This window comes from Triticum urartu, chromosome 3A (genome assembly GCF_056163025.1).
Source record: "Triticum urartu cultivar PI428250 chromosome 3A, HENAU_Tu73, whole genome shotgun sequence".
NCBI classification, from domain to species: domain Eukaryota; kingdom Viridiplantae; phylum Streptophyta; class Magnoliopsida; order Poales; family Poaceae; genus Triticum; species Triticum urartu.
This window is the reverse complement of record NC_141875.1, coordinates 338,008,594-338,296,951: the sequence shown is the minus strand read 5'-3', so window position 1 is coordinate 338,296,951 and position 288,358 is coordinate 338,008,594. Positions and strand designations below refer to the sequence as shown.

The window sequence follows — 288,358 nt, the reverse complement described above, 5'->3', positions numbered from 1 at the left end:
TAGCATATCCTAATAGAACAAGTAACAAGATAAGAGTTCAGTCAGAAGCCAACTTACCTGGACATTGGCTCGAAGGGCCGCACTGGCGTCATCAGCAGCCTGACTATTTTCATGCACCACATTCACTCGCTCCATCATTATGCCAGCTTGGCGAATGGCTTCTACAGCGGCGCCTGCCTGCTTTTCTGGAACGTGATGACTAGTGAAGAATGGGGTTGGAGGTTTAATCCCGGCAGCTTGAAGTTCCAAGGCATGAGGCTGGATAGTTGAAGCAAACACTGGTGCAGTCGATGATGTGGGGAGTTCACTTGATACTGGAACATCGAAAGTAACAGAAGCCCGAGTCACATCTTCAGGCTGTTGAAACACTGGCTCTACCACCAACATCGATTGGGACATCTTGCTAGTTGATGCCTTCTTACTCCTCCTGGGCCTTAGCGGCACGTCCTCATCGTCATCCGGAAGATCAATGACATGGGGAGGAGCTGCAAAAAGAATTAGTCATCAGAATTCAGTTGGTCAACAAAATGGCTGAAAAAGCAAAGGCAAGTTCGCAAAGGTCATACCCAGATTAGAAGTGACCTTGTCTTCTATGTCCTCATCATCATTCCTGTAAGAAGAAGTCTCAGAAGTAGCAGCTCTGCAAGTTTCAAGATTCACCCGGACAAATGAGAAAGAGAGTCGACAGCACAATTCCTCGATCGAAAAGTGGGGACAAGACACTTACACAAAAGTGACGGGAACGTTGATATTGATCTTGGGCAGGGTCTTCTGAGGCTTTGGTTCTGCAACTATTTTCTACTTTGAGGCCTTTTCTATCGGCACAGGGGAAGAGGTCTGAGTACACTTGGAAGTCTGCTCGGTCGAACTAGCTACCTCTCCACGGACACGCACTGGGCCGTGCTTATGTTTGGAACGCTTTTCGGTGCAAGGCGGTGACTCGACTTCTTCACCACTGCTCGAGTCCTCACTTTCCTCCGCCTCTTCTCCTCCATCAGATTGCCAATCCATGATTTCGCCTCCGCTTTCCTCTCCATCCTGGTGCGGCTCTTGCTCCCCGTTCGGCATTGAGTATGTCTCAGTATAAACCTGCAAAACAGAAGAGATGACCAGAGGATAGTCGAATTAGTAAGCAACTGCAAGTCAGAATGAAAAACACTCGGAGATAAGAGACACACCTTGTCTGGTTGGTCGTTTGTGTCGAATGGTAAAACTCTACGAGACCCCTTGGGGTTGTCTTTGTTCCCTGTCATGCTTTGCATCCACAGTGCCACCGTCTTCTCAACAACATCTTCCGGATGGATCCGAGTGGAATATTCAATCCCTGAGTACATCCACATGGAGTGATCACGAGCTTGGAGGGGTTGAATACATCGATTGAGGAATACCTCAAGCAAATCCATGCCAGTCACTCCCTCGTGAATCAGTTGAACTATTCGCTCCATCAACATGGACACCTCCACCTTCTCTACTAGAGCCACTCTCAAAGAAGTGGGTTTCTGGACTCGTGCCAAGGAAAAGGGGGGAAGACCTGTCGAATGACCTGGGGTCGGCTTGTCTTTGCAATAAAACCAAGTCGACTGCCACCCTCTAACCGAGTCAGGAAGAGTCATCGAAGGAAAAGCACTCTTACCCCTCATCTGGATACCTAAGCCCCCACACATCTAGATCACCTGGGTTTTCTCATCACTCTGATTGGCATCTTTGACAGTTTGCGAGCGGCACATGAAGATGTACTTAAATAGGCCCAGTGCAGTCGACAGCCTAAGAAATTCTCACACAAGGAGACATAAGCCGCAATGTACGTGATCGTGTTGGGGGAGAAATGGTGGAGTTGAGCTCCGACGAAGTTCAAGAATGCTTGGAAAAAGGGGTGTGGAGGCAAAGAAAAACTGCAGTCGATGTGAGTGGCGAGTAAGACACACTCACCCTCCTGAGGCTGCGGCTCAAATTCATCCCCCGGAAGCCTCCAGGAATCGTGCTCGATCAGCCCACTCTCGGCCAGGTCTTGTAGATCATCTAGCACGAGCGTGGATCAGATCCAGTCGCCCTGGACCCAGCCGCGCTGTAGGGCAGATCTAGACGATGACCCGCCCCGACTCGTTTTCTTCCCTTTCGCTTTCGCCGTCGCTTTCTTTGCATGCTCCAGGGACATGGTCTTGTCCTTCCCCATTACAGCGGAATGGGTTCGAGGTGGGCGGAGGCGCCGAGAGTGGGGACGAGAGCAATGGAGAAACAGAGGAGAAAGAAGGAGATACAGAGGTGCACTGTGCAAATCCCCCAGGCCGACGTCTTATATGGAGTCATTTCCGAGTGACTGATGACTGGGCCCGGGCAATCATGTTAAATCCCACAACTGTCACCCGCTTGGTACGTGGCGAAAAAGGCGGCATGATGATCGAGGCGCCCCTGCCTAATCCATCCTAGTTACTGCGGCCTCCTCCGTCCCGCGCGCTTCCCAAAATTTCTAATCCCGTAAGATCCGGGAACTGCAGAGCAACCTGTTAGACTAAAGATTTCTTTCATATCAACACTCAGAACTTATCAGCAAAAGTTCATTTGACAAAACTAAGAATGGATCAAGGCGACTGAAAAATAAGTTGAAGCCATCATGTTGTTCATTGATCCCAACAAGACGCTTCCGAACCGTAAAAATTGAGTCGGAAGTATTTCTCAACTCCTCCTCCACTTGAACGCTAAAGCATTCGGGGGCTAATGATGGAGCTATGTACCTAGGATAAGGTCATAGGCCTGACCTAGACACCCTCCCCTAGGACATGACCCTAAAGTCAGAAGTATTCAAGGGATACCATCATTCACTCGACCAGAAACGTTCCACTCGGAAGACTCTATGTCACTCGACCATGGCAATGATCACTCGACAGACAGAAGATTGAAAGCCACTCTGAAAAGCAATGGTCGGGCGTTTACTCTGTAGACTTAAGTGGTCATTTATGTCACTTTATTACTAGCGTTACCAGAAATGCCCCATCTTTATGTACCTTAAACCCTTTGTATCTGAGGGCGGGAGGGGTCTGGGGAACTCTATATAAGCCACCCCCTCCTCAGGGACAAGGGTTCACACCCCCTATAACACCACACACATATAATCCAGTCGACCTCCTCCGGGCACCGAGACGTAGGGCTATTACTTCCACTGTGAAGGGCCTGAACTCATAAATCTTGTGTTTACAACTTCATCATAGCTGAGATCTTGCCTCCTCATACCTACCCCCCATTCTACTGTCGGTCTTAGAACCACGACAGATAGATCTTGCGTGATCGTAGGAAATATTTTGAAATTGCATGCTACGTTGCCCAACAGTGGTATCACAGCCAGGTCTATGCGTATATGATATACACGAGTAGAACACAAAGAGTTGTGGGCAATAGTAGTCATACTGCTTACCACCAACATCTTACTTTGATTCGGCAGCATTGTTGGATGAAGCGTCTCGGACCAACATTACATGACCACGTTCATGAAACCGGTTCTACCGACGTACTTTGCACACAGGTGGCTGGCGGGTGTCTATTTCTCCAACTTTAGTTGAATCTAGTTTGACTACGGCCGGTCTTTGTTGAAGGTTAAAACATCACACTTGATGAAAAATCATTGTGGTTTTGATGCGTAGGTAAGAACGGTTCTTGGTAGATGCCCGTAGCAGCCATGTAAAACTTGCAACAACAAAGTAGAGAACGTCTAACTTGTTTTTGCAGGGCATGTTGTGATGTGATATGGTTAAGACATGATATAAATTGTTGTATGAGAGGATCATGTTTTGTAAAAGTTACCAGCACCCGGCAGGAGCCTTATGGTTGTCGCTTTATTGTACGAAATGCAATCACCATGTAATTGCTTTACTTTATGACTAAGCGGTAGCGATAGTCGTAGAAGCAATAGTTGGCAAGATGACAACAACACTATGATGGAGATCAAGGTGTCAAGCCGGTGATGATGGAGATCATGACGATGCTTTGGATATGGAGATAAAAGGCACAAGATGATGATGGCCATATCATGTCACATATTTTGATTGTATGTGATGTTTATCTTTTATGCATCTTATTTTGCTTAGTACGGCGGTAGCATTATAAGATGATCCCTCACTAAATTTCAAGGTATAAGTGTTCTCCGTGAGTATGCACTGTTGCTACAGTTCGTCGTGCCGAGACACCACGTGATGATCGGGTGTGATAAGCTCTACGTTCCCATACAACAGGTGCAAGCCAGTTTTGCACGTGCAGAATACTTAGGTTAAACTTGACGAGCCTGGCATATGCAGATATGGCCTTGGAACACTGAGACCGAAAGGTCGAACGTGAATCATATAGTAGATATGATCAACATAGAGATGTTCACCATTGAAAACTACTCCATCTCACTTGATGATCAGACATGGTTTAGTTGATATGGATCACGTGATCATTTAGATAACTAGAGGGATGTCTATCTAAGTGGGAGATCTTAGGTAATATGATTAATTGAACCTTAATTTATCATGAACTTAGTCCTGATAGTTTTTGCATATCTATGTTGTTGTAGATGAATGGCCCGTGCTACCATCCCCTTGAATTTTATTGCATTCCTAGAGAAAGCTAAGTTGAAAGATGATGGTAGCAACTACACGGACTGGGTCCGTAACTTGAGCATTATCCTCATTGCTGCATAGAAGAATTACGTCCTGGAAGCACCGTTAGGTCCAAGACCCGCCGCAGGAGCAACTCCGGACGTTATGAACGTCTAGCAGAGCAAGGCTGATGACTACTCGATAGTTCAGTGTGCCATGCTTTATGGCTTAGAATCGGGACTTCAAAGACGTTTTGAACGTCATGGAGCATATCAGATGTTCTAGGAGTTGAAGTTAATATTTCCAGCAAATGCCCGAGTTGAGAGATATGAAGTCTCCAACAAGTTCTATAGCTACAAAATGGTGGAGAATAGTTCTGTCAGTGAACACATACTCGGAATGTCTGGGTACCATAACCACTTGACTTAGCTGGGAGTTAGTCTTCCCGATGATAGTGTCATTGACAGAGTTCTTCAATCACTTCCACCAAGCTATAAAGGCTTTGTGATGAACTATAATATGCAAGGGATGGAAAAGACAATTCCCAAGCTCTTCGCGATGCTAAAGGCTGCGGATGTAGAAATCAAGAAGGAGCATCAAATGTTGATGGTTAACAAGACCACTAGTTTTAAGGAAAAGTGTTGGGAATATAGATACCAGGTAAGACCCGCCCAAGAGGGGCCAGGTCAGCCCCAATGGCGGGTTACAAAAGAAGCCTAGTAACATTCAAGGCATAGTTTATTAAGACTTATAGAAGGCCTAAGCCCAGAGGCGGCTTAAGTCCCATTATTGTAAACCGCCATTGTAAAGAAAGACTTGTAAAGAAAGGCATGTAAAAGAAGTCACCGAGCCGGACACATTTTATAAGCCGGCCGGGACTCTGTATGCCGCCAGGCGTCAACCCGTGTATATAAGGGGACGACCTGGCGGCGGCTTAGGTCAAGAGACAACAACTCAAAGCTAGGACAAGCATATTCGCTCCCTGGTCTTCGAAACCCCAGCAATTCCAAACACAACTAGACGTAGGCTTTTACCTTCATCGTAAGGGGCCGAACTAGTATAAAACCTCTCGTGTCCTTTGTCCCAATTAACCCCTTTAAGCTTCCTAGTTGCGATGGCCCTACAACTAAGTCCTTTCGCTAGGACATCTGCTGTGACAATTCCACGACAGTTGGCACCCACCGTGGGGCCAGCACACGGTGGATTTGAGCTCTTGAAGGGCAACTTCGAAGGGCTCAAGGGATACGCTGTGGCCCGGATGACCAAGAGTCATCGCGGCAAACTCTACATCGACAACGAAGGCTGGGGCCCCAAGGCCGGCTCGATTGAGTACGGGTACCGGGTCGCCTTTGGCGGAATTCAAGTCTTCATCGGTCGGATCGGCGAATCGGGCCCTGAGCCGGACGTCCACACCAACCTCGTCGAGACGGCTCAGCGCGCGAGATCCGCCCGGGTTTAACCTGCCGTGAGGCATGCCTTCGTGGGTTGCATCCATGGAGGTGAATACTCTGAAGGATCAGTGGATGGCGGGGAGACGTCCATCTGTTCTGACGCTACGTCATCAACAGGCGAGACATATTCTTTGTACCAACTTCAAGATGGCTTGCTCGGGGGCTGTCCCGATGGCAGTAGTATTCCGGACCCCTTTGAGTCACCAAATCGAGCCGGAGTCTTCATGGCGGGCACTCAACCTGGGCAGAACTCCACGGCTGCAGCGGCAACAACCACCGGGTCAGCAGCGGCCGGGTCAGGAGACCCCCCACGCCCCTGGCTCAGATGCTAATGGACCACATGGATAAGTTGACGGCTCTGTTGACTGCTTTGGTGGAGCCGGCGGATAAGGCCCGGCATGACACGGAGGTGGCACGGGTACGCAAAGAGATGGCATAGGCCAAGGAAAATTTAGCAGCAGAAAAGGTCAGGATGGCCGCAGAGCAGGCGGCTTTGGACGCTCGTGCTCAGTAGCTTCAAGCGGATACTTTCCGGCTCTCGGTGGATCTGAATGCGTCAAACGAGGTCATGAGGAGAGGGCACCAGAAAACTCAGTCACGTCTACCTCTAACGTTCGATCCTAGGAACCATTTCCACACACCAGGGGCCGGTCCAAGTAACCCGCTGGAGGCAAATCAGATCACGACACCCGGAGCACCGGTTCAGCCACGGGCCATGGATCCGCCTCATATGAATACCGCTCTGCCTCAAAGGGAAGAATGGTAACTTCAAGAAGAATAGCAAGCAAGTTGCTACTCAAGGGAGGAAGCCCATGTCTGGACCTAAGACCAAAATTGAGTGCTTCTACTGCAAAGGGACTGGTCACTAGAAGCGGAACTGCCCCAAGTATTTGGCGGATAAGAAGGATGGCAAAGTGAAAGGTATATTTGATATACATGTTATTGATGTGTACCTTACTAATGCTCGTAGTAGCGCCTGGTTATTTGATACTGGTTCTGTTGCTCATATTTGCAACTCGAAACATGGGCTACAGATTAAACGAAGAGTGGCTAAGGACGAGGTGACGATGCCCGTCGGAAATGGTTTCAAGGTCGATATGATCGCCGTCGGCACACTACCTCTACATCTACCGCCGGGATTAGTTTTAGAGCCGAATAATTGTTATTTAGTGCCATCATTGAGCATGAACATTATATTTGGATCTTGTTTGATGCGAGACGGTTATTATTTAAATCATAGAATAATGGTTGTTCTATTTATATGAGTAATATCTTTCATGGTCATGCACCCTTGATGAGTGGTCTATTTGTGTTGAATCTCGATCGTAGTGATACACATGTTCATAATATTGAAGCCAAAAGATGCAAAGTTAATAATGATAGTGCAAGTTCTTTGTGGCACTGCCATTTAGGTCATATTGGTGTAAAGCGCATGAAGAAATGCCATGCTGATGGGCTTTTGGAATCAGTTTATTATGAACCACTTGATGCTTGCGTACCATGCTTATAGGCAAGATGACTAAGACTCCGTTCTCCGGAACAATGGAGCGAGCCACTAACTTACTGGAAATAATACATACTGATGTATGCGGTCCAATGAGTGTTGAGGCTTGCGGCGGGTATCGTTATTTTCTGACCTTCATAGATGATTTGAGAAGATATGGGTATATCTACTTAATGAAACATACGTCTGAGACATTTGAAATGTTCAAAGAATTTCAGAGTGAAGTGGAAAATCGTCGTAACAAGAAAATAAAGTTTCTACGATCTGATCGTGGAGGTAAATTTTTGAGTTATGAGTTTGGTCTTCATTTGAAACAATGTGGAATAGTTTCGTAACTCACGCCACCCGAAACACCACAACGTAATGGTGTGTCCGAATGTCGTAACTGTACTTTATTAGATATGGTGCGATCTACGATGTCTCTTACTAATTTACCAGTATCGTTTTGGGGGTATGCTTTAGAGATGGCTGCATTACCGTTAAATAGGGCACCATCTAAATCCGTTGAGACGACACCATATGAAATGTGGTTTAGTAAGAAACCTAAGCTGTCGTTTCTTAAAGTTTGGGGCTGCGATGCTTATATGAAAAAGCTTCAACATGATAAGCTCGAACCCAAATCGGAGAAATATGTCTTCATAGGATACCCAAAGGAAACTGTTGGGTACACCTTTTATCATAGATCCGAAGGCAAGATATTCGTTTCTAAGAATGGATCCTTTCTAGGGAACGAGTTTCTCTCGAAAGAAGTGAGTGGGAGGAAAGTAGAACTTGATGAGGTAATTGTACCTTCTCCCGAATTGGAAAGTAATTGATCACAGAAATCAGTTCCAGTGATTCGTACACCAATTAGTGAGGAAGCTAATGATGACGATCATGAAACTTCAGATCAAGTGACTACCGAACCTCGTAGGTCAACCAAAGAACGGTCCGCACCAGAGTGGTAAGGTAATCCTGTTCTGGAGGTCATGTTACTTTGACCATGACGAACCTACGAACTATCAAGAAGCGATGATGAGCCCAAATTCCGCGAAATGGATTGAGGCCATGACATTTGAGATGGTATCCATGTATGAGAACAAAGTGTGTACTTTGGTCGACTTGCCCGATGATTGGCAAGCCATAGAGAATAAATGGATCTTCAAGAAGAAGACTGACGTTGACGGTAATGTTACTGTTTACAAAGCTTGACTTGTTGTGAAAGGTTTTCGACAAGTTCAAGGAGTTGACTACGATGAGACCTTCTCACCCGTAGCAATGCTTAAGTCTGTCTGAATCATGTCAGCAATTGCCGCATTTTATGATTATGAAATTTGGCAAATGGATGTCAAAACTGCATTCCTTAACTGATTTCTTAAAGAAGAGTTGTATACGATGCAACTAGAAGGTTTTGTCGATCCTAAAGGTGCTACCAAAGTGTGCAAGCTCTAGCGATCCATTTATGGACTGGTGCAAGCCTCTCGGAGTTGGAATATACGCTTTGATAGCATGCTCAAAGCATATGGTTTTATTGAGACTTTTGGAGAAGCCTGTATTTACAAGAAAGTAAGTGGGAGCTCTATAGCATTTCTAATATTATATGTGGATGATGTATTGTTGATTGGAAATAATACGGAATTTGCGGATAGCATAAAAGGATACTTCAATAAGAGTTTTTCAATGAAAGATCTCAGTGAAGCTGCTTATATATTGGGCATCAAGACCTATAGAGATAGATCCAGACGCTCAATTGGACTTTCACAAAGCACATACCTTGATAATGTTTTGAAGAATTTCAAAATGGATCAGTCAAAGAAAGGGTTCTTGCCTGTGTTACAAGGTGTAAAGTTGAGTCAGACTCAATGCCCAACCACTACAGAATATAGAAAGAAAATGAAAGTCATTCCCTATGCCTCAGCCATAGGTTCTATCATGGATGCAATGCTGTGTACCAGACCTGACGTGTGCCTTGATAAAAGTTTTGCAGGGAGGTACCAAAGTAATCCAGGAGTGGATCACTGGACAACGGTCAAGAACATCCTGAAATACCTGAAAAGGACTAAGGATATGTTTCTCGTTTATGGAGGTGACAAAGAGCTTGTCGTAAATGGTTACGTCGATGCAAGCTTTGACACTGATCCGGAAGACTCTAAGTCACAAACCGGATACGTATTTTTATTGAATGGCGGAGCTGTAAGTTGGTGCAGTTCCATGCAAAGCGTCGTGTCGGGATCCACGTGTTAAGTAGAGTACATAGCTGCTTCGGAAGTAGCACATGAAAGAGTCTGGATGAAGAAGTTCACATCTGATCTAGGTGTAAAACCTAGTGCATCGGGTCCAATGGAATCTTTTGTGGCAATACTGGAGCAGTTGCCTTGGCGAAGGAATCCAGATTTCACAAGAGAACCAAACACATCAAGAGACACTTCAATTCCATCCGCGATCAAGTCAAGGAGGAAGACATAGAGATTTGCAAAATACATAGGGATCTGAATGTTGCACACCCGTTGACTAAGCCTCTTTGACAAGCAAAACACGATTAGCACCAAGACTCCATGGGTCCTAGAATCATTACTATGTAATCTAGATTATTAACACTAGTGCAAGTGGGAGACTGAAGCAAATATGCCATAGAGGCAATAATAAAGTTGTTATTTATATTTCCTTATATCATGATAAATGTTTATTATTCATGCTAGAATTTTATTAACCGGGAACTTAGTACATGTGTGAATACATAGACAAAACTGAGTGTCCCTAGTATGCCTCTACATGACTAGCTCGTTAATCAAAGATGGTTCAGTTTCCTGACCATAGACATGTGTTGTCATTTGATGAACGTGGGTCACCCCAAAGAATCATCAATTGTTCTCTTAGCCGTGTGCGGTGCCACCCTCCACAGTTTACTCCTCTGGTCATAGCGTCGTAGTGCTTAGGCAAAGCCCTGCATGGATCACATCACCATCACCATCACCACGCCGTCATGCTGATGGAACTCTCCCTCGACCCTCTGCTAGATCAAGAGTTTGAGGGACGTCATCGTGCTGAACATGGAGGTGCCGTACGTTCGGTCCTTGGATCGTAAAGACGTTCGACTACATCAACCGTGTTAATCTAACGCTTCTGCTTTTGGTCTACGAGGGTACGTGGACACACTCTCCCCCTCTCGTTGCTATGCGCTCATAGATAGATCTTGCGTGACCGTAGAATTTTTTTTGAAATTGCATGCTACGTTCCCCAACATCAATAAAGTAAAGTTTTAACCTGACATAACTAGGGCAGAGAGAACATTTGTTATGTTATTGAATTTGCAAACATTCAACTATTACTTGGCATTTCCATCTCAAAGAACACTAATGTGTATGTTTCCCTAATTTTTATGTGCAGGTCTAGCATACAAGAGGACGGATACAATTATCAGTCACAAACTGATGGTACTATATGTATTCAATTTAGGCGATCACTAATTACTAATGCAATAAAATAATTGATGATTGTAGTCATATTGCAACTTAGATCATTTGTCTAAGCACATTATTAAATTACTACATACACTTTCTAGTTACCAACTTGGATCACCTTTGAGATGCATTGGATGAGAGGAATAAGAAACAAATAGTTTTGTAGCATTTTTGAGAGGAATAAAATTTCGTAGCTAATGTGAATATATACTCTTATAATATAATAAATTCTGCAGGGTCGTACCTAGCGGAATTTAAGATCGGTGCCAATTAACAATGATGTGGAAGTCCTGCCAGTACATCTCACAACCGGGAAAGATGCTGGCCACTACGAATGGAGGGTGGAAGGGAGTAGTGCAAAAATAAGGGTTATTGTCAAAGTGGTGAACTTATAAATGCTTCTTCAATATTTGGCTATAGAGGGAAACTAAACTAATTTATAGTATAGAACACTATAATATAGATATTAATTGGGGAAACTTAGACAGAGCCTGAACGAATAAAACAAATGAGGAAATTCTACTATTAAATTGAAAAAAGTATCTATCCTGTTGACCAAAATGTAACTTTGTTCTGTGCTAACCATTTGAGTTTCCATTTCTGTGTATGTGCAGACAAAGGATGTCAAAATATTGAAGTCCACAGCTATATTTTTCTTTAAAATAAGTTCACAGATGTCTTGATGTTGCTTATTTTGTACAATCATTAGTCTAAGATTAAAAAAACTATCATTCTTCTATATATTTAACATTCATACTATATATTGGTTATGGAACATTTTTGAATATTGGTTATAGAACATTTTGCTTCTTCTCCAGGATGCCTAAGCAAATTACATTTTGGCTCACCCCCTTTGTAGAATGAAATATGAGCAGCCTCTGATGCACAGATCACAAAACAAATTGCAGTGTCAAATATTTAAAGCTTTGACACCTTATTGGAAAGTATCTATATTAATCAACCGTAGAATTTTTCACAAACTATTTAATTTGTCGACAGGGTTTAGCTGGTGCATTGTTAAAAGAACTAGCCAGTGCAGGTGCACATGTCATTAACCAAGCCCTACATGATGATATACACTAAACTATATGAGCTTTACGTAAATCAATGGCTTAATGCTGACTTCCAAATTGTTTAATATTGTGCCCATAAAAATTCTTTTTAACAATATAAATGTTGACTATAACCAAGCCCTACATGATGATACACAGTAAACTACAATATGAGCTTTACGTAAACCAATGGCTTAATGCTGACTTCCAAATTGTTTAATATTGTGCCCCTAAAAATTCTTTTTAAGAATATCAATGTTGACAGTCAACCTTGAACATTCGTTATCCATGTCCTCACAGATTGATTGTTATCGGTGAAGATGTCTAATATGTTTACCACCCAATTAAGTCTTGACTTAGATTTTAGTTTCAAACACATATATTGATAAGATACTAATAATGATCTTATGCACATGCATTGAGTAGGAGTACTAAAATGTACTTTGCTATTTTAGCCTAACACAATATTTGCCAACAAAGGCGTGAACTGATACCGGCAACTAGGTAGATATTTTTGTTGTCTATAGCTAATATATTGGATGCCTTTGGTACACTTACGATTTTGTGCAAAATTACTTATAATGTTATTTCTCGTACGACACCGTGAAAGATTTGAAGAGATTTGCTGATGCCGTCGAGTATGTGTATGAGGGGTGATTTTTTTCTTCCATTGTAACACACGGGCATGTATCAGTATGACATTATAATCAATATGATATCTGCCAGTGCAACGCACGAGCAATTTTTCCTACTTACATTTATATATACATCTCCATCTCCACCTAATAATGATAATCTTTCCCTAATCTACCCCTAATAATAAAGCAGCGACTGCTTCTGGTCGTTCGTCGTTGTACATTTTGCAAAAAAGTCCCTACACTTTCATGAAATCAACCCGTGGTCCCAACTTAAGTGGGCGTAGAAAACGTTTTGTATTTTGCATAAAACCCCCTAAAGTTTTGGTTAGTAAACCCGCAGTCCTATTCTAAGTGGGAATAGAAAACTCTTCGATTTATTCAGAAACCCCCTGAGATTTCAATTAATTAAGCCATTGTCCGTCTAGAAAATGTTATGTATGAAAATTGATTAGAAATCTGTGTACAATATGAATATGATGTTATTTTTACCCGTTAACCATTTTTAAATGCTGTTTAGTGACAGATTCAAATGCTATGAAAATATTCATATCTTTTAAACCCTAACTAGAATTTTAACATGTTAGGGTTTTGGAAAATAAATGTAGAATTTGAATATGATGTTGTTTCACATGTTAATAATTTTTTCAATGTTGTTTAGGATGGAACATTATTCAATAGTGGATGATCCGTCTTTTTTTGTATCGGTGTGGATTCAAATCGAAAATGAACACCTTAACAAAAGGAACAATTGTATTGGTGCCCCTAGTTGGGTCACACTCGACTGATTTGCCCCTAGTTTTTCAATAATTGCGGTTTTGCCCAGCTCACTTCACTCGCCTTGTGTTTTTGCCCTTCCGGGGCGCTTCCGACCAATGAGCAGTCACCACGTGGTGAACCGTGATTGGTCAGAACCGCCCTGGAAGGGCAAAAACACAAGGCGAGTGAAGTGAGCTGGGCAAAACCGCAATTGTTGAAAAACTAGGGGCAAATCAGTCGAGTGTGACCCAACTAGGGGCACGAATGCAAAAATCCCTTAACAAAAGCAAACTGGAGACGAAAGAAACCATCTATAACCACGCATGTCCATCAGCGAGAGTGGGAAGAAGGATAAATAGCAAGACTGATAAGATGCCATGTTGAAATAAATAAAGAATGGACCAATTGGGGTCTTGAGTCATGGTTATTGTGTTAGGGCCGTGTGGTATTTTTTTCCTCCCGTTGTAATGCACGGGCTTTTTTGCTAGTAATAACAAAGCGCTTATTGCGTCTGATCATAAGTCGTCAGTGATTTTGCAAAAGAGTCTCTCTATTTGTGAGAATTCAACCTGCAATCCTATCTTATGTGGATATGTCTGAGAAAACGTTTCGTTTTTGCACAAAACACCCTAGCATTTGGAGTACTCAACGCGCGCTTTGAGTAGATTTGTAAATAAAAAAAGTAACACAACCACACACGCACGGGCTCTCCTCCTCTCCCTCTCGCCCATGAAGTCATCGCCGCCCACGCCGGCTACTTCCGGCGACCTCCGGCGCCGTGCAACACGCCCCCGAGATCCCCACGGTCCTCACCTCCCTCCACTCCGGCAAAATTCTCCGCTCCCGTTCGCTACCGCCCGCTCGCAACCCCACACCCGTGGCTAGATTTCGGGCAGGGCTTCGCCGGCGCGTCTCCGGCGTCCCTAGGTTCGTGTCCCCTTCCTTCTTGGCCTTCCCCAGCCCCCTCATTGCTGCCTGCAAGAGCACTGTGATGCGACCATCCCCGCCCACGTCCTAGTTCTAGCGGGATGAGATGGGGAAGGAGGAGGTCTCCTGCAGATTATATTATCCATAATGTCCTCCTGAATAGTGTCGCAGATGACGATTCTGATATTCATTGTAAGATTTCTGCACTCATCTAGGCCACTAAATGTCATACAAACTTTCTTCTTTTCCCATTACTTCCTGTTTTCATCTCAAAACACTTCTTTTTGTCGACAAAATCCTTTCGCAGAGTAGCATGACGTATTTGGTGATGTGAGCACTGATTTAATTACCCCAACAGTGGATAATGGTACAATTGTAGAATCTGGACAATTTGACACTCTCGATGAAAATTTTATTAAACATGGAGATAACTCCATGGGAGAACAATTGATGCAGTCACCTGCTATAGTGTCAACATCTGGTCAGGATGGTATAACCAGCCTTCTAAAGCTTTTGCAAGTAGACATGTGGCAGGCTATGGTTGTCAGTGTCAAAACCGGCAGATCTCGGGTAGGGGGTCCCAAACTATGTGTCTAAGGATAGAAGGTAACAGGAGGCAGGGGATACGATGTTTACCCAGGTTCAGGCCCTCTTGATGGAGGTAAAACACTACGTCCTACTTGATTGACTTTGATGAGTATAGGGGCAATGCTGGGGATATCACTTATCGGGAACTTATCGGTCGACCCATGATAAGAGGTAAATCGGCAAGTTTATCGGCATATCGGCCGATTTATCGCCATATCGGCTGATTTATCGGCCGATTTATCGCCATATCGGCTGATTTATCGGCTGATTTATCGCCATATCGGCTGATTTATCTTATCGGCCACACAATGATAAGCGATAAATCGGCTGATTTATCGGAATATCGGAAGATATCTTGAACAGTATAATAGGGGTTACAAGAGTTGATCTACCACGAGATTGTAATGGCTAAACCCTAGATGTCTATCCTGTATAATTGTGACTACCCCTACGGACTAAACCCTCCAGTTTATATAGATACCGGAGGGCGCTAGGGTTTGTACAGAGTCAGTTTACAGAGAAAGGACTCTTCATATCCGAATGCCAAGCTTGCCTTCCACGCCAAGGAGAGTGCCATTTGGACACGGGGAAACCTTCTATCTTGTATCTTCATGGCCCACTGGTCCGACCCACGTCACATAGCCTGGACGCCCGGGGACCCCCTAATCCAGGACTCCCTTAGTAGCCCCTAAACCAGGCTTCAATGACGATGTGTCCGGCGCACATTTTTTCTTCGGCATTGCAAGGAGGGTTCGTCCTCCGAATACTTCAAAGTAGTTGAACAAAAGAACTATATCCGGCTTCGTATAATAGTCTGAACGACGAGGGTGAAATACTTAAGCAAAATAAGCAATGTCTGCTGACAGCTTTTTCGGCGAGACGTTATGTTCTGGCCTTATTATTATATTGAACCGTTTTTAGCCTCCCACTTTCCGTTTCGAGGCACGGTCTTCATTGACACGTATTACCAAAACAGAGATCGTGTCCCCTTATTGCAGGATTCTCATCAATACGGGTTTGGGTAATCCAACCGTGCCGTTTTGCACGACCCCTTGGGAATAGGAGAGTTTTAAGGGTCGTGGGGGGGGGCGCTTGATATTCACTGCCTTTATAAGAGGATAAGAATCCATCTCTTCTCCCACACGTTCTCCTACCTCAGCCCATCCGTCCTCAAGCTTCAGCGCCCAAGTCCCAATCTTTCCCACCGCCGTCAAATACCCCAGCCATGTCTGGATCCTGCTCGTAAGGCAAGTGGATGACCTCCTCCGTGATGGAGAAGGACATCAAGGAGCTCTAGGAGGCGAGGTACCTAACAGAGGAAATCAGACATAGACTCCCTGCTAAAGAGCAAGTTATCCCCACTCTAGTGTAATGCCCCGGATGTAACCTACCATATTTTTACTCCAGCTCTTGCCATTTTCGGCTCTAAGTTATGATTTTCCCTTCGTGGTTGGGTTTGTCTTCGTTTTGAATTTTTTTCATGTCATGCATTTCATATCATGTCATCATGTGCATCTCATTTGCATACGTGTTCATCTCATGCATCCAGAGCATTTTCCCCCTTGTCCATTTTGCAAACCGACACTACTACGTCCTCCGGCGCCCCCTTTTGCCTCTTTTCGTGAGAGGGTGTTAAACTTTCTCGGAATGGACCGAGATTTTCCAAGCGGCCTTGGTACACCACCGGTAGACCGCCTGTCAAGTCTCATGCCATTTGGAGTCCGTTTGATACTCCAACGGTTAACCGGGGAACCGTAAAGGCCTCGTGTGTGTTGCAGCCCAACACCCCTCCAAAGTGGCCCAACACCCCTCCAAAGTGGCCTAACACCATGTCCTCGGCCATCGGATCACGACCGGGTGGCCGAAAACTACACCTCATTTGGACACTCCCACCTCCTTCTATGTACAAATATGTCCTCCCCGTCCAAAAATTCGGGCGAAACCCTAGCTCCCCCTCTCCTCGCGCCGCCGGACACGCCCGGATCCGGCCGGACGTGTTCGCCGCCACGCCCGTCCAACCACAGCGCACCACCTGTCCGCCATTGACCCGCGCACCGCCGAGGCCTAGATCCGGCCCCCGCGGGCCCGCTCCTCGCCGGTCGCCGCGCCGCCCAGCTCCGGCCGTTGCCCCGCCCTCCGCCGCCACCGGCGCGCCATCGCGACGCCGTCGCCGAGCGCCTATCTGCTGCCACCTCGCCGTCCTCCGGCCGCCCGGCCTCTCCTCCCTCGTCGCCGGCCTCCCTCCACTTCGGACTCCGGCCACCGCGACATCTCCGGCGAGATCCGATCCGGCCACCTCGGTTCGCGTGAAAACCCTACATCTCGCGGGGTATAATTCTTCTATCCCTTTTCCGTGTAACATTTTATGCCTTTGTTAAACATGCCATAACTCCTCATCCGTAGATCCGTTTTGCATGCATGATATATCAAAATGTTCATCATGATGTGCTCTTCATTTTGTTCCATTGTGACATGCTTATTTGAGTCCATCTTGATGCCCAAATCGTTGATGCAAGAGTGCTATAAAATGTTAGGTGCTGATTCTTAGCAGAGTATGAGCATTTGTCATTTTTGCTACATTTGTTGTGTGCTTCATATGGGCATGAGTCCTACATGTATTTTGATATATGCCATGCCATCTTTACAGGGGTGCATGACATGTATTTTTATGATCAGTGTGGTGACTAGCACAAGCATGCAAAGTAGCTCTCGTGGTATTGCTGATTTCAGGGACTTAGAATTTCACTAAGTCATTTCCCTACTGTTATTTTTATGCCATGTATTCATGTTGCTATAGTGAGATCCATGCTTCTTTTGAGTATGTTCAATAAGGATGATTTGGACATATGGTTATGCTCTATCCATCCATTCCCCTGTTTGCAATTATGGAGTGCCCTAGAATGACTTAATCTTGCTCTACTTTTGCTATAAATGTTCCTGGCAGATTGTTTACTTGTTAATCAATTTTGCCATGGATGTTGTAGTTGACCCAAGCATGCTATAAACTTGTTATTGCCATGGTTAGACTTATGATCATGTCTTCTTGCTGGTAGTATGCTTAGTTTGTCATGCAATGGCTTGTCCTGAGTGAATCGAGCTCGCAAATAGGCCTTCATAATTCTGTTGATGCCATGCTCTATTTTCTGCTAAGTCTGAATCTGTTAATGAAAGTTGCTATGTTTACATGGGTGCCATCATATCTTATGATTCTTTTTGGCTCATGGTCAATAAGGGACTTTTGTTCTATACTTTGAGTAGATTCATGCCATGCCTTTGTTTGCTATGTTCTGTTCCTGTAGCATATTGTTTGCTTGCTCTAAACATTGCTTCCTGATGTTAATTCATGGCATGTTAGTATTTTCACCAAGTCTGTGATGCTGATATCTTTTGCACTTTTGCCATGCTTGTTTGAACCTTCTCTTGTGTGATTTAGCCGTAGTTCAGTGTTCATGTTTTGTCAAGAATCTTGAGTAGATTACTGCCATGTGCTTTGTTGTTATGTTGGAGTGCAGTAGCTTAGTTTCTTGTTGCATTCTAGATGGCATCGTGCTGTTAATCGTAGAATTGTGCCATTCTTGTTTTGCTTGCCATTTGCAATCCATGCATCCGATTCCGGTGATCTTTATATCGATTTTGACCGAAATCAACTCATCTTTCCAGTGGCACACTTGGTTTGCCAAGTTGAGGCCTGGTTCAATATTTTCCTTTCGAAGCACGCATATGCATTGCATATCACATCCTGCATGTCATGCCATGTTTTGCATCATGTTGCTTGTGCATTGCTCCGTGGTTGATTGTTCTTTCCTTTGCTTGTGTTCTTGCCTTGGGTAGAGCCGGGAGACGAGTACGTGATCAAGGAACCCGTTGAGTATGCTTACGAGGGTCAAGCTTTCGCCAACTCGGAGAACTTTGCAGGCAAGATAACCATACCCTCGAAACCACTTCTATCTTTGCTTGCTAGTTGTTCGCTCTATTGCTATGCCGTGATGCCCACCACTTGCTATATCATGCCTCCCGTATTGCCATCTCAAGCCTCTAACCCACCTTTCCTAGCAAACCGTTGTTTGACTATGTTACCACTTTGTTTAGCCCCTCTTATTGCGTTGCTAGTTGCAGGAGAAGATGGAGTTTTTTCCTTGTTGGAACATGAGTATTGTTGGGATATCATTATTATATCTTGTTTACTTTAACGCATCTATATACTTTGTAAAGGGTGGAAGGCTCGGCCTTATGCCTGGTGTTCTGTTCCACTCTTGCCGCCCTAGTTTCCGTCATACCAGTGTTATGTTCCTTGATTTTTGCGTTCTATACGTGGTTGGGTTATAATAGGAAACCCTTGACAGTTCGCCTTGAATAAAACTCCTCCAGCAAGGCCCAACCTTGGTCTAACCATTTGCCACCTAAGCCTTTTTCCCTTGGGTTCCGCGGACTCAAGGGTCATCTTTATTTTAAACCCCCAGGCCAGTGCTCCTCTAAGTGTTGGTCCAACTTGTCAGCCGCCGGTGGACACCAGGGGAAACTCTGGGCTGGCCTACCGGAACTTTGGACAATCTGGTGTGCCCTAAGAACGAGATATGTGCAGCTCCTATCAGGATTTGTTGGCACATTCGGGTGGCTTTGTTGGTCTTCTTTTACCATTGCCGAGATGTCTTGTAACCGGGATTCCGAGTCTGATCGGGTCTTCCTGGGAGAAGGAATATCCTTCGTTGACCGTGAGAGCTTGTGATGGGCTAAGTTGGGACACCCCTACTGGGTTTTGAACTTTCGAAAGCCGTGCCCGCGGTTATGGGCAGATGGGAGTTTGTTAATGTCCGGTTGTAGAAAACTTGAAACTTAACTTAATTAAAATTAATCAACCGCGTGTGTAGCCGTGATGGTCTCTTTTCAGCGAAGTCTGGGAAGAGAACACAGTCTCGTGTTATGCGTGACCGTAAGTAGTTTCAGGATCACTTCTTGATCTTTATAGCTTCTCGATCGTGCTTTGCTTCTCTTCTCGCTCTCATTTGCGTAAGTTAGCCACCATACATGCTAGTGCTTGCTGTAGCTCCACCTCACTACCTTTTTCTACCCATAAGCTTAAATAGTCTTGATCGCGAGGGTGTGAGATTGCTGAGTCCCCATGACTCACAGATTACTTGCAAAAACATATGCAGGTGCCGATGATGCCAATGAAGGGGGCGCGACCGAACTCAAGTGGTAGCTCGACGAGGATTCGGGACATTACTATGTTTCCTTTTCGGACGATCAGTAGAGGAGCCCAGTTGGGGCGATCGGGGATCTAGCATTTGGGGTTGTCTTTCTTTATTTGGTTCCGTAGTCAGACCTTGATTGTATTCTGGATGATGTAATGCTATATTCATGTATTGTGTGAAGTGGCAATTGTAAGCCAACTCTTTATACCTTCCTTATTAAATACATGGGATGTGTAAAGATTACCCCACTTGCGACATGCCTACCATGCGGTTATGCCTCTAAGTCATGCCCCGACACGTGGGAGATATAGCCGCATTGTCGGTGTTACAAGTTGGTGTCATCGTTGGTGTTATAAGTTGGTGTCGGTGTCAAAACCGGCATATCTCGGGTAGGGGGTCCCGAATTGTGTGTCTAAGGCGGATGGTAACATGAGGCAGGGACACGATGTTTACCCAGGTTCGGGCCCTCTTGATGGAGGTAATACCGTACGTCCCACTTGATTGTTCTTGATGATATAAATATTACAAGAGTTGATCTACCACGAGATCGTAGAGGCTAAACCCTAGAAGCTAGCCTATGGTATGATTGTCTGTTGTCCTATGGACTAAGCCCTCCGGTTTATATAGACACCGGAGGGGGCTAGGGTTACACAAGGTCGGTTACAAGGGAGGAGATCTACATATCCGTATTACCTAGCTTGCCTTCCACGCCAAGGAGAGTCGCATCTGGACATGGGACGAAGTCTTCAATCTTGTATCTTCATAGTCCAACAATCTGGCCAAAGGATATAGTCTGGTTGTCAGGAGACCCCCTAATCCAGAACTCCCTCAGTAGCCCCTGAACCAGGCTTCAATGACGACGAGTCCGGCGCGCAATATTGTCTTCGGCATTGCAAGGCGGGTTCCTCCTTCGAATACTCCATAGAAGATTTTGAACACTAGAATAGTGTCCAGCTCTGCAAAAAAAGTTCCACATACTACCGCAGAGAGATTAATATTTCCACAAATCTAATCTGCTGACACATTTTGATAACTTGACATCATGCCATGGCCCGCTCATTATTCGAACCGTTTTTCTCAACTAGCACCGCACATATCACGAGCCAGTTTTCTTGACACATGTTGTCAAAGCAGAGATCGTGTTCCCCTTATTACGGGATTCTCATCAATACGGACATGGGTAACCCAACCGCACCATCAATTACGGCGCTTGGGGAATAAGCGATTTTACCAGGCAAGTGGGGAGGCGCATCGCCTCCTCCGCCCCTATAAAGGGACGAAGATTCACTCTTTTCACCCACGCCTTCTTCCTCCTTGCTTACCCATTCCCGCACACTCGAGCTATAGCGCCCAAGCTCGCGTTCTTCTTCTCAAACCACTCCAAGCATGTCCGGAGCAGGAGGCAAGTGGATGGTCTCCTCCATGACGAAGGAGAACATCAAAAAGTTACGGGAAACTGGATATCTGGCCGCGGATATCGCGCACCGGCTGCCATATGCGGGGCAGATCATCCCAACGCCTGAACCCCATGAGAGGGTAGTTTTTCTTACCCATTTTGTCCGCGGACTGGGATTTCCCCTCCACCCGTGTGTCCGCAGGCTCATATTCTACTACGGGCTGGATTTTCATGATGTGGCCCCCAATTTTATCCTCAACATTTCGGCGTTTGTCGTCGTGTGCGAGGCCTTCCTCTACATCAAGCCCCATTTCGGCATGTGGCTGAAGACCTTCAATGTCAAACCGAAGGTGGTGGTCGGCCAGCAAGTGGAGTGCGGAGGTGCCATGGTGGGCAAGATGCCTAATGTCACCTGGCTCGAAGGCTCCTATGTGGAGACCATAAAGGGGTGGCAATCGGGGTGGTTCTACATCACCGAGCCGCGCGACACCAACTGGGCGGCGGCCCCGAATTTTGATCCGGAATCCCCACACGGCTCACATGCTGGAAAGAGAAGGGCCTGTCCTAGGGTTCTTTGGTAGAGCTGACCGGACTCTAGACCTGCATCAGGAACATGATGAGCAAGAAAATCAAGATCGTCAACGTGGTCCAGGTCATGCGCTTTCGCCGGATTCTCCCGTGTCAACGACGAGCATTCAATTTGTGGGAGTTTGACTCATCCAAGCACCAGACGCTGCGAGAGCTCTATGACACAATGCACGAGGATTTCTGGAGGCTGTTGTTCAAGGGCGTCGAGGTACCTCCTTCCCTCAGCGAGGACCGCAGACTCAGCGCAAAGCGCCGCGCCAATCCGGTAAGTTTTTATATTTCATAGGGTATCCATTTGCCCCAGTTTAATCATGTGTGGGATCTAAGCCTTCCATGCCTTTGACAGGACTGGGTGAAGACAGTGGAGCAGATTGATTGCCCCGCCCCCCTGCTGGAAGATCCTGCAGATGTTCTCCTGACGGAGATGCTGGTTCCGGCACCTTACGAGGTGCCGGTGAAGAAGGCCAAGAAGAAGGCCGCGGGGACCCGAAAGGGTCTCCGGCGCAAGGTTGTATCGGACACATCGTCCGATAACTCCGACGCGCCCTCCTCCCATGAAAACGAGGAGGAGGAAGAGGAAAGTTCTCCCCCTCCAGCCGGGGGAGACAAGAAAAGGAAGGCCGACCCAACCAAGGAGGCCGAAGGGTCCAAGAAGGGCAAGACCCTCCCTCCGGACTGCTCCACGATAGCCGCCTACAACGGCGACGAGTGGCTACCCAGGGTCAAGCCCCTGGCGAATTTGTAAGTATCTGGACACCATAGTCATTCGTGGTATGTTTTACTGCACTGCTTCTTCTCATGCCGAACATGATTATGCAGTCCTTCCCGAGCTCATCTCGACGTAACTTCGTCGAGCGGTTCGTTGGACTCATCGGATATGAACAGCGGTTCTCTTCCGACCGCCTCCACTCCTTGCCCTGCGGGCAACGTCGAGGTGCTGTCTCAATAGGCACCGGGCCAAGGGGAGGCAGTCCTGGGGGTGCCTCTAGGCGACATTCCGGACCCAGGGCGCAAAGGGAGACGGACTCCCATGGGCTCCATCTATCCAGAGGCACCGGACAACATGCTGGAAGCGCTTCATGGCGCTTCCATCGACGAAGAGCACCGTACTATCATGAGTGCGGTGATCGAGAAAGTATAGTCCGCCAAAAACGGACTGACTGATGCTTGCGCCAGCCTCCTATCAGGGTTTGAGGTAAGCAATCAAAATATAGGAAAATATTACCACATAGATAGTATCCCCTGATGCTCTGTTCAGCGTTCGAGTAGAAAGGATGAATAGGGGATCAAATGATGACTCAGGAGTCTAATCAGAATATATCTATGTGTATGTGCAGGCTTCGCTGCTGGCCGCTGCCGCACGTACTGCGGAGGTCTCTGCGCTGAATCAGGACCTAGAGCGGTCCGAGAACAAGCTTGGCCTTACCAAGAGGCAGCTCTAGGAGAGCAAAGGTAAGCAATACCGTGCTTATATGAAATAAAAGAAGTTCGGGTGTAAAGTAATAGGATCATCATGAATTTCCCAAGGGCCACGACCAAAGTGGCGACCCTGAAGAAGGCGCTGTCCGAGGCCGAAAACAAAGCGGCCGAGGAGCGCATTGAGCGGGAGAAACAAGAAGCCCGAGTGGGCGAGGTGCAGCAATAGCTCGAGGCTCTTGCCAAGAAACACGAGTCCTTGGAGCTTGACTCTAAGATGCGAGAGTCCGAGCTTGAGTAGGCGCTCGAAAGCGCCCGGAGCGCCAAGGCTGAAGCCCACAAGGCCCTCCAGGAGATTGATGTGGTGAAGAACATAGCCGCAGGTAAGGCATTCATTATGCAAAGCAAGCATGTGAAGGAAACTTTCCTTTTTCTTACCCGAGTTCGGAGCTCTCTAGGAGCGTTCGCAGATCTTCCCCGTAGTGTACTGGATGCTGCAGAGTTTTACCGAGCTGAGGAGGGGAGCTCGATGGAGAAGTTGTTGTGGTCTCAGTATACTGGGACCGAACACCCCGTTCATTTGAGTGACCAGCTGAAGCAGTTGGTAGAGCTTCACAAGGCGGCCGAACAAGCCATGAAGGTTCTTATAGTCCGGATGTGGCCTGGCGAGCCCCTGTCCGGCAGCTACTTTAGTCTGGCGAGGCGGCTCGTCGATGCCTGCCCACGCCTTGAAGTCATATAGCGGTTCGTCTGCATCGAGGCTGCATGCAGGGCTTTTTCCCGGGCAAAGGTGCACTAGGCAAAGCTGAACGCCGTGAAGCTGGTGAAGGAGGGGCCGCCGGAGGGCAAGGAGCATCGCTGCCCCGAGATGTACTATGAGAGTGTCCTGAAGGGTTCCCTCCTTGTGGCGGATGAGTGTGCCAAGGATGTAATTTTTGAATGAACATGCTCATGTGATCCTGTAATATGAAATGAGTTCATTTGCGCCATGCGACACTTTTTTAATTTAAGATATTACCTTCTGTGCGGCCGTTTATAAAATCTGAGAGTTGGCCAGTCGTCGGCTTCTGCCCCCATGTAACTAGTACTGGGGTGTTTGGGATAAACCTGAGCACTCTTTACCCCAATTTTGGGTCCTTCAAGGGAGGTGTTCAGCGCAACGAACTAGGCAATCGGACTATAATGCTTTATCACTCTCACTTAGCCATAGAAGTCTACAATTTTAAATGTTGGCGAAGCCCCTGGAATTCAGAAGGCCGAATTTGGGGCGCTATACACGCCTAAGCCGGACAAGGCCGACTCCTCGCCTGAAGCGGAAAAAGTCTTTAAGGACTTGAGACCTCTCGAACAACAACTAGTCTCTCGCCTTATCATGACAGTCAGTTTTCGGCTTTCTCTACTGAGGTGCTGGTCCGGAAGAACCGGGACACAATCGCAGTAGTTCTCCCACCGCTACCTTAGCCGATATAGCGGAACGTAAGGTACCAAAGTATGGGAGCCGGGCAAACCCAACTATTGACCCAAGACATGATTCGGAGCTGGTGCATATAATGTTATAAGTTTGGGGTGCCGCACTGTCGAAAGTGTTCGTACTTCTCGCGCCGTATTATGGGGTAAACGAAATCCCCTGGCATGCTGACCGTAACCGAATTTACGGGTGCGGATTGTTGTAAATGGACATAAAGGAAAAAAAGAATGAATAATGCAATAATAGACTAATGCTATGCATTGTTATTTAAATAATATGTCGAGGCGCACTGGTACAGGTAGTGCAATAAGTAGAAAGTAGGACTATTCGAAATGTCCTATCCAAGGGCAAGCTGCGTATGGATAGTAGAAAGCGGGTATTATTATTAGAGACCACCCGGGGGTTCCCGTGTTCATCTTAGCTTCTTGCTGCCTTGGTTGTTCCTTCCCGTAATGTTTTCGGCAATCATACTGCCAGAAAGGGCTTCCAGAGAGTTAGGCCCTGAAAGAAAAAAGAAATGATAAAGATATACAGCCCCTAGGGCGGTTAAGCCGCATTGCGGGACGTGCCCTGATCGTGCCCCCGCCTATGTCCATGGTATTTTCAGTGTGTAATTATGTACGCGTGGCACGGATTTCGTCGCTTCACTGGGACTGGGACGGGGGCCGAATTGCTAGGCGAGCTCTGATCGTGCCAGGCAATCCTGTTGCAGTTTACTCCGGACACGCTTGAAGGTGTTCGGGGGCTGTATCGCTGAATTAGTGGTTTGCCTTGAAAGGTTGCTTTGTGCTTCTGCTGCGAGGGCCGCAGTGTGCTCTTCCGTGCGGAGTGAGCGTTCTGTGTTTCCATTCACTGTTATGACCCCCCGAGGTCCTGGCATCTTGAGCTTGAGGTATGCGTAATGCGGTACTGAGTTGAATTCTGCAAATGCAGTTCGTCCGAGCAGTGCATGATAGCCACTGTGATCCGAAGACTACTTCCAGTGTGATTGAGCCCGTGCAATGCGCCTCTACACCTGGGATGACGCGCTTAAAGGTGGTTTTGGTGGGTTTGATCCTCAAGGGATCGATACCCATTTTTCGCACTGTATCCTGATAGAGCAGGTTCAGGCTGCTGCCGCCGTCCATAAGGACTCGAGTGAGATGAAATCCATTGATGATGGGGTCTAGGACCAGTGCAGCGGATCCGCCATGACGGATACTAGTGGGGTGATTCCTGCAATCAAAGGTGATCGGGCAAGCAGACCATGGGTTGAACTTTGGGGCGACGGGCTCCATCGCATAGATGTCCCTTAGTGCACACTTCCGCTCCCTATTGGGAATGTGGGTTGCGTATATCATGTTCATCGTCTTCACTTGTGGGGGGAAACCGTTCTGTCCTCCCGTGTTCGGCGGCCGGGGCTCCTCTTCGTCATCACTATGCAGCCCCTTGTCCTTGTTTTCGGCATTTCACTTGTCAGCCTGCTTGAACACCCAACATTCTCTGTTTGTGTGATTGGCTGGCTTGTCGGGGGTGCCGTGGATTTGACATGAGCGATCCAGTATGCGATCCAAACTGGACGGAGCCGGAGTACTTCTTTTAAATGGCTTTTTCCGCTGACCGGATCTAGAGCCTCTGAATCCGGCATTGACTGTTGTATCCTCGGTGTTATCGCCGTTATTGCGGCGCTTTGATCTATTAAGACGTTGTCTGCCGTTGGCATCTTTGGTATCCAAAGTGCCCGGATTCCTCGATGAGTTATTGCTGCGAGCCAGCCAGCTATCCTCTCCCGCGCAAAAGGGGGTCATGAGTGTCGTGAGGGCCGCCATAGACTTCGGCTTCTCCTAGCCAAGGTGGCGGGCAAGACACTCGTCACGGATGTTCTGCTTGAATGCCGCGAGGGCCTCTGCATCCGAACAGTCGACAATTTGGTTTTTCTTAGTCAGGAACTGAGTCCAGAATTGTCTGGCCGATTCCCCTAGCTGCTGAGTTATATGGCTCAAGTCATCAGCATCCGGTGGTCACACATAAGTGCCCTGGAAGTTTTCCAGGAATGGGTCTTCCAGATCCTCCCAGCTGCCGACGGAGTCTGCTGGCAAGCTATTCATCCAATGCCGAGCTGGTCCTTTGAGTTTTAGTGGGAGGTACTTGATGCATGTAGATCATCACCACGAGCCATGTGGATGTGAATGAGGAAATCCTCAATCCATATAGCAGGATCTGTTGTACCATCATATGATTCGATATTTACGGGTTTGACACCCTCTGGGAATTCGTGATCCATAACTTCATGAGTGAAGCATAGGGAGTGTGCGGCGCTTCTGTGCTGGGCTATATCCCGACGCAGTTCATATGAGTCTTGTCTGCTGTATTCGGCCTGGCCGGATTTGCTTTTGGCGTATACGGTGCGACGATCATCGTCCCATGTTGGCGCGCATGCCCGTGACCTGTATATTGACATTGCAAGTTTTGCCTTACTGTCCAATACGTCTCGCAGGTCCCGTGTGTTGCCTCGAGCCTTGGTATTTTGGATCGAGTGGCGGCAGGGTGCGGGCTGAACTTCAGGCTAAAACGCCTCTTTGGCTCAGCCACGCTGTGGCTGGTCAGCCGCATCGTACATTGGTGCATGAGGTTTCAATGCTTCCTCCTCGAGGTGAGGTAGCAACCCTGTGTTTTGGGTAACTCTTGGAGGGGCACTCGACGTCGTATTCCTCGGCCACAAGGACTTCGGTTCATCTACCTGCTAACAAGTCTTGATCAGCTTGAAGCTGTTGTTGCTTTTTCTTCAGGCTATTTGCTGTGGCCATAAGCCGGTGCTTGAAGTGCTCCTGTTCGACGGGGTCATCAGGCACGATAAATTCTTTGTCGCCGAGGCTTGCCTCGTCTTCGGAGAGAGGCATGTAATTGTCCTCCTCCGGTTCTCCATCTGGTGCCTTCTCTGGAGGGCTGGCTTGTTCATCCTCCGGCTCTACATCGTACTGGAGGGGATTGTGGTTGTCTTCGGCGCTATCCGGAGTGTTATTATCTCCTGTGCCGGTATCACTACTCTTGCTGTGGCGGGATTTAGAGCGGCGCTGCTGACGTCGGCGCTTGGGTTGCTTCTTGGAGGGGTCATCCTCCGCTGTCTCGTCGCCATTGCCTTCTTTGGGGGTGTCCATCATGTATATATCATATGATGAGATAGCGGCCCAGCGCCCTGTGGGCGGTGGTTCCTGCTCGTCTCCTGCATCATCGTCCATACCGTCGATGTCTTCAGAGTCGAAGTCGAGCATGTCAGTTAAATCGTCGACAGTGGCTACTAAGTGGGTGGTGGGTGGGCAGCGAATTTCTTCGTCGTCCACATCCCATTCTAGCCGGACATAGTTCGGCCAAGGATCTCCTGACAGGGAGAGAGACCTTAATGAATTTAGCACATCGCCGAAAGGTGAGTGCTGAAAGATATCCGCAGAGGTGAACTCCATGATCGGCGCTGAGTCAGATTCGACTGGCACGGATGTAAGCGGCTCGGAGTCCATGGCCGGAGATGAATCCAGGGGTTCGGCGACACGGCTCTCGTAAGGGGTGAAGTCAGTATCCGGCTCTATCGCCACTGAGAGTGCGGCCTCCATGGCGGGGTCTATCCCTCCGCTCTCGGATGGCGTGATTTGCTCCGAATTGACGGCCGGAATAGTTGTAGATGCGATCTCCCGAATATTGTCTGATGGCAGAGTTACGTCATGCTCGTCGTGCCTGTGCGGCGCACCTGACAAGGGCTCGAATGCATTGAAGATCAAGTCTCCACGGATGTTGGCAGTGTAGTTTAAGTTTCCGAACCTGACCTGATGGCCATAGGCGTAGCTCTCGATCTGCTCCAGATGGCCAAGCGAATTGGCCCGTAGTGCGAAGCCGCCGAATACAAAGATCTGTCCAGGGAGGAAAACCTCACCCTGGACCGCATCGTTACCGATGATCGAAGGAGCCATCAAACCATATGGCAATGGAACAGTGGAACTCTCAATGAAAGCACCAATGTCAGTGTCAAAACCGGCGGATCTCGGGTAGGGGGTCCCGAACTGTGCGTCTAAGGCGGATGGTAAGAGGAGGCAGGGGACACGATGTTAACCCAGGTTCGGGCCCTCTTGATGGAGGTAATACCCTACGTCCTGCTTGATTGTTCTTGATGATATGAATATTACAAGAGTTGATTACCACGAGATCATAGAGGCTAAACCCTAGAAGCTAGCCTATGGTATGATTGTCTGTTGTCCTATGGACTAAACCCTCCGGTTTATATAGACACCGGAGGGGGCTAGGGTTACACAAGGTCGGTTACAAGGGAGGAGATCTACATATCCGTATTGCCTAGATTGCCTTCCATGCCAAGGAGAGTCCCATCCGGACACGGGACAAAGTCTTCAATCTTGTATCTTCATAGTCCAACAGTCCGGCCAAAGGATATAGTCTGGCTGTCCGGAGACCCCCTAATCCAGAACTCGCTCAGTTGGTGTCAGAGCCTTCCCCGACTTAGGAGCCCCCTGCTTGATCGAATCACTAACGTTGTTGAGTCTAGAACAAAATGTTTTGAGTCATAGGATCATATATATCGGAGAATAGGATTCTTTTTACTCCCTAGTCCCTTCATCGCTCTGGTGAGGCCTCCTGACGTAGAGTTTTGACTCTTCTCTTCTCAAATTTGACGAAAAAATATTTTAGGATCATGCGGGTATCTTGGAATCGTTCCAATGGTTTTGTAACGAGAACATTGTGTTTGGTGCCTCCTGACATTTAGGGGTTGTGGCAGTGTCCCGGGGAGTTCAGCTCCGAGGTGTTGTCGTCACAATTCTATCGTTGTAGTTCTAGAATACCTGAGTTCGCCGACATCGAAAATCTCCTTTATGCAGTTGTTGGTGATATAACCTCGACGCCACCCAGTACTGGGGCAGGAGCTCGGGAGTATTGCCATAACTCGTATAACGGATGCTTTTCGAAGGTTGAGGTAAATGATTTCCGAAGGTTTCTTGGTTATGTGTTAAAGGATGGATACAGCTGGATGTAGGATTTGCTAGTTTTTGGTGAGATATTATGCTTCCCCTGTATCCCCAACACCTGATTGCATAACCAGAAAGTTTCTGGAGTTTCATAGGTGGGAATTCATGTAGCTCTAGTTTTTCTTCCCGCAGACATTTGGTTTGTGATTGGGTAATCCTTACCAATTATTTGTTCATATCCGTACCTTGTTGTTTTATTCATCTGTCTCTATCTAAGTGTCTTCTCAACTTATGGAAGTGTGATGATTTACTTTGGAATTCATTCGTTCATTCTTGTTGGAATGTTAAGGCTATATGTTGCAATTTCAATCCATTGATTCAGCCTGAATATATGTCTTTCAAGATGCTAACGGATGTCAACCTCTTCAGGATGGCTCCACCAACACGTCAGAACCCGCAACTTCCGCCACCACCTCCACCTCCGGAGGCATGGAAAGCTGTCATGGCCACCACCAACACCGACACGCAGATGCTTTTCCAACTCTTGCAAGAGCGCAACCAAGGAAATCAAGGCCAAGGCAACAGTCAAGCTCATTTTGCTACCCTCAATCAGTTCCTCACAAATCAGCCGAAGTCCCTCAGTAACTATGTCAAGGCCACAGACGCTGACGATTGGCTTGTGGGTTTCTGCAAACATTTTGAGTGTAGTAATGTCAGGCATGTAGACTTTGTCAAGTTCGCTTCGTTCCAACTCAAAGACCAAGCTGCTGAGTGGTATCAACAATACAAAGATTCCAGAGGAGGTCGTGTGATTACCTCGGATGATTTCCGCCGAGACATCAAAGCTCACCACATTCCACAAAGTGTTGCTGAGAGTAAGCGTGACGAGTTCCGTAATCTCAAGCAAGGCAGCATGTCTGTTTACCAATACAACATCCTGTTTCAGAGGCTCGCTCGCTTCGCCAAACAAGACATCCCTGATGAGAAGAGCATGATTTATCAATTCAGAGGTGGCCTCAGAGAAGATCTGCAACTAGCTCTCGTGCATTTTGAACCGACCAAGTATGATGATTTCTACAACATGACACTAAAGCAAGAAGCTACTCAGCTCAAGTGTGATGCATCTAAGAAGAGATTCAGGGACGCAGCTCCATCTTCTTCTTCAACTCAAGTGGCAGCTAAGCAACAGAAGTTCTGGTTGCCTCCTCCTCCTCCGTTTCGTCAGCCTTATCAGCAGAAGAGTAAAGGTGGCAATGGATCTTCCCACCCACCCAACCCAGGCTATCAGAACAAAGCTCCGTCTCATGCTCCAAGGTCAAGTGCTCCTTATCACCGTCCGCTCTTAGAGGTTACTTGCAACAAGTGTCAGCAGAAAGGGCACTATGCGAACAAATGCTTCAACCAAAGGAGCCTTCCGCCTCCTCCTCCTGTGAGATCTGCTAGCAATGCAGTGGTCAAGCATAATCCCAAGCTTGCAAAGGTCAACATGATGAACGCAGCTCAGGCAAAGGACTCTTCAGAAGTAATCATGGGTAATCTTCCTGTTAATGATATTCCTGCAAAAGTTCTTTTTGACACTTGTGCATCGCTTAGTTTCATCTCAAGACCATTTGCATATAAGCATGAGTGGGTTTTCCAAGATTTGCCTAGTCCGTTAGCAGTTGTCTCACTGGGTAAATGCTTGTACACAAGGTACATGTTTCCGAATGTTTCTATCAAGATGGGTGACTATAAGTTTCTGTCCTCTCCAATTGTTCCTGGTAACTCGGATATTGATCTAGTTCTCGGCATGGATTGGCTTTGTAAGCACAAGGCTCAGCTTGATTGTGCTGCCAGGCAAATTCAATTGACACACTCGTCTGAGGATGTGATCATCTATGCCACTTGTGACGACACCATTTGACTATTTTCTCTCAATGAGAATGGAGAGTTGAATGCCATCTCTCAAATTCTAGTCGTTTGTGAATATCAAGACGTCTTTCCAGAAGAGCTTCCAAGAATGCCTCCTCACCAGCCAGTTGAATTCGTCATCGATCTTGAGCCTGGCATGGAACCTGTTTGCAAACATCCTTACAAGCTTGGACCAGAAGAGTTGAAGGAGCTGAAGAAACAACTTGATGTACAAGAGCGTATGGGTCTGATCTGACCGAGTTCTTCTCCATGGGTTGTGGTGTTCTTTTTGTTAAGAAGAAGGATGGCACGGACTGACTCTGCGTCGACTACCGTCCATTGAACAAGAAGACAATTAAGAACAAGTATCCACTTCCCAACATCAATGAGATTTTCGAGCAACTTAAAGGTGCCCAAGTATTCTCCAAGCTTGACCTCCGTATGGGTTATCATCAGATTCGTATTCGTGAACAAGATATCCCCAAGATAGCATTCAGAAGAAGCTATGGCTCTTATGAATATACTGTCATGTCTTTCGGCCTTGTCAATGCTCCTCCAATGTTCTCTCGCATGATGAACTTCATATTCAACCCTTACACAAATGATTTCGTCTTGGTGTATCTCGATGATATTTTGGTCTTTTCCAAGAACAAGGAGGATCATGCCAAGAATTTGAGATTGGTACTCGACAAACTCAGAGAACATCAATTCTATGCGAAGTTTTCAAAGCATGAGTTTTGGCTCGATGAGGTTCTCTACCTTGGCCATATCATCTCCGCCAAGGGCATTGTTGTTAATCCTGAGAAGGGGTCTGCAATTGTGAATTGGGAACCGCCTTAGAATGTCAAGCAGCTCCGCAGTTTCCTTGGGCTCGCAAGCTATTGTCGAAGATTCGTTGAGAATTTCTCTAAGATTAAAAAGCCTCTTTCCAACCTACTCCAGAAGCATGTGAAGTATATCTGGATGCCTGAATGTGACGTCGCTTTCAACACCCTCAAGGAGAAGTTAGTCACAGCTCTAGTTCTGACTCCTCCAGATGAATCCAAACCATTCGAAGTTTTCTGTGATTCCTCCCTGCAAGGTCTCGGTGCTGTGTTAATGCAAGAGAAGAAAGTTGTGGCCTATACCTCTCGCCAGTTGAAGCCCAACAAAAAGAACTACCCCACTCATGACCTTGAGTTGGCGACAGTTGTCCATGCTCTTTTAACATGGAGACATCTCTTGTTAGGAAGGAAAGTGGACATCTTCAATGATCATAAGAGCCCCAAGTACATCTTCACTCAGCCCAACCTCAACCTCAGGCGGACTTGTTGGGTCAAAATGATTCAAGAATATAATCCGAGTATTGAATATACTCCAGGCAAGGCCAATGTCATTGCAGACGCGTTGAGCAGGAAGGCTTACTGCAACGGCTTAATTCTCAAACCCTTCCAACCGGATCTTTGTGAAGCTTTCCGCAAACTTAATCTCCAAGTTGTCCCTCAAGGATTTCTTGCCAACCTCCAAGTATCTCCTACTTTGGAAGATCAAATTCGTGAGGCACAACTTCCTGATGCAATGGCGAAGAAGGTGAAAAATGGGATTGCCAAGAGCCAACCCAAGTACATGTGCTACCGCCTTAATGACAAAGATACTCTATTCTTCGAGGATCGAATTGTGGTTCCTAAGGGTGATCTGCGTAAAGTCATCATGAATGAGGCTCACAATTCCCTTCTATCCATTCATCCTGGAAGTACGAAGATGTACCATGACCTCAAGCAGTCGTATTGGTGGACGCGAATGAAGCGAGAAATTGCTCAGTTCGTGAATGAATGTGATGTCTGCAGAAAAGTGAAAGTAGAACACCAACGGCCAGCTGGTCTCCTCCAACCTCTTGCTATTCCAGAATTGAAGTTTGACCATATTGAGATGGACTTCATGACTGGATTTCCCCAAGTCAAAACATGGAAATGATGTTATCTTTGTTGTCATCGACAAGCTTACAAAAGTGGCTCATTTTCTTCCTATCAAAGAATCTATCACATCAGCTCAGTTGGCAGAGCTATATACCTCTAGTATTGTCTCCTTCCATGGCATTCCGCAGTTGATATCTTCAGATCATGGAAGCATATTTACTTCTAAGTTCCGGGACTCCTTCCAGAAGGCCATGGGCACCAACATTCGGTTCAGCACAGCCTTCCATCCTCAAACTAGTGGACAAGTCGAGCGAGTAAATCAAATCCTTGAAGATATGCTCAGGGCTTGTGTCATTTCCTTCGGTATGAAGTGGGAAGATTGTCTTCCATATGCCGAGTTCTCCTACAACAACAGCTTCCAAGCGAGTTCGGGCAAGGCCCCATTCGAGATTCTCTATGGCAGAAAGTGCCGTACTCCTCTTAATTGGTCAGAGACTGGTGAACGCCAACTTCTTGGCAATGACTTAATCACAGAAGCTGAAGAAATGTGCAAAGTCATCCGTGAAAATCTCAAAGCCGCGCAATCATGCCAGAAGAGTTACTATGATAGCAAGCATCGTCACTTGGCTTTCGAGATAGGAGACCATGTCTACCTCCGCGTCTCTCCAATGAAAGGTACTCATCGCTTTGGTATCAAAGGGAAGCTTGCCCCTAGATACGTGGGTCCTTTCAAGATCATTGGCAAAAGAGGCGATCTCACCTATCAACTTGAGCTTCCATCGAACTTTGCAAATGTGCACGACGTGTTCACGTGTCACAGCTTCGCAAGTGCTTCAAGACTCCTGACCGCACCATCAACTTCGAAGAGATTGATCTCCAATAAGACCTGTCTTATCATGAGCATCCCGTTGCTATTCTTGAAGAAACTAAGCGCAAGACTCACAACAAAGTCTATCAAATTCCTGAAAGTGAAGTGGTCACACGATTCCGACCGAGAAGACACCTGGGAATGAGAGGACCACCTCCATTCTGAATATCCGGAGTTCTTTTAGTCCTAGGTCTCAGGACGAGATCCTTTCGTAGTGGTGGAGTGTTGTAACGCCCCAGATGTAACCTGCCATATTTGTACTCCAACTCTTGCCATTTTCGGCTCTAAGTCATGGTTTTCCCATCGTGGTTGGGTTTTTCTTTATTTTGCATTTTGTTCATGTCATGCATTTCATATCATGTCATCATGTGCATCTCATTTGCATACGTGTTCGTCTCATGCATCCTGAGCATTTTCCCCGTTGTCCGTTTTGCAATCCGACACTCCTACATCCTCTGGCGCCCCCTTTTGCCTATTTTCATGAGCGGGTGTTAAACTTTCTCGGAATGGACCGAGATTTGCCAATCGTCCTTGGTACACCTACGGTAGACCGCTTGTCAAGTCTCGTGCCATTTGGAGTCCGTTTGATACTTCAATGGTTAACCGGGGAACCATGAAGGCCTCGTGTGTGTTGCAGCCCAACACCCCTCCAAAGTAGCCCAATAACCCATCCAAACCTATCCCAGTTCCTCCGCCGTCGGATCACGATCGCGTGGCCGAAAACTACACCTCATTTGGACACTCCCACCTCCTTCTATGTATAAATATGTCCTCCCCGTCCAAAAATTCGGGCGAAACCCTACCTCCCCCTCTCCTCGCGCCGTCGAACACCTCCGGATCCGGCCGGACGCGTCCGCTGCCGCGCCCATCCAACCGCAGCACGCCACCTGTCCGCCGCCGACCCACGCGCCGCCGAGGCCCGCCGGGACTAGATCCGGCCCCCACGGGCCCGCTCCCAGCCGCCGTCGCCCGCGGGTGACCCCACCGCTCTGCCGCCGCCCAATCCCCGTAGGTCGCCGCGCCGCCCAGCTCCGGCCGTTCCCCCGGCCTCCGCCACTGCCGCCGCCCCACTGCCGCCGGCGCGCCATCGCGATGCCGTCGCCGGGCGCCTCTCCACCGCCACCTCGCCATCCTCCGGCCGCCCCGGCCTCTCCTCCCTCGTCGCTGGCCTCCCTCCACTTCGGACTTCGGCCACCGCGACATCCCCGGTGAGATCCGATCTGGCCACCTCAGTTCGCGTGAAAGTCCTATATCTCGTGGGGCATAATTCTTCTGTCCCTCTTCTCTGTAACATTTTATGCCTCTGTTCAGCATGCCATAACTCCTCATCCGTAGATTCGTTTTGCATGCACGATATATCAAAATGTTCATCATGATGTGCTCTTCATTTTGGTCCATTGTGACATGCTTGTTTGAGTCCATATTGATGCCCAAATCATTGATGCAAGAGTGCTATAAAATGTTAGGTGCTGATTCTTAGCAGAGTATGAGCATTTGTCATTTTTGCTACATTTGTTGTGTGCTTCATATGGGCATGAGTCCTACATGTATTTTGATCTATGCCATGCCATCTTTACAGGGGTGCTTGACATGTATTTTTATGATCAATGTGGTGACTAGCACAAGCATGCAAAGTAGCTCTCGTGATATTGCTGGTTTCAGGGACTTAGAATTTCACTATGTCATTTCCCTGCTGTTATTTGTATGCCATGTATTCATGTTGCTACAATGAGATCCATGCTTCTTTTGAGTATGTTCAGTAAGGATGATTTGGACATATGGTTATGCTCTATCCATCGATGCCCCTGTTTGCAATTATGGAGTGCGCTAGGATGACTTAATCTTGGTCTTCTTTCGCTATAAAATGTTCCTGGCAGACTGTTTACGTGTTAATCAATTTTTCCATGGATGTTGTAGTTCACCCAAGTATGCTATAAACTTGTTATTGCCATGGTTAGACTTATAATTCTGTTGATGCCATGCTCTATTTTCTGCTAATCTGAATCTGTTAACGAAACTTGCTATGTTTACATGGCTGCCATCATATCTTTTGATCCTTTTTGGCTCATGGTCAGTAAGGGACTTTTGTTCTATGCTTTGAGTAGATTCATGCCATGCCTTTGTTTGCTATGTTTTGTTTCCGTAGCATGTTGTTTGCTTGCTCTAAACATTGCTTCCTGATGTTAATTCCTGGCATGTTAGTATTTTCACTAAGCCTGTGATGCTGATATCTTTTGCACTTTTGCCATGCTTGTTTGAACCTGCTCTTATGTGATTTAGCCATAGCTCAGTGTTCATATTTTCTCAAGCATCTTGATTAGATCACTACCATGTGCTTTGTTGTTATGTTGGAGTGCAGTAGCTTAGTTTCTTGTTGCATTCTAGATGACATCGTGCTGTTAATCGCAGAATTGTGCCATTCTTGTTTTGCTTGCCATTTGCAATCCGTGCATCAGATTCTGGTGATCTTTATATCGATTTCGACCGAAATCAACTCATCTTTCCAGCAGCACACTTGGTTTGCCAAGTTGAGGCCTGGTTCAATCTTTTCCTTCCGAAGCACACATATGCATTGCATATCACATCCCGCATGTCATGCCATGTTTTGCATCATGTTGCTTGCGCATTGCACCGTGGTTGATTGTTGTTTCCTTTGCTTGTGTTCTTGACTTGGGTAGAGCAGGGAGACGAGTACGTGACTGAGGAACCCGTTTAGTATGCTTACGAGGATCAAGCTTTCGCCAACTCGGAGAACTTTGCAGGCAAGATGACCATACCCTCGAAATCACTTCTATCTTTGCTTGCTAGTTGTTCGCTCTATTGCTATGCCGCGATGCCTACCACTTGCTATATCATGCCTCCCATATTGCCATGTAAGGCCTCTAACCCACCTTTCCTAGCAAACCGTTGTTTGACTAAGTTACCGCTTTGCTCAGCCCCTCTTATAGCATTGCTAGTTGTAGGTGAAGATGGAGTTTGTTCCTTGTTGGAATATGAGTATTGTTGGGATATCATTATTATATCTTGTTACTTTAATGCATCTATATACTTGGTAAAGGGTGGAAGGCTCGGCCTTATGCCTGGTATTTTGTTCCAATCTTGCCGCCCTAGTTTCTGTCATACCGGTGTTATGTTCATTGATTTTTGCGTTCCTTATGCGGTTGGGCTATAATGGGAACCCCTTGACAGTTCGCCTTGAATAAAACTCCTCCAGCAAGGCCCAATCTTGGTTTTACCATTTGCCACCTAAGCCTTTTTCCCTTGGGTTCCGCGGACTCAAGGGTCATCTTTATTTTAAACCCCCGGGCCAGTGCTCCTCTGAGTGTTGGTCCAACTTGTCAGCCGCCGGTGGCCACCGGGGGCAACTCTGGGCTGTCCTACTGGATGTTTGGACAATCCGGTGTGCCCTGAGAACGAGATATGTGCAGCTCCTATCGGGATTTGTCGACACATTTGGGTGGTTTGCTGGTCTTGTTTTACCATTGTCGAGATGTCTTGTAACCGGGATTCCGAGCCTGATCGGGTCTTCCTGTGAGAAGGAATATCCTTCCTTGACTGTGAGAGCTTGTGAGGGGCTAAGTTGGGACACCCTGCAGGGCATTGAATTTTTGCAAGCCGTGCCTGCGGTAATGGGCAGATGGGAATTTGTTAATGTCTAGTTGTAGAAAACTTGAAACTTAACTTAATTAAAATGAATCAACCGCATGTGTAGCCGTGATGGTCTCTTTTTGGCGCAGTCCGGGAAGAGAACACGGTCTCGTGTTATGCTTGACCGTAAGTAGTTTCAGGATCACTTCTTGATCTTTATAACTTCTCGACCGTGCTATGCTTCTCTTCTTGCTCTCATTTGCGTAAGTTAGCTACCATACATGCTAGTGCTTGCTTCAGCTCCACCTCACTACCTTTTTGTACCCATAAGCTTAAATAGTGTTGATCGCAACGGTGTGAGATTGCCGAGTCCCAGATACTCACAAATTACATCCAAAAACATAAGCAGGTGCCGATGATGCCAGTGCAGGGGACGCGACCGAACTCAAGTGGGAGTTCGACGAGGATTCAGGACGTTACTATGCTTCCTTTCCGGACGATCAATAGAGGATCCCAATTGGGGCGATCGGGGATCCAGCATTTGGGGTTGTCTTTCTTTATTTGGTTCCCTAGTCGGACCTTGATTATATTCTGGATGATGTAATGCTATATTTATGTATTGTGTGAAGTGGCGATTGTAAGCCAACTCTTTATCCCTTCCTTATTCAGTACATGGGATGTGTAAAGATTACCCCACTTGCAACATGCCTACCATGCGGTTATGCCTCTAAGTTGTGCCCCGACACGTGGGAGATATAGCCGCATCGTGGGTGTTACATCTAGAGCCCGGTGAGAGGGTTGTGTTCCTCCCTTACTTTCTCCGCGGGCTAGGGTTTCCCCTCCACCCCTTTGTTCATGATCTCATGTTCTATTACAGGCTGGGTTTTCATGATCTGGCCTCGAAATCCTTCCTCCACATCTTGGCGTTTATCGTTGTGTGTGAGGCATTCCCCCGCATCATTCCACACTTCGGCTTGTGGCTCAAGATTTCCAACGTGAAGCTAAAGGTTGTTGATAGGCAACACACGGATTGTTGCAGTGCCATGGTGAGCAAGCTTCCCAAAGTTATCTGGCCCAAAGGGGCCTTTGTGGAGACCGTTAAGATATGGCAGCAGGAGTGGTTTTATATCAATGAACCCCGCAGTACCAAGTGAGTGGTCGCCCTGCATTTAGATTTGGAGCCCCGTTGCGGCTTGCGTCATGGACCAACAAGGGTCTGGATTGGGGATCATGTGATGAGGTGCTGATGCTGAAAAAGCACATAAAAAATATCATAGAGAAGGACACCAGCCTCACTGATGTGATCCAGGTGATGCTCATTCGCCGGTCGCTTCCCTGCCAACGCCGGCCTCTCCGCATGTGGGAGTTCAATCCGGAAGGGCCACGGATCCTGAAGCGATTCTTCGGCATGACACATGAAGCAATCTGGAAGCTACTTTTCAAGACTCAAAAATCATGGCTAGGGACGTCCGAGGACATCGGCCTCGACGGCAATCATCCACCCTCCTCGGTAAGTGCTTTATTTCTGAACATAACATAGTTAATTAATCAAAAGAGGGGGTGCACTGAGAATTCCAACCTGTAAAACAGGGCTAGACAAAGAAGGCGGAGCAGGTCAGATGTCCAGCTCCATTGCTCGAAAACCCAGCAGATCCTCTTCTAATGAGGATGCTGGTCCCGGCGCCCTATTAGGCGCCAGAGAAAAAGGTCAAGAAGAAGAATAAGGAAGACAAAGATGGTCTCCGCCGCAAAGGTACTTCAGACGCGATGTCCGAAGAGACTAAAACTCACTCCTCTGAGGAGGAGGAAGATGAAGAGGAGGAGGCCGACAACAACCTTTTCCCAAGGGGATAAAGAAGAAAAGGGTGGCCTTCGAAGATCCAGAGGCGGAGGCTCCCAAAAGGGGGAAAATATCCCTCCCAGAGGGCTCGGATTCGGACATCGAGGCCATCCCTGAGTGGCACCCCAGGGTGAAGCCCCTTGCCGAATCGTAAGTATCCGAAGATGCCGTACATAAGGTCAGTTTGGATGATTATGGTATTTAACATTTTGTATGGTGTAGTCCGGCCCGCGATCTTTCCCAACAATCATCGGAGGGGAACTCTTTGGATCCGAGGATGATGGAGAGTGAGTCACCTTCGCGAGCCTCCCCGCCTATCGCCACGGACAACACCGAGGTGTTATCCCGAAGGGCCTCTTCGGGGCACGGGGAGGTACAAGAATCCGCCAAAACGGCTCTAGAGGGTAATACCTCAGCAGCCGAAACACGGGGAGAACAATCCCCTCAGGGACTGACGACGGGGGCCTGGACCTGTCCGGCCCGCAGCCGAGCACTATTTCGAAAGCCAAGTAGCTCCAGAATCAAATAAGCGACCTCCCTTAAAGGAGGGGGGAGTACCAACTCCCGCGGCAACCTTCGCTAATCCGAAGGTGCCTAACATGTTGATGGAGGCACTGCAACGTGCTTCCATCATGGAGGAGCACCGCACCCTGATGGGTGTGGTGATTGAAAAGGTTCAGTCTGCCAAGAGCGGGTTGAACGAGGCCTTCACTAGCCTGCTAACAGGCTTTGAGGTAAGCAATGTAATATTCCTGACCGCTTTTGATATGAAAAAGATGCCTGTGTATAGATAGTATCCCCTGAGACTCTGGCCGTCCCTTTAAAAAAGGCGGCGAACAGAGGATCAATAATTTTCGCAGGATATAATATACATTTATATGTTGAAATGCAGGTTTCACTGTTAGCGGCGACCGCCCATGCCGCCGAAGTACCCGAACTTAAGCGTAAGCTGGGGCTGGCCGATGAGGATCTCGTCAGCATCAACAAAAGATTTGATGAGGCGCAAGGTATGTTTTAGAACATTTCGTTCATGCCCGTATTAATACGCATATATAGAGTCAAAGCTCATGCGCTGCTGTGTGTATGATTGCAGGCAGAGCGGCTACGGTTGAGGCCCTTAGGGGTGAATTTTCCCAAGCCCAAGAGTAGGCAAGGGTGAACAAGGCGGCTGCTGATAAAGCGGCCGAGGACTTGAAGTCTGAACAGGTTGTCCGCTACCAATACGAGGAGCGGGTGACCGAAGTGGAGCAGGCGCACAAGGATGCCGCCGACAAGTGCAAGTCCCTAGAGGAGAAGAGTAAAGCGCAGGCGACCAAGCTTGCCAAGGCCCTTAAAGAGGCCGAGGAGGCGTGGGCCGAATCCCGAGCCATGCACGAGGAGATTAAGCAGGCCAGTGAAATAGCGGCCGGTAAGCCCTGACCTCTTATAGAGTAAATTCAGAAATTAGATGTATATTTTATTGACACGACTATGGCATGCTCCAGATGCCTTTGTGGATTCTCTGAAGAGCGCCACCGACGCTACGCGGTTCTTCCGGGACCAGGAGGGGCACGCGATGGAGAAGCTATTCTGGTCCCAGTTCGTGGCGCGGGAGCGCCCCGCGCTGCTGAATGGCCAGATGGCGCAGTGGACCGAGCTCCATAGGATGTCCGGATTGGCCATGAGGGACGTCATAGTCCGGCTATGACCAACCGAACCCGTTCTGCGCAGCTATTTTGGCCTAGTGCAGCAACTTGTTGATGCGCTACCCTGTATTGACGTGGTCAAGCGATCATCATGTATAGAAGGTGTGCGGCTGGCCTTTGCCCGTGTTAAGATGCACTGGGCCAAAATGTAGGCCGTCATCGTGGCCGTCGAAGGTCCACCCGGAGGCAAGGACCACCGTACGCTGGAGCGCTACTTTGAAGACATCCTGGAAGGTGCCCGCTTGATAGAGGGCCAGTGCTCAAAGGACATCATGTTTGAGTGAATGTGTTTGAACTGCCCGGATGTTGTATAAACCAAAGCTTTGTAATATATTTATGTTGTTTGTCTTTTAAAGTGTTTTTCCTCCTGTGCGACCGTTTGTATCCCTAAGAGTTTGCCAGTCGTCGGCTTCAACCCCCACATAGATACTACGTGGGTGTTTGGAACAGCACATGACAACACATTAACCCAATGTCTTGGTCCATAAAGGAGGTGTTAGTGCAGCGAACCAGGCAATCAGACTATGCAGCTTTACCACTCTCACTTAGCCATAGGAGTTTCACAATGGGGTTATAAGGTAGCCCCCGGTGCGTATGAGGCTATCCGAACTTGGGTGCCTTACGCGTGTGGCTGGAAGATAGCTTGTCCTTCGTGTAATACGGAAGAAATTGCTAGAGAGTTATTAAGTCGCCGAATCACTGACCAACGCTCGCCACATCATGACAACCAGTTTTCGGCTTTCTCTACTGAGGTGCTTGACCGGACGAACCAGAAACACAATCGTAGTAGCTCTCCCTTTACCACCTTAGCCGAACACGCGGAACATAAGGCGGTAATCATAGGAGCCGGTCAACCCAACTATTGACCCAAGACATGATTCAAAGCCGATGCATATAATGCCATATTCGGGACACTGAAATATACTTATAAAAGTGTTCGGACTTTTTTGTGAAGAAAATGTAAATGGCTGAATAAAGCCCCTAACGATTTAAGTCGTACCAAGATGTATATGCCAATCTGACGTAAAGGGGGAAAACAGATTAAGAAATAAGCCAATACCGAATAAGGATAGGCGGAACTGTTTCCATTATAATCTGATTGGTACGTCAACAAATATTTTTACAGAAGATGCAATAAGCATCAGGGCTATTTTACATGCCGAGAACAAGGGAAAGTTGTATATAGGTCCTAAAAAGGATAGATGACCTTGAAGATCCTTTGGACACTCTGCCGCACGTCTACGCAAATTTTGCACCATGTGTATGATCCTTTGAGAGGATCAACAATCGAGTGTTCATAAGGGGCCTAGACGGGAGCCCTTGTTATGACAGAAGGTGATGTGGGTTGTAAAGAACCTAGAAAATAAAACTAAGAAGAAGAAAATAAAGAATATGATGGTCCGGATAGGGTCGAACCATATTCTGGACTTTATTTTTGCTAGGCCTCCGTCCTAGCCCATGGTATCTTTAGTGCATAGTTATGTACATGCGGTACATATGTCGCTATCAGGTTGGGGCTTTGACGGAGGCTGAATTGCTAGTCTAGCTCTGGACGAGTCGGACATTCATTCTGCGGGGTAGACCGGACTCATTTAACAGTGTCCGGGGGCTTTACTACCGGTGTAGTACTTGGATTAATGAGGCCACCCTGCACCTTGGCTGCGAGGGCCGCGGTATGCTCCTCAGTACAGAGGGAGCGCTCCATGTCTCCATTGACTGTTATAACACCACGTGGTCTAGGCATCTTGAGCTTTAGATAAGCGTAGTGTGGGACTGCATTGGAATGGGCGAAAGTGGTCTGTTCAAGCAATGCATGATATCCGCTGCGGAAGCGGACAATGTCAAAGATTAAGTCTTCGCTACGAAAATTATCCGGTGAACCGAAGACTACTTCCAGCATTATGGATCTTGTACAAGAGGCCTCTACGCCGGGTATTACTCCTTTAAATGTAGTTTTAGTGGGCTTGATCCTTGATAAGTCTATACCCATTTTGCATACGGTGTCCTGATAAAGAAGATTAAGGCTACTACTTCTGTCCATGAGGACGCGCGTGAGATGGAACCCATCGATAACTGGGTAGAGGACCAATGCTGCCGAACCTCCATGACGGATACTGGTCGGATGGTCTCCGCGGCCGAAAGTGATCGGACAAGCTGACCATGGGTTAAATATTGGGGCGACAAGCTCTATGGCATAGATGTCCTTAGTGCATGCTTGCACTCCCTTTTGGGGATGTGTGTAGCATATATCATATTCACTGTTTTTACCTCGGGGGGAAATTTCTTCTGTCCTCCTATGTTCGATAGGTGAGGCTTTTCATCATCGTCCTCGCTGGGTGGCCCTTCCCCTTATGTTCGGCATTTAGCTTGCCGGCCTATTTAAAGACCCAACAATTTCTGTTGCTATGATTGGCAGGCTTGTCAGGGGTGCCACGAATCTAGCAAGGCCGATCGAGTATTCTGTCCAGACTAGATGGACGATCCTTGGCTTAGAGCCACTGAATCCGGTGTTGACCGCCGTGTCTTCGGTATCTTCGTTATTGCTTTGATGCTTGTGTTTGTTGCGTCATGGCTTGCCATTGCCATCCCTGGCTTCGGAGGTGCCAGGGTTGCTGGTGCTATTGCTTCTTCGAGCTAGCCAGCTATCTTCTCCCGCGCAAAAGCGGGTCATAAGTGCGGTAAGGGCTGCCATGGACTTCAGTTTTTCTTGGCCGAGGTGTCAGGCGAGCACTCGTCTCAGACGCTGTCTTTAAAGGTCGTGAGGGCTTCGGCATCCGGACAGTCCACAATTTGGTTCTTTTTTACTTAAGAACCTGGTCCATAGCTTCCGGCTGATTCTCTGGGTTGCTGGACTATGTGACTCAGATCATCGGCGTCTGGAGGCCGAACATAGGTACCTTGGAAGTTGTCTTTAAAGGCGTCCTCCAAGTCTTCCCAGCTGCCGATAGAGTTTTCTGGGAGGCTGTTTAACCAGTGTCGTGTTGGTCCCTTGAGTTTTAAGGGAAGGTACTTAATGGCGTGGAGGTCGTCGCTAAGGGAGTCCTAGATTAGGGGGTCCTCGGGCATCTAGGCTATGTGACATGGGCCAGACTAATGGGCCGCGAAGATACAAGATAGAAGGCTTTTCCTCGTGTCTGGATGGGACTCCCTTTGCGTGGACGGCAAGCTTGGCGTTTGGATACGAAGATTCCTTTCTCTGTAAACTGACTTTGTACAACCCTAGCCCCCTCTGGTGTCTATATAAACCTGAGGGTTTAGTCCGTAGAGGCAATCATAATCATACATGCTAGACATTTAGGGTTTAGCCATTACGATCTCGAGGTAGATCAACTCTTGTAACCCCTATATTCATCAAAGTCAATCAAGCAGGAAGTAGGGTATTACCTCCATCAAGAGGGCCCGAACCTGGGTAAACATCATGTCCCCTGCCTCCTGTTACCCTCGATCCTTAGACGCATAGTTTGGGACGCCCTACCCGAGATCTGCCGATTTTGACACCAACATTGGTGCTTTCATTGAGAGTTCCACTGTGCCGTCGTTGAAAGGCTCGATGGCTCCATCGATAATCTACAACAATACTGCCGTGAAGGGGATTTTTCTCCCTGGCCAGATCTTTATATCCGGTGGCTTCGCACTGCGTGCCAACTCGGTTGGCCACCTGGAGCAGACCGGCAGTTACGCCCCTGGTCACCAGATCAATTTTGGAAATATAAACTATGCCACTGATATCCGAGGAGACTTGATCTTCCAAGGGTTCGCGGCCCCAACCACCACTCCGGCCTTGGTTCCGGAGTGCGTCACGAGGTTCGACGACGGGAGTCTAGAGCCAGCCGGACTCTCTTCAACTATAGGGCTGAAAACTAGAGAACCAGAGAGAATAGTGTCTCCGATAGTCATCACAAAGCCGGACTCTCTTCCGGACACTAACTCCAAACCCTCGAAGTATGCATCATGCGAGCTCGGCCAGGAAACTTCTATCCCTGTCCAAACATCGCACATAAATGAGGCTTTGGACTTAATGCAATCCCTCGCCATCATAGAAGATCCACTTCTGAATTGTGCCCAGCCCAGACAAGGGGCTGAAAATAGGGAATTTTACTTCCCACTCACCACCCACTTCAAAGCCACTGTCAAGGATCTAACCGTCATGCTCAACTACGCCTCCGAAGACATTGACGGTATGGACAACGATGCTGAAGAAGAGCAGGCCCAAAACCCGCCGTTCACTAGGTGCTGGACGACCACTTCCTTATACGACGTATACATGGTGGACACACCTAAAGAAGGCGACGAAGATGATGAAAAGGACCTAGTCGAGGACGAACCTCCTGAGATACCACCAAAGCGTCGGCGTCAGCGGCGCCACTCTAAATCACGTCGCGGAAAAGACAGCATTGTCGGCATCGGAGACAATGACACTCCGGAGAAGGCCGAAGAACAGGAAGACCCCATCGAACTAACATCCAAAGAGGATGATCGGGAGGGCGGGCAAGTTGACCCGGACGAGCAAGCAGGGAATGAAGAATCGGAGGATAGCAACTATCTACCACTCTCCAACAACGACATGAGCCTCAGCGATGAAGATTTTACCGTACTAGAGGAACCCCTCGAACAAGAACGCTTTAAGCGCTGACTAATAGTCACTGCAAGAAGCCTAAAGAAGAAGCCATGACAGATGGACTAATGTCCTCGCTGGCTACCCCAATTCGACGATGAGGCGCTGGAGCCACCCATGCGTAACGCGGCTGACGAACCTGACCGGCCACGACGTGGTCAGGACAGAACGACAACTTAAGCCGAACACCAGCCCACACCACCTCACCGTAAAAGCAAAGAAACAGCAGCTTGGGGATACACTTATGACCTACTCGGGACCTGGACGATAGAGACGGTCAAGCCAGGTCAATCTATGGATCAAGGGGGTGTGCCCAAGCGCGAGAATACGCCCATTAGGCCTGGCGCGACAAACACAACCTCACCAAGGCTAAAAACCGCATATAGACTTCATCCGAACTGCGCCATGACATTGCCCGATACAGAGGCACCGCACACCCCCTATGCTTCACCGACGAGGTAATGGAGCACTAGTTCCCAGAAGAGTTTAAACCTGTGAACATCGAATCATACGATGGCACAACAGATCCCGTAGTATGGATTGAAGAATTTCTTCTCCACATTCACATGGCATGCGATGATGATCTACATGCCATCAAGTACCTCCCCCTAAAACTTAAGGGGCCAGCACGGCACTGGCTGAATAGCCTACCAAAAAACTCTATTGGTAGATGGGAAGACTTGGGGGACGCATTCAGAGACAACTTCCAAGGAACCTATGTTCGGCCCCCAGACGCCGATGTTCTTAGTCACATAATCCAGCAACCCAGAGAATCAGCCCGGCAGCTCTAGACTAGGTTCTTAATTAAAAAGAACCAGATTGTAGATTGTCCGGACGCGGAAGCCCTCGCAGCCTTCGAACATAGCGTCCGAGATGAGTGGCTCACCCGACACCTCGTCCAAGAAAAGCCGAAGTCCATGGCAGCCATTACCGCACTTATGACCCGCTTCTGCGTGGGAGAGGATAGCTGGCATGCTCGTAGAAGCAATAGCACCAACGACCCTGGCACCTTCGAATCCAGGGACGACAATGGCTAGCCACGACGCAACAAGCACAAGCGTCAAAATAATAACGAAGGAACCCAAGACACGGCGGTCAATGCCGGATTCAGTGGCTCCCAACCAGATCAATGGAAGAAGCCATTCAAGGCAAACAGTGATGGCCCATGTAGTGTAGACAGAATACTTGATCGGCCTTGACAGATTCATGGCACCCCCGATAAACCCACCAATCATACCAACAGAAACTGTTGGGTCTTTAAACAAACCGGCAAACTCAACGCCGAACACAAGGGGAAAGGGTCGCACAGAGACGACGATGACCAACAGCCTCGTCAACCGAACACAGGGGCACCGAAGCAATTTCCCCCCAAGGTAAAAACAGTGAATACAGTATATGTCACACATATCCCTAAGAGGGAGCGCAAGCGCGCATTACCGGACGTCTATGGCATAGAGACAGTGGCCCCACAATTCAACCCATAGTCGGTTTGTCCGATCACCTTCGATTGAAAGGACCACCCAACCAGTATCCGTCATGGAGGTTCGGCAGCGCTGGTCCTCGACCCAATCATCGACAGATTCCATCTCATGTGAGGCCTCATGGACGGTAGCAACACTCTCAATCTACTTTATCAAGACATCATCCGCAAAATCGGCATTGATCCAACAAGAATCAAGCCCACTAAAACCACCTTTAAAGGAGTAATATGTGGTGTAGAGGCCCATTGCACGGGCTGAATCACATTGGAGGTTGTTTTCGGTTCGCCGGACAACTTTCGAAGCGAATACTGGATATTCGATATCGTCCCTTTTCAAAGTGGCTACCACGCACTTCTCGGACGAACCACGTTCGCTCGCTTCAATGCGGTCCCGCACTACGCTTACCTAAATCTCAAGATACCCAGTCCACGTGGCATCATTTTAATCAACGAAAACATGGAATGCTCCCTCCGTACTGAGGAGCATACCGCGGCCATCACGGCCAAAGTATAAAGTGGCCCTCTCAATCCACACACCTCATCGGCTATTAAGCCGCCAGGCTCTATTACATAAGGCTGGCCAATTCTGCATGCTAACAGCTCGGTAATTCCAGAGCTGGGTTAGCAGTTTCGCCTCCGTCAATCGCCATGCATATCCACGAAATCCGTACCGCGCGTGCATAATTATGCACTCAAAGTTCCTTGGGCATCAGCAGAGGCACAATACAGACAGGTCTATAGTACGGTTCGATCCTATATGGCCTTCCCCTTTTCAATAATTATTTTTTCTCTTTTACCACAGGTGAATCAATACCTACTCATCCTACGGACTCACAAGGACTCTCTCTGAGCCCGGTTCCGTACAAATATTTGAAGACCATTCCTCTCAAGGAATCTTTCTTACTCAGGTGAAAGCGGCACAGACGTGCGGCAGGAAGGTGCAAAGGATTTTGTAGACCACAACTTCACTCAAGAACCTGTATAAAGCTTTTCCCCTTAGACTAAGACCCCCGGGATGTAAAATGTCCTCGGTGATTATGGTACCCTCTGTAAGATTATGTTTTTACGTATCAATGAGATTCCAGTGAACCAAATCCTTATTTCGTATCGTGTTTACTTATAGACTTTATTCCATCTCTTCAGTTGCCTCACTCACACACCTCAGCACAAATTGCCAGGGGCTCTATATGGCAACACATGTGTTGCCAAACAAAAGTCTGAACAGCTTTATAGCACAATTCAGCGTCCTGAGCATGGCACTATGTTCATTGGCTTCGAATCATGTCTTTGCTCAATAGTTGGGTTGCCCAGCTCTTGTGTTCCGTCTAATCGGCTAGGGTAGTAAAGGGAGAACTACTGCGATTGTGTTTCTGGTTCGTGTGGTTAAGCACCTCAGTAGAGAAAGCCGAAAACTAACTGTCATGATACGGTGAGAGCTGGTCAGCCACTCGACGACTTATTAAAATCTTTAGCAATTTTTTCCATATTACACGAAGGACTGTTTTCCGGTCACATATGCAACGTATCCGCATTGGGATAGCCGCGTACATACCAGGGGCTACTTTGTAGACCCATCATCAAACTCATATTGCTAAGTGAGAGCAATAAAACCGGACAGTCTAATTGCCTGGTTCACCGCACTGACACCTCCTTCATGGACCAAGACGTTGGGTTAAGTGTATTCATGTGCAATTTCGAATACCCCAATAGTATCTACATGGGGGTTGAAGCCGATGACTGGGAACTCTCAGATATAAAAACGACCGCACAGGAGGATAAAACCCTTCATAAAGGCATGAATATATTACAAAAGCCTTAGTTCATAATACAAACTCCTGAATAGTTCGGATTCGCTCACTCGAACACTACATCCTTCGAGCATTGGCCTTCTACAGGGCGGGCACCTTTTAGTACGTCCTCAAAATAGCGCTCCGGTGTGCGATGGTCCTTGCTTTCTGAAAGGATCGAGAAGAGGTGTCTAGAGGGGGGGTGATTAGACACTAAGTGCCAAACGTTGTAGTTTTTAATTTCTTTAAGTTGAAGTGGAGTTTAGGCACTAGTTTAACAAACACAATACATATCAAGCAAGCATGCAAAGAGTAAATGAGCAGCGGAAAGTAAAGCATGCAACTTGAAAGAATGTAAGGGGAAGGGTTTGGAGAATTCAAACGCAATTGGAGACACGGATGTTTTGTCGTGGTTCCGATAGGTGGTGCTATCGTACATCCACGTTGATGGAGACTTCAACCCACGAAGGGTAACGGTTGCGTGAGTCCACGGAGGGCTCCACCCACGAAGGGTCCATGAAGAAGCAAACTTGTCTATCCCATCATGGCCATTGCCCACGAAGGACTTGCCTCACTAGCGGTAGATCTTCACGAAGTAGGCGATCTCCTTGCCCTTACAAACTCCTTGGTTCAACTCCACAATCTTTGTCGGAGGCTCCCAAGTGACACCTAGCCAATCTAGGAGACACCACTCTCCAAGAAGTTACAAATGGTGTGTTGATGATGAACTCCTTGCTCTTGTGCTTCAAATGATAGTCTCCCCAACACTCAACTCTCTCTCTCACACACAGGATATGGATTTGGTGGAAAGAAGATTTGAGTGGAAAGCAAATTGGGGAAGGCTAGAGATCAAGATTCATATGGTAGGAATGGAATATCTTAGCCTCAACACATGAGTAGGTGGTTCTTTCTCGGAAAATGTGTATTGGAAGTGTAGGTATATTCTGATGGCTCTCTTTTCGAATGAAGAGTGGGTGGAGGGGTATATATAGCCTCCACACAAAATCTAACTGTTACACACAATTTACCAATCTCGGTGAGACCGAAGTGAAAAACTCGGTCGGACCGATTTAGCAAACCTAGTGACCGTTAGGGTTTTCGGTGGGACCGACTAGATCAACTCGGTGGAACTGATGTGCTAGGGTTAGGGTAAAACCAAAACTCGGTTTGACCGATTACTCAAACTCGGTGGGACCGATTTGGGTAATAAACGAAACAGAGAGTTGGCCAAGCAAACTCGGTGGGGCCGATTGCATATCTCAGTGGGACCGAAAATATTGCAATAGGTAACAGAGAGTTTGCAAGCCCATCTCGGTGAGACCGAGATCCGATCGGTGAGACCAAACTGATTAGGGTTTCTGGCGGTGGCTACGTCAATTGAACTCGGTGGCTCCGGATAGAAAGAATCGGTGGGGCCGAGTTTGACTTTTGGTTTAGGACATATTTGGAAGTGAGAAAGTGGTTGAGGGCTTTGAAGCATATCACTAAGAACTTTGAGCAAGCAAGCCATTAAGCAACACCTCATCCCTTCTTAATAGTATTGGATTTCCTATAGACTCAATATAATCTTGGATCACTAAAATAGAAAATGTGGATTCTTGAGCTTGGAGCTTGAGCCAATCCTTTGTCCTTAGCATTTTGAAGGGGTTCCACATCCTCTAGTCCATGCCACTTCATTGTTGAACTTATCTGAAACATACTAGGTAAAAGTGTTAGTCCAACAAGAGATATGTTGTCATTAATTACCAAAACCACCTAGGGAGCACTTGTGCTTTCAATATCCCCCTTTTTGGTAATTGATGGCAACATACATCAAAGCTTTAGATAAAGATATAGAGAGTATCAAGTAAAGCTTTGGAAAGAAATGTAATAAGCATAGGCTCCCCCGACATGTATGGAATCATGTGAATATGGTATATAGAAGCATGTGCGAGCATAACCACGACAGATTATCAATGTGTTACATGTATCTTGGCTATATGCATCAGAGCCAAGTGATGAAAATATGAGAAATGTACCTTCATGCCCATGAGTTCTTCTTGCAAACAGTATGTACATTAGCAAGAATTTCTCATACACATGACCATGATGCATATACTTACCTTGTGGTCTTGAGTTGGCTAGGATGGGATGAACCTGCGTAAACAAGGTTAGATAACACAGATGCCCCTACTAGCTAGAGCAAACAAAAGAAACCACAAGAGTACCAAGACTGGGATGACATGTAGAGTGAGTACAAAGTACCACGATAGGTATTGACATGTCCCCAAAGAGAAGAATATGCAAAGAATTTAACAATTTTCTTTCCCTTGGATCTCTTGCTCCCCTTGAATCTAGCATGGTATACTGGGAGAACATAGGGAACAGAAAAACAGAGCTAATGCAAATAAGCACATATGAACATGTCTTTCCCCCAAGAAGACATGTGGCATCTCTGCTCTTGATCATCAAGCATCTAGGATCCTCGAAGATTATTCTTTCCTGGATTATTCCCTCCCCTAGAGATCTCTCCCCCCTAGAGATATTATTAAGCTTTGATGTGATCTCTCTCTCCCCCTTTGACATCAATTTCCAAGAAGGGTCTTCTGGAATTTGTTGTGAATGGGTTCGGTCCTTGAATCACAGTACAAAGCATTAAGGTAAATGTGATGCTTGCAGAGGACAAGATTCGTTGAGTGGAGCTGGATCAAGAATAAAACAGGAATAAATGGCAAAATGTTTTTCTTGTAGTGAAATCGATGTCACCGAGTTGTATGCTTCGGTTGCTCCGAAAATCTTCCCTTAGACCGGAAACATGAAACCGGTGGAACCGAGTTCATCACATAGAAAAGCACTTGTCACCTCAGCTCACTAGACAAAGAGGATCTCACAAAGATTTGCAATGAATTGGATGTAGAAAATTGCAGAACAAAAAGCAACGAAAAGAATCTAAAATATCTAGGTGAAGTTTTTTTTTTGAGGGGGAAACAAATATGCATGAGACAAATGCAAGAGCACAGAAAAGAACACAAGAGAACTTCATCTAGAGTTGGGCGGCGACAAAGTCACCTATGTTAGAGTACATTGACTTAGGAGTCAAGTGAGATCACTTGATCATAGGTCGTACTCATCGTTTAAGCTCAAAAATGGGGTTACCCTTTTTTGTTTAAGTATCTTGATGTATTCACATCTTGTCGAGTTGCTTTGACTCATGACTTGGAGTAAAGCTACTCTAAGACGGAATAACATACCTTGGGTGGCGGTGGTGATCTTGATCATGTAGTTGAACTTGTGTGGGTTGCTCAAGGTTGATGTAGCCCATCAAGGGTTGGGAGCACCCTTTGGATTTTGAGTTCATCTACCTACATGGGTTAGTTTTCTCAAGGAAGGGCACTTGTGTATCCAACATGACAATCATGAAACTCAACATAGAATTTGTCAAAGGATATGTTTGAAAGGTTTCGTGCTTCCTTGTTATCAACCACCATTGTGTAGAGACTTGGTGATGTAGAGATTGCTCAAGATGTGAGTGAGTTGCAATCTCATAGAATTAGATTCGTCCAAGTACCTACAAGGGTTAGATAACATGCAAGATCCAAATTTTCAAGACATAAGATAATCATCAAAATATCAAGTGATTAGTCGTGAGCTCAAGTCTTGCATGTATCCAATGGAGTTCCTACTCCAAGTTTGAAGCATCAATGATGTTCAATTCACCTCTTAACGTGCAAAACACTTTCTCATCAAGTGGTTTAGTGAATATATCCGCTAATTACTTATCAGTGCGAACATGCTTAAGGTTTATGTCACCCTTAGCAACATGATCTCGAATGAAATGATGACGAACTTCGATATGCTTCGTTCGAGAGTGTTGCATGGGATTGTGAGCAATCTTGATAGCACTTTCATTGTCACAAAGTAATGGAACATGTTTCACATATATCCCATAATCTTTAAGTGTTTGGGTCATCCAAAATAATTGAGCACAACATGAACTAGCGGCAATGTATCCGCCTTGGCGGTCGATAAGGATACTGAGTTTTGTTTCTTGGAAGACCAAGACACAAGAGATCTACGAAGGAATTGACAAGTACCCAAAGTGGACTTTCTATCAACCTTGTCACCGGCATAGTCCGAGTCAGAGTAGCCAACAAGATCAAAGGAAGCCCTCTTTGGATACCAAATGCCAAAATTTGGTGTATGTATTAAGTATCTCACTATCCTTTTCACGGCCTTAAGATGACATTCCTTAGGAGCATCTTGATATCATGCACACATGCACACACTTAGCATGATATCGGGACGCGAAGCACATAGATATAACAATGAACCAATCATAGAGCGATAAACCTTTTGATCAACAGGTTCACCATCTTTGGTCAAATCAAGGTGTCCACTAGTAGGCATGGGTGTAGTCATACCTTTGCATTCTTGCATATTGAACTTCTTGAATAAGTCCTTGGTGTACTTCATTTGAGAGACAAAGGTGCCTTCCTTAGTTTGCTTGATTTTCAAACCAAGAGAGAATTTGAGTTCACTCATCATAGACATCTCAAACTTCTCCGACATTAGCTTCCTAAACTTTTCACTAAAATGAGGGTTAGTTGATCCAAATATAATATCACCGACATAAATTTGGCATACAAATAGTTCTCCATTAACCCTTTTAGTAAAAAGAGTAGAATCTATTTTTCCAATTTCAAAGCCTTTTTCAATAAGGAACTTGGTCAAGCATTTATACCATGCTCTAGGAGCTTGTTTAAGACCATAAAGGGCTTTGTGAAGTTTGTAAACATGATTAGGTTTCTTAGGGTTGACAAAGCCGGGAGGTTGCTTAACATAAACTTCCTCTTCAATTTCACCATTTAGAAAAGCATTTTTAATGTCCATTTGGTACAAGGTGATATCATGGTGATTAGCATAGTCAAGTAAGATGCTAATGGACTCAAGTCTAGCAACAGGAGCATATGTCTCACCATAGTCCATACCTTCGACTTGTGTGTAGCCTTGGGCGACGAGATGTGCTTTGTTGTGAACCACTTGTCCATCTTCATCTTGCTTGTTGCGAAACACCCATTTGGTACCGATGATGTTGTGGTTGTTGTCGGGCTTTTCAACCAATGTCCACACTTGATTTCTCTCAAAGTTGTGCAGCTCTTCATGCATAACGTTTATCCAATCCGGATCTTCCAATGCTTCTTCAACCTTCATAGGTTCAATGCGAGAGATGAATGAATAGTGTTCACAAAAGTTAGCTAAACGAGTTTTTGAGCGAGTGATTCTCCTGGTTTGGATATCATTCTAGATTTGCTCCACGGGATGATCTTTAGCAATTCTTGCTCGAACTCGTGAAAGCTTTTGCTTGGGTCTTTGTTGAACATCTTCTTCATCTTGTTCTTCTTCTTGGCCTTCTTCATTGTTAGCGTTGTGATGAGGACATCAATACCATTGTTACACCCACAGCCCCTACTGTTACATATACTGGACCAATTACTAGAGCTCGCGCACGCCAATTAAATTACCAGGTACTTTCGTTTCTTGGTAATGATTCTAATGTTCATGAGATTATGATGCTGCCTAAATTGGATACATTTGTTTTGCTTTCAAATGAAGGGCCTAGCTTGGAGAAGGATGAACATTGGAGCAAGAACACGCATGAAGTTGATGGCATGCGCAAGGGGATCAAGAACGGAGTTACAAGTGATGACTTCAGGACTTTGAAGCCGCCATAAGGAGTGCATGAAGCCATGGACGAAATATACAAGATGCCACTTCATAATATTCGTCCATAGGCTATTCTAGGTGCTGCGTCACCTTATTAATGGGCCAGGCCCATGTAATTTCGAAATACTTAAGTATAGGCTATTTTTAGAGTCCGTATGTGTGGGGAAACAAGAGTTAGGGTTGGTTTCGGACCCCACCCTCAAGGGCCACGAAATTCCCCTCTCTTCCTCCATATATACAGCCCTTAGGGCGTCGTTTAGACTTTGGGTTTTGTTTAGATTAAAAGTTCGCCATAGCTGCAACTTCGCGTACTTCGTTTGTGTCCAACGACCAGACCAAGACGTCACAGAACCCCACCTTGATCAATAAAGCTTTCATCTTATATTCGCAATATCCAGATTGCAATCTCAGTTTCTTGCTTGTTCTTCGTTTGCTCGCAGGAAACAGGCCCTCGTGGTCAGGTTGATCGTGCTCCGGCGTGGTCAATAACCCCTCGGAAGTTGGTTTAGCGATTGCTAAGGCGCGACGTCTCGCACGTTCGTAGTCGGATCGTCAAGGTCGACTCCCACAGAAAACGATAGCCACCATCTCATCGAAACATCGGGACACCTTTGCCTCTATCAAGTGGTATCAGATTTCCAGGTTGCTCGGTGAGATTTTACAGTTTTTCGTAGATTAGATCGAGTCTGTTCTTCATACCTACAGTCCACGAAAAAGCCACACAAAAAAAAATTAGGGTTAGTTCATCATATCCGAACCAATCTGAGCCTTTGCATAATCTTTTTAGGGTTTTTGCTTTGTTGAATTTGAGGTTGCATCGTCGTGTCAAGTTGCTGGTCTTAGAGTCTAGTCTTTTAGAGTTTCGAGTTCTGGTCACAAGTTGTCACGCCGCCGCCGCACCATCATCATCGCCCATCTACCACTTTTGCTTATTCGCCACCGCTCTGAATCCATATCCATATACCACCACCAATCCGTATCCATATACCACCATCAATCTCTATCCATATACCACCACCGCTACCATATACCACCACCGCTGCCATATACCACCACCATATATCCACCACCAATCCGAGTTCTTCTCATATTAGGTTTGTTTTTGAGATCAATCTCAATTCCGATTCGTGTTTCCTTGCCTGCGTAGGTCTCGAAAAAAAAAGGAGTCTGGAGACCCCCGGGCAGTTTTTAGGCCAAAATTTTCACGGGCAAAAATATTTTTTCCCTATCCTATTTTTAGGCTTTTCTGAGTCTTTTGAGCCACGTGCCATCATAGTGATTTTTTGTCGCACTTTTTCGTCGTCGCTGCCCTGATTTCCGAAAAAAAAAGTGGAATTTTTTTTTTCGTGCCCATCCTATCAGTTTGACGAGGGAAGAGTTTTGAGACACTCGCCATTATAGTAATTTTTCGCAAAAAAAAAAGAGGAGCGCAAAAAAAAAAAGAGGAGCGCAAAAAAAAAAAAGAGGAGCGCCAAAAAAAAAGAGGAGCGCAAAAAAAAAAGCGAAAAAAAAAGTTCCAGAGTGTGCTTTTCCCTTATTTACGTGCAGCGCCGTGATTTTGTTAGTGTTCTAGGCTCGCGTCTCTAGCACGGTCTAGCCTAAGACCAGCACAGTACCGTCGTTGAGCGTTTATTCAACTTTGCATCTCTGAATTGATTATTGCTGACCCTTTTTGCTACCATACTATAAGCCTTCCCAGCTCCACATACCTCTACGTCGTGCGTTTGACTCTCCCTGGCAATCGCTCTATCCAAGCTTTTGAGAGTTTTGACTACAACGGTTGCCGATCACCGCCTGCTGCTGGGTAAGAACTGGTAAGAATTTGAGATTTGCTTGACGGATTTGTGACACCCGCCACCACCACCTCTTGTTAGTATTCTGTAGGATCATATTCTTGTGTGTTTTCTATTGTTGCTAACCATGGCAGGATCACAAGCCGACGAGACTGACTGGGAGAACATGACGAATCAGGAGTTGCATGATAAATTTCAGCAAATGATGAATGGACAGGTGCAGGATGTGCTAAACAGATTTGAAGAGGCCATGGAGAAGATAGATGACATGGAGAAGACATTCGAAACAAAGCTCGATGACAGGTTTAATGAATTGCTCGCGCGTCTTCCACCACCACCACCGGCTGCACCTAACGCACCTCTACAACAACAACAACGACGACTACCTACACATCGTGAAACAGCCCTCCGCCGAGCGAGCCGTCTCCCTCTTGCACCTGGCCAAACTGTTGGTGCTGCTGTTGCTACTTCTGTGGCTCCTGCTGCTGATGCGGAGGAGGATGATTTTGCTGGCGATTACGAGGATGAGGTTGCTCAAAATCAGAACTACGTGCCACCACCAGCACAGCAACCATCAGGTCGTCCACATGCAAATAATGGCAATGGTAGGGCTCACCCTCAGGTACGAGATCATGACCATCTCCCTAAACTAAAATTGAATATTCCACCATTTGAGGGTAGATATGTTCCTGATATATATCTTACTTGGGAGTTAGAAACTGAACAACGATTTACATGTTTACAATATCCCGAGGAGAGACGTGTTCCTGCTGCTGTTTGTGCATTCACTAGTTTTGCATGTGTTTGGTGGTCTGAGCATTGTAGATTATATCCCATTCCTGCTACTTGGGCTGCTTTGAAAACTGCTATGCGTACTCGTTGGGTTCCACCATATTATCAACGTGAATTACTTCAAAAATTGCAGCGCTTAAGACAGGGAAAAAATTCTGTAGAAGAATATTATCAGGAATTACAAACTGGCATGATTAGATGTGGTATTGTTGAGGAGAATGAAGCTATGCTTGCACGTTTTATGGGTGGATTAAATAGAGAGATTCAGACGATTCTAGAGTATAAGGAGTATACTAATATCACTCGTTTATTCCATCTTGCTTGTAAAGCTGAACGTGAAGTGCAGGATCGACAGGCATTGGCGCGGACTAACTTTTCTGCAGGTCGACCTTCTTCATGGACACCACGTGCATCATCTACTTCCACACGTTCTGCTTCACCGGCGCCTCCGTCGGCTGCCACCTCCAACCGTGATACAATAAAGCAGGCACAATCACCACTATCTGCCAAGAGCACACCTTCTGGGCCTGCAAAGAGCTCTTCTTCATCCATGGCATCAACAGGGCAAACACATGATATTATTTGTCGACGTTGCAAGGGTGGAGGTCATTATGCGAGAGAATGCCCATCTAAGCGTGTGATGATTGTTACTGAGGATGGTGGGTATGAGTCCGCTAGTGACTATGATGAGGAGACTTTGGCTCTTATTACACGTGACGAACATGGTGGAGACGATTCAGATCATGAGACGCAATACATGGCTCCTGAAGATGCTGACAGGTATGAATGTTTAGTTGCTCAACGTGTTTTGAGTGTGCAGGTTACACAAGCTGAGCAAAATCAGAGGCATAATTTGTTCCATACAAAGGGAGTTGTGAAGGAACGTTCTGTTCGCGTGATCATAGATGGAGGGAGTTGCAACAACTTGGCTAGCATCGAGATGGTGGAGAAGCTATCTCTCACCACAAGACCACATCCACATCCTTACTACATCCAATGGTTCAACAACAGCAACAAGGTTAAGGTAACACGTACTGTTCGTGTGCATTTTAGTATCTCTACATATGCTGATTATGTTGATTGTGATGTGGTACCGATGCAAGCATGTTCCTTATTACTTGGTAGACCATGGCAATTTGATAAAAATTCTATTCACCATGGTAGAAACAATCAGTATACTCTTGTTCATAAGGATAAAAATATTACTTTGCTTCCTATGACTCCTGATTCCATTTTGAAAGATGATATTAATAGAGCTAATAAAGCAAAACAGGAGAAAACTAAGAGTGAAAATCAGATTGTGGCAAAAGAATTTGAGCAACAAATGCAGCCTAATAATAATAAACAATCTAGTGTTGCTTCTGAAATTAAATTGAAAAGTGCATGTTTACTTGCCACCAAATCTGATATTGATGATCTAGATTTTAGCAAATCTGTTTGCTATGCTTTTGTGTGCAAAGAGGCATTATTTTCATTCGAGGACGTGCCTTCCTCTTTGCCTCCTGCTGTCACTAACATTTTGCAGGAGTTCGCCGACGTCTTTCCACAAGACGTGCCACCGGGATTACCACCTATTCGCGGGATTGAGCATCAAATTGACTTAATTCCCGGTGCATCATTACCCAACCGGGCACCATACCGTACCAATCCAGAGGAGACGAAGGAGATTATGCGTCAAGTACAAGAACTGCTCGACAAAGGTTATATACGCGAATCCCTTAGTCCTTGTGCTGTTCCTATCATTTTAGTGCCGAAAAAGGATGGTACGTCGCGTATGTGCGTTGATTGTAGAGGCATTAATAATATTACTATTCGTTATCGTCATCCTATTCCTAGGCTAGATGATATGCTTGATGAATTGAGTGGCTCTACAATATTCTCCAAAGTTGATTTGCGTAGTGGTTACCATCAAATTCGTATGAAATTGGTAGATGAATGGAAAACAGCATTTAAAACTAAGTTTGGATTATATGAGTGGTTAGTCATGCCTTTTGGGTTAACTAATGCACCTAGTACTTTCATGAGGTTAATGAACGAAGTTTTACGTGCTTTCATTGGACGATTTGTGGTAGTTTACTTTGATGACATATTGATTTATAGCAAATCTTTGGAGGAACATTTGGAACATTTACGTGCTGTTTTTATTGCTCTACGTGATGCACGTTTGTTTGGTAACCTTGGAAAGTGCACCTTTTGCACCGACCGAGTATCTTTTCTTGGCTATGTTGTTACTCCACAGGGAATTGAAGTTGATAAAGCCAGGATTGAAGCTATTGAGAGTTGGCCGCAGCCCAAAACGGTCACACAAGTGAGGAGTTTCCTTGGCCTCGCTGGTTTCTATAGGCGTTTTGTGAGAGATTTCAGCACCATTGCTGCACCTCTCAACGAGCTTACAAAGAAGGATGTACCTTTTGTTTGGGGTACCGCACAGGAAGAATCCTTCACGGTATTGAAAGATAAGTTGACACATGCTCCTTTACTCCAACTTCCTAATTTCAATAAGACTTTTGAGCTTGAATGTGATGCTAGTGGAATTGGATTAGGAGGTGTGTTATTACAAGATGGAAAACCTGTTGCATACTTTTCTGAAAAATTGAGTGGGCCTAGTCTGAACTATTCTACTTATGATAAAGAATTATATGCTCTTGTTCGGACCTTAGAAACATGGCAACATTATTTATGGCCCAAGGAATTTGTTATACATTCTGATCATGAATCTTTGAAACACATTAAAAGTCAAGCAAAACTGAACCGTCGACATGCTAAATGGGTTGAATTCATTGAGACTTTCCCTTATGTGATTAAACATAAGAAGGGTAAAGAAAATGTTATTGCTGATGCCTTGTCTCGTCGTTATACTATGCTTTCACAACTTGACTTTAAAATATTTGGTTTGGAGACCATCAAGGATCAATATGTTAATGATGCTGAATTTAAAGATGTATTGCAGAATTGTAAGGAAGGGAGAACTTGGAACAAGTTCGTTCTTAACGATGGATTTGTGTTTCGTGCTAACAAGCTATGCATTCCAGCTAGCTCCATTCGTCTTTTGTTGTTGCAGGAGGCGCATGGAGGAGGATTAATGGGACACTTTGGCATCAAGAATACGGAGGATATACTTGCTACACATTTCTTTTGGCCAAAGATGAGACGGGATGTTGAGCGTTTTGTTGCTCGCTGCACTACATGTCAAAGAGCTAAGTCACGACTCAATCCTCATGGTTTATATATGCCTTTGCCTGTACCTAGTGTTCCTTGGGAGGATATATCTATGGACTTTGTTTTAGGTTTACCTAGAACAAAGAAGGGGAGGGATAGCATATTTGTTGTCGTGGATAGGTTCTCGAAAATGGCACACTTTATACCATGTCATAAAAGCGATGATGCTGTTAATGTTGCTGATTTGTTCTTTCGTGAAATTATTCGCTTACATGGTGTGCCAAATACTATTGTTTCAGATCGTGATACTAAATTTCTTAGCCACTTTTGGAGATGTTTATGGGCTAAGTTGGGGACTAAGCTGCTTTTTAGTACTACTTGTCACCCCCAAACTGATGGACAAACTGAAGTAGTCAATAGAACATTGTCTACTATGCTTAGGGCTGTTTTGAAGAATAACAAGAAAATTTGGGAAGAATGCTTGCCTCATATTGAATTTGCTTATAATCGTTCATTGCATTCTACTACTAAGATGTGCCCTTTTGAAATTGTGTATGGTTTCCTACCTCGTGCACCTATTGATTTGTTGCCTCTTCCATCTTCGGAGAAGGTTAATTTTGATGCTAAAGAACGTTCTGAATTGATTTTAAAAATGCATGAGTTAACTAAGGAAAACATTGAGCGTATGAATGCTAAATATAAACTTGCTGGAGATAAGGGTAGAAAACATGTTGTGTTTGCACCTGGAGATCTTGTTTGGTTACATTTGCGTAAAGATAGATTTCCTAATCTGCGCAAATCAAAGCTAATGCCACGTGCTGATGGTCCTTTTAAGGTTTTAGAGAAAATAAATGATAATGCATATAAACTTGAGCTACTTGCAGATTTTGGGGTTAGTCCCACTTTTAATATACTTGTCAATTGATTCATCAAGGGTAGGATGCATGGAATCAACATGAGGTGCACAAGGGCTAGCAATATACTTGTTCAAGTGATATTCATTGAAAATCTCAAGCATTTCATTTTTCCACTCATGAAAATATTCTCCATCAAGAATAGGCACTCTACGCCTAAGACTCCCCAAAGTAGACTCATCCATCTTCCTCCAATGGTGTTTAAACCAAGGCAATGTAGACCAACGCTCTGATACGAATTGAAAGGATCGAGAAGAGCTGTCTAGAGGGGAGGGGGTGATTAGACACTAAGTGCCAAAAGTTGCATTTTTTAATTTCTTTAAGTTGAAGTGGAGTTTAGGCACTAGTTTAACAAACATAATACATATCAAGCAAGCATGCAAAGAGTAAATGAGCAGCGGAAAGTGAAGCATGCAACTTGCAAGAATGTAAGGGGAAGGGTTTGGAGAATTCAAACGCAATTAGGGACACGGATGTTTTGTCGTGGTTCCGATAGGTGGTGCTATCGTACTCCACGTTGATGGAGACTTCAACCCACGAAGGGTAACGGTTGCGCGAGTCCACGGAGGGCTCCACCCACGAAGGGTCCACGAAGAAGCAAACTTGTCTATCCCATCATGGCCATCGCCCACGAAGGACTTGTCTCACTAGCGGTAGATCTTCACGAAGTAGGCGATCTCCTTGCCTTTACAAACTCCTTGGTTCAACTCCACAATCTTTGTCGGAGGCTCCCAAGTAACACCTAGCCAATCTAGGAGACACCACTCTCCAAGAAGTAACAAATGGTGTGTTGATGATGAACTCCTTGCTCTTGTGTTTCAAATGATAGTCTCCTCAACACTCAACTCTCTCTCACAGGATATGGATTTGGTGGAAAGAAGGTTTGAGTGGAAAGAAAATTGGGGAAGGCTAGGGATCAAGATTCATATGGTAGGAATGGAATATCTTAGCCTCAACACATGAGTAGGTGGTTCTTTCTCGGAAAATGTGTATTGGAAGTGTAGGTATGTTCTGATGGCTCTCTTTTCGAATGAAGAGTGGGTGGAGGGGTATATATAGCCTCCACACAAAATCTAACCGTTACACACAATTTACCAATCTCGGTGAGACCGAAGTGAAAAACTCGGTCGGACTGATTTAGCAAACCTAGTGACCGTTAGGGTTTTCAGTGGGACCGACTAGATCAACTCGGTGGAACCGATGTGCTAGGGTTAGGGTAAAACCAAAAGTCGGTTTGACCGATTACTCAAACTCGGTGGGACCGATTTGGGTAATAAACGAAATAGAGAGTTGGCCAAGCAAACTCGGTGGGGCCGATTGCATATCTCGGTGGGACCGAAAATATTACAACAGGTAACAGAGACTTTGCAAGCCCATCTCGGTGAGACCGAGATCCCATCGGTGAGACCAAACTGATTAGGGTTTCTGGCAGTGGCTATGTCAACTGACCTCGGTAGCTCCGGATAGAAAGAATTGGTGGGGCCGAGTTTGACTTTTGGTTTAGGACATATTTGGAAGTGAGAAAGTGGTTGAGGGCTTTGGAGCATATCACTAAGCACTTTGAGCAAGCAAGCCATTAAGCAACACATCATCCCTTCTTAATAGTATTGGCTTTCCTATAGACTCAATATAATCTTGGATCACTAAAATAGAAAATGTGGAGTCTTGAGCTTGGAGCTTGAGCCAATCCTTTGTCCTTAGCATTTTGAAGGGGTTCCACATCCTCTAGTCCATGCCACTTCATTGTTGAACTTATCTGAAACATACTAGGTAAAAGTGTTAGTCCAACAAGAGATATGTTGTCATTAATTACCAAAACCACCTAGGGAGCACTTGTGCTTTCACTTTCGGGCAGACCCTCAACTGCCACCTTTTTGGCCTACATCTTCGCCCAGTGCATCTTGACACGGGCGAAGGCCATTCGTGCTCCTTCTATGCAGGACCACTTCTTAATGACGTCGACCCGGGGCTGCGCATCGACGAGACGCCGCACAAGGCCGAAGTAGCTGTCCGGAATAGTTTTGGTTGGCCACAACCGGACTATGACGTCCTCCATGGCCGCGTTGGACATCTTATGCAGGTCCTCCCATTGTGCCATCTGGTCATTTAGCAGTGTGGGACGCTCTTGCCCCGCAAACTGCGACCAGAAGAGCTTCTCCGTTGCGTACCCCTCCTAGGCCCGGAAGAATTGGGCGGCGTCTGTAGCACTCTTCGGCAGATCCCCGTATGCGTCTAGAGAACTCCACAGTCGATTAAGCAAGGCATACCTCCGATCCCCAAATTTAGCCTGTAAAAGAAAGGGCCTACCAGCTGCTATCTATTCGGATTGACAGATTTCCTCACGCGTTGCGTGGAATTCGGACCACGCCTCCTTGGCGTCTTGAAGGGCCTTGGGGAGTTTGGTCCCCTTCACCTTATTTTCTTCCTCTAAGGACTCGCACTTGCGAGTGGTGTCCTTGTGGTTCTGATCCACCTCCGTCACCCGTTCCTCAAAACGGCATCGAGCGGCCTGTTCGGCCTTTAAGTCTGCAGTCGCTTTATCAACGGCTGCCTTGCTTACCCTTGCTTGCTCCTTGGCTTGGGTAAGCTCACCCCTGAGGGTCTCAACTACGGAGGCACCATTTGTACAAACACGCACATTGTAGCTCTTGAAAATCCACAAAACACTGACATAAACGGGCATGAAATAAGATGTATCTTATACCTTGCGCCTGGTCGAGCCGCGTGTTAACAAGGACTAGGTCCTCATTGCCTCGCTCCAGTTTCCGTTTGAGTTCCGAAATTTCTGCTGACTGGGTAGTCGCCGCTAACAGGGAGGCCTGTTTTAATCCAAATAAAATAGCATGTTACCACCTAACAACTGACTTTTGATCCTCTTCTCGCTTTTCTTTCAAAGAACTAAATAGAGTCTCAGGGGCTACTATCTATATACATGCATATTTGTCATAAAAATGATCAAAAATATTACATTGTGTACCTTGAAGCCTGCTAGCAGGCTGGAGAAGGCTTCGTTCAGCCTGCTCTTGGTAGACTGAATCTTCTCAGCCACCGTACCCATCAGGATGTGGTGCTCATCTAGGACGGATGCACTTTGCAGTGCGTCCGCTGTGGTATTCGACGCCTCCGGATTAACAGAGGTCGCCGCTTCCCCTTCTCCTGCAGGTGGTCGCTCACTAGACTCCGGAGCCGTATTGGTCTCCGGAGTAGTATGCGGCTGGGGGTCGGATTGACCGGGGCCCCCGTCGACAGTCTCCGTGGGGCCCATACCCCCCAGTCCTTCGGCAGCTGAGGTATTACCCTCCGGTGCCGTTAAGTCGGCCCCAGCGTCTCTTCAAGGCCTGGGGAAGGCATATGGGATGACACCTCGGCGTCATATTCCCTAGGCGGTAGGGAAGCTAGGGGTGGCGACTCGCTCTCCATCATCTCCGGCGGCAGATCCCCCGCGGATGAGGATATCTGGGCGAGATTGTGGGCCAGACTAAAAAATAGAACTTAGAGTTATCATCACAGTCCATAGAGATTGAATGTATGTGAAAAATCGCAAACTACTTACTATTCGGCTTGGGGCTTGGTCCGATGACGGTGCCTCGGGATGGCCTCGGTGTCTGACTCCGAGTCAACGGAGAGGGTAATCTTGTCCCTCTTGGATGCTTCGACCTCCAGGTCTTCGGAGGCCGCCCTTTTCTTGCCCTTGCGGGGATAATCTTCTTCTTCCTCCTCCTTCTTGTCGTCGTCGCCCTTGTGAGAGGACTGGGCACCAGCTTCTGCGGACACTGCGTCCAAAGTGCCCTCCTCTTTCTTCTTCTTCTTCTTCTTCTTGTCCTTCTTTGCCGGCGCCTTCTTGGTCCAGACCTGTTTGGAGGTGGACTACTCAATACTTCTCCTTTGGATGGACGAACCAATTGGTGTTCGGAGGTTTTAGAATTTACCTCGGAGGCTGGATGGTTGCAGTCGAGGCCGGTGTCATCCGATGACTTTGGCCATGACTTCTACTTCTTAAAAGCAGCTTCTAGATCCCCTTATGCATTGTGTCATAGAACCGTTGTAGGGTCCGCGACCCTTCCGGATTGAACACCCACATCTTGGATGTGTTTCTGCAGCAGCAACACCTCATTGACCGACCCCCAGTCCAGACCCTTGTCGGTCCAGGATGTGAGCTTTAGCGAGGGTCCGAATCTGAAGGCTAGAGCGGCTGCCCACTTAGAGCCACGGGGTTCTGTGATATAGAACCATTCCTGTTGCCATATCCTGATGGTGTCCACAAAGAATCCCTTTGGCCAGTGGACTTTGGGGAGCTTGCTCACCATGGCACCACCGCAGTCCGCGTGTTGCCCATCAACCACCTTCGGCTTCACGTTGAATATCTTGAGCCATAAGCCTAAGTGTGGAGGGACACGGAGGAAGGCCTTACACACGACGATGAACGTCGAGATGTGGAGGAACGAATTTGGGGCCAGATCGTGAAAATCTAGCCCGTATTAGAACATGAGACCCCTCACAAAGGGGTGGAGGGCGAATTCGAGTCCGCGGAGGAAGTGGGGGATGAACACCACCCTCTAGCCGGGCCTCGGAGTGGGGATGACCTGCACCAGATCAGGAAGCCTATGCTTGATTTCTGCAGTTAGATACGCGCCTCCTGCAGCTCCTTGATGTTCTTCTCCGTGACAGAGGAGGCCATCCACTTGCCTTGAGAGCCGGCCATGGTCGGAAGAGTTGTGGAGGGGAGGAAAGCTTGGAACTTGGGCGCTGGTGCTCGAGCATGGGGAGGCAGATAGAGAATGAGGCATGGGATGGAACAGTTGGATTCTATCCACTTATATGGACTGCGAATATCAAGCGTCCCCCTCCCTTGAGCCTTAAAACTCGCATGTTCCCAAGGGGTCATGCGAACAACACAGTTAGATTACCAAAACTCGTATTGATGATAATGCCGCAATAAGGGGGCACGATCTCTACTTTGAAAAGACGTGTCAATGGGAGTTGCGTATTGAAACGGAAGGCGGGAGGCCCAAAAACGGTTCAAAATGATAGCAGAGCTAAGCGTGACGTTTCGCCAGAAAAACCTGTCGATGGATGTATCATTTTTTAAGTATTATGCCTTGATGGTTTGAAGGGTTAACCTGTTATACAGAGACGGATATAGATCTCTTGTTCAGAAGACTACTTTGGAGTATTCGGAGGAGGAACCCGCCTTGCGATGCCGAAAACAACTTGTGTGCCGAACTCATCGTCATCGGAAGAATGGTTCAGGGGCTACTGAGGGAGTCCTGGATTAGGGGTCCTCGGGCGTCCGGGATATGTGACATGGGCCGGACTAATGGACCGCGGAGATGCAAGATAGAAGGCGTTTCCCCGTGTCCGGATGGGACTCTCCTTTGCGTGGATGGCAAGCTTGGCGTTTGGATATGAAGATTCATTTCGTTGTAAAACGACTCTGTACAACCCTACCCCCCTCTAGTGTCTATATAAACCAGAGGGTTTAGTCCATAGAGGAAATCATAATCATACAGGCTAGACATTTAGGGTTTAGCCATTACGATCTCGAGGTAGATCAACTCTTGTAACCCCTATACTCATCAAAGTCAATCAAGCAAGAAGTATGGTATTACCTCCATCAAAAGGGCCCGAACCTGGGTAAACATCGTGTCCCCCTGCCTCGTGTTACCCTCGATCCTTAGACGGATAGTTCGGGACCCCCTACCCGATATCTACCAGTTTTGACACCGACAGTCGCCGCGAGACATGTGAATGTGGAGAAGAAAATCTTGGATCCATACAGCGGGATCCATCATACCATCATATGATTCAATGTTCACGGGTTTAAACCCTTCTGGGAAGTGGTGCTCCATCACCTTATCGGTGAAGCATAAGGGGTGTGCGGCGCCTCTGTATCGGGCGATGTCACGGCGCAGTTCAGATGAAGTCCGAATGCGGTTTCTGGCCCGGGTGAGGTTGTGCCTGTCGCGCGAGGACTGATGGCCGTCCTCTCGCGTTGGAGCACGCCCCCTTGACCCATAGATTCATATTGTCTGACCGGCTCAATTTTCCAGGACCTTGCGTAGGTGATAGGTATTACCCGGGGCTGTTGCCTCCTTGCCTCGACGGCGGGGTGGAACGGGCTGGTGTTCGGCGTAAGTAGCCGTTCTATCCTGTCCACGTGGTGTTCGGCCGGGTTTGTCAGCAATTTTATACTTTGGCGGTATTGGCTCAAGGGCCTCGTCGTCCAATTATGGTAGTAGCTTGTGCTTCGGGTAACTCTTAGTTGGGCGTTCGAGGCCGTATTCCTCGGCTGCCAGGACATTAGTCCATCTGTCATTGAATACATCCTGTTCAGCTTGAAGATGCTGCTGCTTCTTTTTTAGGATTCTCGTAGTGGTGATTACCCGGATCTAAAAGAGCTCTTGCTCAAGGGCTTCCTCCGGTATGATGAAGTCTTCGTCGCGGAGGCTCACATCCTCTTCAGAGATTGATAGGTAGTTACTATCCTCCGAGTCCTTGTTCTAGACCGGATCGTCGTGGTTAACATGCCCATCCTCCCAATCATCCTGTTCGGATGTTGGATCGACAGGGGCTTCGGGGTCTTTGGCGTTCTCTGGTGCCGATTTTGCTGTCTTTTTCGTGACGCGATTTTGAGCGGCGCCACTGACGTCGACGCATTGGAGGTGCTTCAGCAGGCTTGTCCTCCACCAAATCCTTCTTGCCTTCGTCATCATCCTCTTTGGGTATGTCCACCATATACATGTCATATGTGGAGGTGGCCATCCATCGTCCAGTAAATGGAGGGTTTTGGGCTTGTTTGTCTCCGGCAACGTCGAAAGTACCGTCGATGTCTTTGGAGGCGTAGTCCAGCATGTCAGTTAAATCATCGACAGTGGCTATGAAGTGGGTGGTGGGTGGGACATAAAATACCCCGCTCTTAGCCCCTAGTCCAGGCCGGGCATGATTCCTCTGAAATAGCAAGGGATCGCATTAAGTCCAGAGCCTCATTTAAGAGCGAGGTTTGGATATGGAAGCGAGAGTCCCCGGGGCTGGCCGGAGTGAAAGCTTCTTGGCTATGCCTGCTTGGCATGAACCTCTATAGTTCGGATCTAGAGTCCGGGGGCGAGTCCAGCCTTTCAATGATAGGGGGAACTTAGAGTGATTCTGAGTTCGCTGTGGAAAATATCGCCTCCGGATCCTCGATAATGCGGTTTGCAGCGGAGAGTTCGGTGGGCTCCAAACTCCCACCTTCGGACCTGGTAGTTTGCTCCAGATCTAGGGCCAGAGCCATGGTTGGGGCCGGGAACCCTTTGAAGATCAAGTCTCCTCAGATATCAGCGACGTAATTTAGGTTCCCGAAACTGATCTGATGACCAGGGGCGTAGCTTTTGATCTGCTCAAGGTGGCCAATCGAGTTGGCACGCAGTGCGAAGCCGCCGAATACGAAAATTTGGCCGGGGAGGAAAGTCTCCCCGAAATAGCATCGTTGTGGGTGATTGATCGAGCCATCGAACCTTCTGTCGATAGCACAGAGGAACTCTCAATGAAAGCACCAATGTCAGTGTCAAAACCGGCCGATCTCGGGTAGGGGGTCCCGAACTGTTCGCCTAAGGATCGAAGGTAATAGGAGACAAGGGACATGATGTTTACCCATGTTCGGTCCCTCTTAATGGAGGTAATACCCTACTTCATGCTTGATTGACTTTGATGAGTATAGGGGTTACAAGATTTGATCTACCTCGAGATCGTAATGGCTAAACCCTAGATGTCTAGCCTATATAATTATGATTTCCTCTACGGACTAACCCCTCCAGTTTATACAGATACCGGAGGGGCCTAGCGTTGTACAGAGAAAGGAATCTTCATATCCGAACACCAAGCTTGCCACCCACGCAAAGGAGAGTCCCATCCGGACACGGGGAAAGGCCTTCTATCTTGTATCTTCTTGGCCCATTAGTCTGGCCCATGTCACATAGCCTGGACGCCCGGGGACCCCCTAATCCAGGTTCACTTGATATGAACGTGCGAGCAAACTATTAAGTTAGCCCTGAAGTCCATTGGTGACACAATCTCCACTGAAAATTGCAAGAAGGTAAAACTATATTCCATTTAAATTCAGGAAACATCGCATGTACTTCTCAAAGTACTAATAACAATTGAAAATAATTGTGATAGTGGTTGTAGTACAATAGTAGAATCAACATCAATTTCACTAAGAAAAATTGAGGATTAAATTATGCCCACCTTCCTCTTGCAAATCTTAATATTTCATCACCAAATTCCTAATCATTGTGACTAATGTGAGCATCACATTTGGGTTACATAGTGTACTGCTTTGGTTGTACTCATTAGAAACTTCCTAATACAGTTGTACTCCCTAAAATCTTCATGCTTCCGATTTCTCTTAATGTATGAATGTATGTTGCAGAATATTTTGCTATCAAACACGGCCTCAATAAGTGAAATGCTAGAGGAGGTTGAGCTTAGTGAGGCAGAAACAAAACATGTTGTATCAGAAGTAAGCCAAGCTGGCAATGAAATTCTTGTAAAGGCAGCGAAGCTAAAAAAGGTCTACACTTGTAGTAGAAGAGAAAAACACGGTTTTACTCGAAAAATTTACTTTTTGTATACTTCATTTTCTACCAATTGACTTGCAACAGTACCCTTTAAGAACATCAAAAAAGAAAATAAGACCCTTTAATAATGGAAATTGTGTAGATTGCAGCAGAGGTTTTTGCTGAGAAATGTATTGTAGCCTCAGAAGTGCAGGGGCTCTAGTCCTGGTTGTTTGACATTTCTCAAGAATGAAACCACTTCATGTCAGTCATTGATGAGGTAAGTTATAATTTTATACTGTTATACATTCTTTTGTTGTCTATTGAAATATAAGTACAATCCATGTCGGCATTGACGTGGCCAGCATCAAGTATAGGTTCAATACTCACAGCCAAATAAAGCGTACTTTGCTTCGTGATGCACAGTTGTTAGTTGCTCTCCTATATCTCGCAGCTCTGCTGTAAATCCTTTCAATTCACACAAGCAGTTTTTTTACTTCTAGGACATTTAGCCAATTAGGAGTGGATGCTAGCTGCGTGTCAGATTCGGAAAGTTCTGTTATTGTTTTCATTTTTGCGCTCTATGTCTGTTCATAATACCAATTTTTATACTTCATCGATTATTCTTCTTTGACATAAAATTTAATTCAGTTTCTTATGACCTTTTATAATGTACATTATGAAGATGCACCAAACTCTTCAAAGAAGACTTGATTTAGCAGAAGCAGAAAGAGCAGCCGCTGAGATGGAAATGATTGAAAGGGAAGAATGACTCAAGAAATGCTAAAAGAACAGGAAGTCCTACTTGATACTGCCAAAGAATAGTCTAAGAAGATGGAGCAATAGGCAGAGGAGAATGCAAAGGTAACAAATGAGCTACTATACTTGGGTGACATATTGATATTATTCCTTGTCGTGATTCTACGAAAGGAGGGCAAACATTCAATTTCTTGATATAGCTGCAGGAGCTGCTGATGGACAGGGGCCATGTTGTTGATGCAGTAAGTATTTACTAGAGGTGTAAATTGTTTGAACTGACATTTGAAAAATATTAACTCACGAATCTACATACATGATCCTTTATTTCAATGGAGAAATTCTTGGAATCTTTGGCAACATTACCTTTCCAGATCAATTAAGGGATCAATCTCATGATGGTTGTTGCTTGTTGCAGCGGACGATCACAGTCCTATTGCCAACAGATTCAATTTAATCGGTCGCCCTCATTGTGAGCCTGCCTACTGGAGGAACTGCAACAGCTCTCTCATCTTCTGCCATTATATTCATCACTAGATAATAAAATCCACTTCAATCCTAACTTTTGATCAGGGAAAAATCAGTTATGCATATCTATGAGCACTGGACTTAATCTATTTTTAGATAAGCAAGCTCTTGACTTGATTAATTATGTCCTATAGGAAGTGGAGGCACATAGTTGGAATGATCTGCATCGCCCAGCAGCATCAGATTCACAGAATCGTATAGCAGTTCTTGTGAGTGACTTGGCTTTCATGTATGTTTTCATGTTTAACTGTTTGGATATGTTCTCTTGAATTCGTCTGATTGTCTGCATATAGTGTGTATAAGAATTCTTCCTTTTCTTTATAATTAAGATAATTAAACTTTGGATATTCCTTCATACATTTGACATTTAATTGTGTATTGTGTACCGTTATGTTGTCACATCAGAAAGTGAGACTTTAAACCATTTGGCCATGGCCATATAGTTAGCTGCTTGGAGTACATTAGATGCATACGTTCCATTAATTACATGGTCCATGATGTATGACAGAAGGCCTCCTAATTGACTAGCGATGTTTAAATAGATAAGACAAGATTCATATGATGTTTTCCTACAAATCTAACTATAAATCTTAGAAGTGAGTTTTTAGTAATTTTCTTATTAAATGGTCATGTTGTTGTCTAACTGGCATGATTTATTTTTGTGAAACATACATGATCCTCTATGGTTTCATTGGGCCTGAAATAAAATAAGTTTTATTCATTCCAATCCTGCGTATTTGTTAACAGAATTTTTTGTTTCTTTTGGTCGACAGTAAGACATGCCTTGCATTAATCATTTAGTTTTTATATGAGGATGTATGCAGCAAACATTGTGTTGCAATCTTAATTTATCTATAGGGTGAACCTCTGGACCTCTCGAATTAGAAGTAACCATGAGCTGCAAGGAAAATTGTATAGACTTTATTTCAAGTACTGGTAGGTATCATTTTCACAGAATTTGCCACACACGCAGCCTAACACGGCAAGGTTGCACCTTAAGTACCATAAGTATTAATTATTAAAGTGCAGTTTAATCTTAGTTACTCGAAAGCTTAATTTGTTGTAATGGTGATGCAAATTGGATGAGGTCGTCTCTATGAACACCAGAAACATGCTTGTGATTGAGGCCAATGAGCCGACAGCCAGATGGCCCGTGCTCACCACCATTACCGGAAGCACCATCTCCATAGTCAGGCCCATCAGGAAGCACATGGAGAACCATAACTTTATACCAGTTGCTTTACCTGAATGCAGATTCGGAAGTTTTTTATTTTTCCCTGTTTGTGTCATATTTTTGGACAATTGGTTGGTTATAAGTATAGATTCAGTGCTTTACATCATATAAAGGTAATTGTTTTTCGGTCTGTCATAGGTGATGTGTAGTTATGTACTGCTACTTCTCTTTTTTATCATTGTACATCTAAGAGTTACTTAATTTGTAATCTTGGGTAGTTAGTGACTTTGCTGGACTATCGGATCAGGGGTTCTGGCAAAACCCTTGAGGTTCGAACACTGGGGTGGGCGTGAAGGTTTCTCCCTATCGATCCACGCCCTAGCTCGCTAAGATCTCGTGGATGAACCCCATGAACTTGCAACACAAAGACACAAGATTTATACTGGTTCGGGCCACCGTTGTGGTGTCATACCCTACTCTAGTGTGGTGGTGGTGGATTGCCTCTTGGGCTGATGATGAACAGTACAAGGGGAAGAACAGCCTCCTGAGGTTGAGGTGTTCTTATGCTTGGCGAACTTGTGTGGGTGAGATGCCTCTGAATGAGTTCTTCCTTTTTTCCTCTTCCCTACTGTGGTGGCTAGTTCTACTTATATAGTCCCTGGTCCTCTCCCAAAATATTGAGCGGGAAGGGAGCCAACAACGGCCAATTTGAAAGGGGACATCTAGTACAACTTATCCTGACAAAAGTAGTCTTCGCCTGCAAAAGGCTCTGGTGGTGACGCCGTCTTGGGCTCCATGGTGACCTCCGTCTTGCCGTCCTGCTGGTCTTGGTATCATTGCACCGATATGGAAACCTTTCTTTGATGCCTCGGTACTCCACGCCTGCGCTTGCCCCCTTGGCACCAAAGAGGAAACAAGGACACTTCACGCACTAGCGCCCGCCTGGTCGCGATCGTCATGGCCGCGATCATCATGGCTCATGTCACGAGGACCTCATGAGGGTTGCCTTACCTTGGTCTCTCCGCCCCTCGTGAGCCTGCCTGGCGAGGCCGCTCCTGAGGAGGTCTTGCACCGTCCGCCTTGCGAGGCTTGGCCCCTCGCGATGGTGTTGAATACCTCGTTGATGAAGATGGGCTGTATAGACCTGCTAGCTCAGCCACGCCGTGGGTCGTCGGCAGGCAAGTCTGGGGACCCCCGTTCCCAGAACGCCGGTAGTAGCCCACGGGCCCAAGGTGTGCTCGGGCTTGGCGTCAACGAGAAACCAAAGGTCAAGCACGGAGCGCCACGGGCCCCAAAAGCCTGTCGCCTCGGTTGACGTGCGGTGATTGATTGGACGTGGGCGTCTCTGCTTCCCCACGCTGCCTCGGCAACTGCCCGTTTTGACAAAAAGGCTGGCGCAGACAGTGCTCGCCTTCATTGCTTCTTCCTCGCCTTGCTCCACATCCCCTTTCTCGCTCCTTGCTGCCGGAACCTCCAGATCTGCTCCAACCTCGCTCCGCATCTGCGACCAATGGCGCCACGCAAGGTCAAGTCCTACTCGGCGCCGGCTTGGTTCGAGCCAGCCCTCGATGTGCCCAACGTCACAGAGAAGAACCTAGCCGCCACGCGCTTGCTGACGGCGGGGGAGAGCAATGAGAGGGGGAAGATGGAGCTCCGGCTTGCCTCCGACGCGCTGGATCCTAAGGGAAGCACCTTCTTCCCTTTCTTCACGAGCAACATCATCGCCGGGTTGGTTCCCCCCTTTTCTGATTTCTTTTTTGAGGTCCTCGACCACTTCGGACTGCAGGCACTGCATCTCCATCGGAACTCCATTCTTCTCTTGTCTATCTTCACCTACTATTGCGAGGCGTACCTGGGCATGATGACGTCCGTGGCACTGCTGCGCCACTTCTTCTTCCTCCGCCTCACTAGCGGCCATATCTCCAGGTGCGCCAACTTCATCGCAGTCGGCTACGCCAACTCGATCTCGAACACTGGAAAGAGGGTTGACAACATCAGGGCCAAATGGGTCATGATGAGTGCCAAGTGTGTCCAACCACGCATGGAACTGCCGATGGAGGCACCCCAGTCTGACAAGGGGTGGTCTTGTGTAGATCTCACCCACGAGCGGGGGTCATCAGTGTTGGAGCAGATTAAGATCAATTTGAAGCCGGGCAATGCAAAGGCGGCCAAGGTGACGGGGCCATGCTCCTGAAGGAATTCTTGACGTTGCGCATTGCTCCATTTCAGGCGCGCGCGCGCCCTTTGTGGAAGCTTGGAGATGAAGAAGACAAGATTCGTCTGAGCCCGGTGGACTTGCCTGATGACGAGCTGACTGCAGTTCTGTGCCTCTTGGTTGGGTATAACCAAAAGTACCCGCCGAGCGCCTTTGTTCCTTTGTTCCATCGCACGGACTAGGAGCAACTCGTTGCCTCCACGCCGACCTTTGCTGCACGCGGGCTGGTGCCGCCAGCGCTTGCTGGGGCCTCTGCAATGCCGAAGCCGGTGGAGGTCTCTTCTGACGAGTCCCGTAGGGAGGAAGAGGGGGAGGAGGACTCGGAGGAGACCCCCGAGGAGATGGGGGAGAACTCCCCCTTGAGCAAGGACAACATCCTGTGCGCTCTGCCAGACTATGCCGAGGTCGACACCCGCCAGGAGGAGAGGGAGCTGCCCCTCACCCCGACAAGGGGTAGATCATTGCTGGTCTCTCGAGATGCTGCCTCCGACCTGGCACCGCCTGGGGCCAGCTCCGGCACTTATGCTGCGTCCTCTTCTGCCCCCGGAGCCCGTGTGCCCACTCCTCAGGCCCCGACGCTTTCGGGTTTCAGGCTCCCCAAGCGGAAGGTGGACTATGTCGCAGTGGATCAGTAAGTGATTCGAGCTTCGTCTTGTTCCTGCTTGTACTTGCTATTTTCTGACATTCGCCCTTGGTTGATCAGGCCAGTGTCTTCAGCGAAGAAGAGGAAGGAGGATGCCCCGGTCGTGCCCCCCTCTATGAAGAAGAGAGGCGACAACACCCGCACCTCCCCAGCCCGGTCGCCCTCGCGAGGCCAAGAGGAGCATCGGCAGGAGGAATCAGCACCCATGTGTAACACCCTCAATGCGACTATATCTCCCACGTGTCGAGGCACGACTTAGAGGCATAATCGCATTGAAGGCATATGTCGCAAGTAAGGCAATCTTCACAACATCCCATGTAATATAAATAATAAAGGGGAGATAACATAGTTGGCTTACACTCGCCACGTCAATCAAGTACATAAAATAGCATTACATCATTCAAACACTCATGGCCCGACTACGGCCCCAAAATAAAAGATAACCCAACATGGGACACGGTCCCGATCACCCCCAACTGGGCACCACTACTGATCATCAGGGAAAAACACATAGTATCGTTGAGAGTCCTCGTTGAACTCCCACTTGAGCTCAAGCGCGTCACCTGGAGCGGAATCATCAGGCCCTGCATCTGGTTTGGAAGTAATCTGTGAGCCATAGGGACTCAGCAATCTCGCACCCTCGCGATCAAGACTATTTAAGCTTAATAGGTAAGGTGAGGTAAATATGTGGAGCTGCAGCAAGCGACTAGCATATATGGTGGCTAAACTATTCGCAAAAGAGAGCGAGAAGAGGAGGCAAAGCGCGAGCGAGAAACTAGAGAGCAACCTGCACAAACATTACTCCAACACCGTGTTCACTTCCCGGACTCCGCCGAGAAGAGACCATCATGGTAACTCACACCGTTGATTCATTTTAGTTAAGTTAAGGTTCAAGTTATCTACAACTGGACATTAACAAATTCCCATCTGCCCATAACCGCGGGCACGGCTTTCGAAAGTTCAAATCCCTGCAGGGGAGTCCGAACTTAGCCCATGACAAGCTCTCATGGTCAACGAAGGAATAGACCTCCTCCCGAGATGTTCCGATCAGACTCGGTACCTCGGTTCTTCAAGACACTTTGACAAGTTAAAACTAATCCAGCAACACCGCCCGAATGTGCCGAAAAATCCCGATAGGAGCTGCACATATCTCTTTCTCAGGGCACACTCAGATTGTCCTAGGTACGAGTAGGCCAGCCCAGAGTTGCCCCTGGTGGCCACCGGCAGCTGACAGGTGGACCAACACTCAGAGGAGCACTGGCCCGGGGGGGTTAAAATAAGATGACCCTCGGGCTCCGGAAACCCAAGGGAAAAAAAGGCTAGGTGGCAAATGGTAAAACCAAGGTTGGGCATTGGTGGAAAAGCTTTAATCAAGGTGAACTATCAAGGGGTTCCCATTATCACCCAACCGCGTAAGGAACGCAAAATCCGGGAACATAACACCGATATGGCGGAAACTAGGGCGGCAAGAGTGGAACAAAACACTAGGAGAGAGGCCGAGCCTTCCACCCTTTACCAAGTATATAGATGCATTAAGATAACATGGCAATATAATGATATCCCAACAAGTAAATAAATGTCCCAACAAGGAACGGTCTCCAATCTTCACCTGCAACTAGCAACGCTATAAGAGGGGCTGAGCAAAGCGGTAACATAGCCAATCAACGGTTTGCTAGGACATGGTGGGTTAGAGGTTTGACATGGCAATTTGGGAGGCTTGAAAGAAAGTGGTAGGCATCGTAGAATTGGCATAGCAAAAGAGAGAGCATCTAGCGAAGCAAAGATAGTGGTGATTTCGAGGGTATGATGATCTTGCCTACAAAGTTGTCAGAGTTGACTGGATCCTCGAAAGCAAACTCAACGGGCTCCTCATTAGCGAACTCGTCTCCCGGCTCTACCCAAACAAGACAAACAAGCAACAAGGACACAATCAACCACGTGCAAGGATCAAACAATATGATGCAAGGATGGTATGTTATGCGGGATGCGATGCGGGATGCATATGCAAGATTTGACAAGGGATGCATGAACCTGGCCTCAACATGGAAATCCAAGGATGCCACTTGAAAGATGAGATGAAATCGCTTGAAAACGATATAAAGAACGCCGGAATCAGAGTTACGGTTTGGAAATGGCAAGCAATTCAAATATGGCCACATTCTGCGATTTACAGCAAGTAGCCATTTAAATGCAACAAGATTAACATGCTACAGCACCCAAACATGGCATCAAAATTCATGGAAGGGATGCATTCAAGATGCTTAACAAAAGTCTAACACTGAGCTATGGCCAATTCGTCCATTAACAGGTTCAAACACGCATGGCAAAAATGCATATGACAAACAGATCTCAGACTTAGTGAAATTAACACTTGTCTGGAATTTCAGATCAGGTAGCACACTCCGGAGCAACAAAACTACATGCTACAGGACCTGAACATGGCAAATAAAAACATGGCATGGAGCTACTCAAATAGCTTAAAACAAAAGTCCCTTAGTGACCTTCAGCCAAAAGGGATCAGAAAGCACATTTGCAAGCATGTGAACATAGCAAAAGCATAATCAGTTTTCAGACTTAGTGAAAACTGGAGCATGCTGAAACAGATATCAAGTAGGCATGTTTACGAGCTCGATGCACTCACTACGGGGCAAATCATGACAAGCTAACCATACATCCAACAAGAATACATAAAATGCAAGCTAGACATGGCAAGAACAATAGCATAGCATGCACGGATCAACTACAACATAATCGGCAAAATCGCTAACAAGTAGACAATCTGCCCAGATTCACGAAGTAGCAAAAGTAGAGCTCGATTGACTCAAGCTAGGGTGCTCCATAATTGCAAACAAAGACATGGATGGATAGAGCACTACAAGATTAACAAAACATCCTTACTGATAATCCTCAAAAGGGTCACGGATCACTAGGAAACAACATGAACATATGGCCATATGAGATAAACAGCTCAAGGACTTAGTGAAAATACTAAGTCCCTGAAATCAGCATTACCAAGTGCCTCACTTTGCAAGCTTGTGCTAGTCACCACACATATCACAAAAATACATGGGTTGCACCTCTAGAATGATGGAAAAACCCATGACAAAACATATGTAGAGCTCATGGGCATATCATGCACACATTAATCATGGCAAAAATGACAAATATCTAAATGGAGCAGCAGATCTGACAAATAACTCAAGTACCACTCTTCTAACAGCATTTTGGGCATCAAGATGAACTCAAATGAAAATGATGCAATGGAATGAAATGATGTGCTCTCTGAGAAGAACAATTTGATATGCTATATGCCCAAATCGGAGCTACGGATGCAAAGTTACGGCACGATGAACATGGGCATATGGATTAGGGTTTCGGGAGAAAGCCAACCCAGTTATTTTTGGATCTGAGATCTGCACGGATTCCGAAGCAAGCTCGCCGGGGTTACTGTTGCAAGGTCCGCCAGAGATGGAAGGGGCCGACCGGATCTGCAGCGCCGGTGGCCGGAGGAGGTGGATGGAGACGCGAGGAGGGGCGGCGGCACCGTCCGGCGAGGAGCTGCCGGCGACGAGGAGGCGGGGCGGCGTTGGCGCGGCGGCGGCGGTGCAGCTCCGGTGGCGGAGCTCCGCGAGGGCGGCGAGGTGGCGAAGGGCGCGGGTGGCGGCACGTGGGAGGCGGGCCGCGGGGGCCGGCCTCGGGCCCCGGCGGGCCTGGCGGGCGCGGGACGGCGATGTGGGGCGCCCGGGACAGGTGGCGCCTGTGGATTGGTCGGCGGCAGGCGGATCGGACATGTTCGGCTTCGTCCGGACGTGTCTGGCGGCGGCGAGATCCGATTTTTAGGGTTTAGGAGAGGGGATCCGCGAATTTGGACGAGGGGGTCTTTATATAGAGGTGGAGGGAGCTAGGAGAGTCCAAATGAGGTGCGGTTTTCGGCCACGCGATCGTGATCAAACGCTGTAGATGATGGAGAGGGTTTTGGTGGGTTTTGGGCCAAATTCGAGGGGTGTTGGGCTGCAACACACACAAGGCCTTTACGGTCCCTCGGTTAACCGTTGGAGTATCAAAATAAGTCCAAATGGTACGAAACTTGACAGGCGGTCTACCGGTAGTAAACCAAGGCTTCTTGGCAAGTCTCGGTCCAATCCGGAAATGTTTAATCCCCACACACGAAAGAAAGGTAGAAATGACCACTGGAGGAGAACGAAGTGCCGGAATGCAAAACGGACAACGGGGAAAATACTCAAATGCATGAGACGAACACGTATGCAAATGCAATGCACATGATGACATTATATGAGATGCATGACAACGACAACAACACACGGAGACAAAAACCCGAACCCGAGAAAATAAAATAACTTTAAGGCTGGAAACGGTAAGAGTTGGAATACATATTGGGAAAGTCATATCCGGGGTGTTACAACACTCCACCACTACGAAAGGATCTCATCCCGAGATCTAGGACTGAAAGAATGCCAGGTACTCAGAACGAAGGTGATCCTCACGTTCCCAGGTAGCTTCACGGTCGGAATGGTGTGACCACTTGACTTTGAGGAATTTGATTGACTTGTTGCGAGTCTTGCGTTCAGTCTCTTCAAGAATAGCAACTGGGTGCTCACGGTAAGAGAGATATTCTTGGAGCTCAATGTCCTCGAAGTTGACGGTGCGGTCAGGAGTCTTAAAGCACTTTCGGAGCTGAGAGACATGGAACACATCATGAACATTTGCAAAGTTTGAAGAAAGCTCGAGTTGATAGGCGAGGTCGCCTCTCTTGCTGACAATCTTGAAAGGTCCCACGTATCTGGGGGCAAGCTTCCCTTTGATACCGAAGCGACGAGTACCTTTCATAGGAGAGACGCGGAGGTAAACATGATCTCCGATCTCGAAAGCCAAATCATGGTGCTTACTATCATAGTAGCTCTTCTGGCGGGATTGGGCTGCTTTGAGGTTATCTCGAATGACTTTGCACATTTCCTCTGCTTCTGTGATTAAGTCATTTCCCAAAAGCTAACGTTCACCAGTTTCAGACCAGTTGAGAGGGGTACGGCACTTCCTGCCATACAGAATTTCAAATGGGGCCTTGCCCAAACTTGCTTGAAAACTGTTGTTGTAGGAGAATTAAACATAAGGAAGCCAATCCTCCCACTTCATGCCGAAGGAGATCACACAAGCCCTGAGCATATCTTCAAGAATCTGGTTGACATGCTCGACTTGACCGCTAGTTTGAGGATGGAAAGTTGTACTGAAGCGGATGTTGGTGCCCATGGCCTTCTGAAAAGAATCCCAAAACTTGGAGGTAAAGATGCTGCCACGGTCTGAAGAGATCACTTGTGGAGTACCGTGCAGAGAGACAATTCGAGAGGTATAGAGTTCCGCCAATTGAGCTGCAGTGATTGACTCTTTGATAGGCAGAAAGTGAGCCACTTTGGTGAGTTTGTCGATGACAACGAATATAGCATCATTGCCACGTTTGGACTTTGGAAACCCAGTCACGAAGTCCATCTCAATGTGGTCAAACTTCCATCCTGGAATGGCAAGAGGTTGGAGGAGACCAGCTGGCCTTTGGTGTTCTGCCTTCACTCTTCTGCAGACATCACACTCATTCACGAATTGAGCAATCCCGCGCTTCATTCGAGTCCACCAATAAGCCTGCTTGAGGTCCTGATACATCTTCGAGCTCCCAGGGTGGATGGAGAGGAGAGAATTGTGAGCCTCGTTCATGATCACTTTACGAAGTTCACCTTTGGGCACAACAATACGATCCTCGAAGAAGAGAGTATTCTTGTCATCAAGGCGGTAGCACTTGTACTTGGGTTGACTCTTGGCAATCCCAATCTTCACCTTTTTCACCATAGCATCAAGAATCTGGGCTTGGCGAATCTGGTCTTCCAAGGTAGGAGAGACTTGAAGGTTGGCGAGGAAACCTTGAGGAACAGCTTGCAGATTAAGTTTGCGGAAAGCTTCACAAAGCTCGGGTTGATAAGGCTTAAGAATCAGGCTGTTGCAATAAGCTTTTCTGCTCAATGCATCAGCAATCACATTGGCCTTGCCTGGAGTATACTCGATACTCGGATTATACTCTTGAATCATTTTGACCCATCGAGTCTGCCTGAGGTTGAGATTAGGCTGAGTGAAGATGTACTTGAGACTCTTGTGATCAGTGAAAATGTCCACTTTTCTTCCCAATAAGAGATGTCTCCAAGTCAAAAGAGCATGCACAACTGCCGCCAACTCAAGATCATGAGTGGGGTGGTTCTTTTCATTGGGCTTCAACTGGCGAGAGGTATAAGCAACAACTTTCTTCTCTTGCATCAACACTGCGCCAAGACCTTGGAGAGAGGCATCACAAAAGACCTTGTACGGCTTGGATTCATCAGGCGGAGTCAGAACTGGAGCAGTGATCAATTTCTCTTTCAAAGTACTGAAAGCAATGTCACACTCCGGAGACCAAACGTACTTAACGTGCTTCTGGAGAAGATTTGAGAGAGGCTTCGCGATCTTAGAAAAGTTTTCAACGAATCTTCGGCAGTAGCTTGCGAGACCGAGGAAGCTACGGAGTTGCTTCACGTTCTGAGGAGGTTCCCAATTCACAATTGCAGACACCTTCTCAGGATTCACCGCAATGCCCTTGGCAGAGATGATATGACCAAGATAAAGAACCTCATCGAGCAAAAATTCGCACTTGGAGAACTTGGCATAGAACTTGTGTTCCCTCAGCTTGTCGAGTACCAAACGCAAGTGCTTGGCATGATCTTCCTTGTTCTTCGAGAAAACCAGAATGTCATCGAGATAGACCAAAACAAAGTCATTGGTGTAGGCGTTGAATATGAAGTTCATCATGCAAGAGAAAGTCGGAGGAGCGTTGACGAGGCCAAAAGACATGACAGTGTACTCATATGAACCATAGCTTGTCCTGAAAGCCGTCTTGGGAATATCTTGCTCACGGATTCGAATCTGATGATAACCCATACGGAGATCAAGCTTGGAGAATACTTGGGCACCTTTGAGTTGTTCGAACAGCTCATTGATGTTGGGAAGTGGGTATTTGTTCTTGATAGTCTTCTTGTTCAATGGACGGTAGTCAACACAAAGCCGGTCCGTTCCATCCTTCTTCTTTACAAAAAGAACACCACAACCCCATGGAGAAGAACTAGGCCGGATGAGACCCATTCTCTCTTGAATATCGAGTTGCTTCTTCAGATCCTTCAACTCTTCAGGTCCGAGCTTGTAAGGACGCTTGCACACAGGTTCCGTGCTAGGCTCAAGATCGATGACGAATTCAACTGGCCGGTGTGGAGGCATTCCTGGAAGCTCTTCTAGAAAGACGTCTTGATATTCGCAAATGACTGGAATTTGCGAGATAGCATCCAGTTCACCCTTCTCATTGAGAGAGAACAGACGGATTGTATCATCACGAGCGGCAAAGACAATTACATCCTCAGACGAATGAGTCAATTGAATCTGCCTGGCTGCACAATCAAGCTGAGCCTTGTGCTTAGAAAGCCAATCCATTCCGAGAATAAGATCAATATCTAAGTCACCAAGAACCGTTGGAGAAGCCAGAAACTTGTAGTCACCCAAGGTGATAGTAACATCCGGAACAATGGAGTTAGCATGCATGCGCTTACCGGGAGAGACAACTGCTAATGGACTAGGCAAAACTTGCGAAACCAATTCATGCCTAGATGTAAACGGTCTCGAGATGAAACAATGCGATGCACCAGTGTCAAAAAGAACTTTAGCTGGAATATCATTAATAGGAAGGGTAGCCATGATGACATCTGACGAATCCTCTGCCTGAGCTGCGTTCATCAAGTTGACCTTGGCGTGCTTGGGGTTATGCTTGACCATAGCTGTACTTGCCGATCTCACAGGAGGAGGAGGAGGAAGACGCCTCTGATTGAAGCACTTGTTGGCATAGTGACCCTTCTGTTGGCACTTGTTGCACGTGACCTCTGAAAGCGGACGGTGATATAGAGCACTTGATCTTGGAGCTTGAGACGAAGTCTTGTTCTGAAAGCCAGGGTTGGGTGGGTGGGAAGATCCACTGCCACCTTTGCTCTTCTGCTGATACGGCTAACGAAACGGAGGAGGAGGAAGCCAATACTTCTGCTGCTTGGCCACTTGAGTAGAGGAAGAAGGAGTAGCATCTCTGACTCGCTTCTTGGAAGCATCACACCTCAGTTGAGCGGCCTCTGGCTTCAATGCCATGTTGTAGAACTCATCGTACCTCAAGGGCTCAAAGAGAACAAGAGCTAGCTGAATTTCTTCTCTGAGACCACCCCTGAACTGGTATATCATGCTCTTCTCACCAGGGACGTCCTGCTTAGCAAAGCGGGCGAGCTTCTGTAACAACTTGTTGTAGTCATAGACAGACAAAGAGCCTTGCTTCAGGTGGCGGAATTCCTCACGCTTGCTTTCAACCACGCTCTGAGGAATATGATGAGCTCTGAAAGCTTGACGGAATTCATCCCAAGTGATCACACGTCCACCTCTGGAGTCCTTGTACTGCTGGAACCATTCTGCAGTTTGATCTTTGAGTTGGAAGGAAGCGAACTTGACAAAGTCCTCAGGCCTGACGTTACTGCACTCGAAATGCTTGCACAGATCCACGAGCCAATCGTCAGCATCAGTTGCCTCAACACAATTGCTGAAAGTCTTTGGCCCGTTAGGAAGGAACTGGTTGAGTGTAGCAAAGTGATTCTGATTGTTGCCTTCGTTCCCTTGGTTTCCTTGATTGCGCTCTTGAAGAATTTGCATGATCAACTGTGTGTTTGCATTGGTTGCGGCCATCACAGCTTGCCATGCCTCCAGAGGAGGTGGAGGTGGTGGCGGATCTTGATTCTGATTCTGATTGGTGCTCTTAGCGGGAGCCATCCTGAAGACGTTGACCACCGTTAGCACATAGACAGATCAATATTGAAGCTGAATCCAACGGAATGAAAATTGCAACATATAGTCTTCACATCCGAACAAAATGAACGAATGCATTCCTCTTGAAATGGCCACATATCCATAAATTGAGAAGCCACTTAGAATTTAGGTAGAGAAATAAATCAACAAGGTACGCATCAAGAACGAATACTCGGTAAGAAATCCCAATCTCAAACCAAATATCCGTGGAAGAAGAGCTAGAGCTACAAGAATTCCCACCTATGAAACTCCCGAACCTTTCCGGTTATGCAATCAGGTGTTGGGGATACAGGGGAAGCATAATATCTCACCCAAATCTAGCAAATCCTACATCTAGCTGTATCCATCCTTCAACACATAACCAAGAAAAACTTCGGAAACCATCTACCTCAACCTTCGAAAGCATCCGTTATACAAGTTATGGCGATACTCCCGAACTCCCGCCCCAGTACTGGGTGGCGTCGAGGTTATCTCACCAACGAACTGCATAAAAGAGATTTTCGATGTCGGCGTACTAAGCTCAGGTATTCTAGAACTGCAACGATAAAATTATGACGACAACACCTCAGAGCTCAACTCCTTGGGACACTTCCACAAAACCCCTGACTGGAGGCACCAAGACAATGTTCTCGTCATAAAACCATCAGAACGATTCCAAGATACCCGCGTGATCCTAAAAAAAATTTAGTGAAATTTGAGAAGAGAAGAGTCAAAACTCTACGTCAGGATGCCTTACCAGAGCGATGAGGAGACTGGGAAGTAAAAATAATTCCTAAACTCTCCGATATATAATTCCTAAATGACTCAAAACATTTTTCTAGACACAACTCGGCCGCTAATAACGATCAAGCAATGGGGCTCCTAAGGTCGGGGAAGGCTCTGATACCAACTTGTAACACCCTCGATGCGACTATATCTCCCACGTGTCGAGGCACGACTTAGAGGCATAATCGCATTGAAGGCATATGTCACAAGTAAGGCAATCTTCACAACATCCCATGTAATATAAATAATAAAGGGGAGATAACATAGTTGGCTTACACTCGCCACGTCAATCAAGTACATAAAATAGCATTACATCATTCAAACACTCATGGCCCGACTAAGGTGCCAAAATAAAAGATAACCCAACATGCGACACGGTCCCGATCACCCTCAACTGGGCAGCACTACTGGTCATCAGGGAAAGACACGTAGTATCGTTGAGAGTCCTCGTCGAACTCCCACTTGAGCTCAAGCGCGTCACCTGGAGCGGAATCATCAGGCCCTGCATCTGGTTTGGAAGTAATCTGTGAGCCACAGGGACTCAACAATCTCGCACCGTCGTGATCAAGACTATTTAAGCTTAATAGGTAAGGCGAGGTAAATATGTGGAGCTGTAGCAAGCGACTAGCATATATGGTGGCTAAACTGTTCGCAAAAGAGAGAGAGAAGAGGAGGCAAAGCGCGAGCGAGAAACTAGAGAGCAACCTGCGCAAACATTACTCCAACACCGTGTTCACTTCCCGGAATCCGCCGAGAAGTGACCATCACGGTAACTCACACCGTTGATTCATTTTAGTTAAGTTAAGGTTCAAGTTATCTACAACCGGACATTAACAAATTCCCATCTACCCATAACCGCGGGCACGACTTTCGAAAGTTCAAATCCCTGCAGGGGAGTCCCAACTTAGCCCATGACAAGCTCTCACGGTCAACGAAGGAATAGACCTCCTCCCAAGATGTTCCGATCAGACTCGGTACATCGGTTCTTCAAGACAGTTCGACAGGTTAAAACTAATCCAGCAACACCGCCCGAATGTGCCGAAAAATCCCGATAGGAGCTGCACATATCTCTTTCTCAGGGCACACTCAGATTGTCCTAGGTACGGGTAGGCCAGCCCAGAGTTGCCCCTGGTGGCCACCGGCAGCTGACAGGTGGACCAACACTCAGAGGAGCACTGGCCCGGGGGGGTTAAAATAAGATGACCCTCGGGCTCCGGAAACCCAAGGGAAAAAAGGCTAGGTGGCAAATGGTAAAACCAAGGTTGGGCATTGCTGGAAAAGCTTTAATCAAGGCGAACTATCAAGGGGTTCCCATTATCACCCAACCGCATAAGGAACGCAAAATCCGGGAACATAACACCGATATGACGGAAACTTGGGCGGCAAGAGTGGAACAAAACACTAGGCGAGAGGCCGAGCCTTCCACCCGTTACCAAGTATATAGATGCGTTAAGATAACATGGCAATATAATGATATCACAACAAGTAAATAAATGTCCCAACAAGGAACGGTCTCCAATCTTCACCTGCAACTAGCAACGCTATAAGAGGGGTTGAGCAAAGCGGTAACATAGCCAATCAATGGTTTGCTAGGACATGGTGGGTTAGAGGTTTGACATGGGAATTTGGGAGGCTTGAAAGCAAGTGGTAGGCATCATAGCATTGGCATAGCAAAAGAGCGAGCATCTAGCAAAGCAAAGATAGTAGTGATTTCGAGGGTATGATCATCTTACCTGCAAAGTTGTCAGAGTTGACTGGATCCTCGAAAGCAAACTCAACGGGCTCCTTGTTAGCGAACTCATCTCCCGGCTCTACCCAAACAAGACAAACAAGCAACAAGGACACAATCAACAACGTGCAAGGATCAAACAATATGATGCAAGGATGGTATGCTATGCGGGATGCGATGCGGGATGCATATGCAAGATTTGACAAGGGATGCATGAACCTGGCCTCAACTTGGAAATCCTAGGGTTCCATTGGAAAGATGAGATGAAATCTCTTGAAAACGATATAAAGAACGCCGGAATCGGAGTTACGGTTTGGAAATGGCAAGCGATTCAAATATGGCCACGTTCTGCGATTTACAGCAAGTAGCCATCTAAATGCAACAAGATGAACATGCTACAACACCCAAACATGGCATCAAAATACATGGCAGGGATGCATTCAAGATTTGTAACAAAAGTCTAGCATTGAGCTACGGCCAATTCATCCATTAACAGGTTCAAACAAGCATGGCAAAAATGCATATGACAAACAGATCTCAGACTTAGTGAAATTAACACTTGTCTGGAATTTCAGATCAGGTAGCACATTTCGGAGCAACAAAACTACATGCTACATGCTACATACTAAAATAGCTTAACAAAAGTCACTTAGTGACCTTGAGCCAAAAGGGATCAGAAAACACATTTGTAAGCATGTGAACATAGCAAAAGCATAATCAGTTTTCAGACTTAGTGAAAACTGGAGCATGCTGAAACAGATATCAAGTAGGCATGTTTACGAGCTTGATGCACTCACTATGGGGCAAGTCATGACAAGCTAACCATACATCCAACAAAAATACATAAAATGCAAGCTAGACATGGCACGAACATAGCATAGCATGCACGGATCAAGTACAACATAATCGGCAAAATCGCTAACAAGTAGACAATCTGCCCAGATTCACGAAGTAGCAAAAGTAGAGCTCGATTGACTCAAGCTAGGGTGCTCCATAATTGCAAACAAAAGACATGGATGGATAGAACACTACAGGATTAACAAAACATCCTTACTGATCATCCTCAAAAGAGACACGAATCACTAGGAAACAACATGAACATATGGCCATATGAGATAAACAGCTCAAGGACTTGGTGGAAATGCTAAGTCCCTGAAATCAGCATAACAAGTGCCTCACTTTGCAAGCTTGTGCTAGTCACCACACATATCACAAAAATACATGGGTTGCACCTCTGGAAAGATGTTAAAACCCATGACAAAACATATGTAGAGCTCAGGGGCATATCATGCACACATTAATCATGGAAAAAATGACAAATATCTAAATGGAGCAGCAGATCTGACAAATAACTCAAGTAGCACTCTTCCAACAGCATTTCGGGCATCAAGATGAACTCAAATGAAAATGACGCAATTGAATGAAATGATGTGCTCTCTGAGATGAACAATTTGATATGCTATATGCCCGAATCGGAGCTACGGATGCAAAGTTACGGCACGATGAACATGGGCATATGGATTAGGGTTTTGGGAGAAAGTCAACCGAGTTATTTTTGGATCTGAGATCTGCACGGATTCCGAAGCAAGCTCACCGGGGTTACTGTTGCAAGGTCCGCTGGAGATGGAAGGGGCCGGCCCGATCTGCAGCGCCGGTGGCCGGAGGAGGCGGATGGAGACGCGCGGAGGGGCGGCGGCGCCGTCCGGCGAGGAGCTGCCGGCGACGAGGAGGCGGGGCGGCGTTGGCGCGGCGGCGGCGGTGCGGCTCCGGTGGCGGAGCTCCGCAAGGGCGGCGAGGTGACGAAGGGCGCGGGTGGCGGCGCGCGGGAGGCGGGCCGCGGGGGCCGGCCTCGGGCCCCGGCGGGCCTGGCGGGCGCGGGACGGTGATGTGGGGTGCCCGGGACAGGTGGCGCCCATGGATTGGTCGGCGGCGGGCGGATTGGACGTGTCCGGCTTCGTCCGGACGTGTCCGGCGGTGGCGAGATCCGATTTTTAGGGTTTAGGAGAGGGGATCCGCGAATTTGGAGGGGGTATTTATATAGAGGTGGAGGGAGCTAGGAGAGTCCAAATGAGGTGCGGTTTTCGGCCACGCGATCGTGATCGAACGCTCTAGATGATGGAGAGGGTTTTGGTGGGTTTTGGGCCAAATTGGAGGGGTGTTGGGCTGCAACACACACGAGGCCTTTATGGTCCCTCGGTTAACCGTTGGAGTATCAAACGAAGTCCAAATGGTACGAAACTTGACAGGCGGTCTACCGGTAGTAAACCAATGCCGCTTGGCAAGTCTCGATCCAATCCGGAAATGTTTAATCCCCACACACGAAAGAAAGGTAGAAATGACCACCGGAGGAGAACGAAGCGCCGGAATGCAAAACGGACAACGGGGAAAATGCTCGAATGCATGAGACGAACACGTATGCAAATGCAATGCACATGATGACATGATATGAGATGCATGACAATGACAACCACACACGGAGACAAAAACCCGAACCCGAGAAAATAAAATAACTTAAGGCCGGAAATGGCAAGAGTTGGAATACATATTGGGAAAGTCAAATCCGGGGTGTTACACCATGGCCCCGTCGGCTCCGGGAGTGCCGGCACCCGGCTCGGCTGATGAGGTCCCAAGGGCTCCGGAGCCCTTGATCTTCCAGGCTCTGGTAACGACGTCGCCTCCTCCTCCTGCTGCGCCTCTGGCCCCAAATTCTTCTGCTACCTCCGTAGTCTTGGAGCGTGTCTTCTCGGGGATGGCCAAGCTGCGGGAAGACCTCCTAGGCACGGACCCGCACCTAGTGGCCGTGCACCTGGAGCTAGCCTCAGGCTGGCTTCACTCCTACTTGGCAATTCGAGCGTCGCTGAGCCTGGCCGCGGCAGCTTGCAAGAAGGAGAAGCAGGCCGCCGCCACAGCTGCGGCCGATCGTGAGGAGGCACTGAAGGACGCCGAGGTCGCCCGCGACCGCTGCCGAAAGCTGGACGGTGAGCTGAAGAGCCTACGCGACGAGCGCGCAAAAGAAGCACGTGACCGCAAAGCGAAGGAGGAGGAGATGAAGGCTCGAGAAGACGCCATCAAGGGCCGTGATGCCGAGCTCGGGGAGCTGACGAAGGCACAAGCCGCGGAGCATAGCCGACTGGAGGAGCTAGAGCAGAAGGCGAAGGAGAGGGAGGCCGAGCTCGATGCCAAGGCGAATGTCCTGGCAGAAGACCGCTTGGCCTTCTCGCTTCTTGAGAAGAGGTCCAGCGTGGTGCTGAAGTCACTGTACGAGAAGGGCCTGGAGAAGCCGCTGACCACCGACGAGGATGGCCCTGCTCAGCTGCTTCCCCACTTTGTGAAGGCGCTTGAGGAAGTCGTGAAGGGCATCGGTCCCATGGCTGAGGCAGAGGCTCGTGTCCTTTCTTCAGCTGTGCTGACGCATGTCTTCCCCCATCTGTACCTTCGCGACGCCAATGCTCATCTCGACGAGCTACTAGAGCTTGTAGCTAATGAACATTGTGCGGCCGCCGCCGCAGCCGTGAAAGGTTAGGTGGAGGCCCTACTAAAGAAGTTCCGTGGCTTCATCCTCGCGCCCTTGACCGGCGATGCCACTGATCCTGTAGCTGGCGGTGCAATTGAAGACGACGCTACCAAGGGAGGAGCACCTTCTGCAGGCGATGGCGGTGTCCAGGGGTGACCTGCGGCTGCTTTCCTGTTTCATTCCTGCAATATGCATCAAGCCTCATGGAGGCGTTAAAACTTTCATTTGATATTTTGAGGACAATATGTCTTGTAATATTTGTTTCAAGATTTTGTGATTTTCTTCCTATTTGCTTTGTGTTCTGCGTCGGCAGAGCCCGGCCCCGCGCATTCCTCAACTGCCGTTGTGCCGACCAGAGACCAGGACGGACCAAGAAGTGAGGGGCTACGTGACCAGTTAGGCTCCTGAGTCACGATGCTCAGGAGTCCCCCTTGACGTGCAAACAGCTTACAGGGAGAGTACGCGAGGATAGGTTAATGTTCTACGTCGGCAGAGCCCGGCCCTACGCATACCTCAACCGTCATTGGGCCGACCGGAGACCAGGACGGACCAAGGAGTGAGGGGCTACGTGACCAGTTACGCTCCTGAGTCGCGATGCTCAGGAGTCCCCCTTGACGTGCAAACAATCTCTATACCTTTGCCCTCGCCGTGGCTAGGCTCGGGAGGGGCGTGCGACGACCAGGTCCGGGAGACCTGGTTGCGTGGCATGCGCTTGGGCGTGACCCGAGCGCACATCCTAGTCCCGGAGACCTAGTTGGGTGGCGTACGCTTGGGCGTGCCCCTCGCGCATCCCCCGTGCCCAGCCCCCTCGCGCGGCTCTCCCACGGGGAGGCGTTGCGGTGAGGCCGGACGCTGAGCTCTAGGGCTCCCTGAGATTGGTATGACCATGAAGCCGCCTTCAGTTGTTTATCACCAGCGCGGAGCATAGTGCTTCCGCTTGTGCACGGGCATAGCCGCTCCTCGGCAGTGTCAACGTCCAGCACGGAGCATGGTGCTTCCACTTGACCATGGGAGGGAGGCTCCCTCTGTGTAGAGCCCCCGGGGCGTGTACAGCCCCGCCCTGACACATGGCTTGCACGGCAGGGCTAGACGAGGTGTATCTGGGCACTCATGAGCCAGCGCTGGACTCACGAGGCCCTACCTCAAGGAAGATTGCGGCTTGTCTTGGTTCTTGTTCGCTGTACTGGTGCTGCGAGGTGGTCAGACAACCTGCGCCGAATGAATCTCTTCAGGTTATCACGTGAGAAAGCAAAGCACCAACGACCCCAGGAGTTGACGTAAACGGGGCCGGCCCGCTAGACAGAGCTCAGCCGTTGGATTTATCAACGCTATAGGGACAGGCCCGAGCATAGACACCGTGCTCAACTTACTCACGCGAAGGGTCCCGAAGAAAGACGGCCGGCGCGCGGTCCCCATGATGGGTGGCGGTCGAGCAAGTAGTAATCATAGGTAGATTAAACATGAGAGTAGCAGGCTTAAGTAAGTGCATGGGAGATACATGACACTGGGTCAAGCCCGAGCGGCTTGGGGATGATGCAGCCCGAGGGGCGCTCCCAACAAGGTAAGCTAAAGACATAAAAAGGGATACACGCCACAGGGACGGACCTACACGGCCTAGGAATGATGCAGCCCGAGGGGCGCTCCCAGCTAAATGAACTTGGAAAATGTCACCTGGTTATGTTGACAAAGGAGAGTTGGGGCAACTGAAGGTGCGTAGCGAAGGGGCTGCTCCTCAAGAGCCACCGGGGCCCTGAGCCTCAGGAGGCTCTGGGAGCTCAGGTGGTTCCTTGAGGACCGTCTCCATCTCCATCAGGACGGCGTGGTGCCTGGCCTCTTGAGCCGCTAGGACGCGCCGCAAGTTGCGCTGGTAGGCGGACGACATGCTCGGCAGGCGAAAGGGCATGCGAATATAGGTGTGCGGTGGGCCCTCGCAGCGTCCCATGCGCGAAGGCCAGAAAAGCTCCTTAGAAGCGGACCTGTTGAGCACTAGAACGTCAATGCAAACACGCAGCCCGGCATCCTCGCCAGGATGGGAAGTTGCGCCTCGTGAGCGGCGGTCGCCGCGCATGGCCCTTGCGTCTTGCAATTCCTGGGTGGTCTTGGTGATGAACTCCTGAACGGTGAGCGATCCTTGCCCTATGCCCTCCTGAGAGAAACATGCCGTGAAGCATGCCTCCAAGTGGTGCCCAAGCGCCTCCCTCATGATGTGGGCAAGGTCCGAGGCCTTCCAGAAGAAAGCCCCCGAGCCCTGCCCGAGAAGGGCGCCGGGCGCGCCTTCCTATGCGATGGAGGGAGGCACCCCGGGAGCGGGCGCTGTTCCTGATGAGGCTCCGGCTGTGACGTCACCCTCCTAAGGTCCTGCATGATGCAACTGCTTCTTCTTCTTGGGGATGACCTTAGGAGGTCCCTCGCCCTTATTGTCGGGGTCGTCGATTGCTGCAGCTTGGTGGGCACGCTCGAGGGAGCACACCGCATCTCTTTCTTCACATGGGACCATGATGATCCCGCCGCTTCCCGGCATCTTGAGAACATTGTATCCATGATGAGTCACCGCCATGAACTTGGCCAGGGCTGGATACCTGAGGATGGCATTGTACGGCAGACGGATGTGCGCGACGTCGAAGTCGATGAGCTCGGTGCGGTAGTTCTTGCGTTCCCCGAAGGTGACAGGGAGGCGGACCTGCCCTATCGGTATGGTGGAACCGTCGGTCACTCCTGAGAAAGGCACTTGGAGGTTGTCGAACGTGTCGACGGACAAGACGTTGAGCCCTGCGCCGCCGTCGTTGAGGGTCTTGGTAACTTGCACGTTGCTGATAACTGGGGAGCAAAGCATCGGGAGGGCGCCAGCGGTAGCTGCGCACTTGAGCTGATCTGCCGAGTTGAACGTGACGGGGCACTGGGACCATCTGAGTGGGTGAGGGAGTCCTGGATTAGGGGGTGTCCGGATGGCCGGACTATACCTTTAGCTGGACTCCTGGACTATGAAGATACAAGATTGAAGACTTCGTCCCGTGTCCGGAAGGGACTTTCCTTGGCGTGGAAGGCAAGCTTGGCGATACGGATATGTAGATCTCCTACCATTGTAACCGACTTTGTGTAACCCTAACCCTCTCCGGTGTCTATATAAATCGGAGGGTTTTAGTCCGTAGGACAACATACAGAACAACAATCATACCATAGGCTAGCTTCTAGGGTTTAGCCTCTCCGATCTTGTGGTAGATCTACTCTTGTACTACCCATATCATCAATATTAATCAAGCAGGACGTAGGGTTTTACCTCCATCGAGAGGGCCCGAACCTGGGTAAAACTTCATGTCCCTTGCCTCCTGTTACCATCCGGCCTAGACGCACAGTTCGGGACCCCCTACCCGAGATCTGCCGGTTTTGACACCGACATTGGTGCTTTCATTGAGAGTTCCTCTGTGTCGTCGCCGTCAGGCTTGATGGCTCCTACGATCATCGATAGTGATATGGTCCAGGGTGAAACTTGTCTCCCCGGACAGATCTCTATCTTCGGCGGCTTTATACTGTGGGCCAATTCACTTGGCCATCTGGACCAGATCGAAAGCTATGCCCCTGGCCGTCAGGTCAGATTTGGAAGTTTAAGCTACACGGCTGACATCCGCGGGGACTTGATCTTCGACGGATTCGAGCCACTGCCGAGCGCGCCGCACTGCCACGACGAGCATGATCTAGCTCTGCCGCCTAATAGTGCCCTGAAGGCCGCACCCGCATCGGCTTCGACCATTAATTCGAAGCCAACTGCGCCGATCGAGGATGGGTGGATGGACGCCGCCTCGAGGGCTGCGATCCTAGCGGCGATCGAGCCGAACACCAGCCCCGCACTCTGCGAGACTCGTGATTCCAAGGAGCCGGACTCCTCTCCGGACTCCGAACCATTCGCGCCTCTACCGATCGAATCCGATTGGGCGCCGATCATGGAGTTTACTGCCGCGGACATCTTTCAGCACTCGCCCTTTGGCGATATTATGAAATCACTAAAGTCTCTCTCTTTATCAGGAGAGCCCTGGCCGAACTACGGTCAGCGAGATTGGGATACGGACGATGAAGAAATTCAAAGCCCACCCACCACCCACTTTGTAGCCACTGTCGACGATTTAACCGACATGCTCGACTTCGACTCCAAAGACATCGACGGTATGGACGCCAATGAAGGAGACGATGAAGAACTAGCGCCTATTGGGCCCTGGAACGCCACCTCGTCAGCACCTCGTCATATGACGTATACATGGTGGACGCACCAAAAGATGACGATGAGGAGCGGATGGACGCACCGAAGCCTTGTTCCCTCGAAAAGCAGTCAAAGCGGCGACGCAAGCGCCGCCCCAAATCCCGCCTCGACAGAAATAGCGATCACACAGACCCAGCGCTGGAGGAGGGCGAACTGCTGCCGGACAACGGCAATCCGGATAATCAAACCGAACAAACAAATCCTATCAAGGATAATGGTCCGGACGACATAACGCCGGACAGCCACCCGGAGCAGTAGACTTCCGGTAAAAGACTTGTTGCCACCGCGAGGAGTCTGGAAAAGCAGAAGCAAAGGCTCAAGGTCGTGCAAGACACACTCCAAATCAGATGGAGTAAAATACTCAACACAGCAGCAAGGTACGACAACAATCGCCCCTCCAAGAGCTACCCAAAGTGGAAGCTGCTACCCGAATTCGATGACGAGGCCTCAGACCCCCCACAACCAAATATCAAAGCAGCCACCTGTTCAGATAGACGACCCCTCTACCAACACAGGGCGGCATACAACGCCTCTCACAATACAACACGCGACCCATGCGAGGGCTCACACTCAAAGGACGGTGCAACAAGATCCATCTATGGACCACGCAAGCGCGCTCCAGCATACAATGCAACACAACAAACGTCCGAACAACGTGGTACACCCAGCTACAGGGGTGCCACACACCCCCTATGTTTCACCGATGAGGTGCTGGACCATGAATTTCTAGAGGGATTCAAGCCCGTAAACATAGAGGCATACGACGGAACAACAGACCCTGGGGTCTGGATCGAGGACTACATCCTCCATATCCATATGTCTCGAGGAGATGATCTCCACGCCATCAAGTACTTACCCCTCAAGCTCAAAGGGCCAGCTCGTTACTGGCTCAAAGGCCTCCCCGAAAACTCCATTGGAAGTTGGGAAGAGCTCGAAGACGCCTTTCGGGCAAATTTTCAAGGGACCTATGTCCGACCTCTGGATGCGGACGATTTGAGTCATATAACTCAACAGCCCAGAGAGTCAGCCCGAAAGCTTTGGAACAAGTTTCGTACTAAAAAGAACCAGATTGTCGACTATCTGGACGCCGAAGCCTTGGCAGCTTTCAAGCATAGCGTCCATGACGAATTGCTCGCCAGACACCTCGGCCAAAATAAGCCGAGAACGGTGGCCGCATTAACAAACCTCATGACCCGCTTTTGCGCGGGTGAGGACAGCTGGCTAGCCAGATGCAGCACCAGCGACCCTAGTACATCTGAAGTTAGAGATGGAAACAGGAAATCACGGCGCAAGAACAATAACAAACGCCAGAATAAAGAAGACAACACAAAGGGCACGATAGTAAATGCCGGATTCGAAAGCTCTCGGCCAGGTCAAAAGCCGCCCCCTAAAGGCACCAGGGATGAACTGCCCAGCCTCAACAAAATTCTGGACCAAGTATGGCAGATCCATAGTACCCCTGCTAAACCTACTAATCATACCCACAGAGAATATTGGGTCTTCAAGCAGTCCGGGAAGCTCAACGCCGTAAATAAGGGGGAGGATACACCAAGTGAAGACGAGGACGAGCCTCCCAAGAAAGACACGGCGGAACAAAAGAAATTTCCACCAGAAGTCAAAACAGTAAACGTGTTACACGTGATCAGGGGAAAAAACAACACGACACTCCCAGGAAAATATACCCAAGTGCCTGTCACCGCGAAGTCCTGCCACTGGTTGTCTCAACCAATCACTTTCGACCATCGCGATTACTCAGCAAGTATCCGACACGCAGGATGGGCTGCCCTGGTATTAGACCCAGTAATTGGCGGATATCACTTCACACGAGTCTTGATGGACGGCGGCAGCAGCCTAAACTTAATATATCAGGATACAATCCGCGGGATGGGGTTAGACCCAACACAAATTCACCATAGCAATACTACCTTTAAAGGAGTAACGCCAGGCCCAGGGGCTCGTTGTACGGGCTCCCTCCTACCACAGGTTATATTCCGCTCCCCCGATAACTTCCGTCACGAGCATTTAACCTTCCACATCGCTCCGTTTCAAAGTGGCTACCAAGCACTTCTCGAACGCGAAGCTTTCGCTCGCTTTAATGCAATACCACACTACGCCTCCCTCACACTCAAGATGCCCAGTCCACGTGGCATCATTTCAGTGAACGGAAATATCAAGCGATCTCTGCGCGCCGAAGAGAGTGCGGCTGTCATGGCAGCCGCACACTAAAGGCGCCCGGACCAGTGAAAGCATCCAAATAGATTGTCAAGACCTCAGACACAACTAATCAAGTCCGGCGCCGCTATTTATACCAAATAAGTGGTCACACCCCTATTTGTCAATACAAGGGGCTCAACGCGCGCAGACAAGTGGCAATTTCTTATCATCTTGACTTATACATAGTTTCTTTAAAAACTATCTTTTTGCACGACAACTTTTTCACTTAAGTTCCTCTCTTTTACAGACGATCATCGTGCTACACCCGTCCAGGATATGGCACAACAGAGACACAGGGGCAGACGTGCAGCAGGGACCCACTCCAAGGATTCTTTTTAGATTAAGACCCTTCGTAAACCTTTTTTACTGTCTCTTGTTGATACATATCCACCATTGAGAAGGATGCTGACGTCTTGGCATGTGGCCATGCTAGAACAATGCACGTACCTGGACACAAGGGGCTTCTTACAAAGGCCATTATTTAGGCCCGGTTTATACCACAAAGACCGAATACCTTAGGGAGTGTTCGGCGTCGCGAGTTTGGCCCTATATGCATCAGCTCCGAATCATTGTCTTTGGTCAAATGTTGGGTTTGCCCGGCTCCTGTGTTTTGGTGCCTTACGTTCTGCTTTACCGGCTAAGGTAGCACCAGGAGAACTACTGAGATTGTGCCCTGGTTCATCCGGACGAGCACCTCAGTAGAGATAGCCGAAAACTGACTGTCATGATATAGCGTGAGACTGGTCAACCACTCGATGACCTGTGGGAATGTTAGAATTCCTCCGCCTTAACGAAGGGCCGTTTTCCAGCCAGGCATGTACGCACCCCGGAAGCGGGAGAGTGCGGAGCCACCAGGGGCTATCTAGTAGCCCCACTGTCAAACTCCTATGGCTAAGTGAAAGTGCTAAAGCATTATAGTCCGGTTGCCTCGCTCGCTCCGCTATCACCTCCTTAATAGGACCAAGACGTTGGGTTAAGAGTAAAAGCATGTTTTTGCGAGCACCTCCGCATTATATGCATGGGGGTTGAAGCCAACGACTGCAATCTTTCAGGTTATACACATGTATACATAAACGGCCGCCCAGGAGGCATCATATTACTTTCAGGCAAAAGTATAAAAATAGCCTTATAAAAATTTATAAAGGCATTTAGCTTACAATGAGATTACATATCACTCAAAGATAATATTTTTTGAGCACTGGGTCTCTATCAAACAGGCACCCTCAAGAACTTCTTCAAAGTAGTTCTCAGCAGCCTTTCGACCTATAGCCGAATCCCGCGCTGCAATATTGGTAGCATCCATCTCCGCCCAGTATGCCTTAACACGGGCAAAGGCCATCTATGCGCCCTCTATGCACGCCGACCTCTTCATCGCATTAATGCGCGGCACCACGTCAAGGAACTGTTGCACCAAGCTGAAATAGCTGTTCGGTTTTAACCTTTTCGGCCATAGCTGATCCACAACAGACCTCATGGAGAGTCCGGACAACCTATTTAGTTCGGCCCATTCGGCTAATTGGTCAGTCAATGAAAGTGGACGCTCGGGAGAATGGAATTGTCTCCAAAACAGCTGGTCTACTTCACGGTCCGTCTGACCCTGGAAGTACTTGGCCGCATCGGCAACGCTCGCCGCCAAATCCATATACACATCCTCCGAACTCCACAGCCGATCCAGAGGGGCATACCATGGATCTCCGAACTTCCTCCGCAACATAAAGGATTTCCCAGCTACAATATCCCCGGCTTCCCGCAGCTCCTCCTTCTTTGCCCTCATAGCAGAGCAGAGGTCTTTTTTCGTTGCAGCAGCCTTCTCAAGGTCCGATGCCTTCGCTTGGTTTTCCTTTTCAAGAACCCGGCAATGGTCGGCGGCGGCTTTTAATTCTATGGCCATCTTGGCCATCTCTTCTCGGCTCTCGCCATGCGCAGCCTTCTAGGCTTGCAACTCTTCGGCCGCCTTCAAAGCAGCCGCATTACCCAACCTCGCTTGTTCATTGGCTCGGGCAAGTTCTGCCCGCAAGGCTTCAACAGTGGCAGCTCCATCTGCAGTCACAACATATTAAAGATGCTGGCATCATGCTGCTCTTCCTATTGTGGAGTACCAGATAATGACACTTACCCTGTGCCTTGTCAAGCCTTTTGTTAACAAGCTCGATGTCGGCGTCTGCCGCATCCAACTGCTGTTCTAAATGGGCAAACTCGCTAGTCCGGCTAGCCACCGGAGCTTCCATCACCTGCACATAGAGGCAGTATGGTTATTACCTGGGAATATGATCCTCTGTTCATCGTCGTTTCCGACGACAACCAGAGTCTCAGGGGCTACTATCTACACAGGGCACACCTAGCATGTGCAGGACTATCATACATTCTTTTAAGTACCTCAAAGCCTATTAGTAGAGTCATAAAAGCTTCATGCAATACGCTTTCGGCGGACGATATTCTCTCCATCACCGTATTCATCAGCACATAGTGTTCATCTGAGATGGCCGCTCGCCCCACCAACTCCCTCAGAACATTCGATCGCACACTAGACAGTGCCGGACACTTTTGTGTGCTCTCTTCGGGAGCCGGACACTGGGAGCTTCGGGGGTCAATGGGATTATCTTCTGGCCTCACCGGACTCGGAGAGGCCCTCCGCGACGACACATCAGGGTCGCCCACTTTCGGAGCGGAGGAGTCTAGAGGAGGCGTTTCGCTCTCCATCATCTCTCGAAGAAGATTCCCCGAAGAAAAGCTCATTTGAGAGGGGCTAAGGCCCGAACTGCAAAAATATATGCGGTGGTTATTCTCTCGGAAGAAAAAGATGGCATATCCGTACTATTAAAGTATTTCGGGTCACTTACGACTCGCGGGAGAATTGATCCCCCCACGGACTTTGTGCGACAACAGCGCCCTCCAAGGTAGGACCCTCTGTGGGAGACTTCTTCTCCCGTTTGGAAGCTTCGGCTTCCGAATCCCCGGGCGTAGTCCTTTTCCTCTTCTGGTCATCTTCCTTCATGGAGACGCTCGCTCCCTCGGTTAAGATGGGCAGTGTTGGGGGCCCGCATCCGCCCGTATTATCCTCCACTGTATCTTCCTTCAAGGGCTCCGGGCAAGGTGCGGTCTAGAGCATCTTTTCCAATACCGGATTTTCCAAACCCTCAGGGAGGGGGCCAAACACCGAATCAACTTCGCCTTTGTTAGCCAGTCCTGGTCAAAAATCGAACTCTCGGAAATAACTTCGTAACAAAGGAGAGATAGTATGTTCGGCCGGAAGATGCCTTACCTGTTCGGCGGTGCGGTTACTACTCAGGCCCACGTCCTCGGTGATTTCCGGACACTCCACCTAAGGTCCGAAGAATGACTTGTACATCTCCTCGTGCGTCAGGCCGAGAAAATTTTGAATGACACGCGGTCCCTCGGGATTGAACTCCCACAGGCGAAGAAGCCGGCGTTTGCAAGGCTGGACTTGACGAACCAGCATAACTTGTATTACCGCAACCAAACTGAAATCTCCATTGAAGAGATCTCGAATGCGGCTTTGTAGTATAGGCACGTCCTTGGCTGGACCCCAGCTCAGACCTCTGCTGATCCATGACATCAGTTGTGGTGGAGGGCCCGAGCGGAAAATAGGGGCGGCCGCCCACTTGGCACTTCTAGGAGCTCAGACCTCTGGGACGGAACCTTCGGGCCACGGAGCTCCCGTCATCTTGCGAATTGAGGCACCTCCACACGCTGCATGTTGTCCCTCGATCATCTTCGGCTTTACTTCAAAGGTGTTGAGCCATAGGCCAAAGTGAGGGGTAACCCGGAGGAAGGCCTCGCACACGACAATAAATGTCGTGATATGAAGAAAGGAGTCCGAAGCTAGATCATGGAACTCTAGCCCGTAATAAAACATCAAAACCCTGACGAAAGGATCCAGAGCAAGGCCTAGACCTCGGAGGAAGTGGGAGACGAACACGACGTTCTCATTGGGTTCAGGGGTGGGGACGGCCTGCCCTCGGGGAGGCAGCCGACGCGAAATCTCGGCGGTCAGATATCTAGCCTCCCTCAACTTTTTGATGTCTTCTTCCATGACAGAGGAAGGCACCCATCGGCCTTGAAGGCTAGATCCGGACATGCTGAAGGTTCGGAGCACCTGTCCTGAACTTCGGGCCTTTGAGCTTGAGGTGGGGGAAGGGTTCGATTGAGCACAGGAGGGAAAAATAAAAGCCTTGTCTCCTTTATAAAGAGGGTGAATATCAAGCGTCCTCTCCATGTCCGTTTGGACTTGCCTATAATCTAGGAGTCCTAGAAGCGGTTGGGTTACCCACGCCGGTAGTGATGAGAATCCCGGAATAAGGGGACACGATCTCTGCTTTAATAAGACGTGCCAAGGAAACCGCCTCGCATGACGTGCTGAGGTGGGATAATAAAACGACTCGGATAAAGGCTTGGTCGTGGTGTGTCACACTACGGAATACGTCAGCAGATTAGATTTGTGTAAATATTATTCTCTCTATGGCAATATGTGGAAACTTATTTTGCAGAGCCGGACACTATCTTTGTGTTCAAAATCTTCTATGAAGTACTTGGAGGAGGAACCCGCCTTGCAATGCCAAAGACAATCTGCGCCGGACTCGTCGTCATTGAAGCCTGGTTCAGGGGCTACTGAGGGAGTCCTGGATTAGGGGGTGTCCGGATGGCCGGACTATACCTTCAGCCGGACTCCTGGACTATGAAGATACAAGATTGAGGACTTTGTCCCGTGTCCGGAAAGGACTTTCCTTGGCGTGGAAGGCAAGCTTGGCAATACGGATATGTAGATCTCCTACCATTGTAACCGACTTTGTGTAACCCTAACCCTCTCCGGTGTCTATATAAATCGGAGGGTTTTAGTCCATAGGACAACATACAGAACAACAATCATACCATAGGCTAGCTTCTAGGGTTTAGCCTCTCCGATCTCGTGGTAGATCTACTCTTGTACTACCCATATCATCAATATTAATCAAGCAGGACGTAGGGTTTTACCTCCATCGAGAGGGCCAGAACCTGGGTAAAACTTCGTGTCCCTTGCCTCCTGTTACCATCCGGCCTAGACGCACAGTTTGGGACCCCCTACCCGAGATCCGCCGGTTTTGACACCGACAGCAGGCGTGTCACTTCGAGCTTGGGGAGGAATGTGTTCATTTCACAAGCAAACTGCTTGAAGATACGTTACGAGGCTGGGGCCTGGGCTCCTCCCAAGATGCAGGCGATAGCACGTGGTTCCTAGAAGCCCCCAGCCCCCTTGTCTTGACAGTGTTCGTCATTCCTTCTTGGCGGTGGCAGCATCGGAGGGAGTCCAGCGTTGCCTCCAGGACGATCCTCACGAGGCTGATGCCTCCAGGCGCCCTCGTGAGGCTGATCCTGCAAGCGGTCCTCACGAGGCCGGTCGTGCCACTCCTGGCACGGGCCACGGTCGTTCCAGCATCCACCACCACGTCCTCCTCCTCGGTCGTAGCCCCGGTCGCCGCGCTCGGGGCATCGACCGAACCATCCTTCGCAAATAGCTCTGAGCTCTTGACAGTCGCTGGTGTTGTGGGTATTCAGGTTGTGGAAGGCGCAGAACGGACGACTGCTCTTGGATGACTCTGGTTGTTCTCTACCACGCTTGGTGTCTGGTTCCGCTGTGAGCACGGCTGCTCCCTTGCGCTTCACGTCCTGGGCATTGGCTTTCTTCTCCTCCGGGTCTGTGGCTGGGAGATCGAGGAGGGAGATGCGCCGTTCCTCAGCTCTTGCGCACTTGGTCGCCAGGTTGAACAACTCCATGGATGTGCACAGCTCCTCGTGGATAGCGAGCTCTTCCTTCATCTTGACGTCGCAGACGCCATCAGAGAACACCGAGATGACGGCCTCGTCCGTCACCTTGGGGATCTTGAGGCGGACGTTGTTGAAGTGCTGGATGTAATTCTGGAAGGGTCTCTCCTAGTTGCAGCCTGACACGGCGCAGGTCACCCACAGCCGGTGGGTGGTCGCGAGTGCCCTGGAAGTTGGCGACGATGCGGTTGCGCATCTTGTCTTGATCTTGATCTTGATGGGGTCCGCGCCCTGCCGCTATAGGTGGCGCGCGGTCTTGCCGCAACAGCCGGTCCTGGCACGGTGGCGCGAGGAGCGGTGGAGCGTGTTCTTGCAGTCGAGGGACTTCTTGTCAGCTTCTTTCTTCACGTGCGGGCGCGGGACGTGGCGGGTCGCATCGTGGAGCCGTGCGCCTTGGTGCAAGGGCACCGTCTTGGGGCAGAGGTGGTGGAGGCGCTCCATGAGCTACGTCGCTCGTAGCTGGCGGAGGGCGGGGTGGAGAGAGGGACGGCGCAAGGGATCCCCCTGCGGCACGGACAAGCTCGACGATGTGGTCGAGCCAGTCCTCATAGAGGTCGTCGACCGGTCGGTAGCGCAGGAGCTCGTGCGTGATGAGGAGTGCAGCCCATGCGTCCATGGGAGGGCGACGTGCATGGGAAGAAGAACCGGCCAGGGTCAGCGATGGAGTGGCGGTGCGGCCGTCCCACCGCACCGAGGGGTGCAACGAGGATGCTTGCTGCTCATTCCCCACCGGGCCGATGGGGGCATTAGCGGCAGGCGACGGGGAATGACGAGGTGGACCGCCGATGGGAACCGTCTGAGCAACGCGGGCGGCGATGGCAGCCCGGCGCTCAGCACGAGCACAACACGCATCTGCCATGGAGACGACGGAGCAACGGGGCGTAGAGTGATGGAAGGAAGCTTCGGCGCACCCCTACCTGGCGCGCCAAATGTCGGATCACGGGTTCCGGCAAAACCCTCGAGGTTCGAATAATGGGGTGCGCGTGAAGGTTTTCTCCCTATCGATCCACGCCCTAGCTCGATAAGATCTCGCGAATGAACCCCACGAACTTGCAACACAAAGATACTAGATTTATACTGGTTCGGGCCACCGTTGTGGTGTAATACCCTACTCCAGTGTGGTGGTGGTGGATTGCCTCTTGGGATGATGATGAACAGTACAAGGGGAAGAACAGCCTCCTGAGGTTGAGGTGTTCTTGTGCTTGGCGAACTTGTGTGGGTGAGATGCCTCGGAATGAGTACTTGCTTTTTTCCTCTTCCCTAGTGTGGTGGCTAGTTCTACTTATATAGGCCCTGGTCCTCTCCCCAAATATTGAGCGGGAAGGGAGCCAACAACGGCCAATTTGAAAGGGGATAACTAGTACGGCTTATCCTGACAAAAGTAGTCTTCACCTGCAAAAGGCTCTGGTTGTGACGCCGTCTTGGGCTCCATGGTGATCTCCGTCTTGCCGTCCTGCTGGTCTTGGTCTCGTTGCACCGATATGGAAACCTTTCCTTGATGCCTCGGTACTCCACGCCCGCGCTTCGCCCCTTGGCACCAAAGAGGAAACAAGGACACTGCATGCGCTGGCGCCCGCCTGGTCTTGATCACCATGGCTCACATCACGAGGACCATGTGAGGTTTGCCTTGCCTTGATCTCTTAGCCCCTCGTGAGCCTGTCTGGCGATGCCGCTCCTGAGGAGGTCTTGTGTCATCCGCCTCGCGAGGCTTGGCCCCTCGCGAGGGTCTTGAATACCTCATCGATGAAGATGGGCTGTACAGACCTGCTAGCTCAGCCACGCCGTGGGCCGCAGGCAGGCAAGTCTGGGGACCCCCGTTCCCAGAACGTCGACAGGGACCACATGTGCATTCTAGGAATTGCCTGCAAACCAGTTAGTGTCTATTTGTTCATGGCACATACATGTAGGTATTGTTAAACAGACGCAGGGCTATTCAAATAGGAAGATTTACAATTTGTTAGTATTGTGGGTACCTGATCTTTTAACCTGGTGAGTAATTGATGTAAAAAAAATTATTCATGACCAACTCAGTTTCATTGGTGTCGGTGCAACAAACCCTGGGTCTGTTGCCCAGACTATGCACAGGCACGGGAACAAGACTGAGGTACCAGCCTAATTCAGAGTGCAAGAGACCGAGAGCTTCGAAGGATCAACATGTGAACCAAGAGGACCAAAATCAAGCCAAAGAGGTAAAATGCCACCAGGAGAAAAGCCCCCCTTAACAGGCATGTGAGCTCAGCAGGGGCGAGGCCGCCCCCCGAAGAAGATGCCCAAGACATCTCGGCAGGGCTTGTCGGGACTCACGAGGGAAAAAGCACCTCACCCAAGTACTCCACCATGACCCGCGTCGTCAATCGGTGCAGTGTCAAGTCGCAAAGTGACTAAGTGGCAGCGATTCGCCACATGGCAGCCTTTCTCTATAGAATATGCCCTAGAACGACATCCGTCCTGCGACGTGTCAAGCGTGCAGGTGTGAAGCTAGCAAAATAGCACAGCAAGACTTGTCGCTGCAACCAACGACGTGACGTTAAGCAGTGCATTTAATGCACCCTGTCAGCTCGTAGAGTTAGGTATGATAGCACTGTTTGCTATCTTATCAGTGCATAATGACTACTTTGCCATTGGATGACAAACACGCCCATACGCGCGTAGTCACTGCCGCCCTAGCCGGGAAAGTGAACTACGCTCCACCACCACTATTCCACCAGCAATCAAACAAAGCAGGAGTAGTGTTTTACGCCTCACGGCGGCTCAAACCTATGTAAAATTCCCCGCGTGATCTTTGTCATGCGGCCCTGCGCTTGTCTGCTCTTTGTGCAACGCGAAGTCCCCCTGCCGAACCAGCAAGGGGCCCTCTGGTGCCATAGGTCGCCATGGTTTCTCGCGACATATTTGGCGGGTCAGGTAGGGGAACTCGTTTGCACGAACCTGAAGAAATCCGGTGCCATCGACCATGGCACCCAAGAAGAAATCCAGTTCTTTGGCTCATCCATCCACCTTGAAGGCTCCGCCGCTCGCAGGCTCTGATGCTGCGAGGGACGCGGAGGCATGCGAGGACGTGGACGCTGCTAGGGCGTGGTCGGAGCGGGCAGCACCGTCACCACTTCCCCTGTGGCAGACATAGGAGCAGGAGGCATAGGAGAACAACATCAGCAGCGCTCCAACGGCCACGCTCCATAAGGTACGGGTGAAGGGGTTACTCTGTCCACGCTCCTCCTCTCGCCGACTGGTACAACCGTAGCAATGGCGCTTGTTCCGGGGCGAATTGCCGCCCTCCGGCCGTCCCGACCACAGGAGCGACCGCAACGCGTGCGCCTCCGCAGGGACGGGTGGTTGACCATGTCACTCCGCCACGGAGCCGCTGGCCCTCGAGCGCCCTCGCCGCGCCACCCTACCATCTAGGTGGCCGGTCTGCAACAGCGGGGGCGCGGTGCTGCCGCCGCTGGCACCGTCAGGAGTCGAGGGACGGTGCGATCTACTTCATCATAACCCATGCCAAGCATAGCCATGGAAGCCATGGCGCGGGCTCAGCTTCTGCCGAAGTTTCCGCCAGCAGCCGAGCAGATGGATGAATGGTGCGCCACCATCCAAAGTCTGCTCGGTTTCACCTAGGTTGGGGGCTCGCATCGAGCTAACCCGCCATGGCCTCCCCAAGCGATGACAACGGCTCGTGCTGCTGGCTGTATGGAAGGGGCCACCCCCGCGGTGTAGTCTCCGCCACGGCAGCCAGCGCGAGCACAGCAGAATTAAGAACCTGACGATGTCTCGATGGCCTATTCTGACCGTCGAGCATGTCCAGACCAATGGCGAACCCCAGAGGATAGGAGAAGGGGAGACGCGTGCGTCACCGTCGAGCGACGCCGCAATGACCACTGCCGGACCGATGGGCGTGATGGCCCCGATGTCGACGAGCCATCGCTCGGTATTGGCGGGTGCCTACCTTTCGAGGTTGGGTGCCCAGCCTTTACTCGTGAGCTGCGGTGAGTCCGTTGGCCGTCGCACGTTCAAGCCAGAGATACCTAAGAAGTACGATGGGAGGCTAAACCCGGTAGAGTTTCTGAGCATCTACACCATCGCTGTTCAGGCTGCCGGGGGAAGAGATGAGAAGTTGTTTGCCAAGTACTTCCGTTTGGCCCTCAAGTCCAATGTGAGGTCTTGGCTGATGCACCTGTCGGAGAACTCAATTTCGTCGTGGGCCGGCCTATGCCATGAGTTCATTGGCACTTTCCCCGGCGGCCATCAAGAGCCAGGCCGACCTAGTGACTTGCAGCTTCTCCAACAGAAGGAAGGAGAGACCCTCCATAAGTATTTATAGAGATTCAACAAGGTCCATAGGAATATCCCAAATATCCATCCGACAGCTGTGATAGCTGCTTTCCAGTCCAATGTGCGCAACCGCGGGATCCGTTCCAAGATGAACGTGTAGTTGCCCAAGACTGTGAAGGAGCTTTACACCTTGGTGGATAAATGTGCTCGAATGGAGGAGGGAAGGAAGCTACCCGGTGAAGAAGATTGCACCAACATCGATTCAGAGGACGATGACGAATCTACCAGTCATAGGAAGAGTAAGAAGCGCAAGGATAAGGCAGGGATGACTGTTGAAGGATCGGGTGCACTTAGTACCGGCAAGAAGGCTAAGGCTGAGGTCGGCAGCAAGGAAGCTGCCATGCGCGGTGACTGCAGCGATGCCGTGGCTGCGAGAAGGCTGGGAAAGGTGATGGGTTGTATTGCAAGATTGATCGGACCAAAGGCCACGACCTTCAAGAGTTCTATCAAGTTGAGCAGCTCATCAAGAGATAGAGAGCGGAGTATGAGAAGCATGACAAGGAAAAGGGTCAGAATGTTGCTGGCGGTAAGGGCCGAGGCAGTGAAGTAAATCGCCACGGCAAACACCTCAGGAGCAAAGGAAATCCTGCCAGAGGTCGAGAGAAGGAAGCCTGTGATGATGAGAGTGATGGAGGGGATGAAGAGGAAACCAGTGAGTAGGAGTTTCAGAAGTCCGCTGACGCCTTGTGCATTGACGGGGGTGCATCTTTGCACACCTCTCACCGCTAGCTCAAGCGATGGGAACGAGAATTCAATGCCATGGAACCAGCGCCAGGGGCCCGAAAACCACTCAAATGGTCACTCATGCCCATCATCTTTGACGAAGAGGATCATCCTAACCTTACCACTGCGGTAGGATGTTTGCCATTGTTGGTCTCGCCAACAATTCGTAACCTCAAGGTCACAAAAATGTTGGTGGACGGCGGGGCCGGGTTAAATATGATCTCCCCGGCAGTTATGGGCAAACTTCATATAGCAGAGGAAGAGTTAAAGATTACCGACACATTTCAAGGAGTTAATCCTGACAGGAGCCATCCTAAGGGAAAGACCATGCTTCTAGTAACGTTTGGGGGAGAGCTGAACTACCGGACCGAGAAGATTGTGTTTGATGTGGTTGACCTCCCCCAGCCGTACAATGGGATCCTTGGACGCCCAGCCCTAGATAAATTCATGGCGGCATCCCACTATGCCTACAACACCTTTCAAAATGCCTGGGCCTATGGGAGTCATTTCCATCCCATCAGACGAGAGGGATGCTATCATTTGCGTGGACGAGATATACCGGGGCGCAGACGCAGCGGAGGCAGCGGCAATAGTAGTTCCCGCCAAGGAGGACAGAGGAAAGAAGAAAGGTAGCAGGGACGCTGGCAAGGAGTCCGGGAAGCATGTCTCTTCGGAGTGTGTTGCGTCTATTGATGACTTGCCAGAGAGTTCCAACAACAAGAAATCCAAGGTCACTTCGCCCCAAGTGAAGAAATCCCGACAGGGCTGGCTGGCATTGATGGTACTTTCACTATCAGTGCCACCCTCGATGACAAAGAGGAAAGCACGCTCGTTGCCTTCCGGCGGGCGAATATCGATGTGTTTGCTTGGCAACCATCTAATATCCCCGGTGTTCCCAGGGAGGTAATCGACTACCACCTTGCTGTCTGCCCACACGTCCGACCCGTCAAGCAGAAAGTCCGGAAGCAGTCCTTGGAGAGGCAACAGTTTATTGCGGAAAAGATCATGAAACTTGAAGCAGTTGGTTTGGTCAGAGGAGTGCTAAACCCCACGTGGTTGGCGAATCCAGTGGTTGTCTAGAAGGCTAACGGGAAGTGGAGGATTTGCATAGATTTCACATATCTCAACAAAGCTTGCCTGAAGGACCCGTTCCCCTTGCCGCATATCGATCAGATCGTGGACTCCACTCCAGGCTGTGATTTGCTCTCCTTTCTGGATGCATACTCTGGGTATCACCAAATCTTCATGTCCAAAGAATACGAAGAGAAGACAACATCGTTCATCACTCCATGTGGCACATACTGTTTTCTCCGCATGCCGTCCAGATTAACGAGTGTCAGGTCCACTTTTGCAAGGGCAGTCTAGATTATTTTCGAGCCACAGCTGCACAAAGACATGAAGCTTATATGGATGATATTTTGGTCAAGACCAAGGATAGAGCCACCCTTATTTAGGATTTGGAGGAGACATTTGCTAATCTGCGCAAGATCAACTTGAATCTCAACCCGGGGAAGTGTGTGTTTGGCATTCCCTCTGGCAAGCAGCTTGGGTTCTTTGTCTCCCATCGGGGATCGAAGCTAACCTCGATAAGAGTAAAGCTATCGAGCAGATCCAAGCACCACGGACAGTCAAGGATGTGAGGCGTCTGACAGGGTGCGTTGCCGCGCTAAGCAGATTCATTTTCAAGTCTGCCGAGTGCGCCCTGCCGTTCTTCAAAATTTTGAAGAAGGCATGGCCCATGAAGTGGACCCCAGAGGCGGATGCGGCTTGAACATGACTATTTCTCCTTTTGGCCATAGTCATATAAGAAGCTTCTCCTCCAGAGCGGGGGGACCATGTAACAATTACAAAGAAACCTTTAAAAGGTGGATTTTGTGCTCAGAATACCAGGATTTCCCTGGCTTAAAATGCAAGATAGACGACCTTCTTTCATTCCTTGAGCCTGGGGAGATCCTATTCATGGTGCACACGTTCCCTCGGGAGTTTCCTCTGCTCGAGATCTTGGAGCCCAAGGATATTCGCAATATAATTGCTCACTCGCACAAGCAGTGGAAGCCACCCAAATGGGGAGGCTAGTAATTAATTAGTTTTTTGGTAGGTTTGTATTGTTTCTTGAGTTGGTAGGTCTCTCAAAGTAGTTTTAGTAGGTTTCTCAGTAAATAGAGACGCTGAGGCCCCTACTTACCATCTGTGCCCACCTTGGTTGCTCCCAAGCCACAAGAGCCTTTGCTGCTATAATTAGCGGCAACCAACCAAGTGGTTAGTGCAGCCTTGGTAGCGCAGCGGGATGTGGATGAAGCTAAATGTGATAAAGTACCGACAGAGTTAGATAAGAATCATGACAGAAGTGAGCATGATTGTAACACCCCGGTTGTAACTTTCCCTATTTGTACTCCAACTCTTGCCGTTTCCGGCGTTAAGTTATATTTATTTTCTCGGGTTCGGGTTTTGTTTTCGTGTGTTGTTGTCTTTGTCATGCATCTCATATCATGTCATCATGTGTATTGCATTTGCATACGTGTTCGTCTCATGCCTTCGAGCATTTTCCCCGTTGTCCGTTTTGCATTCCGGCGCTTCGTTCTCCTCCGGTGGTCATTTCTAGCTTTCTTTCGTGTGTGGGGATTAAACATTTCCGGATTGGACCAGGACTTACCATGCGGCCTTGGTTTACTACCGGTAGACCGCCTGTCAAGTTTTGTATCATTTGGACTTGGTTTGATACTCCAACGGTTAACCGAGGGACCGAAAAGGCCTCGTGTGTGTTGCAGCCCAACACCCCTCCAATTTGGCCCAAAACCCACCAAACTCTACTCCATCACCTAGAGCGTTCGATCACGATCGCGTGGCCGAAAACCACACCCCCCAATTTTCGGATCTCTTATTCCTCCCCGAAACCCTAGATTCATTCGTCCTCGCGCGCGCGGGACATCTGCCCCGCCGACGAACATTGTCCGGCCTCCCCGTCCGCCGCGACGTGTCCTCCGCCTAGTGGCCGCCGCCCGTGCCCACTTCCCCGCCGCCAGCCCGCGAGGCCCGGGGCCGGCCCTCCCCGCCGACCCCTCGGGCCAGAGGAGCCCCGCGCGCTACCTCCTTTGTCCCCGCGCCAGATCGCCGGCGCCGCCGCGCGCCATTGCCGCCTCGCCGCTCCGGCTGGTGGCCACCGCCCCGCACTCGCGTCCCCGCCGCCAAGCACATCGCCGGCGCCGCCCGCGCCACCGCAACCTCGGCCGCGCCGCCCGGCCTCGCCACCGCCGCCCCAGCGACCTCTCCCTCCTCGTCTCCACTCCGGCCACGACGATCTCCGGCGAGCTACAATAACCCGGCCATCCTCGGTTTCCATGCAACCCCGATCCAGATCTGGATCTGGAACCCTAACGGTTGACTTTTTCCCTCTCCCCCTTAATTTTTTATGCATACTTTGACCGGCCACATCTCCGCATCCGTAGCTCCGATTTGGAGATATAGTATATCAAAATGTTCGCCTCGATGAGTACATCATTTCATTCCATTGCATCATTTTCATTTGAGTTCATCTTGATGCCCGAAATGCTGTTAGAAGGAGGCTTCGTGAGTTAATTGTCAGATCTGCTAGTTCATCTTAGACTTTTGTCATTTTTGCCATGATTAATGTGTGCATGCTATGCCTGTGAGTCCTACATATGTTTTGTTAAGGATTTTGTTATCTTTTCAGAGGTGCTACCCATGCATTTTTGTGATGTGTGTGGTGACTTGTGCAAGCTTGCAAAGTGAGGCACCCGGTAAACCTGTTTTCAGGGACTTAGTATTTTTTACTAACTCTGGGATTATTTAGTTCATAATGCCATATGTTCTTGTTGTTTCCTAGTGATCCGTGCCTCTTTTGAGGATGATCAGTAAAGGAGTTTTGTTAATCTTGTTATGCTCTATCCATCCATGTCTTTACTTGCAATTATTGAGCAACCTAGCTTGAGTCAATCGAGCTCTACTTTTGCTTCGTTGTGAATCTGGGCAGATCGTCAACTTGTTTGCGATTTTGCCGATGTTATTGTAGTTGATCCGTGCATGCTATGCCATTGTTCTTGCCATGTATAGCTTGTATTTTGTGCCTTATTTGTAGGTGCATGCTTTTATTGCCATGAATTGCACCGTGGTGAGTGCATCGAGCTCGTAAACATGCCTTCGTGAGTTATCTTTCAGCATGTCCCAGTTTTCACTAAGTCTGAAAACTGATTATGTTTTTGCTATGTTCGTGTGTTTGTTAGTATATTTTGTGGTCCCTTTTGGCTCAAGGTCACTAAGGGAATTTTGTTAAGCTTGTTGAGTAGCTCCATGCCATTTCTTTACTTTTCATGCTCAGGTCCTGTAGCATGTCGTTTTGTTGCTCCGAAGAGGGCTATATGATCTGAAATCTGTATTGCATTTGTGTTTTTGCCATGCTTGTTTGAACCTCCTAATGGATGAATTGGGCTTAGCTCAGTGCTATACTTTTGTTAAGCATCTTGTGTGCATACCTGCCATGTATTTTTTTGTCATGTTTGGTGACTGTAGCATGTTCATTTCGTTGCATTTAGATGCCTACTTGCTGTAAATCGTAGACCGGTGTCATTTTTGAATCGCTTGCCATTTCCAAACCGTAACTCCGATTCGGCGTTCTTTATATCGTTTTCAAGTGATTTCATCTCATCTTTCCAGTGGCACCCTTGGAATTCCAAGTTGAGGCCAGGTTCATGCATTTCCTGTCATATCTTGCATTTTGCATCCCGCATCGCATCCCGCATAGCATATCATCATTGCATCATATCGCTTGATCCTTGCACGTGGTTGATTTTGTCCTTGTTGCTTGTTTGTCTTGTTTGGGTAGAGCCGGGAGACGAGTTCGCTACCGAGGAGCCCGTTGAGTTTGCTTGTGAGGATCCAGTCAACTCTGACAACTGTGCAGGCAAGATGATCATACCCTCGAAATCACTACTATCTTTGCTATGCTAGTTTGCTCGCTCTTTTGCTATGCCAATGCTACGATGCCTACCATTTGCTTTTCAGCCTCCCAATTGCCATGTCAAACCTCTAACCCACCATGTCCTAGCAAACCATTGATTGGCTATGTTACCGCTTTGCTCAGCCCCTCTTATAGCGTTGCTAGTTGCAGGTGAAGATTGGAGGCCGTTCCTTGTTGGAACATCTTTTAGTTACTTGTTGGGATATCATTATATTTCCATGTTATCTTAATGCATCTATATACTTGGTAAAGGGTGGAAGGCTCGGCCTCTCGCCTAGTGTTTTTTTCCACTCTTGCCGCCCTAGTTCCGTCATATCGGTGTTATGTTCTCGGATTTTGCGTTCCTTACGCGGTTGGGTTATAATGGGAACCCCTTGATATTTCGCCTTGATTAAAGCTTGTCCAGCAATGCCCAACATTGGTCTTACCATTTGCCACCTAGCCTTTTTTCCCTTGGGTTCTGCAGACTCAATGGTCATCTTATTTTAACCCCCCCGGCCAGTGCTCCTCTGAGTGTTGGTCCAAACTAGAGCCCCTTGCTGCGCCACCTCGGGGAAACTTGAGGGCTGGTTTTAATTGTACGGATTGCTTATCTGAGTGTGCGCTGAGAAAGAGATATGTGCAGCTCCTATCGGGATTTGTCGGCACATTGGGGCGGTGTTGCTGGTCTTGTTTTAACCTGTCGAATTGTCTTGTTGTACCGGGTTACCGAGTCTGATCGGTGTGTCTCGGGTGGAGGTCTATTCCTTCGTTGACTGTGAGAGCTTGTCATGGGCTAAGTTGGGACTCCCCTGCAGGGATTGAACTTTTGAAAGCCGTGCCCGCAGTTATGGGCAGATGGGAATTTGTTAATGTCCGATTGTAGATAACTTGAACCTTAATTAATTAAAATGAATCAACCGTGTGTGTTACCGTGATGGCCTATTCTCGGCGGAGTCCGGGAAGTGGACACGGTGTTGGAGTTATGTTTGCGCAGGTTGCTCTCTCTCTAGATTCTCGCTCGCGCTTCGCCTCCTCTTCTCGCTCTCTTTTGCGAATAAGTTAGCCACCATATATGCTAGTCGCTTGCTGCAGCTCCACATATATTTTTGCCTTACCCTTCCTATAAGCTTAAATAGTCTTGATCGCGAGGGTGCGAGATTGCTGAGTCCCTGTGGCTCACAGATTACTATTACTCCAGATGCAGGTCCAGGTGATTCCGCTCCAGGTGATGAGTACGAGCTCAAGTGGGAGTTCGACGAGGACTCTCAGCGTTACTATGTCTCTTTTCCTGATGATCAGTAGTGGTGCCCAGTTGGGGTTTGATCGGGACCGTGTCGCATGTTGGGTTTTTCTTCTATTTTGGCGCCGTAGTCGGGCCATGAGTGTTTGGATGATGTATGTTATTTATGTACTTCTATGTGACGTGGCGAGTGTAAGCCAACTATGTATCTCCCCTTTTATTCTATATATTACATGGGATGTTGTAATGATTGCCTAACTTGCGACATTGCTTTCAATGCGGTTATGTCTCTAAGTCGTGCCTCGACACGTGGGAGCTATAGCCGCATCGAGGGTGTTCCAAGTTGGTAATCAGAGCCTTCCCTGACCTTAGGAGCCCCATTGCTTGATCGTTTTTAGCGGCCGAATTGTGTCTAGAAAAATGTTTTGAGTCATTTAGGAATTATATATCGGAGAGCTTAGGAATTCTTTTTACTTCCCAGTCTCCTCATCGCTCTGGTAAGGCATCCTGACATAGAGTTTTGACTCTTCTCTTCTCAAATTTCACTAAATTTTTTTAGGATCACGCGAGTATATTGGAATTGTTCCGATGGTTTTATGATGAGAACATTGACTTGGTGCCTCCTGTCAGGGGTTTAGTGGAAGTGTCCCGGGGAGTTGAGCTCTGAGGTGTTGTCATCATAATTTTATCGTTGCAATTCTAGAATACTTGAGATATTTTCGCCGACATCGAAAATCTCTTTTATGCAGTTCGTTGGTGAGATAACCTCGACGCCACCTAGTACTGGGGCGGGAGTTCGGGAGTATCGCCATAACATGCATAACGGATGCTTTTCGAAGGTTGAGGTAGATGGTTTCCGAAGGTTTCTTGGTTATGTGTTGAAGGATGGATACAGCTGGATGTAGGATTTGCTAGTTTGGGTGAGATATTATGCTTACCCTGTATCCCCAACACCTGATTGCATAACCGGAAAAGTTCAGGAGTTTCATAGGTGGGAATTCTAATAGCTCTCGTTCTTCTTCCACGGATATTGGTTTGAGGTTGGGATTTCTTACCAATTATTCGTTCTTGATCCGTACCTTGTTGATTTATTTCTCTACCTTAATTCTACGTGGCTTCTCAATTTATGGATATGTGACCATTTGAAGAGGAATGCATTCGTTCATTTTGTTCGGATGTGAAGACTATATGTTGCAATTTTCATTCCATTGGGTTCAGCTTCAATATTTATCTGTCAATGTGCTAATGGTGGTCAACCTCTTCAGGATGGCTCCTCCAACGTGCACGACTCCGAATCCTGATCCGCCACCGCCTCCACCTCCTCCAGAGGCATGGCAAGCGGTGATGGCCGCAACCAATGCAAACACACAGGTGATCATGCAAATTCTCCAAGAGCGAAATCAAGGCAGTCAAGGGAATCAAGGCAGCAATCAGAGTCACTTTGCTACACTCAACCAGTTCCTTGCTAACGGGCCAAAGACTTTCAGCAATTGAGTTGAGGCAACCGATGCTGACAATTGGCTTGTGGATCTGTGTAAGCATTTCGAGTGCAGTAACGTCAGGCCTGAGGACTTTGTCAAGTTCGCTTCCTTCCAACTCAAAGATCAAGCTGCAGAATGGTTCCAGCAGTACAAGGATTCCAGAGGTGGACGTGTTATCACTTGGGATGATTTCCCTCGAGATTTCCGAGCTCATCATATTCCGCACAGCGTGGTTGAAAGCAAGCGTGAGGAATTTTGCAATCTGAAGCAAGCCTCTTTGTCTGTCTATGACTAAAACAAGTTGTTCCAGAAGCTCGCCCGCTTTGCCAAGCAGGACGTCCCTGATGAGAAGAGCATGATATACCAGTTCAGGGGTGGTCTCAGAGAAGATATCCAGCTCGCTCTTGTCCTCTTCGAGCCCTTGAGGTACGATGAGTTCTACAACATGGCACTGAAGCAAGAGGCTGCTAAGTTGAGGTGTAATGCTTCCAGGAAGTGAGTCAGAGATGCTACTCCTTCTTCCTCTACTCAAGTGGCCAAGCAGCAGAAGTTTTGGCTTCCTCCTCCTCCGTTCCGTCAGCCGTATCAGCAGAAGAGCAAAGGTGGCAGTGGTTCTTCCCACCCACCCAACCCTGGCTTTCAGAACAAGACTTCGTCTCAAGCTCCAAGATCGAGTGCTCCGTATCACCGTCCGCTTTCAGAGGTCACGTGCAACAAGTGCCAATAGAAGGGTCACTATGACAACAAGTGTCTCAACCAGAGGCGTCTTCCTCCTCCTCCTGTCAGATCGACAAGTACAGCTGTGGTCAAGCATAACCCCAAGCATGCCAAGGTCAATATGATGAAAGCAGCTCAGGCAGAGGACTCGTCAGATGTGATCATGGGTAACCTTCTTGTTAATGATATTCCTGCAAAAGTTCTTTTTGACACGGGTGCATCGCATTGTTTCATCTCGAGACCTTTTGCATCTAAGCATGATTTTGTTACTCAAGTCTTGCCGAAGCCATTGGCTATCGTCTCTCCGGCCCGTCAAATGACATCTCGAGTATGCGTTCCGGATGTTACTATCACTTTGTGTGACTATAAGTTCTTGTCCTCTCCAAATGTTCTTGGTGACTCGGATATTGATCTTATTCTCGGAATGGATTGGCTTTCTAAGCACAAGGCTCAGCTTGATTGTGCAGCCAGGCAGATTCAATTGACTCATTCGTCTGAGGATGTAATTGTCTTTGCTGCTCGGGATGATTCTATCCGTCTGTTTTCTCTCAATGAGAAGGGTGAATTGGATGCCATCTCTCAAATTCCAGTCGTTTGCGAATATCAAGACGTCTTTCCAGAAGAGCTCCCAGGAATGCCTCCGCACCGGCCATTTGAATTCGTTATTGAACTTGAGCCTAGCACGGAACCTGTGTGTAAACGTCCTTACAAGCTCGGACCTGAAGAGTTGAAGGAGCTGAAGAAGCAACTCGATGAGCAAGAAAGAATGGGTCTCATCTGGCCTAGTTCTTCTCCGTGGGGTTGTGGTGTTCTTTTTGTGAAGAAGAAGAAGGATGGAACGGACCGACTTTGTGTTGATTACCGTCCAGTGAACAAGAAGACCATCAAGAACAAATACCCACTTCCCAACATCAATGAGCTGTTCGAACAACTCAAAGGTGCTCAAGTATTCGCCAAGCTTGATCTCCGTATGGGTTATCACCAGATTCACATTCGTGAAGAAGATATTCCCAAGACAGCATTCAGAACTAGCTTTGGTTCATATGAATACACTGTCATGTCTTTTGGCCTCGCCAACGCTCCTCCGACGTTCTCTCGCATGATGAACTTCATCTTCAACGCCTACACCAATGACTTCGTTTTGGTCTATCTCGACGACATTGTGGTTTTCTCCAAGAACAAGGAAGATCATGCCAAGCACTTGCGTTTGGTTCTTGATAAGCTCAGGGAACATCAGTTCTACGCCAAGTTCTCCAAGTGTGAATTTTGGCTCGATGAGGTTCTTTATCTTGGCCATATCATCTCTGCCAAGGGCATTGCCGTGAATCCTGAGAAGGTGTCTGCAATTGTGAATTGGGAACCTCCTCAGAACGTGAAGCAACTCTGTAGTTTCCTCGGTCTCGCAAGCTATTGCCGAAGATTCGTTGAAAACTTTTCTAAGATCGCGAAGCCTCTCTCAAATCTTCTTCAGAAGCACTTCAAGTACGTTTGGTCTCCGGAGTGTGATATTGCTTTCAACACTTTGAAAGAGAAATTGATCACTGCTCCGGTTCTGACTCCGCCTAATGAATCCAAGCCGTACGAGGTCTTTTGTGATGCCTCTCTCCAAGGTATTGGCGCAGTATTGATGCAAGAGAAGAAAGTGGTTACTTATACATCTCGCTAGTTGAAGCCTAATGAGAAGAACTACCCCACTCATGATCTCGAGTTGGCGGCAGTTGTGCATGCTCTTTTGACTTGGATACATCTTCTATTGGGAAGAAAAGTGGACATTTTCACTGATCACAAGAGTCTCAAGTACATCTTCACTCAGCCTAATCTCAACCTAAGGCAAACTCGATGGGTCGAAATGATTCAAGAGTATAATCTGAGTATTGAGTATACTCCAGGCAAGGCTAATGTGATTGCTGACACTTTGAGCAGGAAGGCTTACTACAACGGTCTGATTCTCAAGCCTTATCAACCCGAGCTTTGTGAAGCTTTCCGCAAACTTAATCTATAAGTTGTTCCTCAAGGTTTCCTCGCCAACCTTCAAGTCTCTCCTACCTTAGAAGACCAGATTCGCCAAGCCCAGCTTCTTGATGCTATGGTGAAAAAGGTGAAGATTGGGATTGCCAAGAGTCAGTCCAAGTACAAGTGCTACCGCCTTGATGACAAGGACACTCTTTTCTTCGAGGATCGTATTGTTGTGCCCAAAGGTGACCTCCGTAAAGTGATCATGAACGAGCCTCACAATTCTCTCCTCTCCATCCACCCTGGGAGCACGAAGATGTATCAGGACCTTAAGCAAGCTTATTGGTGGACTCGAATGAAGCGCGAGATCGCTCAATTCGTGAATGAATGTGATGTCTGCAGAAGAGTGAAGGCAGAACACCAAAGGCCAGCAGGTCTCCTCCAACCTCTTGCCATTCCAGAATGGAAGTTTGACCACATTGAAATGGACTTCGTGACTGGGTTTCCAAAGTCCAAGTGTGGCAATGATGCTATATTCGTTATCATCGACAAACTCACCAAAGTGGCTCACTTTCTGCCTATCAAAGAGTCGATCATTGCAGCTCAATTGGCGGAACTCTATACCTCTCGTATTGTCTCTCTGCACGACATTCCTCAAGTGATCTCTTCAGACCATGGCAGCATCTATACCTCAAAGTTTTGGGATTCTTTTCAGAAGGCCATGGGCACGAACATCCGCTTCAGCACTGCTTTCCATCCTCAAACAAGCGGTCAAGTCGAGCGTGTCGACCAGATTCTTGAAGATATGCTCAGGGCTTGTGTGATCTCCTTCGGCATGAAGTGGGAGGATTGTCTTCCTTATGCTGAATTCTTCTACAATAACAGTTTTCAAGCAAGTTCGGGCAAGGCCCCATTTGAAATTCTGTATGGCAGGAAGTGCCGTACCCCTCTCAACTGGTCTGAAACCGGTGAACGTCAGCTTTTGGGTAATGACTTAATCACAGAAGCAGAAGAAATGTGCAAAGTCATTCGTGATAACCTCAAAGCAGCCCAATCCCGTCAGAAGAGCTACTATGATAGTAAGCACCGTGATTTGGTTTTCGAGATCGGAGATCATGTTTACCTCCGTGTCTCTCCTATGAAAGGTACTCGTCGCTTCGGTATCAAAGGCAAGCTTGCCCCTAGATACGTGGGACCTTTCAAGATTGTCAGCAAGAGAGGCGACCTCGCCTATCAACTCGAGCTTCCTTCAAACTTTGCAAATGTTCATGATGTGTTCCATGTTTCTCAGCTTCGAAAGTGCTTCAAGACTCCTGACCGCACCGTCAACTTCGAGGACATTGAGCTCCAAGAAGATCTCTCTTATTGTGAGCACCCAGTTGCAATTCTTGAAGAGACTGAACGCAAGACTCGCAACAAGTCAATCAAATTTCTCAAAGTCAAGTGGTCACACCATTCCGACCGTGAAGCTACCTGGGAACGCGAGAATCACCTCCGTTCTGAGTACCCGGCGTTCTTTCAGTCCTAGATCTCGGGACAAGATCTTTTCGTAGTGGTGGAGTGTTGTAACACCCCGGTTGTAACTTTCCCTATTTGTACTCCAACTCTTGCCGTTTCCGGCGTTAAGTTATATTTATTTTCTCGGGTTCGGGTTTTGTCTTCGTGTGTTGTTGTCTTTGTCATGCATCTCATATCATGTCATCATGTGCATTGCATTTGCATACGTGTTCGTCTCATGCATTCGAGCATTTTCCCCGTTGTCCATTTTGCATTCCGGCGCTTCGTTCTCCTCCGGTGGTCATTTCTAGCTTTCTTTCGTGTGTGGGGATTAAACATTTCTGGATTGGACTGAGACTTACCATCCGGCCTTGGTTTACTACCGGTAGACCGCCTGGCAAGTTTCGTATCATTTGGACTTCGTTTGATACTCCAACGGTTAACCGAGGGACCGAAAAGGCCTCGTGTGTGTTGCAGCCCAACAGCCCTCCAATTTGGCCCAAAACCCACCAAACTCTGCTCCAACACCTAGAGCGTTCGATCACGATCGCGTGGCCGAAAACCGCACCTCATTTGGACTCTCCTAGCCCCCCTATGCCTATTTAAACACCCCCAATTTTCGGATCTCTTCTTCCTCCCCGAAACCCTAGATTCATTCGTCCTCGCGCACGCGGGACATCTGCCCCACCGACGGACATTGTCCGGCCTCCCCGTCCGCCGCCACGTGTCCTCCGCCTAGTGGCCGCCGCCCATGCCCACTTCCCCGCCACCGGCCCGCGAGGCCCGGGGCCGGCCCTCCCCGCCGAGCCCTCGGGCCAGAGGAGCCCCGCGCGCTGCCTCCTTCGTCCCCGCGCCAGATCACCGGCGCCACCGCGCGCCATTGCCGCCTCGCCGCTCCGGCCGGTGGCCGCCGCCCCGCACTCGCGTCCCCGCCGCCAAGCACATCGCCGGCGTCGCCCGCGCCACCGCGACCTCAGCCGCGCCGCCCGGCCTCGCCACCGCCGCCCCGGCGACCTCTCCCTCCTCGTCTCCACTCCGGCCACGACGATCTCCAGCGAGCTAAAGTAACCCGTCCATCCCCGGTTTCCGTGCAACCCCGATCCAGATCTGGATCTGGAACCCTAATTGTTGACTTTTTCCCTCTCCCCCTTAATTTTTTATGCATACTTTGACCGGCCACATCTCCGCATCCGTACCTCCGATTAGGACATATAGTATATCAAAATGTTCGCCTCGACGAGTACATCATTTCATTCCATTGCATCATTTTCATTTGAGTTCATCTTGATGCCCGAAATTCTGTTAGAAGGAGGCTTCGTGAGTTAATTGTCAGATCTGCTAGTTCATCTTAGACTTTTGTCATTTTTGCCATGATTAATGTGTGCATGATATGCCTGTGAGTCCTACATATGTTTTGTTAAGGATTTTGTTATCTTTCCAGAGGTGCAACCCATGAATTTTTGTGATGTGTTTGGTGACTTGTGCAAGCTTGCAAAGTGAGGCACCCGGTAAACCTGTTTTCAGGGACTTAGTAGTTTTTACTAAGTCTGGGATTATTTAGTTCATGATGCCATATGTTCTTGTTGTTTCCTAGTGATCCGTGCCTCTTTTCAGGATGATCACTAAAGGAGTTTTGTTAATCTTGTTATGCTCTATCCATCCATGTCTTTACTTGCAATTATGGAGCAACTTAGCTTGAGTCAATCGAGCTCTACTTTTGCTTCGTTGTGAATCTGGGCAGATCGTCAACTTGTTTGCGATTTTGCCGATGTTATTGTAGTTGATCCGTGCATGCTATGCCATTGTTCTTGCCATGTATAGCTTGTATTTTGTGCCTTATTTATAGGTTCATGCTTTTCTTGCCATGAATTGCACCGTGGTGAGTGCATCGAGCTCGTAAACATGCCTTCGTGAGTTATGTTTCAGCATGTCCCAGTTTTCACTAAGTCTGAAAACTGATTATGTTTTTGCTATGTTCGTGTGCTTGTTAGTATATTTTGTGGTCCATTTTGGCTCAAGGTCACTAAGAGACTTTTGTTAAGCTTGTTGAGTAGCTCCATGCCATTTCATTACTTGTCATGCTCAAGTCCTGTAGCATGTCGTTTTGTTGCTCCGAAGAGGGCTATATGATCTGAAATCTGTATTGCATTTGCGTTTTTGCCATGCTTGTTTGAACCTCCTAATGGATGAATTGGGCGTAGCTCAGTGCTATACTTTTGTTAAGCATCTTGTGTGCATCCCTGCCATGTATTTTGTTGTCATGTTTGGTGGCTGTAGCATGTTCATTTCGTTGCATTTAGATGCCTACTTGCTGTAAATCACAGACCGGTGTCATTTTTGAATCGCTTGCCATTTCCAAACCGTAACTCCGATTCCGGCGTTCTTTATATCGTTTTCAAGCGATTTCATCTCATATTTCCAGTGGCACCCTTGGAATTCCAAGTTGAGGCCAGGTTCATGCATTTCCTGTCATATCTTGCATTTTGCATCCTGCATCGCATCCCGCATAGCATATCATCATTGCACCATATCGCTTTATCCTTGCACGTGGCTGATTTTGTCCTTGTTGCTTGTTTGTCTTGTTTGGGTAGAGCCGGGAGACGAGTTCGCTACCGAGGAGCCCGTTGAGTTTGCTTGTGAGGATCCAGTCAACTCTGACAACTGTGCAGGCAAGATGATCATACCCTCGAAATCACTACTATCTTTGCTATGCTAGTTTGATCGCTCTTTTGCTATGCCAATGGTACGATGCCTACCATTTGCTTGTCAGCCTCCCAATTGCCATGTCAAACCTCTAACCCACCATGTCCTAGCAAACCGTTGATTGGCTATGTTACCGCTTTGCTCAGCCCCTCTTATAGCGTGTCTAGTTGCAGGTGAAGATTGGAGGCCATTCCTTGTTGGAACATCTTTTAGTTACTTGTTGGGATATCATTATATTGCCATGTTATCTTAATGCATCTATATACTTGGTAAAGGGTGGAAGGCTCGGCCTCTCGCCTAGTGTTTTGTTCCAGTCTTGTCGCCCTAGTTTCCGTCATATCGGTGTTATGTTCCCGGATTTTGCGTTCCTTACGCGGTTGGGTTATAATGGGAACCCCTTGATATTTCTCCTTGATTAAACCTTGTCCAGCAATGCCCAACATTGGTCTTACCATTTGCCACCTGGCCTTTTTTCCCTTGGGTTCTGCAGACTCAAGGGTCATCTTATTTTAACCCCCCCCCCCCCCCCCCGGCAGTGCTCCTCTGAGTGTTGGTCCAAACTAGAGCCCCTTGCAGCGCCACCTCGGGGAAACACGAGGGCTGGTTTTAGTTGTATGGATTGCTTATCTGAGTGTGCCCTGAGAAAGAGATATGTGCAGCTCCTATCGGGATTTGTCGGCACATTTGGGCGGTGTTGCTGGTCTTGTTTTAACCTGTCGAATTGTCTTGTTGTACCGCGTTACCGAGTCTGATCGGTGTGTCTCGGGTGGAGGTCTATTCCTTCGTTGACTGTGAGAGCTTGTCATGGGCTAAGTTGGGACTCCCCTGCAGGGATTGAACTTTCGAAAGCCATGCCCGCGGTTATGGGCAGATGGGAATTTGTTAACGTCCGGTTGTAGATAACTTGAACCTTAATTAATTAAAATGAATCAACCGTGTGTGTTACCGTGATGGCCTCTTCTCGGCGGAGTCCGGGAAGTGGGCACGGTGTTGGAGTTATGTTTGCGCAGGTTGCTCTCTCTAGATTCTCGCTCGCACTTCGCCTCCTCTTCTCGCTCTCTTTTATGAATAAGTTAGCCACCATATATGCTAGTCGCTTGCTGCAGCTCCACATATATTTTTGCCTTACCCTTCCTATAAGTTTAAATAGTCTTGATCGCGAGGGTGCGAGATTGCTGAGTGCCTGTGGCTCACAGATTACTATTACTCCAGATGCAGGTCCAGGTGATTCCGCTCCAGGTGACGAGTACGAGCTCAAGTGGGAGTTCGACGAGGACTCTTAGCGTTACTATGTCTCTTTTCCTGATGATCATTAGTGGTGCCCAGTTGGGGTCTGATCGGGACCGTGTCGCATGTTGGGTTTTTATTCTATTTTGGCGCCGTAGTCGGGCCATGAGTGTTTGGATGATGTATGTTATTTATGTACTTCGATGTGACATGGCGAGTGTAAGCCAACTATGTATCTCCCCTTTTATTCTATATATTACATGGGATGTTGTGATGATTGCCTAACTTGCGATAATGCTTTCAATGCGGTTATGTCTCTAAGTCATGCCTCGACACGTGGGAGCTATAGCCGCATCGAGGGCGTTACAATGATAGCAAGGGCAACCCCAAGGACAGGGCAAGGAAGAAAGTGGTACAACACCCAATGTACTTCGTTAGCTCCTTATTAATGGGGGCTAGATTGAGGTACGCTGGCATGCAAAAATTGATCTTTGGTCTGATCTTGGCCTCAAGGAAACTGCACCACTACTTCCAAGCCCATGAGATCACTGTTCTCGCTCGTTTCCCATTGCAAAGGATACTCCGAAACACTGAGGCTATAGGCAGAATAGTGGAGTGGGCATTGGAGTTATCCAGTTTTGGTTTGAAATTTTAGAGCTGTAGGATTGAAAGTATGTCTAGAGGGGGGGTGATTAGACTACTTGACCAAATAAAAACTTAACCTTTTCCCAATTTTAGTTCTTGGCAGATTTTAGCTATTGTAGGACAAGTCAAGCAATCATCACACAATTCAAGCAAGCATGCAAAGAGTATATTGGCAGCAGAAAGTAAAGCATGCAACTTGCAAGAATGTAAAGGGAAGGGTTTGGAGAATTCAAACGCAATTGGCGACACGGATGTTTTTCCCGTGGTTCGGATAGGTGGTGCTATCCTACATCCACGTTGATGGAGACTTCAACCCACGAAGGGTAACGGTTGCGCGAGTCCACGGAGGGCTCCACCCATGAAGGGTAACGGTTGCGCGAGTCCACGGAGGGCTCCACCCACGAAGGGTCCACGAAGAAGCAACCACCCACAAAGGGTCCACGAAGTAGCAACCTTGTCTATCCCACCATGGCCATCACCCACGAAGGACTTGCCTCAGTAGCGGTAGATCTTCACGAAGTAGGCGATCTCCATGCCCTTACAAACTCCTTGGTTCAACTCCACAATCTTGTCGAAGGCTCCCAAGTGACACCTAGCCAATCTAGGAGACACCACTCTCCAAGAAGTAACAAATGGTGTGTAGGTAATGAACTCCTTGCTCTTGTGCTTCAAATGATAGTCTCCCCAACACTCAACTCTCTCTCATAGGATTTGGATCTGGTGGAAAGAATATTTGAGTGGAAAGCAACTTGGGGAAGGCTAGAGATCAAGATTCATATGGTAGGAATGGAATATCTTGGTCTCAACACATGAGTAGGTGGTTCTCTCTCAGAACATATGAGTTGGAATTGTGTATGTGTTCTGATGGCTCTCTTCACGAATGAAGAGGAGGTGGAGGGGTATATATAGCCTCCACACAAAATCCAACCGTTACACACAGTTTTCCAATCTCGGTGGGACCGAATCAACAAACTGGGTCGGACCGAAAAGGTAAACCTAGTGACCGTTAGAGATTTTCGATGGGACTGACATGCAACTCGGTAGGACCGATTTTGGTAATTAGCTAACCAGAGAGTTGGTCAGGCAAACTCGGTGGGACCGATTTCCTCTTTCGGTGAGACCGAAAAGTTACAAAAAGGAAACACTGAATTTACATTGCAATCTCGGTGGGACCGATTTGCTCTTTCGGTGAGACCGAAAAGTTACGAAAGGGAAATAAAGAGTTTGCGATCCCATCTCGGTGAGACCGAGATCCCTATCGGTAGAACCGAATTGCTATGGTTTCGTAGTGGCTTATGACAAGTGAATCTCGGTTGCGCCGGATAGAAAGAATCGGTAGGACCGAGTTTGGCTTAGGGTTTAGGTCATATGTGGAAGTGGGAAAGTAGCTGAGGATTTTGGAGCATATCACTAAGCACATGAAGCAAGAGGCTCATTAAGCAACACCTCATCCCTCCTTGATAGTATTGGCTTTTCCTAAAGACTCAATGTGATCTTGGATAACTAAAATATAAAATGAAGAGTCTTGAGCTTTTGAGCTTGAGCCAATCCTTTGTCCTTAGCATTTTGAGGGTTCCAGTTTCACATCCATGCCATGCCAACCATTGAGCTTTCCTGAAATAGTCATCTTGGAATAGCATTTGCTCAATGAGCTATATGTTGTTATGAATTACCAAAACCACCTAGGGATAGTTGCACTTTCAAGAGCACATCGACAATCCAGAGCAAGGCATTGGTAGAGTTTATTGCAGAATGGACGCCAACCCCTGATGAGGAAGTGCCAGAGACAGTTATCCCGGCAAGGAATCGCCCCAAGAATGGATTATGTGTTTCGATGGTGCCTTTTCCCTGCAAGGTGCAGGAGTTGGCGTGCTTCTTGTCGCCCCCTCAGGGGAGCACTTGAAGTACATCGTCCAGATGCATTTTGCCTAGGAAGAGGCAACCAACAATACAACAGAGTATGAAGGGCTCCTTGCCAGGCTCTATATTGCCGCATATTTGGGAATTAAGAAGCTGGTCATTCGAGGAGATTCACAGCTTGTGGTGAGACTAGTCAACGAGGATTACCAAAGCCCATTGATGGAGGCATACGTCGAGGAAGTGAGGAAATTGGAGGAACGCTTTGATGGATTGCAAACAGAGCACGTACCCCGCGCGGAAAACAACATAGCTAATTATCTGTCAAAGTGTGCTGCGCTGAAGCTTCCTGTGGAAGTAGGGACTTTTGTTCTCCATGTTACTCAACCCTCCATATCCCCAACAACAATGGCCCGGAAAAGGAGAAAATTGGACTCTGGTAAGCCTCTCCCGGTAGAGCCGCCCGCTCCTGGTGAAGACCCTGCCAGCAACAACTCCTCGCCACCTGCCGGACCGCACCCTCCAGCCGGGCCCATGGACCCTTTGAATGAGGAATGTGCCCCCACAGCTGAGGAGGTGCCGCTAGTCCTCGTTGCCGAGCCCCAGGCTTCAATTTGGGCAAGCCACATAGTCCACTTCCTCCAAACCACAGAGCTTCCCGGCGACCAAGATGAAGCTGAAAGAGTAGCCCAGAGGGCCAGTATGTATCAATTTGTCGATGACACTCTGTACAGAAGGAGGCCCAACGGTGCGAAATTGAAGTGCGTTTGTCGGGAAGAAGGAAATGAAGTGTTGGCTGAGATACACAAAGGCATTTGCGGATCCCACATTGGATCAAGGCCACTGGTTGGGAAAGCATTCTGGCAAGGATTCTATTGGCCCACAGCCCTCCAAGATGCGGTCGAGCTAGTCACCAAGTGTAAAGCCTGGCAGTTCCATTCCAAGAACATCCACCTGGCTGCCCAAGATCTTTAGACAATCCCTTTATCATGGCCATTTTCAGTCTGGGGTTCGATATCCTCGGCCCTTTCCCCCGAGCAATCGGGGGCTTTGAATTCATGCTCGTTTCCATCGACAAGTTTACAAAGTGGCCGGAAGTGACCGCCGTGAGAAAGGTGACTCCTCAGTCAGCTATCAAGTTCTTAAAAGTGTTGGTGTGTCATTTGGAGTTCCGGCAAGGATTATTACCGACAACGGTTCCCAGTTAACGAGCCGTGCCTTCATGCAATATGGTCATGCCCTCGGATGCAAGATCTCATTTGCCTCTGCTGCCCATCCCAGGAGCACTGGGAAAGCTGAGAGGGCGAACGCTGAAGTGATGCGGGGACTCAAGACAAGAACCTTTGATACACCGCGGAAGCACGGCAGGCGGTGGATCGATGAGCTACCGGTAGTTCTCTCGTCCCTCAGAACGACACCAAATCGAGCTACCGGGCAGACTCCCTTCTCCCTGGTCTACAGGGCAGAAGTAGTTATCCCCATGGAACTCATTTATGGGCGCCTCAAGTGCTTGCCTATGACGAAGTAGCGCAAGATCAGCACCGGCATGACGATGCTCTGCTGCTTGAGGAGAACCGTCTTCGAGCTACTACGGGTGCTGCACGCACAACAAAAAAAGACAATTCCGTGATGATACATTTTTGTCACAGTAGGTCACGTTTTCTGTCATGCATGTACATCCATGACGATTTTATGACAGAATCAAGATAGTCATACATGTGCTGTCATAGAAGTGTTCCATGACATTACCAAAATTATCATCACGGAAGTGTCCACTTCCATGACGATAAATCACAGGTCATGGAAGTGCTTTCATCAAGGGTGACCGACACGTGGAATCCACCGTAACGGGTCACCGTTAAGCTATCGGGTCCGGTTTTGGATCCGATAACCCGCTAACAGCCCGGACCAATGAGGATTTTCCACGTGTAAGATTCTCATTGGCCGGAGGAAACACGTGTTGGCTCACCGTTGGGACAGATGTCATCCATTCATTGGAGAGGAGGCGCCTATGCGTCGACACGTGGCACGGCCTAACAGAGGCCCATTCCGGTGAAAAGGCCAGACCGTTTGACTTGGTCAAAAGGTAACGGGCCGGCCCACAGAAAGCTTGTTCCTATATAGCCCATTTACGACCCGCTAACTCACGGCCTGTTACGGCCTATCGGAATTAACCCCAGTAGCTTCATCTGGGCCGTCCAATATGATTCCAGCCCGTGGTAACTTTCGTCCCATGTATGGCCCATGATGTCTTTCGGCCCATATGAGGCCATTTGTAACTCTTGGCCCATTAACGGCCTGTGGTGAATCTGGCCCGCAATGAACAGTGTACCCCTTTATACCCATTAACGACCCATTATTCATTTGGGCCATTTCCAACCAGTGTTATTTTTCGGCCTTCTCAGGGCCCATTTATTTTTGGGCTCATTTCTAGTATTCTGTTACTTACGGCCCGTTATTGGCCTTTTCTGCTTGTGGGCCAAATTCAGCCCGCAGTTACAATCGGCCCGTTTGTAGCTTGTTAATCCGTTGGGCTGTTTTCACAGCGTCGTCCAGTACGGCGGATTAACGATGGCCCATTATTGTCGGCCCATGAATGGGCGATTCCAAATCTAGCCCGTTTTACGGCCCATAATGCAATCTGTTATTGGCCCATGTTTGGCCTATCAATTATACGACACGAAGATGGCCCATTGATGCTATGGCCCGTAGAAGGCACATTGTTCCTACGGCCCGTAGGAGGCTCATGGTAACTACAGTAAATATGTAGCTCATGGTTATTGTGGCCTGGTTTTAAAAAATAGGTTATTGCAGCCACTAGCAAAACGCGGAAAAAGAATTGCACTGACTACAAGCAAACAAATAAAGAAGATAACAAGGAACTAAATAAGCAAGCAACTTATGCTAGGCTATCATGACTATTACACATATTACATCCACTGGGCATCAAAGTTCGCTACCAGTGCAAATATAGGGAACAAAGCAGCATATCACATACACTGGTCGTCAGAGTTGGCGACCAGTGCAAATAAACGCCACAACAAAACAAGTCCAGAACTAAAACCACTTCAGAAGAGCTCAGGAAACAATATCCTGGGTACCCATAATGCTGGCAAGATGCTTAGCAAGCTTATTAACTTTCTCTTGTTTGGCCTTAAATCCTCCAGCGATTGCTGTTGCACAAGAAAGTATGCATCTGAATTCTGTAGGGACTTCCTCAGTCCTTCGGTTTCTTGCCGCTGCACAGCTGATTGATGCTTTTTAGCTTGTTGCTGAGACTGAAGAAGCCGAAGTGATTCAGGCAGCGAGGTCGAAGAGCTTGTGTCAACGGTACTGGCCAGTAACTCGAACACTACATCAATGCAGGATTATGTAGTTTTCTCACTGTCTACAAGATCGTTTTTATCACCTTTCTTGGAGACCAACAGGGTTGTCTCACTATCTTGAACCTTATCTGCATTACTTTCTCTACCATTGTATAGTGCGGTGTTCTTCTCCAATATTCAGTTCGCATACTATAGGAGAAACAAGCAGACACATCACAGGTTTAGCATGCAGTATACCAAACTCATTTTGGTAAACCGGTTCAGTAGTAAGGTGGACAGGATAACAACATGAAACAAACATATATCTATGTACTATGGTCACTATATTGTCCATATGATTCTGATTTATGTTGCCAAATCAAGATAGAGACACAGTTCAACTCATATATTTTGAAGACACAGCCGCATAGACAGCATATAAGTGTGAGAAACTACACAACATTGGCAACACTTGTAATGTACATCACATGAGAACATAATTGTTTATACAACTGAAACTGAAATAAACATAGAGCAAGAAGTTAGAATAGCAATCCAGTTAAAGAAATATGTTTAAAACATATCTATTGCGCCATTGGAGTTTCAATTGGATCCTTAATATTCGGAAGTAGTTGGTATGAGTAAATACAGTGATGCAACAACAAAGGGCTATGGACCATAGCTACGGAATCTAACCTGAGAACAGTTGCTCTTCTGCTTTAACATGGAGTTTAGGTTCGCTATGGTGGTCTACGTGCCTTGGGCACTTCAGTTTCTTTACAAGCTGCTCGTGTGGGGGTACTATGTGGTGGACATGGTGCTTTGTCAACTAGAAGTGGGTTACTATCCGCTGGGGTCACTACTAGGAAAAAGCCTAGCAGCAACGCGGGTTTTGGGCCTATTAGTAGCGCGGGGACCGGCGCTACTAATAAGGCGCTACGGCTAACGTATAGTAGTAGCGCCTGTTGTCCCACGCTACTGCTATACATGAATAGCTGTAGCGCTCTTTAGAAAAGGGCGTTGCTGATATTATCTGCAGCGCTGTTTACTGGGAAGCGCTACTGGTAAGGCGGCGCTACTGCTAAATATTCCCCCCTCGCTACTACTAGTTTTATTAGTTTTTTCCCTGCATATTTGTTTTGTATTTGAATAGGCTTTATACAATAATCTTTAGCATATCATACACATACAAATGTAATCATAGCATATACATACAATTAGTCTCATCAAATCATGTCATCATCGTAATCATCATCCAACACAAAGTGGTCTCTCGTCATCATCTCGAAAATAGCGATACAAGTCTCGATTACTTGCAAATACATCGGCATCCATCTAAACAATGATATACGCGAGAAGAGCTATCACTTTGAGTACATGAGTTCATATCCCTCTCTCGCATTAGCGTGAACTTAAACTATCTACTGCCTGTCGCTCGGAAACCGGAAACCGGTACACCGGGGCCTGACACTCCGGCCACTTGTCGTATATATACTCCTGGCGTAGCACTTCTTCGCCATCTATGATCTATGCACCTGCAATGTCACATGAGTCGATGATATGCAACATATATAGTTGAGCAACAGAAAGAGATAGACTTGGCAAAAATAGAAACAACATATCATAAGCATATATAACAAAGTTCATTGTACCCCAAAATGCCCTAACTAGAGTGATTTTCACTAGTCGAGGAGGAGGACGGTTTAATTACATCACAAATAAAGTTTCACCGTGCATAACTGAAAGTTTTGTCATACAGAAAGTATGGACGAAACGGACACATTGTCATATATCGACAATCACTCCAACATGTCGTTCCATCCATCCAAGTCAGGGAAATAGTCCTCGAGCTTAGTGAAAAGCTTCATGTCGAGACGCTGAGAGTCTATCCATGTTCGGACATCTTCCTGCGACATTTGTCCTTCTCCGTAGAACATCCCTGTTTTTCCGACGACCTCCTTCATGATGATTTGGGCAAGTTCGCGCTGGATGTTATAGAACTCAGCTCGAAGTCGATGATCCTCGATATCTCCTATCTCCTTTGCCCATTGCAGAATATGCGCATCGCCGAATCTAGGTGACATGCGAAGGTTCTGGTGATCCCTTCTGTACTCCAGCATGTGGTGTAGGACATAGAATCCATCATTAAGAGAATCGTTCGGTTGCTGGATGCAGCAGAAGTCGGTCTTATGGCCGAAGGCGACCCTGCCGCCCCTTCTCTTCTTGTCCCTGACCTCTCCACCCCCTGCTTGGTAGTAAAACATAGCACTGTCGAGAACATCTTTGATGTGGGTGTAATCCTTTTTGTGAATGTTCTTCGACGAGTCCAAGTAAAGAGCGTGGGAAAATGGGGGGTAGAGGATGATGAGGACGGCGCGCTCGCCGCTGCGCAAAATAAGTACACCTCAAATTAATTAGCCTCCACCATGCAAATGAATGATTGAAATCGAAGGAAGGATAGCAGCGCGGATGACTTACACGGGATGATAAGGCACGGGAATCGCCTCCTTGTCCTTATTGGCGAGCATGAAACTGACGATGTAATCCCTCGCGTATTCACGGTGCTTTGCGCAGACTCCCAAGAAGCCCTCGTGCATGTAGTACGGGTCAGCGACACAAATATGAGATATCTGCTCTACCCCAATGATGTAGTTCATGTGCAAGGCATAAAGGCGGACAAACGTAAAATCCAGCTTCTTCACGTGAAACAAGTCGAATATGTAATCGAATCGGAGGAAGAACTTATCCCCGGGGAAGCTGTTGATGTACGACATTTTCCGCGGAACGTTAACCACGTAGAGTGGGTATCCTGGATCTTTCAAGGCGATGAGGCCTTTCTCTACCCGCAGCACATCGTCATGAAGTCTCCTTAGATCGCCGAATCTGGCCCGTAGCGCTGTTGCAGGTAGGATTGGTTGACCAGGGATATGCCATTTATCCGCATCGGGGATATCTATACGGTCCTGAAGCCGAGGCTGTTGAGGCGGCTGGATCATAGAATCAGCTTTTTTGCCTTTCCTCGCTCTCTTCCTAGACTTCTTTACTATCGGAAGGTCGTCCATAATACGTTGAGACGGAAATTCAGGCACCGACTCATGATGCTCAAACCTTGAGGAGGCGCCAGTATAGACATACTGTTCAGCGCCATCGTCTTCCTCATCCTCATCCATGGCGATGTCATCAGCGACTAATGGAGCCTCCTCCTTACCCCGTCCGCTATCACCGAACCCGACACCCGACGCTAATTGGGTAGGTGGGGTGTTGATGTTCATACCTTGCTGAGGCTGCATGCTTGTGGGTGTGCTCCCGACCGCCTCCAAACGAAGCAAACTCTTTGGCCACAACAAGACCCACCCATTGCAACAATCACCAAGCTACCGCGGTGTCTCGTCGTCATCCCCCGCTAGTATTGGAGGAGTAAAATTCTTGAGGCCCGGTTTGACACTGGCCACGGAAACCTTGAAGACGTTCGGGGGGATCGGCCGGTTGTGGAACAATGGTTCCTTCGGCTTCATTATCGTCGCCTTCCCCATGTCCACCTTCTGATCGCTGATGGTGTACAATATGGTGCATGGGGTTTCGTCGGCCTGCAAAGAAAAGTCTGCGACGTGAGACATCCAAAAGGCAACGAAAACGGGAGATTATACATTTATATTGAACGGGGCCGGTGTGATAGATATCGTGAGGGCGTCGAGCTCAGCCAAAGACGAAGCACCACCGAGCACGTCCGGTGCGGCAGCCGATGCGGGAGCCGGTGCGGGAGCAGGTGCTGGTGCAACGCTAGTCGAGCTGCTCCCCAAGAAGTCAGCAAGGGGAAAGTCCTCTGCATTGTTTCTAGATGTTGCCTTGTCCAAGTGAAAACGCCCGTCACCAAGGAAGTAGACAAATCTCTAACCACCTATTTTGCGGCAGCTACCGCTGTTGCGACTGTCTGAGATGATTTCTTCTCAACGCAATCTCAACCTTCTTGTCAATGTTTTCTTCAGTTAACCTTCGTCTTTCCTTTCTCTCCTCTGTGGTCTCATGGTAGTACTTCTTCCATGTGGCGCCGTCTCCGACACCGTGCACGCGTCCATATGATGGTCGAGTATCCACCGGTTGTCGTTTCAATATGTTCAACGCCTGGTTGAATGGAGTGTCCCACTTGGGCCTCGCCAATGCCTCAGACGGCGAATCGCTTTCGGCCGCAATCCAGTGCTGCTCTCTCTGCAAAAGGCACAAGGATCGTTTACAAATATGACTAACATGTGCAGTCGAATTGATCAGAAACTAAAATTACCAGCAGTCTCATGAACTCCGTAATGACCAGTTTTGTCTCGTAAACCTTCTTCACTGGGTCCCAACGGTGTCGGGCCCTGAGGATGTCACGCTCCTGAGGGACGGTGAAATCTGCCAAGGGGTCTGGGATGCCCAGACTCGTGGCTTCCGCGTCCTCCTTGGCCCATTTGGACCTCTTTCTGCCGTAACCATGGCTTCCGAGGTGGTGGCTCCCAATGTTCCTCTCTTGAAGCCCCTTCATGTACTTAGACTTTTTTTGGCAGCTTCGGCCTCGCAAGCCTCCTTTAATATTTGAAACTGCTCTTCCGTGATTGTTGGATTATCATTTACAATCTTGGAGTAGGGTTCCTTCTTGTTAATGGTCTTTGCTTTCACTCGATTTTTCCAGGCGGCCAACGCGTCGCTAAACTTGGTCATAGCGTGTTTGTTTATCTTCTTCATTGCCGGGTCCTCATCTGGATCTTTATAATCCTTCTCATTCCGGCCCGGGAACAAGAATATCTGGTGAAACTTCTTTAGGAGGGAGCTCCTCGTATTTTCTATCTTTTGTAGTTTCTCATCATTGATGGTGGCGGTTGTCCATACGATGCAGCCTATCTGATTGCCGTAGCATCGACGCGCTTCCTCGGGCGCCTTTGGCTCAAAATTGCCGTCGTCCACCTCCGTGCCCACCAGTCTAGTAGTCCTGAGTTTGTTAGGAGGCCGGTGCCTCTTTGCTTTCGGTTCTACACTGGCTCCGCTCCCCGAGGCAACGCCGGTCTCAGTCTCAGCGCCGGTCTCGATGCCGGTCTGTGTCTCGGCGCCGGTCTCAGTCTCAGCGCCGGTCTCGATGCCGGTCTGAGTCTCAGCACCGGTCTCAGTCTAAGTCTCGATGCCGGTCTAAGTCGCAGCGCCGGTCTCGATGTCGGCAAGGCTAAAAAATTCATCTGCCGCCCGGTAGACGTCGCCGCCATCACCAGAACCCTGTCATTCATCATTGCTAGCCATGTTTCCTATGATTAAATTTAGTCAATTAATTCTAGACCTAATAAAATGAATAATGACATAAAAAAGGCCTATTGTTTTGCAAGAACGTTGACTCCTTCCCGGTGCGGCAAATCCCGGGCACTCGATATGTCCTAGTTTGTAGCACAAGTCATGCCGAAATTCACGGAAAATTTCGGCATGACCTTTGCTAAAAAGTGGACAAATCGAGAACCTGAATTTTGCCGGAATGGAAATGAATCAACATTCTGGCAAAACATAGGCCACTCGGCTTCATTCCCTGGAAACAACAAAAGGCCACTTGGGCACAATCGAACCACTTCAATGTCCATTATGATCAATGAGCAAACACAATTGAGGATTTTTCATATATCATGACCACTTCAAATTTGCATCTCCTAGTGTTTGACACTTCAAGAAAATCTACACAAATCTCATGCTCTCTGAAACTCAATTCAAAAACCAAATATAGATGGATGAACCCTAGAACTCAAATTATGAACCTAGAACTCAAATTATGTCCTAATAAAAATTCACTAAAAATTAAGAACCTACAAGACTTGCAACACTAATAGAAATTTATATTTTTTTATTGATTTTTTCTCTAAACTAAATCCTACCACCCTAGTTAACATCTAGTTAAACCTTACTTTCCTAACATTTGTAATTAAACACTACAACCCTAACCTTACTGTCCTAGTTAAGCATATACAATTTTTTCCTACGGCGAGGGAGGCAGGGGCATCTTTGTCAAATTAACCTAATTAAATTCTATTCCTAACTAAATTAACCTAATTAATTTAGAGATAGAGAGAGAGGAGGGGTGGGGGCTTATAGAGGATGGCTCCGGTGGTGGCACGGGAGGCAATGGTGGCAAGGGAGGCGGGGGCGTCTCCGCTGACGGCGAGGGAGGTAGTTGTGGCGAGGGTGGATCCAGTGGCGTCGACTGCGGCTCTGGTGGCGTCGACTGTGGCTCTGGTGGCATAGACTGCGGCTCCGGTGGCGTTGATGAGGCCGCGCGGCTCCGGTGGCGTTGGGGGTGGCTCCGGTGGTGTCGACGGTGCGCGGCTCTGGTGGCTCCGGGGGAGTCGATGTCGGCAGGAGACGGCGGCGAAGTGGGGCAACGGTGAATCGGGCAGACGGCGGCGGGGTGGGTCGAGGGATTTGGGGGAGAAGTGATGGCCGGGGGGAAACAGTTTTTTGGTTAAGTCAAACTTAGGGGTAGCGCTTTTCGCGAAACGCACTATAGCTAAGTTAGCTATAGCGATTTTCACAAAACGCGCTACTGCTATAGCTATGTAATTTCCTTCATCTTTCTTATTTCCTTTTCTGTTTCTACAGTGGGGGTCTAGGAAACGCGCTACAGCTACGTTAGCTATAGCGCCTCTTACGAACAAACGCTACTGCTACGTCTTTCTCCTTTTTTCTGCTTTCTCATTTATTTTGCTCCACATTTTATTTTTTCCTTTCTCCTTTTTCTACTTCTTTATTTTTCATTTACTTTTTCATTTGTTTTTATTTTATTTTATTTCCATTAGTAGTAGCGCTCTCCGCGTGAAACGCGCTGCTACTTATGTGCTAGCGGTAGCGCGCTTTCCTCAAGACCGCTACTGCTATGCGTAGCCTATCGGTTTAGCAAAGGGGATATTAGTGGTAGCGCATTTTCATGCGCACGCGCTACTGCTACTATTGTATCTGTAGCGTGGTTTACGGACACGCGCTACTGCTATTCAGCACTAGTGCCCTTTTTTGACACGCGCTACTGGTAAATTTCTGTGTATAAGGTTTTCCCTAGTAGTGGGTTGGGGTTTGATGGGTTGTAGCTGGTTCTCTGCCCAATGGTCTAAGTGTGCAATCTGGAAGAGTCTCGATTATCTGTGGTGGGGCAAGTTTGTGGGCCAGTACAACCATGGTTCTATCTGCATCAACGGGTAGCACTATCTTTTGTGAAGAACGGGTTTTTGCTCCCTTAGATACTACCATCACCCCCTCCAATTCAAATGGCTGATAGACAAGAACAGAAATTGAACGTACAGACATTGTATGATAGACAGATGTGGTAATTCACATATATGTTGTCTAAGCAAACAGGACAGCATGACACAATTTGACATATATGATGCCTAACCAAATAGGATAGCATGACACAGTTTCAGATATATGATGGACAACTTAAAAGGATATAATGGCATAATTCAACATATGATGAGTATCTAAACAGGATGACATGACAAAACTATATGATGTCTTTCTAAAATAGGTTGGGATGAAATAATTCACATAAATGTTGTCTAAGTATATAGGATGGCATGATATAATTGACATAATTGATTCATATACTAAGCAACTGACACTCGCATGTATGATCTCTAAACTAAGCAGATGGAATTCAATATTGTGCATATGATGTCTAAACTAAGCAATGTAAGACACCATATGCATGATAAGAGAAATATAATCATTGCAACTTAGAGCATACACCTCAGGTGGGATATATGACTCGTCATCTGTCTCTGAATCCTCCTTTGAGGAGCTCTTTGTAACCATCGAGATATATGCTTCGACAGGTACCATTGCCTACTCTAAAGACCTTGTTTTCACTCCTGGTTTTTCCATAACCGGCTCAAATGGCTGATACACATGAAGAGTTGTTTAATATACACAGATTGTCGACAAATGGAATATGTAATGAAAAAAAGATGGCATGAGATAATTCACATATATGATGCCTGGCTACATGGTGGTGCATAATTCACATATATGATAACTGGCTGAAAAACATGGCATTGCATAATTCCCATATACTCCCTCCATTCCTAAATATTTGTCTTTTTAGAGATTTCAAATGGATTGCTACATACGGACGTATATAGACATATTTTAGAGTGTAGATTCACTCATTTTGCTCCGTATGTAGTCACTTGTTGGCATATCTAAAAAGACAAATATTTAGGAATAGTGGAAGTATGATATAGAAACCAAACAGGTGGCATTCACACAACGCAAATCTAAACTAAGCTGATGACATATAAGATGAATAATGTAAGCAATGTGATGCACCATATGCATGATATGACCAACATCAGCATGCCAGGTTAGAGCAAACACCTCAGCTGGTAAATAGGAGTGGTCAGCTCCCTCTGAATACCCATCTGAACAGTTATCTTCCTTTGGAATACAATCTGGAATGGCGGGAGGGGTGGGGCACTTCGCCCACCATGGAGTGGTGTCTGCATGACATTGTATTCCCACGCAACAGTCTTCTCTTTTTCTCTACATGTTCAATACGATTGTGTACAATAACTGACATGCATAATAAAAAGTTAGTTATATTTTGTAAGTCCTAAGGGGTGCATGCAGAAATCAAGACTAATGGTAGCAAACGAGTGGATAGATCCCAAACTAATGATGGCAGGTAGATTATAGCTTCAGTTTAAAAAGATAGACAATGGATCATCTACTGTTTGTTGCCCACCCAACATGAACCACATAGAAGACCCTAGATGAACAAGATAGTAGACAGATACTATTTGTTGCTGCCTCGATATGAGACCCACGGGCATTTTAAAACTCAAGTTCGAACGATAAAGTAGCAGGTAATAATAACTGATGTATAACGTAACCAAACATGAAAGACTGTGACATCTCTTATGGAACTGTGTAGTTCTCAGGTTCATCTGCTCAGTCGATGATGGTAATGCAGTTGGCGTGGCTGTCGTCAACGGGGAAGATAATCTGAGGTGGCGAAAGAAAGTTTGCAGGGGGAATATCTGCTGCAGTGAACGCTTATGTCGAGGGTGCACCTCAGGTGGGGTGGATGATGGCACGGCTTGAGCAGGACATAACACACAGCGTTTTCATTGACGCCTATCTGAAAATGAAGTAAATCTGTAAGGGCTCCTTAGAATTGGGGGATTCTATAAATGCAAGGACAGGAAAAACACATGAATAGGATATGAATGCATGTGCAAAACAGAGCATTTGGAACCATAGGATTTCTGTGAACCTCGGTGTTTGGTTCACATGAATTGGAAGAACGCAGGAATGGAGAAATATGGTCAAATTAAAGTCAAACCATGTGAAAATGAAAAAAATAAGAATCTTATTATGCCAGTAATGCAATTAGTCCTGTTCTTCATGCATATTAATTTGAAAAGGATGTCCAACTGGATATTAAAATTCCTACCATTTTTAGTACCATAGTAGTTCCATAGTAAAGGATCCCTGAGGGATCGACATGAACGCACAGTAACAAACTGATGCAACGAGTGTACAACCTCTTTGGCATAGCCTTGTCGACCTCAGCATCATTGGGTTGGATGTGGAGGGTGGTGAAACTGGTGTGACTGTCGGAGGCGGGGAAGAAGATCTGAGGCCTCTGGAAATGACGCCGAGGGTACTGCTCCGTTGTGATGGATGGTTCCGTCGTTGGAGCTGCTCCGGTTAGGTGTACGGCGTCGAGGCTGAAGCAGGACAAGACAAACAACGTTAATCCGAAGTGGGACTCTAATATCATCTCCAATAGATGATGTAAAATACATCACCAAAAAGTGCTAGATGTAAAACGCATCAGCCGCGCCACGACTGCTCCGACAGATGCTTTAAATACTGTATACTCTGTACTTAACTGAAGAAACTGAACTTTATAGTCGAGACTGAATTTTACTGTCGAAACTGATTTAACTAGTAGAAGAGCATTGCAATAGATGTTTCGGGCGTTCGAGCACGAGTAGCAGAGAAGCAGTGATCTAAATCAGCAGACGCTTGAGTAGGGAACATACTAGCAGAGAGAAAGTCATGCAGCAGAACCATGAGCGAGTGCTAAAGCAGCAACTCCTGTAGCTATCGGAGGTCATGCAGCAGCAACAGCAGCGTGAGTGAGAGCAAGAGCAAGAGCAGAGCAGTAGCATGAACGAGGGCAAGAGCGGAGCAGCAGCGCGCCCGACAACAATAGCAGAGCAGCAGCACGAAGTGGCCGCCGAGGAAGCAATGACATGGGGGAGAGACATCGTGGATGAAGTGGCCGGCGATAGTGCCGTCGATGGAGACCCGCCATGGTTGCTCGGTATTGAGCACCGGTAGCCCCGTGAGATCGAATAAAAGATAAAATGCAGCGGTGAATGCAGAACCTCCTTGGTGGTGTTGAGTTGGCCTCGGCTTCAATGGAGGAATTGGTGAGGGTGCTGCGGTTCCTGTGGGGAAGGTCAAGATGGCGCTATGGGGATGGAGGTGGCGCGATAGACGAGGCGAACGTCAGGGAAGCTCCTTGGAGGTGGAGGATGGGGCGGTGGATGAGGGACGGCGAGCTATTGCGGTGGACGATGTCGTCGGGGAAGAGTCTCTGGCTGGGCGGAGGTCGGCAGGCCGACCGAGGAACATGGGGTTTCATGGATTTTGGCAGCCTCGGTGTTAGAATGGGGGACGAAGGGGAATGTAGGGGGGAGCCATGGCTTAGGGACGTGCTTGTTCGAAATGTTGGGTAAGTTACCAGTGTACCCCCACCGGTTTTGACACCGCGACGTCATGCCGGCATTTCCGGCTGAGGGGTAGAAGGGGGATTTCGCGTGTCTGGGCTGCGGGACCGATTTCGGATGAGGAGGGAGTTTTCACGTGCGTCAAAATTTCGGGATAACAAGGCACGGCGTGGGTTGATGAGGCGGGAGTTTTAAAGCAAATGAGGCAAAAGATACTCGAGCTTAAATGTAAAAATGTAAAAAAAATGTAAAAAATATCGGCAGAACAAGATTACCCTGTACAGTACCAAATCGATTCGCAGTTCCCTCAACAATAACAAAAAACAAATCAGTTCCCACCAAAAGAAAGAGTAATGTCCCTTTTTATATGATTACAAATGCTAGGATCTCGAATTTGAATTTTTGAATCCATGTTATGTTGAATTCGAATATATCGTTAGGTGACCTTGCGGTTTATAATGGATGTAGTCCTACATTTTAATCTTCCATCATATATGAACATTTTACTCTACCCTATGAACATATATATTGTTGTCTACCATATGGACTAAATTTGAATCAATTTTCCTTATTTGAATACAATTATTATCAAGTTATACAATCATTTAAATATTATCTTAATAACAAAAAAACATGCATATAGCAGTAATCATATTTGACTATAAACTACATGTAACATATGTTCTCCAGTTCAAATATTTGTATTCATTTTATGTTGAATTCAAATCAGAGTACATTGGTCTAGGTGGCGAGATGTTCGGGACAATCTAAACCCTGTTTTCATATGATAATCCTTGTCTGAATTGGGACAAGTTTTGGTATAAGCTTCTTGCAAAACCGGAGATTATCTCAACAAGCCTCGTGGTTCTGAGAGGGAACGTGTCACCTTTGTGTGCGAAACAATATACGCTGCCTCCCCCAGATTTTCTTTATAGATTCAACATAGAATTATATGAGTGCCCTGTTAAATTTTGGGATTATTCCAGGTTCGTTTGGCCTTTTTATACAATAATTGAGTTTCTGGACATTTAGTGTGCATAATCCAAATTTGAACTGCAAGCACATGTTCCGATGCACCAAAGTTCGTTGAAAAATCACATATGTGTCCTTGGGTGAATTTCTAGGTCCCATGCAAGAAATGGGAATGAAATTCAAACATCTGGGCATCGTGACTCGACCGAGAACATCGAGAAACTTGGTTTTTAAATTCATGTAAATCCAAAACTCGCCTGGAAATCATGAAACTTGGCATGGTGTCATGTCATGGCACTAACATGCTGTGGTAAAAAATTGGGCCGATTTGGAACAAGATTTGTTATAAGCTTCCTGCAAAGCGGAGCTTCTCTCAGGAAGGCTCGTGGTTTTGAGAGGGAATGTGTCAGCTTTGAGTGTGAAATGATATACGCTGCCCCCCTTGAGTTTCTTTACAGAGGCAACATAGAACTACATGAGTGCCTTGTTAAATTTTGGAATTATTCTGGGTTCGTTTGTCCTTTTTATACATTAATTGAGTTTCTGGTCATTTAATGTGCATAGTTCAAATTTGAACTACAAACAAATGCTCCCATGCACCAAAGTTGGTTGAAAAATCAAATGTGTGTCCTCGGGTGAATTTCTATGTCCCATGCAAGAAATTGGAATGAAATTCAAACATCTGGGAATCGTGGCTCGGCCGAGAACATTGAGAAACTTTGTTTTGAAATTCTTGTAAATCGAAAACACGCCTGAAAATCATGAAACTTGGCATTGTGTTATGTCATGGTACTACCATGCCCTGGTAAAAAATGGATGAATAGGAACAAATTTTGGTATAAGCTTCTTGCAAACCGGAGCTTCTCTCAAGAAGGCTCGTGGTTCTGAGAGGGAACGAGTCACCTTTGAGTGCGAAACAATATACGTTGCCCCCCTTGAGTTTCTTTACAGAGGCAACATAGAACTACATGAGTGCCCTGTTAAATTTTGCAATTATTCCGGGTTCGTTTGGCCTTTTTATACATTAATTGAGTTTCTGGTCATTTAATGTGCATAATTCAAATTTGAACTACAAGCACATGCTACCGTGCACCAAAGTTGGTTGAAAAATCACATGTGTGTCCTTGGGTGAATTTCTAGGTCCCATGCAAGAAATGGGAGTGAAATTCAAACATATGGGCTTTGTGGCTCGGCTGAGAACATTGAGAAGCTTGGTTTTGAAATTCTTGTAAATCCAAAACACGCGTGAACATCATGAAACTTGGCATGGTGTCATGTCATGGTACTACCATGCTGTGGTAACAAAAATTGGCAGAATAGGAACAAGTTTTGGTATAATTTTCTTGCAAACCGGAGCTTCTCTCAAGAAGGCTCGTGGTTCTGAGAGGGAACATGTCACCTTTGTGTGCATAATTCAAATTTGAAATACAAGCACATGCTCCAGTGCACGAAAGCTGGTTGAAAAATCACATGTGTGTCATGGGGTAAATTTCTAGGTCCCATGCAAGAAATGGGAATGAAATTCAAACATCTGGGCATTGTTGCTCGGCTGGAAACATTGAGAAACTTGGTTTTTTAATTCTTGTAAATCCAAAACACGCATGAAAATCATGAAACTTGGCTTGGTGTCATGACATGGCACCGACATGCTGTGGTAATTTTGCTATCCGATTTGCGAAGGCGCACACATTAACAATCAACAAAGTCATTTTGGAACAAGTGATGTCACGTTACAATCGGAAACACAAGTATTATTGAAACCGTGGGCGTTCTATTTACTATTTACGTGCCGCCACGCGTCCCCTTTTTCTATTAGCTAGGAGGCGCCATGCAGGGTAGCTATTTGAGTACGGGAGGCGTGCGATCAGACCCCTGCGCGTGCTTATCGGGAGGAGAGCCCTTTGACTTCCATCTGTCGTCCACCTCTATGCCAAGGTCTCCATTAATGGCGCCCAGGCCCCCATTTAATGGCGTGGCAATGTCTCACTCGACTGAGATTTAAAAGAGAAAAAAATCTAAAAAGAAAATTTTGCATGGATCTTGATGTAAGATCCGACGGACCTATATAGCATCTACTGCGACTTATAGCAAGACTGATGAATATATATAAGGACGGCGAGAGTGTATAATAATTGTCTTACATAATTAGGAAGATAATTAAAAGTCCACCTGTGGCTACGCTCGAAATACACAAGGGAAAAAGAAGAAGGAAGATGCGTACAACAATCTAGCTCGCTGATCTCTACTTTCTTTATGCGCTGCAGGTCGCGGAGACTAGTTCTCGCGGTGGGCGATGACATCTTTCATCAGTTTCATGTCCTTAATACGCTGCTGGGAAGCATCCATGGATTCGTCCACCAACCTGTTGCGCTCGATGCGAAGCATGGCATTCTCGTCCATAAGTTTCTTGATGATGACGCCCGTCCTCTGCAACAAGGCATCGGTCTCCTCCTCCTGCTTTGCCCTTCCGGTGATCTTCGCCCTTCATAGGTCACGCTCACCCTGGAGCTTCGCATTGCCCTCCCCTAGTTGCTGGATGACATCGGTAGCTTCGTCCAGCAACCTCGCCAAGCCGGAGATCTGATCCATCTGGCTATGGACCATCGCATGCATCCGTCTATAAGAGTCCTTGCTTGCCCGCAAGAAATTTTCCCAGGCCTCCACGGCGCGGCGGGACCTCCATGCTGCTTCGGCGGTGCGGCGGGACATATTTGCTGCTTCCACAACATGGCTGGACCAGTCTGCTACATCGATAGCGCGGCGGGACCTCGGTGCTGCTTCGACGGTGCGGTAGGACCTCTATGCTGCTACTGCTGCGCGGCTAGACATGTCGGCTGATTTCGTGGCGAGGCGGGACATCTCTCGTGCTTCCTCTTCCATGCTCGCCTCTCCCTGGTGGAAATCTCTCAACCCAGAACTCACGCTGTCCATGGCTTGATTGACTTGATTGTTTTTTGTGGATGATGAGTTGAGGAGGAATGTGCAGTCATCTTGGCATAGTAGTATTTATTACCGAGTACTACTAATACGCTCCTATGTGGGAAACCATTGAGGTTGTGATCGGTGTGAACAGGTTTGCAATTAAATATAGCATGGTAGTAGTAATTTGGAATGTGACGAGAAGCGCTCAAAATTTATTGACGGTTCTAGTTTCGAAGTGCGACACTATTCCCGGATGGCGTAACGTGGGCACGTGTTCTCGGCCATGGTGTAGTATATGCCATGGTATTAGTTCTTTTTCTACTGCTGTGTACGTGCAAAAACTGGCACCGTCGGATACATATCTTACGCTTGGCGTTCGACAGGAATAGCCTCATGGCGAGCTATAGACTAGTCTTTTTTTCAGACGCATTACACCCATCTCTCGGGACTTTTCGCACGCACCATCACTGCTCCCTAGGTCGATGGCACCCACATACACTTGTACTCTGAGTTTAGTACGTTATACAGGAAGAGGAGAGGTGCATGCACGCACTCGTCCTCTCTCACACACGCATCTGTTGCTACGAATTGTAGTGTTCTCAACCATCCGATTGGATCTATCATAGGTTTCACGTTGCTCCTTGGCCTTGAGATTGAGAGGTTTAAAACGCAGAGGCTAAATGGAGGCGTGAGGTTTTGGTTCATGTGCGGGCCGCACACAGTACCAACATGACACGAGATTCGTCTACCTGGTGCGCATGTAGTCGGGTGAGTTGTCCAAGTATAGACACAACCAGGCCCTCGTTGGTACCCGCTCCTCGACTTTGTCTGGTCATAGTGGAGAGTAACATCAACTAGTTACTAGTCTATGTTACTAGTACCTTCGTAGTGGGTAGTGTCATATATGTGATAACATAGTACTACATGTCTTCATTTATTACTTTGTAGACTCATTTAGCATTGGAAACCGCTATGTGATGGTAACATATTAGGCTAGTCATAGTGGGAGTAACTTAACTACTCCCTCCGTCTAGGTGTGTAAGTCACCTTATGAAGATGAAAGAAACCCAAAACACTTAGGCACGGTAATTAACTCCCTTCTCGTTTATTATTTTGTGATGTATCAGCCAATAAGAGATGTGGGCCGTGCATGCTTTTAATGACTTGAGACTAACAAACACGACATGAAGTGGTTAGTTCATTGCATGCAATGCTTTTAATTAGCAAAAAGACATTAAGTTCTCTCGTTTTTCCCTCTGCCTTGGTCGCGGTGCGCAACCTAAGATGACTTAGACTACACACAGTGGGAGTAACAATGATGGTAACTTCACACTTATCTAGACAAAATAGACGATGTGGCATGTAATTAATGAAGAAAGAGAGGCATGTGGTAACATAGTAGTTACAATAACATCACACATATCAAGAAAAGATGAGTCTACAACCGAATAAATGAAGTGATGCATGACACAACACATATGTTACTACCCACTGTGGAGGTAGTAACATAGACTAGTAACATATGCATGTTACTACTCTAGGTTACTCCCCACTATGACTAGTCTTATACACCTAGACAGAGGGAGTAGTAACATAGCACACTTCGAGAAAATTATGCTTATGTGGCAAGTAATTAATAAGAGGTGGTGACATAATATGTTACTATAACAGCGCTTTCCAAGACAAGATAAATGAAGCCATCTATGATACTACTATTATGTTGCTTTGCATTATGAAGGTAATAACTTAGGCTAGTGTCATATGCATGACACTAGTCTAAGTTACTCCCCACTCTCTATTTGCCTCTCGCCTCATTAATTACTTGCCACCTCATAATTTTTGCTTATGTGGCATCTATGTTACTACCTATGTTAGTCCCACTATGACCAGCCTCATGCACAGAGAAATTAGGATCGGAGGGAGTACTACTAGTAGTACTACTTTGATGTGTCGCATCAACTCGCACAAGTATACAACACTTCCTGAACAAACAAGCATATAAGCCGTTATACTTACTTCTTATAAGCAGTTATACTTCTTACCAAAGGATCTTTATAGACAACAGACACAAAATATCCGTTTGACTATTGGAAATTACTTTAACTGATGATCTGATGTCGAAGTAATTGCTACATCGCCACCAAAGCCTACCATCTCTTAAGCTAATGTAGACCGAGCTAACCCCTATATTAGCATATTACTAAGATAAACAAAAGGCATTGTAGAATCATTTAGGACGTGAGCTTGTCAATCTGAATGTGGAGGGACACCAGCTTAGCCCCAGCCAGCAGCTTGGGCGGAACTATGAAAAAGTTCAGCTCATGCACGGCGACGTCGTCGGGATCCTTGCTGCTTGTCACCTCCATTTCCACCTTGACGGCGTCAGTCCTGCCTTTGGGCTCCTCCAGCGGGCCGTTCGCCCACAACTTGGCTACGTAGTGTGGAAGTGGGGACGACCCCGCTCTGACGCAGACGACTGACATGGCGATAGGTGCGCCGATGTCGAGCACGCCGCCGACCAAGAAAAACGTGTGGCCCTCCTCCTACGCGAACAACAATAGTCGTGGCTCCGATAGTGGCACTTGTAGCCGAAGCACCTTGCCGTACTGGATCCTGTGCACGGGCATGGGATGCACGGTGCTGATGTGGTGGGAGAGCGCCAGCGGTGGTCCTTCGTAGCCACAGACGGGCATGGGGCATTTGTAGGGCGCGAGCGGACACACGCTCTGGTGATCGGCGAGCTTGTGGTAATTGACGTAGAGCCCACAGCCTTCGTGTGGGCACTCCACCCTCACCGAGGAGAGGACGGCGTCCACCGCCATGTTCCGCACGTTGAAGCCACAGCCGTGCTCACACTTCTGGCACTGCCGCGGGTTCTCGGGGTGCTCGACGTGGCAGTCCACGCAGGCCATGTGCCCTCCCTTGCATTGGACAAATCAATCGAACAACACATCAATCAAGAAACCTGCACCTTGCTCGATCAGCCAAATGGAGGAGGTGTATTCGAACCTCATACACTGGAGGCTTCAAGGGGTGGAGGCAGAAGGGGCAGTGGAACAAGGTGAGGTCCATCGAGACCATAGAGATCTCCATCGTCGGGTCCTGTTCCGTCTGCATGATCTCGCCCTCCTCGGAATTCCTCCCTCCTCGTGCATAACCATCTCTCGCTTTATTAGGGCCGGTGCATTACAAAGCTTTACCGTCACATATTCATACTACTTCAAGGTGCATTAAATCAACACATGCAAGTATCAAAAGGAGACTCATGGCATGCATGGATGCGTTGTAATTAATGCATCGATAAACGCAAATTATTGAAATATATCAAGTGAAGTGCTTTGATGTGTCACATTAACTTGTAAAAGATCGAGAAGTTTGATTACTACAACGCACTCTCGCCTTAACCGCACCTACCTTTGGCTGCATGACAGGTGGGCCACCCTCCTATTGGGCCCACCTATCATACACGCAAAGACAGGAGCAGTAAGTCAATGAAGCTGCGTCCCTCCCTCGCCCATGAACGTGGTGGCTGGCAGGACTAGGAGAAGCTTTCGTTTGCTACACACTCTTCCTCTAGCACGCAGTGGACATGCAGTAGTTCAATCGGTGTCAGATGGCCAGAAGCATACTGTAGTACTCCTCCACTATAGTAGTACTCCATAATTGTTTGACTTCCCGAAGAGACGAAGAGCCAAGCACAGCCCGGACGCTTGTGTGGCAGTTTCATGTGTAGAGTAGTCTAGGATAGTGTGTGCCGTGCCTGTAAGCTTTAAAATCGTTGGGGTCGGCTCCATGCTTTTTTTTATTAAAATGATCATCTGGCCCTACCTGTCATCCTGGTGATTGTAGTTTGCACGCTCATCTGGTCAAGACAGGAATATATATTTTAAGTTGTGGTGGGGTATGTTAGAGGTTGTAGCAAATGGAGTATTGTACACTGCGGGTATGTCAACTCGTACAACGAGGAGAAGCTTGATTTTACTACTCGCCTTCTCCCTCGCCCATGCGCGTGGTGGCTCGCAGACAAGGGCAGGCTTTTGCTTATAGTATTACTACAACAAGCTATCCCTCCCGCTCACGGTGGACGGACATGCAGTAGTGGATTCGATACTGTAGAAGCAGTAGTAGTAACATCATTGTTCGTCTTCTCGAAGAGGCGAAGAGCCAAGCGCAACCCGAACGTGGTAGTTTTGAACCTTGGAGCACGCATATAGCCAGGCTCTTGCATGAGAAAAAATTGCTATGTGAGCCCACTATTACTTGCTATTATAGCCATATAAACCAGAAAGGAGTATTTTCCTTTCTAGAGATTTCAACAAGTGACTAGACTACACCGAGACGGAGTACATATGGAGCAAAATTAGTGAATCTACACCGTAAATAAATACGTAGTTCTCTCGTTTTCCTCTCCGCATTGGTCGTGGTGCACAATAAGACACCTCGTCGTCGACGGGAACGTCCCCTGACACGCGATAGACGCGAGCGGCAGTCGCCTCCATAGGTGCTTGAGGCCCTATTTGGTTCATAAGTCCTAGGAATTTTTCTAGTCCCAACTAAAAAGTCCCTAGTCCCTAGTTATTTTAGCTGGGTTAGAGCAAACTAGCTCAAACTAACCCCTCCTATTTGGATAATTTGAGGCTATTTCAACCCAAACTAGCTCTAACTCAGGGATGCAAACAAAGAGGAGTAGTACTGTACATGCTACAGTCTGGGCCGTAGCACTTTGTTTTTTATGGCCATATCAGCACATTGTTTTCTACTACTAATTCACTGGGCTACTGTGGTTCGCACTCCTCCTACGTACTTTGCCGGCATGTGGGAGAGCGAACATCCGGGTCGACGTGTCATGCACAATATTAGAGTGCAGAATGGAAGGGGGGCATTACCCAAGTCGTACCACCAGTAATTCATGACTATAGTGAGTAGTCATATCACAAGTCTTTCCAGCAGTAATGCGCCGTCAAATTGGACAGCCCAACTTTTCCAGCAGTAAGTAAGTTGAATTTGCTACTCCCTCACCCTCCTCGCCTGTCTGTCAAACCGCCTACGCGAAAACTGTCGCACGTACTGCCCGGAAAAGCCCCACCCTCAACTTTTAACTACGCGAAAATAGTTCGAGCTTGTTCGTTCTATATAAATACTAGTACTGTATGTTTATTCACCCGTGGGGTTGGTCAATGAATGGAGGGCCGGGGAGCACAAGTAAACAATATTACTACTACTACCTTCGTCCTAGTTTATTGGTCCCCATTGTATATTGTGTCAAATTTTGACTATAGATTGAACTAACAAAACGTTCATGCATGTTACCAAAAATTATATCATTGATAGCTATGTTGAAATACAAATCCAATGATATAATTTTTGTTGACATGCATTAACATTTTGTTAGCTAAATATTTGGTCAAAATTTGGCACGAACTACAAAGGTGACCTATAAACCAGGACGGAGTTAGTAGTAGTAGTAGTAAGTAGAAGTCGTACAGTTACTCACCTTAAATGGAGAGTTTCTTTTCTTTAATGCCATGTACACAAATTGAAAAGCTTGTTGTGGAGAGAGAAAGATAATCACTCCACTATATATGTTTGCCGGGGCCTGAGTGCTTGCTTTACTAGGGTTGCTCTCTTTATTCTCTCATCCTCTCCAGATCTAAACAAGACATTGGTAGCGACATTTTCTCTCTACTCACCGCTGGTCACAGATCCGGCCTGATCCCTTCGGCTGGTGTGTGTAGAGGACTAGGTGCATCGTTCACTTGGTCATCACCGGCGAGGGAGGAAACCCACAGTTGCCGGAGGGGCCCGATCCTCTGCCCGTGCCGTTCTCTCCGACACAGCGCCGGCTCGGGAGGTCCTTCAACCCTTCTTCCTCCCTGCCGTATTGTTCACAGATCCGACCTATTGCCACCGACATCCCAACGACCCTCAAGTATAAGTTCTTCGAAAGCGGCCTTGCTCTACTGCCCCAGCTCCCCACGTGTCTGCATGTGCATCTTTTTCTACTCCCATTAGCTCTTCCAAAGCCACCTAAATTTTTAGTATTATTAGAGGTAAAGCTACTTCATGCATTCGAATCTAGGACTTGGTTCAAACAATGATGAAAGGGGGAAAGTTGTAGCATGAATCTAGGACTTGATTCAAAGAGGAAATAATATGGTGAAATTAGTAGAGACCGGATACCCAACCGGTCTCTTGGTTGAAAAGGGAAATAATGGGAAAACACAGTACAAACTGGATAAGGAACAGATCTATTATTGGTTGAAAAAAGGATAGAAAGAGGCGGCTAGTGGACAAGTCAACAGAGTATGTCCAGGATTAGTTTTGTTTCGCTCACATAGTAAAAGGTCTCCATGATTAGAATTGCGGCCCTCACATAGTAAAAGGTCTCCAGGATTAGAATTGCTGCCCTCACATAGTAAAAGGTCTCCATGATTATATTTGCTGCCCTCACATAGTAAAAGGTCTCCAGGATTAGAATTGCTGCCCTCACATTGTAAAAGGTCTCCAGGATTAGATTTTCTTCCCTCACATAGTAAAAGGTGTCCATGATTAGATTTGTTGACCTCACATAGTAAAAGGTCTCCAAGATTAGATTTGCTGCCCTCACATAGTAAAAGGTCTCCAGGATTAGATTTGCTTCCCTCATAGAGTATGAACAAACTTGGCATCACCACTTTATGCCTCCTTGTAGGTACATTGTGTTGATGCGTCCACCGTCACATGTCCTTATACCAACATTTTGTTGTTGTTAATGTAAGGGCGCATGTAAAATGAAGCAATCACACTGTTACCTTAGGGACATGTCTAACTAGTGTTATTGTTAATCTAATGACTCCAGTGATATGATGCAATTAAACTGTGTTACAAATGGTACTCCTGCTGTTTTCCCTAGTATGATAAGTAACTTGCTCCATTACGCTGCTGAGTGTCCTGGTGTCCCCACGGTCCCATGCCATTAAACCAACTCTTTAGCTGCTGTTGATTTACTATATCTGCGAAACAAGCAATGCCACCATTAAAGTAATCCCATATTTGACGAATGTCATTGTTGATCGTAATGCTTCTAGTAACATGAAGCATTGTTGACATTTTAAAATTTCTACTGTCCTTGTGTGATTTCCATGAACATAATTAAGATGCTTCTTTTCATTTCGTGTATGTTTTGTATATTCTTATTGACCAACAACTATTTACTTTCTATCTTTTTGTGCACATAGGGATATCCATTTCACCTTCTTGCTATTGTGACCTTTTGGCGAAATGCACAAAACACTCTTTTTTGGAATGAGTGTCTTGTGCAGTTCAACTAAAATGTCACATGGGCAATATCTCTCAATTTTGTTGGAACTGCACAAAATGGTGATTGGAGTTTCCAAAATCTTCGTCAAATTCTACTCGTAATCTCGTGCAGCATTTTATTAGCCTTTGCAAGATGAGCCGTCACTATCACCACAATGGCACTTTATTTTAGTGGAACTGCACAAAAGGATTAGCAAATTATAGTTGCACCTTACATGAGCAGGAAAGCCAACCATAATGTTCCTCAATTTTAGTGCAACTACTAAATAATCTGCCAACTCACGAGAGCAAGTACTTCTTGCGAGGTGAATGATGCAATCTTTGCTTCATTTTAGGTGAACTGTAGAAAAAGGCGCATGAATTGAATCATGGAAGTCTAGGCAGGCCTCATCCGAGTGGAGCTGCAGGTTGATTTCAAGGAGTGCCACAATTATAGTAATCACGCTCTTCTTATTTGTGTTGTGCAAACAGTAATACTCAACTACAGATGTTGTGACGGTCAAGAGCATTCGCCAAGTTCTTCGGTTGTATGACACGGCTAGACAAGATGGATTTAATCCCGATATTCACTTCATCAAAAGGCTCTAATGGGTTGGTTCTGAATCTTGCGAGCTGGGAATCAATGAGATGTGTAGGCATATATGTTGTACTTATGATTTGAATCTTATTTGTTGGTTATGAATTTTGCAAGATGGGAGTCAATGAGATGTTTTGGCGTCTTTGTTGTACTTATTATTTGGATCTTATTTGTTGGTTCTGAATCTTGCAAGCTGGGAAACACGGCATGATGCAGAGGACAACAACCATAACAAATAGTTCAAACTTGGTAGTATTATCTGTGTGAAAGTGCCAATACAGACCCGCTCGTGAACCGATGTGTGGCCGGAGTAGGTTTCTAAATGGAGGCGTTTGAATGCACCGAGGCTGCATCTTCTGTCGGGTGTGCAGCAGGCGAGGGATGGGTAGTAACTGTTGTGCCTGTATACGCTCAGTTTACTGTTGAATCCAGTTCTCCAAGAGCCGAAAAATGAACTGCTGCCGATGCCTACCCACGTTCACTTGAAGAGACTCCAATGGCGATCCGAGGGGCGAGCCTGCTAGATATGGAGTTCAGCAAGGAGTTCCCCTTTGAGTTCGCCGTTCAGTCCTATGGCTCCACCAAGTTGAATGTGATGTACACCAACGATACGGAATCAGTGAAGCTCTGCCTCGCCGAGTTCAAGCAGTACCTACAGGACGAGAAAGCACAAGGTCGCAGGACATAGACCTTGTGCCCATCCATTCGTCTCCTGACAGGGACCAGCGGATCGCCGTCGCCCAGGTATGTGTGCGGGACGATGTTCTCGTCTACCACTATTGTAGGGCCATCAGAGGTTCTGGAGCATTCGTCCGTTTCATCGGCAGCGCCGACTGCACCTTCGCTATGGTGGAGAGAAGGAAGAACGCAACGATTCGTCCATCTGGTGCAGCAAGCTTGTCGACATCTAGAAGCAATACAAGATCATCGGCAACGGGAAGGAGAAGGACTCCGTGGTTGACCTCGCCGAGACCATCATCGACCCCTGATACGCAAACATGAAAGAAGACAATGATACCAAGGACCTGAACACGTGGGAGGTACCAGTGAATCTAGCCTACATAACCTACGTGGTCAAGGACGCATACGCATGTGACGACATGTACAGGCGGATCTTGGACATAAGGGTGTGTCTGCTTCCCGTAACCGACGAGTACATGGACAGCCGCAGCGTCATGATCAAGCGTGCCAGGAATGTCTAGATGGTGTACTTTATCTTTTTATAAGCACCTTTATCATCTGAGTGTTTCATGCATTAACCTATGTGTCGTAAGTATCTGTTTTGTCTGAAATATTTCTTTTGAGAACGCATTAACCTATTTTCTTTTTTTAGTGGCTATTTGCTTATGTACGTAACTAGTTCACTTGTCCGTTTAAAAAAACTAGTTCACTCGGCTATTGTGCTTTGAATCTCGTTCCAGCCAACATATTCCCCTTCTCAGGTGGACCCAGCAGGTCTCATACACAGACATATGGGACCAACCACCTATCCATTTGTAGTTATTTATTTTGTTCAATCTTCTATCCTCTTCCTATACAGTGGCTGGCCATCCCTCTACCCCCACACATTGAACGGTGGCAGCAGCTCCGCCGGCCCACCCTACACCCGAACAAGTCAACCCTTATACTCCCCTCTGCCTGCGTCCTCCCCCGCTCCGGTTCATTCGGTCTGAGGTCTCGACGTCGTCCTTCGACTTAGTGCTCTTGCCATGGCTCCACCGTCTGTCGTTCCCAACATGGTCAGCAAAACAAGAGGAATCGGGAGACAACTGTTCGTCGAGAGGCTGACAGTCCCGGGCCCATCAGGTCCATGGCCTACGTTTTATTGTTTAACATGGGCATCCCACGACATGTTTCAACATTTTTTGGATCCATCAAGTATCAAGCGGCCTCTAGGCCTCCCAACCTAGCTTGTCTACAACATTAGCAGCCGAAGTTATGTTTGTTTTTTCAAGAAGACGCACAACTCAGTTCTATTTTTCTAGAAGAATGCAAAACTGAACCTATGTTTTCTATAAGAATGCAAAAGTGAACCTATATTTATATCTTATTTTATTACACACACACACACATATATATATATAATTGAAACAACATAAGGTTACGTTAAACCTGTCATTCGTCCAACCATTTTATAGACCTTCCCACTTCTTTATTTTTCGTTTTCATTAATCCTATATCTGAATTTTCTCCCACTTTATTTTTCGATGTAAACTGAGTTCTCCCTAGACAACTCAACTATCCCACGTCTAGCCTAAAAAATAATAATACCCCACGTCCTATTAACTCATCAAATTAAAATGATATTCTATTTCGTAAGTTGAAAGTTCTTACAAAATAATATAATATTTGTTTATATATAACTTCACAAGTTACCTCCTAGTGATTGCGTACATAAGCTTGCAAAGATTTTACTGACCAATGCAGTAATAGACGTGCAATCATGTGTTTATGTTTTTATAACATTTCTCCGTCCAGCCCAACATGATATATTCACCCAACCTAGCAAGTCTGTGGATTTCGAGAAAAATGCAAATGAGCATTAAATTCTACCATAGATATAAACGGGCTGCATAGATGCTACATCATTGTTTCACCCAGCCCACCAAATGGACTAAAAAATAAATGGACCGGCTGACATGTGGGCCAGTAGGTCGAAGCCTAACAAGGCGTTGGATTTACATCCAACGGCCAATATTCTTCTTCAACCTCTTGTCTTCTTCCCCAAGCGCTGCTGGGACCGCCTGCTCCAGCCTCCGGCATCTAGCGGCGTTGTTTTGCGCGCCTCAGTGAAACGATACCCTGCCGACTGCTAGGCCATCCCTCCACTGCGCACCTCCTGTTATTATCTATCGAGTTTAGGCCCACCCCACACCCAAACCAGTCAACTTTCCCACTCCTCTCTGTGTGTGACTCCACTACCGCGTCTTCCACATCTCGGGGTCGTTCCAGTCTGGGGCCTCACCGTCGTCCATCGCCTCGCTGTGCTCGGCCCGGTGTGGTCAACAAACGAGAGTCATTGGAAGAGGACTATACTTGGAGAGCCTAACGGCTGGTACCCACGAGGTCCATGGTCGCACGCAAGGGAAGTTCCTCCTTATTAAGCTGTTTCCTCCCCCTGACAGCTGGGACCCACTGGGTATATCTTCGCACGGAAGGAAGTACCTCCTTGTTATGCGAAAAAACCATTCCTCCTGATGAGAGCTAGGACCCGATAGATTTGGTGGCTGACTTATGGGCCTACTAAGCAGACGTGTACGCAGGTCTTTGTCAACTTAATCAACCTTTGTTCCTTCTTCAACCTTGGTTCTTGATCCTGTATCCCGTGGGCGGCAGTGCTCCATGCACCCGAACCAGTGAAGTTTCCCACTCCTCTCCATCTGCCACTCCACTGCCGCATCTTCCCCATCTCCGGGTCGTTCCTGCCTGGGGCCTCACCGTCGTCCATCGGCCTTGGTGCGCTCGACACGGTGTGGTCAATGTGGTCAACAACCGAGAGTAATCGGAAGATGACTGTATGTGAGAGGCTAACATTGGGGACGCACCATGCCCATGGACACATGCATGCAACTGCATCCTTTTTACCCTGAAAATTAATGTTTTCTCCCCCTGACTGCTAGAACCCACCAGCTACATCTTCGCATGCTAGGAAGTGCGTCCATATTACGGGCAAAAAAATGATTCGCCCCCCTGACTGCTGGGACCCACCAGCTACATCTTCACCCGCAAGGAAGTGCCTGATAGTCGGGACCCACCTGGTCGAAGCGTATGTAGCATTGTCGTTCTTGTCGCGAACGTGTATGTACATACGATCGGTCTGTCTGCAAGCTGGAGCGATGAACCATGGCCGTGTAAGGAAGGGCACGTGTCATAGTAGAGGCGCGCTCGTAGCATGTACACGTACGTATAGCGGCCATGATGCAAGAAAGTAAATACGGTTGTCGGTGTCAAAACCAGCGGAACTCGGGTAGGGGGTCCCAAACTGTGCGTCTAAGGTTGACGGTAACAGGAGGCGGGGGACACAATATTTACCTAGGTTCGGGCCCTCTCGATGGAGGTAATACCCTACTTCCTGCTTGATTGATCTTGATGATATGAGTATTACAAGAGTTGATCTACCACGAGATCGTAGAGGCTACGCCCTAGAAGCTAGCCTATGATTCTGATTGTTGTTGTCCTACGAACTAAACCCTCCGGTTTATATAGACACCGGAGGGGGCTAGGGTTACACAGAGTCGGTTACAGAGAAGGAGATCTACATATCCGAATTGCCAAGCTTGCTTTCCACGCAAAGGAGAGTCCCACCCGGACACGGGACGATGTCTTCGATCTTGTATCTTCATAGTCCAACAGTCCGGCCAAAGTATATAGTCCGGCTGTCCGAGGACCCCCTAATCCAGGACTCCCTCAGTAGCCCCTAAACCAGGATTCAATGACGATGAGTCCGGCGTGCAGATTGTCTTCGGCATTGCAAGGCGAGTTCCTTCTCCAAATACTCCATAGAAGATTTTGAACACAAGGATCGTGTCCGGCTCTGCAAAACAAATCCAACATACCACCATAGAGACTACAATATTCCACAAATCCAATCCGCCGACAACTTTTCCTAACATGACACCACGCCACGATCTGGTCTTTATTCGAACCGTTCTCCCTAACCAGCTACTGCGCATGTCGCGAGGCGGTTTTATGGGCATGTCTTATCGAAGCAGAGATCGTGTCCCCTATCTCTGGATTCTCATCAGTGCGGGTATGGGTAATCCAACCATGTCTTTAGCGCGACGCTTGGGGAATAAGTGAGTTTACCGGGCAAGTGGGGAGGCGCTGGATCCATGCCGCCTTTATAAGGAGATAAGGACTCCCCCTTTTCACCCACGCCTTCTCCTTCTGCTTATCCATTCCCCTCTGCTCGAGCCCTAGCGCCCAAGCATTCGTCTGAAAGTGCAACTATCCCTAGGTGGTTTCGGTAATTCATAACAACATATAGCTCATTGAGCTAATGCTATTCCAAGATGACTATTTCAGGAAAGCTCAATGATTGTCATGGCATGGATGTGAAACTGGAACCCTCAAAATGCTAAGGACAAAGGATTGGCTCAAGCTCAAAAGCCCAAGACTCTTCATTTTATATTTTAGTGATCCAAGATCACATTGAGTCTTTAGGAAAAGACAATACTATCAAGGAGGGATGAGGTGTTGCTTCATGAGCCTCTTGCTTCATGTGCTTAGTGATATGCTCCAAAACCCTCAACTACTTTCCCATATCCACATATGACCTAAACCCTAAGCCAAACTCGGTCCTACCGATTCTTTCTATCCGGCGCCACCGAGTTTCACTTGTCATAAGCCACTGCCAAACCCTAGCAATTCGGTTCTACCGATAGGGATCTTAGTCTCACCGAGATGGGATTGCAAACTCTCTGTTTCCCTTTCGTAACTTTTCGGTCTCACCGAAAGAGCGAATCGGTCCCACCGAGATTGCAGTGTAAACTCTCCGTTTCATTTTTGTAACTTTTCGGTCTCACCGAAAGAGCAAATCGGTCCCACCGAATTTACCTGACCAACTCTCTGGTTAGCTTATTACCAAACTCGGTCTCACGGAGTTTGTGTAATCGGTCTCACCGAGATTACGTTATGCCCAAACCCTAACCATATCGGTCCTACCGAGTTGCATGTCAGTCCCACCGAAAATCTCTAACGGTCACTAGGTTTACCTTTTCGGTCCGACCGAGTTTGTTGATTCGGTCCCACCAAGATTGGAAAACTATGTGTAACGGTTGGATTTTGTGTGGAGGCTATATATACCCCTCCACCTCCTCTTCATTCGTGGAGAGAGCCACCAGAACACATACACAATTCCAACTCATATGTTCTGAGAGAGAACCACCTACTCATGTGTTGAGACCAAGATATTCCATTCCTACCATATGAATCTTGATCTCTAGCCTTCCCCAAGTTGCTTTCCACTCAAATCTTCTTTCCACAAAATCCAAATCCTATGAGAGAGAGTTGAGTGTTGGGGAGACTATCATTTGAAGCACAAGAGCAAGGAGTTCATCATCAACACACCATTTGTTACTTCTTGGAGAGTGGTGTCTCCTAGATTGGCTAGGTGTCACTTGGGAGCCTCCGACAAGATTGTGGAGTTGAACCAAGGAGTTTGTAAGGGCAAGGAGATCGCCTACTTCGTGAAGATCTACCGCTAGTGAGGCAAGTCCTTCGTGGGCGATGGCCATGGTGGGATAGACAAGGTTGCTACTTCGTGGACCCTTCGTGGGTGGAGCCCTCCGTGGACTCGCGCGACCATTACCCTTCGTGGGTTGAAGTCTCCATCAACGTGGATGTAGGATAGCACCACCTATCCGAACCACGGGAAAAACATCCGTGTCTCCAATTGCGTTTGAATTCTCCAAACCCTTCCCTTTACATTCTTGCAAGTTGCATGCTTTACTTTCCGCTGCCAATATACTCTTTGCATGCTTACTTGAATTGTGTGATAATTGCTTGACTTGTCCTACAATAGCTAAAATCTGCCAAGAACTAAAATTGGGAAAAGGTTAAGTTTTTATTTGGTCAAGTAGTCTAATCACCCCCCTCTAGACATACTTTCGATCCTACAAGTGGTATCAGAGCTTTGGTCTCCATTTGCTTTAATCTCCATAGCTTTTGGTGGTCATAGCCTTGGTTTCACAACCTAGGAGAGTATGGCGTCTAGCGAGGGAAATTATCACCGTGGAGGTCCTGACTTTGATGGTACTAATTATGCTAGTTGGAAGCATAAACTGAAAATGCATATTCTTGGACATAACCCCGCCGTTTGGGCTATTGTGTGTGTTGGTTTGCAAGGTGACTTCTTTGATGGGAATGAACCAAACCGTGAAGCTACCGCGGATGAGTTGAAGATGTTGCAATACAATGCTCAAGCTTGTGATATTCTCTTCAATGGATTGTGCCCCGAAGAATTCAACAAAATCAGCCGTCTTGAGAATGCAAAGGAAATTTGGGACACTTTGATTGATATGCACGAAGGTACCGACTCCGTCAAGGAATCCAAGTTGGATGTGCTTCAAAGTCAACTTGACAAGTTCAAAATGAAGGATGGTGAAAGTGTCGCTGAAATGTACTCTAGGCTTGCTCTCATCACAAATGAGATTGACGGCTTAGGAAGTGAAGAGATGACCAATAGATTCATCATCAAGAAGATTCTAAGAGCCTTGGATGGAAAATATGATACCGTGTGCACATTGATCCAAATGATGCCCTATTACAAAGATCTCAAGCCAACGGAGGTGATTGGAAGAATTGTTGCTCATGAGATGTCACTTAAGGATAAAGAGGAACTTCACAACAAATCAAGTGGTGCCTACAAAGCCTCATGTGAAGCCCCTACATCATCAAGTGAGAAACAAAACTTCAATGAAGAATTGAGCTTAATGGTGAAGAACTTCAACAAGTTCTACAAGAGTAGAAGCAAAGATAGAAGCTTCAAGTCAAGGTCCTACAATGACAAAAGATCTTCTAGTCGAGAGCGAAACTGCTACAGTTGTGGAAGACCCGGACACTATTCCAATGAGTGTACAGCTCCCTACAAGAGAAGAGAAGATTCTCCAAAAAGAAGAAGCAAAGAATCACCACCAAGAGAGAGAAGGAGTAGAGATGATCGTTATGAACGAAGATACTCACGGAGAAGCAAGGATTCGGAAAGGAAGGAAAAATCATCAAGGAGCTACACAAAACGAAGACATCAAGCTCATGTTGGTGAATGGGTATCCGGCTCCGACTCCGACAGCCACTCCGAGAGAATTTATCACTCCGACTCCGAAGATACTCAAGATGAAGGTGTTGCCGGTCTAGCACTTGTGTCAACCAACTCCTACGACATATTTGACTCACCAAATGAAGGAATTGGAAGATGCTTCATGGCCAAAGGTCCTAAGGTAACACACCCCGAGTATGTTGATTTCAATAGTGATGAAGATGACTTGTTAGGTGATGATTTTCTTGTTGACAACTCTAGTGATGAATACTATGATGAAACGTCAATTAATCATGCTAATCAAGATAAAACGAATGACAATGATAAGGAGAAGATTGAGGCTCTAACTAAAGAACTAAACACTCTTAAGTTAGCTCATGAAACTATCTTCGAAGATCATCGAGAACTTTTAAGAGCTCATGAGAAATTACACTTTGAAAAGCTCAATCTTGAGCAAGAGCATGAGTTCTTAAAAGCAATCAATGATGATCTCCGCAAGAAAAGTTCTTCTTACATTGCCAAGCATTTACTCTTATCCACTTACATGCCTCAAGTCAAGTCTAGTAACAAGAACAAGAAAGATTCTTCCTCTAGCAGTAACAATGATCATGCTAAATCCAATATTGTTGCTTCTAGTAGTTCTCTTGATTCAACTAATGATTATCTTAGCCAAGTTACACTTGAGCAAGAAAATAGCTTATGGAAGGGAATTATAGAGAAAGGAATGTACAAAAGCCTTGCCGGGAGTAAGCAATTCGAGGGAATTGTGCGCAAGCAAGGAATGCACCGGAAGAATCAAGGTGTTGGTTTTGAATGAAAGTTCAATGCCAATGGAGTTGAGTGGGAAGAAGATCAATACCCCAAGACAAAGTTTGTTCCTCAACAAGATAAGTATGATACTTCTTTCAAGGGGACACAAGCTCAAGATGATCTTCCACCACAAGACTACAAGCAAAAAAGGCAAGGACAAGCTTCAAGAGGAAATTGATGCATTTGAAGAAGCTCCTAAGACCTTAGTCAAGTGGATTCCCAAGACTACTTCAAGTTCCACTTCATCAAGTACGACTACAACTCCAAGGATTCCCATCAAGATGGTGTGGATCCAAAATAAGAAGAACTAGAGAGTTCTTGAGGGTGACTCCGCCAACATACTTCACTCTTATCATTTTGGCAAGAACAAGTGCAATCAAGTCCCACATCTTGCACTAGTTCAAGGAGTCACAAACCCTCTTGTTGGTAAGACAAGGGACAAGGTAACCTAAAAGTTTTCATGGACATCATCTTGTGTGTGCATCACTCTATGTCTATGGATATCCTTGTTTGTTCCTTGTGGGACTAACCCATGTAGGTATTGAAAGTGCAATTCACTCAAATGCATAGCTCCAAGTGATCTACATCAACATTGAGCATCCACATCTTCAATATCTACATGAAGTCATCATCGACAAAACCCGAGGTTAGTTCATCCCTCTAAGGGGGGATATCACATCTAGGGGGAGCTTTACTCTAAGACTTGAGCTAAAGCAACTCTAAAGATGTGAACACAACAATGCTTTATGTAAAAGTGGTAACCCCACTTGAGCTCAAACGATGAGTATGACCTATGATCAAGTGTTCTCACTTGACTCCTAAGTCAATATACTCATATATAGATGACCTTGCCATCGCAAATTGCTTGATAGATGCTAGAATTGGTTGTGCATGCCTTGTCACATATTTCATTTGCCATCTTATTGTGTGAGCATCCTGGTTGCATATTTTACTCATTCGAGGACATCCACTTGTTGTTTTGATTGTTTGGTTTTATTTCCTTTTGCCAAGTGGATGGACAAGAATGCCTAAGAACCTCCTCTAGCTATCTATGCTTTTCTCGTCTCAAACTCTATTCATGCTACATCACAAAATTTGATCAAGTCAGATTCGAACCACTCTGTGTGAGGAGCGCTCGGAGTCCCCGATTCGTCATAGACTTAAACTTCCAAAACCTCTTTATGATTGTCGGTCTGACCGATACCCTACTTTCGGTCCTACCGAGATCATTAAGTTGATCTAGGTTTTCGATCTCGGTGCAACCAATTTGAACCATTCAGTCACACCGAGTTGCAACAACTGTATACAGTTTTGCATCTCAGTGCCACCAAGTTGTTCCACTCGGTCACACCGACAGGGTCGGGCTATATATAGTCACGGGCAAAAATTTGGAAATTTCTCCGAACCCCTTCGCCCGCGCGATAGCCTGCTCTGCCAACTTGGTCTCCGGATCGTCTCCTCGCCGCCAGCCGCCTCCAGTCGCTGGTCTCCGTCGCCGTCAACGGAAATTCAACCCTGCCGTTGCCGCCGTAGCGAGTCTCCGCCGAACTAGGGTATGGACTCGATCTTTGTGCTATTCCCCAATCCGATTCTTAGCACATTGTGATCATCATGATTCTTGCCACGTTTGTTAAACTTCTATCCAGTCAATGAACTCGTAGATTAGGTTTAATTCGAAAATTTTAGGGTTAGGTTTCCGCCGAAACCATCTCGGACCCACCGAGTTGAAAAACTCGGTCCCACCGATTTGGCTTATGCCATTGCACAAGTGAGACTCGGTCTGACCGAGAATTACTTATCGGTGTGACCGATTTTGGAACTCTGTGAAACCCTAGCAGTCTCGGTGCCACCGAACTGTGACTCGGTCTGACCGAGTTCACTAGTTTAGGTGCCAAAACTGCTTCGGTATCACCGAGTTTAGAAATCGGTAGATCCGAGATGCTTTCAGTGGGAAACTAAAACTAAGTTTTTGAATTATTCTTTTGCAAAAATCTCTGCATTTTGTGATGCTCATCCACTCTATCTCATCTATAACCTGTTCACAGGATCAGCAGTCAGAGTTTGCATCATGTCAGACCAAAGTGATAGCCAGAACTTGTCAGAGCAGCAAGTGCAGATGAGTGAGGGCACTAGTCCCTCAAGTTCCTCAGATGATGGCAGCAGGAGCACCCCTAGCAATCTGCCTAAAGCTGCCACAAGACAGAGAAAGAAGAGAACCTCAGACTCAGAAGATGAGGATTATGTGGCAGAAGAGGAAGCAACTTCCAAGAGAGTTGAGCTAGCACAGGGCATAAAACCAGGGATGAAGATCAAAAGGCCAGCAGGCAGGCAGCCTATGTCAAAGGCTAGAGCTTCAACTGAGAAGCCCACTCCCATTGAGCCAGTTGCTGCTGAAGGCAAGAAGAGGAAAGAAAGGGTGAAGAAAACTGTAGCCAGAGTGCTTGGCAAGGCTTCCATCATGGAAGATGAGGAGGAAGAAGAAGAGGTAGCTACACCAGCACCTAAGGCACCCAAGCTGATGGGTGATGCCATAAGAACAGGGGCAGCTGCTTCCAAGGCCAAGCCAGCTCCAAAGCCAAAGCCAAAGAGGAACACAAGAAGCATCCCAGCTACTGAGAAGAACAAGGCCCAGTGCCTGAAGCTGCAGAAGAAGAAGAAGAGAATGTTCTTAGAAAGCTCAAGCCCAAGATCCTAGACCACAACGATGCTCATCCTGTGGCTGAGGATATGAAACTCAGGAGAGATTCAGGGCTCCGGAAGTGGAGAGAAGCAGGCCCGTATGCTTCAAGGAGAAGGACTGCAGTTGACTACATGTTTCACACCAAGGAGCAGCAAGACTTTTATGAGACAGTGCTGCTAGACAAGAAGCCAATTGTCTGTGATATGAGATGGGTTGATTGGCAATACATCAAGGACAACGAAGAGTACTACCCTGGAGTGCAGGACAGCTTCAAGGCATGTGGAGTAGAGGACTTTGTTGGGCAGAAGCTCACAAAGTGGAACGAGGAACTCATCATGCAGTTCTACTCCACAGCCCATTTCTATCGAGATGGCAGGATTGTATGGATGTCAGAGGGTACGAGGTACCAGTCTACAGTTGCTGAATGGGCTCAGCTGATTAATGCCCCAGAAGAGCATGACGATGACTTGGACATTTATGCCAAGAAGAAGATGGACCACAACTCAATGTCAAACATGTACAAGGAGATTCCAAATGAAGCACTTGATACGTTCAAGTTTGGCTCAGTACACTATCTTCTGTCAGGGCTGCCAACCATCAACTGGATTCTTAGGCACACCCTATTGCCCAAGTCTGGAGATCACAAGATGATCAGGGGCCACGCGATCAACTTGCTTCATATCTTTGACCTGCCACAGAAATTCAAAGTCATGAGCCTTATGATTGAAACAATCAAGAGGACAGCAGCAGACCAGAAGAGGAGCTGTGGATATGCCCCATAGATTCAGGAGCTCATCAACTCTAAGATGGGCACGGGCATATACTTATTGGACAAGGAACACCTGCCCATCCGTCCAGACTTTGAAGATAATCAAGTGGTCATGACTGAGAATGAGCCATCATCTGCCCAAGCACAAGCCAAGAAGGAGAAGGCGAGGAAGGAGAAAGCCACCAAGATGCCTACTCAAGAGGAGGCATCTGAATATTTCCTGAAAACCAAACAAGAGCAGCTTGGTTACTTGATTGCATCCACCCTGCGGATTGAGAAAGGACTAGCGACCCTAACTCAGAACCAGGCAAGCTTAGAGAGGATCATGGAACAAAAGTTCTATGACTTGGATGTCAAAGTGACAGAGATTCAGACTGTAGTGGAGCAGCTCCAGGATGACATGTAGGAGAGGAGAGGCAAGACTACAACCGATGCCTTTGCCAGAGTGCCACGAGGTCCGAGGTCGTCTGCAGTGCCAGTTGCTGACCCTAGAGCCACCACGTCTGCACCAGCTACAGCCTCAGTTCCACCAGCTCCAGCGTCCACTTCAGCCTCGACTCCGACCACGTCTACAGAAGGCTTCGTCCTTGGAGTGCTCCGGACTCCACCACCACCTGAAGATCAAGCCTGAGTGTCGACTTAGCACCATGCATTTTCTAGGAACTTTTTGGTAACTTGTTGCCAAAGGGGGAGAAAATGTATAGATCATAGGCTTCGAGAGAGAGTGTTGCTTTTATTCTCTCTTGTTTTATTTGGTGGTTTTTCGAACTTTGTTTGCTTTTGTGTGAGATACTATGTCATTGCTCGTGATACATTGATGATCATGTGTTTGATCATAAGCTACACTTAATGTTTGCTTAATATTATCATCTTATCTATCTTATGTGATCATTCACTATTCTTGGTGATGAGTGCATGTATTTCATTCTTATCATTTTAAGCGCTCCATCAAGATGTATGTGACATGGAAGAGTAACCAATGACTCTAACTCTTTGTGCATTTGCAGTCCAAAGCAAATTTTAAATATGCTTAAATTTAGGGGGAGCTCTTACTTGTCACATACTTCTCAAAGCGACGATATATTTCATGCTTATTATCATCTGTCGAAGCTTTGATCTATATGTTGTCATCAATTACCAAAAAGGGGGAGATTGAAAGTGCAACTATCCCTAGGTGGTTTTGGTAATTCATAACAACATATAGCTCATTGAGCTAATGCTATTCCACGATGACTATTTCAGGAAAGCTCAATGATTGGCATGGCATGGATGTGAAAGTGGAACCCTCAAAATGCTAAGGACAAAGGATTGGCTCAAGCTCAAAAGCTCAAGACTCTTCATTTTATATTTTAGTGATCCAAGATCACATTGAGTCTTTAGGAAAAGCCAATACTATCAAGGAGGGATGAGGTGTTGCTTCATGAGCCTCTTGCTTCATGTGCTTAGTGATATGCTCCAAAACCCTCAACTACTTTCCCATATCCACATATGAGCTAAACCCTAAGCCAAACTCGGTCCTACCAATTCTTTCTATCTGGCGCCACCGAGTTTCACTTGTCATAAGCCACTGCCAAACCCTAGCAATTCGGTTCTACCGATAGGGATCTCGGTCTCACCGAGATGGGATTGCAAACTCTCCGTTTCCCTTTCGTAACTTTTCGGTCTCACCGAAAGAGCGAATTGGTCCCACCGAGATTGCAGTGTAAACTCTTCGTTTCCTTTCTGTAACTTTTCAGTCTCACCGAAAGAGCAAATCGGTCCCACCGAGTTTACCTGACCAACTCTCTGGTTAGCTTATTACCAAACTCGGTCTCACCGAGTTTGTGTAATCGGTCTCACCGAGATTACGTTATGCCCAAACCCTAACCATATCGGTCCTACCGAGTTGCATGTCAGTCCCACCGAAAATCTATAACGGTCACTAGGTTTACCTTTTCGGTCCGACCGAGTTTGTTGATTCGGTCCCACCGAGATTGTAAAACTGTGTGTAACGGTTGGATTTTGTGTGGAGGCTATATATACCCCTCCACCTCCTCTTCATTCGTGGAGAGAGCCATCAGAACACATACACAATTCCAACTCATATGTTCTGAGAGAGAACCACCTAATCATGTGTTGAGACCAAGATATTCCATTCCTACCATATGAATCTTGATCTCTAGCCTTCCCCAAGTTGCTTTCCACTCAAATCTTCTTTCCACAAAATCCAAATCCTATGAGAGAGAGTTGAGTGTTGGGGAGACTATCATTTGAAGCACAAGAGCAAGGAGTTCATCATCAACACACCATTTGTTACTTCTTGGAGAGTGGTGTCTCCTAGATTGGCTAGGTGTCACTTGGGAGCCTCCGACAAGATTGTGGAGTTGAACCAAGGAGTTTGTAAGGGCAAGGAGATCGCCTACTTCGTGAAGATCTACCGCTAGTGAGGCAAGTCCTTCGTGGGCGATGGCCATGGTGGGATAGACAAGGTTGCTACTTCGTGGACCCTTCATGGGTGGAGCCCTCCGTGGACTCGCGCGACCGTTACCCTTCGTGGGTTGAAGTCTCCATCAACGTGGATGTAGGATAGCACCACCTATCCGAATCACGGGAAAAACATCCGTGTCTCCAATTGCGTTTGAATTCTCCAAACCCTTCCCTTTACATTCTTGCAAGTTGCATGCTTTACTTTCCGCTGCCAATATACTCTTTGCATGCTTGCTTGAATTGTGTGATAATTTCTTGACTTGTCCTACAATAGCTAAAATCTGCCAAGAACTAAAATTGGGAAAAGGTTAAGTTTTTATTTGGTCAATTAGTCTAATCACCCCCCCTCTAGACATAGTTTCGATCCTACATCGTCCTCTCTGGCCACAAAGGCCTTTCAAAAATTTCTGGATCCAGAGCAGGAGGCAAATGGATAGACTCTACCGTCCGGGAGAAGGATATCAAAAAGCTTCGGGTGGTCGAGTACCTGGCCCAGAAAATCAGCCACCGTCTCTCGACGGCAGGACAGATCGTCCCCACTCCGGAATCCCACGAGAGGGTTGTTTTCCTCCCTCATTTTGTCCGCGGGCTGGGGTTTCCCCTCCACCCATTCGTTCGCGGCATCATGTATTACTATGGGATCTATTTTCATGATCTATCCCCCAATTCCTTCCTCAACATCTGGACGTTCATCGTTGTGTGCGAGGCCTTTCTCCGCATCTCGCCACACTTTGGCTTATGGCTGAAGATCTTTAATGTGAAGCCCAAGGTAGTGGGCGGTGAGCACGCCGAGTGCGGAGGCACCATGGTGAGCAAGATGCCCAACGTCACATGACCAACATGTACTTTCAATCATTCCGTCAAAGAGTGGCAACAGCAGTGGTTTTACATCACTGAGCCGCGCAACACGAAATGGGCCGCTGCTCCTGAATTCTGATCCGGAGCCCCCTGCGGCTTACGTCCTGGCCCAAGAAGGGCCTGGATTGGTCTTCGTCCGACGAGCTGTCGGTGCTTCAGACGCACGTCAAGAATATGGAAGACAAGGATATCAAACTTGTCAATGTAGTCCAGGTGATGTTAGTTCGCCGGATCCTTCCTTGTCAACACCGGGCTTGCAATTTATGGGAATTCGACCCGGCCAAGCACGAGACCCTGTGAGAGCTCTTTGGCTCCTCACACAAAGATATCTGGAAGGTGCTTTTTAAGTTCGGCAAATCATGAACGGACTCAGCCGAGGACCGCGGGTACCACCTGTCCCGCCCCGCAAGTTCGGTAAGCCATTATAATTTTTATTCGCATAACCCAAGGGAAACGCTTAATGTGTTTTCCACAACTCTCGTAGGGCTGGACGAAGAAGGCGGGATGGATCTACTGTCCGACCCCGCTACCTGAAGAACCGGCCGGCCCGCTTCTAATGAAGATGCTGGTCCCGGCGCCCTACAAGCGCCGAAGAAGAAGGCCGAGAGAGGGGCCAAGAAGACCAGGGGTGGCCTCCATCGTCGTGGCGCCTCGGACATGATATCCAAAGACTCCAATGCCCGTTTTTCCTCCGAAGAGGACAACGAGGAGGAGGAAGACGAATCCCCAGCAGGGGGAAGAAACAAAAGGACAACCTCCACATCATTGGAGGCCGAGTCGCCTAAGAAGGGAAAAACTCCTCTTCCAGAGGAGTCCACCACCGCTGATAGCAGCCCAGTGTGGGATCCCGGGGCTCAGCCCCTGGTGAAGTCATGAGTATATAAAATCCGAACACATTTATGCATCCAGACTTATCATGGCACAATATTTTAATCTGGGCCATACTTTTTGCAATCCGACGAGGTCCCGTGTGGAGCAATCCATGTTAGAGGATTTGCTAGGCTCCGACGCTATGAAGAGCGGGACACCCCCGAGGGCCCCTTCCCCCAAACATTTGAATGACACTGAGGCTTTGTCCCAGGAGGACCCAAGCCAAGGAGGGGGGGAGATTGCCAAGGTGGCGCCAGGAGGTCAAACTTCAGGGGCCGGACACATGGGAGAGAAGGCTCCCATGGGTGTCGTCGGCGAGAGCCATCTTGAATTCGGCCCCCAGCCGGACGCAATTCCGGAGACCAATATGGTTCCAGAGTCAGGCAGGCGGCCTCCCTTGGCTAGAGGGGGTGTACCTGTTCCACCAGCAACCTCTGTCCAACCAGAGGTGCTGGATACTTTATTGGCGGCGCTGAAAAGCGCCTCTAGCGTCGATGAACATTGTGCCCTTATGGGTGCGGTGATTGAGAAGATCCAGTATGCGGAGAGTGGACTGAATGATGCATGTATTAGCCTTATAAGAGGCTTTGAGTTATGTTTTATGAGGTTTCGAAGAGCATCACAGTATAGATGGTAGCCCCTAATACACTGTTCGGTGAGAGAAAGAACCGGATAAGGCTAATGGGCTCTATACTGTGACCTTCGGTCTATATAGAGGGTGCACGAATGGCCTTCGCCGCGCAAAGGTGCACTGGGGGAAGATGGATGCTGAAAAGCTGGTCACTGAGGGACCGCCGAAGGGAAAGGAGCACCGCAAGCCTGAGTTATATTATGAAAGTGTCCTAAAAGGATCCTGCCTTGCAGCGGAGCAATGCACCAAGGACATTATATTTCCATGAATACAATCATGTTGTCCTTTGTAATGTTGAACAAGGTCATTTCTATTATTTATTGCCTGTTATATGAAAGTTTATCCTCCTGCACGGCCGTTTTATATATTAATGCTGAGAGTCTGCTAGTTGTCAGGATAAATCTGATCACTCTTTATCCCAGTTTTGGGTCCTTCAAAGGAGGTGTTCAGCGCAACGAACCAAGCAATCGGACTATAGGGATTTATCACTCTCACTTAGCCATAGGAGCTTTAGAAAAGGAAGGTAGGCGCAGCCCCTGGTGTTCGGAAGACCGCACGAGGGGCTCTATATGCACCTGGTCGGAAGAAAAGTCGATCCATCGCACGCTGCATTGGTTGTGGCATTATGCGGAAGGAATCCTTAAAGATTTTACAACCTCGCGAACAGCTAACAAGCTCTCGCCGTATCATGACAGTCAGTTTTCGGTTTTCTCTACCGAGGTGCTCGTCCGAAAGAACCGGGACACAATCGTAGTAGTTCTCCATGTGCTGCCTTAGCCGATATAGCGGAACGTAAGGCAGCAAAACATGGGAGCCGGGCAAATCCAACATTTGTCCCAAGACATGATTCGGAGTTGATGCATATAATGCTATAAGTTCGAGGTGCCGAACTACCCGGACTTTATTGCCATATTATGGGTAAAATCAAGCCCCTAGCATATTAAAGCATCTCGCGGTGTACGGATGCCATTTGAAAAAAGAATTTTAATAAGAGATAACGGCAGATAAGCGTCATATAAATTCACCTGTTGTATTTGAATAATACGTCGACGAGTATGAGTACACGTAAAGTAATAAAAAGAGAAAGTGACTGCGGCACATACTAAGACCAGGCGGGAAGAAGCTCTGTGCGGATCCGGAGTGTAGTCGGATGGTCATCAAGGGGAATATCTAAGGGTTCGCTTGCGTGTTCGAGCTGTTTCCATATCGTCGGTCCTTGCCTGGGCAAAAATGAACCTATAAAGAAAATGAAAGATGTGTTTGTGTGCCGCCGAGCGGTTGAGCCGCAGTATGTGGCCTATCCTGGCTTTCGCCGGAGTGTTTAATTGAGCTCTGGACGAGCCGGGCTATCCTACCACGAAGTAGTTCGGAGTCCTTTGGTGGTGTCCGGGAGCTTGGCCGTCGACTCAAGGTTCGATTAAAAGGTGTCACTCGTCGACTCGAGGTTGGGAGTTTGGGTGGCGTTTACCACGTTCACCGTTTGGATTTGCGGGGGAAATTTCTTTTGCCCTCCTGTATTCGGTGATCTGGGCTCCTCGTCGCCATCATCGCTTTGAGACCCCTTCTCCTTGTTTTCGGCACCTGACCTACTGGCTTGTTTGAAGACCCAGAATTCTCTGTTGGTATGATTGGCTGGTGTTCCTAGGGTGACCTGAATTTGGGAATGGACGGTCGAGTATGCAGTCCAGACTGGACGGGCTCGAATTGTCATTTTTGAATGGCCTTTTCCGCTGACCGGACTTAGATCCACTAAATCTGACATTGACTATCGTATCTTCGGTGTTTCCACCATTTTTGGGATGCTTGTGTTTATTGCATCCGGGTTTGCCGTTGCTATCTCTGGCCTCTGATGTGCCAGGATTGCTTGTTGTGTTGTTGCTATGGGCGAACCAACTATCCTCGCCCGCGCAAAAGCGGGTCATGAGTGTCGTGAGGGCTGCCATGGATTTTGGCTTCTCTTGGCCGAGATGTCGGGCGACCCACTCATCACGGATGTTATGTTCAAAGGCCTCTAGGGCTTCGGCATCCGAACATTCGACAATTTGGTTCTTTTTAGTTAGGAACCGATTCCAGAATTTTCTGGCTGACTCTCCGGTGGTCACACATAAGTGCCCTGAAAGTTGTCCAGGAAGGCATCTGCTAGGTTCTCCAAACTTCCGATGGATTTTGCCGGCAAGCTATTCAGCCAATGTCGAGCCGGCCCTTTGAGTTTTAGTGGGAGATACTTGATGGAGTGTAGATCATCCCCGCGGGCCATGTGAATGTGGAGGAAGAAATCCTCTATCCATACCGCAGGGTCTGTAGTACCATCATATGATTCAATGTTCACGGGTTAAAACCCTTCTGGGAATTCATGATCCATTACTTCAACAATGAAGCATAGGGGGTATGCAGCGCCTCTGTGCCGGGCTATATCACGACGCCGTTCATATGAGTCTTGTCTGCTGTATTCGGCCCGGCCAGATTTGCTTTTAGTATATCCGGCGTGACGGTCGTCGTCACGCGTTGGGGCGCACCCCCGCGATCCGTAGATCGATCTTGTATGTCCTGGTTTGTTTTCCAATACGTCTCGCAGGTCCTGCGTATAGCCCCGGGCCTTGGTGTTTTTGTTTGACTGGTGACGGGGTGCGGGCTGGACTTTGGGCTTATACGCCGTTTTGTCTCGGCCATGAGGTGGCCGGTCAGCCGCATCATACGCTGGTAGTGTAGGCTTTCATTCTTCCTCCTCGAGTTGGGGTAGCAACCTATGCTTTGTGTAACTTTTGGTTGGGCGCTCGAGTTCGTATTCCTCGGCTGCCAGGACCTCGGTCCATCTATCCGCTAGCAGATCTTGATCATCTTGAAGCTGCTGCTACTTTTTCTACAGGCTTTTTGCTGTGGCTATAAGCCGGCGCTTGAAGCGCTCCTGCTCGACGGGATCCTCAGGCACGATAAATTCTTCGTCGCCGAGGCTCACCTCGTCTTCGGAGAGGGGCATGTAATTGTCATCCTCTGATTCTTCGTTTGTTGCCTGTTCCTTAGGGCTAGCTTTCCCATCCTCCCGCTCGAAGCCTGGCCAGAGGGGATTGTCTTCGTCTTCGGTACTGTCCGCAGCGTTATTGTCTCTTGTGTCGGTATCGCTGCTTTTGCTATGGCGGGGCTTAGAGCGGCGTCGATGACGCCGGTGCTTAGATTGCTTCACGAGGAGATTATCCTCCGTTGCCATATTGCCATTGCTTTCTTTGGGGGGTGTCCACCATGTATTTTCATATGATGAGGTGGTTGTCCAGCGCCCTATGGGCGGTGGTTCCTGTTCTTCTCCTGCATCGTCGTCCATGCCGTCGATGTCTTCGGAGCCGAAATCAAGCATGTCGGTTAAGTCGTCGACATTGGCTATTAAGTGGGTGGTGGGTGGGGAATGAATGTCTTCGTCGTCCGCTTCCCACTCAAGCCGAACACAGTTCGACCAAGGGTCTCCTGAAAAGGAGAGAGACGTCAATGAATTTAGCACATCGCCCAAGGGCGAGTGCTGAAAGATATCCGCGAAGGTAAACTCCATGATCGGTGCCCAATGAGATTCGATAGGCATGGACGCAAGCAGTTCGGAGCCTGTGGCCGGGGACGAATCCAAGGGTCCGGTAACACAGGTCTCATAGGAGGTGAAGTCAGTATTTGGCTCTATCTCTGCTGAGTGTGCGGCCTCCGTGGCGGGGTCCATCCACCCGTCCTCGGATGCCACGATCTGTTCGGCACTGAGGGCCGGAGTAGCCACCGGTGTGATCTCCCGAACACCGTCCGACGACAGAGCTAAGTCATGCTCGTTGTGACTGTGCGACGCACCTGACATGGGCTCGAATCCGTGGAAGATCAAGTCTTCGCGAATGTCGGCAGTATAGTTCAAGCTTCCAAACCTGACCTGATGGCCAGGGGCGTAGCTCTCGATCCGCTCCAGATGGCCAAGCGAGTTGGCCCGTAGTACGAAGCCACTGAATACGAAGATCTGTCCGAGGAGAAAAACCTCACCTTGGATCGCAATTTTGCCGATGATCGAAGGAGCCATCAAGCCTTTATCGTGACGGCACAGTGGAACTCTTAATGAAAGCACCAATGTCGGTGTTAAAACCGGCGGATCTCGGGTAGGGTGTCCCGAACTGTGCGTCTAAGGCTGATGGTAACAGGAGGCGGGGGACACAATGTTTACCCAAGTTCGGGCCCTCTCGATGGAGGTAATACCCTACTTCTTGCTTGATTGATCTTGATGATATGAGTATTACAAGAGTTGATCTTCCACGGATCGTAGAGGCTAAACCCTAGAAGCTAGCCTATGATTCTGATTGTTGTTGTCCTACAGACTAAACCCTCCGGTTTACATAGACACCGGAGGGGCTAGGGTTACACAGAGTCGGTTACAAAGGAGATCTACATATCCGAATTGCCAAGCTTGCTTTCTACACAAAGGAGAGTCCCACTCGGACATGGGATGAAGTCTTCGATCTCATATCTTCATAGTCCAATAGTCCGGCCAAAGTATATAGTCTGGTTGTCCGAGGACCCCCTAATCCAGGACTCCCTCAACAGCCACATACGCACATACGGGTGGGGTCTTGAACGCCTACTCGCGCATATGTATGGCCAGGACTCGTGTACATGGCTGGGTCAAAACGGAGAAACTGCATCGTCATCGTGTTCATCGGGAGCCAACCGGCTTGGACGGAACATGTGATGGAGACGAGGCCTGGCGTACCGCAGAACGGAGGAAACGGTCTTGTGTTCGGCCGGACACGGTCGAAACGGGATCCTGTTCATTGGTAGGGGTCTGGCGTACCGCAAAACGGAGGAAACAGACCTCCTATGGTGGAAACGGGGTCCTGTTGATCGGGAGGGTGTGGCGTACCGCAAAACAGAGGAAACAGACTTGTGTTGGAGCGCTACGGTCAAAACGGGGGTCCTGTTCATCGGGAGGGGTGTGGCGTACCACAAAATGGGACTCCACGGGATACTGTTCATATCCACCCTCGACCTCCTCCAGCCTCCACGGGCTACTATTCATCCACCGTCGCCCTTCTCCAACCTCCACGTGTGACTATTCATACATGGCCTCCTGTCCATCCAGCCTCCACTGCGTGCTCCTCCATCGGCTACTGTTCAACCAGCTCTCTCCACAGGGTCCTGTTCAACCACCCCTCCATGGGACACTGTTCATCCAGCCCTCCACCGGCTACTGTTCAACCAACCCTCCATGGGGTCATGTTCATCCAGCCCTCCACGGGGTCCTGTTCATCCACCGGCTCGATTAATCGGGGTATTGTTCATCCAACAACAACGGCCTCTACTACCACGTGGTCCTATTCATCCAACCCCCCACCGGGAACTGTTCATCCAACCCCCACTGTCCATCCAGAGGCAACATCGATCGGCTTGAGTTAGCAGCAGTAGTGAAGGAATCACACTCGGGGTCAGTTAACACCAAGGGATCGATCGATCGATCGGGTTTAGTAACGCGTAGCCTGCAGTGCAATCGCTCGGGTTCAGTTAGAGCCCAACGCCACGCTCGGGTTCAGTTAGAACCCAATGCCTCGCTCGGGTTCAGTTAGAGCCCAGCGCATTGCACCCACGCGCGTACGTACGAGAGAAACGCGCATCACTCGGCCCCCGACCATGCACCATAACCGGGAACTCCCCGATATTTTCCTCGCCCTCGCTTCTACCATGGTTTTTCCGTCATGGACGGCCCAAAGAATGTCATGCAGCTGCTTCTCCGGCCCACCCAGGACGAAAAGCCCATTTTCTGTCATGATTTTTTGTCAAAGAAGTAGGACCCCACCACATCTATGATGATACCGGGTTTTGTCACAATTATCGTCATAGAAGTGTCATAAGTATGACAGAATTTTGTTTCGTTCGGCCCAAAATGTCATGGATGTGTCTTTTTTCTAGTGACACTATCAGGAGGCCCTGCGTCGCTATCATAGCCGCAGGGTTCATGCCCGGTGTTTTGAGGAAGGCGACCTTGTCCTTAGGCACGTTCAGTCCGCCAAGGGTACAAACAAGTTGACACCGAAGTGGGAAGGCCCTTACCGGGTAGTACGAGTCACCAGACCTGGCACATTCCATCTGGAGACCGGAGATGGCATTCAATTGCAAAACTCATGGAATATTGAGCATATCCGCAAGTTCTACCCGTAAGGCGCGGCAATCGGGCCCTACCGGAGAGCCACCCTTTTGTACAGGCCTTGCCTCAGTTGCATGTAACCCCTTGTACAAAGCCAGACGATGACCCTAAGTAGCAGAGAAATAAACAAAGCGATGGGGCCCCCCTGACCAAGCATTTCATGAGCATGCATATGCATATAGAAAGGATCGCATCTTGCATCACACCCATCTGCATGAAGCTGCAGGTTCCTGCCGTGAACTTGGCCTCTACAAGGAGTTGGGAAGATGGACCAACATTGCGATCTCCGGCAAGCCAAACAGATAAGTTCTACCTCTTCTCCCTTAGTGTTCTGTAAGCTATAACTTGTACATGAGGAAACCTCACCACTTTTTTGAGACATAGGTGCTCCCATCCTTGACTTGAACATTGCTTCGATCAGGATGGTCGTAGTGGCCTTTGGTAAAAGGTAGTTGGCGGGGGGCTGGTCCCTTTATTTTTTGCCCAGTAGACACAGTTCTCCGGCAAACAAAAGGGTGCCAGCAGGGTAGCCTGCCAGGGAAAACTCATTTATTTACACCAAGGAGGCATCCCACCTCTGCATGGACATATACATGCATGGGTTCCTCGCAAGGTTCATCTTTTTCATTAATATGCTGGTAATGCAAGTACAAGCATTACAAAGCACAAACATGTAATCGAGAGATTACATTATTTGAATTAAAATTTGTCAAATGCCTACAGATTTAAGATGAAAAAAAGATAAGTGCCCTGTAATCCCCTCTTTTCGTTTCCCCTCCTGCCAGGCACTGCGGTGGAAGGAGGAAAAGATGAGAAGGGCACCCAAGCAGAAGCCCATCCTGGTCCGGTCGCGACTTGCTGGGCGCATCCTGACGTGACTAGGAGTGGGAAGCTATGAAGGAAGGGCATGAAGGGCAAAGCAGCGTCCCCCTAGTCACCACCTCCGGAGCCAGTAGCAAGCCCCAGCTCGGGCACTGGTGGAGTCATCCACCACAGCCCAGCCGGAAGACTGCTGGAGGAGAGGCGAAGGTGCCAAGAGAACATCCCTCCCCGACTATCACCATAGGAGGCTGGTGATGATGGTGACGGGGAGGGAGCGGAAAGGCGGAAAAACGAGGCGGAAGGTCGCCGGTTGGAGGTGAAGGCATCCACGCCATCATACTCCGACCTGACCCCCTGCCACCCGCCTTCTTGGTCTTCCATCATTTTCTCCTCACCACCATTGCTCCCGATAAGCGCCAAGACTCCAGTCCGGCACCTTCTCCGGGGAGACAGCGAGCAACCAAGATAGCCAGGGGGCTCGAAGCACACTGCTCCCCGTCTCGGCGGGTAGGAAGGCACACCTCTCATCGCCATCAGCCTCAAGACCTCCAGGCGGGGCACTGCTAGGATTACCAACGGTCTCCAGCCTTGACCCCCGGGCGAGCCCCGAAGACGCTGAGAAATTCCCCAAAACATGGACCAGGTATAAGCCTCGGAATGCAGCCCAGGGCCTGGCCCCAGGCTTTTCTCTCCATCATAACCAACTAGAAGCGGAAAACAGAGGATGGGGGAACGCAAGGATGAATGACTCCGCCCTTCCTTCCCCCTCCTTTTATAAGCAGCCCGAGGAGGGGAGCCACTCCCTCAACGGGCGGCCACCGTCCTCCTCCACCAATTCAAGCAGGTCAGGGGCCTCGCCTTAATACTCTCCCGTGCCACGCGCCTCCGTTACCTACCCCGCGTGATGTTCAGAAGACGTGGCTCAGGATAAGGGCATGGTGGGAAGAGTGAATAGGCAGTTTCTACCCCGTGCGTTAAAGTCATTCATGAGCCATCACAAGGGCGGCACCATCGCTATTGGCTTTACACGTCGCGCGGGGAAACCGGAAACTGGCCTGAGCCCACGATTGATGAAGAAGCGAAAGAAAAGAGATCTCAAGAGGCCAGCCTCTTCAGCGCCCTCGCTTGTGCACTTATTAGGCCCTACCCCGATGACGCTTGGCAGCACATTCGGGGTAGTCTCGGGGGCTTTTGTCGGTGCAACAAACCCTGGTTCTGTTGCCCAAACTATGCACAGGCACGGAAACAGGACTGAGGCACCAGGCCAAGTTAGTGCGCAAGAGACCAAGAGCTTCAAAGGACAAACATGCAAACCAATAGGACCAAGATCAAGCCAAAGAAGCAAAATGCCACCAGGAGAAAAGCACCCATTGCCAGGCAAGCGAGCTCAGCAGGGGCGAGGCCGCCCCTGGAAGAAGATGCCCAAGACATCCCGGCAGGGCTTGCCGGGACTGATGAGGGCAAAACCACCTCACCCAACTACTCCACCACGACCTGCGTTGTCAATCAGTGCGGTGTCACGACGCAAAGTGACTAAGTGGTAGCCATTCGCCACATGGCAGCCTTTCTCTACAGAAGATGCCCTAGAACGACACCCGTCCTGCGACGTATCAAGCACGCAGGTGTGAAGCTGGCAAAATATCCCGGCAAGGCTTGCTGGGCAACAAATGTCGTGACATGAAGCAGTGCATTTAATGCACCCTGTTAGCCTGCAGAGTTAGGTATGATAGCACTGTTTGCTATCTTATCAGTGCATAATGACTACTTTGCCATTGTGGTAGCCCCTTAATCTATAAAAGGAGGCCCATAGCAACCGTAGGAAGGGTTAGAGGGTTGGATAACAAAGATGCCCATACACGTGTAGCCACTGCCATCCTGGCCGGGCAACTGTACTATGCTCCACCACCACTCTTCCATCATCAATCCACCAAAGCAGGAGTAGTGTTTTACGCCTCACGGCGGCCCGAACCTAGGTAAAATTGCCCGCGTGATCTCTGTCATGCTGCCCCATGCTTGTCTGCACTTTGTGCAATGTGATGTCCCCCTACTGAACCAGCAAGGGACCCTCTGGTCCCATAGGCTACCGTGGTTTTCCGTGACAATTGGCTTATTCTTAAATTTATGCTCATTGCCATACATTTCGTTCCCCTGCTTTTGTGGCTAGATGATCTTTAGTTTTTTTGTTATGGTTTGTAATGGTTAAATAAATGTTTTGTACTTATCATTCAGACCAGACATCTTTTGTTTTCACCACTTCATACTATAAAATTGAAGAAGCTAAAGCAGCCGAGTTTGTAGGAGATGTTGGCTCAGTTTGGCCCTGACCACATTTATTTTTTGATATATTTTGGCCCCGGCCACATTTATTTTTTGACACATTTTGGCCCCGACCACATTTTTTCCTCGAGCACAGTCGGTTTGTTCTCTAGAGAGAGAAAACACAATTAGCGAGAGCGGCTACTGGTCGCCTAAGCTTGGATAGAGGGTGCTGATACTCCTTGTGCATCTGGACCATGATCTATCCTTCGATGATTGACCAAACTTTCAAGGTGTGCCCGTTAGGTGATCCGCCGTGATCCAAACGAACAGACACAAAATGAAGCCACTCATATCCATCGTGATGCTCACATTGTGGGAGATTTGGAATTAGTAGAATGCTCAGATTTTCTGGAACATTTACACCTTTTCCAACAATGATCTTTGCAAAGACCAAGCGTGAGGCGGCATGTTGGAGCATTGCTGGGAAAAACACTTGAGATCGATCATGTTGTGAGAGTAATTCCTTTCATGTTATTGTGCCCTAGGGCAAGTGTTGTAATCATAAATCTTCTTAATCAATGAAATGGGGCAAAGCTTTTGCCCATATTTGAAAAAAAAATATGATCCGTGGCAGCAGCATCCCTGGGCAACGGGCTCGCCTGAGGTCACCGGTCCTGTTGTAACGGTCTTCCCCGATGATAACCCCACTGTGACAAAGGATTAAATGAGGCCAAACTTTTCCCATATTTCAAAGAAATATATGATCCGCCACAGCGCAACTGAAAGTGCTAGTTGTCGAATAGAGTGGGGGAGGGGGTTGAATAGGCGATTTTTATGAAAGTCTTCAAGACAGGCAATGTCTTTGAAGACAGACAATCAAATGGCACATACACAGTATGCAGAGAAAGATAAACTACACTAGCTATGCCATAGTCAAAGGAACCGAACAGATTAAGCACGAAGACAAATGGCAGCTAGGTAGCACAAATCGGAATAGGAAGATAGTATGAAGCCAAACAAGTAATTAAAGAATATGTCTTCACACAACGAAGTCAAGCAGAGCAGTCAATCAATGGCTTCACAAAGCTAAACTATATGTAAAGGGGTGAAGTGACAGAACTAGTTGCTTTACAAGGACAAGGATTCGGAAGACCAGTTCCAGTTGCTGTGACAACTGTATGTCTGGTTAGGGAGGCTGAGATTGAACTCAAAAGACCGCGTCTTCACCTTATTCCCCTTGAGCTAAGGACATTTAGTCCTTGCCCAATCACTCAGGTAAGTCTTCAAGGTGGACTTCAAAACCTTCATAGACTTTGTTCACCGGTGATCCACAATGACTCTTGGATCATCAGAACACGACGCCCAACCGATTGGAAGATCACAGTCTTCAAGTGTAATAAGTCTTCAGATCACGCGGACAGAAAAGCTTCAGTGATGCCAAACACTCTTTGGGCTTTGGATGTTTTGGGTTTTGTCCTTGCAAGGATTCTCTCTCAAAGGCTTCGGAGTTGGGTTGGTCTCAAATGAAAATAGTGATACATCCATTCTGCATCATGTTTCCCTACTATTATTAATAGTATTTTTATGCATTCTAGCACTTTGTGGAGTAATTCTAATGCCTTTTCTCTCATAATATGCAGGGTTTACACAAAGAGGGAGAATACCGGCAGCTATAATTCTGGACCTAAAAAAGCTATGTCAGAGATACGTATTCTCCAAATTTCCAAATGAGCTAAATTTATAGATATTTATTGTGGAATATATAAAAAATACTGGAGAAAATAGATAGAGGAGGCCACCCACGTGCCCACTAGGCACCAGTGTGTGCCAGCCCCTCCAGGCTTGCCCTGGTGGGTAGTGGGGGCCCTGGCCCACCTCTGGTGCCCATCTTCTGGTACATAAGGTCTTTTGACCTAGAAAAAAATAAGGGGATGGCTTTCGGGATGGAGCACCGTCGTCTCGAGGTGGAACTTGGGCAGGAGCACTTTTGCTCTCCGGTGGAGCGATACCAACGGGGATACTTCCCTCTAGGAGGGGGAAATTGAAGCCATCGTCACACCAACAACACTCTCATCATGGGAGGGCTAATCTCCATAAACATATTCAACAACACCATCTCATGTCAGAACCCTAGTTCATCTCTTGTGTTCAATCTTTGCATCAAAACCTCAGATTGATACTGTGGGTGACTAGTAGTGTTGATTACATCTTGTAGTTGATGCTAGCCGGTTATTTGGTGGAAGATTACATGTTTAGATATATCATGATGTTCAACTCCCCTCTAACCATGAGCATGAATATGTTTTGTGAGTAGTTACTTTTGTTCTTGAGGACATGGGAGAAGTCTCGTCATAAGTAATCATGTGAATTTGATATTCATTCGATATTTTGATGATATGCATGTTGTGATTCCCTTAGTGGTGTTATGTGAACGTCGACTTCATGACACTTCCCCATCTTTGGGCCTAAGGGAATGCATTGTGGATTAGTTATTAGATGATGCGTTGCTAGAATGACAGAAACTTGAACTCTAGTTTATGCGCATATTTTGTAAGGGGCTGATTTGGATCCATATGTTTATTGTTATGGTTAGATTTTATCTTAGTTCTTCTTTCATAGTTGTGGATGCTTGCGAGATGGGTTAATCATAAGTGGGAGGCTTGTTCAAGTAAGAACAACACCCAAGCACCGGTCCACCCACATATCAAATTATCAAAGTAGGGAACGCGAATCAAACCAACATGATGAAAGTGACTAGACGAAATTCCTGTGTGTCCTCAAGAACGCTTTTCTTACCATAGGATATTATTTTGGCATGTCCTTTGCTACAAAAAGGATTGGCCTACCTTGTTGCATGACGCAGAGCATCCTAGGTCTTGGTGAACGTTGCACGGAAAAATGAATTCCACGCATACGCAAGATGTATCCATGGAGATGCGTAGCAATGAGAGGGGAGAGTGTGTCCATGTACCCTCGTAGACCGTAAAGCAGAAGCGATTATTAATGTGGTTGTTGTAGTCGAGCTTCTTCGCGATCCAAATGATCAAGTACCGAACGTAATGACCTTCGCGTTCAGCACATGTTCAGATCGATGACGTCCTCGCCTTCTTGATCCAGCAAGACGGCCGAAGTAGTAGATTAGTTTCGGCAACACGAAGGTGTGGTGTCGATGATGGTGAACTTGTTCCCACAAGGATTCACTGAGCACTATGAAAAAACTAGACGGAGGACTAAACTATGGAGAGGGGCACTTCACATGGCTAAGAGATTGTCGTGGTCTTGTGTGGCCCCTCACTCATATATATAGTGGGGGTGGGGGAGGGGAGGAAGCCAGGAGGTGCCCCAAGGGTGGCCGGCCGGCCCCCTTGGGCTCCTGCCCTCTAGCGCCCCTTCCTTGTGTGGCACCAGGGAGAAGGCACGAGGAGGTGGCGCCCCCCTTTCCTTTCTCCCTTGAGGAGGGGAAGGCAGGAGGGGATACTCCTCCCCCTTTCATTCTCTAGGCCCGACGGCCAGGGAGAGGGTGCACCAACCCCCTTGTGGGCTGGTGTGTGCCTCCCCTTGGCCCATTAGGCCCATAGACCTCGCGAAACCCCTTTCGATGATCCAATGACTACCAGATACACTCCGAATCCTTTCTGGTGTCCAAATAGCATCATCTTATATATCAATATTTACCTCCGGACCATTCCAGAGCTCCTCGTCATATCCGTGATCTCATCCGGGTCTCCGAACAACATTCGGTCACCAAATCACATAACTCATATAACACTATATCGTCAATGAACGTTAAGCGTGTGGACCCTACAAGTTCGAGAACTATGTAGACATGACCAAGACACCTCTTCGGTCAATAACCAATAGAGGAACCTAGATGCCCATATTGGTTCCTACATATTCTACGAAGATCTTTATCGGTCAAACCTTATGACAACATATGTAATTCCCTTTGTCTATCGGTATGTTACTTGCCCAAGATTGAATCGTCGGTATCTTGATACCTAGTTCAATCTCATTACCAACAAGTCTCTTTACTCGTTCCGTAATACATCATCTTGTAACAAACTCCTTAGTCACTTTGCTTGCAAGCTTCTTGTGATCTGTATTACTGAGAGGGCCTAGAGATACCTCTCTGATACACAGAGTGACAAATCCTAATATCGATCCATGCCAACTCAACGGACATGTTCGGAGATACCTGTAGAGCATCTTTATGATCACCTAGTTACGTTGTGACGTTTGATAGCACACAAGGTATTCCTTCCGTATCCGGGAGTTGCATGATCTCATACTCGAAGGAATATGTATTTGACATTAAGAAAGCAATAGCAATAAACTGAACGATCATATGCTGAGCTAACATATGGGTCTTGTCCATCACATCATTCTCTTAATGATGTGATCCCGTTATCAAGTGACAACACATGTATATGGTTAGGAAACCTTAACCATCTTTGATCAATGAGCTAGTCTAGTAGAGGCTCACTAGGGACATGGTATTTGTTTATGTATCCACAAATGTATCTAAGTTTCCGATCAATACAATTCTAGCATGAATAATAAACCTTTATCATGAATAAGTAAATATAATAATAAGAACTTTATTATTGCCTCTAGGGCATATTTCCATCATTCTCCCACTTGCACTATAGTCAATAATCTGGATTGCATTGTAATGAATCTAACACCCATGGAGTCTTGGTGCTGATCATGTTTTGCTCATGGAAGAGGCTTAGTCAATGGTTCTACTACATTCAGATTCATATGTATTTTGGAAATCTCTATGTCTCCATCCTTGACCTTTTCATGAATGGAGTTGAAGCGTCTCTTGATGTGTTTGGTTCCCTTGTGAAACCTGGATTCCTTCGCTAAGGCAATTGCTCCAGTGTTGTCACAAAATATTTTCATTGGACCCGATGCACTGGGTATTACACCTAGATCGGATATGAACTCCTTCATCCAGAATCCTTCATGTGCTGCTTCCAAAGAAACTATGTACTCCGCTTCAAACATAGATCCTACCACGATTCTTTGCATGGAACTGCACCAACTGACAGCTCCACCATTCAATATAAATATGTATCTGGTTTGTGACTTAGAGTCATTCGAATTAGTGTCGAAGCTACCATCGACATAACCATTTACGACGAACTCTTCATCACCTCCATAAACGAGAAACATATCCTTGGTCCTTTTCAGGTACTTTAGGATGTTCTTGACCTCTTTCCAGTGATCCACTCCTGGATTACTTTGGTACCTCCCTGCCAAAGTTATGGCAAGGCACACATCAGGTCTGTACACAACATAGCATACATGATAGAACCTATGGTTGAGGCATATGGAATGACTTTCATTTTATCTCTATCTTCTATAGTGGTCGGGCTTTGAGTCTGGCTCAATTTTACACCTTGTAACACATGCAAGAACCCTTTCTTTGATAGATCCATTTTGAACTTCTTCAAAACTTTGTCAAGGTATGTGCTTTGTGAAAGTCCTATTAAGCGTCTCGATCCATCCTTGAAGATCATGATGCCCAATATATAAGAAACTTCACCGAGGTATTTCATTGAAAAATTCTTATTCAAGTATCCTTTTATTCTATCTATAAATACTATATCATTTCCAATAAACAATATGTCATCCACATATAATATCATAAATGCTACAGAGTTGCCACTCACTTTCTTGGAAATACAGGCTTCACCATAAGTCTGTATAAAACCATATGCTTTGGTCACCACATCAAAGCGTATATTCCAACTCCGAGATGCTTGCACTAGTCCATAGATGGATCGCTGGAGCTTGCACACTTTGTTAGCACCTTTAGGATTGAAAAAACCTTCTAGTTGCATCATATACAACTCTTCTTTAAGAAATGCTTTAAGGACTGCAGTTTTGACATCCATTTGCCAGATTTCATAATTATGATGAAGTGCGGCAATTGCTAACATGATTCAGACTAACTTAAGCATCACTACGGGTGAGAAAGTCTCATCATAGTCAACTCCTTGAACTTGTCGAAAACCTTTTGCAACAAGTCGAGCTTTGTAGATAGTGACATTACCATCAGCGTCTGTCTTCTTCTTGAAGATCCATTTTTTCTCAATGGATTGCGGATCATCAGGCAATCCACCAAAGTCCATACTTGTTCTCATACATGGAACCTATGTCAGATTTCATGGCCTCAAGCCATTTATCAGAATCTGGGCTCATCATAGCTTCTTCATAGTTCATAGGTTCCAATGAACAATATGTCATCCATATATAATATCAGAAATGCTACAGAGCTACCACTCACTTTCTTGGAAATACAGGCTTCGCCATTAGTCTGTATAAAACCATATGCTTTGATCACCCCATCAAAGCGTATATTCCAACTCCGAGATGCTTGCACCAGTCCATAGATGGATCGCTGGAGCTTGCACACTTTGTTAGCACCTTTAGGATTGACAAAACCTTCTGGTTGCATCATATACAACTCTTCTTTAAGAAATCCTTTAAGGAAATGCAGTTTTGACTCACATTTGCCAGATTTCATAATTATGATGAAATGCGGCAATTGCTAACATGATTCAGACTGACTTAAGCATCACTACGGATGAGAAAGTCTCATCATAGTCAACTCCTTGAACTTGTCGAAAACCTTTTGCAACAAGTCAAGCTTTGCAGATAGTGACATTACCATCAGCGTGTCTTCTTCTTGAAGATCCGTTTATTCTCAATGGATTGCGGATCATCGGGCAATCCACCAAAGACCATACTTGTTCTCATACATGGATCCTATGTCAGATTTCATGGCCTCAAGCCATTTCTCAGAATCTGGGCTCATCATAGCTTCTTCATAGTTCGTAGGTTTGCCATGGTCTAATAACATGACTTCTAGGACAAGATTACCGTACCACTCTGGTACAGAGCATGCTCTAGTTGACCTACGAGGTTGAGTAGTAACTTGGTCCTAAGTTTCATGATCATCATCATTAGCTTCCTCTCCAGTTAGTGTAGGCATTACGGGAACGGTTTTCTCTAATGTGCTACTTTCTAATTCAAGAGAAGGTATAATTATCTCATCAAGTTCTACTTTCCTCCCACTCACTTCTTTCGAGAGAAACTCCTTCTCTAGAAAGGACCCATTCTTGGCAACAACAGTCTTGCCTTCAGATCTGTGGTAGAAGGTGTACCCAATAGTTTCCTTAGGGTATCCTATGAAGACGTGCTTCTCCGATTTCGGTTCGAGCTTATCAGTGTCACATCCCCAAACTTTAAGAAATGACAGCTTAGGTTTCTTGCCAAACCATAGTTCATACGTTGTCGTCTAAACGAATTTAGACGGTGCCCTATTTAATGTGAATGCGACTGTCTCTAATGCATAACCCCAAAATGATTGTGGAAAATCGGTAAGAGACATCATAGAACGCACCATATCTAATAAAGTACGGTTACGATGTTCGGACACACCATTACGCTGTGGTGTTCCAGGTGGCATAAGTTGTGAAACGATTCCACATTGTTTTAAATGAAGGCCAAACTCGTAACTCAAATATTCGCCTCCGTGATCAGATCGTAGAAACTTTATTTTCTTGATACGTTGATTCTCTACTTCACTCTGAAATTCCTAGAACTTTTCAAATGTTTCAAACTTGTGTTTCATCAAGTAGATATATCCATACCTACTCAAATCATCTGTGAAGGTCAGAAAATAATGATACCCGCCACATGCCTTAACACTCATCGGACCGCATACATCAGTATGTATTATTTCCAATAAGTCATTAGCTCGCTCCATTGTTCCGGAGATCGGAGTTTTAGTCATCTTTCCCACGAGGCATTCGCAAGTATCAAATGATTCATAATCAAGTGATTCCAAAAATCCATCCGCATGGAGTTTTTTCATGTGCTTTACACCAATATGACCTAAATGGTAGTGCAACAAGTATGTTGCACTATCATTATCAACTTTGCAACTTTTGGCATCAGTATTATGAATATTTGTATCACTATGATTGAGATTCAATAAGAATAGACCATTCATCAAGGTTGCATCACCATAAAAGATATTACTCATATAAATAGGACAACCATTATTATTTGATTTAAATGAATAATCGTCTCGCAATAAACAAGATCCAGATATAATGTTCATGCTCAACGCTGGCAAAAAATAACAATTATTGAGGTTTAAAACTAATCCCGAAGGTAGATGTAGAGGTAGCGTGCCGACGATGATCACATCGACCTTGGAACCATTCGTGACATGCATCGTCACCTCGTCCTTAGCCAATCTTCGTTTATTTCATAGCTCCTATTTCAAGTTACAAATATGAGCAACCGAACCAGTATCAAATACCCATGTGCTACTACAAGCATTAGTATCGTACACATCAGTACCATGTATATCAAATATACCTATGTTCACTTTGCCACCCTTCTTATCCGCCAAGTATTTGGGGCAGTTCCGCTTCCGGTGACCATTTCCTTTGCAGTAGAAGCACTCAATTTCAAGCTTGGGTTTCTCCACGGGAGCGGCAACTTTCTTTCCATTATTCTTGAAGTTCCCTTTCTTTCCCTTGCCCTTTTTGTTGAAACTAGTGGTCTGGTTAACCATCAGCACTTGATGCTCCTTCTTGATTTCTACCTCCGCGGCCTTAAACATTGCAAAGAGATCGGGAATTGTTTTCATCATCCCTTGCATATTATAGTTCATCACGAAGACTTTGTAGCTTGGTGGCAATGACTGAAGAACTCTGTCAATAACATTCTTAAATGGAAGATCAATTCCCAGCTGACTCAAGTGGTTATTGATACGTCTCCGTCGTATCTATAATTTTTGATTGTTCCATGCCAATATTCTACAACTTCCATATACTTTTTGGCAACTTTTTATACTATTTTTGGGACTAACATATTATTCCAGTGCCTAGTGCCAGTTCCTGTCTGTTGCATGTTTTTGGTTTCACAGAATATCCATATCAAACGGAGTCCAAATGGATAAAAACGGACGGAGATACTTTTCGGAATATTTGGAAAATCTGGAGGAAAAATCAATGTGAACCAGTGTCCAAGGTGGGCACGAGGTAGGGGGCGCCCCCCCATAGGGCGCGCCCCTGACTCTCGTGACCCACCTATAAGGCGGTTGACGCCCTTCTTCGGCCGGAAGAAAGCTAATTTTCAGAAGAAAAAAATCACGGCGAAGGTTTCATTCCAGTTGGAGTTACGGATCTCCGGATATAAAAGAAACGGTGAAAGGGCAGCTGAATAGAACACAGAAACAGAGAGAGACAGATCCAATCTCGGAGGGGCTCTCGCCCCTCCCACGCCATGGAGGCCAAGGACCAGAGGGGAAACCCTTCTCCCATCTAGGGAGGAGGTCAAGGAAGAAGAAGAAGAAGAAGAAGAAGAAGAAGAAGAAGGGGGGCCTTCTCCCCCTTGCTTCCGGTGGCGCCGGAGTGCCACCGGGGGCCATCATCATCACCATCATCTTCATTAACAACTTCACCGCCTTCACCACCAACTCTTCCCCCCTCTATGCAGCAGTGTAACCTCTCTCTTACCCGTTGTAATCTCTACTTAAACATGGTGCTCAACGCTATATATTATTTTCCTATGATGCATGGCTATCTTATGATGTTTGAGTAGATACGTTTTGTCCTAATGGCTATTTGATGATCAAGATTGGTTTGAGTTGCATGTTTTATTATTGGTGTTGTCCTATGGTGCTCTCCGTGTCGCTCAAGCGTGAGGGATCCCCGCTGTAGGGTGTTGCAATATGTTCATGATTCGCTTATAGTGGTTTGCATGAGTGACTCAAACACAAATCTGAGTAAGGGGGTTGTTGCGTATGGGATAAAGGGGACTTGATGAATCTTTAGTAGTTGTGGATGCTTGCTAGAGTTCCAATCATAAGTGCATATGATCCAAGTAGAGAAAGTATGTTAGCTTATGCCTCTCCCTCGAATAAAATTGTAATAATGATTACTGGTCTAGTTATCGATTGCCTAGGGACAAATAACTTTCTCATAACAACAAGCTCTTTACTAAAACTAACTTAGTTGTGTCTTTATCTAAACAGCCCCTACTTTTTATTTACTTGCGCTTTATTATCTTGCGTACCTATCCAACAACACCTACAAAGTACTTCTAGTTACATACTTGTTCTAGGTAAAGCGAACGTCAAGCGTGCGTAGAGTTGTATCGGTGGTCGATAGAACTTGAGGGAATATTTGTTCTGCCTTTAGCTCCTCGTTGGGTTCAGGACTCTTACTTATCGAAAGAGGCTACAATTGATCCCCTATACTTGTGGGTTATCAAGACCTTTTTCTGGCACCGTTGCCGGGAGCAATAGCGTGGGGTGAATATTCTCGTGTGTTCTTGTTTGCTTTATCACTAAGTAATTTTTATTTGCTATTCTTAGTTGTTCTCTATATTTAGTTATGGATATGGAACCCGAAATACCAAAAAAATTAGGTGTACTTTCTTCTCATGGAGATGGGGAACCTCCTAAAACCCTCGATGCTGGTTATGTGAAAGATATTATGTACTACTTTAATAATCCTGAGAAAACCCCATTTAATTATGTAATGGGAGTAACGTTGGATCAACGTGAATACTTTAGGTATTATTGCTTGACACAAAAAGGGAAACTATTATGGGATCAAATTCATATATTGAAGTGGTATGCTTGGCAATTATGCGTGAGTTATGATTATACTTGTTGCTCTAGGATGAAGGCTCCACACCTTCCCTTTTCATGCAAATTCAATGATAATAAAACCTTAGCTTCTTATGCTAATGGTATATATGATTACTATGATGTGGAACAAATAGAATAATTTGTTGCTTTTATGGGTGCTTATGAAATTGAATCTATGTGTAAAGAGTTTGAAGATTTTGATGACGCTGTTTATAGATCTGAAAATTTAGCTATCCTCAAATATTGCTATGAGAATTATGAATACAATTCCGAAATTAATGCACTTATTGAGAAAGTCTCCGTTGTCCAAGAAGAGACTAATATTTTGCAGGAATCTATGGAAGATGAAATTGATGAAACTGTGAGCTCATTGGATGAAAAAGATGAGGCAGAGAGCGAAGAACAAAAGGAGGAAGAGAGGATTGATCACCCGTGCCCACCTTCTAATGAGAGTAACTCTCCAACTCATACATTGTTTAATTCCCCTCCGTGCTTACTGAAGGATGATTGCTATGATGACTGTTATGATCCCTTGGATTCTTTTGAAATATCCCTTTTTGATGATGCTTATGGCCAAGATTCCAATATGAATTATGCTTATGGAGATGAACTTGCTATAGTCCCTTATGTTAAATATGAAATTGTTGCTATTGCACCCACGCATGAGAGTCCTATTATCTTTTTGAATTCTCCCGACTACACTATATCGGAGAAGTTTGCACTTATGAAGGATTATATTGATAGGTTGCCTTCTACCGTTGCACATGAATTTTTTGATGAATATAATATGCATGTGCTTGCTGCTCCTACTTGCAATTATTATGAGAGAGGAACTATATCTCCACCTCTCTATGCTTCCCACATGATAAAATTGCAAGAAACTGTTTATACTATGCATTGGCCTTTACCTTGTGTGCATGAATTGTTCTTTTATGACATGCCGATGCATAGGAAGAGAGTTAGACTTCGTCATTACATAATATATGTTACGTTGTGCTCACCACTAAATTACAAATCATTGTTAATTAAAATTGGCTTTGATATACCTTGGGATCCGGGTGGATCCATTACATGAGCACTATATGCCTAGCTTAATGGCTTTAAAGAAAGTGCTGCCAGGGAGACAACCCGGAAGTTTTAGAGAGTCATTTATTTCTGTTGATTGCTTTTATATAGTTTAAAAATAACAAAAATAAAGAGGGGAACCCAAAACTTTTTCAAAAAGGAAAGCAAAAGTGAGAAAGACAAGCATTGTTGAAGTGGGAGCTAGCCTTGAACTTTGTTCATGCTCACGGAAACTTTGTGAATCTTTATTACAGAAACTTTTCAATAAAAATAATTATCCCCTTGTACAATTCCATTGTATTATAAAAATAGTGTGCCAAGGTTTGCCTTTAGGATGTTTACATTTGCTTGATGGTTTGTACGGTGCAGGACAGAAACTTTGGCTGTAGTGCGCGATTTTACATTTTTAGCTGGAACGTCAAATGGTTCTTATTCTTTTGCACTGTCTTCCTATAATTTTTTTTATTTTTCCTAATTTTGGTAGAATTTTTCATGTATCAGAAGAATGGGAATGTTCAGATTATTACAGACTGTTCTGTTTTAGACAGATTCTGTTTTTGATGCATAGTTTGCTTGTTTTGATGAAACTATCAATTTAAATTAGTGGATTAAGCCATGAAAAGGTTATATTACAGGAGACACAATGAAAAAACAAAATATGAATTGGTTTGCAAAAGTACTTAGAGTAGTGATTTGCTTTATTATACTAACGGATATTACCGAGTTTTCTGTTGAAGTTTTGTATGGATGAAGTGTTCGATGATCGAGAAGGTCTCGATGTGAGAAGAAGGAAGAGAGGCAAGAGCTCAAGCTTGGGGATGCCTGAGGAACCCCAAGTAAATATTCAAGGAGACTCAAGCGTCTAAGCTTGGGGATTCTGGGAAGGGATCCCCTCTTTCTTCAACAAATATCGGTATGTTTTCGGCTTCATTTCGTTCATGCGATATGTGTAATCTTGGAGCGTCTTTTGCATTTAGTTTTCAATTTTCTTTTATGCACCATGCTGGTATGATATAGTCCTTGGTTGATTTATAGAATGCTCATTGCACTTCACTTATATCTTTTGAGTATGGCTTTATAGAATGCTTCATGTGCTTCACTTATATCATTTGAAGTTTGGATTGCCTGTTTCTCTTTACATAGACAACCGCCATTTGTAGAATGCTCTTTTGCTTCACTTATATTTGTTAGAGCATGGGAATATATTTTGTAGAAAGAATTGAACTCTCTTGCTTCACTTATATCTATTTAGGGAGATGACAGGAATTGGTCATTCACATGGTTAGTCACAAAATCCTACATAAAACTTCTAGATCACTGAATATGATATGTTTGATTACTTGCAATAGTTTTGCGATATAAAGATGGTGATATTAGAGTCATGCTAGTGGGTGGTTGTGAATTGTAGAAGTACTTGTGTTGAGGTTTGTGATTCCCATAGCATGCACGTATGGTGAACCGTTATGTAACGAAGTCGGAGCATGATTTATTTATTGATTGTCTTCCTTATGAGTGGCGGTCGGGGATGAGCGATGGTCTTTTCCTACCAATCTATCCCCCTAGGAGCATGCACGTAGTACTTTGTTTCGATGACTAATAGATTTTTGCAATAAGTATGTGAGTTCTTTATGACTAATGTTGAGTCCATGGATTATACGCACTCTCACCCTTCCATCATTGCTAGCCTCTCTAGTACCGCACAACTTTCGCCGGTACCATAAACCCACCATATACCTTCCTCCAAACAGCCACCATACCTACCTATCATGGAATTTCCATAGCCATTCCGAGATATATTGCCATGCAACTTTCATCATCATCATATACATGACTTGAGCATTCATTGTCATATTGCTTTGCATGATCATAAGATAGCTAGCATGATGTTTTCATGGCTTGTCCTTTTTTTGATGTCATTGCTACGCTAGATCATTGCACATCCTGGTACACCGCCGGAGGCATCCATATAGAGTCATACTTTGTTCTAGTATCGAGTTGTAATATTGAGTTGTAAGTAAATAAAAGTGTGATGATCATCATTATTAGAGCATTGCCCTAGTGAGGAAAGGGTGATGGAGACTATGATTCCCCCATAAGTCGGGATGAGACTCCGGACTTTACAAAAAAAATAAAAGAGGCCAAAGAAGCCCACCAAAAAAACAAAAATAAATTAGAGAAATAGAGAGAAGGGGCAGTGCTACTATCCTTTTTCCACACTTGTGCTTCAAAGTAGCACCATGTTCTTCATATAGAGAGTCTCTTGAGTTATCACTTTCATATACTAGTGGGAATTTTCATTATAGAACTTGGCTTGTATATTCTGATGATGGGATTCCTCAAATGCCTGAGGTCTTCATGAGCAAGCAAGTTGGATGCACACCCACTTAATTTCAGTTGGAGCTTTCATACACTTATAGCTCTAGTGCATCTGTTGCATGGCAATCCCTACTCACTCACATTGATATCTATTGATGGGAATCTCCATAGCCCGTTGATACGGCTAGTTGATGTGAGACTATCTTCTCCTTTTTGTCTTCTCCACAACCACCATTCTATTCCACCTATAGTGCTATGTCCATGGCTCACGCTCATGTATTCTGTGAAAGTTGAAAAGGTTTGAGAACGTCAAAAGTATGAAAGAATTGCTTGGCTTGTCATCAGGGTTGTGCATGATGTGAGTATTTTGTGTGGTGAAGATGGAGCATAGCCAGACTATATGATTTTGTAGGGATAACTTTCTTTGGCCTTGTTATTTTGAAAAGACATGATCGCTTTATTAGTGGGCTTGAAGTATTATTGTTTTTATGTCAAATGATAGACTATTGCTTTGAATCACTCGTGTCTTAATATACATGCCATGATTAGACATGTGATCAAGATTATACTAGGTAGCATTCCACATCAAAAATTATCTTTTTTATCATTTACCTACTCGAGGACAAGAAGGAATTAAGCTTGGGGATGCTGATACGTCTCCGTCCTATCTATAATTTTTGATTGTTCCATGACAATATTCTACAACTTCCATATACTTTTTGGCAACTTTTTATACTATTTTTGGGACTAACATATTGATCCAGTGCCCAGTGCCAGTTCCTGTCTGTTGCATGTTTTTGGTTTCACAGAATATCCATATCAAACGGAGTCCAAACGGGATAAAAACGAACGGAGATACTTTTCGGAATATTTGGAAAATCAAGAGGAAAAATCAACATGAACCAGTGTCCGAGGTGGGCACGAGGTAGGGGGGCACCCCCCCCCCCTAGGGCGCGCCCCTGACCCTCGTGACCCACCTGTAAGGCGGTTGACGCCCTTCTTCGGCCGCAAGAAAGCTAATTTTCGGAAGAAGAAAAATCACAGCGAAGGTTTCCTTCCAATCGGAGTTACGGATCTCCGGATATAAAAGAAACGGTGAAAGGGCAGCAGAATAGAACGCAGAAACAGAGAGAGACAGAGAGACAGAGAGGCAGATCCAATCTCGGAGGCGCTCTCGCCCCTCCCATGCCATGGAGGCCAAGGACCAGAGGGGAAACCCTTCTCCCATCTAGGGAGGAGGTCAAGGAAGAAGAAGAAGAAGGGGGGCCCTCTCCCCCTTGCTTTCGGTGGCGCCGGAGTGCCACCGGGGCCATCACCATCATCGTCATCTTCACCAACAACTTCACCGCCTTCACCACCAACTCTTCCCCCCTCTATGCAGCGGTGCAACCTCTCTCTTACCCGCTGTAATCTCTACTTAAACATGGTGCTCAACGCTATATATTATTTCCCTATGATGTATGGCTATCCTATGATGTTTGAGTAGATCCGTTTTGTCCTAATGGCTATTTGATGATCAAGATTGGTTTGAGTTGCATGTTTTATTATTGGTGTTGTCCTATGGTGCTCTCCGTGTCGCGCAAGCGTGAGGGATCCCCGTTGTAGGGTGTTAAAATATGTTCATGATTCGCTTATAGTGGGTTGCGTGAGTGACTGAAACACAAACCCGAGTAAGGGGGTTGTTGCGTATGGGATAAAGGGGACTTGATGCTTTAATGCTATGGTTGGGTTTTACCTTAATGAATCTTTAGTAGTTGTGGATGCTTGCTAGAGTTCCAATCATAAGTGCATATGATCCAAGTAGAGAAAGTATGTTAGCTTATGCCTCTCCCTCAAATAAAATTGTAATAATGATTACCTGTCTAGTTATCGATTGCCTAGGGACAAATAACTTTCTCGTAACAACGAGCACTTTACTAAAACCAACTTAGTTGTGTCTTTATCTAAACTGCCCCTACTTTTTATTTACTTGGTCTTTATTATCTTGCATACCTATCCAACAACACCTACAAAGTACTTCTAGTTTCATACTTGTTCTAGGTAAAGCGAACGTCAAGCGTGCGTAGAGTTGTATCGGTGGTCGATAGAACTTGAGGGAATATTTGTTCTGCCTTTAGATCCTCATTGGGTTTGACACTCTTACTTATCGAAAGACGCAACAATTGATCCCCTATACTAGTGGGTTATCAGTTATGATACCCGGACATTTTTAGTATGTTTTCACTGACAGAACTATTTTCCTACATCTTGCAGCTATAGAACTTGTTGGAGACTCCATATCTCTCAACCCGGGCATTAGCTTGGAACATTTCATATGCTCCATGACATTCAAAATGTCTTTCAAGTCCCGGCTCTAAGTCGTAAAGCATGACACACTGAACTATTGAGTAGTCATCGGATCGAGTCTGCCAGACGTTTGTAACATGTGCAGTAGCTCCTGCATCAGATCTATCACCTTGTGGTGCATCAAGGACATAATTCTTCTGTGCAGCAATGAGGATAATCCTCAAGTTACGGACCCAGTCCGTGCAGTTGCTACCATCATCTTTCAACTTAGCTTTCTCTAGGAACATATTAAAATTCAGGGGAATGGTAGCAAGGGCCATGATAAATTAAGTTTGATTAATCAAATTGCTAATGAACTCCTACTTAAATAAACATCTCTCAAGTTATCTAAGTGGTACATGATCCAAATCAACTAACCCATGTTGATCATCACGTGAGATGGGGTAGTCATCAATGGTGAACATCTCTATGTTGATCATATCTACTATATGACTCACGTTCGACCTATCAGTCTACAGTGTTCCAAATCCATGTCTGTACATGCTAGGCTCTTCAAGTTTAACCCAAGTATTCTGCATGTGCAAAAGTGTCTTACACCCATTGTATGTGAACATAGAGTCTATCACACCCGATCATCACGAGGTGCTTCGAAACTACGAACTTTGGCAACGGTGCATACTCGGAGAGAACACTTTTATCTTGATTAGTGAAGGGATCATCTTATAATGCTACCCCCCCCCCCGTTCTAACCAAAATAAGATGCATAAAGGATAAACATCACTTGCAATCAAAAATATGTGACATAATATGGCCGACACCATCTTGTGCTTTTGATCTCCATCTCCAAAGCATCGTCATGATCTCCATCATCACCGGCTCGACGCCTTGATCTCCATCGTTGGGTCGGGGTCGTCTCGCCTACTATTGCTTCTACAACTATTGCTAATGCATAGTGAAAAGTGTCGGTGTCAAAACCGGCGGATCTCGGGTAGGGGGTCCCGAACTATGCGTCTAAGGCGGATGGTAACAGGAGGTAGGGGACACGATGTTTACCCAGGTTCGGACCCTCTTGATGGAGGTAATACCCTACGTCATGCTTTATTGTTCTTGATGATATGAGTATTACAAGAGTTGAGTTACCACGAGATCGTAGAGGCTAAACCCTAGAAGCTAGCCTATGGTATGATTGTTTGTTGTCCTACAGACTAAACCCTCCGGTTTATATAGACACCGGAGGGGGCTAGGGTTACACAAGGTCGGTTACAAGGGAGAAGATTTACATATCCGTATTGCCTATCTTGCCTTCCACGCCAAGGAGAGTCCCATCCGGACACGGGACGAAGTCTTCAATCTTGTATCTTCATAGTCCAACAGTCCGACCGAAGGATATAGTCAGTCTGTCCGGAGACCACCTAATCCAAGACTCCCTCAATAAGGTAAAGAAATTACATCGCGCTTGCATTTCATAAAATAATTGAGAGACAACCCTAAGGCTCCTACCAGTTGTCGATACTACAAAACATGATCATCTCATACATAAACATATATCACATCATATCCTAACCATATCACATCACAACATGCGCTGCAAAGACAAGTTAGATTCCTCTACTTTGTTGTTGCAAATTTTACATGGCTGCTACGGGCTTCTAGCAAGAACTGTTCTTAGCTACGCCAAAATCACAACGATAATTATCAAGTTTGCTATTTTAACTTTCTTCAAGGACCGGCCGTAGTCAAATTCAATTCAACTAAAGTAGGAGAAACAGACACCCACCAACCACCTTTATGCAAAACAAGTTGCATGTTGGTCGGTGGAATTGGTCTCATGTGCATGGACATGTAAGGTTGGTCCGGGCCGCTTCATCCCACAATATCCCTGAATCAAAATAAGAGGTTGGTGGTAAGCAGTATAACCATCACCGCCCACAACTCCTTTGTTTTCTACTCGTGCATATCATCTACGCATAGACCTAGCTCTAATACCACTGTTGGGGAACGTTGCATGGAAAACAAAAAAAATTCTACGCACACGCAAGATCTATCCATGGAGATGCATAGCAACGAGAGGGAAGAGTGTGTCTACGTACCCTTGTAGACCGTAAGGTGGAAGCATTTATTAATGTGGTTGACGTAGTCGAACTTCTTCGCAATCTAACTGATCAAGTATTGAACGTACGGCACCTCCACGTTCAACACACGTTCAGCTCGATGGCGTCCTCGGCTTCTTGATCCAGAAAGATGGGCGAAGTAGTAGATGAGTTCCGGCAGCACGACGGTGTGGTGTCGATGATGGTGAACTTGTTCTCACAGGGTATCGCTGAGCACTGCGGAGAAACTGGATGGAGGACTAAACTGTGGAGAGGGGCGCCGCACACGTCTAAGAGATTGTCGTGGTCTTGTGTGGTGCCCCCTTCCTTATATATATAGTGGGGGGAGGGGAGGCAGCCAGGAGGCGCCCCAAGGGTGGCTGACCAGTCCCCTTGGGCTCCTGCCCTCTAGCGCCCCTTCCTTGGTTGGCGCCACAGAGAAGGCAGGAGGAGGTGGCGCCCCCCTTTCCTTTCTCCCATGAGGAGGGGAAGGCAGGAGGGGCAAGTCCTCCCCCATTTCTTCTCCAGGTCTGACGGCTTGGGAGAGGGCATGCCAGTCCCCTTGTGGGCTGGTGTGTACCTCCCCTTGGCCCATTAGGCCCATAAACCTCCCGGGGCCTCCCGAAACTCATTCTTATGATCCGATGACTACCCGATACACTCTGAAACCTTTTCATGTCCAAATAGCATCGTCCTACATACCAATCTTTAACTCCGGACCATTCTGGAGCTCCTCTTGATTTTCGTGATCTCATTTGGGACTTCGAACAACATTCGGTCAACAAATCACATTACTCATATAACACTATATCGGCGAGAACTATGTAGACATGACCGAGACACCTCTCCGGTCAATAACCAACAGTGGAACCTGGATGCCCATATTGGTTCCTACATATTCTACAAAGATCTTTATCGGACAAACCTTATGACAACATACGTAATTCCCTTTGTCTATCGGTATGTTACTTGCCCAAGATTCGATCGTCGGTATCTTCATACCTAGTTAAATCTCATTACTGGCAAGTCTCTCTACTCGTTTCATAATACATCATCTTGTAAATAACTCCTAACTCCCTTTGCTTCCATGCTTCTTGTGTTGTGTATTACCGGGAGGGCCTAGAGATACCTCTCCAATACACAAAGTGACAAATCCTAATCTCAATCCATGCCAAATCAACAGACACCTTCGGAGATACCTGTAGAGCATCTTTATGATCACCCAGTTAGGTTGTGATGTTTGATAGCACACAAGGTATTCCTCCAGTATCCGAGAGTTGCATGATCTCATAGTCGAAGGAATATGTATTTGACATTAAGAAAACAATAGCAATAAACTGAATGATCATATGCTAAGCTAACATATGGGTCTTGTCCATCACATCATTCTCCTAATGATGTGATCCCGTTATCAAGTGACAACACATGTCTATGGTTAGGAAACCTTAACCATCTTTGGTCAACGGGCTAGTCTAGTAGAGGCTCACTAGGGACTCGAGAGTTGCATGAATAATAAACCTTTATCATGAATAAGGAAATATAATAATAACAACTTTATTATTGCCTCTAGAGAATATTTCCATCACTAGGTTCATCCCCATGGATCCGTCTCCTCAAGTACCAAACGGACCGATATCACGATCACGTGTAAGAGCACTCGAAACTGAGGTGACATATCTCCTTAATAACCTCCCATATGATGCATGTGAGAAATGGATACTACCTAAAGCATAGACTCTATGCATGATCAGGTACCAAGATGAAGGACGTGAAGATTCTAAGCCAAGTGGACAAGACGGCGAGGACACTGAGCGCAAGGACCAAAGGGAATAGCCGCCTGGAAGATACAGCAGTCGGACGACTGACAAGGACTGGACGTCTAACAAGGACCGGACATCCGACGCCTAGCAGATCCTACTGCCCGAAGGCCCAGCCGGTGAAGTCTACAGCGGTTGGATGTTCGAAGCTTACCGGACGACCTTCAGCCTACAACGCCCAAATGCCTGTCCACCACCAGAAATCTGGCACCTGTGGGTCAGAGCCAAAACACCAGAAGTTTGGGACCAACCGGACGACCGATGCACCGGACGTCCAATCTCGACCAAAAATCTGATAGATGCCCATCAGAACCAAAACGTCAGAAATTTGACACTTACTGGATGTCCGGACCCCTGCGAGACACTGGACGACTAGTAACTGTCAGACGTCCGACACATGTCTGTGCACAGCTTGTTGTGCCGTAGCCCATGTACCCTTTCGCCCCTCTAGACTATGAATACTCTTCCACCTCCTCCTAGCAAGGTTTAGCATTGTGATAGCGAACTTGGGATAGAGCTTTGCTCATCCCCTTGAGGTCTATTTCACGAGAGATTGCAGCCTCTACGGAGAAGATCCCCCAAGCAAATTTAAGACCCCTCATGGGAAGACCCCTCAAGACCTCCTCTCGGAGAATAACTCATTACCGTCACCACAAAAAAATCACCACAGAAAATACCCTACGCCCTGCTTGATTGTTCTTGATGATATGAGTATTACAAGAGTTGATCTACCACGAGATCGTAGAGGCTAAACCCTAGAAGCTAGCCTATGGTATGATTGTCTGTTGTCCTACGGACTAAACCCTTCGGTTTATATAGACACCAGAGGGGGCTAGGGTTACACAAGGTCGGTTACAAGGGAGGAGATTTACATATCCATATTTCCTAGCTTGCCTTCCACGCCAAGGAGAGTCCCATCCGGACATGGGACGAAGTCTTCAATATTGTATCTTCATAGTCCAACAGTCCGGCCGAAGGATATAGTCCGGCTGTCCAGAGACCCCCTAATCCAGGACTCCCTCAGTAGCCCCTGAACCAGGCTTCAATGACGAAGAGTCCGCCGCGCAGTATTGTATTCGGCATTGGAAGGCGGGTTCTTCTCCAAATACTTCATGGAAGATTTTGAACACAAGGATAGTGTTCGGTTCTTCAAAACAAGTTCCACACCCCACCGTAGAGAGAATAATATTTCCATAAATCTAATCTGCTGACATGTTTTGGCAGCACAACATCACGTCATGGCCCGTTCCTTATCTGAACCGTTTTTATCAACCAGCAATGCGCATATTGCGAGTCGGTTTTTCTGTCACGTCTTGTCAAAGCAGAGATCGTGTCCCCCTTATTACGGGATTCTCATCAATACGGGCATGGGTAACCCAACCGTGCCTGTTGGTATGACTCCTAGATCTTAGGCAAGTCCAAAACGGCCACAAGGAGGACGCTTGATATTCACCCTCTTTATAAATAGGATGAGGCTTTTTCTTTTTTCCCTCTCGTGCTCAATCCAATCCTTCCCCCGCCTCGAGTTCTAACACCCAAGCTCAGGTCAGGCGCTTCGGACGTTCAACTATGTCTGGATCCAACCTTCAAGGTCGGTGGATGCTTTCCTCTGTCACAGAGGGGGACATCAAGAAGCTGAGGGAGGCCAGATATCTAACAGCCAAAATTTCGCATAGGCTGCCTGCCCGAGGGCAGGTCATCCCTACTCCCGAACCCACCGAGAGTGTCATGTTCATCTCACACTCCCTCCGAGGACTAGGCCTCGCTCTAGATCCCTTTGGTAGGGGTCTTATGTTCTATTATGGGCTGGATTTCCATGATCTGGCCCCGGATTCCCTTCATCACATCTCGTCATTTATTGTCGTATGTGAGGCCTTCCTCCGCATTACCCCTCACTTCGGCCTATGGCTGAAGACCTTCGATGTGAAGCCGAAGATGATCGAGGGGCGGCACGCAGAGTGCGGAGGTGCCTTAATAAGCAAAATCACTGATGCTCCCTGGCCAGAGGGTTCCTTCCCAGAGGAGTCCAGGTTGTGGTAGCGGGAGTGGTTTTACATCACAGCTCCCCGAAGTGCCAAGTGGGTAGACACCCCCACCTTTCGCTCGGGCCCCCCATCGCAACTGATGTCATGGATCAGCAGGGGGCTGAGCTGGGGTCCAGCAAAAGACATGCCAATATTGCAGAGCCGTATCCGAGATCTCTTTGAGAGAGATTTCAGTCTGGTTATGGTAATGCAAGTTATGCTAGTTCGTCAAGTCCAGCCTTGCAAACGTCGGCCCCTCCGTATGTGGGAATTTAACCCGGAAGGACCGCGAGCTATTCAGCATTCTTGGCATGACGCTCGAAGAGATGTACAAATCATTCTTCGGACCCCAAATAGAGTGTCCGGACACCACCGAGGATGTGGGTTTGAGCTGCAACCGCCCTGCTTCCCAAGTAAGTAATCCCATGGCCGAACACACTGTCCTTTTATTTAACATGACATCATTCTAAAAAGTCGCTGTTTGACCAGGACTGGATAACAAAGGCAAAGATGATCAGGTGTCTGGCCCCCCTTCCTGAAGGCTTGGACAATCCGGTACTGGGCAAAATGCTAGAGTCGGCGTCTTATCAAGTGCCCTCAAAGGAAGATGAAGGGGGGAATAAAGAGGCGGACAGCGGGCCTCACTCTCTACTCGTCCCAACCGAGGGGATGAGAGCCTCCGCGAGGGAGGATAAATAGGGGAAAGAATCGGACATTCCCTTTCCCCGGGGAAGGAAGAGGACTACCTCTGAAGATCCGGAAACTAAGGTTTCCAAATGGGAGAAGAAATCTTCGTCAGAGGGTCCTACCTCGGAGGGTATTATTGCCGCGCAATGTCCGCGGGGGGGTCAGCCCTCTACCGAGCTGTAAGTAATCAAAAAGTACTTAATAATGAAAATATCCTTCCTTACTTCTGAAGACAATAACCGATGCTTTTAAATTGTAGTCCGGATCGCAGCCCTTCTCGACAGAGTTCGTCTTCGGGGGATCTTCTTCCAGAGATGATGGAGAGTGAAACGCCTCCTCCTGACACCCTTCCTCCGGAGGCGGGCGACCCTGAAGTGTCGTCATGCAGGGTATCTCCTGATCTGCACAGGCCGTAGGGTAACCCTTTGGCTACCCGGAATCCTCAGTATCCGGCTCCTAAGGAGAGCGATGACAAGAGTCCGGAACCGTACAGAGTGCGGTCAGACGCACTGAGGGATCTTCTGGGGCAAGCGGCCGTCTCAGAAGCGCATCGTACGCTGATGGGTACGGTAATTGAAAGGATTTTATCCACTAAAAGCGGATTGCATGAAGCCTTTATGAGTCCGCTGAAAGGCTTTGAGGTACGTGAAATAGTGTATGTTTTTATAGTACCGCACATGTTAGGTGTGCCCTATGCAGATAGTAGCCCTTGAGACTCTGGTTGTCGTCAAGAACGGCGGCAAACCGAGGATCATATTCCCAGGTAATAAGCCGACAGCCTTTATGTGCATGTGGCTGAGGCTCCGGTGGCTAGCCGGACTGATGCGTTTACCGAGCTAAAGTGGCAACTTGATGCGGCCGATGCCGATATCGTGCTTTTCAACCAATGGCTTGACGAGGCACAGGGTAAGTGATTTCTCTGGTGATCGTCACATAATAAGAGGAGCATGATGCCAGTATCTTTAATATGTTGTGACTGCAGATGGAGCTGCTACCATGGAGACCCTTCTGGCGGAGCTTACCCGAGCCAAGGAACAAGCAAGGAGTACCAATGCGGCCGCTCTAAAGGCGGCCGAAGAGTTGAGGGCCGAATAGGCCGCGCATTGTGAAAGCAATGAAAGAATGGCCAAAATGGCTATAGAATTAAACGATGCCGCTGACCGTTACCAGCTTCTTGAAGAAGAAAGCCGAGCGAGGGCGACGGACCTGGAGAAGGCCCTGGTAGCTGCCAAGGAAGCCCGCTCCAAAATTAGAGCGACAAAGCAGGAGCTGCATCAAGTTGCAGATATCGTGTCTGGGAAGCCCTTCTTGTTGCGGACTAAATTCAGAGATCCGAAGTATGCTCCTCTTGACCGACTATGGAGTTGTGCGGGCACTTACGTGGATTTGGCTGCAAGTGCTGCTGAAGCAGCCGAGTGCTTCAAGGATCAGAAAGATCGCGAAGTGGAAAAGCTGTTCTGGTCACAGTTTCATGCTCCAGTCCGTCTGCTGTTGTTGAATGAGCGAATGGCCGAGTGGGCCGAGCTCCATAGGTTGTTCGGACTTGCCATAAGGTCCGTTGTGGGTCATCTGTGGCCGGGAGGGCCAAGGCCGAATAGCTATTTTAGTTTAGTGCAATAATTCCTTGGTGCTGTGCCGCACATCAATGCTATGAAGAGATCGACATGCATAGAGGGTGCGCGGATGGCCTTTGCCCGTGTCAAGACGTACTGGGCGGAGATGGAGGCCACCACTATTGTGACATAGGGTTCGGCAGAGGCTCAGTGCTCGAAGAATATTATGTTCTTGTGACATGTACATCCATTGTAAAAACAATGTTTTATTGAGTTATCAAGGCTGTATTTATATTTTTGCCCGAAAGTACTATGATGCCTCCTGTGCGGCCGTTTATGAATATATGTATATAACGACAGTCGTCGCCTTCCGCCCCCACGCATATAATGCGGGGGTGTTTGCAGAAAACGCGAATCCACACTTGATCCAACATCTTGGTCCATTAAGGAGGTGGTAGCGCAGCGAACGAGGCAATCGGACTATATTGCTTTAACACTTTCACTTGGCCATAGGAGTTTGACACTGGGGCTACTATATAGCCCCTGGTACTTATCCGCTCACCCGAATACGGGCGCGCATATGTACATGACCGGGAAATGGCCCTTCATTAATGTGGAGGAATCCCGAAGATTCCTTTGAGTCATTGAGTGGTTGACCAGTCTCTCGCTACATCATGATAGTCAGTTTTCGGCTTTCTCTACTGAGGTGCTCATCCGGATGAACCAGGGCACAATCGCAGTAGTTCTCCCAGTGCTACCTTAGCCGATATAACTGAACATAAGGTACCAAAATGTGGGAGCCGGGCAAACCCAACATTTGAACAAAGACATGATTCGGAGCTGATGTATGTAGGGGCAAAGTCGCGACGCCGAACACTCCCTAAGGTGTTCGGTCTTTATAACACATACCGGGCTAAACAACGCCCTTAACAATAGACCCCATGTGTCCAGGTACGTGCAATATCCTGACGTGGCCACATGCTAATAACGTCAGCATCCTTCTCGGTTGTGTGGAGTATTCGGAGGATGTGAGCAACAAGAGACAGTAAAAAAAGGTTTATGCAGGATCTTAATCTAAAAAAGAAACCTTTGGGCGGGTCCCTGCTGCACGTCTGCGCTTGTGTCTCCATTGTGCCGTGTCCTGGACGGGTGTAGCACGATTGTCATCTGTAAAAGGAAAGAACATAGGTGAAAGTTGTCGTGCCAAAAAAATGAATTGGTTATTATCAATGAACTATCAAAGTTCAAGAGAAGTCAAGTTGAGTCGGGCTGGCCCTGATTACACGCGGGAAGCCCCTGGTATCGTCTATGAGGGTTTGATCATCAAACCAATCTCGTGTATATGTGGTGGAGCACCGAACTTGTCTAACCGTGTCCGTGGTCTTGACGACCTGTCATTTTTCCTGGTTGGTGAGGCCGTCTAGTTCGCGACTGTTAAAGCCGCTGCATCCTCTTCCGCACGTAAAAAACGTCTGGTATTTCCGCTAACAGTGATGTCACACCCTAGCTAGTTCATGCATTACAGTGTTGCATCATGTCTACTCTTCTAGAAAACTGAAATGGGGATGACAGAACCCCCAGCACCCTACTGGAAATAACTAGGGTTTACTAAAATCTTTTTCAATGAACCTGAAATGCCCTTCTAAAAAGTCCACCCTTTTTGTTTTGTGTTAGAACCTCTGACAAAATGGGTTCACATTTTTTCCAGGACAGATAAGGTCATTGGATTAAATCATTACTACTTGCATTTGGGCAATTTAAATCCTATAAATATTTTAAAATGCCTAAATAATCTTGAAGGTATTTTTAGGCTGTTGAGAATAATTTCAAATGTTCCTCTTAATATTTTTGGGTTTTTCCTAAATGGAATAGTATTTTTTACTATTTCAAAACACAGAATAGGAACAAATAAAAAATAAAAATAAAAGTAGAGAGTAGAGGACTTACCTGGCGCTCACCTAGCAGGCCCACCTAGCCGGCCCAGCCCAGCAACCGCTCCAGCGAGCTGCTTGACTCGGCCAGGCACGCAGGCAGGTGCTCGACGCCGGCACCAGCGCGCGCCACGCAGCTGCCCGCCACCCTGCTTCCTCCCTTCGCTGTTCTGCTGCCCTGGGTCGGTCACCCACTCCTCCCCCGAGCTCGCAGACACACCCCTTCCTCCCCAGCTCCTCTCCTTCGCTCTCCCGCACCATGGCCGACGCTGCCGCTCCCGCGCCACCGTGAAACCCGCGTCCGCTGTCGTCCCCGTGCCGCGCTGCCGTGTCAGTTTGCTCCGCAGTCATCGTCCACGTCGAGCAGGCCGAGCCCCGAGCGCTCGCCCGCTCTGGAGTCGCCCCCGACCCCGTCTTCCCCAACTCCGGCCGCCGAGATCGCCATCGTCGCCCCGCTCAGCTTCGGCCTTCCCCGAGCCCGCTTCGACGCTTGCTGCGATCGCCGTGAGCCCTGCTCTGTCCTCCCCCTCTCCGTTACCTCTCTCGTGCACCGTTTGCACCGCACAAAGCTCACCCGCACCCGCCGCCACCGAGCTCGTCGCCGACATGACTCCGGCCACCCACCGGCCACACCACCACGTCTAACACACTCATCGCACTCGCAGGAACCCATAGCACCACTCCACGCACCTCGCCGTGCCCCGTAGCCTCGGGTTCGACCTCACCCGAGCTCCGGCAGCCGCACAGCTCGTCGCCGGTGACGTTTCCGGCCACCCCGAGCTCCACCACTGCCACCAAACGACGCGGCTTGCTCCCAGCTACGCGTAGATGCTCTCCACCGCCCATTTGCTCGCCAGAGCACGAAACCCGCACCACTCCGCCGCGTCTGGCCTCGCCGGCGAGTTTGACCTCGTTTGACCCTGGTTGACCCCATGTGGGCCCAGGTTGACTCCCCCTGAGTCTATGACAAGTGGGACCGCTCTGCTAATTAACTTAGACTAGCACTAACTAAATTTAGTTAGTTAATTAACTACTGACATGCGGGTCCCACTAGTTAGGTTTGACCTGGACCGGCTCCGTTGACCACTAACGTCACCTTGACGCAATGCTGACGCATTAATTCAATTACTGGAATTATTCTTATAAAGGAAATTCGAGTAAATACTACAAACTTCGAAAATTCATAACTTTTAATCTGTAACTCCAAATGCAAAGATTTATATATGAAATTTGATCAGAAAAATTCAATCTCTCCATTTGTAATGGTTTCATGCATGACAAAACACTTTAACTTTGCTATTTAGGTGAAACAAGCAAATGCACTTATATGACTTAATAACATAAGCTTCCATTTGAACCTTTGATTCAAATGGACTCAAACCAACTTGTTTCACAATGCATTAGACATGACACCTCACATTGCCATGTCATAGCATGCATCATATTGTTGCATATTGTCATGTGATGATTGTGTTCTATGATGTCTTTCGTGGTAGGTTCTGCCTCCGAGGATATTCTCGAGTATCCAACAGAAGGGCAGTACCCTACTACTACTCCATCAGGCAAGCAGCCCCATTGATCATATCGATACAATCCCATGTTTTCGCTCCTGCTCTCATTTATTGTGTGCTGCGGTAGTTGAACCTTATCCTCTGCATGACCTGTCATTGCCACAGTAACTAGATAAAACCCACTAGCATGTGTAGGAGTTGATTGAGCCATGTATGTGTTTCCTACCTTGCTATGCCTGCTATCCTTAGAGTTGTGTTGGGTCTGGTTTATCTGGGTGATGGGCTAGAGTGAAATGATTACGTTGGTAATGTGAGGGATGTGTTGAACATGTTTTGGTAAAGGTATCGATGAGAGGCCATGTAGGAGTACATGGTGGGTTGTTTCATTGAGGCCGTCCTTAAGAACTGAGATCTGTATGTGTGATTTAAGAATCAGTTACTACCATGCATTGGGATCCTTAATTGACCCTCTTGGCTTCTTAACCACCCTAGTACTCTGTCCAGGAGTTGCAACTAGTTTCTGGTGTTTGTAGGTTATGTGTTGGCGGCCGTGCGTAGCGCTGACCCTAGGGGTGGGCTATGATGCGGTGGATACACCGTGGCATGGTGTACCGAGTCCCCCTTTGGTGTCTCGGGAACCCTGTTCACATCGTTCGGGGCCGTATGTGGAAACCTTGGCCGGACTCCTGCGGATGGAACCTGGATAGGCGATAAACCTGGACTAGAGACTTGAGTGTTTAGGTAGGCCGTGGCCGACACCCTCATTGGGCTTCCGCTTGAAGGTTGCCGAGTACATGTCGTGTAAACGATGGTAAGTGGTGAGAGCGTGTATGAAGAAGTACACCCCTTCAGGGTTAACATCATCTATTCGAATAGCCGCGTCCGCGGTAAAGGACTACTTGGTTGCCTATACAGTTCATAGGCAAGTTAATGGTTACTACTAAAAGACTCAAGATAAGTGTGAGTACCGCGGATGGCCCTCTCGTAGGATGACGAGGGAGGATCCATGGTGGAGTATTGTGTTGGTGATTAGTGGACTCGTGTGCGAAACTATTTTACAAGTGGTGTCTCGTAGGATAGCTTAGCCAAGAGTCAAAGCTGGGTTGCTGCAACAACTCCACCACCTTCTTGAGAATGAGCATGTATAGTAGGATTTGTTGTTAGACTTGCTGAGTACCTTTGTACTCATGTTGCTTTAATTAGTGTTTTCAGACGACAACACTGCCCCCTCCGACGGGTTTTACGTAGACCTCGACGTCGATGAGTGACTTTTCCCCCAGGTGGTGATTCTGGCCATGGAGGGCCCTTTTTAGATAGACAGGCTTCATCAAGCCTTCTTTCTTTCTAGTGTGTGTACTCAGACTAGTTTGCTTCCGCATGTGCTTGTATGCTTGTATGACTTGAGTGTCGGGTCATGTGACCCCTACCTGTATGAACATGTTATGTATGGCTCTCTGGAGCCTTTAAATAAAGTACTTTGAGTTGTAGAGTTTTGTTGTGATGCCATGTTGAATTTACACATATCGAGCATATTTTGTGTATGATTGAAATGCTTGGTATGTGTGGGATCCGACAATCTAGTTTTTTATCCTTGGTAGCCTCTCTTATGGGTAAATGTAGTCTAGTGCTTCCATGAGCCATAGTAGTCCGCTACAGCCCGGTTCACCGGAGTCCTGCTAGCCTAGCACTACTGCTTAGGACACTTGACTGGCCGGCATGTGTTTCACTTCATTCCTGTGTCTGTCCCTTCGGGGAAATGTCACGTGGTGACATCTGGAGTCCTGCCTAGCCTGCTACAGCCTGGGTTCCCGGAGTCCTGTTAGCCCAGTGCTACAGCCCGGATTCACACGTTGCTGACTGACATGCTCGATGTGATTCATGTATGCCTGTCCCCATAGGTTAGTGCCGCTTTGGGTTCACGACTAGCCATGTCGGTCCGGGTTCTCTGTCATATGGATGCTAGCGACACTATCATATACGTGAGCCAAAAGGTGCAAACGGTCCCGGGCCATGGTAAGGCGACACCCGTGGGAATACCGTGCGTGAGGCCGCAAAGTGATATGAGGTGTTACAGGCTAGATCGGTGTGACTTGGAATCGAGGTCCTGACATGTGATGATGCCACATGGACTAGACATCTTAAGCTTGAGAAAGGCATAATGCGGTATTGCACTAAAACGAGCGAAAGCTGTTCTTCCGAGTAGTGCTTGATAACCACTTCGGAATGGAGCGACGTGGAAAGTTAAACTTTCGCTTCGGAAGTTATCGGGAGAACCGAATACAACCTCTAGCAGTAGTGAGCCCGTACAGCGGGCCTCTTGGCCTGGTACACTACAAAAAAAGGACACATCCGTGACATTTTGGGCCGAACGAATTTTATCTGTCATACATATGACACTGCTATGACGATAATTGTGACAAAACCCGGTATCATCATAGATGTGGTGGGCTCCTACTTCTATGACAAAAAATCATGACAGAAAATGGTCTTTTCATCCTGGGCGGGCCGGAGACGCAGCTGCATGACATTCTTTGGGCCGTCCATGACGGAAAAAACCGTGGTAGAAGGGACAGCGAGGAAATTTTCGGGGAGTTCCCGGTTACGTTGCAAGGTCGGGGGCCGAGAGATGCGCGTTTCTCTTGTACACGTACGCGCGTGTGTGCGAGGCGTTGGCTCTAACTGAACCCGAGCGAGGCGTTGGGCTCTAACTGAACCCGAGTGGTTGCACTGCAGGCTACGCGTTACTGAACCCGAGCGATCGATCGATGGCTGTTAACTGAACCCGATCGAGCGATTCCTTCGCTACTGCTGCTAACAGAAGCCGATCGATTGGATGAGCAGTGAGCGTTGCGGGGTGGGGGGGGTTGGATGAACAGTGTGCGGTGACGTTGCCTCTGGATGAACAGGATCCCGTGGTGTGGTGGAGGGCTGGATGAACAGTAGGCGGTGGAAGGGTGCCCGTGGAGGGGTGGTTGAACAGGACCCGATGGTATGGGGGGCTGGATGAATAGTAGATGGTGGAGGGGTGGTTGAACAGTAGCCGGTGGAGTAGCGCGCGGTGGAGGCTGGATGAACAAGACCCATGGAGGCTGGAGGAGGTCGACGGTAGCCCGTGGAGTGTAACGCCCTCGATGCGGCTATATCTCCCAGGTTTTGAAGCACGACTTAGAGGCATAACCGCATTGAAAGCAATGTCGCAAGTGAGGTAATCTTCACATAACCCATGTAATACATAAGGGAAAGAGATACATAGTTGGCTTACAACTGCCACTTCACACAATACAAATACAATCAAGGTCCGACTACGGAACCAAAATAAAAGAAGACTACCCCAAATGCTACACAGATCCCCGATCGTCCCGACTGGGCTCCACTATTGATCAACTGGAAGGAAACGACACAAAAAAAAGATCTTCATCGAGCTCCTCCTTGAGCTTGGTTGCGTCACCTGCTCGGTAACATCGGGACGTGCAAACTGGTTTTGGAAGTATCTGTGAGTCACAGGGACTCAGCAATCTCACACCCTCGCGATCAAGACTATTTAAGCTTATAGGTAAGGTAAAAGGTATGAGGTGGAGCTGCAGCAAGAGACTAGCATATATGGTGGCTAACATACACAAAAGAGAGCGAGAAGAGAAGGCAAAGCACGGTCGAACAACTATGATCAAGAAGTGATCCTAGAACAACCTACGTCAAGCATAACTCCAACACCGTGTTCACTTCCCGGACTCCGCCGAGAAGAGACCATCACGGTAACACACACGGTAGATGTATTTTAATTAAGGTCAACTTCAGGTTTTCTAAAACCGGACATTAACAAATTCCCATCTGCCCATAACCGCGGGCACGGCTTTCGAAAGTTCAAATCCCTGCAGGGGTGTCCCAACTTAGCCCATCACAAGCTCTCACGGTCAACGAAGGATATTCCTTCTAGCGGGAAGACCTGATCAGACTCGGAATCCCGGTTACAAGAGATTTCGACAGGTAAAAAGAAGACCAGCAAAGCCGCCCGATGCGCCGACAAATCCCGATAGGAGCTGCACATATCTCGTTCTCAGGGCACACCGGATAGGTCAAGCTTCGAGTAAAACCAACCCTCGAGTTGCCCCGAGGTGGCCCCGCAGGCTGCCAGTTTCGGACCAACACTCAGAGGAGCACTGGCCCGGGGGGGTTTAAAATAAAGATGACCCTCGGGCTCGCGAAAACCCAAGGGAAGGTTATAGGTTGTTAGTGCAAATGGTAAAACCAAGGTTGGGCCTTGCTGGAGGAGTTTTATTCAAGGCGAACTGTCAAGGGGTTCCCATTATAACCCAACCGCACAAGGAATGCAAAATCCGGGAACATAACACCGATATGACGGAAACTAGGGCGGCAAGAGTGGAACAAAACAACAGGCATAAGGCCGAGCCTTCCACCCTTTACCAAGTAAGTAGGTGCATTAATTCAATAAGAGATATTGTGATATCCCAACAAAATATCCATGTTCCAACACAGAACAAACTCCAATCTTCACCTGCAACTAACAACGCTATAAGAGGGGCTGAGCAAAGCGGTAACATAGCCAAACAACGGTTTGCTAGGACAAGGTGGGTTAGAGGCTTGGCTTAACAATATGGGAGGCATGATAAGCAAGTGGTAGGTATCGCAGCATAGGCATAGCAAAAGAGCAAGAAACTAGCAAGCAAAGATAGAAGTGATTTCGAGGGTATGGTCATCTTGCCCTAAATCCCGCAAGGAAGAAGAACGAGTCCATGAAGAAGACAAATGAACGTAGTCGAACGGGTCCTCACAAACGCGACGTTATTGGAACCAACCCGAAGAAGCAACACCGGAAAGAAGCACACAACATAGTAAACAACCATCACATAATCATGACACGATGCGCAAACAAGTATGATGCATGTCCGGTTTAATGAGGCATGGCATGGCAAAGTGCACAAACAATCCTACAAATTAAGTGGAGCTCATTATGCAACTCCGTTGCATATTGACAAAACACCACATTCAAGTTATTTAGTTTCGATCTTATTTAAGTACCCAACAATATTAAAGGTTGTTAAACATGGCAAGAGATGAAGCATAATGAAACTATCTATCTAGGCAAGTTTAAATGAGGCCGGAACAACAAAACAACAAGTCCGGAAACTCCTCGTGCGCATATTTTAAGGTTTGGTACTGATCTTCCCTAAACACAATTTTAGAATTGTTTAACATGCAAAGTAAGGTCACCACTTTAAACTAGGCATTTTTCCACCCCATTTACATAAAAAGTTCATTAAAATCCGAGTTACGGTTATTTAGTTATGAATTAAATCATTTTAGCATGTTATTTAAGCAAATTAAAGAAAACAGCAAGTTAAACACCTCAAACATGCATGAAAGTTGGATATTGTGAAACTAGATGAAATTCTAGTCAAGTTACATATATAAATCATTTCCATCCGAGGCGCGGTTTGAGAGTTATGTTATGCATGAACTAGGAGGACTTTTCTGTAAAAACTTCAGTCTCCGGATAAATGGCTAAAACGCAGATCTGAAAAAAACACAGGAACTGGGCCGAATCTGGCCGGCCCCAAAAGTGCACAGGAGCGGGGGCTGCTTACCCTGGGCTGAGGCCCACTACGGAGAGGAGAGGGACGCGCTGGGCCTCGCTGGAGGTTGCGACCCACGCGGGCAGGAGGAGGCTGGCCCGGTCTCGCTGAATCGAGACGAGCAGGGCAGCGGTTCGAGCTCCTCTGCTCGAACAAAGAAGAGGCGCGGCGCGGTTGCAGGCACAGGGAGACAAAGCTCGGGCGGGCAGTGGCCGGAGACGTGGCGACGGAGCGGCACGAATCTGGGCGGGGGTCGAGGTAGAGGCGGCGGCGTCCTGGTAGAGGCAGAGGGTGCAGGCAGCAGCGCTTGACTTGGTCGTCGGCGGGGATGGCGGGGCTTGAGGGGAGGCAGGAGAGACGGGGCATGGCAAGGGATGCAGGGGCGCTTGACAGGGCCTGCTGGTGCTCCGGCAGTGGCGCGCCGACGACGACTCAGATCGAGGCTCGGGGCTGCTGCTGACGATGGAGGTGAGCTCCATGGTAGAGGGCGCGGCGGCGGTCTCTTGCAGAGAGAGAGAGAGAGAGATGTGAGGGAGAGACAGGGGAAGGGGAAGGACGTGAAGGAAATAGAGGGGAAAACGCAGCGGGCCTCGGTTGCTGCTGATGTTCACCAACGATGGCGAGCTCCGGCTCGAGGGGAAGGCCGAGGCGCTCGGGAACAGGGAAGCGAGGTGGTTCGAGGTGGAGGCACGCAGGGGATCCGGCGGCCGCGGGGTTGAGGACGAGGTGGAGGCAGCGCGGTCGCCGGTTGCTGCTACTACTCCGGCGAGGTGGCTCGGGCATGCTGGTTCCTCAGGCATGAGGGATCGAGCAAGGAGGAGGGGGTTGCGCTGGTTGGTGGGTTGGAAAAATCGAGGGGGGATGTTTGGACTTGGAGAGATCCCGAGGTGGGAGATAGTGCGGCGATGGTGGCAGGGACAAATCCCCTAGATTTTAGGGTTGGCTTGATTGGGTAGGTGGTGGACTATATATATAGGGACAATCGGATTAGGTTTGGACCCTCCGATCAAAATCAGACGGTCTCGAATAAATAGGTTTGGGAGCCCAATTAAGAAAACGGAGACGTTTTGTAGATGTTCGGGGATGATCCGGACATAACGGTGGCGACAGTCCGGGTCGGGTTCGGGACAACTTTCGGACGCGCGCGAGGGGGGCTGTGGGCTGACGAGAGAGGTTAGGTTGGACCTGGCGGTAGGTGGTGAGCTGTGTAGACAGTCTCGAGCTGAGAGAAGAGAAGAGAGGGAGGCCCGGCGACTGTTTCCGGAGACCGAAAACGTCCGACGTTAGACCGACTATATTGCCGCTATAGTTAACCGTTGGGGTGTCAAACGAACTCCGAATGCGACGAAAATTGACAGGCGGCCTACCTACAACATAAAAACACCGCACGCCAACTTTCATCCCATTCTGAGAACATTTTCTGGACACTTATAAAAATAATATTTCGGACGTGCCGCGGACGCGTGCAAGTGTGTCTGGACTCATAACGGACAACGGAAGGAACGGGGAGGCCGGGACATATGCAAGTTTCGAAAACATGATGATGCAATGCACATGATGACATGACAAGATGCGACACGCAAGGAAATGACAAAACAATAATAGCGAATAACTAGAGGACACCTGGCACATCGGTCTCGGGGCGTCACAACACTCCACCACTACGAGAGGATCTCGTCCTGAGATCTAGGATGGCACCGGAGGGAAAAAGAAGAGGAAGAGAATAGGTAAAACTAAGTTGCTTCTTCGACAAACGAGTGAGACCCAAGAGCCTTGAAAGGTTCAGCCATTTCCGAGAATGGAATAAACGGAGATGAACGAAGTTGAAGACACTCCGTTATGAAAGAGGAAAAAAAGAACAACTTCGGGCAGCACTCTGATTGAAAAGAAATGGAATTGAATAAGAACTTGATAAGATGAGAAGATACTTGATGAAATCACAAAACACTGCCTCCGTAACTATTGAATGAATGGAACAAGGGGTAAGAAAGATCTCGGACAGCACTGCGGTTTAAAAGAGATGAAAAACTTGATAAAATGAAAGAGCTTGAGCAAAGGGACACAATACTGCGGTTAAAAGGATAAGCACGATAAAAACATGGTCCCGACAAAGCGAGAAGATGGGTTGAGGAGAGCAACATCACAATGCCTTCGGAACGGAGGAATAGAAGATAGATAATTGAAATAGGAGAAATGAGGAGAAAATGCCAACTTCTGCCAAAAAGAGCTTGAGAAGGCATCCTTAGGAGAAGGGTCGAACGGAGTTGTTGGAAAACCAACAACGAAAAGAATAAGCTTGATATGGTATTACGGAATACATGTCAAATTATGAGGTGACAAACTGCCACTCACGGGAAAAGAATTGGATTGGTATGACCGATGAGACGAGAGAATTATTTCACCGGGAGGATAGATGAAGAACTTGGATCATATATTATCACCATTAATAGCAAAATACTTAGGGAAAGATTTAGGTGAAATATAACCCAAGATAACTCAAATGACGAGATTGACGGATTTAAAATATCTCATTCTTAACAACATGTGAATCATGAACCCAAATTATCAAGAATGACTTTATACCACCTCCAATGATACAGAAGAAAGAATTGCACTCCGGATTGCAAGATGAAGAAAACTTGAGCTCCTTAGAAAAGAATGTCGATGAACACTTCGAGAAGGAATTAAATCCTTGATGAACCCATCATGAAGAACCTTCATGAAGAACTCCGGTAACAAAAGAAATGATCAAACGGAAGGAAAGAGAGGTTGAAAACACAAGGTGAATCCTTGCAATGATTTGATGGATCTTCGCGATGAAATAATTGAGAGAACTTGGAACTCCGGGAAAAGAATAGATAAGGCATCTCGAACCGAGAATTTGATGAGCCTTCGGAATAAGGAATTGAATCACTTGGAAGAAACAAGAATAATAATTACATTATGCTTATTCTTCACTAATTAAATTGATGTCAAGCACCGGATTTGGTATATTACTTATTCTCGAAGAAAGGATTAAGATAGATATCGCGCCAACTTGAGAAGGTCTTTAACGAAACACTGCTGGAATCGAAACAACGAATGAATTGATATGATAATGAAAGAAGAGGAATCTGGAAGAACCACCGTAAGAATTGAAAATGAACGAAGTAAAAAGGATGAATCACCGGGTAAGAATTGTGAAATGAACGAAGTTACTTGAAGGAATTTAGATACAAGAGAACGAATAGATCACGAGCTGATTAGAGGATATTTTAGCGATGCACCGGTAATATTTGGAGAATGATAGCTGAAAGGTAAGAAAGAACAAATCTGAGATGATGGGCTCCGGATGATCAAACTGAAAAATACTCCTGAATTTGCTCCGGATAGGTGAAAAGAATTGTCACAATTGAAAACAATTATGATAGGATGGCATAAAGCTAGCACCATGAATCTTGAAGAGAATGGAGCAAGATTTAATAGAAAATCTTCTTCGGTCTTCAAAATCCAAGAATGACGACGGGAAAACACCACCAAGAATTGTTGAGGCACTCCGGAGTTAAAATTGGAAATGTTGAACCAACGATGAAAGAATTTGAAAGGTCTTGGAGAAAGACATCTGACTGATGAAAATTCATTCTTGCATCTAACTTTGAGATGAATTTGAAAATACTCCGGGAGAAATAAGAAGAGTCAGGTAGGATCCTGGAAAAAAACCCTGTGGGTTAGGGCCCACTGAAAAGAAACACCGTTGGAATGATTGCTTGAAAAGAGAGATTCCACCGGTTGAAATAAATGGCTTGAACGAGGGAACATCCTCGAAAGATCTTGAACGAATGCAGAGTGTGAACATGAATCTTTGAGATATCTTGAGCACTCCGGAACAATTGAATAGCGAGAAGTTGATGATTAAGAGGTGCACCGACATGAGAAGCTATTTGAAACGAGGAAAAAGGATATGATCAACAAAGCTTGAATTGAAACCACCGGAGAAGAAAATGAGTGATGAGAGACGAACCTGAAGCTTTGTTAGCATCTTCTTGAGAATCACCGGATAAGAATATTGACGGAAAAGGAATGAAGAAGCTTCCCATCAATAAAAGGACACTTGAATAAGAAATCTGAGTCCTCGAAGAAGAAGGGTGGGTGGGTGGGAAAACAAAGACAACTTGGAACGGATGAAGCAAACACCGTTGAGAAGAACTGATAATTGATATTGCGAATGTTGAAGTGATCGGATCCACTAGAAGAGAAACACACCGGTTGAAAAGGATTGACATGACACTCTCGATTATCAACAAGGATTAGTATTCCCATAGGAATATGAGAACACCACTTAGGAAAGGTATGGAATCAACATTTCACTTTGAAGCAACTCGAATACCACAATCTAAAACAAAACAAAGGATTGGCTTGCAAAATAAGCCGGAACAAACATATGATAGAGATTTCGTCTGAAGTTTTCGTGGTGGGGCCTACACGGGCTCGATCGTACAACACCATCATGTACAAGGCAGTGCACATGACATATGAAGCGTCCCTGAGTCGGCATAGCCAAGGACTCTTTAAGACACAACGAGACCACAGTAAAACCGACCGTGAATAGGCGGACCACTAGACGTCGAACTCCAATTTCATATCATACATCTGTTGGAAAGATATCCTAAGAGCTACTTGAATTCCCACTTATAAACTCCCGAACCTTTCCAGTTATGCAATCGGGTGTTGGGGATACAGGGGAAGCATAATATCTCACCCAAAACTAACAAATCCTACATCCAGCTGTATCCATCCTTCAACACATAACCAAGAAACTTTCGGAAATCGTTTACCTCAAACTTCAAAAAGCATCCGTTATTCGAGTTATGGCAATACTCCCGAACTCCCGCCCCAGTACTGGGTGGCGTCAAGGTTATCTCACAAACAACTGCATAAAAGAGATTTTCGATGTCGGTGAAACTAATCTCAGGTATTCCAGAACTACAACGATAAAATTTTGACAACAACACCTCGGAGCTCAACTCCCCGGCACACTGCCACAACCCCTAAATGTCAGGAGGCACCAAGAACAATGTTCTCGTCACAAAACCATCAGAACGATTCCAAGATACCTGCGTGATCCTAACAAATTTTTTTAGTGAAATTTGAGAAGAGAAAAGTCAAAACTCTATGTCAGGTTGCCTCACCAGAGCGACGAAGGGACTGAGGAGTAAAAAGAATTCCTAACTCTCCGATATATATAATCCTAAATGACTCAAAAACATTACTCAATAACGACAACGATTCGATCAAGCAGGGGGGCTCGTAAGGTTGGGGAAGGCTCTGATACCAACTTGTAACGCCCTCGATGCGGCTATATCTCCCACGTGTAGAAGCACGACTTAGAGGCATAACCGCATTGAAAGCAATGTCACAAGTGAGGTAATCTTCACACAACCCATGTAATACATAAGGGAAAGAGATACATAGTTGGCTTACAACCGCCACTTCACACAATACATTAATAAAGCATTACAACATCCAAATACAATCAAGGTCCGACTACGGAGCCAAAATAAAAGAAGACTACCCCAAATGCTACATAGATCCCGATCGTCCCGACTGGGCTCCACTACTGATCAACTGGAACGAAATGGCACAAAGGACAAGATCTTCATCGAGCTCCTCCTTGAGCTTGGTTGCATCACCTGCTTGGTAACATCGGCACCTGCAAACTGGTTTTGGAAGTATCTGTGAGTCACGGGGACGCAGCAATCTCACACCCTCGCGATCAAGACTATTTAAGCTTATAGGTAAGGTAAAAGGTATGAGGTGGAGCTGCAGCAGGCGACTAGCATATATGGTGGCTAACATACGCAAAAGAGAGCGAGAAGAGAAGGCAAAGCACGGTCGAACAACTATGATCAAGAAGTGATCCTAGAACAACCTACGTCAAGCATAACTCCAACACCGTGTTCACTTCCCGGACTCCGCCGAGAAGAGACCATCATGGTAACACACGCGGTAGATGTATTTTAATTAAGGTCAACTTCAGGTTTTCTACAACCGGACATTAACAAATTCCCATCTGCCCATAACCGCGGGCATGGCTTTCGAAAGTTCAAATCGCTGTAGGGGTGTCCCAACTTAGCCCATCACAAGCTCTCACGGTCAACGAAGCATATTCCTTCTAGTGGGAAGACCCGATCAGACTCGGAATCCCGGTTACAAGACATTTCGACAGGTAAAAACAAGACCAGCAAAGCCGCCCGATGCGTCGACAAATCCCGATAGGAGCTGCACATATCTCGTTCTCAGGGCACACCGGATAGGTCAAGCTACGAGTAAAACCAACCCTCGAGTTGCCCCGAGGTGGCCCCGCAGGCTGCCCGTTCCGGACCAAAACTCAGAGGAGCACTTGCCCGGGGGGGTTTAAAATAAAGATGACCCTCGGGCTCGCAAAAACCCAAGGGAAGGTTATACGTTGTTACTGCAAATGGTAAAACCAAGGTTGGGCCTTGCTGGAGGAGTTTTATTCAAGGTGAACTGTCAAGGGGTTCCCATTATAACCCAACCGCGCAAGGAACGCAAAATCCGGGAACATAACACCGATATGACGGAAACTAGGGCGACAAGAGTGGAACAAAACACCAGGCATAAGGCCGAGCCTTCCACCCTTTACCAAGTATATAGGTGCATTAATTAAATAAGAGATATTGTGATATCCCAACAAAATATCCATGTTCCAACATGGAACAAACTCCAATCTTCACCTGCAACTAACAATGCTATAAGAGGGGCTGAGCAAAGTGGTAACATAGCCAAACAACGGTTTGCTAGGACAAGGTGGGTTAGAGGCTTGGCTTAACAATATGGGAGGCATGATAAGCAAGTGGTAGGTATCGCAGCATAGGCATAGCAAAAGAGCGAGCAACTAGCAAGCAAAGATAGAAGTGATTTCGAGGGTATGGTCATCTTGCCCTAAATCCCGCAAGGAAGAAGAACGAGTCCATGAAGAAGACAAACGGACGTAGTCGAACGGGTCCTCACAAACGCGACGTTATCGGAACCAACCCGAAGAAGCAACACCGGAAAGAAGCACACAACATAGTAAACAACCATCACATAATCATTACACGATGCGCAAACAAGTATGATGCATGTCCGGTTTAATGAGGCATGGCATGGCAAAGTGCACAAACAATCCTACAAATTAAGTGGAGCTCATTATGCAACTCCATTGCATATTGACAAAACACCACATTCAAGTTATTTAGTTTCGATCTTGTTTATGTACCCAACAATATTAAAGGTTTTTAAACATGGCAAGAGATGAAGCATAATGAAACTATCTATCTAGGCAAGTTTAAATGAGGCCGGAACAACAAAACAACAAGTCCGGAAACTCCTCGTGCGCATATTTTAAGGTTTGGTACTCAACTTCCCTAAACACAATTTTAGAGTTGTTTAACATGCAAAGTAAGGTCACCACGTTAAACTAGGCATTTTTCCACCCCATTTACATATAAAGTTTATTAAAATCCGAGTTACGGTTATTTAGTTATGAATTAAATCATTTTAGCATGTTATTTAAGCAAATTAAAGAAAACAGCAAGTTAAACACCTCAAACATGCATGAAAGTTGGATATTGTGAAACTAGATGAAATTCTAGTCAAGTTACATATATAAATCATTTCCCTCCGATGCACGGTTTGAGAGTTATGTTATGCATGAACTAGGAGGACTTTTCTGTAAAAACTTCAGTCTCCGGATAAATGGCTAAAACGCAGATCTGAAAAAAACACAGGAACTGGGCCGAATCTGGCCGGCCCCAAAAGTGCACAGGAGCGGGGGCTGCTCACCCTGGGCTGAGGCCCACTACGAAGAGGAGAGGGACGCGCTGGGCCTCGCTGGAGGTTGCGACCCATGCGGGCACGAGGAGGTTGGCCCGGTCTCGCTGAATCGGGATGAGCAGGGCACAGGGAGAGGCAGCTCCGGCGGGCAGTGGCCGGAGACATGGCGATGGAGCGGCACGAATCTGGGTGGGGTCGAGGTAGAGGCGACGGTGTCCTGGTAGAGGCAGAGGGCGCAGGCAGCAGCGCTGGACTTGGTCGTCGGCGGGGATGGCGGGGCTTGAGGGCGAGGCAGGAGAGACGGGGCACGGCAGGGGATGCAGGGGCGCTTGCCAGGGCCTGCTGGTGCTCCGGCAGTGGCGTGCCGACGATGACTCAGATCAAGGCTCGAGGCTGCTGCTGACGATGGAGGCGAGCTCTATGGCAGAGGGCGCGACGGTGGTCTCCTGCAGAGAGAGAGAGAGATGTGAGGGAGAGACAGGGGAAGGGGAAGGACGAGAAGGAAATAGAGGGGAAAATGCAGCGGGCCTCGGTTGCTGCTGATGTTCACCAATGACGGCGAGCTTCGACTCGAGGGGAAGGCCGAGGCGCTCGGGAACAGGGAAGAGAGGTGGTTCGAGGTGGAGGCACGCAGGGGATCCGGCGGCCGCGGGGTTGAGGACGAGGTGGAGGCAGCGTGGTCGCCGGTTGCTGCTACTACTCCGGCGAGGTGGCTCGGGCACGCTAGGTCCTCAGGCACGAGGGATTGAGCAAGGAAGAGGGGGTTGCACTGGTTGGTGGGTTGGAAAAATCGAGGGGGGATTTTTGGACTTGGAGAGATCCCGAGGTGGGAGATAGTGCGGCGGCGGTGGCAGGGACAAATCCCCTAGATTTTAGGGTTGGCTTGATTGGGTAGGTGGTGGGCTATATGTATAGGGACAATCGGATTAGGTTTGGACCCTCCGATCAAAATCAGACGGTCTTGGATAAATAGGTTAGGGAGCCCAATTAAGAAAACGGAGACGTTTTGTAGATGTTCGGGGATGATCCGGACACAACGGTGGCGATAGTCCGGGTCGGGTTCGGGACAACTTTCGATCGCGCGCGAGGGGGGCTGCGGGCTGACGAGAGAGGATAGGTTGGACCTGGCGGTAGGTGGTGAGCTGTGTAGATGGTCTCGAGCTGAGAGAAGAGAAGAGAGGGAGGCCCGATGACTGTTTCCGGAGACCGAAAACGTCCGACGTTAGACCGACTATATTGCCGCTATAGTTAACCGTTGGGGCGTCAAACGAACTCCGAATGTGACGAAAATTGACAGGCGGCCTACCTACAACATAAAAACACCGCACGCCAACTTTCATCCCATTCTGAGAACATTTTCCGGACACTTATAAAAATAATATTTCGGACCTGCCGCGAACGCGTGCAAGTGTGTCTGGACTCATAACGGACAACGGAAGGAACGGGGAGGCCGGGACATATGCAAGTTTCGAAAACATGATGATGCAATGCACATGATGACATGACAAGATGCGACACGCAAGCAAATGACAAAGCAATAACAACGAATAACTGGAGGACACCTGGCACATCGGTCTCGGGGCGTCACATGGAGGCTGGAGGAGGTCGACGGTGGAGATGAATAGTATCCCGTGGAGTCACGTTTTGCGGTACGCCACACCTCTCCTGATGAATAGGACCCCCGTTTGGACTGTAGGAGGTCCGTTTCGTCCGTTTTGCGGTACGCCACACCCCTCCCAATCAACAGGACCCCCGTTTCGACCATAGGAGGTCCGTTTCCTCCGTTTTGCAGTACGTCATACCCCTCCCAATCAACAGGACCCCCGTTTCGACCGTAGGAGGTCCGTTTCCTCTGTTTTGCAGTACGCCAGGCCTCGTTTCCATCGCATGTTCCGTCCAGGCCCTCCCGATGAGCACGACCACGCATTCCGTTCCGACCCAGCCGGTTGGCTCCCACGCGTTCCGTTGCCTCCCGATGAACACAACGCATTCCGTTGCCTCCCGATGAACACAACGCATTCCGTTGCCTCCCGATGAACACGACGCATTCCGTTGCCTCCCCATGAACAGGACGCATTCCGTTGCCTCCCCATGAACACGACGCATTCCGTTGCCTCCCCATGAACACGACGCATTCCGTTGCCGCCCCATGAACACGACGACGACGATGTTTCTCTGTTCTGACCTAGCCATGTACACGAGCCTTGGCCGTACGTATGCGCGAGTAGGTGTTCGAGAGCCTGCCCGTATGTACACATACGTGGCCGTATTTTCTTTCTTGCACCCTGGACGTTGTATGTACGTGTACATGCTACATGCACGCCTCTTCTACAACACGTGCGCGCCTCTACTACGACACGTGTGTGCCTCTACATTGACCAGTATGTACGTACACGTTCGCGACCAGAATGACAACGCTACGTACCCTTCAACCAGGTGGGTCCCGACTGTCAGACACTTCCTTGCGTGCGAAGATGTAGCTGGTGGGTCCCAGCAGTCAGGGGGGCGAACCGTTTTGTTTTTGTTTTTTTGCCCGGAAGCACTTCCTTGCGTGCGAAGTTGTAGCTGGTGGGTCCCAGCAGTCAGGGGGGAAACGTTTTTTTCACGAAATACGGTGGCCCATCCGATGGGTCCCTGTTGTCAGGTGGAGGAATAATTATTTTGCACGTAATAAGGAGGCACTTCCTTGCCGCGGCCGTGGACCCAGCTGTCGGCCTCTCCACATAAAGTCCACGTCTGATGGAAGCCATTCCTTGGCCACGTTGACCACGCCGTGCCGAGAGCACCAGGGCGGTGGACGACGGTGAGGCCTAGGAAGGGGACGACGCGGAGCCGGGGAAGACGCGGTAGTGGATGCCCATGTGTAGAGGAGTATGAGGGTTCACTGGTTTGCTGCGGTGTGAGGCTGCCATCGGCGCAGAATAACAGGGGGTGTGGTGAGTAGAGGGATGGCATGGCCATCAGTGGGAGTAGTAGGGGGCGGTGAGGCCTCCGCCGCATCTCAGCCGGCCACGGGAGGCAGGAGCACGAGGCACGACCGGCGCTGGTTTGGGTGGCTGGAGCAAGAAGACCAGAGGTTGAAGAAGCACTACCGCCATTGGATGGACATCGTACGGTCACTAGAGCTCGAATCGTGCATATTTACTAAGTTGACAAAGCCCTCCGTCCACGTCAACTTAGTAGGCCCACATGTCAAGCTGCAACTATACTGGGTCCCAGCTAACAGGGGGAGTATTCATTTTTTGTGCGTAGTAAGGAGGCACTTCCTTGCGTGCGAAGATATAGCTGGTGGGTCCGAGCTGTCAGCGGCAGTAACATTTTTTTCACGAAATACAGAGGCCCTTTCGGTGGGTCCCTGATGTCAGGTGGAGGAATCATTATTTTCCGCGTAATAAGGAGGCATTTCCTTGCATGCGGCCGTCGACCCAACTGTCGGCCTCTCCACGTACAGTCCACTTCAGATGCATGTCGGTCGTTGACCATGTTGACCAGGCCACGTCGAGAGCACGAGGGCGGTGGACGACGGCGAGGCCTAGGAGGGGAACAACACAAAGGCAATGAAGACTCGACAGTTGTTTCCCACGCGGAGGGGAGTACGACTGTACGAGGGTTTACTGGTTCGTCTGCTGTCGCTGGAGAATAACAGTAGGTGTGGGTGAGTAGAGGGATGGCTAGGCCAGCGATGGGAGTACGGTGGGGCGGTGAAGCCTGCGCGGCAGTAGAGCTGGCCGCGGGGAGGAGGGAGCAGGCAGTCCCGCCGGCGCTTGTTTGAGCGGCTGGAGCAGGAAGAGCAGAGATTGAAGAAGCACGATGGCCGTTGGATGGCCATCCAACAGTCACTGCTTGTGCATCAACCTTTTTTAGGAAAGCCTCAAATCTGTGGAAAACAGCATACAACCCATCTGCCATTATTTCTAATAATTTATAGCCCATTTGCTAATTATTAATGTTTTTTTGGAGCCCATATTCTTTTTGTTAGCATTACAGCCCATATTGTGGCCACAGTTAAAAAATTATACGAAATTTTGCATATTTCGGTGCGGTCCGAACTATTTTTAATCCCGAAATTTTGACTCACATTCAAATTGATTTTAAAAATAAATGTATATCAATATAAAATCCAAAAAATTCTCCACGCATAAAAATTAATGTAATTTAAAATCTCGAAATAAAAAAAAGATATTTGATACTAATTGCCGGTTTGATGTGTTTTAAAAATGTACAGCCCATTTCTCATTACTGATGGGCCATTTTCTCGGCCAGCCGAATGAAAGCTCTCCTCGTCTTGAAAGATTTGCAGCCCAACAGGCCTGACAAAGCGACTTACTTTGCAAATCACAAAAAAACTGGGTTGTGGCCGTGGACCCAGCTGTCAGCCTCTCCATGTACAGTACTCTTCTGATGGAATGTTGTTGACCACGTTGACCACGCCGCGCCGAGAGCACCAAGGCAATCTACGACGGTGAGGCCTAGGAAGGGGACGACGTGGAGCCGGGGAAGACGCGGCAGTGGATGCCCAAGCGGAGGGGAGTATGAGGGTTTACTGGTTCGGCTGCGGTGTGAGGCTGCCCTCGCCGCAGGACCTGGCTAGCGGTGGGAGTAGTAGGGGGCGATGAGGCCTCAACCGCAGCACAGCCGGCCACTGGAGGCAGGAGCAGGCGGTCTCCCCAGCGCTGGTTTGGGCTGTTGGTGCAAGAAGAGCAGCGATTGAAGAAGCAGCAGGACCATTCGATTCAAATCCAACGGTTACTGCTGCTAGAATCGTTTGTTGACTAAGTTGACAAGCCCTGCGTACGTGTCAACTTAGTAGGCCCATAGGTCAGCCTCCCAACCGGTGCGCCCCAGATGTTAGTGGGAGGAATCATTTTTTCGCGTAACAAGGAGGCAGTTGATTGCGTGCGGCCAGGCCAGCGGAGGGAGTAGGGTGGGTCGGGGAAACCTGCACGGCATCACAGCAGGCGACAAGAGGAGGGAGCAGGAAGTCCCGCCGGCGCTAGTTTAGGCGGCTGGAGCAGGAAGATCAGAGATTGAAGAAGCACGTCGGCCGTTGAATGGACATCCAACAGTCACTGCTGCTAGAATCGTGTGTTCATATGTCATAAACAAGTCAGCCTCGAAATCTATGGCGTGTACAGCCCATTTGCAATTATTTTTATAATTTTACTCATTTTCTAATTCCTATGGAATTTATTGCAGCCCGTTTTCCATTTTTAGAATTCCTGGCCATTTTCTGGTCAGTACCAAGGTCAAAAAATTAACTAAATATGTGGGAAATTTTGAAAATTCGCAAATTTTTGCTGGGGAACGAAATATTATTAATCCAAAAATTAATGGCCATACTAAAACAAATTTAAAAATAAATTAGTACTATGTCATGTTAAATCCAATGAAATACGTATAAGTTATCAGTGAAGAACAAAAATAAAAAAGAAACTTATATCCCTTTTGATATTACTTTTAACAGACATTGACCATACTCTTAAGACAGACCGGAATGCATCCCTCCTCGTCTTGAAAGATTTGCAGCCCAGTAATTCGGAGAAAACAAATAGGCCTAGCTTGGGTATTCTTCAAAAAGAAATACTGGGCTACCTATTTTCCCAAAGAACTGGTGCATGAGCATTTAGCTTTATTTATTTACTTATTTATGTTTAGGGGACCATGAGCATGTACCTAGGCCGGATTCATATGAGAGCCTCCCTTCCAGTTAATTATGGGCTTCTCTATTGGGCCTTCATTAGTGGGCTGCATGTTATCAACAAGTGGAAAATGTGTTCCGTATGAAAAATAGTATGTGCTACGTACGTTACAGGGCACTAAAGGATCAAACCATGCAACGACTTCCAAAACATTGTGTTTGTCATTCTAACAACACATTTATTCAACCAACAGATGAAATATACTACTGATTGTACATTGAAAACAGCAGCAGCAGCAACCAGGGCTGGGGGTGCAACAGAAGCAGTAAGCAGGCCAGAAGAGTGAAGACGCAGCTCTCTCTTCCAAACCAAACATCAACCATCATTAGAAAAGGGCTACAAAAAAAGAACAAATGTATTCATCAAACTAAATAAAGATCCTACTACACTAGGTGTACGCATCTAACTAACTGGCTCAGTTAGACGTTACTATTTATTAAGCTGTGGAGATTGGCTGACGGTTTGAACCAGATGGGTTCCTGACGGGGGAAACTCCAGCCAGCAGGTTGAAGTCTGATACTTGCGACCCTCTCTCCTACTTTGGGCTGCAGAGCGTGGCGGCACATATCAGGGTATGGTGCATGCAGAGATGAATGGTACGCTGTGTACACACAGTTTTGCCTGATCCTTGCCGTCAGCTATCTCCTGGTTAATCGGATAATTCAGTCTGACAAACAGAGAGCGTGTACCAAGGCTACTTACCAGCCTCTAGTCAAAAATTCCTTAAGGCCCAGAGAAGCTGGGATCCTGCTCAAAGACCTTGCAGTGACTGTGATTGTATTCCGCAAAACAACACGTCCGGTACGTGCGAACGATCATCAAGCTTTCGCCACCGTCTGATCGAGCCAGGAACCACCTGCAACTGCCATGCCGCTTTTCTTTGAAAGGTTCTGGGATTAGGAAGGGTAGGGACACCAGGAGGCCTACAACATCATATCAAGTTGGAGTCAAATAAAAAGGGCTCTTGATTTAGTCAATCTTAAGAACAGCATGTTATGAGCATGAATATTTTTTCAGCAAATGTTGACAGTAATATAAGCAAGCCATCATGATATCATAGGAAAGTAATATACTGCTGTAACAGCCGTTTGTAGCGATGACTGGAGCAGGCCAGCAATACGTCCAGCCATAGAAGGAGTCGACAGCGTAAACGAAGCCCTTGTGTTCAATGGCATCAGAGAACCATGGAGGATGTATGATCCTGCGATGGACGTGCAGATTTATCCACTTACCGCAGTGACGTGTCAGATAGGTGAGACTGCAGTTGAAGAACGCAATTAGCCTGAAGTCTTTATAATTCACGGATCTTGTGGGCACTTGGCAGATTACAACCTTGAGCAAATCAAACTTGGTATCATGTTGGCAAGTGTAAGATTCTGATTATTCGGGGCCGCGGTGCCAAAGCAGTGCGGTGTTAATCGAAGGAAGGGGGATCAATTGTCGGGTGTAGACCTCCACGAGCATCCAGCTGCCGCGACCTTCGACGAGCACCATCCAAGACGTGTTCATGCCGACCTAGTACATACCGTTAATGTAGTTGAGGCTGACGGGGATCGGATCGCTGTCAAGGGGGTTGATGCTCGCCACCCTACGATCGTTATGCTGCGTGACACGCCATTTATGAAGATCAGGCGGCATCAGCAAGCAAGGAGCTGGCTTAAAAAGCTCCGGCCTGAGGGCTTTGAGTAAACGGTACAGCCCCGACGAGCACGCAGCGAGCGACATGGTACTGAGATTGTCCACACGTGAAACAATGAGCTTGAATACCTCTGTGGGGAGCGAATTCCAGCCACTCTTTCGGCAGACGCTGCTCGGTTCTGCCATTGTTAGTGCTTGGGTTTCAGACGAGGGGGGGAGGCGCCATAGCGGGGATGGAAGATTGGACGAGATTATGTGCGGACAAAGATGGAGAAGCGAATATGTGCTACGGGAAGTGGACAGGTGATGATGACTACAGCACGCCGCTTGACTTACGAGACACATACCAGCAGCGTAGGGTCATTTCGATGCCAGCCAACTTGCTTGAGTGATCACAGTACTGGTACTCCCTACAGTGCTATGCCCTAACTTGCTTGAGTAGAGTAGTAGAGTAGGACTCTGCTCTACTACTAGCACCGGAGGAGTAGTATATTCTAATCTAAAATAGTTACAAACTTCAATGCCCGAGCGTGGAACGGCTACGAACCGTGCTCAAAGACCGTGTCTACGTGGTGTTTGGACATAGGCGACAACCTCAACACCAACGGTGCTCCTCCCGTTGCACCGTTTGTGTTTTTGTCCTTCCTGTTCGAAATTGTGGTAGAATTCATGATTTATTTTGTGCATATTTGGATTAAATCTCGTAGTAACTTGCTCATATATTCAACTGGCGCAACGTCCCCTACAGCCACTCCCGTTTCATGGACGGCCTGGTCGATGCCTCCAAGGAGCCCTTCGACCACTGCTATGAGTGCCCGATGCCGTTTTGTGGCTCGCCAGCGGACATGGTGCATCACCTCACGGATGTGTGCAGCAGTCACTGCTGGCCCTTGGCAGAGAACATCAAGTACGAGACGTGCTACCCGTTCACCATGCCGGAGTCGCTGGAGGATCGACGTGAGAGGGAGGGGGAGGAGATAGCGATGAACGTGAACGTGAGGAGGGGAGATAGCGATGTCGTGGGAGGCGCAGTATTTATAGCAAGCAATGGCACACCTACGTAAGATATGGACTGAGCTGCACTGACTTAACTGCAGGTCCAGTTGTGTCACTGACATGTGGGCCATACCCCTATTGGGCCCATATGTCAGTGACCCAATGCACCTGCAGTTAAGTAACATCTACGTGGGCATATTTGTTGGAGTAAATTACGGGGGAGCGAAGGGGTGGAAATATTGCTGGTCACAATGGATTGGACGAGCGTGGGGGCGGAGAGTCATGCATGCATATTTTTTCACACGGGGGGGAGTGGTGGGACCGCTAGAGGGAGAAGGAGAGTTTGGCAGGCATATTGTTTCCACACATGGAGAGGAAAATATTTGGAGACGAACGGGTTTCCTCCAGGTATGGGGAACGGTGCATAATATGTCATCTTGCATGTCGGGCTAGGTATAGTGTCAAGTCATTAAAAACATACACGCCCCACACATGTTCATATTTCAAGGTGCACTAAATTATTGCATGCGATGATTAAGGCTAGCCATAATGGTGGTATCTTAGCTGGTATCATGCACACAGGAATAGCAAACATGCTGATGTGGCAAAGAATTAAAGAAGAGAGGGGGGGTTAGAGTAACTAGTGTTCATGCTTGCATTGGTAGACACATTTTTTTTATGAAGAACGACAACACTAGTTGAGTACTTTTGCAGACTTCAAAAACTATTCCACCGCCTCTACTATCTTGCTAAGAGTAGGTGAAATTTATGAATTGAGCCCTTTAAACTAGAAGGGAGGTAGTGGTACTCTAATAGCTAACCTTGTTGTGATGACAAGATAGGAGATGGCACGCACCTGGACGGAGTAACTAGTCTGCATTGTGCATTTAAGTTTTGTGTGAAGTCAATGTACCTCTACTTTTCACTAGACTTATAGAAAAATGTGTCAATATTCACAATGTCAAATCAATATTTTTACACTCATTATAAAATGTAGTTCTTATACTCATTATAATCAGTATTGTAGATATTGATATTTTTAGTATAAATTTGGTCGTGGGATTTCATTGATGCCTGTCAAAGCGTGGAGGAAGCGGAGCTTAGGGCTTGCATTGCCGGTCTCTACATAGGTATTTCTCCTCATAATCCTGTAATTTTAGAGACCGATTGTGCTTTTGTGGTAGCGTCTCTTGCATCGGGGGACTATGACAGGTCTGCTATGCGTGACCTGAAGATGAAAGCGTTGAGCATATCGAAGTTGATCAACAATCTTCAATTGTCAAAGATAAGCCGTTCGGCCAATAAGGTGGCACACTTAATCGCTAAGTATAGCTTTGACAATAGATTAGATGGTATTCTTGTAAATAACGTACCGCCTTGTGTGGTGAATATTGTATCGAATGAGTGTACTGGTGTGGCTGGTTAATTAATATAAGGTGGTGTTCAAAAAAAGTATAAATTTGGTCAGACACTCTGCAAATGGTTGGCGGGAGTAAAAAGGACCAGAGGGAGTATCATGCATGCGGAGTAGGCAAAAATAATTGCTTGTCTAAAAAAGGCAAAAAAATTGCTCATTTATTCCCGGTCGAAGTGTCAAAGGGCGTGACCGCGCGAGGGAGGCGAAGGTCATGGGAGGCGCGACGTTTGACGGAATTAAGTGAAGTTACATCCATGCGCCGGCATGGCGTGCGAACAGGCAGAAGCTATATCGTCAGGCCTACGATATGGGTCTAGTAGACATGACATCTAGTGGGTCCTGCATAGTTCTCGAGAACTCTTTGGGGGCTTGCAGCCATTTATCCACCAGGCAAGCCAGCAACCCCACGCCGTTCGCACGCCCTACTTGTCCCCGTCTTCTACCTTACAATAGTTTGCTCCCAGTCGTCCCGTCCTTTCACATTAGTTCACTCCCAGTTTTGTTTTGCGGCGTACAACTGTTCAACTTCTCCTAACCCTCCTCCAAAATCCATGGCCTCCCAAATCTCCATGGTTGTAGCTGAGTACCAGGTTAGAGCCATCACCAGCGATCAGTTCATCGTCATCTACACACGTGGATCCGAGACGGTGAAAGCATGGCTTGCTCACTTCCTACGCATGTTCAACAGTTCAATGGATGAGTGGGTCGCTGGGCTAGATGTTGAGTACACCACAGTCCTGGGACGAGAGAAGGATCTAAAGGACGAAGAGAGGAAGAAGCCCGCCATGATCCAAGTTTGCGTACATAACGTTTGCATGGTCTACCACATATGCCATGCCGACATTGAGTGCCAGGATTTTAAGAACGTCCTCAAGGACAAAAGAGTGAAATTCGTTACTGTAGGCTTTAAGAACGACAAGGATGTCCTGCGTCGGATAGGTCTCGTTGTAGGCCAGCCCTTCGATCTCCAGAAGGCAAGCCTGGTGTCCTCCTCTCAACCTTCAATGTTGACCCTGGCAGCAGCCATGATTGATCCTTCGTACGGTAAACTGAAGAAACCTCATCATGAGTTTCATCATGCAAGGGAGTTGAAGATATTAGACGAAGATCACATCCTGTACGCAGCAATGGATGCCTACCTTTGTTTAAATATCTACAAGGGTTGGATGAAGAAGCAGAGCCCAGTGTCCGGTTCAAGCAAAGAAGCGTCGGTGAAGAGGAAGAGGGACGATGATGAAGTCGAGGATGTGGACTCGGACTCCGAGTAGGTGGCAGTGCTGTCGCTCATGCTGGTTCTACTGTAGTGTCAAGCGGACTAGTTGCTTAGTTTATTTTCAAGGGTGTGTTGTGCTGAGGCCCCAACAGAACTATGTTTATGTTCTTTCTCGTTATTTGAACTCTTTAGTACGTACAGTAGTACTAGTACTATGTCTTACTACTGTTCTTCTTGCAGTTGATACTACTGCTCGTATCTTCGTGTTCCTACTTTACTTAATACGTTCGTACTACTAGTATAATTTGGGTCAGTCGATTTGTGAAACAAGTTCGACGGAGCGAAGGAAGAAGATGGCAGAAGAGGTGGAAGAAGCCCTTCTAGCCATCCATGTTGCATCAAACGGCTCACATGAGTCGACTGACCCAAATTGCTCCTTTAGATTGTAGGATCCACATCGCATTCAAGGTCTCGAAGGTAGATTCCGCGTCCGCACCCGGTTTGCGGGCTCGACGCGCGCGCAACTGGCTTCCCCCGTGACAGCCACCATGCGCGCCTCCTCCGCTCGGCCAGAGACGACAATGACACAGTATTTCCTCCTCGCCGGCATGCTGGAGCACGCGCTCGTCCTCCTCTTCATACGCTGTGTGCATAGATGCGGCTCCACCAGCTTCTCGCGTGCTTGGCAGCGCAACGACATCGCGAGGAGGGACTACAGACGACGTGAGCGGGTGAGCCTTCGGCTTCATGGCACAGGGATGGCGGCGACACGGCGGTGATGGGTGAGAAATTGTTGGCTGGAGCAGGCGGGCGGCGATGGCATATTGATGAGTGCGCGTGTGGGATCTTACTTTAGTTTTATATATATAAGGTTGGTAAAACTTAAAAGAAAACTGTACTAGTACATGTAAACATTAGACTTAGGCAGCGCTTTTATTAGTTAGTACGATAGCCACGATACGTAATCCTATGCAAGCGCGTGAACCGCGGCCGCGCGGTCGAACGAACGGTGCGTCACCGTGTCGCGCTCGAAGGACATCCACCGAACCTTTTTTGTGTGTGAAAACAATCCTCGAATATTACTCAACTTGTTTTTCCTGTGAAAGTTCTTGACGCTGCAATATTTCCATATATTTGAATTTAGCTCCAGTTCGTGTTTATTTGGATTTGGATGTTTTAGGTGCGCCCTAGTTTTTTTTAATACTGATTTTGTGTGTGTGACCGAGAGAGAACGTGTGTATGTGTCCATATGTGTGTTGTGGCAGAAGGGCAATGTGGAGACTGTGTGCGTGTGATACAGACATAGAGAGGTGTGAATGTGCAAATGATCATGCATGAGTGAGACATAGACAGATGCCGATACATTGTGTAGACATGAGAGAACGATCTTCTAGTTTAGGGCCCGTTTGGTTCCAATAAGTCACCTGACTTATAAGTCAAGTGACTTAAAATCAGTGACTTATAAGTGACGCCTGTTTGGTTGTCATCTGACTTATAAGTCACCTGACCACACCTTCCCACCTTGTTTTTTAATGTAAAGGTGATGGGACCCACGTAAAAAGGGGTGACTTATAAGTTTTAAGTTGGGGTGGAGCAACTTATGACTTATAAGTTGGGGTGACATATAAGTTGGGTCCGTTTGGCAAAATAAGTCACTTTTTGCAATTTTCGACTTATAAGTTGGTGACTTATTTGGAACCAAACAGGGCCTTCCTTGTGTGTGTGTGAGAGAGAGAGAGAGAGAGAGAGAAGGAGAGAGAGGGACAGAGAGAGGATCATCCGTAACACAACAACCATCTCTCTCGATTCGTCCGTCCCTCGCACGGTCGCATGCAACACATGCATCAACGCTCACATTTTGACACCCTCACCCGGCCCCTGCCCAGCTCAAGGCCCGCACAATCTCTTCATGAATACCCATTTCTCTCCTTAGGTTTGTTTTCTCTCAATATCTGACACACACACACAGATAGAGACACGCGCATCACAACACACACACACACACTCCCCTAAGCACACAATTCATCCCCATCCAAGGTTATACGACGACCACTCTCGCTTGTGCTTCTTTGCACCCCAACATGCACAACACCTCAATCTTCAAAGAGGGCATCGAGCAGATCGAAGACGGCGACCACACCGCGCTAGAGAATGCGTGGTCATTTGGAAGTAGGGTGATGTGACGACGGCTGACTGACTCCTCCCCCCACCCTCTCTATCTCTCTTGCACAAAATTACCAATCCCTCTCTCCCCCGCACAAAATTGTCAATCCCTCAACCCACGAGATCCTTCCCCTCTCGTCCATATTTTTCCAGCTCTCTCATCAAACATGTTTTCTCTTCTCCTTCCACGTATACAGAATCCAGATGCACACACATCTCATGTATATTACATGTATCCATCTTTCTCACAGACCTAACTTCTTCCACTCTCTTTATCTCTCTCTCTCTCTCTCTCTGTCTTGTTAGGTTTGTCTCCTACTCTCTCATCCACATACATACAATCTTTCCCGCCCTATCTGCTCCATCTTCAAAAGCTCTCTCTGCACGTTTCATTCACACATTGGGATATGTCAAAATGTTGCTTCTATAATGGCTGATGTAGAGTTATGGTTGTTTTTGTTGGATCCTACAAAGTAATAACTATGAAATGCATTTAGATTCTCATTTGACTAGGATTATGTGAGTTTGAGCATGTTACGAAGTACTATACACCTTGTATACATCTTGGGATTCAATAATGATTGTAACTATTGAATTGTATAGACCATTACATTCGAAGTCAATAGCCTAATATATTTATTTCACAATTTCAACAAATGATTAGTTCACTACAAACTAAGAAAACAAATGTGTACTCCCTCCGTTTTTATTTAAGTCCGCATATTAGCATTGATCAAAGTCAAGTTTTGTTAACTCTCACAAAGCTTATAACAAAAAATATTAACATATACAATAACAAATAAATACCATTAGATTCATTATTGAATGTACTTTCACATCATTCATATTTGTTATGGTAAAGATTTATATTTTTTTATAAACTTGGTCAAACTTTAGGAAGTTTGAGTTAGGTCAAACCTAAGATGCAGAGTTTACTACTACTACTCGCTAGTTCCTTAGCCGAATCACTCAACACGCCACACAGGGAATCTAGTGTCACAAAATTTTGAGGTCGGCGGGAAAATCTACCGCGACCCTGATTCGAGCAGTGGGAAGTTACCATCATAGCCTTTGGAACAGGCCTACGGATGACGCTTGGTAGGGGCTGTTTTCATAACTTCAGGTTCACCCTACCCAGCCAACCCCACCCCGGCACCCAGAGTAGTACACCTGAATACTCCCCATTTTCTATCCCCACCACAAAATAGACTTCTCCACGGCACCGCAGCCTTCGTTCTCCTCCCCTTTACATCAGTGCACTCGTCCACCGCAGCGCATCTGCCTCATCGACGACCTCATACGCCGCACTGGAGCCGGTCCACCGTCGTCGTCGTACACGGAGCCTCTTCCCCGGCATCGTCTTCCACGGTCTCGGATCTGCTTCTCGGAAGGCGACGCCAAGCGCAGAAGTACCACCGTCGTGGACAATGAACTGACTCCCGTTGCCGACCATGACTCACAGAGGCCGCCGCAACCATCATTCTCCTCCTCGATTGGTAATGTGTGTATTGAATCACTTACTAGTACATGTGCAGTTCCAATTTTGTTCATACCTACCCTTCAAATTTCCTGGGTGCTATTGATCCGTAAAAGTAATTGGTTATAGCCTCCATTGTCCAACAGAATATCATCTTGTAATTGTGCATCGCTCCTGTATCGCGCTGTGCTTGGGTAAGTTTTTCATCTGCAACCAGTAGTGCGGCAAATGATGGAAAGGTTTTTAGAACTAGCAAGATGCCCATGCGTTCCACGCATCAAGATGCATTTGTATGAGTAGTTTATCTTGTGGGAGAAAAGGATGAACGAGGGAAGGCCTTATTTGCAAATCTGGAGAGGGGTATGGGTATCTTTTTGCAAAATTCCCATTTGTTTCCTTCCTATCTGTCAGATATAAATGGGACGGCCTATATTGCAAAAAAAAGTATAGAGAAAAAAACTAGACAATAAAGGAAGTAGAGATAAATATTAAATATAAAATAAATATAACAGTAGAGAAGAGAGTAGAGATAGCATGTTGAGATTTTTAAAGCGCCGCGCGTTGCGATTCTGTTGGAGATGCTCTAACATGGCAGACGAGTGCTTTAATGTTGCCCACAAGATGCACGAGTATTACTAGTAGTATATTTTTCTTGCCATGTTGTGATTTTAAAACCTTGAGTGCAAACATGTAGAGGAGCAATGAAGACCAAACACAGGATATTCGGGACATCTTCAAGGAGCGTGGCAAGTTAAAGAGGAGCTGCACCAAACCTATAAAACGAGCTTTGGTAAGTAACACCCTTTCAATTACTTTCGTGTAGCCTCGTGTTCTTCGATGTGTATATGTTGTAGTTTCTGTTTCTCTTAAGCGTGGTGTTCTTCGATGTGTAATAAGAAGAGTATTAATCGTCCTAATGCTTTCGTTTTAAGCTTGATGTAGGAAGTGGGTGTTCTCACCTTCTAGTATGTTTTTATTTTTTTCCTTTTGAATTCACTTCTCTGAGTTCTGTTTATCTGGCTTCTACTAAATGGATCTAGGTTGCTTTGAGTATTGATCTAAAAAAGAAGTATCTTCATGTCAGGATGCAGTTCCTGCGAGGAGGGAAGTATGGTCAACCTCGAGATCATGTTTCCCAAATGAGGCTGGATTACACACAAGGTGCCAGTTCCCTAATGGTGCTGGATTAGACACAAGGTCCAAATTCCCAGATGATGCTGGATTACACACAAGCCAGGTGGAGTCGTCAGCTGTTCGTGTCCTCGTGGCATTAGTAAAGGCTAAAAGAAAGCGTGTAGCAGCCCTTGAGAATGTAGCTGAGTTCCTAAAGAAGCGAAAAGAGCAATCAGATGCTCTCTTCACCCAAGCCAAAGAAGAGATGGAAGAAGCCAGAGATAAGCTAGCAGAGGAAGAGCAGGCTAGGCCCCTCCTCCTATCTAAAACTGTTGTCAATACAAAATTTCCTTCATAATAGCTAGGTTCAAATGTTTATCCAGTCAGCATGCCTGTTGTGATGTCCGTGCATCTACTGATGTGGCACAAAATGTATTTTTTCGGGTCATGTAATAGCAGCAATTACTTTCCAAACAATAACAGACGAAGCATTGGACATGGTATAGTTCACGCACAAGCCCGACATTCCAAGTTCAACTTCCACATCAAACTCATGTTCACAGATATCTGCACATTCATACATAATTTCCACAACCATGATTCACTTCAAAGCCAAAAAAATGTGAGGAGAGTTATAAATAAAGAAAATCCTCTACTAGTTCCTGCTACCAGTGCGAGCACAACAAGTCAAGACCATGCGTAAATTAATTATATTTTAGTCATTTTTTGTGTTCTAAAATGCCTGCTGGCTCGCGGAAGGATGTGTTGCCGGCACACGCGCGGATTCAATGAACGCAGGCGAGGCATTCTTAAGCTGGTAGCACGCGGCGAGGAGGCGTGCTCAGCCGGGCCTGCAGCGAGTGCGGCCCTCTTGGCCGGAGTGCCGGTTCAATGCCTGTGCTATGAGAGGTCGCGTCCATGTCAGAGCAATTACGCGGCGAGGAGGCATGCTCAGCTGACTATTCCTACAAAGGTGCTCCACCACGTACCCGGTACCCGCGAATGCAGCAATCGTGCACCTAGGGTTTTAGGGTTTATTTGTTAATGTCGCCTTTACGTAACACTAATGTGTGCGAGACAGCGAGAGGCCGACTGCGTGCGTGTGCCTCTTCTCTTCGTATATGTACTCCACCGTTTGTCTGGTGTCCAAAAAATTATAATAACTACTAGAAATGTGCCAATGCGTTGCCACACGATCAAAGTAGATTAATACATATTCACCGATTTGATAGAAAAAAAATTCTAGTTTTGAAATACGTATATCACTAAAAATATGTTATCTTTCACTCAAAATATATTCCTTTGGCGGTTTTGATGAGATAAGGGAGGAATGTTGTTGGTTTCATGATTTGAGAAGTGGTATATGTCTAATTTCTACTCTTACTAGCAGGATGCCCGTGCGTTGCATGGAACATCAAGATCTTGTGGGAGAAAAGGATGAATGAGGGAAGGCCTTCTCTGCAAATGTGGTGAAGAGTGCGGGTAAATTGCCATATTTTCCTTCCTATCAGTCAGATATAAATTGGACGACCTACATTGCAGGATGGCAGGCCCACCATCATCACCAACTCTATTTTTTATCCCTACTCTTATAAAAAGCATTGTCGGTGATGATCATGTGGCTGCCATCCTGCAATATAGGCCGTCTGATCTATATCTAACGGATAGGAAGGAAACTATGGCAATTTTGCAAAAAGATACCCACACCCCTCTCCACATTTGCAAATAAGGCCTTCCCTCGTTCATCCTTTTCCCCCACATGATGAACTACCCGTACAAATGCATCTTGATGTTCCGTGCAACGCATGGGCATCATGCTAGTTGTTGCAAAAAGCCCATGTGTGTGAGAGAGAGGGAGAGTGGAGGAGGACGGAGTGCATGTGTGACAAAGACACAAGGAGTGTGTGTGCGATAGGTATCAGCTTAAAATGAGGCGATAGTCTGTGTGTGCACGATCGAGAGGGAGTGTCTCAAGAAGGGAAGAAAAATCTACATAGATACAAGGAGTGGGAGAGAGACATGTATGCGATGGTGGAAGCATGAGTGTGCGGGTGTATAAACCTATCTAGAGGCTAGCTAGTCGATAAATGTTTGTGAGAGAAATACAAGTTGGGGTGCGAAAGCGAGAGTTTTGTGTGTGAGAGAGAGAGACGGTAGTCGGGAGGGGAGTGGAAGCAGGAGTTGTGTGTGTGTCTGTGAGAGAGAGAGGAGATGGTAGTCGGGGTTGTCTGATCGGTAAACAAATGAATAATGTCAGTCTGGGATGGAGACGAAAAGGAGACCGCAACAAATGTTGTGTCTACAGGAGAGAGAGAGAGAGAGAGGGTAATTTGAGTGGTATGAGTCATATGTAGAGACATATAGGGTGTGTGAGAGAATCCCATAGAGAGAAAGACAAAGCGAAAGACGAGTGGAGACTGTGTGTGTGGCGGTGAAAAAGAAAGCTTAGGTACCGAGTGATACCAGAGAACAGTAGAGACGTGAAAGATAATGAAAAACATGTAATGTATAATGATAGGGAGAGTGTGACACTTCTCAAGGAAGACATCGAGAGACCATGTTTGCGAGGATAGGAGAATAATGAAGTGAGTGTGCGGGTGAGCTGGAGAAAAGAGAGTGATAGCTACCTGAAGGAGCATGCATGCGAGAGAGATGGGCGTGAAAGGAGTGAACAAAAAAGGGATTCAAATATTTGAATTCGAGATGATGATACATGTAATCCATACTCGAACCAAAACTGATCTATCAAACATGCATACTCATATGAATTCACGCACATTCTATGTTATTTAATATGTAGATATTACTGATCCATACATTTTAGTAGAACATAATTTGGTTAATTTTTTTCGAATTCAACCTTAAGATTTCGAGATCGTTGTATTTGTAAATCTTATTATACATATAAAGGAGTAGAATTCTTTGTTGTGCTTTTTAAAGTATATATAAAAAATGATGTATATAGAATGTAATTCCAATTGCAAATGGATCCTGCCCGAAAAAAAATAGAATACAAACGGGATTCGAATTGAGTTGGCACGGTAAACGTGCACTCTGCAAAATTTGAACGAAGCGGGGAAAGTCACAGTAACCACCCGAAACCAAAATCTGCGAGATGGAAATCATTACCCCCTATCCCTGCCACGCCAAGCCTATCTTCTGGATTTCTATAGGTTTCGATAGGGGTAGGTTTGTAATTTCACCCAAACGTGACGTAACCGCCTCTCAACCGGATTCATACATGGTGGGCATCAAAATACAGTGTGTCCTCGGCCGAAATCGACTCCCTCCCCGATTCATATTCATACACGGTGGGTGCCAAAAACAAACTCTCGTCGGCAAATATTCGGTGTATTACCATCCTATCCCCAACCGACTAATGTTGCTGTGATGTAGTAGAAATTTGAAACGGGGGCTATGTTTGTAAATTTCCTCGCATTTGAGACAAGCGCGCCCTGAATACATGGTTCCCCCCTTCCTCTCTACCTCCCTTTTCCCCATTCGTACTCCGTGGGCGCCAAAACACCCTCTCCAGCCCACCCTCCTCCGTCCGCCACCCCATCCACCGCTGTCCTCCTCCACCATGCCGGAGCTGATACCCCGACTCCGCCGTCCATTACAAGAGATCGACCTCTCTCATCCACGGCTTCGGACCGGGATCCTTGCATCCCGTCCTGTCACTTCATCCCCGCCGTCGTTCACCTTGCCGGCGCCGCTCCTACGACCGTCTCATCCACCGCGCCTCGCCGCCACCGTCTACCCTCCTAGATCTTCTTCCACGTCGCCGACAGCCATTGCTACCGCAGCACCGTCAAATTCTCAGCAGATGCGTACACGGCGCCGCACCAGAGGCGGTACTCTTTTGTATCTGCTCAACTTATTTATCGCATCGAGAAAATAGATCGCCACTGCTTTACTCTGATTTCTTGTCTTGGTTGCGAACTTGCCTTTGCCGGTTTGCATCTTTAGATCCGCCATGGCACGCTCAATAATATAATCCCAATGCTTATGGTTTTCCCCTTTTATATTCCACACTAGTTAAATCACAGTAGCCTAAATTTCAAAATTGGGTCATTCGATTTTTTAGAGCTCGCCGGAGTTAGTCGATGTGATCGAAGGGGCTCGGGTGGTCGTGGGGCCTCGCCGAACAAAGAAAACTCGATGAGGATGGGGGTTAGGGCGGGAGTGGGTGGTGGCGGAGGAACACAAGCGGTGGGGGCCGGTGTTCCGGCGGGCGGCCCGTATGGTGTTTTGTATGGGAAGAATCAGAGAGGAGGAAGAAGAAGGGTTAGGAGACGTAGGATCTTCATCCAACCGCCTGAAATGGTCGAGAGACAGCTGGGAGTTGCATTCTTAATGCGCTCTGGTTCATCATGTGTGGGCACTGCCCAACCAACATTTTATTACCCAAAATCCGCTTGCTCTTGTTTACCACGTTCCTCTTCCGTTCTTCTTTAATATGTACTCTCTCCGTTCCTAAATACAAGTCTTTGTATAGATTCCACCATGGACTACATATGGAGCAACATGAGTGAATCTACACTCTAAAATGTATCTGGATACATCTGTATGTGATCCATAGTGGAAATCTCTACCAAGACTTATATTTCGGAACGGAGGGAGTATGATAGTAGTACAGTATGTTCCTTGTACTGAAGATGAGCAGGGACATTTGCAGTGTAGAGGTCTATACGGTCGGTTGTGATGGACACTTTGAGCCTCTTTGATTCGTAGGATCTTGTAAACACAGGAATAGGATTTGTGGTGGCCTTCCCACTTGAATCCTATAAGAATAGAAAGGAAATGCGGGGAGCTGTGTCACCTTTGAGAGTTACACTGATATTAACAGTACCGCACCTTCACTTGAAGAGAGCTGGTATCCGAAGCCTTTCTAGCCGTATCGGCAATACTAGCACATATATTCCAGCAAGTTCCACTTTGCTGATTTTACTCTGATGCTTAAGGTTTTCCCGTTATATCGACACTATGATCTGTGTAGTTGCTTTGTGTCTCACTAGCAGCTGTCCACTCTTGAAGCTAAACACTGCAATGACTTACAAAATTGGCACCAAGGCATTGAGTGCCATTTTGGATGCAATGAAACTCATACGCTCCCCACCGAACGGGCGCAGGCGGTTCGGAGTCCGTGGCCGGAGTAGGATCCGGCAGTTTGGCAACACGGCTCTCGTGAAGGGAAAGGTCGATATTCGGCTCGATCACCGCACAGGATACGGCCTCCGTGGCGGGGTCTATCCACCCGTCCACGGATGGCGCAACTGGCTCCGAATTGAGGGTCGGAGCGGCTGCCGATGCGATTTCTCGAACACTGTCCAATGGTAGAGCTAAATCGTACTCATCGTGACCGCGCGGCGCACAAGGCAGGGGCTCGAATCCGTCGAAGACCAAGTCTCCACGGATATCAGCCATGTAGTTTAAGCTTCCAAACCTGACCTGGTGGCCAGGGGCGTAACTTTCGATCTGCTCTAGATGGCCAAGCGAGTTGGCCAGCAGTGCGAAGCCGCCGAACACAAAGATCTGTCCGGGGAGAAAAGTCTGACCCTGGACTGCATCGCTATCGAGTATCGTAGGAGCCATCAAGCCTAACAGTGACGACACAAAGGAACTCTCAATGAAAGCACCAATGTCGGTGTCAAAACCGGCGGATCTCGGGTAGGGGGTCCTGAACTGTGCGTCTAGGCGGATGGTAACATGAGGCAGGGGACACGATGTTTTACCCAGGTTCGGGCCCTCTTGATGGAGGTAAAACCCTACGTCCTGCTTGATTTATTCTTGATGATATGAGTATTACAAGAGTTGATCTACCATGAGATCAGAGAGGCTAAACCCTAGAAAATAGCCTATGGTATGATTGTATGTTGTCCTACGGACTAAAACCCTCCGGTTTATATAGACACCGGAGGGGGCTAGGGTTACACAAGGTCGGTTACAAAGGAGGAGATATACATATCCGTATTGCCTAGCTTGCCTTCCACGCCAAGTAGAGTCCCATCCGGACACGAGACGAAGTCTTCAATCTTGTATCTTCATAGTCCAAGAGTCTGGCAAAAGGATATAATCCGGCTGTCTGGAGACCCCCTAATCCAGGACTCCCTCAACCGGTAAGACCTCTTGCACCCACTCCGGCAAGCGCACCTTTTTGGAGTGTTGTGCTCCTGTCGAGGACATGCCAGAGAGCTCCACCGTCAAGAGCAAGAAATCCAGAGCTAAACCACCAAAAACTAAGAAGGTGTCCGTCAAGGAGGATGGCACGGGAGGGGCTTTCATTATAAGCTCCACCCTTGACAACAAATAGGAAGGCGCGCTCCTCACCTTCCTACGGGCGAATGTCGATGTGTTTGCATGGCAAGCATCCGACATCCCCAGCGTTCCCAGGGAGGTGATTGAGCACCATCTTGTTGTCTGTTCTCATGTGTGACCCGTCAAGCAGAAGGTCAGGAAGTAGGCTTTAGAGTGGCAAGAGTTCATCACAGAGGAGATCATGAAATTGGAAGCGGCAGGCTTGGTCAGAGGACTGCTCCACGCAATGTGGTTGGGCAATCCTGTAGTGTTGCGCAAGGCAAATGGGAAATGGAGGTTGTGTATTGATTACACGGACATCAATAAGGCTTGTCCAAAAGATCCTTTCCCTTTGCCGCGCATTGACCAGATTGTGGACTCCATGGCCGGGTGTGACTTGCTATCATTCCTTGATGCTTACTCGGGATACCACCAGACCTTCATGACAAGAGAAGATGAAGAGAAGATTGCGTTCATCACCCCATGTGGTACGTATTGTTTTATGAATGCCTTTCGGGTTGAAGAGCGCTGGCTCAACATTTGCATGGGCAGTCCAAATTGGTTTTGAGCCTCAGCTACATAGAAATATGGAAGCTTTTATGGATGACACAATGGTCAAAACCAAAGACAAGGAAACACTCATACAAGACTTAGAAGAGGCATTTGCAAATTTGTGCAAGATCAACCTCAAGCTGAACCCTGAGAAGTGTGTCTTCAATGTTCTGTCCGGCAAACTTCTTAGGTTCTTTGTGTCACAGCATGGGATCGAGGTGAATCCATATAAGATCAAGGCCATTGAGCAGATTGAGGCGCCCATGCGAATCAAGGATGTGCGTCAGCTCGCTGGCTGTGTTGCCGCCACGAGCAGATTCATCTCCAAGTCTGCTGAGCCCGCCCTTCCCTTTTTCAAAATCTTGAAAAAGGCGGGCCCAATGGAGTGGACCCCGGAGGCCGAAGCAGCGCTGCAGAATTTGAAGGAATACCTCTCCTCTACACCAATACTGGTTGCGCCTAAACCACAAGAGCCGTTGCTGCTATATTTAGCGGCAACAAATCAAGTGGTCAGTGCTGCACTAGTGGCGCAGAGGGAGGTCAATGCGGAGGTGATAGCAACGGCAGGGCTGACCAGTGGCGAGGCAGAGCGCCCGACAGAATCTGACGCCAATAGAGCAGAAGCGACGCGACCGAATGAAGTAGTGCAGAAGAAGAAGATGATGCATCACCCAGTCTACTTTGTTAGCTCCCTCTTGCAGGGGGCTAGATCAAGATACTCCGGTGTGCAGAAATTGCTCTTCGGCCTCCTTATAGCCTCGAGGAAGCCACGTTATTACTTCGAAGCACACGAGATCACCGTCGTCACCTGCCTCCCGTTGCAATGGATAGTGCATAACCCAGACGCAAGCGGGAGAATTGTGGAATGGGCCTTGGAACTGTCAAGCTTTGGGTTGAAGTTTGAAAGCACTTCGACAATCTAGAGTAGAGTCTTGGTAGAGTTCGTTGCAGAATGGACCTCAACGCCCGACGAAGAGATCCAGGAGACCACTCTCCCCGGAAAGGAAACAAGTCGCGACTGGATTATGTACTTTGACATGGCTTTCTCACTACAAGGCACTGGTGCTGGTGTGCTACTCGTCGCACCCACCGGAGAACACCTCAAGTATGTAATCTAGATGCACTTTCTGAGGGAGATGTCAACAAACAACACTGCTGAATGCGAGGGGTTGCTTGCTGGTCTCAGGATCGCGGCAGACCTCGGAATCAAGAAGCTCATCGTCAGGGGTGATTCACAGCTTGTCATCATGCAAGTTAACAAAGACTACCAGAGCCCATTGATGGAGGCCTACATAGATGGAGTGAGGAAGATGGAGGAGCGCTTTGACGGTATACAAGCGGAGCATGTTCCCCGAGTGGAGAACGGCATCGCCAACTACTTGTCGAAACGCGCTGCCCACAAACTGCCTGTGGAGCCTGGTACCTTTGTGCTTCGACTAACTCAACCATCCGTCGAACCATCGACAGAGAAGAACAACTAGGGGAAATCAGGCCCAGGCAAGTACTTTCCTGCTGAGCTCCCAGGAGCCGCCGGCAAGGATATTGCCAGGGACACTAAGCCTGCCATGGGGGGACAGACTCTGGCAGGGCGCCAAGCCCTGGCCGCAGAGACACCCCCCCCATGGCAAAAGAGATGCCTTTGGTCCTTGCCATCAAGCCCTAGGCTCCGGCATGGGTACAACATACTATTTGATTTCTCCAAACCGGGGAACTACCTGAGGAGCAGGAAGAAGCGGAGAAAGTAGCCCGTCGGTCTGCCATGTATCAGTTCGTCGACAACGTTCTGTACAAAAAAAAGACCAAACGGTGTGATATTGAAGTGCATCCCCTGGGAGGAAGGACTAGAGCTATTGGCAGAGATACACAGAGGCATATGTGGCTCCCACATAGGGTCGAGGTTCCTTGCCGGCAAGGCATTCTAACAAGGTTTCTTTTTGCCCACTACCCTCCAGGGTGCAACGACACTCGTAACCAAGTGTGAAGCGTGTCAGTTCCATTCAAAGAAGCTTCATCAACCATCTCAAGCTCTCCAAAAAATTCCTCTCTCATGGCCATTCTCGGTCTAGGGGCTCGACATAATGGGCCCCTTCCCCCGTGCTGTCGGGGGCTTTGAGTACTCGTACGTTGCAATCGACAATTTCACAATGTGGCCAGAGGTGGAAGCAGTGAGAAAGGTAACAGCACAATCAGCCGTCAAGTTCTTCAAGGGACTAGTCTACCGTTTTTGTATACCAAATAGAGTCTTCACTGACAATGGCACGCAGTTCATGAGCCGCACCTTCATGCAATACATTCAAGACCTCGGCAGCAAGGTCTGTTTTGCTTCTGTTGTACACCCACGAAGCAACGACCAAGCTGAGAGGGCAAATGCTGAAGTATTGCGAGGCCTCTAGACGAGGACTTTTGACAGGCTAGACAAGTGCGGGAGGTGCCGGATTGATGAATTGCCCGCGGTTCTTTAGTCAATCAGAACGACAACAAATCGACGCACCAGCCAGACATCTTTCTCCCTCGTTTACGGGGTAGAAGCAGTTCTCCCCACGGAACTCACATACGGTTCACCCCGAGTGTTCGCTTATGATGAGCTTGAGCAAGAGCAATTGCGGCAAGATGATGCAATGCTCCTTGAGAAAGATCGACTTCAGGCGGCTGTGCGAGCAGCACACTACCAGCAAGCCTTGCGCCGGTACCATAGCCGCAAGGTTCATGCCCGAAGCTTTGAGGAAGGAGACCTTGTTCTTCGACGCGTTCAATCGGCCAAGAATTCCAACAAGTTGACGCCAAAGTGGGAAGGCCCTTATTGGGTAATACAAGTCACCAGGCCTGGCATAGTCTGCCTGGACACTAAAGATGGTATTCCAGTAAGCAATTCCTGGAACATCGAGCATCTTTGCAAGTTTTACCCATAAGGCGCGGTTGTCGGACCCCCTGGCAGACCACCTTTTTGTACAAGCCTTGCCGTCAAGGCATGTATCTCTTTGTACAAAGCTAGGAGCAGACCCTGAGCATAAATAAATGAGGTGTTGGCACCCTAAGTTTTAGCATGCATGCTAGGTTGAGTCTCTCCCTCGGATAGGGTTGATAGTTCTTAGCGGCGACTAACCCCTAGCCTGGAGGTCGGGTGCGTGTCTCTCTGTTCTTTCCTGTCCTTTTTGGTTCGCAAGGCGCATGAACATTTCTACTGAGCTGTTTGGAAGAAAGAGAACAGGCCGGCGCCCCAACCCCAGCAAGCCAAGGTTGTCGGGGGCTGCAGACCCAAAGATCCGACCGCCGCAAGCCAAGATTGCCGGGGGGCTGCAAAATCAGATAAGCCTTTCATCCCCAACTCCTTACTTCCGTATGAAACTTGAACGTACGAGACTTCGCTCAAACTTATACCATCGTGTTCCCTCTCCCCCGTGTCCAAAAAAACCTTTACTTTGGGCCGGGACTTGGTCGTAGTGCGGTGGGAAAGGAACGGGCGAAGGGCCCAATCCTACTTTGCCCCTACCTCCGCCAAGAGCGTGAGTGTAGTCGAGCTATGGGGCAGGAGGATGGCAGGGTCTATTGCCATGTCACAATGTTTATCTTAAGATAACGAGGACTTGTTCCTTGGTGCGGGCCTCGCCCACACCCAAAAGAAAACCGGCAAACACCCTTCTCTTCATTAATATGTTGATAACAAGTACAATTCATACAGAATGCAAACATGACCATGGGGGTTACAAGGTTTAAATCTTACCAAGGCCCGTAGGCTTAAAAGATAAAAAGAGATAAGATGCCAGTAATCCCTTTCGTGTCCCTCTCCTCAGGAAACAGAACAAGATAACAAAAGGGCAAAAGGAGCACCTCCCCAACCCGCTACCATCGTCGTCGCTGTCGCTGTCCTCCTCGTCTCTCTCGCCCAAAGAGTAGCTTTCGCCATCGGTCGAGCTCTGGGCACAACACCCTAGTCTGTGTCCCGAGCGCCCGAAGACCTTGATGGAGATCAGGTCGCTCTCTGCTAACTTGAAGTAGAGGACATGCCCATCCATCAACCAATGGGAACGCGCGAAGGTTTTCCAGCCCCGACGAAGAAGCATCACATGAGGGGCGGGGAACCCTGTGTTCACCCGCATGTTGCCATGGCAACACTCCTCCTTGTGAAGCCTTAGCCTCGATGGATGGTCGATCTCCAGCACCCTCGCAAACGCGTCGGGAAGACGAAGGCGGCTGCGTGGCGGCCCGCGTAGTTGCAGGATAAATTCTAGCGCTGAATCCCCAACATGACCGCTCGACGAGGCAAGGGAGATGGCAACGGAGATGGTGATGACGCGGGTGTCCCCTGTCCGCGCCCGCCTCTGCCTCGGCCACCTCGATGACCGCAGCCCCGGCCAGCGCCTCTGCCTCTAGTGTGGCCTTCATCTTGGGCGTCCGGCTCTTCTTTGATTGCCACCACCCTCTGGCGTGAGGAAGACCTGGTCGCCTCCCAGGGGCACGACCACGCCCTCTCACCATGACCAAGAGAAGGAAAGGGATTGGATAGAGAGTACATGGGTACGAGAGGACGATGTCCTTCTCCCCTTATATATAAAGGGACGAGGCCAAACGAACCCGGGCATGACCGCCCCAATCAGCCAATCCAACCGCTGGAGGCGCGAGGAAACAGGACCGACCCACTGCCCCAATCAGCGATGCCCGGCCCCTTACCCCAGCATTAAAGCCCATGCCTTCTGTGTCCACCACCTGCCCTCCCCGACGCATGCAGGACATGTGGCGGGCGAGTCAGGACTCAGATGGCGAGTGGAGCGGCCGTTTTGCGCCCAGTGATCGTAGTGCGGGGGCGCCATGATGGCCATGACCCAAGTCTACTTAGTAAATGAGACGCGCCTCTGTAGCTCCCTCTGCTTTTGTGAGGAGAACGCAGACCGCATCTTTACTTTTGAAACCACGGAGTGACGCAACTGTGATGCGGTCACTCCGCGCATGACCTCCGCGTCACGCATGACCCCCACGTCGCACATTCAATGCGGGCCGTGGGGAAGCGTAACCAGCGAAGAGGTTACCGCAGTAAAAACTCTGCCCCACGTGCCCGACCCAAGTCAAAGAATAAGAAGAAGAAGAAGAAGAAGAAGAAGAAGAAGAAGAAGAACAAGAAGAACAAGACCAAGCAACCGCTCCTGCTCAAGGAAACCTTTTTCAAGGCGGGTGAGGGTTCTCATGGGAATAAGAAGAACAAGGAATTGGGTGGTGATGCCAAGAAGGGCAAAATTGCCCCTACCTACAAAGCCGGCGACTTTAACCCCTCTTATGTTTTGTGGCGTGCTAGTGATGGGCATGTTTATGCCAAATTTGTTGGTCCTTATTATGAGTACATTGAATGGTCTATTTGGGTTCCTAAGACCCTTGTTACTAACATCAAAGGACCCATTCAAAAATGGGTACCTAAATCCAAGCATTGATATCTTGTAGTAGTTTGCTTCCGGTGGGGTTTCATGGTTGCTCGATAGTGGAGCAACAAATCATATGACCAAGAGCAAGGACTTGGTGGTGGATGTGCATCCAATTCCATCTATGCCCACCCATGTCCAATTTAGTGATGCTTCAACTTCTAAGGTATTGGGACTTGGCAAGGTGGTCATCTCTTAAGATTTAACTATTGAGAAGGTCATGCTTGTTGAGTCGCTTGCATACAATTTACTTTCCGTTCATCAACTTGTACTTATGGGCTTTGCAACATTCTTTGATCTTGATACCGTGGCCCTTTTGTGGAGCAAGACTCTTAAGGTATCCTTTGTTGGACATGTCGAGAACGGTCTCTATGTGGTGAACTTTTCGGAGTGACCCACTAAGACCTCGACTTGCCTAATGTCTAAAGTTGATGTGGGTTGGCTCAGGCATCGCCGACTAGCCCATGCAAATATGAGATCTTTGCAAAGTCTCCCCAAAGGGGATCATGTCTGTGGACTAACAATTGTGAGTTTTGCCAAAGACCGTGCTTGCAGTGCTTCTATCGAAAGAAAGCTTGATGAAACGGCTCACCGACCCTCGACTATCATCTACTCGAAGAGGCCCTTGGAGCTCCTTCACATGGATCTCTTTGGTCCTCCATCCTTTGATAGTCTTGGTGTAAAAAAGTATTGCTTGGTGATTGTGGATGACCACTCAAGATATACATGGGTATACTTCTTCAAGAGGAAGAGTGAGACTCTACAAACTGTCATCAACTTTGCAAATGAAACTCATTGTCAACGTGAAGCAAATATCTTGATGATTAGAAGTGACAATGACACGGAGTTCAAGAACTACACATTGGATGAGTTTCTTAGTGACGAGGGGATCAAGCAACAATATGCCGCACCCTACACCCCTCAACAAAATGGTGTGGCGGAGAGGAAGAACTAGGTGTTGATGGACGCGGAAAGAACCATGATGGCGGAGTTCAAATCTCTATATAACTTTTGGGCCGTAGCCATCAACACCACATGTCATGCATCCAATAGGATCTACCTCCGCAAAGGCTTGAACAAGACTTCATATGAGATACTTACCGGCAACAAGCCCAACCTCAAGTACTTCCGGGTGTTTGGTTGTAAGTGTTTCATTCTCAAGAAAGGTGTTTGTTTGTCTAAATTCGAACCTAGAGCTCAAGAGGGCATAATTTTTGGTTATGCTACAACCTCTCATGCTTACCGTGTCCTCAACAAGTCCACTGGACTCATTGAGGAGACGTGTAACATGGAATTTGATGAAAATAACGGCTCCCAAGTGGAGCAAAGTGGTCTTTGTGATGTAGGTGATGAAATTCCTCCCCAAGCCATAAGAAGAATGGGGATTGGTCAAATACTCCCCATTGAGGAACCCCTTGTGGCCGAAGGAGAAGCACATTGCTCTACTCAAGTGGAGCCATCACCTACGCTTCCAAAGAACAAAGTGAAGGCCCTAACCCAATGAGAAAGATCAAGGGCAAGATCAACCCCGTGGAGATGGTGATGCACCGAATGATGCCCAAGATCAAGTTCATGCCTCCGAGCCCACTCAAGATCAAGAGAAAGATCAAGACGGTGCTCAAGATCAAGAGCAAACTCAAGAAAGTTCTCAAGATGAACAAGATGATCCTCAAATGACAATCGAGGAACTTTTGGAGCGCTGTGCCGCCAAGGTGGCTTCCAAGCTCGAAGGACAACAACGTGTCATGGAAAATGTGCTTGGAAGCTTGAGAAAAGGGGTAACTACTCGTAAACAATTGTCAAACTTTTGTGAGCACCACACGTTTGTCTCGTTTGTTGAACCCCAAAAGGTACATGAGGCGCTCGATGATGAGGATTAGCTTGAAGCCATGCATGAAGAACTCAACAACTTCGAGCACAACCAAGTATGGGAATTAGTGCCAAGTCCAACGGAGGAACACAATGTTATTAGAACTAAGTGGATCTTCAAGAACAAGCAATATGCGAATGGGGTGGTTGTTTGAAACAAGGCAAGATTGGTGGCACAAGGCTACTCCAAAGTCGAGGGTATCGACTACGGTGAAACCTTTGCCCCCGTTGCTCGTCTTGAATCTATTCGCATGTTGCTTGCATATGCATTGCATCATGAATTTTAAGTTGCAGCAAATGGACATGAAAAGTGCATTTCTTAATGGTCCTTTAAATGAGTTGGTATATGTCAAACAACCTCCGGGATTTGAGGATCCCAAGTTCCCCACTCATGTATACAAACTTAAGAAGGCGCTCTATGGCCTGAAACAAGCCCCACATGTGTGGTATGAGCACCTTACCAAGTTGTTACAAGATAGTGGGTTTTAAATTGGGAAAATTGGTCCCACTCTTTTTACTAAGAGAGTCAAAGGTGATTTGTTGATATTCCAACTATATGTTGATGATATTATTTTTGGTTCTCCTAACAAATCCTTCAATGATGAGTTTGCCGCACTAATGACCGAGAAGTTTGAGATGTCTATGATGGGAGAGTCGAAGTTATTTCTTGAGTTCGAAGTCAAGCAAAGAAGAGAGGGAATGTTCATCTACCAATCCAAGTATACCCAAGACATGCTCAAGAGATTCAAGCTAGAAGATGTCAAGCCTGTCAAGTTTCCAATGCACACCAAATGCAAGGTGATCCCAATGGTAAAGCGGTGGATCAGAAGGTATATCGCTCCATGATTCGATCCTTGCTTTACCTTTGTGAATCCAGACCAGATATTATGTGGAGCGTGGGAATTTGTGCACGGTTTCAAGCCGCACGTAAGGAAAGCCACTATGTGTTCATCAAGTGAATCTTTCGATATTTGGCTCATACCCCAAAGTTTGGCTTATGTTACCCCAAAGGAGAAAGCTTTGATCTCATGGGCTATTTGGACTCGGATTGGGTGGGAGATTGTGTGAAGAGGAAGTCATCTTATGGAGGGTGCCAATTCCTTGGCTGCTCTCCGGTGAGTTGGTCTTCGAAGCAGCAAAATTGTGTGTCTCTATCTTCCACCGAGGTCGAGTATGTAGCCGCCATAAGTTGTTGTGCACAATTGCTATGGAAGAGGCAAACTTTGAAGGATTATAGTGTAACTTGTGACAAAGTGCCTCTTCTATGTGTAAATGAAAGTGCTATCAAGATTTCACTCAATCCAGTGCAACATAGCAAGACCAAGCATATTGAGATCCGTCATCACTTCATCCGAGATCACATCAAGCAGGGAGATATTGATATCATCTACATCAACACTCAAGAGCAACTAGCGGATATATTCACCAAGCCTCTAGATGAAGCAAGATTTCACGAGTTAAGGCATGAGCTAAATATCATTGATTCGAGCAATGTGGCTTGAGTACAGGCACACCCCACCGCACTCATCATTATATCTTGTTCTAGATGTAGGCATGGACATAGGGGGGGGGTGTTGTTCTCTCAATGAACTCTCCCTCCCCCCATTATGCATAAATCGGTCAAGTCTTTCACATTAGAGTTTTGGTCATGGGCCCAAGGTTAAAATATTCGCGGTGCCATACCTTTTAAGTCAAACATAGGTGGCTTCGGCCAGCGCCCTCTTCTCGTGATCAACAGTTGTTGTTTGGTCTTGAGGTCTTTTGTGTGGGTTTGAGACACTTCTTGTGTGGTTTTGTTGTCCCTTGATTTTGTGCTTGAGGTGTCTCTTCCTGTTGTTGTTGTTCCTCATTTTGTCCCTCTCGTGTTTTTCCATGGTTTTTCCCATTTGCATAAGCCTTTTTCCTTTGTACTACTGCATGTTTTTAGCTGAGCGGTATTTCCACTGAGCCATCATGGTACTACCGCCCGGGCCCATGGTACTACCACGCGGGGAGTTGGAGCAGGGGTTATGAATTGGGGCAGGGGGAGGTTTCTCTCCCCATACTCATTCGCTCGCCCCTCTCTCCTCTCTCTCTCAAGCGACGAACAAGCAGCAGAGGGCTGCCGCCGGGCCGCCGCCTCCGGGGCGTCTTCCGCATTTCCGTCCAGTGGAATCGACCCCCACCCCTTCCTCTTGCCATGGATGCCGGTATTGGCCCCGTTCTTCTCCTCGTTGGTTATAGTTCTTGGATCTAGGTTTTTGGGAAATATCCCTTTTGTGTTTCTGATTAATGTTTTTCCAGTCACTACCATGAGATGGATGGCTCATTACATTATGATCTTTGCAATCCTTGTTCCAAGAATGCCACAGTATATCCTGTCTTATTTCAGCAACATGAAACAACCTATGCAGTCTTGGTATAATTGGAAAATGTCTCAGACCATTATGAGGAATCCTCTTCACAGCATCACCATCTTTCCATCTTGAAGATTTGCATTTTGGGCATTCACTTAAGTTGGCATAATCCTTCCGGAAAAGAACACAATTATGCTTACAAATGTCGATGAATGGATTCTTTGTTGGGGAGATGAGCAATTCAAACCCAGGAAATTCTATAAGTTCCTCTTCATAAATATAACAGCCCCAACCCATATAACTTCAATATGGAAATCTAAATGCATCATGAGGCACAAAGTTTTTTGCATGGCTCATGTTAATGGATAGGGTGAACACAAGAGATATGCTCCTACGAAGGCACTTCAATATTGGAGAAGATCATTCCTACCTCATGTGCAACCTTGATGTGCTTGAAACAAACAGACGCCTTTTCTACGAATGTCAATTTGCTATCAGGTGCTGGGATACAATAGGAATCCAATGGGGGACTGAAAGGTATATCCAAATAATGTTCAATACAGCTCACACCTCCTGGCACAACCCTGCATTCAAGGAAATCACAATTCTTGCAGCTTGGAACATCTGGAAGCAGAGAAATAAAGTTTTATTTGATGGTGAGGTGGCCTCACACTTGAACTGGCTCAGGATGTTTAAGAAGGATCTTGAGATTCTAACATTTAGGACAAAAGAGGATAACAATGCTTTTATCCAAACCCTGATTCAGGATTTGGCTCTTCACCAAAACCCCTCTGTGTAAAATGTAGCCTTCTTTTATTGTTTAGCCCTTTGGCTCTACACAAAATGTAAAGTGTAAATGTCCTCCCTTATAACAAAGCAACAGTAGGAGCCTCTCCTGCTATTTTTAATTTAAAAAAACATGGATCATATCATATCCAATTCCAACTGCACGAAGGAAATTCTTCATTTTACTGTAGGTGTGTGGTAGCTCAGATGCATCTAGGACAGATTTGCGGAAAGCAGCCAACATCGCATTGAATGATTTGTTGGTCATCCACTCAGATGTCTTCACCTGAAGAAAGGTGACCATAGCTGAGAATACTGACAGCTTATTTCCTGGGGTGATAGCCACATTGCATTATTCCAACATGTGGGCCCACCGTTTTTCTTCTGTAGGTGAAAGTTCACAAAATGCCTGAGCATTTCGTAGCATTGTTCAATGTTGGTCAAACTCACTGGCTCCACCACCACCACCACCACCTCCTCCTCTTCCACCTGAGCATCAAGAAGATCAAGATGGTGATCTGATGCTTTCACATAGTTAGTAACATTGATGTTCGCAGCTTCACCATGATGAACCCACCTAGTATATGTGACCGACATCCCATACAAGTGTAGATGATTTTGCACAGTTGACTAGGGTCTTGTAAATGAATTCATACAACTTCTACACAGGAAGAGCACATCTAATTTCGGACCACCGTACTCAGCTCTGATAAAGTTCATGAAGTTTTCAACCCCCTCGAGATATGCAGTGGATAATCTTCGAGAAGAAGTTATCCAAGTCTTGTGCATCTATTAGTGTACAAATTAGTTCTTCTACTAGATATTACAAGAAAAACATATATTCTTTTTATGAAGTCCAAAAAAATACCTACATTGATATCTAAAGCTATGGAAATATATTTGGACAAGTAGATCTAAGTAACGAAATATATGTAAAGCTAATTCAGCAAACAGATTTGAGTGCTAAATTATGGCAGGCTATTTCAACAGTCAATGAGGCCGAGCACATAGCCATCGAAGGCCATTTCAGCAACAAAGATCGAGTATAAAACGGTGTAGAGCTATTTCACCTAACAGATTTGCTACTAGACCATGGCAATCTACGTCACAATAAATATATGGCAGGATATTTTAGCAACTAATTGGGCGTGGCATGCCATCTCAGCTATGCAGATTGAGTGCAGAATAGGGAAATGAAGTGTCTTAAGCAGATCATATTGACTGTAAACTATTTCGGCAAACAATGAGATTAACAGTGTCTATCAGCTAACATTTAGCGCTATTCTCACATGCACGGGGCCTCAGTCTAGAATGCGCATGTCATGGGAGAAGCTGACCATCGTGCGTCTCCACAAGAATGTCGCCAGTGGTGGCGTGATAACCCAGAAGTATAGGGGATATATCATAGTCCTTCCAATAAGTAAGAGTGTCGAACCCAACGAGTACCAGAAGGAAATGATAAGCAGTTTTCGGTAAGGTATTCTCTGCAAGCACTGAAATTATCGGTAACAGATAGTTTTGTGATAAGGTAATTTGTAACGGGTAACAAGTAATTAAAGTAAATAAGGTGCAGCAAGATGGCCCAATCCATTTTGTAGCAAAGGACAAGCCTAGACAAACTCTTATATAAAGGAAAGCGCTCCCGAGGACACATGGGAATTATCGTCAAGCTAGTTTTCATCACGTTCATATGATTCGCGTTTGTTACTTTGATAATTTGATCTATGGGTGGACCGTTGCTTGGGTACTGCCTTTCCTTGGAAAAGCATCCACTTATGATTAACCCCTCTTGCAAGCATCCGAAACTACAAAAGAAGTATTAAGGTAAACCTAACCATAGCATGAAACATATGGATCCAAATCAGCCGCTTACTAAGCAACGTATAAACTAGGGTTTAAGCTTCTGTCACCCTAGCAACCCATCATCTATTTATTACTTCCCAATGCCTTCCCCTAGGCCCAAACAATGGTGAAGTGTCATGTAGTCAACATTCACATGACACCACTAGAGGAAAGACGACATACATCTCATCAAAATATCGAACGAATACCAAATTCACATGACTACTTATAGCAAGACTTCTCCCAAGTCCTCGGGAACAAACGTTTCTACTCAGAAATCATATTCATGTTCATAATCAGAGAGGTACTGATATGCATAAAGGATCTGAACATACGATCTTCCACCAAATAAACCAACTAGCATCAAGTACAAGGAGTAATCAACACTACTAGAAACCCACAGGTACCAATCTGAGGTTTTGGGAGAAAGTTTGGATACAAGAGATGAACTAGGGTTTGAGATGAGATGGTGCTGGTAAAGATGTTGATGGAGATTGACCCCCTCCCGATGAGAGGATCGATGGTGATGACGATGGTGATGATTTCCCCCTCCCGAAGGGATGTTTCCCCGACAGAACAGCTTCGCTGGAGCCCTAGATTGGTTCCGCAAAGGTTCCGCCTCGTGGCGGTGGAGTTTCGTCCCGAGAGCTTGCTTCTGATTTTTTTTCCAGGGTGAAAGACTTCATATATCCTAAGATGGGCACCGGAGGCCTGCCAGGGGGCCCACGAGGTAGGGGGCCGTGCCCCCACCCTCGTGGATGGTGGGTGGCCCCCTCTGGTACTTTCTTTGCCCAATGTTTTTTATATATTCTAAAACTGACTTCCATGGAGTTTTAGGACTTTAGGAGTTATGCAGAATAGGTCTCTAATATTTGCTCCTTTTCTATCCCAGAATTCCAGCTGCCGGCTGTAACGCCCTCAATGCGGCTACATCTCCCACATGTCGAAGCACGACTTAGAGGCATAACCGCATTGAAAGCAATGTCGCAAGTGAGGTAATCTTCACACAACCCATGTAATACATAAAGGGAAAAAGATACATAGTTGGCTTACAATCACCACTTCACACAATTACATGAATAAAGCATTACATCAAGCAAATACAATCAAGGTCTGACTACGGAACCAAAATAAAAGAAGAACCCCAAATGCGACAAAGGTCCCCGATCAACCCCAACTGGGCTCCACTACTGATCAACTAGAACGAAACGACACAAAGGATAAGATCTTCATCGAGCTCCTCCTGAGCTTGGTTGCGTCATCTGCACGGGCTCATCGGCACCTGCAAGCTGGTTTTGGAAGTATCTGTGAGCCACGGGGACTCAGCAATCTCGCACCCTTGCGATCAAGACTATTTAAGCTTATGGGTAAGGTAAAGGTATGAGGTGGAGCTGCAGCAAGCGACTAGCATATATGTTGGCTAACATACGCAAATGAGAGCGAGAAGAGAAGGCAAAGCACGGTCGATAAAAGTATGATCAAGAAGTGATCCTAAAACAACCTACGTCAAGCATAACTCCAACACCGTGTTCACTTCCCGGACTCCGCCGAAAGAGACCATCACGGTTACACACACGGTTGATGCATTTTAAATAAGGTTAACTTCAGGTTTTCTACAACCGGACATTAACAAATTCCCATCTGCCCATTACCGCGGGCACGGCTTTCGGAAGTTCAAAACCCTGCAGGGGTGTCCCAACTTAGCCCATGACAAGCTCTCACGGTCAACGAAGGAATAGACCTCCTAGAGGGAAGACCCGATCAGACTCGGAATCCCGATTACAAGACATTTCGGCAATGGTAAAACAAGACCAGCAAAGCCACCCAGATGTGCCGACAAATCCTGATAGGAGCTGCACATATCTCGTTCTCAGGGGACACCGGATGAGCCAGACGTCGGGTGGGCCAGCCCAGAGTTACCCCTGGTAGCTCCGAACATCGCTCAGTTGGACCAACACTCAGAGGAGCACTGGCCCGGGGGGGTTAAAATAAAGATGACCCTTGTGCTGGCCTAACCCAAGGGAAAAAGAGGCTAGGTGGCAAATGGTAAAACCAATGTTGGGCCTTGCTGGAGGAGTTTTATTCAAAGCAAACTGTCAAGGGGTTCCCATTATAACCCAACCGCGTAAGGAAAGCAAAATCCGGGAACATAACACCGATATGACGGAAACTAGGGCGGCAAGAGTGGAACAAAACACCAGGCATAAGGCCGAGCCTTCCACCCTTTACCAGGTATATTGATGCATTAATTAAATAAGATATATTGTGATATCCCAACAAGTAAACATGTTCCAATAAGGAACAACATCTCCATGTTCCAACAAGGAACAAACTTCAATCTTCACCTGCAACTAACAACGCTATAAGAGGGGCTGAGCAAAGCCGTAACATAGCCAAACAACAGTTTGCTAGGACAAGGTGGGTTAGGGGCTTGGTTCAACAATATGGGAGGCATGATAAGCAAGTGGTAGGTATCGCAGCATAGGCATAGCAAAAGAGCAAGCAACTAGCAAGCAAAGATAGAAGTGATTTCGAGGGTATGGTCATCTTTCCTGAAATCCCACAAGGAAGAAGAATGAGTCCATGAAGAAGACAAACGGACGTAAACGAATGGGTCCTCACAAACGCCACGTTACCGGAACCAACCCGAAGAACCAACACCGGAAAGGAGCAAACAACATAGTAAACAACCAACACATCAACATGGCACGATGCGCAAACAAGTATGATGCATGTCCGGTTTAATGAAGCATGGCATGGCAAAGTGCACAAACAATCCTACAAATTAAGTGGAGCTCATTATGCAACGGAGTTGCATATTGAAGAAAACACCACATGAATTATTTAGTTCTCTCTCGTTTATGTACCCAACAATATTAAATGTTTTTAAACATGGCAAGAGGGGAAGCATGATGAAACTATCTAATCTAGGCAAGTTTAAATGAGGCCGGAACAACAAAACAACAAGTCCGGAAACTCCTCATGTGCATAAATTAGGTTTGGCACTGTTCTGCCCTAAAACATATTTTAGAGTTGTTAAACATGCAAAGTAAAGCCACCATGTTACACTAGGCATTTTTCCACCCCATTTACATATAAAGTTTGTTAAGTTTGGAGCTACGGTTATTTAGATATGAATTAAATCATTTTAACATGGCATAGGGGAAAATTTAAACAAACATCATTTTAAAAATTTTAAACATAGATGAAAGTGGCATATTATGAAACTACACAAAATTCTAAGCAAGTTTCATATATAACTTATTTTAGTCCGATGCACGGTTTGTGAGATATTAAATGCATGAACATGGAGGGTTTTTCTGTAAAATTGCAGTACTCTGGATATAGACAAATACACAGATCTGGAAAAAAAATCACACTGGGCCGAATCTGCTGGCTGGCCCAACAGTGCACAGGAAAGGGGGCGCTGGAGGGGCTGCTCACTTTGGCCATGGGCCTGGCCCAGTAGAACGAGAGGCCTGGCAGGCCGCGAAGGGGCGCGCTGGGCCTGGAGGCGCGTAGGAGGCAGGCCAGGGGCGCTGGAAGCGGCCCACACAGCAGGACGGAGTTCGACGCGTGCGTTGGCTCGGTCGTCGAACCAGAGGGTCAACGAGGGACACGCCTTGCTCTTCCTCGCGCTCGAATCAGAAGAAGTAGAGGCCGGCAGCGAGGCTTCGGACGACGGCGACGAACTTGGCGCACGGCGAAGCTGACGGAGGGCAGCTGGACCTGGCCGTTCCGAGGTCAGGCGGCGGAGCTTGTCAAGGCGACGACCTGCAGGTGCAGCGGCACCAGATCCGGCTGCGAACGGAACTACAACAGCGGCCATGCCGTTCCCTGCGGGTACAGAGGAGAGTTTGAGAGCAGAGAGATAATAGAGAAGGAGGAGGAGGGAAAGGAGGCAGCAGGGGAAGGGAGGCAGCAGGTCACGATGTGAACCTTCTGGTTCGATGAAGAGGAGGCACAGCGGCGCGAGAGAGGCCGGCGGCGCCATGGCTGTAGAACGAGGTGTTGGCTGCAGGTTCGACGGGAGCACAAGGGCGGCTTCGGGCGATGCAGGGCGCTGCGGCGGATGGAGCTCGGTTCCTTGCCTCGCTGGAATACGAACGGGACGGTGGCGACCGGCGCTGGTGGTGGTGCCTGACGGCGAGGGGAACTCCGGTGGTGCTGCTGATTGCGACAGCGTGTGGAAGCACGGGAGGAGGGCGATGGGGTCGGCGTGGAGGCTGCTTGGGCAGGGGAGCGCATGGGAGCTGCGGGCGTCCAGATCGGGCATGAAAGAGGATGGCGTACGGGGACGAGGGGTTGGTCAGGCGGGGCTGTGGTGATTGGCTCGTTGGGGAAAACGAGACTGGGAGGAATTTTGGATCGGGAGTGGTTTGGTGTGGAACCCGATGAAGAGAGTGGCGGCGGTGGGATGGATCCCTAGAAATTAGGGATTTGGTCTAGGGTTAGACTAGCTATATATAGTAGGTGGGTGAGACTTAGGGGTATAACATCCCTCCGATCACAATCGAACGGTCGTGAATAAAATAGCTAGGAAGTCCAAATAAGAAAACGGTGACGTTTTGTAGACGTTTGGGGATGATCCGGACACAACGGTGGCGACAGTCCGGGTCGGGTTCGGGACAATTTCGGACGCGCACGTGAGGGGTTCGATGCACTGTGCAGAGAGGGTTTCGGACCGAGCGGTCGCATCGGACAACTCCGGAAGCGAAGAGGGGAAGGAGGATGGACTAGGTGGGCTGCAGGTGGGTTGTGAAAAATGGGTTGGACTGAGATGAGAGGGGAGGAGTGCAGCCCGGCAACTGTTTCCGGAGACCGAAAACATTCGACGTTTGACCGGCTATATTGCCGCTATAGTTAACCATTGGGGCATCAAACGAACTCCGAATGCGATGAAACTTGACAGGCGGTCTAGCTACATTAAAATAAGAACACACGTCAACTCTCATCCCATTCCGAGAACATTTTCCGGCCACTTATAAAATAATATTTCAGACATGCCGCGGGCACGTGCAAGTGTGTCTGGGCTCAGAACGGACAACGGACGGAACTGGGGGAACCCGGACGGATGCAAGTTTTGAAAACCTGATGATGCAATGCACATGATGGCATGATGAAAAGCAACACGCAAGCAAATGACATGGCAACGCCGGCGAATAACTGGAGGACACCTGGCACATCGGTCTCGGGGCGTTACACCGGCATTCTCCCTCTTCATGTAAACCTTGTAAAATAAGAGTGAATAGACATAAGTATTGTGACACAATGTTTAATAACAGACCGTAATGCAATAAATATTGATATAAAAGCATGATTCAAAATGGACGTGTCAACTCCCCCAAGCTTATACCTCGCTTGTCCTCAAGAGGAAGCCAATATCGAAAAATATGTCCACATGTTTAGAGATAGAGGAGCGATAAAATAAACTACGGACATGAGGGCATCATGATCATTCTTAGAACAACAACAACACACACACACACATATATATATATATTGTCATATGATTTCTTATGCTAAAGTAACAATTCATTCACAATTTCAAGGATGAATCAGAAACATCGTTGGAAACTAACAAACTATAATCTCAATCATTGAAGAAATTGCAATTTATCATAACATCAGAAAGAGTCAATATTATTATTGACCGTAATTGGATGTGAGAAAGATAGGGGCTTATAGTTTTGCCTCCCAACCTTTTACCTCAAGGGTAATGTCAATAATAATAGTTCATGAAAACTCACATCCAATTAGCTATATATATATATATCAGGATATTTCCAACACACAGTGCTTACCAAAGGATAAAATGTGAAAGGAAAGGTGAAGATCACCATGATTCTTGTATAAAGTATAAGACAAGAATAAAAGATAGGCCCTTCACAGAGGGAAGCAGAGGTTGTCATGTGCTTTTATGGTTGGATGCACGAAATCTTAATGCAAAAGAACGTCACTTTATATTGCCACTTGTGATATGGACCTTTATTATGTAGTCAGTCGCTTTTATTTCTTCCACATCACAAGATCGTATAAAGCTTATTTTCTCCACACTAATAAATCATACATATTTAGGCAGCAATTTTTATTTCTTGCAACAATGACAACTTACTTTAAGGATCTTACTCAATCCATAGGTAGATATGTTGGACTCTCATGGCAAAACTGGGTTTAAGGATATTTGGAAGCACAAGTAGTATCTCTACTTGGTGCAAAGAATTTGGCTATCATGCGAGGGAAAGGCGAGCTCAACATGTTGGATGATCCATGACAATATAATTTATTTCGGATGTAAGAAAACATAACCCATTACGTTGTCTTCCTTGTCCAACATCAACATGTCATATTTTAATGAGTGATCACAATCATAAAAGATGTCCAAGATAGTATATTTATATGTGAAAACCTCTCTTTATTTATTACTTCCTATTAATTGCCACGATGACCAAAACTATGTTTTTCAACTCTCAACAACTTTTATTGATCATACTCTTTATATGTGAAGTCATTACTCTCCATAAGATCAATATGATCTCTTTATTTCTTTTTATTCTTACTTTTATTCCCTCAAGATCATAGCAAGATAGCAAAGCCCTTGACTCCACGCTAATCTTTATTATATATAACTCATGGACTCGATTACATAGAAGGATCATAAAGCAAAATGCAAAACTAGAGCATACTAAAACTTTATTCTACTAGATCAAGATATTACCAAAAGGATCGAACTAAGAAACACGGTAAAGATAAAAGTGTAATGGTGATATGATACCGGGGCACTCCCCCATGCTTGGCGGTTGCCAAGGGGAGTGCCCATACCCATGTATTTATGTCTCTTTCTTCAGAGGTGAAGGAGATGGTGATGATGATGACAATTGTGCCTTCAACTTTTTCATATTGTAATTGAGAAGAGCGATCTCCTCCTTTAAATCATCGACCTCCGATTCCAGCTTCAAGATCTTGTCACATAAATCTCCTTTGCTTTTCTGCCGAAACTAAGGTGTCGCTCATATACTCCTCTGGGGTTATGGTTTCAATAACATTAGTTTCAACATTTATAGGATTACCTGAGATATAATGTTTGATTCCTTGACCGTTCACCACCGCCGGATTTGTGCCTTCAAAGTTGTTGATTTTGTTGGCACCAGAACGATAGACCTCCTCGATAACGTAAGGACGTTCCCATTTAGAGAGGAGTTTTCCTGCAAAAATCTTAAACGAGAGTTGTATAACAATACATAATCACCTACATTAAACTCACGTTTTTGTATCCTTTTGTCGTGCCATCTTTTAACTTTTTCTTTAAACAGTTTGGCAATCTCATAGGCCTGGGTTCTCCACTCATCAAGTGAACTAATGTCAAATAGGCTCTTCTCACCCGCAAGTTTGAAATCATAGTTGAGCTCTTTAATGGCCCAATATGCCTTATGTTCTAGTTCGAGAGGTAAGTGACATGCTTTTCCATAAACCATTTTACATGGAGACATACCCATAGGATTTTTATATGCAGTTCTATAAGCCCATAATGCATCATCAAGTTTCTTGTACCAATTCTTTCTAGATCTATTTACAGTCTTTTGCAAAATTAATTTAAGCTCTCTATTACTCAATTCTACTTGACCACTAGACTGTGGATGATATGGAGATGCAATTCTATGATTAACGTCATACTTAGCAAGCATCTTACGAAAAGCACCATGAATAAAATGTGAACCACTATCAGTCATTAAGTATCTAGGGACTCCAAACCTCGCAAAAATATAATTTATTTAAGCATCTTAATAGAGGTGTTATGATCAGCACTACTAGTTGGAATAGCTTCTACCCACTTAGTAACGTAATCAACAACAACTAAAATATGTGTATACCCATTAGAGGAAGGAAACGGTCCCATCTAATCAAAGCCCAAAACATCAAATGATTCAATAACAAGTGAATAATTCATAGGCATTTCTTAACGTCTACTAATATTACCAATTCTTTGACATTTGTCACAAGACAAGAGAAACTTACGGGCATCCTTGAAGAGAGTAGGCCAATAAAAACCGGATTGCAGTACCTTGTGTGCAATTCTATCTCCAGCATGGTGTCCTCCATAAGCCTCGGAGTGACACTTGCGTAGGATCTGTTCTTATTCATGCTCAGGTACACAACGTATAATAACCCCATCTACTCCTTTATAAAGGTGTGGGTCATCCCGGAAGTAATGTCTTAAATCATAGAAAAACTTTTTCTTTTGTTGGTATGTGAAACTAGGTGGTATAAATTTAGCAACAATGTAATTAGCATAATCATCATACCATGGAGCAGTATGAGAAGCATTTATGACAGCTAATTGTTCATCAGGAAAGCTATCATCAATAGGTAGTGGGTCATCAAGAACATTCTCTAACCTAGACAAGTTGTCTGCAATGGGGTTCTCAGTTCCCTTTCTATCAATAATATGCAAATAAAATTCTTGTAGTAGGAGAACCCATCTAATAAGTCTAGGTTTAGCATCCTTCCTTTCCATAAGGTATTTAATAGCAGCATGATCAGTGTGAACAGTTACTTTAGAATCAACAATATAAGGTCTGAACTTATCACAAGCAAATACAACTGCTAAAAATTATTTTTCAGTAGTAGCATAATTTCTTTGGGCACTGTCTAGAGTTTTACTAGCATATTGGATAACATTTAATTTCCTATCAACTCTTTGTCCTTGAACAGCACCTACAACATAATCACTAGCATCACACATAATTTCAAAGGGTAAATTCCAATCAGGAGGCTGAACAATAGGTGTAGAAATCAAGGCTTTCTTAAGTATTTCAAATACTTCTACACAATCATCATCAAAGACAAAAGGAACATCTTTTTGAGAGATTAGTCAGAGGCCTAGAAATTTTTGAGAAGTCTTTAATGAAGCTCCTATAAAAACCGGCATGACCAAGGAAACTTCTTATACCTTTAATATGCTTAGGACATGACATCTTTTGAATAGCATCAAGTTTAGCTTTATCAACTTCAATACCTATTTTAGAAATTTTATGCCCAGAGACAATGCCTTCATTAACCATAAAGTGGCACTTCTCCCAATTCAAGACAAGATTAGTTTCTTCACAGCTCTGCAAACCTCAATCAAGGTTGCTTAAGCAATCATGAAAAGAAGTTCCATATATAGAAAAATCATCCATGAATACCTCAACAATCTTTTCACAAAAGTTAGAGAATATAGTAGTCATACATCTTTGAAAGTTAGCAGGTGCATTACAAAAACCAAAAGGCATACGTCTGTAAGAAAAGGTACGGAAAGGGCAAGGCAAAGTTGTCTTTTCCTGATCCTCTTTCGACACAGGTATTTGAGAGAAACCAGAATAACCGTCTAGAAAGAAAAAATGTGTATGTTTAGATAATCTTTCTAGCATTTCATCAATAAAAGGTAAAGGGTAATGATCCTTTTTAGTAGCTTTATTTAGTTTGCAGAAATCAATTACCATTCTATAACCTGTAACAATTCTTTGTCGGATCAATTCATCTTTATCATTAGGAACAACAGTAATACATCCCTTCTTAGGGACACAATGGACAGGACTTACCCACTGACTATCAACAACGGGATCAATTATACCTGCCTCCAGAAGCTTTAGTATTTCTTTTCTTACCACTTCTTTCATCTTGGGATTTAACCGTCATTGGTGATCAGCAACCGGTTTAGTCTCTTACACCAATTTTATTTTTTTTCTGGAATAGAGAGGGACTAATGGCCTTAAGATCATCAAGAGTATATCCAATAGCAGCACGGTGCTTCTTCAGAGTTTTCAATATTTTCTCCTCTTCTTGCTCTGAAAGGTTAGCAATAATAATTACAGGATATATCTTCGTTTCATCAAGATAAGCATATTTAAGAGTATCAGGCAATGATTTAAGCTCAAACACGGGATCACCCTTAGGTGGAGGAGGATCCCCTAGAATTTCGGCAGGCAAGTTGTGTTTCAAAAAATTGTCCCTATTTAAAGAATACTTCATCTATTTCCGTTATTTCATTCATAAACATATCATTTTCATGGTCTAGCAAATATCATTCTAAAGGATCATTAGGAGGCATGGCAATAGAAGCACGACAAATAATTTCATCTTTACTAGGCAATTCTTTATCATGGGGTTGTCTATGAAATTTAGCAAAATTAAAATCATGAGACATATCCCCTAAACCAACAGAAACAATATCCTTTTTGCAGTCTATCTTAGCATTAACAGTATTCAAGAAGGGTCTACCAAATATAATGGGACAAAAGTCATCTTGTGGGGAACCAAGAACAAGAAAATCAGCAGGATATTAAACTTTCCCACACAAGACTTCAACATCTCTAACAATCCCAAATAGTGAAATAGTATCTCTATTGGCAAGCTTAATTGTAACATCAATACCTTCTATCTCAGCGGGTGCAATATCATGCATAATTTCTTCATATAAAGAATGAGGTATTGCACTCGCACTAGCACCCATATCACATAAGACATGATAGCAATGATCTCCTATTTTAACAGAAATAACAGGCATGCCTACAATAGGTGTATGTTTATTTTTAGTATCGGGTCTAGCAATTCTAGCAGCTTCATCACGAAAGTAAATAACATGCCCATCGATATTATCAGACAAGAGATCTTTAACCATAGCAATACTAGGTTCAAACTTAATTTTCCTAGAGGGTTTGGGTGTTCTAATTTTACTTTTGTTGACCATAGTTGAAGCTTTAGCACGATCCTTCATTCTAACAGGGAAGGGTGGTTTCTGAATATAAGCGGTAGGAACAATAGGATCAACATTATAAGTGATAGTCTTTTCTTCAACTTTAATACGTTCAAATACTTTTACTATCTCAGAGTCAAGTCCATATTTAGTGCTAAATTCAAGAAAAACATTGGTATCCATAAAAGATTCAACACAATCAAACTTAGGTGTTATACCTGACTCTTTACCTTCATCAAGTTCCCAATCTTCACAGTTACGTTTAATTCTTTCCAATAAATCCCATTTGAATTCAATAGTCTTAATTATAAAAGAACCACCACAAGAAGTATCGAGCATGGAGCGATTATTGAGAGAAACCCGAGCATAAATTTTTGAATAATAATTTCTCTTGAGAGTTCAAGATTGGGGCATGAATATAACATGGACTTAAGCCTCCCCCAAGCTTGAGCGATGCTTTCTCCTGTGCGAGGCCAAAAATTATATATATAATTACGATCACGATGAACCAGATGCATAGGATAAAACTTCTGATGAAATTACAATTTCAAACGGTTGTAGTTCCATGATCCAATATCATCACATAGCCTAAACCATGTCAATGCCTTTCCCATCAATGATAAAGGGAAGACCTTCTTCTTGATAACATCCTCAGGCATACCTGCAAGATTAAATAATCCATAAACTTCATCCACATAGATTAGGTGGAAATCGGGATGCAGTGTTCCATCTCCTGTAAAAGGATTAGCTAGCAGTTTCTCTATCATACCCGAAGGAATTTCAATGTAAACATTTTCAGTAGGTTCAGTAGCTTGAGGAGCAATGCTTTGCTCTACTGGTCGGGGTGAAGATACCCCAAACAAGCCCCTCAAAGGATTACTTTCCATAGTAACAAATGATAGTCAATTTCAGCACACTATATAAATTTTTCCTTACCAAATTCCACCTACCTAAGGCGCTTCACTCCCTAGCAATGGCGCCAAAAAAGTGTCTTGATGACCCACAAGTATAGGGGATCTATCGTAGTCCTTTTGATAAGTAAGATATCGAACCCAACGAGGAGCAGAAGGAAATGATAAGCAGTTTTCAGTAAGGTATTCTCTGCAAGCACTGAAATTATCGGTAACATATAGTTTTGTGATAAGGTAATTTGTAACGGGTCACAAGTAATAAAAGTACATAAGGTGCAGCAAGATGGACCAATCCTTTTTGTAGCAAAGGACAAGCCTGGACAAACTCTTATATAAAGGAAAGCGCTCCCGAGGATACATGGGAATTATCGTCAAGCTAGTTTTCATCCCGTTCATATGATTCGTGTTCATTACTTTGATAATTTGATATGTCGGTGGACCGGTGCCTGGGTACTGCCCTTCGTTGGACAAGCATACCACTTATGACTAACCCCTCTTGCAAGCATCTGCAACTACAAAAGAAGTATTAAGGTAAACCTAACCATAGCATGAAACATATGGATCCAAATCAGCCCCTTACGAAGCAACGCATAAACTAGGTTTAAGCTTCTGTCACTCTAGCAACCCATCATCTACTTATTACTTCCCAATGCCTTCCCCTAGGCCCAAACAATGGTGAAGTGTCATGTAGTCGACGTTCACATGACACCACTAGAGAAAAGAGAACATACATCTCATCAAAATATCGAACGAATACCAAATTCACATGACTACTTATAGCTAGACTTCTCCCATGTCCTCAGGAACAAACGTAACTACTCACAAATCATATTCATGTTCACAATCAGAGGGGTATTAATATGCATAAAGGATCTGAACATATGATCTTCCACCAAATAAACCAACTAGCATCAACTACAAGGAGTAATTAACACTACTAGCAACCCACAGGTACCAATCTGAGGTTTTGGGACAAAGATTGGATAAAAGAGATGAACTAGGGTTTGAGATGAGATGGTGTTGGTGAAGATGTTGATGGAGATTGACCCCCTCCCGATGCGAGCATCGATGGTGATGATTTCCCCTTCCCAGAGGGATGTTTCCCCGGCAGAACAGCTCCGCCGGAGCCCTGGATTGGTTCTGCCATGGTTCCGCCTCGTGGCGGCGGAGTTTTGTCCCGAGAGCTTTCTTCTATTTTTTTCCAGGCGAAAGACTTCATATAGCCAAAGATGGGCACTGCCCATGAGGCAGGGGCGTGCCTAGGGGGTAGGGCGCCCCCCCCACACACCCTTGTGGATGGTGGGTGGCCCCCTATGGTACTTTCTTCGCCCAATATATTTTATGTATTCTAAAACTGACTTCCGTGGAGTTTCAGGACTTTTGGAGTTGTGCAGAATAGGTCTCTAATATTTGCTCCTTTTCCAGTAAAGAATTCTAGCTGTCGGCATTCTCGCTCTTCATGTAAACCTTGTAAAGTAAGAGAGAATAGACATAAGTATTGTGACACAATGTGTAATAACAGCCCATAATGCAATAAATATTGATATAAAAGCATGATGCAAAATGGACATATCATGGTGGCGCACCTAGAGGATGATAGTCTATGAGAGCGCACTGTGGGAGGAAGAGGATTGTCGTTTGTCCCCTCGATGAACCGTGGCACCGACGTATCAGTGCGGCGGGGAGGGCAACTTTGGCAAAGCGAATGGAATGGAGGGGCCGGGGGTGGGGGGTTTGGGGAATATTATAGGCTAGTTGGCCGAAGGGCGGTTGAATTTGGGATTTGGGGGGAATTTTCGCGCGATGGGCGGCGGAGTTTGGCGCATGGTCGGTTTCTCGAAGTGCGGTCCCACGTGTCAGTGAAGAGGCAAGCCGAAGCACGTTCCATTTGAGTGAGTCGTGTGCAGGAACGACCGTGTGAGGGGTGCAATGCGACTGCGACAGGCGTGCTGTGAATGTACTTCCATTTTCCTTTTGAACTTCCTTTTGAACTAAAATGGCGCGAATGGGTCTTTTCCCATGCGATATGCTTGGACGTTGGCTTAGTTGATTTTTTTAGGATCATAATGCTACACCTACATAATCCCAGTTACCTAATTAGTGTAATGTGAAACGTGCGGGCTGTTGATTGGAGATTGGGGGAGGGAGGGGCCCACCACCAAGAACATCAGGGGGAGAGAGGCAATTTACGTTAACTATTTTGTAGATTCCCGTAGATGTAGAAAGATGTGAAATGCGTGAATCTGTAGTGGACGTACTATTGGAGTGCCTAAGATAAATTATGTATGTAGAACCCATGTGTTTATTTACTTCGCATGTTAGCTTTGTCTCGGTTCAAACCTTCTAAGTTTATACACACAAAAACAATTCGTCGTTCCATATATTTTAATACTCCTACAATATGTCTTACTATTATTGTGAAAGTTCACATACACCGGACGAGATTCATGAAATATCGGCAGATTTTCATTACATTTTGAACTTTTATAGGATAGAAAAATAAAATAAACCCGACCCTAATCCTATTCTACGGCGGCGACTGATGTCCTCCATCTGCCGTCTCCATGTACGGGCACGGGGTTCAAGACCCGTGAAGTGAAAGTGCTTTCTCCGGCGAGGAAGAGTAGAACATGGGAGACAGACCGACTAGTTGGCACACCATGCCCGGCCACCTCCCATGCCCTACTCATCCTCAGAGGAGTCCCCGACCTCGGGGGTGCCGGTGGACGTGATGTCGATGATGATTGACGTGGATGGTCCCTGACTTCACCTGCCACATACACCACCAAACGTTGGACGGCGGCAAGTAGAACGCGTGGCTGACGGTGCTCCCGTCGTTGGCCGTCAGCATGGCCACCGCTTGTGCGGTCACGTCCGCGTTCCGCTATGCCTCTATTGCATTTCGAGCGGCAACTTGAGAGAGGGTGGAAACCTCGAGCTTCATCCCCGAAGACAAGCTCTCCCGCAGAGCGTTCACGCTTGCTGTCATGGTGGATGTGGTGCCAGGTAGCAGGAGGATGCACTATGGTGTGGAGTTTAGCTGGGTGTTGCCCTTGTAAGTAGCGCATTGCGGTGAGGCCAAGCATCCGAGTGTGTCATTAAGTCGCCGTAGTTGGTTCCTCAGGCACCTAGCCTCTTAATGATGGCATACGGACGGACGACATGAGCAGCTGGCGCCGGCTAGGAACGCACACGCGCAATGGCGCGAGGGACAAGGATTTTTGGTGTGCCAGGGTAGTTAGCTACGGTCGTGGCAACATTGGAGATGCCCTTTGCTCACATGCGAACCCAAATGTCATTGAAAAAGTAAGCCGGGTCCTGGGGATGCAGTTGGCCGTGGTAGAACACTCCGCGGACGAGTTGCAGCGTGCGCACACTTCGACGCCACGTGCATCCTCGACGAGCTGGGTGTTGATCTACAGGTCGTGCCAGAACGCTAATACCACCCTCGGCACCCTGAAGCTGAGTGTGTCCAGCGACGATGAGCGTGTCGCTCACCGCGGTCGCCGTGTCCAGAGGCGGTGCGGGAGCTGTGCCACATTGTTGGCCCCCATGACCCACATGAACGGTTGATGGTGCCGAGGAGGTCGTGGGCCAGCTCCTCCATTGGAATAGTCTGTACCATGTCATCCCGACAGGTGTACCCCACATATCGGTTTCCCTGTCTTCCCGGCCAAATTCAAGCATCAGTGGTCCACGTTACGCATTAGGCATAGAACATGTGGTTTTTGTGCATTGGTCCAAATTTGGTACAGTACCAAGTTGTTACCCTAGCCCCAAGTGTGGTGGTTTGGGTACAATACCACCCTTTTCCTTTTCAACTAGTGAAGTGTAACACCTGATTAAGTAGCCATATGGTGCGCTAATTTAGGTGTCTGACTGTTTGAAGGATTAATTGAGGTGTAACTATACTAGTGCCCACATTTAGGGCTCCAACATACCATGTTCGGGCAGTAGTAACTATACTAGTCCATGCGTACTCCCTCTATTTTTATTTACTCCGCATTTTAGCTTTGCTCAAAGTCAAACTTTGTAAACTTTGACAAAGTTTATAGACAGAAATAATAACATATATATAATAACAAATCAATACCATTAGATTCATTATTGAATATACTTTCACATCATAAAGATTTGCTATGGTAAATGTTCATATTTTTTTTATAAATTTGGTCAACTTTTATGAAGTTTGACTTCAGTCAAACATTATATGCAGAGTAAATAAGAACGGAGGGAGTATCTTACTCTATGACCAAGATGGAAGGGAAAACGAGACAACTTAATGTTTATTTGAGCCATTCAAGTATAATCATGTGGCGTTGCTTATTTCTCATTCCTCTCCAACCCTCTTCTCCATCGATAATGCCGCCTTCCAGTTGACTGCATCCTCCCGCATGCCTCATTTGAACATTCCGCCGAGTATCATTCGCATGTGGGCCTAGACCATGCTTGTGTTTCTAATGTTGTAATTTGTCCGACATGAATACATGCAAATGATTCATTTAATGTTTCACTTTGCCTCCACCATGTGTCGCTTCCCATCTTAGTTCTGACATCCCATTCAGTTCATGCCCCGACACATCTTGACGAGATCGATTGATGTTGAGACATCAAGTGCATGTCGTGCAAGGAGATAAAGGATTGGCCTGTTTCTATGATAGAAATGACCCGGGGGGTCTGTGTGGATCGAAGGGAGAATATTGTACGTTCAAAAGCGAAATGAATGTACTGTACCCACCCTAGTCCTCTTTCAATCAATATCCGGACCACGAAATGAAACCGGGAGAGAACTAGTGGGTGCATGTGTGATACCCTAGGAGGATTCAAAATTTTGAATCGGTGATCATAGCATCAGCAAATCATACATAAAGGGTATATAATGTTCGTTTCGCTTTTGAAAGTACAATATACTACCTCCGATCCTTTCTAGTTTACATATTAGTTTTATGTGTAGTCACAATATCTCTACTTTGATTAAACTTACAGAAAAAAGTATCAACATTCAACAATGCCTAATCAATATTGTTAGATTCATACGTACTCCTAGATTTGTATTCAAACAGAAATGGTTTCCAATTTGTTTTCAAACACGTGAATGGTTGCTCTCGCGCATGCTCTTCCTACTAGGATTTCTCCACGTATAGCCAGTCCAATAGTAACTTTTTTTAAGCTCACTATCAAATAGTAGTAGAAGTAGTAGTACTAGTGGAGTACAGACAACATTTGCAGTAGAGTATGCAGTGCTCATAGTACCAGTAGTATACTTCCTTCGTTTTTATTTACTCCGCATAAAACGGAGGGAGTACTAGTAACACTCGGCCGACCTCTTTCTCTTCTAATAGTATAAATGACGCGGGCGGGGAGGGGGAGGGACATCGTTTTTCCCTCAACTGCGGTCCCACAAGCGAGCGAAAACGCGAGACGAAGCGCGTTCCATTCGGTGAGCGATGTGGAGGGTCCAATGTGCCAGGGTGCAACGCGAACGCGACAAGAGTGATGTACACCATATGTTCTTTATGAACTTGCATACTTCGAGTGCTCCTTTTTTTAACTCAGTATAGATGCAAGCGCTCATACATGCACGCATACACTCACCCCTATGAACGCACACACGCACACCCTACCCCTATGAGCACCTTCGAGATAGTGAGCCAGCATACCTCTATCTCTACTCTTATCTCTACTCCCGGTGATGATGGTGTGCCTGCCATCTTGCAATATAGAACGTCTGATCTATATCTCACTGATAGAAAGCAAACTATGGCAATTTTGCAAATGGGTACCCGCACCTCTATCTTTCATCCTTATCTCCCAGAACTTCATTGTTGATTAATTAAAAAAGGAAGCCTCTAGAACAACCTGGCATGGTGGCTGCTACCGGCGTCATCCATCCCCATGCCTCCTCTAAGTCAGACTACCAATCACCACAGCGCCCCATTTCTCCTCACCTTATCTCTCATCCTTCTCGAGATATCATTTTTTGATGAAATTCTCCAGTACCATTTTTCAATGAAATTCTCAAGATATCATTAAAAAAATCACGGTGGAGCACCGCAAGATCACGTACTACAAGATGCTGATGCCGAAGCACCGTGCATAAATTGCGGTGGCGGTCAGCGGCACAGACCTCCGTTCCCAAGCTCACCTTGCGGTGGGCCAATTGCCTAGTTCTCTGAAGCCAAGCTCCGAGGAGGAGGAAGCCGATCCAATGTTAATGGCGGAGGTCATGGCACAGAAGGCCCCCGATGCGTATGAGATGATGGACGTTGACTTCGTGCCAGCGTCCGGGTCCCGCATGGTGCAGGCAGACCAGTGGTTCAACCTGGCGATCCTAGAGGAGGGCCGGGAGGCGTAGGCTCAACTCGACGCGGAGCGTGCGGATGCCGCTTCCATCGAGGCCCTCCTGGAGGCGCAACCGGATGTCGAGGATGTGAACCGGGCTGTGGAGGCTCAACTTGAGGCAGAGCGTGTGGATGTCGCTGCCATCGAGGCCCTCCTGTAGGAGGAACTAGATGTCCTAGACTTGAACCGGGCGATGGAGGCTCGACTCAACGTGGAGCGTGCGGATGCCGCCGCCATCGAGGTCCTCCTGCAAGCGGAACCGAATGTCAGGGACGTGAATCGGGCGGTGCTCGTGTCCGTGCAGAGCGCCCGCACGCTCTGCAAGAATGAGTGGCTGGAGGCAGAGGACAACCACGGTGCAGAGACACACATCGGCAGCTACGGCTGGTTTGCGCTGGCAGCCAAAGACGACGAGGCCATCTCATTCCTCCCACAGTGATAGTTTTTATTTATGTTGTTGTTTTTTGGGATCTTATGTCGTGTAAAAACATATATTTATGCATGTTTCCTGACTTTCATCATTTGGTTTAGTCAACCATTTCAGGTGGTTGGATGAATATACTACATCTCCTAACCCTTCTTCTTCCTCACCTCTTCTTGTTCCCCAACAGACCACCGCACGGGCCACACGGCTCTTCCCCAACATGTGGTTGGATAAACATATTGTATGAACGAAAATTACGTGTCAGTGGTAGGATGGCTGAGTTTGGTTTGATCACATAGGGTAGCACGTGTCAGTGAGGGTGCATTCCCTTGGTTGGGTTTGCGGCGTCCAAGAGTGACTGTGTGAGGGTGCGGCGCGACTGCGACAACTGTGCGCAAGTGTACGTCCTTTTCATTTCGAAAAACTTTAGGCAAGCTTGGAAAAAATGTGTGGTAAAGTATGGCAATACAAGGCCTAGACCCAAACAGGATACAAGTACGTACTCCCTCCATTTCTTTTTAGTCTGCATATAAGATTTCGTCAAAGTCAGACTTTGTCAACTTTGACTAAGTTTATAGAAAAAATATCAAGATTCACGATATGAAATCAATATTGTTAGAGAGGCAGGGTTTTCCTTCGCGGGATCGATCGATACAAATCCTCATTTGATGTGTCAATTAATGCGTATTTGTTTCTCCAAGGCCCAAAGAGCTAACCATCTCACTCCTCATTGCTGTATTAATGCAGCGCCATGCAAACCAACTTTCTCACTTCTGGATGCATGCAAGGGTATATTAATGTCCTTGGTTGCTACTGTGAGGCAAACCCCATCAATTTTGCCTCCATTAGTGTTAGTGGTCTTCTACAAATTGTAATTTTGATACTTGCCCCGTATAAAAAATTGGAGGTAGTAACTATTTGACTTCCTTCCCCTTTGCGGCGACGTTGACGATATCTCAAACATTGTGGCTTTTGCGAAGTGCGTTCGACAAAGCACACCATTGAGGGAGACCACGGTAAGTCGTTCGCAAGTGCCGCCTGCAAGCCGAGACAACCGTCTCTTTTCATCTAGGAAGTCCGTTGAACCAAAAGAGGCGTAAATGTACCAGTACTGCACAATAATGTTGTCCGTCCAGCTTAGTGCGATAAGGTGGTTTCTCGAAGAAGATGATTTAGAAGAGGAGTCTACGAAGAGTGAAATGATGGTTGCTTCGTCTATGCTTTGTGATTGGACGCCTCACTCCTTTGTGATTTGTGATAGAATGGACATGGGAGTAGACTCTGTGCTCTAGACTGTACATGCGTCCAAGCACGGGAGAAAGAGGAGAGAGGTTTCATTTTTCTATTCCTTCAATAAATCAATTAGGAAGCTTCGGCTCTATCTTTTTGGCTTTGGCAGCACCCTCCACAATGGTTCCCATCAATTCTACAAGCTATTTTCACATTTGGCTACACATTGTGGATGCCCTTAATCGTACCACTTGGTTTTGCTCTTGTGTGCTACCTATACAAATCTCGATTATATTGATCTAAAAAATTATAGTATCAATATTAGTAAAAAGGAGGTGATTTGGCCGCGCGGAAGGAGGGAGAGGTTTCTTATTTTTAGAGGACGTTGGCCTGGTGGTTTGCTAACATGCGGTCCCATGTGTCAGTCCTTTACCAAGCTGATCCACGTCCTACATGAGGCAGAACAATGACAGAAGCAACACGTGGTTAACTTGAAGAAGATGAGGGAGAAGAAGGTTTAGCAATGAGTGAAATGTTGGTTGCTTTGTCCCTCCAACTTCTTTTGTAGCATTACTTCGGCCCTCCAACTTAACTGCGGGAAAGGTGCAGCTTTGTGATTTCATGCCTCATTTCTCATTACTACGCCAACGCCATGACTAGGGTGCTTCACCCCTGCTGCTCTGCACTGTTATTTTGGTATGGCACGTGGACCCGGTTGCACTGTTATTGTTTTAGAGTGTAGTAGTAGTGATGTATTGCATAGTTGTTAGATGTAGCATGCGATAACATGTAGAGATGTACTTTTGGAGGGCCTACAGAGAGAAATTGGGCATAAAGTGGATTCAAATATTGTATTTGTCTTTATAGCATTTGTAACTCATATCTACAGTGTGTATAGTAGACGTCACTACAAAAAAAGACACTTCCGTGATGATACGTGTTTGTCATAGTATGTCACGTTTTCTGTCATGCATGTACATCCATGACGATTTTATGACAGAATCAAGATAGTCATACCTGTGTTGTCGTAGAAGTGTTCCATCACATTACCAAAATTATCATCACGGAAGTTTCCACTTCCATGACGATAAATCATGCGTCATAGAAGTGCTTTCGTCAAGGGTGACCGAGATGTGGCATCTACCATAACGGATCGCCCTTAAGCTATCGGGTCCGGTTTTGGACCCGATAACCCGTTAACAGCCCGAACCAATGGGGATTTTCCACGTGTAAAATTCTCATTGGCCGACGGAACCACGTATCAGCGCCTCGTTGGGACAGATGTCATCCACTCATTGGACAGGAGGCGCCTATGATACATCGACACGTGGCAAGACCCAATATAGGCCCATTCCAGTGAAAAGGTCGGCCCAGTTAAAGGCCCACCATGTTTTTTCAGACACTAGTGGGCTGGCCCGTTAAGAGCCTGCCATGTTTTGGGTCAAATTGAGGCCCATATCAGATCAGGCCCGTTCAGGGCCTGCCTTGTTTTGGGTGAAATTACGGCCCATATCAGATCAGGCCCATTAATAGGCAACTGTACCTTTGGGCCCATTCTAAGACATGTTTGTATTTGAGCCAGTTAAATGCCCGTTTACCAGTTCGGCCCGATAATACTTTCAGCCTGTTAGCAGCCCGTGGAGTATCTGGGACGTTGTCGACCCGGTTTAACTTTAGGCCATTTAACCACCCATACAGAAACTAGGCTATTTCTTGTACGAAGTAACTTTAGGCCTCTTAATGGCATGTAGTCTTTGTGGATAAATTTCAGCCCAACTGGCCTATCGGCCAGTTAATGGCCAGTGTAAAAGTTGGGCCTAATTACAGCCCGCGTTGAATCTGGCCTGCTTACAGCCCATCTGATAATGGCCCGTGACACTTTTGGGCCTATGGCCTGCATGGTTACCGGCCTGCTTAAAGCCCATAATTTTATTGGGCCAAATAGGCCCGAGATATATTTTGGCTTGTTAACAGCTCGTCCTATTTGGGCCCAACATGGGCCTTAGGCAGTTTCGGCCTGTATTGGCCCGTGAATTTTTTGGCTCAATGCTAGCCCAATCTAGGTTTTAGCCTGTTAAAAGCCCATGGTATTCTCTGGCCCAGCTGGCCAAAACTTTACTCGGTCTGTTAAAGGCGGGAAACTACTATAGGTTTAGACCTGCTAATGGCCCAAGATGATTATAGGCCCACGTTTTGGCCCATATGAATAACGGGCCGGCCTGAAGACCGAATACACTGAGATGCACTAAACCTTCCGGCCTAAATTACAGCATACCGAGCAAAGAATAAACTTAGACTATACAATAAAGAAATTACGGCATATTACATCCACTGGGAATCAAAGTTCGCTACCGATGACAATAAAACGCAACATGACCGCGGATTATATACACTGGGCATCAAAGGTCGCCACCAGTGCATATAAATGCGCCGACAAAAGAATATACAAAACTGAGAGCACTTCAGAAGGCACTAGGCTCGGCAAGGTCGGGCCCCGCAAGCAGCCGAACAAGCTGATGAGACCTCAGTTGTGTCAATGATAGATGCTTCATCCCTAGCTGTATGGCACCATAGTGCGCATGGCAATCCCCTGACATCTTCATTATATCTTTGACTTCAAGTCGGAGCTGAGTTGAAGCAAACCTTTCCGCTTTAAGTTGAGACTGAAGAAGTCGAACTGATTGAGGCAGCGACTGCACAGAGGTTGTCTCATACCTGCTGGTGAGTAGCTTCAACTCAATGTCTTCATCAAGATAGGACCATGGGGTCATCTCGCTGTCCTCAAGATGGTTTGGCTCTCTATCTTCCCTAAAGTTCTTCCTAGCATAAGAGATACGACTCCAAAAGAGAAATAAGGAGACATGTAACAGGTTTCACAATTATATAAGCAAATAAATGGATCTGTTCTACATAAGGAACATGTTTTTACAACTACAGTTTAAAGCTGGTAGTTGTTGCAAACATCCAATCAGATGTAAACAGCAAAGTAAACAACAGTGGAGGAAATGATGCCTATCCAAATCTATACTAGAACAATATTTGAAGGCTTGAGAAGGATGAACTTACATTACATGTTAACACGGGCTGGACAAAGCCCTTCTCCATGTTGATGGAAGGATAATTCAATAAATTCCCCAAAGAAAATTCTTTATAAGCGTTGCCATTATTCTACATTTTGCAAATAGTAAATATAGATCAAATAATAATGGAAGAAACAGAGGATAATGAAGCTCAGGTGTAGACTGATGATACATAATCAAATAGCAACTAATTAAGTACAGTGTTACAGGGAAAAAGGTAGTGACAAGAGGAATGCAGACATCAACATGTGAAGTGGCATTGGCTTTATTCAACATTTTGGTAAGAGTAAATGTAGATACGATAATTTGGAGAAAGTGGAGGGCAGGGCAGATAAGATGCAGAGTAATGCTACAGAATCAACTATCTCGCGATGCCAGTACAGTAATACCACCACCGTCCATTATTACTTGTCACTCAAATTGATGTATCTAGCACTATTAAGTTCTAAATACATCCAATTGATCAACAATTAATTTGATACAGAGGGAGTACATGACAACAGGTACTTACATGAGCAATCCAAAACTTCATAACCATTGTGTTAATTCTACATTTATCTAAGAGTAAATATAGATCTTATAATTTCAAGGAAAGGGAGGATAAAGAAGAGAACATTTACAATGATGCTACATAATCAAACAGCAATGAGTGTAAGTATGCTGACCAAGGACAAGAGGTACTAACAAGAGCAATGCAGAGCCTAGTATTGTCATGAGATCCTATGATCCTTTGAGCAAGGAGATTCATCTGAAATTTGTTTTCATACAAGAGAGAAGGTAAGGCACATGCAGAAATTTAGGAGTTCAAATTTTGAATTGATATGATAGACAATACCTGACGTTGGGCTCTCAGCAGTTCTAATAGGGGTTTGGCCACTGGAGTAGGGGTGAAGTGTGGTACGGTTGGGCATGTGTTTTCTGTGGCTGCTGATCTATCTGATTTAATAGGTATCACTACGTTTTCCAAATACCTAGTTTGAACTCCTTGAGGATCTGCACTCACCATCTTCCTTCTAGACATCTATTGTGAAAGAACAACATTTGACTGGAAAAACATAGTACGACGACACATGGAATAGGTACAGAAAATGGATAGGTATGGCATATACTCATATATGATGCTTAAACTAAGCAGATGGTGTAACAAAGTAGAAGTAATGCAAGAGGTCAGATGCAAAATATGTGCGACCAATACAAACTTTCCAAGTTAGAGCAAGCACCTTGATGGGTGAATAAGATAGGCCATCCTCCACCATGCCAAGTTTGTTAGCCAGTGGATTGTTCCGCAATATTCCTCTCATGCGCCCATTCTCATATTCATTTTGATAATGTTCAATGCCTAACATGCATGAAAACATAAAAACAAGTGAGATTATGTTTGTAATGCAGAAGTGATTCTAATCCAATACTTCCTCCTTGTAAACCACTTTGTGTTATCTCTGCAATTCTTCTAAGAGGTGCCATGCATGCTGTAATTTGGTGTGTGTATTAATATAATGTAGCCTACTACTGAAAATATGAGAGCTCCAGAAGTGATGATACTTCGCAGATGATAGCTTCAACATATAGTAAAGAAGAACAAGTTGACCTGACCTGATAGATTCAAAATATACTAAGGGAGAATAACTCGACCTGACCAGTTGACCTCAAGAGAAGAGGATCATCTTAAAGAAGAGCAGAAGAGCAAGCAGATTGAAGATATTACAAGTCTTTATATACAATGTCGGTTGGCCACCCATGATGAACCAGTGCGCATAGAAAAATACTATTCCTTCCAGTCTCTCCATATGTGGCTCACATGCATTTTGAAACTAAAGTAGGAACATTTAGTTGACGAATTAAACATCTCTTAGTTTTACTAATATTAGCATAATATCATATTTGAATTTGTACAACTAAGCTTGTTTAGCTCGATGGGTGGAGCAGTGCTATTACGACACGAACCACGTAGGCTGATCGTGGTCATCATAAAATGGGGCAACCGTAAGCATGATGAGTATAGTGTTGACGGTGGCAGTGGGATGGCAGATCTGAAGCTTCATACCGCGCAAAGGGTAGTTAGCAACCGATGTTTTCTTTGAAATAACAACTAAGATTTGGTATGGACAAGATAGTACAGTCAACAAGTGACAAAGAAATGCAATTCTGCTGTCTCTCTATATGTCACGACATGCATTTGGAAACTCAAGTGGGACCTTCAGCTAACCAATTAAATGTGTCTGTTAACTAATATCAGTATCATATCACAATCATATTTGAACAACTAAGCTTTGGAATTTTGAGTGTTGTATTGTTTAGCTTGAAGGGTGGAGTAATGCTAGTACGACAGAAAGCACCTACGCAGATCATAGTAGAGTAGATAAAAGGGGAAAACCATAAGCATCAAGAGTAAAAATAGGAAAGTGGAACTAGCTGGACCAGTGGGTGGTGCACATGCTTTCCGAAACGAATATAAGAACATTAGGTGATCAATTAAATGTTCTCTGTTTTAGTAATATGAGCATCATATCAGATTCGTATTTCAACACGTAATTTTTGGAATTATGAGTGGCATGTTGTTTTGCTTGATGGGTTAAGGTCTCGAGGTGCAGTGCTAGCACGACACGAAGCAGTGAAGCACCTACGATGATGGTAGTGAATATAAAGGGGGGAAACCATAAGCTTTATGAGTATAGTGACCGTGCCATGGCGGATATGAAGGTGCAAACTGGACAAAGCTACTTCGCAACCAATGTTTGCTTTCAACTAGCCACTATGATTTGGTACGGACAAGAAAAGTACAGTAAACAATATACAATCTATTTCCGGGTGAGATCAATAACTTAAGCACATATGGAAGAGTACCGCCTCTCTTGCGATGCCGTGTAGGCCCCTGCTGATTCATTGAGGGTGCTGCGGGTGCGATGGCTATCGGCGGCAGGGAAGAAGACTTTAGACGGCAGATGGCCGGGTCGGGGGATAAATCCTGTTGCCATGGACGAGGCGGTCGTAGGAACGGTAATGGAAAGGTGGACGACGGCACCGATGAAGCGAGACCACGCGATGAAAAGATCCTGGTTCGGCGCCATGGATGAGAGACGTCCAGCTCTTGCAATGGACGACGAGGTAGGGGTAGCGACTCCGGCAAGGTGGAGGATGGGGTGGCAGATGGAGGAGGCTGGCCGCAGCAGGGAGGTTGTCGTGGCGCCGACGTTGTATGAATGGGAAAATGGAGGGGGAGGGGGATCTCAAACTTTGAGACACACTTATCTGAAATGTGGGAAAGTTACAAACTTATACCCCGTTTAAAATTTCGGACATCACGTCGGTTGGTGATAGAACGGTAATCTCGCATCTCCCAAATATTTGCCGATAACAATTTCGGGCGAGGAGAGGGTGTTCTTCCGCCCACGGTGTATGAACGGGGCTGACAGGTAGTGCGGTTCTATCACGTCTGAGGGAAGTTACACATTTGCCCCTATTTAAAATATTAGCCTACATCGATTTCGGATGAGTAGAGTTTGATTTGCCGCCCATCGTGGATGAATGGGGAAATGGAGGGAGACACATGTGTTTCAGACGAGCTTGAATCAAATGTGTTTTGCCGCCCACGTTTGGTGCCCACCGTGTCTGAATGGGCTCGGAGGCCGTCATGTCACGTCTGATTGAAGTTCCTAGTCTAGTCCTATCGACAACAGTGTAAATCCGGTCGATAAGGATGTCAAGTGATAGGGGTAGACAGTAATTTCCATCTCGCAAAAACTTGTTTCGGGCAGCCCACAAATGATAGTGGGTGTTTCGCAGCTTCGTTCAAAACTTGGGAGAATTAGCATTCACATTTGCCTTGGGCCCTGGCAACTAAATCTGAATCCAATTTTTATTCGATTACGAATATCCACAGATAATTATACATTTTGTTATTTATTTCTTCAAAACCACAACAAAGATTAATTCCACCTTTATATATGATTATGATTTAGAAATGCCATGATCTTCGAATTCATTAGGTTGGATACACTTTGAGTCAAACAGTTATTTCATCCAATACAATATGCTCACACGAAAAATAGTTCACCTTATGTCAATCATACAAGTACAGAGGATTACCTCGCCTAAAAAATTCGGATCATTACAACTCATGGACAACATAGTGGGTCTTACAAGATAATCCATTCAGAGACATGACACAACATGCAAGTACAATAATCTAATGACAATTTCAACTGGTATCAAAAGAACAACTGGGATTACCCTGGGCTTTAGATAGCAGAAGCAACAGGACCTCCTCCGTCTTCAAATGCAACATTCTTACTTCCTCCAATTCTTGGGTTGCTTGCATAATGTGTGCATCTAATTGCATGATTTCCAGCTTCAAGATTGAGATTATCTCATTCATGGCAGCCACACCATCTCTTTCTGCCTCTAGTAGAGCCTCAAAAACTATAATATATGTGCTCAGATTGCTCTCCGGCGGTGTTGCCTCTGAACTGCTACCATCTGGTAACATGGATGGCGCACTGCTTCCACAAATATATTCTGGGTTGTACATTGGGTCCTAATGTGAACGGCATCCTAAAAGGTTTCCACTGGACATAAGTAAGATATGGTAATTGCATGATCCAGGCAGTAAGCTTACATGGTAAACGACATACGAATTATTGCCGAGCATGGTGATACGTCTCCATCGTATCTATAATTTTTGATTGTTCCATGCCAATATTCTACAACTTTCATATACTTTTGGCAACTTTTATACTATTTTTGGGACTAACTTATTGATCCAGTGCCCAGTGCCAGTTCCTGTTTGTTGCATGTTTTTTGTTCGCAGAATATCCATATCAAACGGAGTCCAAACGGGATAAAAATTGACGAAGATTTTTTTGGAATATATATTATTTTTGGGAAGAACAATCCACACGAGATGGTGCCTGAGGTGGCCATGAGGCAGGGGGGCGCGCCCCTGACCCTCGTGGGCCACCCGTAAGGCGGTTGATGCCCTTCTTTCGCCGCAAGAAAGCTAATATCCGGATAGAGATCTTGTTAAAATTTCAGCCCAATCGGAGTTACGGATCTCCGGGAATATAAGAAACGGTGAAAGGGAAGAACGTAAGAACGCAGAAACAGAGAGAGACAGATCCAATCTCGGAGGGGCTCTCGCCCGTCCCGTGCCATGGAGGCCATGGACCATAGGGGAAACCCTTCTCCCATCTAGGGAGGAGGTCAAGGAAGAATAAGAAGGAGGGGGGCTCTCTTCCCCTCGCTTCCGGTGGCACCGGAGTGCCACCGGGGGCCATCATCATCACCGCGATCTACACCAACACCTCCGCCATGTTCACCAACATCTCCATCACCTTCCCCCCCTCTATCTACAACGGTCCACTCTCCCGCAACCCGCTGTACCCTCTACTTGAACATGGTGCTTTATGCTTCATATTATTATCCAATGATGTGTTGCCATCCTATGATGTCTGAGTAGATTTTCATTGTCCTATCGGTGGTTGATGAATTGCTATGATTGATTTAATTTGCTTGTGGTTATGTTGCTGTCCTTTGGTGCCCATCATATGATTGTGCGCATGGATCACACACTAGGGTTAGTTGTATGTTGATAGGACTATGTATTGGAGGGCAAGAGTGACAGAAGCTTCAACCTAGCATAGAAATTGATGCATACGGGATTGAAGGGGGACCAATATATCTTAATGCTATGGTTGGGTTTTACCTTAATGAAAGTTAGTAGTTGCGGATGCTTGCTAATAGTTCCAATCATAAGTGCATAGGATTCCAAGTCAGGGATGACATGCTAGCAGTCGCCTCTCCCACATAATACTTGCTATAGTCCTAGTAAAGTAGTCAATTGCTTAGGGGCAATTTCGCAACTCCTACCACCACTTTTCCACGCTCGCTATATTTACTTTATTGTTTGTTTATCTAAACAGCCCCTACTTTTTATTTACGTAATCTTTATTATCTTGCAAACCTATCCAACAACACCTACAAAGTACTTCTAGTTTCATACTTGTTCTAGGTAAAGCGAACGTCAAGCGTGCGTAGAGTTGTATCGGTGGTCGATAGAACTTGAGGGAATATTTGTTCTAACTTTAGCTCCTCGTTGGGTTCGACACTCTTACTTATCGAAAAATGTTGCGATCCCCTATACTTGTGGGTTATCAAGACCTTTTTCTGGCGCCGTTGCCTGGGAGCAATAGCATGGGGTGAATATTCTAATGTGTGCTTGTTTGCTTTATCACTAAGTAATTTTTATTTGCTATTCTTAGTTGTTCTCTATCTTTAGTTTTGGATATGGAACACGAAATACCAAAAAAATTAGGTGTACTTGCTACTCATGGAGATGGGGAACCACCTAAAACCCTCGATGCTGGTTATGTGAAAAATATTATGTACTACTTTAATAATCCTGAGAAAACCCCATTCAATTATGTAATGGGAGTAACTTTGGAGCAATGTGGATACTTTAGGGATTACCGGTTGACACAAAAAGGGAAACTATTATGGGATCAAATTCATATATTGAATTGGTATGCTAGGCAACTATGCTTGAGATATGATTATACGTGTTGCTCTAAGGTGAAGGCTCCACACCTTCCCTTTTCATGTGAATTTAATGATAATGAAACCTTAGCTTCTTATGCTAATGGTATATATGATTACTATGATGTGGAACAAATAGAAGAATTTGTTGCTTTTAAGGGTGCTTATGAAATTGAATCTTTGTTTGAAAAGCATGAAGCTTATGATGATGATGTCTATAGGCCTGGAAATTTAGCTATCTTAAAATATTGCTATGATAATTATGAATATAATTCCTATATTAATGCACTTATTGAGAAAGTTCCGCTGTCCAAGAAGAGACTAATATTTTGCAGGAGTCTATGGAAGAAGAAATTGATGAAACTGTGAGCTCATTGGATGAAAAAGATGAGGAGGAGAGCGAAGAACAAAATGAGGAAGAGCGGATTAGCTACCAGTGCCCACCTTCTAATGAGATTAACTCTTCAACTCATACATTTTTTAATTTCCCTTCGTGCTTACCGGAGGATGATTGCTATGATGATTGTTATGATCCCGTTGATTTTTTTGAAATATCCCTTTTTGATGATGCTTGCTATGCTTGTGGCCAAGATGCCAATATGAATTATGCTTATGGAGATGAACTTGATATAGTTCCTTATGTTAAACATGAAATTGTTGCTATTGCACCCACACATGATAGTCCTATTATCTTTTTGAATTCTCCAAACTACACTATATCGGAGAAGTTTGCTCTTATTAAGGAAATATTGATGGGTTGCCTTTTACCGTTGCACATGATGATTTTGATGAATATAATATGCATGTTCTTGCTGCTCCTACTTGCAATTATTATGAGAGAGGAACTATATCTCCACCTCTCTATGTTTCCAATATGATAAAATTGCAAGAAGCTGTTTATACTATGCATTGGCCTTTACTTTGTGTGCATGAATTGTTCTTCTATGACATGCCGATGCATAGGAAGAGAGTTAGACTTCGTCATTACATGATATATGTTACCTTGTGCTCACCACTAAATTACAAATCATTGTTAATTAAAATTGGCTTTGATATACCTTGGGATCCGGGTGGATCCATTACTTATGCCTAGCTTAATGGCTTTAAAGAAAGCGCTACCAGGGAGACAACCCGGAAGTTTTAGAGAGTCATTTATTTCTGTTGTGTGCTTTTATAAAGTTTAGAAATAAAAATAATGTGCCGAGGTTTGCCTTTAGGATGTTTACATTTGCTTGATGGTTTGTACGGTGCAGGACAAAAACTTTAGCTGTAGTGCAAGATTTTACATTTTTAGCTGGAACGTCTGTAACACCCCGGATGTAACTTTCCCAATTTGTACTCCAACTCTTGCCGTTTCCGGCGTTAAGTTATATTTATTTCCTCAGGTTTGGGTTTTGTCTCCATGTGTTGTTGTCGTCATCATGCATCTCATATCATGTCATCATGTGCATTGCATTTGCATACGTGTTCGTCTCATGCTTTCGAGCATTTTCCCCGTTGTCTGCTTTGCATTCCGGCACTTCGTTCTCCTCCGGTGGTCATTTCTAGCTTTCTTTCGTGTGTGGGGATTAAACATTTCCGGATTGGACCGAGACTTGCCAGGTGGCCTTGGTTTACTACCGGTAGACCGCCTGTCAAGTTTCGTATCATTTGGACTTCATTTGATACTCCAACGGTTAACCGAGGGACCGAAGAGGCCTCGTGTGTGTTGCATCCCAAAACCCCTCCAATTTGTCCCAAAACCCACCTAACTCTGCTCCATCACCTAGAGCGTTCGATCACGATCGCGTGGCCGAAAACCGCTCCTCATTTGGACTCTCCTAGCTCCCTCTATGCCTATTTAAACACCCCCCCCCCCCCCCGATTTTCGGATCTCCTCCTACCTCCGAAACCCTATAAATCGTCCCCGCGCCGCATCAAGCATGTGTAGAGTTCTATCGATGGTCAATAGAACTTGAGGGAATATTTGTTCTACCTTTAGCTCCTCGTTGGGTTCGACACTCTTACTTATCGAAAACTGTTGCGATCCCCTATACTTGTGGGTTATCACATGGCAAGCTATATTTAAATGGTTCGAAGCAGCATCAGTCGAAAAGAAATTAAAACGGTAAGATGAAACTAGGGATGTAAGTGGAAAATAAACAACATCCGCCAGTCCCATCTAGTTAGTTTTTGCTAGCTCCCTAGTTCATTTTCCTTAAAAAACAAAAACTCTTTTGAACTATCATACCACTAGTGGACTTTAATCGGGATTAAACAAGACCCAGTTGACATCCCTAGTTGAAAGGGAGTGTACCACCGCTATATTTAAGTTGCCAAGGCATCTAAGCAGTTGAAATAATCTGAGAAAGCACTTAATAGTGTGGCCTCATATAAACTACGAAGACAGTCTTGTGATGAAGTTCAGAGGAAAAGTTAAGGACTCAAATGAACTAGGCATGCATTTCTTTATGATAGTACAACAGGCACTGCTAACATATTGGCCAACTCAAGTATAGCGTAACAAGTAACAAACAAGCATTCGAATCAAGCAATATAGCAAAGCAGGCAATTGAACTATCTGTAATTCTATAGGATTATAGGTTGAGGGAAAAATACAAGAAAGCAGCCCACATGCATTACATTTCACATGTACTAAAACACACTGGCTTACCATATGTTGATGTGAAGCCTCGCTGCTGTTGCAATCTTCTTTGAAGATATCAGCGGCATCCCGTGGTTGCAAATCTAGTTGTTGTAGTTTATTCTGCACCCTCTATTTAGGTAAAATTAACTTTAATCGCATGCACTGGTTCGAATTGATCTTCAATGGTTCATCTAAATTAATGAAAGAAGGGTGTGTGCATACACGACAATATATCTACTTCCCTCTATTTTTATGCTTGTTCGGGGTGCTGGCCCCAAACGAACAAATATTTTGCTTGATGGGGTTGGCAGCTCCATAATTAATAGAAGCATCAAATTAGTCATGCAACTTGGGAAGATCAAGGACACACAAAAAGTAATGAACAGAGGCTCAGAGCAGTGATGTAATAGCTAGCATCAGAAAATGTAGGGTAAAACAAACAAAAGCAGCGGAACCACATGCTAGTTTGCTTATGTGCAATTAAGCATAGAGAACATGAAGCAGTCTAATGGAACCAACAGGTGGCATCCGAACAACACCATTATCATAAATATAGCATGCAAGAAGTAAAATAGTAGGCAGTGATATCCAGGAACTATAGTAATACTTAGGACAAAACTAAAGCATATTAACTATATGTGCACTGGTATGTAATTTAGCACATGTAACATGTTCACTGCCAGAAGTATGGCCCTACAGGGTCAAGCAGAATAACGCGTCTCATGAAAAATTGAATGATGTCCTGAAGAAATTCAAAGGTGCGGTGCTTATGCTAAGAAAGTGAATGTAGGTGCCGGCCGTTGGATAATAGTACCTGATTCTTGGCGGTGTATGGGTATCGTTGTCATACTTGATAGATAAGGATCGTCGATGGTGCTCGTGTTGCTGTTGAGTTTGCGCCGGCGACAAGCGGCTCTGGTGCTTCGGTTGTGGCGCCTGTCGACATGCAAGAAAGCTCATCTATGGTAAGTGAATAGTTGCACGATCAAGAAGAGAATAACCTAAGGAGTACAAATTAAAATAACCTGATGAGGCTGTGGTGTTAGTAAAGCAGGGCCAGTGGAGTTGAATATGGCATCCGTGGAGCGGGTCCGGTGCAGTGGACGAAGGCTTCGGCCGGCGTGGTGTACAGTGCTTTTGGTGAGGCGGATCTGTTGCGGCGGACAAGGGAGTCAGTGAAGGGCCTACATTGTGGTGGATGAGGGCGTCGGTTAAGCAGATCTGGTGCGGTGGACCATGATGGTGGTCAAGGAGATCTGGAGCGGTGTGCAAGCCAGTCGCTGAAGCGTCTCCGGTGAAGTGGTGAGTTGGCAGTTGGGGGTTCCAAGGTGTGGAAGGTAGATCCGGCAGGGTGTGAGGTCCACCGTTGTGGTGGAGGACTAGATTCGGTAGCTTTCCGTGGTTGGGGGTCGGGGAGGGGAAGGGGAGGGGCTCTAGGAAGAATGTTGGGGGCAAAGAGGGGAAAACAATGGAGTTACCAAAGCAGCCCTTTTTCCGTTCATGTGGCAGGGGTAAAACAAGAATATCATAGGGCTAAACTTTTGGGCGTGAGATATTTCAATGTGAGCGGGAAGTTTCAAAGCTTTTGGCGCCTGAAATTATAAGTGTTCTGCTCTTGTACGGTCGACTATGATATCATGGCCGATAATTTATTTGTTTTGCACGCAAAAAAGTGCAAGTTTTGAAAATTAATGTCTCCAACTCGAAACTTAGATTGTTCATTCAATTCAAATATGGATCATTGAGCTAGTACAAGCAAATACCATCATACAGTCCAATTCAAATGAAATTCCAAATGTGTTTATCCTAAATATGATGACAAAAGCAAAAATGTGTATGTGTATGAATAAAGTGGATGATTATAAAGTTTGAACATGCATGTATGTGTATATCTCTAGGTTTGATATATGAATTTGAAATCACGAAATCCCGGCTTAAAAAATCTACCCCCGTTTAAATGAATTACAAAATCTAATGATGGAGTCGAATTCCATAATTCCAATCTTAGGTTTGTAATTCTGGTACATCAAGGTATATCAGACTTCAAAAGTATCATTATTTCATAGTCCAAATTGTGAAACAAATTGATCAACCA

At 46.8% G+C, this 288,358-nt stretch overlaps 1 pseudogene; it reads right to left on the bottom strand.

The window, feature by feature from the left end:
- Window positions 1-146,491: 146,491 nt before the first annotated feature.
- On the bottom strand, window positions 146,492-258,660 carry LOC147979637 (uncharacterized; annotated as a pseudogene).
- Window positions 258,661-288,358: the final 29,698 nt, after the last annotated feature.